A 288358-nucleotide genomic window follows, 5' to 3' on the forward strand; every position below is an offset into this window, starting at 1 on the left:
GGTAGTATTAATTGATTTTTTTTTCTGGAAGCACGCGCAGAGTACAAATCAACAATGTGGGTGGTTTTTCATATGAGATTGAGTTCTGTAATGTAAAGGGTTTTTTTTTTTAGGTTTTTTTTTTTACTATGGATAAAGGCTTAAGGAAACCAAAGAGCTATTAGATCGCCTCAACGCTGAAATTGATTTCACAATTCAGAAGCAAGCTATATTAGAAAATCTGGGCATTGCTATGTGCACCCAGCAAAATTGCTGGTACACCTAGTAATTTTATGATTTTTCCATTTTGCCCGTATGACCCAATCCATAAGTTTTTTTCTAAATATTTCTTTAAAAAAATATGATTTACGAATTAATGTTCCAAACAGGAGACAAACATGTGACTTTCAAGTTATTAACACAACACTCTAACCAATTAAGCTAATAGCCCAATTATGTTATAAAATAAATAATGTTGTTATATATAACAATAAAATTTCTAATGTATATTTAATGAGCATATAAATTTAAATAATAAATTTTGTGATAATTAATTTTGATATAACTCATATGAATCATTTAATTTGTATATTTTTTTATAAAGAAAAAATATTTACTATTAAAAAAATTAATTTATTAAAAAATTAAAAAAATACTTACAGATCACGTAATCTGTATGAGTCATACAGATTAATACAAATTACCTCATATGAATTATGTAATTCGTATGAATTATACAGATTACGTAATCCGTATGAATTATACGAGTTATGTAATCCATAAAAACAAAAAACACTTAAGGGTATTTTTGGAATTTTGTTTTAATGCTGGGTGCACAAGCAATAATATGTCTGGTGCACCTAGCAAAGCCCTAAAATCTACATCTAATTAGTGATATGATTTTGGTCGTTGCTTTGGGCACCCAGCATTTTTGCTGGGACACCCAGCAATGAAGGTGAAAGGGCTAAAATGCCCTTCACCTTTTGCCTATAAAAAACAAGAGTAACTCGTCCGTATGAGTCAGTGTTCGTGTGTCATTTTCGTTCTTTTTCTTCCTCTACTTTATGCGTCGATGTGGTTCTTCTTCTTCCCCTTCCCTATGTCGTTTCACTCCGTTGGTGCTTCTTCTTCTTCCTTTGTGGGTGCTGGTCCTTCATTTATGGTTTTTCTTGTTGGTGGCTCCTAATCCTTTGTTGCTGGCCTTATCATACTTATTTTTTGTGCATTGTGTTGCTACTCCTTCGTTGTTGTTGTTGTTGCCTTTTTTGAATGAATGATTATAATTTTTTGGATGTTGTTGATATTAGTTTGATGTTGTTGTTTAAAGCAGTGTAACAGACTAAAACAGCATTTTACTGGAAAAATCTCATACGGATCATCAATTCGTATGACCCATACAGGTTGTTGATCTATATAGGTTTTTTTTTGTTGAATATTTTTTTTTCTAAATTTGTTTTTTTGAAATTTTTTGTTTACATTGTAAATATATATATTTGTCAATTATTATTTAAATTGTTTTGTAGTGTAATATTGTTTTGTAATGTTAGTGAAATTTTATAATTTTTTCTTATTTATATGTTAAGTATTGATTTTATTCATATAAAAAAATGTATTAGTTATTACTAAGATTAGATTAGATTGCTAAAACTAAGATTAGATTAGATTATATCACTAAAATTAAGATTAGATTGGTAAAACAATTAATTTTCAATATTGTTATATTATATTTGTTTAACTTTTTTTTAAAAAGTTGAAACAAATATTTAAAAGATATTAAATTTGTTACTTATGAAAAATATTGAAATCATAATTAAAAAAAATTTAAAATTGTTAGTTACAAAAAATATTTAAACGGAAATTTTAAATAATTAAAATTTGTTATAAAAATATTGAAACATAATTTTTAATTGTATAATACTGTTAGTTATAAAAAAATTATGAAACCAAAATTTAAAATTTAAAATATGATAAGATTGTTAGTTTAAGATAATGATTGAAATCAAATTTAAAAATATATTAAATTTGGTAGTTATAAAAAATATTGAAACCAAATTTTAAAATTTAAAATATGATAATATTGTTAGTTTAAGATAATTATTGAAATCAAATTTAAAAATATATTAAAGTTGGTAGTTATAAAAAATATTGAAACCAAAATTTAAAATTCAAAATATGACAAGATTGTTAGTTTAAGGTAATTATTGAAATGAAATTTAAAAATATATTAAATTTGGTAGTTATAAAAAATATTGAAACAAAAATTTAAAAGATGATAAGATTGCTAGTTTAAGATAATAATTGAAATCAAATTTAAAATTATATTAAATTTGATAGTTATAAAAAATAGTGAAACCAAAATTTAAAATATGATAAAATTATCAGTTTAAGATAATGATTGAAATTAAATTTAAAAATATATTTAATTTGGTAGTTATAAAAAATATTGATACCAAAAATTTAAAATTTAAAATATGATAAGATTGTTAATTTAAGATAATGATTGAAAACAAATTTAAAAAATATTAAATTTGGTAATTATTAAAAATATTAAAACCAAAATTTAAAATTTAATTATTAATCACTATAATAAACATTAAAGTACATAACTCAGTTAAATGTATACACAAAATTATTTTAGCAATCTAATATTACTTTTACCAATCTAATTACAAAATTAATTTTTTAGGAATCTAATGTTAGTTTTAGCAATTTTTAAAAGTTTATATATATTGTCATTTTTTTTACCATTCTAATTACTAAATACATATTTTTATATTTTTATATCACTATAAAATAATATCACCAAATCAATATTTCTAAAATTGCTAAAACTATTTAAAAAAATTACACTACAAAACAAATTAAATATATAATTGAAAAAATTTTATTTGCTATTTAAAAAAAATTAAAACCTATGGATCAAAAATTCATATGGTTACACGGATTGATGATTCGTATGAGTCATACAGATTAAAAATCCTTATGTTTCTAAAAAAAATTTTACGTATCTCTTCCTCTTCAACGACGAATAATCATCCAATTTCATCGTATCCTGTCGAACAACGCATCATGTACATCACCAGATATAACAAATGCTCAAAAAAGGAGACTAAGGAAGCTAACGAAAATAACTTACACTAAGAGTGTGAAATTTAAAAAAAAAAAAAACAAAAAGACGCTGCAGAAATAGAATCCAAACCTCCTATTTGTAACCGAAAATAGACATATTTAACAACTGCTCCTATGATTTTGTGGGCATTTTATTTCCATGTAGAGTTGGGCTGTAACTTGGCTTGGGCCTCTTTCTGAAGAAAAGAAATTGTCTTTCGTACCAAAACGCATTTCTCAAAAAATAATTGGAAAAGAAAAAAAAAAGAAGAGAGGATAAATGTGCTATGTTGAGTGATTTGGTTTGGTTGAATGGAAAAGACGGGAAGTTTTTTTAAAACAAAAATTGTGGGATTCACAATAAACAATTCCTTTCTCAATTGATTAAAAGTGCAATAAAATTGGTGGTGTGTGCCTTGCTTTTCCCATCTAGCCCTCATCGCATGAGTTAAAAACTGGCATTATGCACTTTACATGCTTATTTTTCCAGGTTAAAAAACATGTTAATACTGTAGGCTAAAATGGTATTTTTTAAGTGTATCAATGCCTTTTTTTTTTAACTTACCAAACACTTTTAATTTAAATATTTTTTATTTTACTTTATTTCTCTTCAACCAAATAATTTTCATTTTCATCTTATTTCTCACTTATCTTACCTAGTTACTTTCATTCCTTCTCTTTGTTTTCTCACAACCAAACAAAAGATTAAAAATCTGACTATCATGTGATTAGATCAATCACAGTGCCCTTTTTCACAACCATTATCGAGCTCTACCCACACCACCACACCATCTGGTCAAAACTCTGAAAACAAAACTACAAAAGCTATACCCCGATGCATCGGATTTTTTGGTAGAAAAAAGAGAAATAAATAAAAATAAAATAGATTAAAATAAGAATAGGGGATGCACGAAAATTAAAACAAAACTACAAAAGCTAAAAATATGAATGAAGAGAGATATTTGATTTAAAAAAAGTAAATAAAAAAATTAAACCCTACAATTTTAAATTTATTCCTTCTTTAATTTTCCTTCAACCAAACATATTAACCTTTTTATTTGATTATTTTTCTCCAACTCAAGAAAGGAATCTGATCCAGAGGGTCCACAAGAATATCCCACCAAATGACAATACCCATTGTGCTACAAAAAGCTTGGGTTCCGAGGATAAGTAGTACAATTTTGTCACAACCTATTAACCTTATTGGGGCACACTAGAGTCTAGACCCCACCCGCACATGGCTTCATCAAAGCCAATTTTGACTCCTTTGGTGGCACACAGGATTTGGTATTATATTCAGAAACCACCAACGACAAGTCTTGGCTTCACGGATGTAATATATGGAAAAAGATCCGTGTCCGTAAAATATCTGAGAGTGAGACTGCTTGCAATCAACTTTATTAAGAAAAGGAGTAGCAATGCGCATATCTCCAGTGATTTATAGAGGATTGTGTGGTCTACACATCTCCTTTTCACTTCAAGGGCTATACGAAGAACAGCAAATAGAGTTGTAGACAAGTTTTTGCTAAGCTAGCATTTCAATTTAATCAGTTGATAAATTACATCTCTTGTTGAGCTTCATGTACATGATATTGATCGTTAATAATATCTATCTAGCTTTCCTTGGTATTGATCCTTATTTTTCTAACCCACCTCAAAACACAATTGCTGTTTGTACCTCGTACTGATAAAAAAAATAGCTGTCAGACTGACACAATTGGCTTTACTTATGTTATGGGTACGTAGAGGAGCATCCAATGCAGATTGCTCAATGTTGGATTCTGATGTACACAATTTTCTTTTAGTTGTGAAATAAAGCCCAACCTCCGACATTCACTTCTCAAGAAAAAGTTTAAAATAGAAGATAATAAACGTAAAAAATTTCTTTTGAAAGTGACAGAAGCATGGAAGTAATATGAAATATGGACTCATAATTTAGTACTTCACCCTAGGCTGACCCATAATAAAAGAGATAAGAAAGAAGTTCATGACAAGATGAATAATTTAACAAAGGGATTCAGATAAAACAAAAAATTATAAGAAAAAATATGTTTGCAAAGATGCGTGCTCTTTAAAATTCTTTTTTATACAGTTTTTGTAATCGAGTGAAATTTATATGAATTTTATTAAATATGTTTTTATGAGTATCTGAATTTCATTAAATATTTTTGAGTATATGAATTTTATTAAATATGCAAATCTTATTCTCCATTTATTAAATAATTTCTGAGATAACAAATACATAAAATGACGACCGATAGAGCTCACTACAAAAAGCAAGTATTTATTGCTTTTATTTTAAAAAATAAGGTGAGTTTAACTGATTACTAAACAAAGTACACAAGATCAACAAGTGGTATGATTATAATTGAGTTTGGTCAGAGTTTGAGTCTTTTATATTGAAAAAGATTTAATTGGAAGGAGAAATATTCACTAAATATAAATAGACAACCGTTTTTTTACAAGGATTAATCATTAACAAGAATAAAAAGCTTACACCACTATTAAGGTGATCAAATATCCAAATACACATGTACATATGATACTAATACTTTGATAGATTCCATCTAACGGTACTACTTGTTTTATGTAAAAAAATAATAATTTGTCAGGTAAATAAATAAAAAAAATTGTAACCATGTACTATTAGTACTACTTTTTCAATATAAGCTTTAGGCTTAATTAGTCATCTTATCTTTATAATTTGTATTAACTCTAGGTTTTAATTTTTATATCTAAAAATTTTATGTTTCAATCTTCATATGAGTAAATTTTTTATGTTTTAATTTTTATTGTTAATTTTCCATTGATATAAAATCATTACAAAATAAAAATATAAGCACTAAATTAAACATACATTATTTTTATTTTTATGGAGTGGATTCATAATTAAATATAATTATAGACATTAAAATGAAAAGTTAATACATGCTGTGCGGACGAAATGATTGATGAAACCTAATTTCAACCATGCTTTTGCTCTAATGCCACACTCTGTATTTCGCTCGTGACTACGAACATTGCAGGAAGAAAGAAAGAAAGGCGATGGACCTCGGAACCTATGACGTGCCAGAAGGAGTGGACATTCTGGGAAGATACGATGCAGAGTTTGCAAAAATCCTCGCAAAAGATGCTTTGAAATTCGTTGCTGAACTGCAACGTGAGTTCCGGAACGATATCAAGCATGCATTAGAGCGCAGAAGAGAGGCAAAGAAGAAGTACAATGAAGGGTCTCTTCCGGGGTTTGATCCTGCCACCAGTGACATCAGAGAGCAGGAGTGGGTGTGTGCACCTGTTCCACCAGCTGCTGCTGATAGGAAAGTGGAGATCACTGGCCCTGTGGACAGAAAGATGGTCATCAATGCTCTCAACTCTGCAGCTAAAGTCTTTATGGTTAGTTTCTGCATCTACACTTATGATTACTATGTTTTGTTATTTCACTAAAGTTGTTAAAGGTTTTAAAAAACGGTCTAGTCCGTCATTTGGCCACAACATCAAGGTTTGTTAACTGTCCGCCACCGCAACTGAGATCGCATTGACCACATTTGTCCGCGATACCAATAAATAGGACGAAACTACAAAGCTAGCACGATCGTTATTTAAAACCTTGATTTGTTAATTAAAATTTGAGTTGGAGTTGAGGCATATATATAATAATATAATAAAAAAATTGGTGTACACTTGCATTTTAAATCTATCGGGTGTTGTGTTGTGTCATAATTGTGCGATTTTATTCTCTCAGATTGGGTACTAATTGTACCAATTAAGTCTTTCAAGTTTTCTTTCGTTTTTAATCGGGTCCTTCCATCTTAATTTCATCTAATATCGGAGATGTTGGAGGGATGGAAGGACCTAATTGTAAAAGAGAGAAATTTAAAAAGACTCAATTGGCACGTTTAAAACTTAAGTGACGAAAATCCTGCAGACAGAGTAAGAAAATTAAAGTTCAATTAAGTCTTTTATTTTATTTTTTTAATTATAGAAGGGTTAATTGAATTTGGTTTATCCTGGAACCAAATCACTGAAAGTTGTTGTTGCTGTTTTTTCTAAATTCTAAGGCTGATTTAGAAGATGCACTGTCACCGACCTGGGAAAATCTTATTAGTGGTCAAGTGAACTTGAAGGATGCTGTGGATGGGACCATAAGCTTCCATGACAAAGTAAGGAACAGGATTTACAAGCTCAATGATCAGACAGCAAAGCTTTTTGTGAGACCAAGAGGTTGGCATCTACCTGAAGCACATATTCTGATTGATGGTGAACCTGCAACTGGTTGCCTTGTTGATTTTGGCCTCTACTTCTACCACAACCACTCAGCATTCCGGCGCACTCAAGGTGCCGGCTTTGGCCCTTTCTTTTATCTCCCCAAAATGGAGCATTCAAGGTAAGTAAGCACTATGCTATGCAGTCATAACACGAGCCAAAGAACAAAGCTACTCTTGTTAGTAATTTCATATGTTTTAGGCTTTTAGCAGAGGCTAGAATTCAGTTTTCTAGCATAAGTATAATACACGAAAGGACAAAATTAAAATGCAATTCTTTAGTTGGTGTTGTTTTCCAGTTAAAATTAAAGATTCATTTTGATAGTCGTCATAAAGGTTTGCAACTTTGCATTAAACATCAGCAACAAGACAAATTTCTAATTCCAATTGAAGAAAAATACCAAACACACTTCAAAATGACTGAATAGTCCTAAAACCTGTTCAAAACTCAAAACTCCTCAATAAACTCTCTTATGCACGATCTAGCATGACCATGGGGAATCACAACAGTTTATTGAATGTGTCCTCTACAAATTATTATATTGAGCTCAAAGATAAGAGGTCCAACCATCCTCAATCGGATGGTCCAGCACTTTAGGAACTCCATATTATGGAATTGTAATATAAGAATCTTGTGACTGACAGGGAAGCTAAGATATGGAACAGCGTGTTTGAGAAGGCTGAGGATGTAGTAGGCATCAAAAGAGGAAGCATAAGGGCAACGGTTCTGATAGAAACACTTCCTGCAGTGTTTCAAATGAATGAAATTTTGTATGAGCTGAAAGAGCACTCGGTGGGTCTAAACTGTGGGCGTTGGGATTACATTTTCAGTTATGTTAAGACCTTCCAGGCTCACCCAGATCGCCTCCTACCAGACAGGGTTCAGGTTGGCATGACTCAACACTTCATGAAAAGCTACTCTGATCTCCTCATCAGGACGTGCCACAGGCGCGGTGTGCATGCTATGGGAGGAATGGTATGCAATGGAACTACTCTGGTTTACTACTAATAGGCATGCATGTTTTTTAAGCAGTTCTAACTTCTAAGCAAAAGTGTAATTATAGATTAGACTATATAACATGCTAGATTGTTGGTTGCTAACTGAACAGTGCCACATAAAAAAAATTAGCTGTATGGTTTTTATTTGAGTTTAATTTCTATGCGACGTCATATAAAAACTAAGGCACCATCAATTAATTAGAAATCATTATTAGTATGACTGTTAATATAGTTATTATAAAAATTACCAACTAATCACAATTTGTAATTGGATGAAAACCCTTTAGACGGTCATGATGTCAGTCAACCAATTACAAATTATGGTTGGTATTATTTATAAAATAGTTATTATGAATGTCAACAAATGAATATGCATATTCATTTCTAAGCAGTTCTAACTTTGAAGCAAAATGGTATATAGATTACAGACTATACAATTGCGGACTGTAGGTTGCTAGCTGAACATCGTAACCATAGAAATTACTGTCTGTTTGGTGTCTGTATTACTTTTTAGGAATGATATGAATGGGAACTACTTTGGTTTCTGTATTATATTTTAAACTATTCATTCATTCTTTATAGTTGTCCTCATTTTAAGTTTTACTTCCTACAACAAAAAACCGTTAAGTTTTAATTCTTACATATGCATAAAAGTTTTAGTCTCTATTGCTAAAATCATAGAGCACTTTTTGGTGACGTAATACAGCTACAATTTTTTTTGTGTGTGTGGTGATAAACCACCACAACATATTGTTAAAACTTAAAGATCCGGATAATTACAGGAACCAATGAATAGTTTAACTTATTTTTATGTTTGCAAACAATTACTGTCTTCTAAAGATCTATATGGAAGATGTGTCTGATGAAAAGTTCAAATTGTTCAATAGGCAGCACAGATTCCAATCAAAGATGACCCAGTGGCAAATGAGGCAGCACTGGAACTGGTAAGGAAGGACAAGCTTAGAGAAGTGAAGGCAGGGCACGATGGAACTTGGGCTGCACACCCTGGTCTCATTCCAGCCTGCATGGAGATTTTCAACAACAACATGGGCAATGCTTCCAACCAGATAGACACAGTGAAACGCGAAGATGCTGCAAACTTAACTGAACAAGACCTCTTGCAGATACCAATAGGAACCCGCACCATGGAAGGTCTCAGATTAAACACAAGGGTGGGCATTCAGTACCTGGCAGCGTGGCTCAGCGGAAGCGGTTGCGTGCCTCTTTACAACCTCATGGAGGATGCTGCCACTGCTGAGATTAGCAGGGTGCAGAACTGGCAGTGGCTCAAGTATGGAGTGGAGCTAGATGAAGATGGGCTTGGAGAGAAAGTGAACAAAGACCTTTTTGATAGAGTGGTTGAAGAAGAGATGGCTAGGATTGAAAAGGAAGTGGGAACAGAGAAGTTCGAGAAGGGAATGTACAAGGCGGCTTGCAAGATCTTCACTCGCCAATGCACGTCCCCAACTCTTGATGATTTTCTCACTTTGGATGCCTATAATTACATAGTTGTGCATCACGCCAAGGAAGGACCCGTCAAAGCTTTGAACTAAGGGGTTCTTTATTGCCTAATAGTTGGATCACTTGGACTCTGTCTTGTGTACTTCTAGTTGCTGATGTGAGAAAATCACAAATGCACGATGGTGTCATTGTGTCTATGACTTAGTGATTATCGACTTATCGTTATTCAATAAAAAGAAAAAATATATATTTTTCGTTCTTATAAAATATTCAAAATTTAGTTTTCGTCTTTCCAACATGTTTTGTCTGAATTTAGTTTCTTAAGATACAAATATGTTATTTGTGATTTAGGTGTCTAACTCTCTTGACTTGATGTTGACATAAATAGCAAAATTTCACATCATCGTTATAAACATGGACATTTTGGTTTATGGGGCATCTACGTGATTTCTATATGATACTCGTGTTACATGTGTGATGATTTTTTTTTTATTTCTAAAAAAAAATTTAAAGTTCAATTTTAGTTCTTATAAAATTTTAAATTTGATTTAGTTTCTATAAATTTTATGTCTCGTCTCAATTCTTGTAAAATTCAATAGTTTAATTCTGTTTTTAATAAAATTCATAATTTAATTTTAGTCCCCATAAAATTTAAAGTTTGACTTTAGTTTTTAATTAAATGTTTTCATCTACTAGCACTTTCACCTCACCAACATCACACAATCATTCATATCACTATTAGGGATTAAAGGCATCAAACCTTTCAGGCACTTTATCGGCACATTATCTTACACACTTCAATAACTAACGAAGATTCCATTAGAGCTCTGATTCAACAACTTCTTCCAAACTCTACTACTAAAGAAATATGAAACACATTGTTGCAACTTTGTTAGTTATTGATAGGTGTTACGTAGCATGCATTATAGGTTTTAATGCTTAATTTGGATTTAGAAACATGTTTGTCGTTATATAAGGCCACATGTTTCCACTTATATCTTCACTACTAATCCCTAATGAATATTAATAATAATATTAATAATAATAATAATTTGAATCAAGGTTTATAAAACTAAATCATTCAATCGATAAAGGCAATGATTTTAAGGTTTAATAATGATTGATTCATAGTTAAATTTAAATAATTAAATAATGTTATTTTAATTTTTAATACAATTCACAGATTAATGCTAAAAATACATGATACTTCTAACTTCAAAATACTATTGGTAGGAGTAGGCGTGTAAGAGAGTTGGGACATATTTTTCTTTTTCCCTACACACCCAAGACTTGTTAGGAGTTATTTATGTGAATCCAAACTCAATTCAATCAAAACCTAATAATATTATAAGACATGATATAATCAACCTAAAACATAATAAAAAATTCCTAAAACATCTTTTGTTCAAAGATGAATACTCAAAATTTAGGCTTTGTTTGGTTGTAAAGAAATTTGAGGGATGAAGGATGAATTTTTTATTTGTCTCCAGGGTAAGAAAATGAAATGTTATTTCAAAAGGCTAATTATATTTGGATACCCATAAATTTCAAACATCTTATTTATGTTTTTTATTTTTTTTATTTCTTATTCTATCGTTAATCAAATTAATCATTTATCTTTTATGTCTTTTTTTTTTCTCTGTAAGTATAAACATCTCAACAAATGTCAAACAAACATTTTTCTTTTCAAAAATAAAAAGGTCACTTGTACTATTTTTCACATTTTTATTTATCTCTCTATCCCTCTCATCTTTTCTTTGCTCTTCTTTAACCAAACATATTTACTTTTCACATGATTTCTCACCTATTTTTAATCTTTCTTTTCATTTTTGTATGTTATATTTATTTTCTTTATATCAAACATAAACAATATGTTTGTGTCCGACTCATTCCATGGGCGAATAGATGCAGAAATGTAGCGCAAGTATTGTCCCTAGAACTTGGATCACCTATTGTTGATTTACACGTGAGTTCGTGTGTATGCGTGTTTAAGGGTAAGTAATTAAATTGATTTCTAAAAGTACAAACTTATGATAAATTCACCTCTAAAAAATAAAAAATAAAAATTTAGTCAATATGTAAAAAAATATAATAAATTAATTTTATAATTAATTTAATAATAAATTAATTTCTAGTTATAATGTTAAATTAATTATAAAAAATATAATTTATTATTAAATTAATCATTGAATATTATAAGTTAATAATAAAATAATCTCATAAATTTAACGATAGGATTAAATTTATATTTTTTATATTTTAAGGATTAATTTATCACATGACTTTTTGAAAACAAATTTAACTATTTAATCTTAATTTAATATAGTATTTCAATATTTAAAATTAAAGTTAAATATAATTTAAGGTTGATTAAATTTAAGTAATAACAATGAAAATAAAAAATAAAAAATTTACTTAAAAACATTACCTATCTTCTTTTTTAAAAAAAGAAGAAAATTTTAAAAAAAAAGAAGATTTTCTATTTTTTTATTCTAAGTGAACAAATATTCATATTTAAATATAATATAGACAGGCTTTCAAAGAAAAAAGATTATCAAAAAGAAAAAGAAAGGTAAATTAAAAATTACAACTAATTAGTTTAAGATAATTGATTGGAAAAAGAAAAAGTCTCGCAAAACGCGTAAATCCAGCAAATAATTGATAGGATCGCCGCCTCATGGTTTGAAAGGCGTTATTTTATTTAAGTCGGTAACAACTCAATCGAATCTCACACCAAACAAACGAACCAAACGCGTCAACGAAGGCGGCTTCTCTCTCTCGTCTCAGCTTTTCTCCTTTCGTTCGCTTTCGCTTTTCGTGTCGCCGGTAAGGCAATTCGATACCTCTGAACCCTAATCAGACGCAGCCACCGTTTAGGGTTTCCATCCTCCTCTCATACTTTGCCTGATTGCTTTCGTGTTTCGTTTCTCTCTTTTCATTTCAATTTTTGATACGGTCCGCTGTTGATTGTATTATATCCTGGAAAAAGTAAAGAACATTATAATTGGTTTTTGTCGTGTGGATTTTTGAATGATTGATTAGGGTTGTGTGAATCATTGAAAAAAAATTGAATCCTCCGTTCTGATTTTTCCGGAGGGTTAGGGTTTGGAAATTTGGGGATTTTTTTAGGGTTTGGGTTTGAAATACATTTCTCTTCGATTCTTAATTGCTTATTGAGAAGACTTGTGCTTGTGCTTGTCAATCACATGGAGGCAGGGCGAAAAAGTGTTTCTCTGAGAAGAGAATTTTGCAAATATGGTTCCACCATCGGGTTTGATCACCATAGCACTCGTTCTTTCGATGTGGAAGTGGGTGGTTCTCGCAACCACCACTTGTCTCGTTCGGGAGTGGAGCGGTTCCATGTTGAAAAAGAGGAAGGTGAGATCTATGTTGAACACGAGCTTGCCTCTGTGGTGCCACCGCCCGAGAAGAAGAGGAAGTTTTCTCCAATTATATGGGACCTAGCAGTGAAGGAAGAAAGAGTCTCTTCAAAGAGTAGGATCTCGCAGATTGCTGCTCTGTCTCCTCCTCGTCCATCTCTACCTAGCAGTCCTGGAGCCTATGTTGTTGATTGTGGGAATGTTATGGAGGAGTTTTTGCCAGATTCACGAAGCTACAAACAAGATGTGGAGGAAGAGAATGATGTGCAAGGTTGGACAATCAAAAAGTCAAGATGGGATTGTGATGATGTTCCGTCACCAAGGGGGGCTGATGAAAAACAGAAGCACGGTAAAGTGAGCTCCAGTCCTGAAATTGGTGGTGGATCGTCGGAGAGCACAATCACTAGATCATCAGGAAGCAATGGAAGAGATCATTATTCGGGTGCTTCGTCTGATGACACCGATTCTGAAAAGGACTTCCTTTTGGATTCCATGGTCGATGTTGAGGAACAAAGTGATGATGATTATTCTCTGTCAGATTCTGATGAGACTGGTGGACTGATGCATGGGCAGAGAAACATAAACATGCTTCAGAGTTGCAGAAGTGTGTGCGAGTTTGAGATGATTAAGAAGATAAACGAAGGAACTTATGGTGTTGTCTACAAGGCTAGGGATAAGAAGACTGGAGAACTAGTGGCATTGAAGAAGGTAAAGACGAACATAGAGAGGGATGGCTATCCGATGTCATCCTTGAGGGAAATAAACATTCTCTTGTCTTTTAATCATCCCTCCATTGTGAATGTTAAAGAAGTAGTTGTTGATGATTTTGATGGTACTTTTATGGTAATGGAGCACATGGAGTATGACCTTAAGGGGCTGATGGAGGTTAAGAAGCAGCCCTTTAGCATGAGTGAAATTAAATCGTTGATGCGACAACTTCTTGAAGGTGTCAAGTATCTCCATGATAATTGGGTTATCCATAGGGACTTGAAGTCATCAAACATCCTGCTTAACCATGATGGGGAGCTTAAAATATGTGACTTTGGGTTGTCAAGGCAGTATGGAAGTCCGCTGAAGCCATATACTCCTCTTGTGGTTACACTATGGTACAGGTGAGTAGCATTATTATTATTTTAGTTTTCATTGAAGTTATCTCTGTAGATATATCTGGTTTGTGATTTTTAATTTATATTGGTAGAGAAATGTATATAAGTCTCAACTCATGAATGGTGTATTGGTTTGTGCAGAGCACCTGAACTTTTGCTGGGTGCTAAAGAATACTCAACATCAATTGACATGTGGTCAGTGGGTTGCATAATGGCTGAATTAATTGTCAAGGAGCCTCTGTTCAGGGGTAAAAGTGAACTTGAACAACTCGACAAGGTAAGGTTATTATTACTAAAATGACTTGGTTATTACTTTTTTCTTCACATCATCTATTTGTGTGAGAGCTCTGCTGTTTTAGTAACAACTTCTTTGTTCATCAAATTCTGTAGATTTTTCGAACCCTGGGTACACCCGACGAGAAAATTTGGCCAGGATTATCCAAATTACCTGGGGCTAAAGCAAATTTTGTTAAGCAACCGTAAGCATGTCTTCTCTCTTTTTCTTCTTGATAAGAATTCTATGCTATGGGTTATAAAGCAGTTACATTTTGCAACTGTTTGACTATAAGTTATTGATATTTCAGGATTAATACACTAAGAAAGAAGTTTCCAGCCGCGTCATTTACTGGTTTGCCAGTTTTATCTGAGCTGGGATTTGACTTGTTGAAGCGGCTGCTAACTTATGACCCTGAAAAGGTATATATATTATTCATTGAATAAATTCTTATTGGGTTTCTGTGACATGAAGCTGAATATAACATTAAAATTGTTTTACTTTTGCAGAGGATAACAGCCGAAGATGCTCTCCTTCATGATTGGTTCCATGAAGCCCCTCTTCCCAAATCTGATTTCAAGCCAATTTTTCCTTCTTGGCAGTGATGGGACAGGTACTCTTGCTGGATGCATGAAATACCAAGATCAATGCTATTTTTACTGTCATTATTTCCAACTTTGTCTTACCTTGTTAATGATCATATACAAAGAATGATATGATTGCAAGGGACAGGGTAATGGACTTCATTAGGCTCTTGTTTGTTATAAATTAGATTAGAAGCGGCAGATTGATGTATAGACCTGAGAAGGTATGGCATTACCTGATTTTTTTCCTTTACTGAAACAAAAATGTATCCTCTCTTGTGCTGGTGAAAATGATGTACATACATTTCAGGACAATTTAGTAATAGATGATGGATATTTGCTCTGGTATGTTCTTATCCTTCCTATACCATTTTCACAATGGTTTGTTCTTATCCTTATGGCTGCCCCATTTAATTTGGGACTATCAAATTTTGTTCTTTTTTCTTCTACATTTAATTTTTACATCAGGAAATGCTCTTAAAAAATTTGGGTGCATTGATGCACAAGCATTGGTAGCTGTTGGATATGTAGAAAAATAAACCGATTGCAAGGAATATTCATTTTGAACATGATCAACAGGTAACGAGGTTGGGTTTCTCACTTTGAAAGTTGCTTCCTGAAATAAAATGATGTGTTGTGGCTTATTAAAAACAGTGTGCAAGATTTTGGGGGCTATCGAGGTTTGTTCTTTTTCTCCTACGTTTGATTTTTACAGCAGGAAATGCTCCTGAAAATTTTGGGTGCATTGATGCACAAGCATTGAGCTGTTGGATTGTGGATATGTAGAAGAATAAATCAATTGCAAGGAATATTCATCTTGAGCATGATCAGCAGGTGATGATGTCGGGTTTCTCAATTTGAAAGTGGTTCCCGGAAAGAAAATGATATTGTGTTGTTGGCTTACTAAAAAAAAAAGGCTAAAATGCAATTTTCATTTTCTCAAATCTTTGATTTTAGTCTCCCCACTTTTTAATTGAGGCATTTCATCCCTTTAAAAAGTTTGTGATTTTAGTTTCATTTTTTAATCAAAGACATTTCGTCCTCCACTTTAATAAAAAATCTGTAATTCATTTTTTTTGGGAATAAAATAATAGTTTTGGGGGGCTATATAGTTTTGTTCCTCTTTTGCCTACGTTTAATTTTTACTCCAGGAAATGTTCTTAAAAATATTGGGTGCATTGATGTGCCAAGTATTGGTAGTTGTTGGATATGTAGAAAAATAGATCAATCGCAACTTGCAATATTCGTTTTCAACAGGTAAAAAGGTTTTTCAATTTGAAAGTTGGTCCCTGAAATAAAATGATGCATGCCCCTTTACCGAAATACGGGTTTTAAATTAAACGAGGTGGAAATGAGTTTAGGCAGTGAATTGCATGTTGAACTATGGTGAAGGCAGGGGCTTAGAATCTTGGTGGAGCTGCTGATGTCAGAGCTAGGTGGTAGTGAGAAAAGATGGCAAAGTCCACCAAGGGTGCTGAAGTGATATTAGCGCTCAATTTGTGCCCACACTGCAATTAAGTTCAAGGGAAGTATTGAAAATCCTTTGGTGATGGTAATTTATACCCCTTAATTACAGTGGGGTGGTGGGTCTTGTAGAGACTGGTGATAGACGTTTATCATTTGATTTGTGTATAATTCTAATAATTCAGAATCTAACTGAAATCTACCACCCCTTCCAAGGATTCACTATATAATGTATATAATGTTTTTTTTTATTCACTATAAAATGTATAAGATTTTAAGGGATTCATTGCTTACTTTTCAGAAGAGTAAAATCTTCAAATTAGTTTAGTTCACGAGATTGTACAGGATAGATATTATAGTCTGATATTTTAAACTCGTATATTTAGTGTCTTGTATAACGTCATTTGTAACGGATGTTCAACTTGCAACATTAGTCCGAAAACCTGCCAGTTGAACTCATTGTTAGGAAATCTAACAATTACAATTTTCAGGGTACATAGAATATTCATGAATTATATTTTATTATCTCGTTACAACTTTGTCCATAGTACAGTTTATCGGGTAAAAAATAATAAATTTTAATTTCTTAAAATCGAGGTAGTATTTCTCTCATTCTTAATTTAAAATTAATTTAGTCTTCTTGTAAAAAAGTAGCTGATCATTCTTAATTTCTTAGTCCTTCCCAAATTACCTTCCCTAAGGTGAAGATGATTTCAAAGTCGTTTTCTTTTTTTTTTTAGATAATTTTTTGAAGGATTAAATACATGTAACCTATATTTTACAATATTAACAGGTGTGGATGAACTTTTGCAGCCGAAGTTTCTAATCACTTGTTATTTTTTGTAATTCGCATGTATTGATAATATGAAGTTCTTAAATTCCCTCAACCAATAACGAAATTTTTATCTTAAAAAAAATTGTATTATCCTAACTACTTTCAAAATCACACATCCCATAAATTGAAGTTTATTATTCACTTCATATCAAACATCTATAGGAACAAAAATATGAAAAACAAAGACCAAAGCAAAATTTCATTTCGCACCATCAAAAGCAAAAGTATGGGCAGCACCCACAAACATTCTATAAGTAGCTCAATTTTTTCCAAATAGTTAATGAAATCAAACGATTCACGGGTTCCAAAACACCTGCAAATGTCGAGTGAAAATTCAGGCAGAAAAAGTAAAAAGACCAAAATTCAAATTCAATTGATTTTTTTATTCATCAAAGTTGCTCTTCGAATCTGGGTTTGAGAACAGCCCGAGGATCAAATTGGCAACAAAAGTTTTCCTATAGCCAAAAAAAAAAAAAAACAATTGCAGTTCAAGCCCGAGATCAAAAGATGAACTATGTTTTAAGACAGCACTTTCTCCACTTCAACTGTCACCTCTTTGGGTGGTTTCTCAGCATGAAGATTAGCAACAAGGCCCTTCTTTGAATAGTAATCAATAACCTGCATGTTCAATGCACAAATTCAAGGCTAGAAATTACAAAGAAAATTCTAAAAAAAGACAGATAAATCATCAAAACACACAAAAAACTGATGAGGCTAGAAATTTGCCGAAATTGTGAGAGAATTTAAATCAACCCTCAACCAAACCAAGCATAACCAAGAAGATCACATATCTTGCTCACAGTTACTGTATATCGAAAGTTTCAAATTGAACTTGTTTAGTAAAAAAGAATTTGGATCCTCTCATTTTGTTGAGCAACATAATATGGAAGTGTTATAAAAGAATTTTTAATTAAACAAGGATATCATAATTAATTGGTTATACTTAATAAGATTCTAATTGTGTTTGTGTCTTTCTCCAACAAGACCGTACCATGTTACTCAACAACATAAGGGAATCCAAATCCATTAGTAAAAGAATTCAGAATCATACCGGTTCGGTTTGCTTGTGAAATGCCTCCAGTCTTAACTTAAGAACAGCTGCAGTGTCATCCTTGCGCTGGATAAGTGGTTCACCAGTAACCTGAGGAAAACAAATTCGACGATGGAAGTGTTTAGGGCTAGTGCTTCCTTAAGCTGACATAACAAAGTTTGTGGCATGTCCTAACCTTTAGAATTGAGCAACCTTCACTTCCCCTAAACTTTCTATTCATCCAAAATGGAAAAGGAGAAAAAGAAAATACTTTTTTTTAATAGATTATCAGTACTGCAAGAAATTAAATTCAGCAGTGCCCTAAAATCAAATCCATTTCCCAATGAAACATCTTAACAAAAAAGTGTGGTACCTCATTATATGATTAAAAATGAACTAGGCTTTAACTCAAGGGGGGAGGATAGCCCAAGTCTTATTAGGAGTATTTTAGCCATATTCCTAGCCAACATGGGACACCTTAACATGCCCTCTTACACCCAAAGATTAGACAGGATCTTTAAGCGTATATGATTACACATGTGAGTGGCAAAACATCCAGACTATTATCCAAAGTCATGTTTAAGCAACTATCATTATGCAGGGTTTAACTAAAGACACAGACTTACATCATCAACACCAAGAACCTTAGGAGGAGCAAATTTTGTATGGTAGGTTCTGCCACTGGATGGGTGTATCCAGCGACCAGTAATTCGCTCCTCAAGGATTGCATCATCAATTGCAAAATTGAGCACCTTATCAACTTTAACTCCTTGGTTTTGCAGCATCTCATCAAGCTGCAAATAAAGAAAAGACAGATTCAAAAGATGAGCAGCATGTAAAACAGTGCATATAATCAAGTAATTCTGTTTTTATATATGGACGAGCCCAATATTTCAAACAAACAAAAAATACACTTAGTGACTCAGATGTCAAAAACAATGTCATACCTTCTGTGCTTGGACCACAGTTCTTGGAAAACCATCAAGAATGAAACCTTTCTGACATGAAGGTTTTTTCATTGCTTCATCTATAATGCCAACAACCAAGTCATCAGAAACAAGTTCTCCCTGCAAAATTGTAACACAATATCATGTTAGCAATCTCTCGAGGTAAATGCCTCAGTTGAGATTCTATACAAAAAGACCTTACCTTATTCATAGCTTCTTTAGCCTTGACACCAAGAGGGGTCTTAGCTGCTACAGCTGCTCTTAACATATCACCAGTAGCTAAGTGGCATAAGCAGTACTCATCTTTTATGATTGGTGACTGGGTGCCTTTCCCAGATCCAGGTGGGCCTGCATTAACATTTTATCAAGTTATACTCCACTTGAATTTCTGAAACTATATTTAACAATTTCAAATATATATTGTAATTTCTTAAAGCAAGAATCTTAAATGGCCTAAGTACCTAACCAAGCCAAATAATGAAAATTACCCTATCTCACTAACTTGTCATTACTTGGAAAATTGGCGCAAGACATATGGAAGCATATCAAATTAAAATAGCAACCTAAGTGCAGCACTGAGGAACAATACAAATCTAAGAGCTACTCATCAATGAAAACAGGAGCTATCACTTCACAAAATATTAGTTCAATTTAAAAGTTTATGGAAGACATGAAGCATTGTGTTTCACTCTTTTAATTTTTCAAACGATAAATAAAAAGAAAAGTACTAGTAAAAAACGAGAATGAGGATCCATTATTGGATGAAACCTCCCTGTTATAATAGGATTATCGAAATATGCACATTAATTTCCCATCTTAACCCTTATGAAAAAAACAGATTCAATTTGAAAGTTCAACAGGGCAACTCAATTTCACACTTCGTTTTTCTGTCTGGCAAATAGATGTAGGGGTCAGAAAATGAACAGTCATGTATTAATAGGGAAAATTTGCTAGCAGTTATAAAATGAAACACAATGACTCGATGAGAAACCATAGGCTCGACAGTGGAGTACAATTCTAAATGATAATCAAGCGAGTATAAAGTCCTAGAGACAGAACCAATAGCACTTGATTGAAACCAAATCAAAAAAAGAAAACATAAATAAAACACCACAGACTAGCATCTTTCCAGCGATAGTACACAAGACAAATCTACAAACTAATGTTAGCATGAATGTAAAAATACAAGAATTTCTACAGGAATTTATAAACAAATTTAAACTAGTTATTATCCAATCAAACGATAAGAACCTCTATTGTCTAAAAGCAAAGCCACACGAATTTCTCAGCGTTTTCTCTATGACTCAAGCAACAGCAAACACAACCGAAGGAAACCCTAAAAACCGCATCTACAATATTCGAACGCAACGTGTGCGAAAGCATCGAACTATTTAACACAAGCATTTTCGAATTTTCGGATCTGAATTAGCAGCGAGCACAAAAATGAAAACTTTATGACAAATTTGTTTATTTAAAAGATATATATAATATAATAAATAGAGAAAGAGAAATGGAAATAGATACCAATGAGAATAAGACGCTTGTCAGGTTTGGAAGAGCACTTGAAGCGACGAAGGAGCTCAGTCATGAGATCCAGAGAGGGAACATCGTCCAAGTTAGTGTTGGCCATTGCTGTTTCTGATTCTGATGTTGTTGTTGTTGCTCTTGTGAGTAGAAGAACAGAACGAGAATCACTTTCTCCAACGTTGTGCTTCTTCGGACCCTCCCACGCACACGCACGCTTTCAAAACTAAACTCGCCGTCTCTTGCCCTTTGTTTAGCTACAAGTGTTAGGTGAGTGTTTTTTTTTTTTCTAATAATTTTTTCTTTGTTTTCCTTTCAACTGTTTATTATTATTTTAATATTTTCCTTGGGTAGGTGTTTTTGTTATCATGGACACGAATACTTCCAACATACTCCATCAGATATCAACTAATTTTGCTTAAAATAATATATGTTTAGTAAATATTTGCTTTATAATTTAAAATTTATAAAATATATTATTTATATTAATTTTGTTTTTATAAAAAAATATTTATTTTATTTTGTTTTGATTTTTAATATAACAAGATTTTTTTAGGCTTATGGATTAGTTCCAACTATAATTAGTTTGTTAAGATTTTTTTATTCTACAAGTTGCACTTGTATGTTGGGAGTATCTTTCTTTATTTTATAGTTGGTTTGTTAACATTCAAGGTGTTGTTATTTTTTTTTTTCAAAAAATTACACAACTTGAAAAACAATTTGTTTTATTCTTTAAATTTTTTCTCTTCATTTTCTTATAAAAAGTTGAGACCTGATGATGTTTAGAAGGTTGGGGGTGGTATATTGGGGGAAAAGTACAATCATATCTTTTTCCTATTAGTGCATTGGTAGCGTTCTCTATCTAAAGATAACTTTTTTGCATAACTATTTAAAATTTTTCCCTTAAAATTTCTCTTTAAAGGTGGTGTTTCCTAACATATCCTGAAATTACTTTACCATTGTTGTTTTGTTATTTAGTTTTTGCATCTTCTTCTCATTTATTCCTTTTATTTTATTTTTCTAACCGTCTTGGAGAGAAAATTCTACATTCTTCTTATGACAGTAACATTTTGTTCTATTAAGAATGTTTGTGATGAATGTGATTGAATCCTTTTTTATTAAGTCTGCAAATTTTATGGAAGAAAACACAATCTATTATGCCCCATTAAAAATGTTTTTATTCTATTATTTCATTTCTTTAAATTTTAAATTAGTGGGAGATTGTTGCAAAATATTTTTTTATAATTTAAAATTTAAAATTAGAAGATATTTTCTTTATCAATTATATTTTTAAAGATAAAATGCTTTTAAAATTAATTTTGGTGAAAAACTAAGAGTATGGCACTACTTCTATTCCTATATGTTAGGAAACTATTGGTCAATTTCATTTGTGAATGTTGAATGTTACAAGTCTTTAACATTAGGAAGTTTGTTGTTCGTTTTTTTCCTATTTCTTAATGTTATTTTGTTGTTACATAGTGAATGGTTGCCTATATATATGTAGCTCCTTGCTAAAAAAAAATAAACATGTGAAAATACAACACACAAAGCAATAAAATGAACACGTGAAAATACAACACACAATAAAATGAACATAACTCAAACAAGTAGATGTTTAGTTATCTCTCTACCGCTTCAGTCAATTTTCTTATTTTAGATGGAGTCTATCACACTTATGATATTAGAAAAAATTTAATAAGTGTTTTTTTGTTAGTTCAACTAGGGTACAAGTTTGTTTTTGAGTCCAATAGAGTTGTTACTACTATACATGTTTTTTATTTGTAAAAGCTACATTTGTGATGGTTTATTTAAGTTAAGTCTTATGCATATTTCTATCAATAAAATATCTAACATTTCTTCTTTTGTTGCAAATGATGAATGTTCTAATATGTGGCATGCTAGGCTTGGACATGTGAATTTTAATTCTATCAAAAGAATGATGTCTCTTAATCTTATTCCTAAAGCTTCCATTGATTTAAAACAAAAATGTTAAACATGTATTCAAGCAAAGCAACCTAGGAAGGGTTTTACTACATGTATTGAAAGAGAAACTAACTTGCTTGAATTAGTTCATAGTCATGTATGTAATAGTAATGATGTGTTAATGCGTTGTGGTAAGAGATACTTTATTACTTTCATTGAGGATTTCTCCAAATATTGTTATCTGTATTTAGTTAATCACAAAAGTGAGTTGTTTGATAAGTTCAAAGTATATAAAACAAAAGTAGAAAGAAAAATTAAAATTTTACGTTCTGATAGAGGTGAAGAATACACATCTTTAGACATAAGTATTTTTGTGAAATGCATGATATTATTCATGAAGCGACACCTTTGCTTCTCAATCTAATGGTATTGCGGAAAGAAAGAATTGTACCTTGCTTGATATGGTGAATGCAATGCTTGTAAGTTTTGGTTTGCCAAAAAATATGTGGGGTGAAGCTTTATATTCGGCATGTCATATTCTTAATAAGGTGCCTTATAAATAATTTTTTAAAAAATCTCTTATGAGCTATGGAGAAAAAGAGAATCAAATATGAAATATCTTAAAAGTGCAGGGTGTTTTGCAAATGTTAACATCCTTATAATAAGAAAAGGAAAATTGGACCAAAAACTATTGATTGTGTTTTTGTTGGATATTCTTTGCATAATACTACTTATAAATTTTTGGTTGTTAATTTAGAAGTGTCTGAAATTTCTAATGATACTATTATGGAATCTAGAGATAACACATTATTTAAAAATGTTTTTTCTTTGAAAAATAAATTGTCTAAATCTGTTTGTGATACTTCTTGTTATAATTTATCATCTTGTAGTAATGTTAATAATGACATTGTTTTTGAACCTAGGAGGAGTAAAAGATCTAAAAAAGTTAAGGATTTTGGTTTTGAATTTTGTACTTTTCTACTTGAAGATGATTCTAAAACTTATGGTGAGACCATGAGATCTATTGATACACCTTTTTGAAAAGAAGTTATTAATGATGAAATAAGTTTTCTTAATACTAATGAAACTTGGTCTCTTACTGATCTCCTCCCTGGTTGTAAAAGTATAGGTTGTGAGTGGGTTGTCCGAAAGAAATTAAGAACTAATGGATCTATAGAAAAATCTAAGGCAAGATTTGTTGTGATTGGTTGTAAACAAATAGAAAGTGTAGATTTTTTTGATACATATTCTCCTATTTCTAAAGTTCCTATTAGAGTTTTAATTGCACTTGTGTTTTTAATTTGGAAATTCATCAAATGGATGTAAAAAATTCTTTTTTAAATGGTGAATTAGAAGAAGAAAAATATATGAGCCAACCTGAAGGCTTTGTAGAACCAGGTAAATAAAATAAAATTTACAAACTTGTTAAATCTTTATATGGTTTGAAACAAGCTCTAAAGCAATGGCATGAAAAGTTTGATCAAGTTGTTCTTTCATATGGTTTTCGAATCAATAATAGTGATAAATGTGTGTATGTGAAACAATTTGATGACAACGAATGTGTCATTTTATGTTTGTATGAGGATGATATATTGATAGTTGGTAGTAATATGCATTTCATAAATGATGCGAAGTCTTTCTTGTCTAGTAATTTTGATATGAAGGACCTTGGTCCTATAGATGTGATTTTGGGTATTAAGCTTATAAAGAAAAATGATGACATGGTTTTAACCCAATCACATTACGTTGAAAAGCTATTGAAGAAGTTTAATTATTTTGATGTGAAACTTATTTCTACTCCTTTTGACTCATCCATTGAGTTAAAGAAAAATTTAAGTAAAAGAATTTCTTCTCATAAATATTCTCAAATTATTGATTCTTTGTTGCATTTGACAAACTTCTCTAGGCCTCACATTGCATATGTAGTTGGTAGATTATAAAGGTATACTAATAATCTTAATCATTCTCATTGGATTGGATTAGAAGGGGTTTTTAGATACTTAAAAGGAACCATGAATTATGATATTCATTATACATGTTTTACTGTTGTAATTGAGGGATTTAGTGATGCAAATTGAATTTTTTTATTCTTATGAAACAAAATCGACAAGTGATTATGTCTTTATCTTAGACGGTGGTGCAGTATCATGGAGATCTGCTAAACAAACTATTATTTCATGTTCTACCATGAAAGTAGAAATTACTAGTGTGGTTGAGTTTCTTAAAAATTTTCTATTTGATTTGCCATTGTTGAATAAACCTATACCTCCAATGTCAATGCATTATGATAGTCAAGTTGCTATATCTAAAGTTACTAGCAAAAAAATTAATGAAAAAAAAAAGACATTTTAAGAGTGAAACATAAGTCTATCAAAAATTTAATTTCTCATGGTGTTATTTCTCTTGATTTTGTCAGACAATAATATCACAAATCCACTTACAAAAGCATTGACGCGCCAACAAGTCCTTGAGTCATCGAGGAGAATAAAAATAAAACTCATTATTTGGTCACAACAATGGACACTCATCTTCGTATGATTGGTGATCCCCTGAATAGAGTTCAACAGGTAACATTGAAATTGTTTGTTGATTAAAGTATACAAAAATAAAATTTTTACGAAGTTGTTCTTTTTCTCATTCTTATGACGAGGTGTATGGTAAGTTGTGACAATATTAAGGTTGAGGTATTTACATATGTGTATTTTTTTTTCTAAAAAAATACCTCTTAATGGATTTGATGACAATTATTGTAGGGGTGAGAGTCACAAATCATTCTTTGAGGATTCGCTTAGTGAGTGTGGTGGGGACACCCCTGTGAAATATGGGTTAATCTTTAAATAACACTCACGAAATAAGATACATGCACAAGACAATGATTAGAACCTAAATGAACACTAATATTGTAGGGATTATATGCTAAAGTTCGTTCGATTAAAAAATATATAGTTCAAGACAATTAAATCTCTACATCTTTTTGGAGTGGAAGTTCATAAAGAGGTATAAAGCTCAAATCCGGAAAATTCCTTGTATTGAAATACAATATCACATGCTATTTTTATATGTTTCTATACAAATTGTGTTTTTAAAAATTTTAAATTATGTGGGGGAATGTTAGTAAATATTTATTTTATAATTTAAAATTTATAAAATATATATTAATTTTGTTTTTATAAAATAAAATATTTATTTCATTATGTTTTGATTTTTAACCTCTCGTTGCTCTTGCAAGTTGGGAGTATTTTTGTTGTTTTATAATTGATTTGTTAACATTGAAGGTGCTGCTCAACGTTGCACGTAATAAGATTGTTTTATAATTGATTTGTTAACATTCAAAAGGTGCTGTAATTTTTTTTAAGATATTATTCTTTCTTTAGCTAAGTGATACAATCAGAAAAAATAATTTGGTTTATTCTCTAAATTTCCTTTCTTCTTTTTATTATAAAAATTATTTTTTAGAGTAAAAATATTGATGTTCAAAAGGTTCGAAGCTTCTGCTACACACGATCCAAACCAACCGGATTATTGTATCGCGGTTTAAGACTATTTAAAATTTATCCCTTAATATTATTTTTCTTAATGCTTATTGTATGAATTGTATTATTAGTTCATGTTCTATCATATTTTGAAGTTGCTTTATTATTATTGATTTATTGTTTGGTTTAAGACTTTGTATCTTTTTCTCATTTATTTTTTTATTTAATTTTTTTTCAAATAGGATCTGATTTGATTCAAAAAAAAATTACACATAAAAATAATCAAACTTTATTTATGTTATCCAACTAAATAGGTTGGTTTTCTTTATGTAAACACTTTGATACTAAGGCCTTACATCATTTTCTTTGGGTAGGTGCAGTCACCAGAGGCGGATGTTCTTTTCTTTTTCAATTCTTTCATCTGTTTACGTGATTGTGATGGCCGGCGGTTCAGATCGCCAACAGTTGGTGAACCAACTGCACGCAATCATGGCCATTCAAATGTTTATGTAATTTTATGGGAAAAAAAACTAAGTGCTTTTTCAAAGCTTGGCCGTTGGATGTAATTTCGCACAGTGCAGTTCTATGTTCACTTGTAGAGGATTTGAATCCCAGGACCAGTTGGTTGTTGCCTTTAACCAACAAATCTAATTTTATGTTCCCTTTAATAGTTCTTTTTAATTGAAGATGCTTCTTTTACCCACAGAAATTGTATACTTTTCATACAACAGTTAAATGAATAGTAGTTGGTTTAATTGTATTTTTGATTTTTTTTTAAAAATTAAATTATGCAATTTTTTAGTTTTTATATAAAAAATTGAGTTGATTAAGTTTTTTTATTTTTAAATTTAACTAAATTTAGTCGTTTTGTCAATTTTTTACTTAAAACTTTCAAATTTTATGATAAATTTGCGTTGGAAAATAATTTTAAAATTGTATAAGTAATTCTATAAGAATTTTAGTAAAATGTTAATGAAAATTGAAATGTTTTACAAGATAAGATTAAAGAGTGTTTTTTTAGATTTTACTTATGTTAAGTGAAATTCCATGTTTTGATTGATGAATTTTATTAAAAAATTGTTTAATTTATAAATACTTTGGTGGAGGTTAAATTTACTTAATTTTAAAACTGAGAAATTTAATTAACTCAAAAATAAAAAAATAAAACCAAATACAGTGTAAAAGGAAAGAAAAAAAAATTAAGCTTTAGTTATTTGTCAGTGGTTGTGATAGGAAGAGGAAGATAATGACTCAACACTTAAAGATTATGTTTAGTGATTTTGGCACCAATTCCGTTAGTGGGTTTCTGCAGTAGTGCTCTATTCTGTGATGAGCAATAGTGCTCTATGCTTTTGTAATTCTGTTAGTCCTATAGTGCTCTCTATTAGTGTCTTAGAGATTCTGTAATTAGCTTTTGTCTTGTAGCAAAAGCATATGACTATATATATTGGAGGTGTATTAACAGAAGGATATGCAAAAAATGATAAGGAAATTCCTCCCCCACTGTCTTAAGCTTCTTCCTCCCTCTGTATTCTGTATTCTGGAAGCTTGCCTTGGTTCTCGAATTCCAAGGCTTAACAGGTTGATAACATATTATTAGTTCAATAGCAAGATAAATTTTAGTTGTTCTAAGACATTTGAAGTAGTTGATGACATATGAAGTTTTTGACTTTTTAAGATTTTTACATTAACCTTTGCAACGAGCGAAACGGTAAAAATTCTTAATTAAATTCTAAACAGACATTTATAAAGTAAATTGGGATTTCTGGTATATATATATATATATAAACTGTGTCCATCAGCTTGCCACTTGTCAGCTATTGGACAGTGTAACATCATTATTTTTTTTTCACTTTTCTCTCTTTTTTTTCCCTTCTTTTTCTCACTATGTTTTTTTCTTAGAAAAAACTGTGCAAAACACAGGCCGTACCCCTAGTTACTACCACCCAATTCCTCGCAAAAGATTTTATAGTAATTAAGAATTGTTTCAAATAAAAATAATTATTTTATTTTATTTACAAAAGTTCAAATAAGAAACTATGAATTTAAGAGTCAAATTAATCTTTGGGTGTGACTTCAGTCACATCTATTTAACAAATGTGTTTCACTTCTAAGCATTCACCACCCTTTTCGGAGTAGTGTTAATGATGTCTTAGATAAATTTACAGAAAGAATTTAGAATTTTAGAATACACTGAATTGAGGCTCACAAACTCCTTGCAGTCCAAGACCTCCCTTCACTATTAATTTGCAAGGGTTAAATACGAAGTGACTGAAAATAAATAAATGAATAAAACACAAGATATTGCCTCAAACCAAATACTCCCTGACACATCTGTTCGAAATAAGTAAAATAAAATCATCAAGCACACTCACAGCTTTTTCAATAATATTTCCTTTATTAATAAAACTTTATTTTCAATTGCTTAAATTGTCGCAGAGTGATGAACGAAACAGTTAAGAAAATAGAAAGTATATTAAAAACATTATGCAATAGACTTTTCCAATGCTGAAATTATGCGGAAAATTGCTAGGACAAAATTTGTATGCCAAATGACAAGTCAACATAAAGTCTAGACAAGTGCAGCAACAGGTAAAGTTCAAAGCAAATAAAAATTTAACATTGTCCACAACTATAAGATGAAAAAATCGATTTCGGCAGTTAAAGCTGCAATACATCATAGTTTACTCGATGTCCTTCTTTTTTGATTTCTTTTTCTTCTTCTTAGACACTTCACCAGCCTCGAATGCTTCTCCATTACTATCCTTTTTATTCTTCTTTTTAGCTGTTCCTTCTTGCTCACTTGTGACTCCATTGGCACCATCATCTTCAGCCTGATCGTCAACCTCCATCTCCTGTTCCAATTTCCTCTTTTCTTTCTTTTTCTTCTTCCTCTCTGATTTATGATCCTCCACAGCATCACCATTTGTATCTATAGCCACGTCATCTTCAGCATCAGCAGCTTTTTGTTTCTTCTTTTTGGTTTTCTTGCCTGAAACTTCAGCAGGTGCTTCTGTTTCCATCTCTGTATCTGCAACAATTAGTATACATCAGCTTCCCACCCCAAGACATATAAACATAATAGGAATTGCAACATATAATGGCCAATATGTTGCAAAAAAAAAAAAAAAAAAGGTTTCAACATAGTGGCCAATATAAGTTCATTTACATTCACAACCAAATTTATATCTTTCGTGTTTTGGGGAAAACTAAAAGGGGACAGTAGCTATCTCTTCATCCCTACCTTTGTTTTCAGCACTTTCAATAGCAGCCTGCATGACATCTATGTTCTTGCGAGGGGCAACTCCCTTGTCATAAAAGTCAAGTCGTTCCTCAACTTGCTCACGGAGTTTCTGCCCAAAAACAGTAGTACCCTTTTCTGCATTAAGATACCACAAAATCATGACAAAGGGCTATGTACAGCCATGAAATATGCTAAAGTGAATATGCAAGAAACAAACCAGAAAAGCAGTCAATCCGTGATGCAATTGAGCATTTGTTTGCAAGATAACGAGCCATTCTACCCTTATTTTTGGCAGATGCCCGACCAATAAAAGAAGAGTGGAATATCAAACCATATTTGGGAGTGTTTCCTCTTGTTTTTAATGCCCTGAATAAAGCAGGCAAAGACATTATAAAATGTCAGTGAATGCACAAGGAGTAGTAATGTCTGTATTTTAGCTGAGGTCCTGACAAAACAACCTAAACAATGGAAACGCCAAATTCTTGCAGTTTCACTATTACAAATTCTGTTACTTTTAGTTTCAAAATTTCAATGAATAAATTGGAACTTCAAAATTTAAGAAACTTCAAAAACAAAAGGTGGAGTAAAAACCTGAACAAAGCCTTCTCTGCACCAAGAATTTGAAGAGTTGAAGAGGGGCACTTAGCTAAATTTGTGAGGCTACCAGCATGGGAAATCAAACGAGCACCAACAACTTCACCAATTAAAGAGGCCAAATTTGGTGCAATATCATTCATTTTAGCAACCAGGTAATCATACAAGTTTTTTCTGTACTCAGATAGGTCCATTACCCTCTGTGCAAATTGATGGACGTTGATCAAGTCCACTGGGGACAAATCCTGTCCTGAAAACATCAAGAGAAAAAGATTCAGATAGAGAACGAAGCAAAAGTTAAACCCAAAAAGATGAGAATTCTACCCATGGAGGCTTTGGCAGCTTCCACAATCTCCTTTGCTTTATCTTCATCTCCAACTATGTCAGTTAAGGCTGGAATCTTGTCTTCAGCCAACTTTGCCTTATCCTCAATAAATTTTGCAACTTTGGCATACAGATAATTATCATTTACAATTTTCACCAGCTCAGGAAAGTGCCATGAATACCACTCTCTGCACATAATTGACAAGCCAAAAGTTACATGAATCCTTCCAGTTTACAAATTTTCTCAAAGGGAACAAATTATTTTGACCATGAAAATTTTAAAATTAATTGAGCATCCAATGTTGAAACATACTACCTGACTCTCATGGAGAACGAATTAACATCCTTGTCAAGTGTATCAAGAAGGAAGATAGCTTGAATAACCATGTTGTCAACACGGTTAACATTAAACTTCACCTTTGCTCTGCTGTAACTATGCCCCAGACCAAGTTGTGCCTTTTCTAAATCTCCAGACTGTGAAAATCAAGCAGCATAAAAAATATATATATAAATTAGTGATAAAAATAGGACACAGTTATCCTGCACACAGAAACACAAAAAGAGGCATGAGGAAACACTAACCTTAAGATCACCGACAAACGTATCAAAATGGAACCGCACACCGCGAAGAAGTTCACTCACAAACTCGTTACTTTGGCAAGGAATCTTAGTCACTTCAGATATCTGCGAACCAATCTTAGGATCGGACACACCTAAACTGAACTTGGACTTCTTACCTTCCTTCACTTTAGGCAAGTTAGTCTCCAAAACAGTCCTCAGCTCATCAGTTAATATGCCTGAACATAAAAATAAAAAAAGAAAATGAACAACATATACAAGACACACAACTATGACTTAATTCCTGTTTGGATAAGCTTCTCCATATAAAAAAGGTAAAATAAATTTAGTTTCTCTTATAAGTTAAAAAAATCAGCTTATTACTTCAGCTGTTGGAGAAGCTAGTTCATTTTACATTCTTATTTTGGGTGAGTTTGTTTAAATTTATTTCTTGAAAAAAAAAGCACTTATTTTAATAAAATAAGCAGTTTTCTATTTTCTTAGTGTGTTTGTTTAAACTGCTTCTACTTTAAAAAAAAAAAAACTGTTTCCTCTTTATCTTGAGAAGCAAATCATATCTGCTTATTAAAAAAAACACTTATTTTAAAATTGTTTTTTAAGCTCAAACAAATCATCCTACTTTAAGAACTTATGAAAAAGTTCATCCAAACAAGACCTTACTAAATGCTTAATCGATATCACGCATGTTAGCAAGCAAAGAAAACGCGGTAAAAAACAAAAGAAGCATCAACCAAAAATAAGAAAAGATAGTAATTATCATGACCAATTGAATCCCTAAAGCATACAACTTCAATAGAACCTAAAACATGCAAGCAAAGCTTTTGGTAGTAACATGGAAGCGCGCAGAGAATAACAGTGCGAGAGAGTGTTTAGTTACCTTCAGAGACGGCGTTGCACTGTTTGAGAGCATCGAGAGCGGAAGTGAAAGGGTTGAAGGAGCGAAGCTTAACGACTTTGCCGAACCTGTTGAGGTCCGAAACGGAGTTCCGAACCGCTTCGGTGTTCTGGCCGATTTCGTCGAGGCCGTGAACCTCGAACAGGGTGTAGCCCGAAGCGGATTCGTAGAGAAGGAACAGCGCCATTGTTTGAGAGACAAGCTGCGAACCCTAGAAGTGAGGAGGTAGAGCAAAATAAAATGGCATTTGCAGCGGCCTACTCGGTACCGAGGTTTAGGGTTTAAGAAAGAACCAAATAATGATTGTTTGGTTTGAAACGGGTCGGGTTGGACGATAATGAAGGATTGTGGGTCGGGTTGTCAGCCAACAAAACTCAGCAGCTGCTTTTGGTGATTAGTAATGGGCTGTATATTTTGAGCCATAGGCCCATGTTATTCTTATTTCCCTTTTATCTCTTCTGGGTTCTCACTTTCCATTTTTTATTTTTAGTTTTTAAAAACATTAAAATATCTCTAGTTATTTCCCTACGCTCCTCCCTTTTTAAAACATCGGTTAAATAATCAAAATTATTATTAAAAGTGTGAGACCTTCTTGACAAACTGATTTCGCATGTGTAAAAAGTAAAATAAATTAATCCTATAGATAATTTAATGACAAATTAATGTTTGAACTTTATAATTTAATATGAAATTGGTATTTCAAAAATATAATTTATTGTCAAATTAAATCTTGAACATTACAGTTTAATGACAAAATGATCTCACAAATTTGTTAGTAGAACAAATTTGTTGCATTTTTTGTCCAAGAACTAAATTTGTATTTTTAATTTTTAGAAACTAATTTATCACCTAAATTATCAATTTTACTATTTACACTTAAAACTTTCCTTCCTTTCCCCTACCCTTCTCCCTCTCCCTCTCCCCCACGCTTCTCTTACTCCTCCTTTATTGCACTCGTACTTCTACTCCATTGCACCATTCCTTTGTTAGTAGTGACTTTGTCAAAGCAAGCTCCACCTAATTCTTCAGCATGCAAATAAAGAGCAACAACAAGGTGACAAGAATGCGAGGCAAGGAAGCTTATTGTTGTTGCATCATAGGCTTACTAGGCCCATCTATTTAGGAGGTCCTGAGGATCACCAAGAAGATTCGCCATTGTGAAGGACATATATTGTACACATGTGAAAATTGAGTAGGTCATCTTATCGTCTATGTAGAGAGCATATTAGCTACATTTGGTTGGCTGCACATCTTTAACAAAAGTTTCATGTTCATGCTAGTTTGCTACTTGGACCTTTTTTAGGGTCTTAGTAAATGTAAGGAGTATGCTTAGTGTGGCTAGCCTGAATTCGACATGACAAATCGGAGGATATGACTCTACTAAAGGTGCCAAATTTATTTATTTTTATTTTCTCTGGCTTTTGGGTTGTTTGAGTGGTTCTCATGATTGCGAAGTAAGTATCTATATCTCTCCCCTATGTATTGAACCAAGTAAACCTTCACAATACTGTGCGAGCGTCAATAAGTGTTGCGTGAAGCTGTAAGCGCTATTAGTGTAGCGAGATGTAAAAATCAGAAGAGGAACTGAGGAAGACCTACTAGTGATATTTTGTTGTTTTTGTATTTTATTTTGCACCTCATGTTTTGAATTTCTTATTTTGTGTACCATGTACACTTATTTTGTAATATTTCATCTTGCTTGTTATTTTGTATTTTTTATTGACTTGTTTTCTACTTATGTTAACCTTTTGTATGTGGAATAGATACAAAACAAATTTTTGTTTCCCTTTTTGGTAGCTAGACCAAAATACATAACAGAAATAAGTTTGTTATGGGTAATTTTGTTTTCATCATGCAGATATTGGAAACTTATTTCTGTTAAGGGTAATTTTGTAAAGGTAACAAAAGGAGCAACGACCATAAAATACAAGAATATAAATTATAAGCCCAACTCATAATATGTTAAAATAATTGTTTTTCTCGAATTTTTAGGGATGAGAGGAGTTAAGAGGGAGGTTTTTTTTTTATGTAAGAATCAAAAACAAGTATAAGATATTTTATACTTACATATTTTATTCAACCAACTAAATTAAAAACTTCCCATAGATTGAACTTAAGTCATTAGTTTTTTTAAGTGATTTTTTTAATTATGACTAATAAATATCATTAATGGCTTTATGGTGTCCACAATTGTTGTTTTGTGAAGGTATGATATAATGCATGATTGTATTGTTTATCTATAATATTCATAAAAATCGTTGGTTTACTTTCATCTATTTGTTACACATTTTTATAGTTTCTTCAAGGATGAGTCTCCACTACCTCCTATTGCTTTGTAATGGCACGAGAAATGTTATGAACAAAGTCTCTTAGTTGAAGCTTATTGAAAATAACTATATTATAAGTCTCATCATATTTAATTATTTTCCCTTAATTTTGTAATTCTCAATAAATTTTAATCAATTAAAGAAAATATGTTAAAGAATATGTTCCTTTTTTTTTGAGAAAATAAAGAATATGTTCCTAATACTCATTTGCTAAAATAATGCTCATTCATGAAAATTTTCATATTTAACCTGTGCATACAACATTAATAACGATCATATGATTTCATTATTGCAGACTAGTTGAATGGATGCTTTATTGTTGTTAACACTCACGAAGTATGATGCACATGCTGTGAAAATAACAGGGCATATATGATACAATAGCCAACCATAGCTATCTTGTGAAAACAAAAATTTATTAATTTGTCCTGTCTATATTAAGTGTATAATTTTATCTAAAAAAAGTGAATAATTAGAAAATAATGTAATTATATCTTAATATTAAAAAAAACGCTTAGTTTTTTTAGAGAGAAAAATGAAATCAACCAAAGTTTAAGAACGGAAGAAATAACAATCCTCAAAACTATTGAGTAATGAGACAGCCTACGAGTTTGCACGTGGGCGCAAATTAAGACCCACTTTTCACTGTTGTATGTGGCCAATATGCAAAATGCAACGTTGTTTCATACCAAACGCGCCACTAACAAAATAATGAAATTAATTATAAGTAACAGAAAAAATGTACTTTGGTCTCGTTACATTATATTAACCCTTCACTATCATTAAAATAGTTGTTCAATATGTCAATCAATATCATCAAAATGACCCTAAAATGCTGTCACTGGGTAGGTAGTTACCTTTTGAGGAAGGGGATAAATCATCCCCTGAACCAGCATAGTCTCCCTCATTAACTTGTGTTAATGTAAAATGTCAATGCATTTAACGCTGTCCATCTCCTCACAAAACTATGGATATTCAATGAAGGAGTTCAAGATGCAAGAATAATGCAACTGATGGATTACCTTCCCAGCGACCATGCTCAGACATATTACCAATCATAATGCAGAAAACTCTTGCAAATTTTTCTTGTCTGGTGCATCACCTTTATAATCATTTTGTTTCTAGTGTCTTGTTATCAGCTAGAATCCTTTCCATGTCCTCAAAATACGGCCATTTTTTCTTGTTCTTCTTTTCATTCTTCACCTCCTGCTTTAAAAATAAATAAAGATGTCAATTGTTGAAAAGGTAGTTGTCTTATTTAATAGCATTTATTCGTTCATCACAAAGCCGTCATAGTTGTATTCCTATAGGCTATATGCACAACAGCCTTTTCTGTCATGTGTGGGTGTAACTTTATTCACAGCAGTCGGAGTCTCAAAATCCTTGCTTTCTCCACAGTCTACATTAATCAATATAATTAACATGAAGAGAGACACGTGAAAGAAATAATCCTCATTTTTTATTTTTTTGTAAACATTCTTTGGGATAGTACGAGTCTATGAGAATTCAGTAGAAGAAAGTGGGTAGAACAAACTCATCAAAGTTTCTAGCAAAGATATAAATGTTAGGACAGATCATGCATTCAATATTTACTATCAGAATAGAAAATAAATTATAAATTAATGTCATACCCACATTGACATGCAAAAGCAGGCAGGTGCACAATTATGTTGATTTTTCAAAATAGGTTATCTGGACGTAAAGAGATGAGTAGTGTGAAGAAGTTGAACAAAATTTTATAGTTAAAAATGCCCAGCAGCAATCAGAAGATGGATTTTGTTCTCCTTTCCACACCATCCGATGTAGAGGCTTCCTTAAACATAAACAACCACAAACTAAGGATGATTATTTCTAGGGAATGATGAATCATTTGCTTTATCAGATTAACATCAAGTCACTCGGATGAAGAAACAAACCTCATATTTCTGTAACAAAGAAGTCCACAGAGATTTACACTGCCCAGGACTTCTGCTGATCCCATTAGCCAACAAATTCTGAGATATTTCTTCCCAGAGGGCCATCCTTCCCTTCACAACTTGAAATCTGTCATTCAGTTCCCCACGCATATCAATCAGCTTCTTAACTTCTTCATGTTTCCATTTATTTCTCTTTGCTGATTTTGAAGATTTGGGTTCAGAATCTGATGTATTTACAGAATTGCATTCTTCAGTGTCTTCAGAACAGTCATCCTTCAATGGGGATGACTTCTCCTTTCGTGGAACATAACCATTGTTAGTTTTAATTGACTTCTCAACTGGAGAGGATTCAACAAATGGTTTAAAATAATCATTTGGATCCTCCGCATCAGACAAGCCATCCTCAGCTCCACTTGAGATAGCATTGTCTTTTGTAGGTAGTAGACCACCTACATCAATACGATCTGCATCCAGTAATAGAACAAGGGTGAGAAAAAAGATATAGGATATTAAAATATAGAAGAAGAAATATATCGGTTAACATAAAATTCACTAATATATAGACCAAATATAGTAAAAAATAAAAAGGACACACATACTAATACAGCACAAACTACGGAGATTTATTGCATTTGGCATTGCTGGAATTAGTAGTTAAATGCCTATTGGAATCTGTAGCAATTAATGTTCAGATTCATGTACATGGCCATTCCTGTACCTAGAATATACAATGCATGCACTTGGGAATTATAATCATCATTAATCTCCTTGTAAATACAAAATTGTAATTACTAGATCAACTGAGTAACTCGAGTTATTCAAAAAATTCATTCTCATAATAATTCTCTCACCTTTATATAAAATGCACAATTGCACATAAACAAACAAAAGGCATACCAATCAGACCTCCACAATTCTATATGTATTCTTCAAATGTAAATTGATGTTACCTCTTATTTGCATTTCGGTTCTCTGATTCTCTTTCTCATGTCCATCCACCACTTTTCTCAATGCCGACATCCCATCCACATTTAATTTTCCAGACAACTTTGTGTTTATCTCATTAGCAAGAACAGCTGCAGGATTTTCTATGGCAATGGCAATAACTTCAGGCCGTTTGCCACTGTACTTCCTCACCATTTTTCTCAACATCTCAGACACAATTTTTTCCATATGAGCCAGTGGACAGCTTACAGGGCAGCTTGCAAGAGCAGCATGAGCAGCTTTATGGAGAGCATCCAACAGCTTCCCCTTGTCAAGCCACAGGCATCTGGTGGTAATTCTTATTTTTCCTTTTAAGGTGTTCTCAACTGGACTGTCTAAATTTTGAGGGCGAAATATTTCCATGCTGTAAAGAGATGAATATTAGCATGTTATTAAACAAGTTATACTTGCTTAGACTTGATTTAGGACATCAAACATTACTTAACCACTATGATGCCATCTAATGCAATTTTCAATCTTTCATCAATAAAGAGGTCACTTGATGTACCAAACGCTTTCTCGCCATCACTATACATCAACTGCATGAAAAAGTGGGAGGGAATCTCAGAATTATAAATTTCTAAAAAAGAGACCAGCAGAATACTTTGGGAGACACCAACCTGCAAATTCTCTTTTCCAAGTGAAATAAAACCATTAGAAAGGACTCTTCTATTTCTCAAATGAGAAACTCCAAGCATCTCTCCATTCTTAATAACCTGGAGCATAAATCTCATCAGTTGCTTCAACATTTTATGAAACAATTCATATGTCATATTCATCTAAATCTTGTTAAAGCCTAAAAGCTACTAGTATCTCATGTATCACATAAGAACATATCACTCACAGTTGTGTGCCGAATGCCAGTTGATTTTCCAAGTAATTCGTGCTCCTTCAAGAACAAGAGTTCTCCATGTATGGGTAGAAAATGCTGTGGCTTCACAATTCTAAGTACTTCCTCCTGCAGAAATACATTGTCTTCAATAATATGCCATATCAAAGACAAAAACCATACACAAAGATACATATAAAAAAAAAAATCTTATATATAGTGAACTGAAAATGCATCATGACAAAGTAACTAATTTGACAAGGCTTATTATCCATGCAACATTTTGTTATCTCAATATCTAATACCCAGGTAGAAAAAAGGCACAAAAGATTGAAAACTTTGAAATGTAACTATGTCCATCTACTTTAAAAATCTAGGATATTCTTCAAATTCTTTTTTATTTTTAGTACTAAATCAATGATTTGATGATGTCGCATAATGAGAACATGAAAAAATGAACAAAAAGGAAAAAAATATCGATATGCAATCAAAAGCTTACTAATTCTCCACGATACCCATGACCAGATGTGTGCAGACATTCATTCTTCCCCATAACTATAGTTGATCCAATCTCTGATATGCGGTTTAGCATTTCCATAACACGAGACTCGTTACCAGGTATAACCTAACAGTGATATAAAAAGCAAAGAACAGATTTACAACACATTATTAGATAGAAATTTTCATAATTATCCTTTTTCTTCACCCAGAAAAAATTTCAGAAACTAACACAAGCAAAAGGTCAGCTAGAAAAATCAGAATTTGCTGAAGAATGGATTTAAATTTGAAAGTAAAAACAGTAAATTGCAAGTTCATATAGCGGTATTGGTTCATTAGCAAAAGGTTAATGTAGTCCATTGTGCATTTTAGATTATAGCATATTTTAAGGAAATAATCATTTTTTTACCAGCTTCCTGAGATAGCTTTAAAAAGAATACAATTATTTCAAAGAATTTAAGTGTTTCTAAACAAGCCTTCAGCTATACTAGATGTGCTTTAGATAAATCAACAAGGCAAATACCCAATGCAGTTATCATACCTTAGCTGAATACAAAACAGTATCTTCCTTTGTCAGCTTGAAAGAATGACTACTTCCAAAAGATGCTAGATTTAAGGCAGCACGTGGCTCTGCCTGACACAATAGCACATATTTGGTGAAATGCCATAAACTTTTGTAAGTCAATGGAACTAGACAGCCTTAAAAGTACTTACTTGAGATCCCGTTGTCACAATAAGCAAATCCTTTGGCGCATAAGCATCAATATCTTCCGCTTTCACCTTTGTAAAATTAGAAATGATCAAGAGCAGGTAACAAATGAGAGTATGAGACTTACAGAAGCTCTAACAAAAACAAGGATATAGAGGTCTCACTAAAATTTAGAAACACAAATACTAATAGTGACCAAAGGTGGAAATAAAAAAATTAAAAAATAAAAACAAATCCAACAAATAACTATTAAAATAAATGGAAAAAAAATCAGATACAACTACACATTTAGACAAATAAATATTAACTCACATTTTGTCAAAGTTACATTTAAATTTTATCTCGAAATCTTAATAAATATAATAAGCAAAAAATGTGTCAAGTCAAAGAACCACTTAACCTAAAAAGTTCATGTTGTTGGTAAGCAAGGTACAACTACAACTAGGTTGCAGAGAATATTAAAAACTAACTGAAGGTGCAGTAGTATAAAGGGAAGTCAACCAGGTCCAAGAGATAACAAAAAACACTGAAAAATAAAGAAACATATGAAACCTTTTAAAAACAAAGCAAAATTCATAACTGGTTATTTTCCTACTAGCAAATTGCAATGAGTTTCCTCTAACCTAATTGATAATACAATACTAGCTGGCAGCACTAGAATTCTCAAACCTCCAGTTTCCATCTGCAAACCACTTAAGTCTTATCTTAACATTACTTTATAGAAAAATAAGGTATATAAAACAAGTTCAATTATCAAATACAATGAATTAGGCAGAATGAAAGAGGAAGTATCTGAATGTTTATTACCAGAGTAGATGGATCAATTGGAGACTTTCCATCCTTCCAAGCTGCATCTAAATATGTTCTTAACGACATGCCAACAAATACCTGATAGAATAATCATGAAATTATAGTACTAACACTTGTTTATCAATTAAAATATGAGCTCGGGAGAATGATGAACATACCAACTTTCTACCAGTTAAATCAGCAGCAGCTTTCACACTTCCAAGACGATGTATATTGGATGCAAACTGGGTCGTTATAACCCTTCCTTTAGCAGCTGAAATATTCCTTAATAATGCATCTGCCACAACAGATTCACTGGTTGTCCTTCCAGGTGAGAGTACATTTGTCGAATCACTCATCATCTGAAAAGAAACGCCCAAAGCATTGTTTGCTTCTATTCTTTGTAAATATTCAAGAAAAAAGGGAAGGGTACATATATTGTCATAACCAGGCACACAAACTGACACAACAAATTGCAGACCTACATTCATTGGCAAATATAAAGATCAAACTCACTATAATCAAAGAAGATTACAAGGAGTAACCACTCAACAATGAAACCCTAATCACAATACAACTATTTTGAATGCAGTGACTCCCTATTGACCCAAACCCTCCTCTACTTCCACAGTTCCACCACAATATCTCCATGAAAAATCCTTGTCAGGTCAGGTCAAACATTGGGTCAAGCCCAAGTTCAAACAAAAGCCACTTACAAACATAATCAAATTTAATAAAACAATTTAACTTCTGGTTGATGTAGTTCAACTGGTATCCTAGAAAAAATTATAAATCTGTCTAAGCAAGTTGCTGAAAAGACTACAACTTGAAACTTCAAAAAAGAAGAAAGATGTCACCCTTTCGAGCACATCTATCAGCATAAGACTGATCATGAGAGCCATATTCACCATGAAAGGAACTATTTATGTACCACAGAGAAACATCATAATAATTCAAAGATACTGGTGACTCACCAATGTGACTCCTTCTTTTGAGAGTTCCTCTAGAGCTTCACGATCAAAAACTCTACCATCTAATGGCGTTTCATCAATCTGTTGAATCAACTTGCTGAGCAACAGGAGATTAAAGGCAGAAGAAAGGGACAATGCATTGAATAATAAAGTAAAATACTAACCTTCCAATCCCCAGTGTGAAGAATGGTACCATCAGAACAACGGAGCACTAGTCCACAGCAATCAGGAATAGAATGAGTCACTGTGATAGGCTCTACCTCAAATGGCCCAGCCATAAACTTCTTCCTCGTTCTAAATACTTTGAGTCGGGATGGAACAAAAATACCATGATCCTTCAAACGTTTCCTTATAAGCTGTTAAGAAGAAAATAGCGTCAACAATCTTTGACAACTAAACTGTGCCACAATTTTTGTTAATAAATATTAATACAGCGACACAAAATTAAGAGTTCGAGAATTAGTCAATTGACTTCGAGTTCAAAATATGTTATAACACTAACATCTAACTCCTATCACTTCTTATGAAACACTATTGTTGATTCACATGACAAAACTTATGAAAAGCAGCATGTTGCCAACAAAGTAATAAGACTATAAAAAGACTTATTCTTACCTCCATTGTAAAGGATGATGCAAAAATTGGTGTATGAGAATCTAATGCTGGAATGACCTGATGGACCAAGTCAAAGTTAAATAAAGAGTAGACGTAACTCATGTAAGGAAATGACAAAACACATTTGTTTTAAAATAAAAGAATAATGAATTAGATTAAATGGTAGAGGGAAAAAAAGAGTACTAGAAAATATACAGTAAGATCAAAATACTTTTACATTAAAAAATAACTTATTAGCTTCTAGAAGAAATAAAAACATGGAGCACTGAAACAATCCTATTCCACAAAAGATTTGTACACACGACTGTTTAAAACTTCTGCCAGTCTTACGACCAAGGAATACAGCCACACATAGCAAAAGAAAGTACACTCAACTATTACATTAGGGATATGTCAACGATAGTAAAAGAGTACACTACAAATGGTCAACATATGTGTTGATGACCCCCAGTTAGTCCTTAAACCTGTTACAAACTGAAAACCACTAATTAGAGAACCAATTTATTGAACAGTCGTATGTCATTCTTGAAGCCCATTGCATTACCTTTTAATTGTCATAGCAGCAATGGCACCAGATATTGATTCATTCAGGAAACTAAGGGTGCTTCTTAAAGTTCAGTCTCAGTTTATTATGGCATTATGCATCAAACACAGGGCATTATATCTCATTACAAATACACCAACAGATATTATGGAATCTATCAAAGAGAACTAGTTGACAAAAGAGTTTTTTTAAGCCAGCATTTCCTTGAAGAAAGCATTACCCAAGGCAATGCACCAATATGATCTTCATGACCATGTGTTATAATAACTGCTTCAATTTTGTGCTTCCATTTTCTTATAAATGTTGTATCAGGTATGATCTTTTGGACTCCAAGCTCGTCATAGCTGAAATATGCAATCCATGCATAAATCAAGGTCAGTTCACCTATAAGGAAAAAGAAATCAGAGCAAACAACAATTGTGCAGTGGCAAATTTGTTTATGACTTCAAAAAATATTTAAAAATTTAAATGACTTTCATATAGGAAAGATTATGTTGCGGGATGCAATGCCAACTTTGGTTAGTATTTGCATTTTGAAGTCTTTCATAAGAAAATGCCAATACAAGAGGTCGAACTTATTCAGCAAGCAAGTATGTCCAATAAACACACAGAAGTGGATGAGGCTGGTGTGGTAAGACATACTCTGGAAACATGATACCAGCATCAATGAGGATATAGCGATCATAGTTGCCAACAAGCATACAATTCATCCCAATTTCACCCAACCCACCAATGGGAAGAACTCTGAGGGGTGGCCCATCCTGTCCTTCGTAGAATTCTTCCATCTTGCATTGAACAGAGTCTTCCATGCTTTTTCTAGGACCTTCTATTCTTCTAGATCTTTTACGCAGTACTTTAGGTCCATCCGTATCTACACAAAACAAGCAAGCGGTATAAACAAAACTACTCCAAAGAATAAATAACCACACATAAAAAGTTACAGTTGAAACAAAAAAAAAAAGACTAAGTGCTTCACTGTGCGTGTTTAGTTTCACGTTGGATTCTCCAAAATTGCATTGAAATACTAGTTAAAATGATTTTAGGTATATTTTCACATATTTGTTTCCATAATGAGGAATTGTTTTTGAACTAAGCAACTTTAGGTAGCTTTTGCGTCGGATGAAAAAAATTACACTGAATTTTACTACTAATTTGCTTTTATAATAAAAACATCCAAACATAAATCACATCACTTCAAAATCAATTTTAACCAAAATCGATTATGCAAAATCAATTTTACCAACACTCATCCAAGCACACAGCTAAAATAATTGAAGCCACGTCTACACAGAGTGACGCACAGTAGAATTCGTTCTTGATGCAAGGCTCACTCACCTCAAAGACTCAAAACCGAACTCGTAAGTCATAACTCATAACCAAAACAGAACCCCTTCCAAAAGTGCTAATAATATTAGACTTTGGTGTCTTTGAAACTCTCATTTCATACATTAGAAATCCTAGTTAAAAACTATCTGAGGAACGCAAACTCAATAATAAAAATAGGAAATATCATATCCGGCTCCAAACGGTTAAACCATAACTAAAAAATTACACAACAGAGTCGCGTTCATTTAATCCAAGTTTGTTGAAGAAGAAAAGGAAATGGATAAAACGAATTACCTGGGAGGGAAGAAGGGGAGAGAGAGCACGACGCAAGGGAACGGCGAGTAGGGTGAGGGCGGTGGCGGCAACAGAAAGTGTGAGGACAAAGAGACAGAGAAGTGCAAGTGGCCATTCTTTGTTAAGAGAAGAGAGAGTGCAACTTTAATAGCTGAAAAAGAAAAACCCTAATAATGTTGAGAGGCGTTGGGGGGGTTGCAAGGAGCTGCTACTGCTGCTGCTGTTGTTTCTCCAACTAGAGTTGGAAGCGGGAAAGAGAGTCACTCAGGTGACTACGGAAATATCTTTCTTATCACTATGGTTCTTTTCCCCAACTTGGCGACACCTTATCGAACGTGTCTTGCAAAATATTTTTGGAGCACACGTGTGGTAAGGCAAAATACTTAAATAGTTAAATTCAATAATCATCCGGTAAATCCCTAATAGCATCTTCAGTGTAGGTGCTTAAACGAAACAACATTGTTTAACAAAATTTTCCAGCCGAGTACTCTACCATTGAGTTAGCAACCCCAATACAATTTAGAAAATAACGAATTGATTCTCAACATACAAATGAACAGATAAAACAAAAAAAAAATTCTAAAAAAAAATGGTATACCACCTCTTTATCTACTATGTTATACATTATTATATATAATTGAATTACTTACCTTTTAATAAAGCCTATTTCACGTGAGTAAATTGATCAATTTATTCACAATCCGATTATATTTATTTGATACAATATTGTGAATATTAGTATTAAAAAAAATACAATCGAGAAAACAAACGAATAAAATAAAAATAATAAATTAGAAAGATTGGATCAGATGAATGGTTTAAAATTAATAAAATTAGTTAATTTTAATTAATTAATAATCATAAATTTAAATTATATTTTTTAAAAGTAAATTATATTCCAAAAATACATTTAAATTAAAGGATTTAAGTGTTAATTATATTTAATGGCAATCCTCATACTTTAAGAGATAATCTTTTCAAGCAAGGGGTGTGACTTGTTTTTATTAATAATTGTATAGATTTATCCATTGCTGTTCTGACTTGTGATTTTTTCCAAGAACATAGCTTTGTTCTTAAGTTTTCAAAGGTACTTGGACAAATTACGTGTAACTTTGTCCTTTTTCTTATTCCTCATCCTAGTTTATTCTTTGCTCAAATTAGAGTATCTTTCTTTGTCAGAATCGTGTTTCTTCTTATTTGATTCCTCTGAAGCTTTGATTGTGAAAATGGAATCCAGCACTATGGGCTTCTCCTTGTTCCTCTTCTGTTTCTTGTCGTCATCAAAATTGTGGTTTCTGATGTCGTCATTGTTAGGGATATAAGTGTAGTTGTTGGGGTGGAAAGTGGAGGGGGTTCTCTCCGAAATGATTAATCGTCGAAAAATAGAGATGCAGTAGCAGTCGTGGTCTTATGTTTCGGTGCATTACAAAATCACTTGTTGAAAAATGATGGAAAGGGATGAAAAGGTTTCAATTTGGGGGAGGGGTTATTGAGAGTCCTTTGGGGAAGAAGAAAGGTTTAAAATATAATATTTATTTTTTAATTATTATTTTATTGCTTGAATCTAATGTAATTATTGTTCATCCGGTATCGGAGTCACTAATGGAGGGTGATGGGTCCAACAAAATTTTTTAAGGTGGGTATGTGTTTATCTGTAGGAAGGGAAAATTTAAAATATACCGTAATTATTTGTGTTAGATTGATCTAACATAAACTAATTCATAATTCATCAAATCCATATAATTTAGGTTTGAAAATAAAATTACATAAATTTAATTTATTTATGAAAATGAAAGAATGTATCAAAAATTTATAATAGTTCATGTATTTTTTTTATCAAATAAGTTAAATTTTTTTTACAAAATTACACAATTGTAATCCAATAGAGTTCACCTTCTCATTCATCTTATATTTTGTTTTTCTCTCACATTTTTTTGCCAACATTAATTTTTCTCACTATGACACACTGAAATCATTGTCTTTTCCCTCCACACAACACATTCACACAGTACAATCCTTCACTTAGCCTTTTAATACATTATATAATTAATAAATTTTAAAATTATAATGTATCACGTAAACACTAATATAATATAATTTTAAAATACCATCTTAACAAGGAAAAATATAACTTTTTGTATATAAAGAAAATTTAATTTCAATCTCATAATTTTAAACATTTGCATTATTAAATTAGTTAATAATGTGATTTCTGTTAAATGGTTTAACAACTTATAACCTGAATTAGAAGAGATATTAAAAATATCAATGTTTAAAAATATTTATTATATTGCATTTATTTATTTTAAGAAATTATTAAACTGTAATTTTCAATATCTTATATAAATGAATTAACTTTTAATATCATAGAAAATTTTCACTTCAATAATACTAATAAAGTATAATTTTAGTAAAGAAAAACTAATTGTGAACTCCACATATTAATTTTTTTAAAAAAATTGTTAAATTATTTATTTAGATTTCTGGTAGTTGTTTTAAAAAAAAAATTATTTTCAGTCAAAATGATATCATTAAAATTTACAAGTAAACAAAGTAAAATATTATAATTTATGTAATTAAACACTATCCGTCATAAATGTTTACAACGTTAAAATAATATTTAATCCTTTGTATATTTAAATAATATTTATTAAATATTAAAATCAATGAATTTTAATTAATTGAATAAATTCATATGTTTATGTTTTATATAATAATACTTTTAAAACTAATTATTAAAAAATAAGCCTAAGTCTCGTATATCATTCTTAATTATTATTAGTAATTAATTATTAATATTACATTTCAATATTTTTCTTTTGAATTAATCTTTGAATACGTTACTTCTCTCTCTTAAATTAATATTATAATCTTAATCTTTTAGCCACATCTCCTTATATTGGGCAATGGGCATGCAAGAAAAAGAAAAGCATATTCCATTGCAAAGCATGAATTTGCCTAAGTAGCGTGACATGAGCAACACTATTATGCCAAGAGAAGCTTCGTCTTACCAAAACTAACTTGTTAATAATCATGATGACTTTCTCAACTGCCTTTGGCATTTTCATTATCACCCTTCATTGAATTTGATCTTTACAAATTAATTACAAATTAAATAAATAAATATTTAAATTTAACTAGAGATTTTGAATCTAAATCATGTATACAACTCTCTTAAATACTTTGAGAAAAAATTATATCGTACATATTTAATTATTTGTTGTGTAGACAAAAAAAAAATACTTTGAGCATTGAAGGAATCAAAATGCAGCGAAACCAGAGAGAGATATCATCACCCATGAAGGTAATGGGAGAAAGAGAGGCAGTGATTGCATGCATTGACAAGAGCATAAAAATAGGAGCGACGATGTGGGACTTGAAAACAGAAGAAAAATTATTTCACATCCCAACATGTCTCTCACCACCTTTTGACTTCTTGTGCCTAAGAAACCGCTTCCTTGTGGGGTTTCAATCAAACAAACCACGTCTGTTGTCATGGAGCCATTGCAGTTTGGTCTTTCAACAAGGTAATATTTTTTTAACACCTGAAACTTCATATCCTATAATAACAACTTCCATTTTATTTATTTTTTAATCTGAGTTTATCTTAATATATATTCTGGATCGTTGTCCAAACTACATCTTTTCCTTTCTCACTGGCTCGATCACCTAGATTCCTAAAAACTGCATTTGTCATATTAAGGTGTAGAGTGAGTGGTGGATTGGGTTCAGGAATGTTGAGGATCAAGATTCCTGCATTTATGTGAGTAAATCACATGGTTATTAACTATTTTTTTCTTGCAAAAAAATAAAATAAATCAGTTATATAAATTTTGATAAATTGCATGCAAGTGAATTAGTAATAGACTAAATCGTTTATTTCTATAGTTCATTGTTGTTTGAAAATGCTTACATGTCACCTCATGCGTATCATACTTAAAAATATCATACAAATATCTTAAACATATAAGGCATTTGTTAGCATGCGTATATAAATTAAGTTCACTTTTAATTGTTTTGTATTTCAAAAAAGGATTAGTCTTTGATAACTGATTTTGGGGGGGAAAAACTTAGATGTTATTCTTTAGGTAATCTTGATGTTATTTTTTAATCAAATTTAGAATTTCATCTTGGTAAATATAGCCCACATAATAAAGGTTCGCATTTAGATTAACATGGATTTCTATGTAAAACTCTAATTAATTTTAATAAATAAAAAGGTTTTTGTTTAAGATTAACATAGAATAAATATTAAACACCTTTACATTGATGCATTTGTTTTATTTGATTTGATGGAAGTTTGTTAAATGTAGAAGATACAATAAGTTCGCCACCTCCATTGCATTGTTTTTTAAGGCACATGTCCTCCATAACAAGTCTTTTAACTACTCCAAACAATTACTTCTCAACATTAGCATCAAGCTCCCTTGATGGCACATGCAAGGTGATGAAACTCTGCATTTTAACTCTTACTCCTACAAACTATAAGATTTTCAAGAGATTGCTTTATACTAACATGAGATTTTCCATTTGTCATAGGTTTGGGATTTTATCTCATGAATGCTTGTGCAGACTCAAGTTTATTCTTTTGCAATAAACTCCATCGCCCTTCACCAAAGCGAAAGACTACTATTTTACGGAACTAAAAAGGGAACAATAATTGTTAACAAACTTGATGTTGGTCAGGAAGAAGGTCCTTCCATTGTCAATGGAGGCCAACAACCACTTGAATTGAAAGGACACAAGTAAAATATATATAGTGTTTGAAGCTTATTATTTTGCATTATTTATTAAGGATATAATTTCATCACAACATGTTTGATTAGAAGTCGCATATAAACTATAAAGTAAAAACAAAAGTAGTTAGTTTTGAACTTTTTGTGATTTATCATTGCATAATTATTTCCCAAACATGTAAATTTCAAGATTAAAACTACTTCTATTCATACGAAATTAAATGTAGGTGTTGAATATTGTTTCAAATGCCTTGTTTTAGAACCAACCCGTTTAGTTCTAGAGAAAAACCTACTTTGAGTGGTTAAGTTTTGATCCTAGCTTCCAACCCAGATTTAAGTTATGTTCACATAACGAGGTTGAATATAATCAACTAAAACTTTTTGTTAACTATGTAGTGGAGCTATTACTGCCTTAACCTCTTATCGAGCATACCTAATATTTGCCTCAGAAGATTGTTCTATCTGTGTATGGGATATCTTTCATTGGAAAATCATTCAAATATTCAGTCTTAAAAAAGGTAATATAACCTATCTTGTTGTGTTGTTATTCTTACCTGTTTTATTTTTGAGAAAATTGGTAACCATTTGAGCATTTAAAATATATTTCTTGGGGCAAAATGGAATTTTAAAGATCATCCAATATGCACTTACACTGACAGTTTGTACAATCCTTAATATTGATGATCAATGTTTCAAAACAAAGTTACAAAAATGCATACATTGAATTGATGATTTTATTAACAACAAGGAAAATAACTAATCTTGTGGTAGTTTCATGATCCTCGTTGCTCCTTACACCAAATCACTAGAGAGTCCTTGATCAATATCATGCCTCTCAACTTGATAAGTATCCTTAGTTTATCAACTCATTTAATGGAGCTACCACTCTCATTTCCTTAAGTCCACTATACAAAGGAATTCAAACAAGCATTGATATGAAAAACACTGGTTTATTGAAACAAGAGATTTTTTGTAGGTTTTTCCTTTTTCCCTAAATAGCCTCCATTTATTAACACACGCCAATGTAATCTACATGTAGCATTTTGCTTTTTTGCTACTTACACATGAATAGGTAATTAGTAATAATTAGTAAAGATTATTTGATCCCTTATAATTCACCCCACCAAAAGAAAATGAGAGTATTTGTTATTATAGAATTGTATAGTTAAAGATATATACAACTCAAAAAAGAGGATTATTTTAAATTATTGTAGTGTGTTTTGGTTGTGTATGCATGTTTTCAACAATTGCAAATATACTGTTTTTCATTGTTATGCCTTTTGGGCAGAAAGCATATATGCCTATGCCCATGACAATACAAATGAATGTGGAAACAAATGTAAAAAGTCGTGTATGGGCGACAAACATGTCATGGTGATAAACAAACACTTGTCGTTACAACTATTAAACATGATGCAAAGTACATTGTTTCGTACAAACAACATCAATCTGACAAAAGTTAGTAGGAAAAAGCTCAAAATTCAGAGTTTGGTGCAAGAAGAGGAAAATCATAAACCTTAGTTGAAATGTTTTTAAGAGTCGTTTGCACTTTTATATCTCATATGAACTTGAGGTCTTTATCTCTCAAATCAAATAACCAGACCTTTGCTTTGAGTGATGTAAGTTCCAAGTAAGTTTCTGGAGTTGTTGTTCGGTTTTTTTGTCTTATAGATCTAGCTTTGTTTCTATATATGAAATGTTAATGAATTTATCCTATTATGTACTTGAGTTGGTAAATAATGGATAAAGATTAATAATATATATTTTTATAAATATAACGATTATGAGATACACATTTTTTTTTTGAGTTTCATTATCAAATTAAATGAGATAAACCCTAATTAAAAATAAATTGGTCTATTAACTTTAAAGGTTAGACATTATAAATACACGGATTTGTAAATTATTTATTGCATAAAATTAAATTAGAAAAATGCGACTGGCATTTTTTTAATATACAAATAAAATTTAGTTAATAGTATGTTAGAAATAGTGTGAATGTGGGCTACTATTTGTCCATTAACTTATATAAACAATAAAATATAGTTTAAAAACATTTACACCCTTAACGAAAACTGTCAGCAGTTACTTTTTAAATGCAGTCACCGTTTTGCTTTGGGGTACAATGGTTGGCAATTTACATTTAACGTTTGTGCTAGGAGCTGGGTCCAACTCTCCAAGAGGCAAGCGGTTCCCTTTTGCCCTTTTCAGATTTCAGATGAAAATAGAAATAAAAAATGGACCCAAACAAAAATACAGTAAAAATAAAAATACAAAAGTGATATTTTTTTTACACGCAACATTTGTTCTATAATTTTTTAATTTAAAATATACATAATCAATATAATTATTTCACGGTATTCACCCAAACATAAAAATTATTTCACGCATATATGGAATTGGAATAGTAGTATTATGACATTAATATAAATAAAATTAAAAATAAATATCACTTATAAGGATTAAAAACAATTTTTATTTATAAATTAGAATAGCTATTTTTTTTTACAGAAAATTAGAATAAATATTTTTTTGAACACGTGTTTCAGAAACTATTTTTTGACAAAATGTTTTATCCTAATATCATGTATTGATCATTTTGGTTATGTTTATTTTTTAATTCTATTCAATTATATTTTATTTTTTAAATCTAATTTGATTTAAATAATAGCTCAATTTTTTCCTCAACCATCTTAAACTACTCGGTTTTTTAATCTTTATTTGTATTATTGGTTTTCTTAACTACTTATTTCTTTAGAGTTATTATTTTCATCTTTATTTTTAAATTAAATTTTAATATATTTAAAAGAAATCATCAAATAGTTAAAATTAATCTGTATCTTAGAATTAATGATTTATTGGAAATCTAAAATATAATTTGTATATTAATTATAATATATACATATATAATATAAAATTAATCATATAAAATATCACTATTTTAATTATTGATTTAGAGTTAGTATTATATTACAATGCTTGAAAATAATCTAATATTATTGTAAGAGAATCTGTATTCAATTCGTGTAAAATTCTCTTAGATTAATACTAATTATATAGAACTAAATTTGCTCAAAATTAAAAATAAAGAGCTAAAATAAATATTTTAAAAGATAAATGTTTTTTTAAAAAATAAGATAAAGGAAAAAAAAACATCAATTTTATCCATTAAATAACACGGAATGAATTTTCAAAAATAATAAAAAAAAATAACACGGAATGCATAACAAAAAAAAAAAAAAACCTAAATGACTTAGGAAAAGTTAATATTACAATTAGAGAGACTGACATAAGCTGCGACAATGTGACTTGAAAACCCTTCGTTTCTTACAAGACGCCGCTCAAATACACTTTATGGTTTATATATAACTCTCTCATAGTTTCACACTCACTCACTCACTGAACTTGTGCTGTGCTGTGTAACAATGGCTCAATTGAAAGCTTCTCCTTTGTGTTCAACCCCTGCCACTGCTCCTTCCCTTCATACAACAGGTCCCCCTTTTTTTTCTTCCGATTTTTGTTTCTTTTTCGAGTTCCAACTTCTTCATCACCCTCTTTGCTTAAAAATGTTATGTTTTGAACAATGATACAAATTGAAAAACCCCAAGTTTTCAAATGCTAACGAATCTTGTGTAGAGAAGCTTTCCCTTCATTCATTTTTCATTGACATTGTAAAGTTCTCTCAAGTTTAGAGCTTTTTGCAGCACCCGAAAAAAGGGAGATCAATGATTCATTATGTATGCTTAAAAGTTCTTTTTCTTTTTCTTTCTTTCTTTCTTTCCCTTGATTACTATTTGCAGGGCACCTTCTGTACCATCAGTTCTGGAAGGCAAAGCCTTCGTCATTCAAAGAGGTGATTTTTTCTTAAAAGCTAAAACTTCAATCTTTACAAACACACACATGACCCCACTTTTGTTTTCTTTTTATCTTTATTTTTGATGTCTGTGTTTTTATGTGTGCTATGTTGGCCTTATTTTGGTATTTGTATTTCTGTGCTGTTTGTAGTTGGGGCTAAGAACAAGCATTGGTGCCACTAAACTTAAAGGTAAGATTTTTTTGTTTCCACTTTAGCCACATTTCCCACATGGATGATATTACCTTTATTCACTTGATTTATAAACTCAACTTATAAAAACTTATATAAGTGATTCCTAAGCACAAACATATAGCACAAGAGTGACAAAACAACGCAATATATTGGGGGGCTTGGGGACAAGACAGGCCTTCATCTGTTGTAATTGATTCATTTGTTTTCACTTGTTTTCTTTTTTAAAATCAGCATTTCTTACCAAAATAATGTCATAACAGCAATAGACAAATAAGTTTCTGGAGGGGTAATTTGTAGCTTCTTAGAATACTGATGGTTTGTGTTGAAAATACGAGTTCATTTTAGGCACCTTGTGTTTGCTGCTTGAAATACTGATTTGGAGCTATTTGATATTTAAATTTAGTTCTGTAATGATATTATTTTTCTTTGACATGCAGTTATTAAAGCAGCTGCACGCAGTGATACAGAGGTAGTTTCTGAATCCACAAAAGGTGGTGGCCTACGTGGAAAATTGAATAAGGTGGTGTTGGCTTACAGTGGTGGCTTAGACACATCAGTCATTGTTCCATGGCTCAGGTATAAAAGATGTTGCCCCCTTTTTCCCCCCATTTTTCTGCTAGACTTCTGTTGTGCGTTTGTAATATTCGATTTTTCCTCTCCCTTATATATTCTGAAATATGACTGACAAATACTTCTGGACTTAGAGACCAAGTTTTTTTTTTCTTTTTTAATTACTGATTTCTCTCTAGAAAAGAATGTTTAATTTTTTTCGTAGAATGTGTAAATAGAGATCAGAGACCATTTTGAGATTGTATAGATGAACCGATGTGTTTTTAACTAAAAACTGCTGTAGTTTTGTAGTAAACCATGGGAGCTAAAATTGGTGATTCTTTTCCCTGTCAATTTAACTGTTACTTTGGATTCTTATTTTAATATTTTATTTAAGGATTTTGGTGTTGCAGAGAAAATTATGGTTGTGAAGTTGTTTGCTTCACTGCTGATGTTGGCCAAGTATGTTGTGTGTTTTTTAATTTATTTCTGTAATCAAGTTTTTAAACCTCTGACTAGGGAAATTGTTTGATCCAATTTCCTGTTTAAATGCTTCATCTGTTTCATAACAAAACTAAAATTTATAGGGTATAAAGGAATTGGAAGGTTTAGAACAGAAAGCCAAAGCCAGTGGGGCCTGTCAATTAGTGGTAAAAGATTTGAAGGAGGAATTTGTTAAAGATTATATATTTCCTTGCCTGCGTGCTGGTGCAATTTATGAGAGGAAGTATTTGCTTGGGACCTCAATGGCCCGCCCTGTAATTGCGAAGGTACTTCTGCTTGAAGTTTGATATATTCATCTTCCTTGGTAAAGTCATTTCTTCTGTTAGCTCTTAGTGCATTGTTCACTCTTTTTATATTGAAGAAAAATATAATGATAATGATAGTGGAATGTACTTATCTTTTTTCCCCTCTTTATGTAACATATTGATTGATACCTGCTGACTGATAGGCCATGGTTGATGTTGCCAAAGAAGTTGGAGCTGATGCTGTTTCCCATGGGTGTACAGGGAAAGGAAATGATCAGGCATGTCTTACTATTATGCTCTCACAACACTAAATCATGTCAATTTTTTTTATTCTAACACATTTCTATATAAACTTTTAGGTTCGATTTGAGCTCACTTTCTTTGCTCTAAACCCCAAGCTCAATGTTGTGGCTCCATGGAGGGAGTGGGATATTACAGGGAGAGAAGATGCTATTGAGTATGCTAAAAAGCATAATATACCTGTTCCTGTGACAAAGAAATCCATATATAGCAGGGATAGGAATCTTTGGCACCTTAGCCATGAGGTATGTTTTGCAGTTATCTTTAGTATAGCTCTAGTTATAGTGTTGAAATTAGCTATATGTAAAGATTTGTCATTTTTTAGGCCCTAGCATGCATTGAATTTAAGCCTAAGCATTCATTTGAGGCTAGTTGTTTAGTATGAATGTATGATAGTGTTTATTGTGAATAAAATGGAATGAAATGTCCTATTTATGAATGCATAAATGCATTTTCATTCTAGGATTAGATTACGCTCGTTAACTATTTATTTCATATGTGCTTTTTCTTTGAATAAACCATCATTTTCTCTTCCAGAATACAAGCACCATCACTTTAGCCCACAAGATATTAATATTAAACTTAGTCCCTCAATAATTTAAATTGTCATCATTTAAAGTTTCAAGGAATCCAATAGTGTTGCAGAAGTCTCTAGAACATGTGAATCATCAACATGATTTCTATGCTGTATTGTGATAAGTTGCCACACTTTATCTTGATCTAGCGTTATGCTTTATGTACTTTAGCTCCAAAACTATTTTGGAAATGACATGTTGCTGTTTTCTGATATATGCAATATGTAACACTAAAGGGAGATATTTTAGAAGACCCTGCTAATGAACCTAAAAAGGACATGTACATGATGTCTGTAGACCCAGAGGATGCTCCTGATCAAGCAGAGTAAGCTTGTTTCTTGTGATTTCACTTTATATACAGTCTCCAAGTTTCTGTTTTACCTTTAAAGAGTACTATACATTTTTGAAAGAATGCATTATGTTTTGCAGATATGTGGAAATTGGATTAGAGTCGGGGCTTCCTGTTTCAGTCAATGGGAAGAGGCTTTCACCAGCATCTTTACTTGCTGAGCTCAATGAGATTGGTGGAAAGCATGGAATTGGCAGGATTGACATGGTTGAGAATCGGCTTGTAGGTATGAAGAGCCGAGGAGTGTACGAAACTCCTGGTGGAACCATACTGTTTGCTGCAGCACGAGAGTTGGAGTCTTTGACACTTGATCGTGAAACAATACAAGTCAAAGATTCATTAGCCCTTAAATATGCAGAGTTAGTGTATGCTGGCAGATGGTTTGATCCTCTTCGGGAGTCCATGGATTCCTTTATGCAGAAGATCACAGAGACCACAACAGGTTCTGTGACTTTGAAATTGTACAAAGGTTCTGTTATTGTAACTAGTCGAATGAGTCCCTTTAGCCTGTATAGGGAAGACATTTCATCATTTGAGAGTGGGCAGATATATGATCAAGCTGATGCTGCTGGGTTCATTCGGCTTTATGGTCTTCCAATGAAGGTTCGAGCAATGCTTGAGCAGGGCATCTAAGATTTCATTTCTCAACATGTACTTGATATAATTGTCCATAGAAAATGTGGATTGACACAGTTCGTTGTTTGTCGTGACTACTATTGTCATTATTGGTGTTACTGAGTTAATTTGGATAGGATAATGCAAATAAGTGGTAAATGTAACGAAATTACATGATCCTTGCAGTGAAGGTTCCAAATTATGTACACTTTTCTTACAGAAAAGAAAATAAAAAAAAGGAGGTAGCATCATGGTAGCACATTTTGTATATTTAGTATATAGTTGCTGAAAAGTATAAGAAGCAGCAAACAAAATGGTTGTTTCATCGGTTACTGTTGGTTCCTGACTTGGTTAGGCAAAGCCCACGAGTGAAACCCAATCTGATTTTTTTTTCCGCAACTTCTTTTTATTCTATAAAAGAGGCCTTATTCAGCAGAGTAACAAGCCATGTACCAAAATAACATTTTCTTCTGTTTTTCTACTCTACAACCTTCCCTTTATTTATATTATTCTGCTTCTAATTTTCCTTTTACATTTCCCATTTCTCTATTAGCAAATTCCTAGTAAGCCTTGTGTTGGTATCAAAAGGGTTTGGACTGGTTAGGGAAGATAGGTATGATAAAGAACCAAAATGTGGTGACTCATGAGGTTATTAACATGCCGATTGCTGTGGCTACTTCCATTTCAAAACCGTCTGTGTTACCAAGTGCAACAGTTCTAGAATCCATGGATATGCTTGAAGGGTTATGGTGACTGCCCCATAAAAATCTTGTGAAAAACAAAATTTGAAGAACACATGTACAAGATCTCGAAGAACATGAACACTTCCAAATGGGTGACCATGACCATGTCCATGTCCACTGAAACTAGAATGTTTTCAAATCCTGATTTTGTGCATAATTCACACTAAAGGGCATTACAAAAATGTCATATCTTAAATATCATGATCCCCTTTTATTACCATTGATTAATGCTATGAAAAGATTAATGCTATGAAAAGATTATCGGATTGATTAATCCTATTTTTGTATTCTGTATGTTGAACTTTTCACGATCTCAGGCAAAGAAAACAAGTTCAGAATCTCCTTCCTTAGTTCATCACTTGAACTTTGCGAGTTATGGCCTTTTTTTTATTGGAGATACATGATGGTGCTCTTTAACTACCTCTTTCTCTTTGCTGACTTCTTTACCATAAAGTAAAGGGATGGCAAAACTGCAAAAGCAATCCAGTTCCCAAGCTTTCATCATCAAATGTTGCGTAGCTTATAAGGATCTGGCTCTGGTTGTTGCATTGTGTCTGTGTCACTTTAGCCACTCTTTGGTACTACTGCTAGCCAACTTATTACTTGGAATCACATAAAAACTAATAAGTAAAGAGGCGCTTATATTTGAATGTGTCAAGCTTGTGCAATGCGAAATTGAGTGTGGGATAGTTCATCTAATGTTGTTCTAAGCCAAGCTCACCACTCTTTAACTTTTGGAGCCTGAATATGGAATCTGCACCAATTATGCCACTAAGGTTCAAGTTTTCAGGCCTTATAGTTATACATCTTATACCGTTCAACTTGACCATGCACGGATGTGATGGTGACCCAATCCAGGTGATGCTAAGCACGTTTTGGGAATTGGGATCAACAGCCCTGTACTGTACTGAACATTCTACATAAAGAAAAGAAGGACAACAAAGAAAACCAGCCTCCTCAGAAATACAGCAAAATCTCGTCTCATGCAGTCCTCCTCTGTTGTTAAGGACTTGCTAGTCCTGCATGCTTCTTCATTTGTGCATTGGATAAGGACATGTATGGCGGTTGAAGTTTATCCTTTATGTTTTTAGTTCATGTTGGGAATTAATTATGAACAATATAAAAAAATGAGGAATTAAAAATGAACAAAAAATTTGAGAAATTGAAATTCTCCAATGACTAAATACCTAGTTAACCCTTTTCTTCAAATAGAACAATAGAATTTACATATTTAACCTGTACAATATAGGGCTATAAAATTTAATTTATTTTACAATAGTATATGAGAAGTGTCTAGACAAAAATATAGAGAAAGTGTAAAGCCTAAAACTTTTTGTCACATTTTCCTCTCTTTTCTTCTTATATCTCTTTTTACTATACAATTATTTTTTTCTATAAAATCATTGTGTAAATATAATTTCTCATTACTTTTCATGGTTTTGCGCATTAGACATCTGATAACATTTTGCAAATTGGATTCCACCATTACACATTACCCATTCAATGCACATATATGTATTGAGCTTCAAAGACAATTAGACAGAGACGAATACTCAAACTGAAATACAGCATAAATTAACTCAGCAGAACATCACATGAAAGCACATTATCCAAAGCCCAAGCTATACAATATGCTCTCTATGACAAAATAAAAAAAATGTACAATCAACTAAGCCTACCAGATGAATTTGATCCGTCCCCTGCCTCTGGTTTATATTTCAAAAGTTCAGTCATAGGCTTCATTCTATCCGTAACCTTATCGTATCTCTCCTTCTTTTTGTTAAATTTCTTTATATACTTGGCACGAGAATGTTCCAGTCCTTTGATTCTTTCTTCAATCATCCTTAGATCTGACTTCTTCCCTTCCATCTGTGGCAAGATTTTTTCAATTTCCCGAGGGAGTACCTTCTGGTTCTCACAAGGAAAACATATAGAAGGGTTCCTAAAAATCCGAAAGATTTAAGTGAGTAATATAACCCCCAAAATAACAATCATAACATATTAGTACATGTACAAGTAAAAAATAATTGAAAGAAATATCATATTTAGAAGAATAGGCATTTGAAGGATGTTGTTGTCTTAGGTCTATACCTATTTTCGAGCCTCATCCTCCTAGAACCATGTAATGGTAATGGCGAAATAAATAGGACCCATTGACAGGCTATTCATTGATTTTCTACTATTTGATCCATGTGTGTTATTAACACAGGTCGAACACTTGAATTCTATTATTCTTATTCATATTTCTCTCTATTTTGTTCTTATTTTTGTCTTAATAAAAATAAAATTATACAAAATTTCTATAATTTGTGCAATGAGCGCAGCTAATTAACGTGTTAGGCAGTAGGCATCATGTTCTAAGAGCTCCACGCAAAAATGATTGTAAACATAAAGCAGATGCAGAAGACAGTATTTATCAGAGAGAGAGAGAGACCCGTAACCAAGAGACAGAATTCCATTTTCACTTAAAATGCCACCATCTAACGAAACAGCACCATCCTCTATACAGGTACGGGCAGCCACCATATTCTCTCTTGTGTTGTAAACCTGAAGCTTCTTGAAAAGATTAAATAACACTGTTTCCCGTAATCCGAAATCCGAGGCTGTCATAATCTGCAAGGAATTTATGTCTAGGTCAACCATGTTAACAGCATAACCTATAAAACCTTCTGGTGTTTCCCCGTTTGCAATGCGTGGATTTGGCAATGCTAGCCTTCTCTGAGAATCATCATGCAACCACCCAGTGTAAGGCCTGTCAAACCAATGCACAAGCATAATTTTTTAAAATGAAATAAGAAGCACCTCATAACAAGGCATTTGCCCTAGGCCTATATTTTATGTATAAATTATAAAAGTAGTCATATAACTATGAAAAATTACAGTCATGAAGCAATGGAGTACCTTATATCTTCAAAGCAGATAACATGGAAACGGTTACTAATAGCTTTTCCAAGAGCAGCCGCTTCAGCATGTAAAGCACGCTCATAATCAATTTCTCCCTTTTGATTATACTTCTCAAGGGAACTTGCAGTATCAAAAGATCTATAAATAAGACCCAGCATTTTAGCTTCACCAAGATATTCCGCTAAGATTCTGCAGATAATTTAAACACAATCAGAAATAAAACAGACTTAAAAAATCTTATTCTTTATCAACAATACTGAAATGGAAAAATTATTTGTTTTTTCTTAGTATAAAGATAGGGGGCATTAAACAACCTGCTAAGCTCAGGTCTCTGAACGGTGCCAATAAGGGCAACCACACCAATTAAATCTTCCAAGAAATAATTCGGTGGTTTTTCACGTTTAGAAAGGCTGCACAAGACAGAATATGGCGAGTTTTCCATACTTCTAATTTTTGTCATCAATTCGTCTTTGGTAAACGAAGAGTCCATAATGCTTAATTGATAAGGTTCAACCTTCTCTGCACAATTAAGACATTCACAACAAAAATCACCAACAACGTCATTTTCTCCTTTTGATCAATTTCTCAATACGATGTGTTACCGAATTCTATCATTCACAAATGCATATTTGTATAAAAAAAATACACTCAAGACACAACTCACAAGACAGAAAAAGGCATAAAATACTAGCATTCATAAATACACACACCTCCAACAGATATAACTCGCAAGACAAGAAAATCAAATACAAAATTTTTATTCAATGAATATTATTCCAAAGCACTTTCTGTCCTATATACTGATCTGATAACAGCTAAAATAATATAACATAACAACAAAGCAGCTAAATACATTTATTTCTTACTACTAGGAATGTTCTTAAACTAATCTCACCCAATGCAAACTGCAAAAAGTAAATTAAACAAATCAAAAACCACAAAAACCAAATTTTGATTATCAAATGGGATCATATTTCTCATCCAATTTTGAAATGGACTCGTTCCAATCCTAATCAAACTTGTGCGCATATTTATAAAATTATGATACATATTATTTTAATATAAGTTTATTAGATTTGGTTTACTTTGAAGTTTCTCTTCGTACTATTTTCTATCATATAAAATGTGTTTTTTTACTCAAAATTAGGTTAAATTAATTATTAAGTCCCTCAACTATTTGGGAATTTCTAATTAAACTAACATTTGTAATCGGGTCTTTGATGTAAAATTTTTATAATTGGATCCCTAGTTTTATTTTGTAGCGGCTTGAAATTGCAGAAAATGATAATTTGTAGTAGTTTTAAAAACAATGAGGACTTAATTTACAAGATCAAAGACCTAATTAAAAATTCTCAAATAATATACAAATATTTTAATTAATTTAACCAAAAAATAATTATAAAATTAAAAAGTGAAGAGTTAATATAGTAAATTTTATTTACCACCTTCAAACCAATTTATTAAAAACATAGATATAACATGAACCATAAAACAAATATTCAAATTGATCCAAACTATACCGCAATGTGTTTAATGATTAATTAGGTTAGATGACTTTTTGTCTACAAAGTGTTTGGAACCTAAGTGAGTGAATCCATACCACAATGAATTTAGATCTAATTTAACTCTAAAAATTAGTTCAAATAGATAAGAGTTATTCTTCACTTATATATTTATATATGACTTTATTTTTAGTTTAGTTGAGGTGACACATGATTTTTTTCCAATAAAAATGTTGTGCGTATGTTTATAAGATGGATAAAAAGAGAAAGAGAGAGGGTTACAACCTAGCAGCTTCACCATCTCCTGCTCGGTTTCAGCCTTTTTCTCATTTGAATTATTAAGATGACTTTCTACTTTTTGAATTCTCTCAGCAAGTTTGCAGATGCTATCAAAAAGTTCCTGCACATAAAGACAAACCCAAATAGTGACAAAGGAATTGCTATTTCAAATGAATAAAGACAATCAATTGACTTTCATTTCATCTTTCACAAACACTTATGAGACGAGGCATTTTGGTGGGATTGAAACATACAACCAATCTCACGCAATCACATAACATTTTAAAGTTTTAGGAATATCCGTAACGTAAACATATTCGCTATCATAAATTTTCAAGCGGATATATATATCCTTCCATGTCCTTATTTAGAGTAAATATAATTGAAAACAGAACAGAATTAATGTCTAATACCTTGTCATAATTTAAAAAAAACTCAATTAAGCTATTTTCGTGATAAAGTGATGGTTCCTGCAGGTCTATGATACCCTTATCCGTACATGGAGGTTGACCAGCATACTTCACTATTGGCATTTTGATGACAGGAACCTGCACACAGTTCCTACCAATTATGGTTCAGGGCTATGCCAAATTTTAGTAAATAAAAAAAATAATGCTACCTCAACAGTAAGACCATAAAATCAATCACAAGAAAATATTAAAATGTGAAACAACAGCTGTGAAATAGACTAATCAATCTATATCAGTGTGTAAAGAGTATTATTACAGCGACACAGAATCTGAAAGAACAACTTTTTATACATTTTGCCCTACATTTTTAAACATTACTTCCATTGACATAAGTGGATTGTAAATATAATTTTGGTCTAACTTTTTATAGCATGAAGTACAAAATAGATTGTTAGAATAACTACCACAGCTTGGCTGGGGGAACTTAATCAGCAAAAACTAAATAATTAATAGGCTATGCATGTAAACAGAGCAAAACTATTATCAGAGAAAAAAAAAAAACTGTTAGAAGACATCCTATAATCCTAGAAAAAAGGAATAAGTTAATCATCCTTTAATTTGCCCTTATCTAGATAAATCGAAATAACTACTAAGTTAGCTATCTTTTTATTTATCTTTATCTAGAAAATAAGAAACTTTATCCTTGTATATCCTTTTCTTTTTTATTATTAATCCATATCTTTAGGAAAAGAGATTAATTAGAGGGGTGTTATGGGCCAGTTTTTTTTTTATATTTTTTTATTGATATTTACAATCTCGAAGCCGTGTATAAAAATCATGTAACTGTCATTTTTCTATTGTTACATATGATATGTCCAGGTAACCGCAATTACAGATTTAATAATTTCATATTTTTACAGTAAAAATATTAAGTTAATTCTTTTTATAGAAGCTCAACAGACAACAAAAATTAATGAGCAAAGTAAAATTCAATAATGAAGAGGCCCATTTCTTTATACAGGAAAATGATAAAAACAAGAGCTACTTATCCTAAATAAAAAATGTTTGAAACACTTCAACCCAATTAGCCTAAGAGATATAAGTTTATGCTTGGTCGGAGTTAATTTTTGAGTCATGGAAAATCCAAGACACACATTGACTTAAGGTTAAAGAGCATTTAATCCTATCATAGTGGCCAACCTCATGGGCAAAAACTACAATTTTTTAGATTTTTTTAATGTACATTTTAACTAAACCCCATCAGCCTCCAAATGTATAAATATCTTACTAGAAAATTTATAAGAAATTGAAAGTATAAATATCTTATTAGAAAATTAATGCCGAAAAAGTACTGACCCCATCAGCCTCCAAATGTTCATAATGGTTTGCACCCGACAAGTTAATCGAAGGGGATTTCTGTTGTTTCTTATAAAGTCGATTTTCCCATTCAATACTTTCAACAGAAACTACCTGTTAAAAATGGTTTAGAAATCAGAATGTCACGCAACTAAAAACCCAATACGTAAGCATATAATCAATTAATAAAATACTCCTAATTTTTTATTTATTTTTGGTATATAGATGTAATAAACTAAAGAAAAACTTTGCTAATTTTGATGTAGCATTTTTCTCATAGACATTGACTTAAGGTTAAAGAGCATTTAATCCTACCATATTCGCCAACCTCATTGGAAAAAACTAAATTTTTTGTGCATTTTAAATTTTTTTGAAGTATAATTTAACTAAACCCGTATCAAACTAAATTTTTTGAAGTATAAATATCTTATTATAAAATTTATAGGGGGAAAAGTACTAACCCCATTAGTCTCCAGATTTTCATAATGGTTTGCACCCGGCAAGTAAATTGAAGTTGATTTCTGTTGTTTCTTAGTAAGTCGATTTTCCCATTCAATACTTTCAACAGCTATTACCTGTTAAAAATTGCTTAGAAATCAGAATGTCATTCAACTGTATAATACACAAACAAGTATAATCGACAAACCTTTCCAGAATCTATCACACTTATAGGTAAAGACAAAGAGCCACGAATCTCCAAACTTGCATCTTCATCCCCGACAGAGAGGAAAGATCCATTCTCATCTGGGATATCTATTGCCCTTCAAAACCAAATAAACAGCACTAATAATCTAGAAAAATAACTTTTTTACAGATAATCTAAACCAAGTTTAGCCAGAATTTGAACAACTAACCTGCATATTATTCTGGCTTCTCCTATAACAAAGAAACTAAAAGTTGTCAGTAGTAATGAAGGGATCGGGAAGAAAGGAAATTTGAATAAATTTAAACTGAAATTCCGATTTCCGATAACCGATACAGTTTAAACTAAAGTATTGACGATAATGTACTACAAAATTTAACATTAAATATGATGCGCATCAAAATTACTCATCTCCCCAACAGTTATTCATCACTGTGCATCACTTATGATCAATATCTATCACATGACAAACTTGACATTTCTCAGTGACTAGTTCCCCCTTAAATTATTAGCTTATATTGAAATGCCCTCTAAGATTAACTTCCCAATCAGAGAGGAAAGAGGTATAGTCAACAAGTATTACAGTCACAAAGCTCACCACCAGCGTCTCCTTCAAATCCTTCAAGCAAAAAGTATTCAATGGTTGCATAAATAGTGGTTCTGTGACACCCTGCGCATGCACCCTTCAACACTTTAATTTTCTGCCCACGTTTCCAGGATTTTTCCTTCCTGTTCAAAACCTGATGGACTCTGATAACTGCATATTGATAAGAATAAACAATTTTGGTCTTATTCGAGTAAAGCAAATATATGATAAGTTTATATTGTTCTATTAAAGTTTATGGACTATAGATTGGGATAAGCTCAAAAGTTGGAAAAGAATCATGAAAAATGCATTTATTCAAAACTCTGGTTTGAACTGCGAAAGGGAAAAATCATTGTTTGGGGGCTGGGGAAATGGATATGACTACCATAGAAATCTGTTTAGTCCTTGACTCCTACCATCTGAAGAGATGCCAAGTGCCTTCTCATTTGCTGGGCCAACAATGATAACTGGTTGATCCTCGCCAGAATCAGCTTCTTCATCATACTGATGATGCATTTGTAATATCCAATCCTGATACTCCATTTGTAGCTTTAAAAGAGTTAACACTTTTGTAGCCTTCCGAATTTCAACAGTAACATCTGCAGATTTAAAATAACTTATGAGTTTGAATCCAATAATCATGAAAACAATGTTAAATAGTGTTATCAGAATTAGCATGAAGAAAATACCCTTCTCTTTTTCAGAAAATTTATTGCCAAAATTCTTCAGAGCAGCGGTGAAAGGATTGTGGTGAGCTAGATCAGTCTGAAAACCCAAGAGTTTGCGTAAGTATTTCTGCAATCTTCTATTGAATATATATAAACAATTTCATTTGCGTAAGTATTGAAGGTTATGTATTAAAATTAAATTATCAAACAAAAGAGAAAATTAATGCTAAAAAATAAAAGTAAACATATATAGTTGTACAATTAAGTGTTCAATTAAAGAGCACATAATGTAAAAGTATGAATAGTGGAGGCATATATAATAACATTTATTTACTAATATGTTCAATAATTGCTACCCTAACCTTGGACAGTGTAGGCTTGAAACCTCCATCAGTTTCTGCAAATTAGAAAGTCTCTCAGAAGACCAAGCAAACAATCATATAGTAATAACGAAATATATGGTTACATATTGTTACTATGGTGTACCAATGAAGCATTTCACCCGCTGGGAACATCTCTTCAATATTTGAGCCTTGATTCCCTTTTTGTTCCTAAAGTCCATAAAAGGAAGTAAAGTCTGGCCAAAATATTAAATAAAATTAAATACAATCAACAGCAATTAGTGAAACAAGATGATATAAAGATATAAAGAGTTCACTGAATGCCAATTAAATTAAATAATATTTTAATTAATATATACGAACTAAGAGCAAAATGAAAGTGTTTAAGGATCTAAAACCATTAGAACTATCATATTATCTTATTCACTTAAATTATCTGCTGACTAGTAAGTCTGCTCCCGCTCTTACATCTAATAAGCCCGCTGGTGGTAGTCATTGGTGTGACGAAAGATGGCTTCTACAAAAGCTCAAGCTTACGCCAACAAGTAAGATTGTTTGTATAGTCATCATTTTCCAGCTTGACAGAAGACAAACTGGTTTGATACAAAGCCATGACTTTAATTTTTTAGAAGCACTTAGAATTGAAATTTGCTAAAATCAAATAAAATTTATATTTCCTTCAAAAGGCAATAAAATTTTTTTACCGTATATGTTACCAACAGTACAAAAAAATATAAGTTAAAAAAGAAGCACATTTTGAAGCATACGTTGAAATCACAGGCAAAAGATGGCAAACAAATAAGTAGACATTAATGAGACGATACAAAAAACTGACCCGAAAATCTCGTTTTAAGATATTAAGTCTAAAACGCATGGAGACTTCTATATAATAGCCATGTCATGTCATAACAGTGTCAGATACTACATGGACACTTCAAATTTTTAGAACATGAATTCTCTCTCATGATTTAAATTTTTTATTTTATGCTACTTTTAGATTGATTTTATATATTTATAGTTGTATCATTTCCTATAATTTCTACAATATGCCAGATTTCCGTGTCATCACATTTCCGTGCTAAAGTATAACAATTGTACAAGCTCACTTCTTAAACACAGCATGGTTATAATGCACGGGGAAAACTTGAATGGACAAAAAAGACTGAAAAAGTTTTGTTTGCATTGCACCATAAAGTAATTGTATAGCTTGATTATAAAAAAGAAACGGCAACTAGAACCATAGTAAGAAGAAAGTTTGACTACAAGTTCAAAGCAAAGGTTGTAATTAAGTTTACCCAGCGAGCATCAGGAAGTAGTCGACCAAGCCTCCTAACAGAGACACGACTAAAGCTTTGAAAGTCTTCACTTATTACGAACCCATCAGACTTTAACTTTTCCAAAACCCTCTCTATATTCTCCTTTCCCTGGAATATGCAAATATTTATTTAATTGATCGACCTTGAATTTGAGATTTAGAATAGATCGGTCCCGTATGCTAAGTGTGTTACCTTTGTGAATGGGAGATATACAAATCTCATACGTGCATTTGCTTGTAATTCTCTTGAACCTAAAATATAATAGTTCAAATAAAACTTGCATTCACATTTCTTTACAGTTAACGGAGAGAAGGAATAAAGATTATTAGCATTTTACATAACAATATAGCAATATCATATCTTAATTATACGTATACAAAAAAAGAGTTTATGGAGATTTAAAGGCATACTTTCACTTTTGAGGTGAAGTTGGAAAACAAACTCAGGACCATTGCAAGAATGCCAATTAGTAATTGCAACCTCGCCACCTTGAATCTCAGTCAAATCAACATCATTGACCTATTAAACAATGAAATCCATTGCAGTCATAAAACAATAACATGCTTTTCATAGCATGACAAGTTTTTTCATTTCAGACATGAAGAAAAGAGATGGAGGATTATGAATTATATATAATTTGGTCATTTATGTAGTTTAATCTTGTTTAGTACAATGTACTATTACACATTATAATGTGATATCCTATTTTGCTTTATTATGAATTGAAATAATAATTTATTATATTGTGTTAAGAGTATTTCCTTAAGCATATATGTCATTAATAGTTTTATAGTATTACTTGTTTCATTTTTTCTATTAAGAATTTACATGAATTTATATAAACTCTCGAATTTGATAATCTTGACTTACGTTTTAAACTGTTTCCAAACACATGCTTTATTATCTTCATTAAGGTTTGATGTGAATATGATACAATAATAATTAGGTAGATTGCAACTACTTGTCAATAATTAGAAAATTACATTGTATTTTTTTCAACATAACTTGGTATTATTTTTTTGGATAATTGAGTATAAATGCATAACCAGATAAAGCTATAATAATATTAATGAGCTTGTGAAAATATAACACTAAAGCAAGAACCTTAAACTCAATAGGTGTAATAGTCTTCCCTCTATCAGACGTGTCATCACACTGCAAGAATAAAATAATTGAAAACAATTATATTCAATTGAGGGAAGAATAAGATTTTATAGAAAAGACTCTAAAGAGAAGAAAAGGATTTTTTAAGCACTTGAACAAATTAAATTTCGATTAAAGAATTTTAGTTCTTTTGTTGCTAGGTGAAGTTTTAGATTCGTTAAGATATATATATATATATATATATATATATATATATATATATATATATATATATATATTTTTTTTTTTTTTTTTTTAAAAAAGAAACAATCACAACGACTATTTGAAACTTAAGAATCAGGACAGTTCAGCTCTTTAGCTATAAAACTCTAACAAGGGCAACGAAATTTCACTCCATTACTTTATTAATTTTCCAAACAAATAAAAAAAAAATAGCTTTATTACATTCCTTTCCTGTCTTTCCTTTTTCAACTAGTCTCATCCTTGATTATTCTATTTCATTCTTTAATGAAAACACGTCTTTTTATAAACTATGAAGTATAATGCGTACCCCAACACCAAAAAGGCCTCATAATTTTGACTACAAGGAATGCCTCCAAATTGAGAGGAGGGATAAGGAAAGGAGCAAGAGAAAGAAAGTGTCATCCTCCGTTAACAAACAACAAAAGTCCAACAGATTATTATTTATGACAGCACCAACATTTCAAAAGACACCTAGTAACGCAGGTTGATGACAATCTTTCAAAAGATATGACTTCATTTGATATTCAGGGGATGTCATATAGAATTGCATCAGGTCAATGAAGAAAAAAAAGAGAATATAGACAAAGAAAAGTGACAAAATGTGTATTATTCTCTAATACAACTCTGCGCTAACAAAGCTGGAGATGAATTACAATAGTGCTTCTCTACTCGAGACCATAATATCTACCCGGTCTCTATCCTTTTCAAAATGATAAGATTCACCTCTCAACCACTTTGCTTATTTATAAGCAATATGCCTTGTTCAAACTATCTCACATAACTGACTCACTAATATAAATAACTAAAAACTAATCGATAACGAAATAGCATATTGTAACTAACAATACTACTCCGCTCTTAAACATTCACCTTGTCTTCAAGGTAATGACAGCTGCAAACAAAGTTCCATCAGGGTCTCAACTGGTTGAAGCATTAACGATCAAGCCAAACCCCGCCATCCAGCCCAAATATCGTCTAGCCCTCTTGGGTTTAGGCCTAAAACAGAGCATCAATGATTCAATGCATTTACATGTGTAATTAGAAACCAAGCTTGCCCTTCCATTCCCATTGTAACCATTTGTAACCTCTCCCTATCTGAAATCTCTTTCAACTGAAAATACTTCTCAACCTATTGTATAAACTTGCACCCATTTGCCTTCAGTCCATTTCTGAGTCCCCCATTTTCTGACTCGTGTGATGCATTCCTCTCTCAATTGGATCTCGTGGAGAACCAAGTCAGATTTTCTTGAAAGTTTCTAAACTTCCCTCCAAGGAACTATAAACTTGCCAAGATTCTTTGACGGAACCATGTACTCTCCCTCTAATCAAGAGAGAGCTCTAATAACAGAACTGAATCAATGGATTTTATTTTCCCTTGAACATGTGAAAGGTACATGGGAGATATATATAGAAATAAGAGAAGTACAAACAAAATCTATTGATTCTGGTTTGATCTTCAACATTCCCTCAATCTAGATGGTAGATATGTATCATATCTAGAGATTGGATACGATACATATCTTATGTATTATTCCCCTCTATCCATGGCTTGTTAGAATGTCCGGTCTGGTGGCATGATGGAACATGATTGACACTTGTAATCTTATGATCAATTTTCTTCTTAATGATATGTCTGTTGATCTCCACATGCTTTGTTCTATCATGATGAACTGGATTCTTTCGCACTACTCCTAGCCACAACAGATTGTTTCTTGCTTCTCCAAATTACCATGTTCCCCGTACAAATGTGCAATATCTTGTAGTTGATTATCAGTCAGATAGACCTCCTGCCCAATCCACATCAGTATAGACTTCAATACCTCTTGAGTTCTTCTAGAAATAGAGCCCTCGGCCTGGTGTACCTTTAAGGTATTGGAGGATTCTATTCATATTTCTCATGTCAATCAGTTGGGTTTGACACAGGACCACTAGTCATGTTTACAACAAAACCAATGTCTGGCCCGTATGGATTAGTTTTCCAAATAGACTTTGATATATATCTTTGTCAGCTGCTTCACTCCTTTTGACTGGTGGGAGTATTGGCTGCTTTGCATTCAAGCATCCCGTTTCTTAAAGTAAATCTAGAGTGTACTTCCTTTTGAGAAATAGAAATACCATTCTTTGTCCGAGAAATTTCCATCCCTAGAAAATACTTGAGCTGGCCTAGATCTTGACTTCAAATTCTTTGGCAAGAAGATTCTTCAGATGATCTATTTGATCATAATTGTCTTCTGTAATTACAATATCATCTACATAGACAATAAACCAATCTATCTTTCCATCCACAAAATACTTAACAAACATAGTATTGTTTGTTTGGCATTGAGCACACCCTTGGATATTGTTAGAGGCCATATAGAGATTTACGAAGCCTGCACACCATGTTTGAGGTGCTGGGTGATTTAAGTCCTAGAGGTATTTGCATATATACCTCCTCTTTTAACTCCCCAATTAGAAAAGTATTCTTTATGTTTAATTGGTGTAAAGGCTAATCTAGATTTACTACTAGAAATAATAGGACCCGAACAAAATTGAGTTTAGCAACAAGTGCGAATGTCTCTTCATAATCTACTCCATATGATTGTGTAAATCCCTTTGCAACGAATCGAACCTTGTACCTGTTTAGACTGCCATCAGCATTGCATTCAATAGTGAATATACATTTACATCTCAATGTTGTCTTCCCTTTTGGAATACTGGTGACTTCCCATGTGCCATTTTTTTATAAGTGCTTGAACTTCTTTTGTTACAGCTGTTGTCCATTCGGGTCTTCGTAGTGTCTCTTGAATATTTCTTGGAATTTCTACACTATCAACAGGTGCTAAAAGGACCTGTACTTTTGTGACAATTTTTCCATAGGAGACATATCTCTCAATTGGCTGTTGAGTACAAGTTCTCACCCTTTTTCTCTTAGCAATAAGAATATTAGTATCTGTTGTATTTATATCAATAGGTTCAAGGTTAGGAAGAATATTACTTGTGGGAACTTCATTTCCTAGAGCCTAGTTGGATTCATAGTTTTGCATTGGAGTTGTGCTTGACTCTACATCCTTCCTCCTTTTTCTCTTATAAACCTTCCAGTTATCTTCTCGTGTTTCTGGGCCATGGTTCTATTGAAATGTAGTTGAAACTTTAACTACATCTTGTTCCGTTTCTGCTGTAGTTTCTGTCACAACCTCTGCTGTCCTTTCTGCTGGTTTAGGTATAGGTTAGGTTATTTGAGCGTTATGGTTGTGGTCTGGTAAGGTTTGTGCAAATTTGTGCAGAAGTAGTGCAGATTCGGTTATCTCAAGAGCCAAAGGTTGGTATTTTGAGTTTTCAGTTAGATAGGTGTTTGGTTGCTCCCCCTGAATGCCAACTTTGGGGAGAGAGTAACACCAATATCTTTTTTGATGAGGAGAGTATCCAAGAAATATGCATTTGATGGATTTGGGGTCCAATTTGCTAAAGTGAGGGTTTAGGTTGTGGACAAAAGCTGAACATCCAAAGATTTTTAATGGAATGGAAGAAAATATTTTGCTGGTTGGGAAGAAGGTTTGAAGTGTGGAGAAGAGGGTCTTAAAGTCAAGGATACGGGAAGGCATTCTATTTATGAGATAAGTTGCTGAAAGGACGACTTCTCTCCAAAATTGTTTTGGAACATTGGAGGCTAGCATGATTGATCTAGTCACTTCCAAAAGGTGTACATTCTTCCGTTCCGCAACCCCATTCTGTTTGGGGGGTGTCCACACTAGAACTTTGGTGAACAATTCCAACCTTTTCAAAATAGGAATTTGGAGCAAGGTTGTAATACTCACAACCATTGTCAGTTATAGGTACTTGAATCCTACTTTGAAATTGTGTTTGCACCATGAAAGATTTCAAATATCCTACCTACTTTTGATTTTTCCTTCATTAGAAACACCCAAGTGACGCGTGTGTGATCATCAATAAAGGTGACAAACCATCTTGAGCCAGTAACGTTGTGAACTCGTAATGGTCCCCATACATCACTATGAACTAGTGAGAAAGGTTTGAAAGATTGATAGGGTTGGGGTGGGTAAAGGCTACGTGTATGATTAGACAATTGGCAGATTTGACACTGAATATGTTTCTTGTTTTTATTGAATAATGAGTGAAACATCTTTTCCAAGTACATGAAATTTGGGTGGCCTAATCTACAGTGCCACATGACAGAATTATCACTACTTGGAACTGATGCTGCTACATAAGAATGGTTCTTGAGTTCTTTTGGTTTTTCAACTTGAAAGAGGTAGAGTCCAACACACTCTTCAGCATTGCCAATCGTCTTCCCCAACTCCAAAATCTGAAATTCACATAGGTTTGGGAATAATTTAGTAACACATTTCAAATCTCTTGTAATCTTGCTAATGGACAGCAAGTTACAATCAAGTTTTGGCACATACAAAACTAATTCAAGTGTAATATTTTGTGAAATAATGATGGATCCTTTACCCATGACCTTAGAATGAGTCCCATTAGCTATTCGGACAGTATAGTTATAGGGACATGGAGAATAACTACTAAACAAAATAAAGCCTCCAGTCATGTGATCCGAAGCTCCTGAGTCAATGATCCATGACTTTGTTCTTTCTTCACTAGTGTTTAGGGCATGTAAAATATTACCTCTTTGAGCCACTACAACAATACCACCTTGTTTTGCAGTTACCATAGACTGTTGAAACAGTGTTTGAAGAGCCTCCATTTGTTCTTTGCTGAATGAAGATGAATTAGAATTTACCTCAGCTTGTTGATGGTTAAAGGCTGTGTTGCCTCTGCCTTCCTTACTTTTGAACTGCATGGATGATCCAGCATGTTTCCTTGGTGTGGCCTGGCCTCTTACAATGATCACACCAGGGGTGGTTTTTCTTTTGTGGTGGTCGAGGCTGGTTTCCTCTTGCTGCCATTGTCAAGCTCTCAATGGATGGAACTGAGATGGATGTTCCCAATAAGAGTTTACTCTTGCTTTCTTCCCTTCTTACTTTTGAGAAGACTTCCCGAATTTTGGGAAGTGGTTTGAATCCAAGGATCCTTCCACGAACTTCATCGAGATCCTTGTTTAGTCCCAATAGGAACTTGTAAATCCTATCTGTCCCCAGCTCCTTATATTTCTTCTTATCCTTTGTACCACACCGTGAAACTTTTTCATATATGTCCAACTGCTGCCAATGTCTGTAGAGCACGTTAAAATACTCAGTAACAGATGACTCTCCCTGTTGAAGGTCATGGAGTATGCTTTTCATCTCAAAAACAACATGTGTTGTCCACGTTTGAGTACACTTCCTTCACTGCATCTCATGTATCTTTTGGGATGTCATAGAACATGAAATTTTCACTAATTTCATTTGTCATGGTGTTGAGCAGCCATGACATTACTTGACTATTCTCAAGTTTTCATTTTTGAACATTTGTGTCCCCTTTCTTGGGACACTCTGAATCTCCAGAGATGTAGTCTTCCTTTCCTTTTCCTCGAAGAAAGATCTTGACTGACCTTACGCATTGTGTATAGTTCTGACCATTCAGTTTATGGCCAATGATGAGGTGAGTAAGCCCATCGTGTGAGCTGGTGGGAAATGATCCAATCTCAAGCCATTCATCAGATTTCTTGTCTCCTATGGCTTGGTGGAGACACTAGGTTTAGGATGGTTCAGATCAAGCTCTGATAGCATGAGGAAATAGATTTTATCTTCCCTTGAACATGTGAATGGTACATGAGAGGACAGAAACATGAGCAATAACCTAACCTAGAGATCAGGGGAATTAATCTCCATGTAAATTCTAAATATGGTAAAGACAAAAATTATAGCTCACAATTATGTACATGAAAACTAATGAGCTGTACAAAAAGGATTTGTTGATTCTATGTTAATCATCAACAATTCTCTAAAAATACTCCCTCGTAACAGAGCCAGAAATGAATTACAACACTGCTCAAGGTACACAAGACCTTCACCTCTCACTCTCTAAGAGTCCAAACCTTCCCAAACTAATAAGATCATCCTCTCTCTCTCTCTCTCTCGAAGAAACATGCCTTATTAAAATATCTCACATTACTAATTAATTCACTAATATAACTAACTAATGGGTAACAAACCTATCGTAATTAACGGTCAACATGGGTAGCAGAAGGGAGAGCTTTTAAAGATATCTGGTAGTAATCTAATGTTGTCAGATTCTGCAGGTCTTCTTCACTTGTACAATGTCTTTGTTAGTCTCCGATAGACTCTTGTTGGATTATTTCTGGTACTCATTGAACTAATATATTAATATATAATTTAGCCTTTTAAAATAGATTTCATTCAATTCAAGTAATTGGAAGAATTCAAACCTGTATGTAAGGGAAATATAGGTCTTTCAGATGGGACGGGAGTCTATTTATGTGAACATCTTTTATTTTTGGCTCGTAAATTTCAACCTGCAACAATACATGTCCCATGCTCACATTCAAATATAAGTAACGACATAGCCAACTTTGTCAAGTAAATATAACAGAAAATATGATATTGGAGCTATCAATACAAGAAATGGCATGTCAAAGAAAATTGAATAGGGTGTTTGGAAACCCAAAAATTAAAGATTAAATTGAACTTTTTAAGAGATAAGAGACCAAACTGAATATAGTTGAAAACCTAAAGGACTAAAAATGCATTTTAGCCTAAAAATTATTGTGTACAGTTGATAGTCTTAAAAATTATCCAACATCCAGCCTTGACAAAGTTTCAGGACAATTACAGGAGCCAAAAAAGTTGAATGCTCCAAGTTAATACAACAATAGTTTAATAGCCTAAAAAAACTGTAAATAAAATTCAAATCTGTCTGTTAACTGCAAAATGAAACACCAATACAAATGGTAGAAAAGGATATCTATCTCATTAATTGGACTTAAATATATTTTTAGTCCTGTAATTTAATATTTTTTTTATTTCTCATCCTTGTAAATTATTTTTTTATTAGTTAGGCATAACATTTTTTTCACTGTTTAGAGTATTATTTAGAGAGTCTTAATGATTTAAATCAAAATAAACATGATTTAGAAGGACTAAAAATTAAAAAAAAAAGTAAAGAAAAAAAATCGCTAAATTATAAGGACTAACAATATATTTAACCTATTAATTATTATAATTACATGATTGAGTAGTTAAGCCAAAAATAAAATCCATGATGGTAATGATGGATAAAAGAATGAAAATAGCCAAAAGATGATAGATGTTATGTACCTTTGTAAAGCTTCCATGAGAGTCCCTAATTTCATTAGCTAAAGGATCTCTGATTCCGCCACCGGTCTAAATGAAAAAGATAGATATATAAAAGTAATGTGTTGAGATGAGAGCATAAACAAAAACATATAGAAAAGAAAGATCCAAAGATTCCAATTACTGCATCTTTATGAAAACATGATACCTTCCATGTGAGTTGAGAGCTAGATGTATTTAACAAAGCTTCTCTCTCAAGATGTAATGTGTAGACTTTCTTCACATGCTTTGTCTTGTAAGAAACTGAAGCACGCCTTTAAAGTGTACATAACATAAATAAGAGACAAAAGGAGAGATACGGAGATATAGTTTGGAGGAAGTAGCTGAACCGAAGAAGAAAAAAGACAATTTATTTTTCAAAGAAATCATACCTCCCCAAATGCATAGATGCTATAGGTCCACCATATCCAAACATTCCAAAATAAGGCTGCACAATTACCCCCAACAAAGAAGACAAATCAGATTAAAATACACAAAGCTGTAATTTCCCCCCTCGCCCCTTTTGATTAACATTTTCATCATTCTATGAGCATAAGCTAAAGACAGAAATTCATTCACCAAAAGTTAATATCAAGGAAATACATCTAGTTACAGATATAAATTTTATAAAGTTATGCTCTTCTAGCTTAAAAATTAAAATACTATCAAAATTTGAGCATGTTATAGCAAACATGATCAACAAAAACTGAAGAAAAAAAAAACAAAAAAAAAAATAAAAACACCATTAAGTATGGTGGTTTCCCCCCGATTGCCTTTGATTTTGAAGATCTGTGAAGAGAAGCATCCATCTTTCCCCTATTCAAAATATGAAAAATCAATAATCAATAGAAGACAGTAAATGCGTAGCTGATAATAGTCCTGAGTAATTTCTATTAAAATTCAATTGAATGTGAATATTATTTAACCACTCTATCCTGTCAGATGAAAGTACAAATAGAGACAAATATGAATCTATCAAGAACAAAAGTTGTAATGTTTAAAAAATTAAAACTAGGTGCTAATTGGGTAACTTCAATAGTGCATGAACAAAATAGAAATTTTAGAGCTGTTTGTTTTACACATTGTTTTTAGTAAACTAAGATTTTTCACATGAAATGGATGTGAATCAAGAGTAAATACTTTGACAGAAAAATGAAGATAATCTTGCTTTTGCATTTAGCTGACAAACAACTCTAGCTAATATTCATAGATGTCTTAGCGTTTGACTGAAATAAAAGAATATGAGCATTTAATTTGCAACTTTTAAAATGTTCATGAAATAAAATAGAATCGGATAGATACCACTTCACAAGGGAATTCTCGTCAGTGTCATCCAGCCCTGGGCCATTGTCGAAGATTGAAATCTTACTTTTACCCAGATTTACTCTGTGCATCATAAAATACAGATCGGTAAGTGATCATTGAACACAGGTGTAAGAAATCAAATAAGCAAACACAAGACAAAAAAATCAACTATTTACTTTTTTTAAGACGGAAAAATAATTAAATAAAGAAAAGATTAAAATAATATGTTACAAACAATGGTGGCGAGTAATCATTAATAATCATATATCTAAAATTTCCACAAGATTCTTTCAGAATATAAAATATACAAAGTGTTCAATATGAGTTATGGATTTCCCAGGACAAATACATTGAGGTTCTGTCAGGTCCCAAGATTCAGTTGGTCCAGTCTAACTCTAACTCAGCCATTGCCTCGGGTTTGGAAAACATATAGCAAGAGAAATAAGAAGATAGTTTTTGTTTTTTTGTTAGCTGTGAACAAGGGTGTGAAACTTTGTAGGAGCATTGGCTGCGCATTGCAGAATTCGTTATGCATAATATTCTTTTATGTTAGTAAAACTAATATACCCCAATGCCAGAAGCTCTCTTCCCCATGCAAAGGTATGGGGAAGGTCATTCGATCCAGCCTTACCCTTGCATATGTAAAAAGATTGTTTCCGGATCAAACCCGTGACAGGTTTGTCATATATTTAAAAAATAATAATAATATATTGCATATATTTTTCCATCTTTGTGTCTACAGGTTCAATCAGAGTACTTTAAGAATGATTTACTAACAATCAGCTAATAACACAAAGAAATAATATATTGGTCTAAGATCAAATTACCCATGTTAGAAAGAAATTTTAATTCAGTCCCTGAACTTTTGATATCACACTAAAATAACATAAGACTGCAGATTCTTTTTTCCTTTTGCTATGCAAAGGACTAAAAAGACAATATCACTATCACATTGATATCATACGATCATACCTAATTAGCTTCCTCTTATCCTCCCCATTAGACCACACAGCTTGCAAGGAATTATCCTGATGAATGAATAGCAATATTAGTCTCAAAACATGAACAAAACAAACGAGATTGAACTGTGTTCTGTTAATAAAATCACTATTAAATCAGCCAGTGCTGTTTCGAAAGTATATTCTTCAGGAAGCTCCAGTAACAGATCAGTGTCGGGCGTCGAATCCCACATATTCTGCATTTCAAACAAAACCATTGTAGTACCATGGAAAAAAATATTACAAGCAGGGTTCAAAACCCATCAGAAGTTTCTAACCTCAAAAGATTGGGCAACTTCGCTACTCCCATCCTGATTCAGAAAGAACACACGCTTGTTGAAGATTCACCAAATAAGCAAAAGAATAATAATACAAAACCCAAAACTAAAGTAAAAAGAAAATCCGTGGTATTCAATTAACATTAATTTTTTACATGTTGAAGATTCAAAAAGAGCACATGTTCAAAATTTTTAATTAATAGAAGTAAGTATTGTAGTATTCATTTAAGATTATTAGAATTTTTTTTAAGAAGTTCAATAAAATTTGTTATTATTTAATTAAGATTTTTTATAATTTTAAAAAAGTTTTTTATATTTAAAATTATACAAATTTTGATAGATTCTTTTTTAGGATAAGTTTTAATAAATTTTATGAGACTTTTTAGTAAAAAATATACATCAAACAAATTTTTTGAGACTTTCTTTCTTTTTTATTTTTGCAAACAGACAAGTTTTTCTTTTTTCATTATACATTATATCTTGTCTCTTTCCATAAAGTTGTTGACATTAATAATTTTTTTATCATTTTGATCAATAATTAATATGTCTTGATACATATGATATTAGAGATCTTTTTAATTTAGAGCATTTTAATTATGCATTTATACATATAATAAACATGATATATATAAACATGAGAAATATATAATTCAATATAATTTTAATGAACATGAAAGATTGACTTATGCATAAGTGAAAAAATATGAGATTTGAAATAATTGTTAAGACATATTTTTTGTTTGGTGTGATCATTATCTATGGAATGATCACATACTACTAATAGACATTGTGACATAATTAATTTTTATACAACTAACATGATTAATGATAGAATGAGAATATATTCTAATAGAAATTGATTTGTTATTTATAAGATTTATGATTCTTTGTACAAGATAAATTTTATTTAAAATATTAGATAGACAAAATTCATAGATTTTTATCATAAATATTTTAAACAGAATCCTTTAAAATCTTAAAAATCCATAATATCCTTTCAAATATTATAAATTCTTTATGAATCCATTAAAATTTGACCTACAAAATCCTAATCATAAAAATCTTTAAAAAAAATCTTAAAAGTCATTTCATTCTTACATAACCTTTTAAAATCTATTAGATTTTTTTATAACAATAATCTTTTAAAATTCTAATTCAATAATTGTCATAATTCTATTTAGGTTAAAACATCCTAATAAATAAACAAAAAACAATTACCCCGAAACAGAACATGGGATGAGTATTGAATATTGAGTAAGGTATACTCACATGAAGCCGTAGAATATGGTACTTGTTTGGCTTATAGTTTTTCAAGTTAAGCACGTTTCTTATTTTCTTGTCGTTTGCATCTTGAAGAGAGATTGAACCTCCCTTCCAGTTAATGTCCCTTGTATTCTTCATTGACTCACAGTGCTTACGAGCTTCAGAGTATTTTTCTTTCACCAACCTCACAAAATTCCCTAAAGGCATTTCCGCTTCAGGATCGCGTAACGTTAGCTCCACGCTCGTTCCATTCGGCAAGAGGATTTTAAACGTAAACACTTTTTCAGAATCGTCGTCGTCGCTTAGCACCAGTCTCCTCTTTCTAGAGTTCAACCCTTCCATGCTCTCGCAACCTAACCCGACCAATCCAAAGCGCAATGTCGTTTGAGAACTCAGTCAATTAAGAACAATTCAGAATAATACATACAAAAGAAAAACGTGACAATGACTTATTACGAGAGAATTTGCTCGTATTAATTATTGATTAATGGGAGCTGAAAATGTGAGCAAAACTGAACGTGCATTGTTTCGTTCCTTGGGGAACACGCATTTGGACACACACACAAGTATGGCATGTGTGTGATGAGAACTGAGAAGCTCAGAAGCACTTCTCTTACCGTGTGAAAGAAGTGGTGTGAGAAGCGCTGATTCTGCACAAGCTGGGAGAAGGAGTAAAAAAATGGTGAAATTTGCAGTGAAATGGGGAATAAATAAGCCTGGGGAGGCGAAAGGGCTGAGAGTAAGAAGGAAAAAAAGAGAATGAAAATGGAGGGTCGCAGAAATTGTAATATGGTGCGGTTTGGTGTACGGGAATGGAAACTCAACCAATATGAATTGGACACGTGGACTTTATCTGTTAGAAAGTGAATAAGTGATGGGATGCGTGAATGCTACGTTTAAAAACGGTAAGAGACTTTCCCGTTGAACTCTAATTTAAATTCTCCTTTGACCATACTATTAAATAGTAAAACTAATAAATAAGAAAATGTATACTCTATACTATAGACTATTCCCTCTAGTCCTCTGACAAAAAAATATGAGATACTAGTTTAAAGTTAACTAATTATATTTAATTTCATTAATTTTAAATAAAAAATATTTTTTTTATTGAAATTTAATATCAAGAATAAAAAAATTTATTTAAACTATAACCTTAATTAAATAAAAGATATTTTATAGATAATAAAATTAAATAAAGTAAATTTAATTAAAATTTTCTTATATTTTAAAAAAAGAAAAAATGATTTTTTTTTATATTTGAGATTGGAGTATATTTTATTTTTATATACAAAGTAAAATGTTAAAAAAGGGAAAACTCCATGTGGCAATTTTTAAATCAACCTATTGTTTCGTAAAACTAATTAATATTTTAAATTTTAACATAATAATCTGATTGAAAATATAATTATTGATTATTTGACCATTTAAATCAATCTGTAATTATGACACCCCGTGCTATGATTCTTGCAAATAATTAAGAATTACAATTTCAATTGAAATCAATTTAATATTAATAAAGTTTTCTATCACGGAAGAGAACATCTGTAAACATAAAAATATTTAATATATAGGATATTATTTGTCACAAATAAATTATTGATTACTCACCATAACTTTTTTCTCAAATAAAAAATTATTTTTTATAATTAGGAATCATTAACTGTTTTAATTATTTTGGATTTTGTTCTCTTATAAATTTTAATTAATAAAAATTACAATAAGAAATTTTTTAATAATATTAATTAATTTGGTTTTTATTCTATTATAAATTTTAATTGATTAGAATTATAATAATAAAATTTAATAATATCATCTTGCATGTAATATGGAATAGAAAAGAAATAATAACTTTTCAAATTGCCATAATTTTAATCTCGCTTTCATTTTGTTAGTTTATTTTAATATTAATTAAAGATGTAAAGAAAAAATAATTACATGATTTAAAAAAAAATCTAATTATGTATAGTAGGTCCAAATTTATATTTACTAAATAGATAGAGAATCTACTGATAAAAAAAGATAGAAAACCTTTGAAAATAAGCATAGATATATTATTTATGAAAATAAATATTGATCAAGTATGAGTATTGAATATATCCATCAAGTAATATTTAGTATTTACTACTTGATAAATTCTCGCTAATTTATCATAACTAATTTCTTGTATCGTGTTTTATACTGATATTAAATTTAATTTTATGATTTATAGAAGTAATTTTTGTGTTTATTAGTTTTTTTTCTAAAATTAATTGATTAATTAGAAACTAAAAATAGAATAATAACATTGTTATAGCATTTTTAGTGGGTTTTTATCTCAAAAATCTCTTTTCACTATATCTACCACTCTTACTCAAGAGTTCTCTAGAGGTTGAATTTAAAAAAAAGAACTTTCAAGAATTCATTTTTTAAAAAATATTATATTTTAATGTTATTTGAAAAAAAAAAAAACTCTACTTTTAATGTCATCTTCACACTTTTCTTGTTATCCATTCGATATGATGGGGGAATGGGGATACAACACCTTAGTAATCAATGACTTTCTTTAACTTTATTTCAAGAATACTCGGACTTGTTGAATGGTAGAATTCATTTTGTGTTTTTAACTCACTTTTTATGCATAACCGGTGTCAGGTATGTTGTTGACACATCATTTTTTACTTCAATGAAAAAAATTCATATTTTGGATTATTAACTTACTTACGATGGATCTCACAATAGATCCCACATTTTTATATAAAATTATTTTCAGTGTAAATCAAAATAATTATTTATATGAATTTTAATTATGAAACAAATGTGTAAAAATAAAAATGTTAAAATTTTAATTTGTTTTTTTTATCACCACAGGTTTTTATTTTATTAAATCACTATAAGTTAAACTAATAAGAAATATATAACATTCAATAAATAGAAAAACTAATTTAACTAAGTTTGATTCAGATTATTCGGCTCAATAAAAGATCATCCAACTCACGGTTTAACTCGAGTTTAATATAAATCTTTATTTTTGACTCAAACTCAATTTAAAAATAATTATTTTACAAACTTTTATTTATTCATTCATTTATTTTGTACAATAAAATTAATATGAAAGTATGTAAAATAATTATATTTATTATAATTATATCAATTTAATGATATAAATACTTTTTAAATATATATTAAATTTATAATTATTTTATCTGCGTTATTTGTTTATTTTATACTAAAAAATTAATGTTAATTTAATTAAAAATAAATATGCAAATTTAATATATATATATATATATATATATATATATATATATATATATATAATACATATACATGAAAAATGATCAAATTACACAGGTGTAACTTTGATAATTATTACACAATTTTTATAATATTTGAATAATATTTTCTTAAAATTCATGGTTAGATTAAAAGTTCCTTTCAAGTAGATTATATATACAAAATTTTATATTAATCTAAAATCATTTATTATCTCGTACATATAAATTACAATTTATCCAATATAAACATTTCAAAATATACTAAAATATAGATAATTTGATTACCTTCTTATTGATGTTTAATTTTGATAAAATTCCATACACATGATCTTTGTGATATATAGATATAATTCAATTATTGAATTAATAAAAGTCATTCTACATCAAGTTATAAAAATAGTATAATAATTATCAAAATTACACTAATATAATTTGATATATATATATATATATATATATATATATATATATATATATATATATATATATATATATAAAGTTGGTTCATGAACCGATCAAATTGAGTTATACATAATTCAAATTCAAATTTAACTCATTTAATTAACAAACTTAATTATTTCACTAAAGTTCAACTCATTTGTTTCATAAATTAAGTTTAACAAGTTAATGGTCAAATCCAGTGAAACTTTTTTTTAAGTTGATTTGATTCATTTTCGTTCCTAACATGATTACTCTGAATAACAAGCAATGTTATAAAAAAAAATGTGATTACATGTTTCAAAATGCAACGGTTAAAGAAAAAGAAAAAAACTTCACAGTTCACCTTTTCCCACCCACCCACACTTCATTCATGCTACCTACTTTTAACCGATTCACCTTCTTACCTTCTTATCCTCCAAGTGTGATTTTTCCCTTTCGTATGTGGGAAGAGAGGAAAGTTTCCTCTTTTCTCTGTTTTTTTTTTCTTTCTTTCTGATTTTTCCCTTTTTGTCTCTCCTTGCAAATGGTGACTGTGATTGGATAATGGAGGCAACAGTCTTTGGCCCTTCTTCCCCTCCATTCTTTGAGAAATTGTGTTATGTTGGTTCTTTGATTGAGTTTTCGGATTTTGTTGATCTTTTATTCTTTCCTTTTATTATTTTTGGCGCTAGAGATGGCCTAGGCTACTGCTCCTTTCCTTTTATTGTGTTTATTTTATATTGACGTTGATATGTGGAAATGGTATAGTGATTTCAGATGCATATGGGACAATTACAAGGAGAGGAAGAGGTGTATCTTATTGCAAATTTATATATATTAGTATATTCTAGGGAGCTAGTCGATATTTATTCTTTAAGATGATTCTTGTTTTGTCATTAGTAAGTACTGTAAAATGTCTTATGAGTATTAAGTTTATACAAATTTTTATATTATTATATTTTAATTTTATAAAATAAACATTATTAGTAAATATGTATATAAATGTTTACAAAAGTGTATATAAACAGTTATTTTATATGTTAATATATATTTAAAAAAAGTTATTTTATATCATTTTAAACTATATACAAGTGTGTTTAAAGAAATGTTTGCATTTGTATATAATTTAGAGGTAGTTTTATGAGTCACAGTTAGACATGAGGAATAAGAATTGAAGTTGTGATTACCGGTTGACCTAAGTCTGATTTTAACAACAATAAATAAAAAAACTATTGTCTCAACTTTTAATTATAATTATTAATTATATTATTATTGTTAAAACATATAACGAATCAATATTCTCGACTTTTTATCATGCATTGACATATAAACTTGAATTAACAGGAATAGTTTATTAATAAAATTAATAACAATAATGATCATACAGAAGAAGATAGGTGAGAAACTAGAATTGGTGTAAATATATAAATAAGGGGAATAAAATATAAAAATTTAAGATATTTACATGTAGTTTTAAAATGAGACAATATATCAATAAATTATTGGTCTGAATAGTATTAAATTCTAATTTTTTGAGTAAGATCTCGAATTTGAATCTTTATAGATAAAAAAAATATGATGATAAAGTATCACAACTACTTATATTTCTAGATGGGAAAAGAAAGAAGAAGATTAAAAAATTAATTTTAGAACAATGGTTTTTTTTTAATCTAAAAGGGTTTTAAACAAGTGGGGAGAATAATTACCTATTCGTTGGAAGTAAGAATGGAGGTGGGGATTTATGTGCAATGTAGGCATGGGTACGCTACTATAGTATCCACCCTACTGGTATATAAAAGTAGGTTACTTAGGTAAATAATTTATATTACACATGTATTTCTTTATAAAAAAAATTATATTTTCTTAAGTTTATGACTAACAATAACAATCTAATAGAGGATAGTGAATTCTAATTCAATATACCTTATATTAAATTTGTGTTATATTTTATTTAAGAATATTAAACTATTATTTATTTTATTTATAAATTTATGAATTTGTTAACAAGTTCTTTTAAGATTGATTTCAAATGATGAATGATATTTTGTGTTAGTTGGTGTTTTAATTAGTAGTGCAGATTTGCACCAATTCAATGACTTATCTTTACAATGTTGGATGATTATATCTGTAATGTTTATTTATAAAGTAAGTTTTGATAAATCAATGTTATGGTTGATTTAAAAAATTATCTTTGAAAAATAGAAGCCTGTTAAACCATTTAACTAATGAGTATTAAAGTTGTCACCACGGGTATGAGACTAGTTATATGAGCCAGGGATAGAGGTATATAGGTATCCAATGAAACGCGAGAATGAAGATTAAAGTTGCTACCAACACGAATATGGGTTAAAATGAGTATTTTTTTTATAAAGTGGATATGAAATGAGTATTACAGGACCTTATCTAGATCTATCCATTATCATCCTACTTTTACTGTTATGTTTGAATTACCTAAAGGTACATTTCCATAACTTTTCTAATTGATATAGTAACTTTATTTATAAGTAAATTATGAGTTGTGTGCGAGTCTGAGTACATAGGTGCTACGGGTGTCAGAAATGAAGATTAAAATTATTATTATGGGTGTAACTAAGTATGGATATTATTTTTAAATGCAGGTATGAAGACAAATACTATAAGACCTATCCATTGCCATTCTTAAATATTTAAATAAAATAAAAAAGGAAAAGATGAAAAAATTTAGAAGTAAAAAAAAAAAAGCAAATAACATGAGAATAGTAGTGGGCAGCTATTAGGAGAAAACAATAGTTGAAGTTTAAAAATTAATAAAGTGTAAAATTATCTAAAATTTGTGAACATCAAAAATAGGTATCCTCATTATTAATAACAGATAATATTTTAATATTCGCAATTTTTCTTTTATTTGTATTTTAAAATTTGCTAATTATGACGAAAAGTCATTGGTGGCAACACTTTTTTCTTAATTTACCCAATTATTAAGCTTTTTGGTAATTTAGCAATTTAAAATTGGTTTAAATATCTTTTTATTCTTACAATTTAGTATTTTTTGTGTTTTTCCTTACAATTGGTTAAAAATTTATATAATGTATCTATGTAACTTACCGTCACCAGTACATAAAAAAAAAAAAAAAAACTTACCATCACCACACCAAAAAAAACTTGCCATCACGTACACTAAAAGACATACGGGTGCAGCTCCTTCTGGTGGATTGTTTCTTGTTTCTTTACATGGTCCCATTCTTTATATTCTCCCGTGTTTTTTTTTTTTTTGTCAATGTGTTTAAAATTTGGAATGAATTAAATTTTGCTAATTTGCATTTATTCGCCTATTTTTTCTCTCCTTTTCTTTTGTATCAAATCAATAAGGCCACAATGTAGCAATGAAAATTCAATCATGCCATTAAAGGCGCCGCCTAACATATACTATATAATACCACTATACAGTATACAACACTCTCACTCACTCGTTGTACTTGTGCTGTGTCGTGTAACAATGGCTCAGTTGAAAGAGCTTGTTCTGTTACCGCTCCTTCTCTTCATACAACAGTTGCCCTTTTTTGTGAAAATTTTGTTTCTTTTCCGAATTCCAGATTTGTTACTTGACATGCAGTTATTAAAGCGTCTGCATATATTGATACAGAGGCAGTTTCTGAAACCATAAAGGGTGGTGGTTGTTGTTGCCTACGTGAAAAATTGAATAAGGTGGTGTTGGCTTATAGTGGTGGCTTAGACACATGAGTCATTGTTCCATAGAAGGAAAAGGAAAGATATTTCCTATTTATTTAGTTCCGTATGCACAAACATAAGATCGGATCCCTCTTGCAGTTTGGCATAGCAAATTGTAGGAATTCAGTTAACACTTGAATCTTTATTTTCTTTTGAACTAAAATTTGCAAATAACTTTGAGTATTCTAAATGATGACAATATCCAAATCTTTTTATGATGCTTATCCACTGTTGATATATAGCATTTTGTTTTCAATACCAATACTTATGATGCTTGTGCTTCCAATACTACGTCAAATACAAACAAACTCAATCCAAGGTGGTATTTTCTCCTGAAGTCCTCTTGCACGCTTTCTGTTTTCCTCATGATCCCAAGTTTTGCATTGCTCCCCTAGCGGTCTCAATTTCGGTTTAGTTGGTAACCTTGTGTCAATAATTATCTTCTGGAGTTCAGCTGCATTCTCAAGTATGTACATAACTAATTCAACTTCACATGCTGCTCCACAAAACCCAACCAATTCCAACTCTTTGAGATTGCACCGAGATTCCATTGTAAATTTGCGTTCTGTTCTAAAAGAGGGTTTGGTATTTAGCATCTGCAACATGGAAAAAAGGCATATTCAGATCTACAACTATCCTAGCTTTTCAGCACATGCACATGCTTGATGCACAATACAAAGGGTCACAATACCTTGAGTGTGAACCTCCATAGTGAATGTGTTGCCTTTAATAGCAATGCACAAGCAAGTGTGATACCATCATCAACACAGGCAACCAGCTCCAAATGCTTGAGATTTTTTAACTTGGGAAGTTGACTTAGCCGGAAAAGCTGAAAATAAGACAGAAAAATGATATCGATCTTGCTAACAAGGAAAGCAACATAAAAAAAGGAAGAGCAAAAAGAAGGCTATACCACTTGAGGTTCGTTTTGTGTAATATCCAATTTAAGCACTTTTATTTGTGGGAGAAAACTTTCTCTAGTGAACTCCACAAAGGATCCTCCAAATGTTGCTTCCACAAGACATGGAACGCTCTTAAATTCTGTGTCCAAATGAGATCCATAGTATTTGAATGACATCAAATTCTCAGCAAAAATTTCTAGTTTTATCAGCTCCCAGCATCTTACCAATTCTAGACATTTCAGCTTGAGTGATGGACCTGAAACCTTCATAGTTTTTGGAACTCCCGAGTTAACCAAGCTCAACGTTTTAAGTAATGGACAGCGACACAGTAAATACTCCAGCATCTCCTCGGTCACAGTAATGGATTTCAGACGCAAAACATGCAAGGAATTAAAGCTTTCTAGTTTAAACAAGTGCAATGGAAGAACATATTCAAATGTATGTCCAAAATACAGCTCAAGCTTTTGAACCTTCTTTTGAATGGCAAAGTGAATCCACTTATCAACATCACACCCAGTACCCACATGAAACCAAAATTTCAATCCTTGTAGAGTGGAACTCTTGAGTGAACTTAACAATTCATTGATCCAAGTTGTATATGTTTGCCTTTCAGCATCATACATGATCTCCATTGCCGTCTGCAATTGCCTTCCTGCAGCCTTCTTAATGTCTTTTTTCATGTCTTTCATAATTGGTGAACCATCAAATTCTAAGGTTCCACAAAAAAAGGTCCATAGATATCTCCATTTTCTTGAGAGGATGCTGGTCCTAGCAGCCTCATTTATTGGCAATTTAGATAAAATGGCTACAGGGATTCCATCTGGTAATTTGTTGATAAGATCTCCTTCATAATCTTCCTCATTGTTAGATTTTGCTCTTTTCTGTTGATTATCTCTGCTACCTGCATCTTGCATGTTCATCCTGGCCTAAACTTCACCAAAATTCAGGGATCAACAAGATAAGAAATAGGGAAATTGAATGATCAACATCGCAAAATAATGTTCAATAAAAATAAAAGGAAAGGAAGGAAATATCAGAGAGCGAATGCACAAAATGATTTAATCTCCAAGGAAAAGAAAATTTCATTGAATTTTCTGATTTTCATAACACAACCTATGTAAAAACACAAATGATGCAAATGTAATGTTGTAACATGGCTTTTGAACATTTGTTTTTGAAAATTAAATGAATCAAATCATGACTAACAATTACTCATGATGTAAGTTTACTGAATAAACATAAAAATGAGAATAGATACCTCTTTAATTACTATCTTCTCTTGTGATTTGTGAATGAGACGGATGTTATAGTTATGATTATTTTTTCATGGAATGTTAGCAAACTGATGTTAGTAACTAGGAACCCGTTTGAAGTCCTTGCTTTGTGATCCACATGGAAGAACCTTTTACTAAGTAAAGATCCGGAGTATGCTCCGTTCGTGAGGGACCTCATCTCAAATTACCTTTTTTTTTTTTCTCCGTATCTTCGGGAGTTCATTTAATAATATACTTTGCTTTGTTTAGAATCACATGATTTCTAAGCAAAATGGAAGGTAGGAACGGGCGTTGCATTGCTTATTGTTGAACACTACTTTTCGAGGTAAAAAATCTGGTATCACATGGTTGCCTTTTTTTTTTTTTTTACAATGATCGAAGGTTCAAATCTTTGATTCCATGTATATTTATCTGGACCCCATCTCTTTTATTCAAGAATAATATTTATCTCTTGTAAATTTTACTTTATATTTATTCAAACTATACAAGGAAGAAAAAGATTGACAAATCAACAAAGTGTAACATGATTGACAAGTAATATTATCTTATAGGTAACATTTGGATATTAAACCTTAGGTCAAAATAAATTACTATGAATTTTTTTAAGTGACAACTTTAGAATTTGCAAATAGAAAATAAAGCATGATTCCAAATTATTTTCACATGAAATTTAAACTCTAATGTCGTTATTTATCCGCTATTACTTGGTGAAAATAATATAAAAATGATTTTTTTTTCTATTGATAAAAATATATGTTCTTTTATTATTTTAAAAAACAAAAAGTTATTTAAAGCAAGAAATTGTATCATTAAATTTATTAATAATACATTATTAAATAATAAAATATTTTTTTAATGAAACTATTAATATAAACTAATTTCTAATTCTAATTTCACAAGTACTCCTACCGGCATCTGGATCCTGCACATAGTGTAATCAGTAATATTACACCAACTTGTTTTGAGGAGCAGCGTCGTTCTCGCTACTTAAATCACAACACAACTATTACCACGTCATTTGCACGTGTCATCTGTATTATAGAATTTCTATATGCTCTACAATATTAAGAAAAAAACAACAAAAGAAGATAATGTCATATTTCACACTACTAAACGGGAATATTTTATTTCACAAAAAAAACGTGACAAGTTGATAATTTCCCTCCCATTCCTCCTTTTTTTTTATTCTGGATGACTTTTTCTTTTTGTAATCTAACTTTGTTATAAAATAAAACAAAATAATGCTAAAACAGGAATAATATTTCATAACAGCACACAATAAACACTTATAAAATACTAATAAAATATTAGATAACAGTAAAAGAAAATATTACATAAATCATAAATAATAACATCATATTATACAAATCTAGAATGATATAACTAATAATACGAAAATACAGATAATACTGTTCCTTTTTTAATTGGGGGTGCATAGATAATAATATTCTATTATTTAAAATAAATAAAAAACAATAAAATTAAGTAAAAACTATATATGCTATATTTTAATAATATTAAGAAAAAACATTTTGTAAAAAAATCAATGCATTTAATGAACGTATGGTGACCTACCGAAGATTTTTTTATGGAAGTAACCTACCAAAAGATTTAAAAATATAATAATTAATGACACAACCAATCATAAAATTATGGTGAAACATGATTAATAGATGATATTGTTTCTTAAATATGTGATTATTAATTCGAAACATAGTTCATGTTTATAAAAAAATATTTGTTGAAAGAAGTGAAAAAAAAAGATAATACTATAATATTAAAAGTTATTAGCACAAATAGTTTGATACTTGAGTTTCTTATTCAACGTTTGAAATTTGATATAGGCTTAGACAGAGTACATCCTGATTATACAAACAAAATAAATGATACTAGAATATTAAAAAATAAAAATTATAATAAATTCTTATTCGCATAATAGTATAACTGTAAGATATAAGAACTAATTGTAAAATAGTATCCTAATATATAATTAAAATAACAGTGAAAATAACTATGAACATTTATATTTGTAAAAAACTGATGAGTATTTGTAAAATCATAAATAATATATATTTACAACGTTAATACTAATATCATTTTAATGATTATAAATAAAAATGAGATATTCTCAGTTTTTTCAATGTTAATAAAGAAGTACACTTAATTATATTTTTATATAATAGGTTAGAGTTGTTAAGAGCAATTTATTTTTTAATCATGATTTTTTGAAGATAATTTATATATATATATATATATATATATATATATATATATATATATATATACACTGTTCTCTTTTAGTAAATTTCAATTTATAACTTTAATTATTTTTTTACAGCTTTGAATATTTTTATTCTTATTCCACATTCTTTAAATTAATTAACGTATTTTTAATATTTTACTTATGATATCATCCAAATTTAAAATAAGAATATAATATACTACATACTCAGATTTTTAATAAATTTTTTTTTTTTTTATTTTACATAATGAGTGTGCAAGTTAAGGCTATAAAAATAAAATGTTTTTTCAAGATAAAAGTTAGTATTAAAAACTGTTAAAAACTTCTAAAACGTTATGTTTGTATATGATCTGTAACTTATTAGGTGCTAGCTGTATAAAAATAAAATACGAATGGTGCAATTGGCACGGATAAGATTTAATATAAGGAGGTGTGTAGCCACCGTGTGACTGGGTTGGCACTGAGCCACCGACGCGTCTTGGTCCTCTTGGATGCTCGTTCATTGGGTGACTATGCTCATTGTCAATTGCAAATCATATGAAGCGTTGACTAATCGGTTGTAATAAATAAAAAATTTAAATTTAATTATAGATGCGTAAAACATGTAACAAATTAATCCTTCAAATAATTTAATAATAAATTAATTTTTAAATTTTATAATTTAATATCAAATTAATTCTTAAAAAAATATAATTTATTATTAATTAGATCATTAAATATTATATTTAACGATAAAATAATCTGATAAATTTAATTATATGATTAATTTGTCACTTTTTTTATTTATTTAATATTAAATTTATATTTTTAATTTTTCATGGATGAATTTCTCCACACATCATACTTTCATAAACAATTTGACTATTTATTCTTAAAAAAATAAAAAATAATACTCCTTTCAATTTAATTCACGAGTACTTTGACCGCAAATATTGCTTGTTCAAGGGTGTTCGAATTTGAAGTCATAATTTTTATTAAATTCTTGGTCCGCGTTATCCAATTGAACTTCAACTAACTACATATGTCGTGACGTTGGTGTCGTTTTCTTCTTCCGGGAACATGCAAAACTAAATTATTAACACGCCTTTTACACCACCGTACCAAAACTTATATAAACCCCTCAACACAACCAAATTGTTTCATCAAAATCAAAATATTTTTAGTTCCTAAGTAAAATCAAACAACTACACACGTGTTTATTTATTTGTTTGTTCAGAAAAATGATGAGGGGTGCGGAATACGAGCGTGTGCTAAGGTACTTCGATGAAGACGGTGATGGAAAGATTTCACCCTCAGAGCTAAGGAACAGAATAGCAATGATGGGTGGTGAGGTTATGTTGAAGGAGGCTGAGATGGCGATCGAGGCGTTGGATTCGGACGGCGACGGGTTGTTGTGTTTGGACGATTTGATGAATCTGATGGAGGCTGCTGGAGAAGAAGAGAAGTTGAAGGATTTGAGAGAAGCCTTTGATATGTATGATACGGAGAGGTGTGGGTTTATTACTCCAAAGGCCTTGAAGAGGATGCTGAAGAAGTTAGGGGAATCTAAGTCAATGGTAGAGTGCAAAGTGATGATAAGTAGGTTTGATTTGAATGGGGATGGCATGCTTAGCTTTGAAGAGTTCAGAATTATGATGAAGTGACTACGATGATGGTGGTGATGATTATGATGCTACATGTACATTGATTCTGGCACTTGCTGGCTAGTTCATGTGTCTATAGTTTGGTTAGTTTGGTGGGTTTCAATTTGATTGATTAATCTATTTGTATGTACATTGTGCCTAATTTGTTTCTGGCTTATTCTTTTGTTGATTGATACAAATCATGGATTTGTAAATCGCTTTTTGATTATTAGGAATAACATCTTGGTTAAAGGAAATTTCACTAAAAAGAATCTTGGTTAAAAGAAAGGCATCAATTTTTTAGTACGTTTTCTGTAACAAGGACAGCAATTGCTGGATACTTTACCCATCATTTCATTTTCCAAGTTAAAACCAGAACCGTGTCTGAAAGGCATCGGATTTTACTATTCTAATACTGTGTTCTTTATTTTAATTTACTTTTTATCTTGTAAAGTGACTCGTCCTGCTTTGTTTACGGATTATATTTTCGAATGCAATTATTTGAAAAGAAAAGTAGGAATCAACTTATCTTAATGGCTTTTTAACAATTGAATTATCGAATCAACGTCTCATTTCTTCATGTTTACTTTGGGTACGACTTTCTGTCCGGGAGAAAAGAACTTGGAAAAACTATGTTAATGTTATGGAGTTATAGAGAAGCTAACCGGCTTATTATTCGTTTAATGGGTGTAGCTCTAACTAAGTTTACACCATAATTGAGTTTATAGGAAAAGATCTAAAGTCGATTGCATAATACACTTTTAGAAAAGGACAAAAAATTTTAAGTGTGATTAAATTCTAATAATTAGTCTCATAATTAATCTAGATGATCAAAACTTATGAGATATTTCAAAATTTTATAGAAAAGTCAAAGATTCTAATTACCGTAGTTGAAAAAAAAATCTATTTATTTACATGATCTAGAAATTATTTGGATCTAATGAGAAATTTATTATTCCATCGAGAGATTCCAATGTATGTTAGTGAATTAATACTATTTATATACTTATATAAGTTTTAGATTCTTTGCAATTTTAGTATTTTTTTTAAAATTTAATTTTCGTTTGCTATCTTTTTTTAAGTTTTATGTCTCTTTTTTGTTAATAATATTGGTTATTTTCAAAAACTTTTTATTAATTTGTTTTATTATTCAGAAACAACACCTACTCTAAACAAGAAAAGCCAAAAAAAAAAAAACTCCAATATGTTGATTTAGTGAAATAACTGTGTGCTTAGTTAAGGGTTTCTCTCTTAACCAAACACACTACAAGACACCAATGAGAAGATTTTCCATTAAACCAAAGATTCTATAAGACATGTATTTTTTTATTCAACAACTCTAAATTTACCTCATTTGAATTATGAAAAATCCAAATATAACCTCATGAGAAGAGTCACAGTTGAAGAAAAGAGAGAGAGAAGAGTCAAAGTTGAAGAAAAGTGAGAGAGAGGGGCCAATTGATTGTTAAATTTAAGAAATTATGTAAAACTAATCGGGTAGTTATAATTGTCTACTAGTTCTTTCCTTTTTTTTTGGAAGAACTGTCTACTAGTTCTAAGGTTAATTAAATTACATTTAAGTTTGTTTAAGGGGAGAAATTAATTATCTAGTCATGAATCATTATGGGTGAGTTTGTTTGAATTTTAAAAAATAATTTTAAAATAAATATTTTTTTAAGAAGTATATATGATTTATTTCTTAAAATAAACAAAAAAAATATTTTTCTTAAATAAAATTAATTTAGACAAACACACTAGAAAAACAGAAAAATATTTATTTTATTAAAATAAACATTTTTTAACAAGTTAATTTAAATAAATTGGGCTTATGTCAATTATGAGTCTGGCCAATACTCATAATTTCTATCTATATAAGAATACAGGCCCACAACAAATCAATTATAAAAATAACATTCATATAATATATGAAAATAAAGGGTGTCATCCATTAAAGGTATTTTTGCAAATATATTGAACCATTTTTATTCAACTTGTAATATTGAAGAATCTCCTTTAACATGTGATTGTATATGGGAATAAAACCCTCATTTTTATTGAATAAAAGGATATTATAAGGAAAAAAAATATCAGTACAAACATATAGATACCTTATTCCAGAGTGACTCACTCTACTTTTGTTTTTTTTTTTAATGTAATTTTGGACTTCTTATTTTATTTCATTGCAGTTTAATTTTCTATTTTAAAATAAAAATATTTCATCTTTCTATTTTCCCCCTCAAATCAAACACACTTTAAGCCTTTTTTTTTTCTCTCCCTCTTTAAGGTTTACTTTTTATCAAAATGTCCTGCTGGAGAATCCGGTTCAACTATAAATATCTCTTTTTTGGTGATTTTTCTTCAAGTGAATGTTCGGCTATAAAAATATGTCACACCCCAAAAATTTGCTTGCATGTGACGCACGAACATGTTTAGCTATATATATGACGTCAATAATTAAATTTTAAGATGAAATGATAAAAAATATTCTTACATATATTTTTCTTATTTAATATATTTACTATAAACACAAGACTTTGATGTTCATACTTTAACTTATAAGAGAAATTTTTAATTTCCTAAAGATCTTGAGTTCAAAATGTTTCTTTTCCACTTTTAATTTTTTTTTAAAAATAACATGACCAGAAAAAAGTTTTTTTTATAATTTTTTATACGTTTTCTTTAAAAATATTATCACGGAAGAAGTTTAAAAAATTTATTATGAAGTTAAAAAAAAATTATTTTGATAAAAATATTATGTTAATTTTATTAAATTATTTAATGTGATAAATATTTCAAGATTTTAGTAAAAATATTATATTACTCTTTTATTCTCACAAAACTTATATGAGACTATTTATCACTAATTAGGTAAATTTAGTCCTTCTTAGTCATCTTGATTCTAGTATTCATGATTAGTAGGAATGACTTTCTTCTACATCAAAAAAATTTCCTTGTGTCAAATGGCCCCTAGTATTATAATTTACACCGAAAATGTACAAAAATGAAACTGATTTATTTAAATGAAATGTGATTTTCTTAAGATCTATAGGAGAAATATCACCTATAAAAAAACAACAATGCGGTGAAGTTGAGTTGTGACCGGTGATAGAGGCCCGCAAACACATACGTATATAAGGAGAAAACCTGAAAACAGAAACACAGTGGAGCAAATAGAAAGAAACAAAAGCCAAAAACAATGGATATGGTTATAGAGGTTCTCTCCGGTGCGCACTTCTCCGGTTGGCATCCTTCTACGACGTCGTCTTGTTCTTCTCCAACATCCTCACATCATCCATTCGTCATCGGTAGCTAACTATATTATATTATATATACACAAACCCAACACAACCATTCATCTTTTTTTCTTTTTCTCCTTACATTCATCATTTTTTTTTCAATCCGTTTGGATCCATGGAAAGTAAAAAAGAACGCTCCAACATTTTTTTCCAATTTTTTTGTTTACTCTCTGATTGAATGAACATCTCGCTTTGTCATACATATTATTTTTTATCAGTAGGAATGAAAGACTTATCATACATATATACATAAACATAACTGCTTCGGTTCGCTGCTTTTCTTGCTCTTTGCATTCTCTCACGATGGATTTGATCTTACAAATGTAAAAGAAACTCGAAACATTAATTACAATAATTTTCCTACATTTTCTCATCGGAGAGAAATCTAATGGCATGTGTATGTGATGTTTATGCGTTCCTCTATTCGATTTGCGTTCTCTGCGTGGATCAGGTGTCTCTGGAGGCACGGCATCGGGAAAAACCACAGTGTGTGATTTGATCATTCAGCAGCTGCAAGATCACAGAGTTGTGCTCGTTAGTCAGGTCTCTGAGATTCTCTTTCTTGAATTGAATCTTGTGGCGGTATTGGATTTGGATCAAAGGGAATCATGAACACGAAATCATTGAATTTCTCGAGTTACTTGCATTATGCTAAATCTAAAATCGAATAAAAATGAATTCACGTTGATCTGTTAATGTTGTAGGATTCATTTTACCGCGGTTTGACGAATGACGAGTTGAAACGCGTTCATGAGTATAATTTTGATCATCCTAGTACGGTAGCTGGAACCTTAATTAAGATTATTAAATTAATTAATCTTTTAGGATTCTAATTCTAACCTTGTGTTATGATTTTGGTAGATGCATTTGATACAGAGCAACTCGTAGAAACTCTCAGTAAGCTCAAATCTGGACAGTCAGTTCAGGTTCCGTTTTACGATTTTAAGCTTCACCAGAGATCTTCTGAGAGATCCAGACAGGTTCCCTTCTTACGCATTAAGTTAAAATGAGGTGTTAAATGCTAATATCATTTGTTCTCAGATTTGTTGCTCAGATTATTGAATCTTTTCTCTTATGCCAGTAACGCGATAATCTGCCAGTTACAGAGCTCCTAGAGAGCCAACGGTCGATGTCATACCTTTGATATACTTGCTTGTGTATCTATCTAAGCATGCCTGAAATTGTATTTGTTTTATTCAGAAGGGAAAAAGGGTATAATTTTCTAATTCATTCATACCATTGGCTTGTTGAATAGATTTTCTTAAAATTTAATGCCCTTTCTTCACTATTGGACCTGAGTTGCTAGATGTTTTTCTTTTTTTCTGATAACTATGATCGGAGGTGCAATATTCGTATAAAATGAAAATTTTGGTAGATTATTATTGTTTTTATTTGGCAGGTCAATGCATCTGAAGTAATTATTCTGGAGGGAATATTGGTTTTTCATGAACAACGTGTCCGCAACATGATGAATATGAAGATATTTGTTGATGCAGGTCTTTTGTTCTTCCTTTTTATTTTTCCCCATCTATTACAGGTTAGATAAGCTAAAATGTACAAAGTTTTGTTTATTATGAGGAAAAAATCAAGCTGGGAGGACAACAATAGACTAATTGAATTCTCCTCCCATGTTGTGTGTACTCATTTACCGACATGGAACTTGATTTTGCAAATTCTGCTATCGCTAGAATTGATCAAACCTGGTCGTAAACCATGGACTATAGTCTATAGGTAGAATGATCAAGCCTTTCAAGTCTTAACATTATTTTCACTTAGCAAAAAGTATGCTAGACAAGGTTTTTAATAATCTGAGGTAATATAAATTGCTGTGTTATAGTTTCTTGAACACCATGAGTCTCTTTTTGGATCTATAGATCCTATCCGATTATCTGTTTTCATGTGTATAAGAAAGGGAGTTATCAAGGACAGACCACCATGTTACTCTTCAAACCGTCGTTCATTTTCGAAGAGCACTCAACGTAACTATGATGATCGGCATTGGAAATCGTGTGATTTAGTACAGGGAGGAAACTTTGGTCCATGTTCTGCTTGTCCATTCAAAGTTCTTGATCCTCTCTGGCAGATTCTTTTTGTCAGTAAATATTTTGAGATGATAAACATTAAACAGCGACAATAGTCTGGGAAAATAATATTTCTGTTGAAAATGTCGGTGGTTTTATATTTTCTTGTTGTCATACAGATATTGCATTGCGTGTTATGCAGATCCAGATGTAAGGCTTGCCCGCAGAATAAGACGGGATACTGTTGAGAGGGGTAGAGATGTTCACTCTGTACTGGAACAGGCAAGACTTATTATCTTTATATATTATTAACTTCATCAGATTGACAGATGTCATGAACTCGGGAATTAGGATTACCATTTACCAAAAGTAGTTTATTTGTAATTTTGTATCGATATCTTAAAATTGGTAAGATGATAAAAATAAAAAGCATTTTTTTGATTTATATCGATAATGAATAAATAATGCTACCACCCCGTTCTGAAAAATAATTGAGTGGGAAGAAACCGTTGTCCGATACACAATGATTCAGTCCCATTATTTATAAAGGACACAAGCTTTGAGTCAACATCAGATTGTAATTAGAGTAGTGATTCTTGTACACTCAGCTATTTTAAATATCTAGTTGATATCTTTTTTTTTTTGGGTCTTTATGTCTCTTTTCTTTTTCACATCAAATATTTATTTCTATATTATTTTTTTCTATCTCTAGATGTAAGGTAGTATATTGGGTGATTAAAGAAACACTTTCCTTGTAATAATATAGTAACCAGCCAACGAATGCCTCTTGTATTATGACGTTGTCTTTCTTTTTCAAATTGTTTTTCTTTTAGTTAAAAAGGAAAAAAAAGTCTTTTTGTTTGGGCAGATAATATTTTATAGAAAATGTTTGATGAACGTCCATTGTAGTATAAATATGTAGTGTTAGAGCACAAGCGTGTAGTGAAATTTAAGTAAAATTCCACATCAGATAAAAGTGGAAAAGTTGAACATCAGATAAACGAAGAGAAGACCAATATCTTACGATTTTGGGTTAAATGTGATATTAAATTTCTTTATGCGATGGCTCATGATCCTCCGGTATTTTCTCCCTTGGAATCTCCCCAACAATCTAGGAATAGAGAAGAAAAAGAAAAAAAATATAAACATAATTAAATTTATGATATAATAAAAAATGAGAAATATTGGTGAAATCTTTAAAATAAGAAGATACTTGTGTATCATTATTATTTTTTTTGGGTTGTATTCGGGTCCTATGTCTGTGTACTTAAGGAACACAGAGGTTTAGAAAACAATGTGGCAGCAGTAATAGTTGTTGCAGGGCAGTAATTTTGTTCTGTTTTGTTTAAAACTAATTTCTTATTGTCGTTCAACACGTGAAATTTGGTGGCTGATATGGAAAACCTTTATTGTTGCATTTTCAGTATGCAAAATTTGTTAAGCCTGCCTTCGATGATTTTATTCTTCCATCCAAAAAATATGCTGACATCATCATACCTCGCGGTGGAGACAATCTTGTAGCAATTGACTTGATTGTTCAACATATCCGCACTAAGCTTGGCCAACATAACCTCTGCAAGATATATCCAAATGTGAATGTTATACAGTCTACTTTCCAGGTGATTTTCATCTTGCTTCATCTTCCCCTCTTAAAATTTTCTTTTGCTTCTTTCCCCCAAGGAAATATTTCTTATGCTGATGCTAATTTATTTCTAATTTTGAAGTTTTCTTACAGACTAGAGGCATGCACACTCTTATTCGTGACAGGGACTTATCAAAGCATGATTTTGTTTTTTATTCAGATCGGCTAATTCGTGTGGTAGGTAACGGCTTTGAGCTTTCTACAGGATTTACAGCCCCTCTTAACAACTAATCTTAATATCACCGACTTCACAGGTAGTGGAACATGGTCTTGGTTACTTGCCATTTACAGAGAAACAAGTTATCACACCTACAGGTATGTCTAAACTAAAGAAGAGGAAATACCGTTTCATCATTTAAATCTGCCAGCAAGTGTTTCATTTGTTCATGTTTTAGCATAATATGATAGAGCGTGTAGTTAAATAACTAAACTTTGTTTGAATAATGCTACAAATTGCTAAGCTTAGCTACCATACCTCATTTCATGCTCTTTATAAATACACGCAGACTCCGCAATTTTTCCTTGTTATTCCATTTCAGGCTCAATTTATACTGGAGTTGATTTTTGTAAGAAATTATGTGGAGTATCCATTATTCGAAGGTAACTTTTTAAAAAAGTTTGACGACACTATAATTCTTCGTAGACTAGTTCATACTCCATTGTTGTTCATTTTTAAGACTGGCTGTATTAAATGTTCTTAATCTTGTAGTAAAGTTGGGAAACAAACTCGTTAGGCGTTAGCATTTGTTTTTTAAGATACCTTGTCCAGTATTAAATTTTAATTTCAAATCCAACCTTAGTTTGATATGATAAGAAAATTATTCAGTCCGAAACCAGTTTCATGTGGGAATATATCATTCAATATGTAACTCCTAATCTGAGGTGTGGAATGTGTGTTTATGTGACTTCTTGTGAATTTGATTTTTGCACCTCTATGAATCATGGTTTCCTTTATAACGTTTCAGTGGTGAAAGCATGGAAAATGCTTTGCGTGCTTGCTGTAAAGGAATAAAGATAGGAAAAATTCTAATTCACCGTGAAGGTGGTGATGAAACCCAGGTATTAATTTCCTTTCTGGCTCTGCTTATTATTTCTTGAATTTGCCAGATTTCTAAAAGATCAAGGTGATTTTTTTATATTTACATTTATGTATAATGTTAATTATTACAATGTTTTCCACTCCATTAGCTTATTTATGAGAAACTTCCTAAAGATATTTCGGAGAGACATGTTCTTCTCATGGACCCAGTACTTGGAACAGGTGAGTTATCTTTTTTACACCCATGTTTTTTAAACACCCATCAATTCTCTCAATCTCACTCTTCATGTCAAATCACATTACCTATAAAACCTATACTTTTCTCACTTTTATCTATTAGCATATTGGTGTCCATGAACAATCTCCACGTATTATTACTCTTCATTACAGCAAAAATTGTAGGAGATTGGTATCTTCCAGACCGGATCACAGAACAAAATTTTAGTTTCACACTAGATAGTCAACCTAGGAAGCTTCGTCCACCAAATTCTTCATTTACTTTTTTTTTTTTGTTCATTTATGCATGACACGGACACTTCTTTTGGCTGGCAATAAACACCTTAATGATTATCCAGGTAAAACTGCTAGCCAAGCAATCGAGCTTCTTATAAAGAAGGGAGTTCCAGAGTCCCGGATAATATTTCTTAACCTCATTTCTGTAAGTTATGTTTAATTGAAAACAAAACCATTTGTTACCAATACAATAAATTTTCAAAAATCATTTCAGGCTCCTGAGGGAATACATTGTGTATGTAAACATTTTCCGCATCTGAAAATTGTCACATCGGAGATTGAAGAAGGATTAAATGACCAGTTCCGTGTCATACCAGGGTTAGGAGAATTTGGTGATCGCTACTTTGGTACCGACGATTCTTAGTTTGAAAGCAAAGCAAAAAAGATTATAAGGAGAAAAAACAGGAACATATGTTGGAATTTATTACTATGTATAATAATCATCTGACTACTAAACACACATAATCATGAGCAACTACCCAAGTTTGACTGGATTGTCCAATTGGAACTTGATTAGGGTCAGGCATCACTTCATGTTTGTTAGTGAGCTTCCCTTCTGTTTTCCTTTGTTTCCGCAACAGCTAAAAAGGGTTGTTAATTGTAACTAACTATAACTGGTTTTGAATTTTTAGTCTTTGATATATATTTTTTGGAATTTTCTTTTGAATTGAGCCAACCCGGATCAACCGACCTAGTTGGTGGATTCGGTCAAGGTGGCTTTTTCTTTTTTTATTATGTATAATGCAAATGTTGCATCTGATTATTAAACATGCACACAAGGTTATTAAATTCGAAAGTTTATGTAGACTTATAAGAGTTTCATAAACTCGACTCTTAGATTCGCAAGAGTCCACTTCATATAAAAATAATAACAAAATATCTATAAATAATATACCAATTAAACATTTCAACAATATAATAAAACAAAATAATAAATCATAAATTTTATAATACTTAAATAACCAAGTCTAGCAATGCATCACTATTAGATAATGATGACTTGCAGATGTTATAGTAGTGGTAGAACATTCTCATCGAGGATTTGATGTTATTAGAGAACAAAGATTTAATGTTATTAGAGATGTGAATTTTTCGATTTAGAAACAACATACTAAATAAATGTATATTAAACACTAAACAAACAGAAAACAACCCAAAATGACTTACATTTTGATCTAATTTTTTAAACTTGTTGACTCGTTAACTCGGTGATAAACTCGAGAGTCTATCGAGTTTATTTAGAATTTATCGAATTCATTCAGAGTTTATCAAGTTTATCCAAAGTCTATTAAAAAGAAAGTTTACACATGAGTCAACTCACAGAGAATAAGAAAATTCATAAACTCGTAAGAATTAACGATTTAACTCGAGAGTTTGATAATCATGCATGCACATAATCATGAATAACTACACACTAAGGAAAGAAAAGTTCGAGTTTATTATCCAATTGGAACTTGATCCGGGTTAGGAATCACTTTTATGTTTGTAAGTTTCACTTTGTTTTCCTTTGTTGTTTCCAGTTAAGAAAGGTTTTTAACTGATTTTTTTATTCAACAATGGTTAGTTTTGTTAGAAATGTTTGAGAATTCAAACTCACAATTTCTCTTTCTTCTACCATTTTTCTTTCTTAATCATTAAATCAACCATATATCTCTCACTATGTAATTGGTCTGATTGGATCCCTTCATTTTTACGTTTCAAATGAGTCAACTCGAATCAACTCAACGAATTGACGGGAGAAAATTTCCCATTTGATACTCCAAGTTAATTTTTAAGGGGATGGATTTTGGTGGGGATGAATTTTAAGGATGTGACAAGGAATTAGGTCACGGAGAACTCCATTTTTCATACCTATTTATTGCGAGGCAAAAAAAAGTTGTTTTGCTACCCTATCATCTACATCAGGTGAAAAATGAACATAAATGCAAAACAACCACAAGTTTGATGTCAACCTTCGTTTTAAGTAATTTTAAGGGTGTAGACTTATTGATATTGAAATCAGAGTGTTTAGCCTTCAACGTTGTAAACTACCGAAGGGCGAAGAAAGGAGATAAAATGATATATATTGCTGTCTGAAAACAAACTTCACTCAAACTTCATACATCATGAATTCACGATTTAGGTCCCTGCTGCCTGAAACTAAACTTGGCGTTTAACTTTGTTATTACAGCTTTCCATCTAAAATTGAATCCAATACATCTTTACCATTTCCTTGATCCGACCAGAGGAATCGTTATATATTCTGGATATACAATCAACGTATCAGGGGGTTTGGTAGGACAGAATAAAAAAATATGAATGATAAAAAAATAGAAAAGAAAAGGAGTGAATAAAGATAAATGAGAAATCAAGTAAATTTAACTGTGTTCAATTTAAGAAAAAGAGAAATATCGAAAAAAAAATACAAGATAATCAATGGTTTTTTTATGACAGTTGTTGAAATCAAAACAATCAATTTAGTTTTTTTTACGCTGAGACAATCAATTATGAAAGAAAACAATCAATTTTTTTGTCAGAAATGTGATTATTATTCAATTCCGCCCGATTTTGTGAAGAAATAAAGAAGTAATGGACCCACTCTTTTTTTTTTACCGACCATTGCCCCTTTACCAAACACACCCCATTTTATTTCTCACCCTTTTTTTTCTCTCCTTTCTATTTCCCCACCATTTCTCTGCAACCGAAGGAGTTAGTATATATACAAGACTATATTTGAATGAATCTGCCAGACCATAAAAAAATAATTGGCAGTAAGTTTGAAAAAGCAATTTAAAAGAATGATGATAAGAAACACAATGCCACAAAGAATATCACATCTGCTATCGTAGTAACTACAGAGAACCTTAAAGATAACAGTTACGAGCAAAATAATTTTTTTCTTCCCTTTTAAGAACCATGATAACCTGTGATTATTGTGTAAAGCTATATAATGGATTTCAAAATTAAGTTACAAAAGGAAACTCTAGACCCAGAGGAAAACAATCTACAAGCCGCTTTAACTCCATAGGAGCAAACTCTTAGAGATTAATTGTGTTTTGCCTATCTGCAGGAGCCACACATTGCCATAATGAACGGTAGGATGCAATATTGGCTGCTTCAACCCCCAGTGCAGAGAGGTTCCGGGCATACTCCTGGTGACAATTTGCAAGACGAAGGTTATGTAAATGAAAGCAGTAAGAGGAAGGTTATGTAAATGAAACAGTCGGAGTTTGCTGGTCACTGACTCAAAATTGTTCAGAAGCCATGAGTTATGAGTTGTACATGCAAGAATGAGAAAAATCACACTGGTAATGGTAATAATATGTTAAGTATCATGCCAACCTGAATATCAAGAAACAACTGCATACAGATTTTATCAGTATCAGACACATTATTATCTAAGATATCTGAACTGGCTCCAGCTCGTCTTTGTGCACTCTGCCTAATTTTCTGGAGTGAAGACTCTGTCTTTCTTGCCTGATCAGTGATAAAAAGTTCAATAAAATAATTTCTAACAGAGAATCCAAGAGATCGAAAAATTCCATCAACGCAATTTAGATTTGGACACTTACCACGCTAACAAGGTCAGCAGCTAATTCATAATAACGGTCAGTAATCTCAGTTGCAGCACAGAGGAGTATTTCATTCCTAGTTTCACTGACCAAATATCTTGTAGCTCTCTCCCCACCCAAAAAAGCCTGAGATGCATAGGCATGCCGCCAATATACGTTGATGTTTTTAGTTTTAGCTACAATATATGCACTCCAATTGAAAATTAAAAAAAAATATTTCTTACAAATTACACATCCCAAAAATATCAACACATTCGTACTTAAACTTTTGGCTTTTTCTTAAGAGGTCTATTGGATATGTTGATTGTAGACAACAAATTACCTTTCCGTTTTTTAGTATATGTTGATTGTAGACAATAAAAGAGGGCTTAAAATTGGGTGCATGAATCATAATTGCCAACCAACATATCAAATTAGACTAAATTTGCATTGCCTGAATGTAGTTTCACTAGATTCAGACAACTGGAACCAGTAATGACTAAATGAAATGTTTAAAGGACATAATGTCAAACACACTAAATAATAAAGTTTTCCCTATGATCATGCTATCAAGCTCAACCTTCCACCAAAAATTGATTCAACTCTTTTAAAGTAAGATGTGTAAAGCAAGAAAGTAAAGATATATCCACCATTGATTGGAATTGAAATTCATTGAAAACTTTACATACTTTAAATTAAAGGTGAAGGTGAATTACACATCTTCTCACTTTAGAGAATCCAAATCCATTGGAGTATATCACCATTGCATTAGCTTGAAATCAAGCTACTCATGAAAAATGGAAACCAGGTGAAAATAAAATAAACCATAATGTTAATACTGCATACCTTAAGGGGACGTAATACCCCTGAAATATATGGTGAATGCCTCACAGGTAGAGGTTTATTAGTCATCCTATAGGTTGCTGTTATCCCCTTCATTTGTCTTAAGTCCTAAATAATTTTCAGACAAGAGAAAGAAATGAATGAATTGAAAAGGGAAGAAAAAAAAAAGATATTCTAGAAGATTGCAAATATATTTAGTGATATACACCCCCATATCTGAATAATGCAACCAATTTAAAGAATAAACATAGACTATAACCTACCTCAACTGACTTTTCAACTAGTGACTCCACCACTGCTTTAATGACTAACGGTTCTACAGATTTTAATGATTGACCACTCAGTAAAATGCTCTGCCTTATTGATTCCAGAACATCAGGGGAGCATGAAGACAAAAGCTGAAGCACATGTTGAAGGTAATCACCATGAACCTGCTCCTCCAAATATCTTATATCATGAATAACCTACAAATGATTTAACATCTGTTATATTTCAGGTAAAGTACAGCCAATATCTACATTTAGCATATCTGGCAAACAATCCAAGTAACGCTAATGTTTTTTCACCATGGTCATTGTCAGAATTTTTTTATCAATTCCTTACATGGAACTACAGAAAAAGTCTAGTAGATGGCTTGAGCAAAATTTTGGGCATGTGTAGGTATATAGTATTTGAAGCAGCAAATTCAAGTTTTATTTCAACATACATAATGTAGATTACATTAATGCATACGAAAATAAAGTGAAGGATGATGCGTACAAAAATAAAGTCATCTATGACAGCTGAAACGGCCCATTCACACCCAGGGCTAGTGCTTGTGTTATGGTTTTTGCGAGCAGTCAGTCCAGAAGACAGCCAACTTGAGTATCTGTAATTTCAAAGAGAAGTTGGTTTTTGTTCTGTCAGAACCAAAAAGACAACACAATTTCTTAGCATCCCACTTAAACTGACCTAGAAAGAAGCTGCAAGGATAGCCGAAGGAATCTGTCAGAACAAGAAAGGACAAGAACATCTTCTCTCCAGCATGATCTCAAACTCTCCAACAAAGTAACACTTTGCTTTAATGTTAAACCTTGATAATTTGCTTCGCCAGCATCTGAATTTTGAACAGGGACAAGACTGGATGTTGTAAGCACAGAATCTAGTGACCCTGCTATTTCCTGAAACCTGAGGCAATTGCAAATAAGATTTCCATGTCACAGAGCAATACAAGTATTCTGAAGTTATGACCATTTTAAAGTGGCATAAGCACCTCAAAGAGAAATATACTCCAATGTTCCATTGCTTCATGAATTCTGTATAAATTGCTTCAGATCGAAATTTAGCAACAGCAGATCTGGATGGACAGTAGCCTTGCATGAAATTAAATGTTACAATATTAGTGAAAATATATTCTTGAAGACATGTATCAATAATAAAATTAGCAAATGTCCTATGAAATCATAAATTAAACCAACAAGGTTCTTTGAAACTTGAAGCCCATGTTTTCTTTTTTCTTGTGTTTCTCAAGGTGAAAAGATATATAAGGGAGATATGACTACTACCTTCTAGAAAAGCCAAGAAATCTAAGCTTGATTTGTAATTTTTCAAGAACTCTGTTGGCCTTCCGGGAGAAAATGCACCTGGCTTTCCCTTCTGAATTGCAGAGAGAACCTCCTTAAGGATTGAATTGGCTAAGAAGTCAAAGACATGCAAACCTGAATTTTCTGCACCAGAGACCAAGTTTCAGATATGCAAATATAGCAGTCTTATATTTCAGTCTTTTTTATACGTAAATATAGCAGTCTTATATTTCAGTTCTTGGAAAGTAATGTAACGAGAAAAAAGCCTGACAACATACCAGCTGAAGAAATTTCCAATAAAAATTTACAGTCTTTATCAATGAACTCCTTAATTAGTTGATAATCATTTTCTAGACCATCCCCAAATGATCCAGCAACCACAGCTGATGATCCATGTGGGATAATCTTCTGTATCAATGGAGCCACAACAGTAACTCGAAAAATTTCTTCTGCACTCTTAGTGTTATCTATAGCAGCATATGCACGTAAGCAATTGAAAATTGCAGTTGCATCTCGGTGCTCCAAACCATTTACAAAGCAATGTCCCAAGCTTGCATCTACTGTTACACTTGCATTTTGAATCCTCTTCTCCATATTCTCAATAAAAGGAAGGTTCTGTACTGGCATATTAGAGAAAAAGAGATGAGCACAGAATGTACCAAGGCCTTAAACAAAAGGTCTATTTTACAATGAATCACAAAACTCAAACACTAGAAGACAGAGAAAGTTAAAATGAATAAATACATTAACATTCATAAAACTTCCACAAAATTTCAAGGCACATATCTTCTATCATTTTAAAATGAATAAAATCTTCAATATTTCTTTCTATCTATCTATCTTTTTAATCTATCCATGTATATTTGACTAACTAAAAAGGCTACTAATTAATGCAGGATCCAATAGTGTGATTCTTAAACCAAACTTTATTTCCAACATATCACTTTACAAACTTAAACTACCTTGTCTACCCACAATTTAAGTATTCATCACACAAACCTCAAGTCAAATCCTCAAAGAATGAATTGCTTATTTTCAATAATGTAGCAAATTACACTGTATCAATGACAAGAAACAGTTTTCCTGAACATAACTGCTTCCTTTCTAGACTTCTCCACTCAACGATTCACAATGTTTTTCTGGAAATTGTCATTACAAGTATCAAAACACACATACACAGAACAATCAATAAAAGTGAAAAAAATTAATTAAAACAAACCTTTGCATGTGTCACATAGAACTTTAGTCGGTTCATCTCACTGGCAATTCTTTCCAGCAGCATGCTTTGAGTCTCTCTGATAATCATTTCATTCTCAACATGCTGCGCAGAAACTCCATTGCTTAAGTTATTCCTCTCTGACAAATTTACATCTCCATTTGACCAATCGGTGGGTACACTGGGCAGCTCTTTTATTAGCTTCTCAACCTGCAATTACACAAATATGAATTTTGAGCGAATGCATCCTATCGCAATCGCAACATTTCAAAAACCAATGCAAGACACAGTCAAAACAAACACAATTTATCAAATGCAATGTCCCTATGATGAATGTACCCCGCTCTAGAAACCTCCATTGACATAAACAACATCCAACCTAAGCCTAACAACTGACACTAGAGACTCTCACTCATACTACACAAGTAAAAAAAAAATAAAAAAAATAGCAGTCTATTATGATGTGTTTGGATAGGCGTCAATTCATCTGAAATTCACGTCCATATAAAATAACGCAGAAGCTAATACTAGCTACTTCTGTTTCAATGTGAACCTATGGTTGTCAAATGAAAAACCAAACACACATTTAATCTTCCAACTCAAGCAAATACAACGCATCATAGCTAACACTGAGATCAAACTAGCTTCATTGTGAAGAATTATCATCAAAACCAGAATAAACGCCATCAAGATCTTTACATCAGAGATCTCCAATTCCACTCCACTACTTCATCTAATCAACAATTAGAGTCTCAATTAAGGGGCTACCTTAGAAACGACGTGAAACGCATCAAGAAGAAGCTCTAAAGTCTCTCTAGCGGAGGCCACCTCAGATCTCTGCCTCAAGCGATTCTTGATGGCGACAAGCGAGACCTCGACGGATCCTCTGAACTGCTCGATCTTGTCGCGGAGCTCGACGAGCGGGGCCCGCATTCGGACGACGACGGCGTCGACGTCGACGAGCTTGGTGCTGAGGTTGACGAAGTCGGCGTAGTCGCGGTTGATGAGGTCGATGAGCTCGTGGTTGAGGGAGGATAGGTAGCTGTTTAGCTCGGAGCGGAGCGTGTCGAAGGGGACGAAGGTTCGGAGCTCCGAGATGTAGGATTCGGAGTCGAAGTCGGGGGAGAGAAACGACGCCGGTTTGAACCACAGCGGGTGGGCGTCGAGAGGATCCGAGAAGAGGTCCGTGGCGGATCTTGGTGGCGCCGGGATCGGATCCGCCATCTTTTGATTCGCGCGGTTTGGTGTGTGTTTCTTTGTTGAGGAAATGGATTTGTCTGTTTGTTTATGGTTGGGACTTGGAAATTGAAATCAATAACTACAACTTCTCGTTCGCTCGCTCGCACTGCACGGAAGCCGTAAGCTTACCGGAGTGTCCCTCTTATCTCTCTAATCTATTCTCCAACTCTCGAATAAAGTAAAGTAAATGTATAAAAGATGAAGAAATAAACTTGTGTGAATAACTTTTTTTTTTTATATTCTAGTCTTTGCTGATAGTGTTTTTTTAAGTATAAAACACCACAAAATAAATGTATAACAACTAAAATGTCAAGAAATAAAACAAATAACTTGTATAAAGATTAAATTGTAGAATTTTTAAGTATAAGAATTAAAATGAAAATTTAATATAAATACGAGGATCAAAATGACTAATTAAAAAAACATTTTGGAAAAAATGGGAAAATATGGAATAAATACCTTAGGCCATCTTTGAATTGATGAAAAGAAATAGAATGAAATAAAATATACTTAAATAGAATGGAATGAAACAATTTTAATCATGTTGTTTAAATAATGAATAAATCAGAAGAAATTATTTTTTATACCTATACTATCCATAACATAAAGAAAATTAAAAATATTGTGTTTTCTTGTTGTGACCTGCTAAATGCCTATAACATGTTCTAAAAAATGTTCTAGAAACTAAAACTGCACATTGCACAGATCTTATTTTAAACAATCCAACTACAAGTAACAAGGAGGGCTAAATGGATGGCTTTAATTTGGATGGATGAAATCTAGATTTTGTGAGAAATGACAAATGAATATTATTTTATATTAATAATTTTCAATTGATGAAGATTTGATTTAATAACAGATGACAAAAATATTTGATCCAATTTTCAATTAAAATTTCACATTAGCCATTGAGAATTGATTTCCTAAATTGAGACTTCATTACTTCGACGGAAAATCAATTCCTTGGATTCCTTTAAAATGAAAATCAATTCATTGCAATGAAACACTGCTCAAAACACAATTGTTTTGTTAGGTACTCAATTTCTTCACATTGGAATCGATTCATTTTACCCATTTTAGTTTTCACGAGATTTTTGCTTGAATAACTTTTTCTTTCTATTATAAATTTTAAAATTAGTTTTAACTTTTTTACTTTTACTTATGGAAAACCTAGTTTTTATTTTCAACTCATTTTAAACTCTTATTAAATTGAACTTGTACAAGATCAGAAAGCCCTATGCAAAATTCCCAAGTCTTCGGCTTTTGTCTTCAAGGTGTCTTGCCTTTGATTCTCTTCTTCAAAACTCTAAAACCTTAGCAGCAAAAGGTCATACACAATAATCTCCCCTTTTTTTATGATGATATACCAAACTTTGTTGTTGATAAAAAAAAGGGTATAATAAGAAATTTCATAACTTTTATGAAGAAAAAAATTATTACTTATTGGTTCTTATATAAAAACCTTCAACACTTTAAAAAATTGAAGGTATTTTAATTTAAATTAATATGCCATTCATTTCAATAATCCATATACACTACTCAACTATCTGAATAAGCTAGACCACTTGATACATTTTACATATAAGGGGGAACAAATCAATCTATACAACTAGCGAGTAAAATTGAATAAATGCTTATGGAATGACAATTTGATGGCCAAATCCAACTGATTTGTGCTAATGACAATTTTTTCCACCGTAACTAAGGACATTAACACCAATTAATTTTAAAAGATAAATTCAATTTCTTGGAAAAAAAATCAAAATTGACAATAAATGTCCTTACCAGTTGACTTCTACAATTATCTAAATATGCCTATAATTTTTTTAATTTAAAATAATCAACACAAGAACATGCCTCCGTTACTAGGCGTTCGCATTAACGTTATCCAACTCCAGAGTGAAATTTGGTGGCTGGTATCCCGCAGGAATCAATTAAAGAGGGCTCCAACATATATCATATATGAGATGGGATGTACATAAAAGTGATAAACACAGATATAGAAAGGATCTAAATGCTTATTATTCCAGCAGATTTCGATAGATAAGAGAACAAATATATCACAGGATCACCTGACTACTTTATCTTTTCATCTAGTAGAACTTTTATAACTTGAAATAAGACGTCCTTCAGGGATGAGGAACAAAACAAAAGCAGCAGAACAAACCAAAATTTTGGAAGGCTCCACTCCTTTCAAAACCCATCATCCCAAATGTAATAAAAATAACTTTATAAATAAAAACCTATATTTCATTTTACAAACGAAATGGCTCAACAGCAAACCCTTAAGCGATAAAATTTGGCAAAACTATAGATGCAAGCTTCAGGAGATGGAGGCTGCGGGGGAGAGGGGACATGTCAGCTATAGAAAAACTCTCACATGAAATAACTGAGTGCTTTCTTTACTCTTGAACCCCCTTCTCCATATAATTCATTCCATTGCAAAAGCTCAGTCATATTTACTGACTCAGAAGAAACACTTGCACATACCTGATTCAATATAATGTACAAAGTAACATATTACTAAAAACCTAAAGTGGGAGAACTCAAGGGATTGGAAAGGGCTTCGCTTAAATGAAATTTCATTTCCTACCTGCTGATGAGCATATTTAAAGTCTTCCATGTTTAAAGATCTGACGTCCCCACTGCTGCATAATGCTGGAGCTGGTTGGCCTTCTGCAAGAGCAGCAGCACGTTCCTGTCATGCATCAGACACATTAAGCATGCATTAGCTCGTTTTAATCATAAACCCATATATTTTGTAAGGATACTATAATTCCCCTTCATTAAAAGTACTGGCTAACAACTTAATCAGAAATGAGTTCAAAATCTAAGATCATCAAGAAATAGAGAACTCTCCCAACTCTATTATTGCATTGTCTCAACTAAAGTCATAAGTTTAGGGCACAATTTTCACCACATGCAAATAGCATGTAGACTTTATGGAATGATTTATGCATGCAACCCAACTGTAACTTACCATCAAAAGCAGTGACAAACCCATAGATGCCAAGCATAACAGTAACATAAAGAAGGGACGTACCTTTTTTTCCTTTTCTAATATCTCTTTAATAGGCCGATGTGCTGCAGTTACACACAAATTCTGCAGTACAAGGGCAAGCATCAAATGTTGAATAAAATAGTAACAATTTCAAAAGAACAAGGTAACAGGAAAAAGAACACCAGCAACCTTAAGATCACTTCCGGAATATCCATCGGTCATACTTGCAACTGCATCTAAATCAACATCAGGAGACAATTCCTCTTTTGCCAGTATAACTTTCAATATTTTTGCTCGATTAGGGGCATCTGGCAAATTTACCATCAATCTGCAAAAAACAAATATTACAAAAGGTTAACTTATGCTGGTCCCTCCCCCTTTTACAAAATATTGGAAGGGGAATTGAAGCACAGTTGAATAAAGGTACTCACCTTCTTGGCATCCTCCTTATGACAGCCTCGTCAAGGTCAAAAGGCCTGTTAGTGGCAGCCAGGACAAGAACTCTCTCGGTTTCCTTCGTGCGTAACCCATCCCAATTCACCATGAATTCATTTTTCATCTTTCGCATGGCCTCATGCTCTCCTGGGTTTTCCCTCCGACCCAACATGCTGTCAACCTGAAACAAAGCTAGTAAAGTTATATTCAATGAATCAATACAACACAATACCCTTGGTTAAAAGGCTTACCTCATCAACAAATATAACACTAGGTGAAATTTTACTCGCCAGAGAGAAAACAGCTTTCACATATTTCTCACCCTCACCAAACCACTGAAGCAAAAAGAGGCAAGAAAATGAGTTGTATGCACAGCAAACTAATAAAGGTGAAATCAATATACACTTAGAGAGAGACAAATTTAACCTTAGATGTGATACTTGACATAGAAATGTTGATGAAGTTAGCACCAGCTTCAGTAGCAATTGCCTTTGCAAGCATTGTTTTACCAGTTCCAGGGGGACCAAATAATAGGATACCTTTGCAGGGCTGCACAAAAGGTAATTCAGAGTCGAGATAACAGAATGGATAATATTTTGATAAAGAGCAAGTTAGATGGTCATCAAAATTATATTAGATTTATTAATTGCTGTATACCACAGAAATATTTTAATGATTATGGAAATAAAGATCCAAAATCTCTCCAAAAAAGAGTTTCGGGAAATCAATTGCCTATCACAGATGCTTTTAGCTTTTACATTTCATGGAAAACTTCAAACAAATGAGTTGCATATCCAGCAGAGTACAGAGGCCAATATCAGATATAAATGCAACAAATCCTAGATGTCAAGTAGGCCAATCAAATATAATTAAAACATAGTCAGCTGATTCCACTTCCTTCTTTTTCCTCTCCTTTAGAGTGGGGACAGAGGAAGGGCACTAAAACATTAAAGCACATTAAAAGCATCACAAAATCAATCGATCTATCAAATCAACAAATAGTCAACTGGCATAAAGAGCAGAAGCAAAAAAATCTGTTAATAAAAACAAATTTCAATCTGTAGAGGAAGTGAAACCTTGGTTAATTGTCCCTTGCAAAAAAGCTCAGGCCTCTGTAAAGGAAGCATCACCAACTCCTTCAATGTATCCTTGACCTTTTCAAGAGCTCCAATATCATCAAAAGTAACATCAATGTCACTAGGTGGAATAACATCAGCCAAAAGCCTCTTTTCAAATTCATTTTCTGTCACAACATCCTGAGCAAGCAAAACGATTTAAAATACAGTGTTTATGAACTCTCCTGACAGAATAACTTCTAATAAGCAAAGCTGGAACGACACGTAAGTAGCAAAAGGGCACAAACAATCACCTTAAGTGATTTCTTCAGGCTCTTGGATTCATTCTGGATAGACTGCAAGATCCCAATTCCATACAGAATGCTGGAGGAATACCATAAGATATCGCCATTGTAAAATTACAATTTAAGTACATACAGTATTTCAAATAACAAGCAGTGTAAGCTAGCAATTACCTCTCACAGGACAATACAAGCTTTGAATCAGGCTTAGCTTCTGAATTCTGCATGAGGTGGTGGCTTAAAGCCCAACCAATTATCTTCTCTGCATCTGCAATGTAGCAAAAATGATATAAGAGAGAGATTCTAGAGAGATCCTAAAGCACTTAATGCTTAGAACATACTTTCATTTGTAAGTGTCTGATCCTTAATGCACAAGGTCTCAAGTCCTTCACATTCCATTCCGCAACGTCCCAGAACCTATAAATAAAATTAGCTAGCCTGTAATAACAGTAAATTTAAACACCACAACTGCAACTGTAAACAATCAACATTTGACGTCTCTACACAGTTCTATATCTGTGTCACATAACCCTATTATGCACCATTATCCAAAAAAATAATTGACTCAAGGGATTTTACTTACAACTGAATCTGAATCGTAAAAAATGAACCTCAGAAAATTAGTAGTTAGAAATATATTGGAGGATTTACATCAAAACAGACCAAATAAATCAACGGTCTAAATTCTCCTATATAGATTTGCAAAAAATTACAGAATCAAATAAAGACCAGAAGGGATTCTAACTCACTTCTCATTATCTTAAATTTAAACAAAAAATGAAAATTCAAAGCAAAATATCAGCCTTGAATTAAAACTTAGAATGGGCAAATTATCAAAGATGGAAGAGAGATAATATAGACAAAGGTAAAGTTTAGAAAAAATAAAATTCACAGACCCACCCAAACGTCCTTGCACAATTGATACAATAACACCATCTTCCAAACCTTAAAAAGTGGTGATCTAAAGGACATACATGCAAAGGAAACAAACTTCCAAGGGAAAGCATAACTTGCATTGACTGTTTAACTGGTATCCCATCCATCCATATATAAATCATACTTTGAATTACTTAGTACCACAATGAAATAACATATTAAGGAAAGTACTATAACCTCCAACTCTGTTTTCGCATGAAAATATGTAGATGTTGCAATAAACGTGCCTTTCAATTATGCCAATGAATTAAATTAACAAGCAAACACAAGGCACTCACTGTGCGCAAGTGATGTAAATTTCCTTTAATTTTGAGAGTCTCAACATCTCGATCCAGTTGCTGCTTCCAGGATGCTAGAAGAGCCTCATCCTATACCAGGAAATATATTATGAATAGCCTCATCCTATACAAGGAAATATATTATGAACACAGTATAAGGAGAGGAAAATCCACGACAAATATTCCCCTGTATATACCTGTGGCATGTGAATTGTAATTTTATTTGGGAAAAGCTTAGTCAAAGTTCTATTTTGTTTTGGGGCTTCCTTCCCCCTGTCATGCAATCGTCCAAAACTATCCTGAAAAGATTGAAGAGAGATAACGTTTATTTCACTCAGATAGCTTGAAAGAAATAATATTAGGTTGAATGTAAGAAGCATAATACGTGAACAAAAATATGTCAGCAATTCCTGTTTCTCAGTTTCAAATAGAAGTAATAAAAGTGAAAAGGAGATTTAGTCATTACTGGGAAAGCCAAGTCGAGAAGGGCAGTCTGATTGCTACCAAATTTTGTAAAAAGCAAACCACCAGGATGTGACTGCAGGGAAAAATAGTTATATATCATTAAAATAACCACTTATGGAGAAATTTAGACCAGTGATGGGAAGGAAATTCAATCAATCAAATATATGGAACATTCAGATTGTATCTTATAGAGCTACAACATAAATCATTCACAGCTAATGCAGAGAAAAAGGATACAGAAAGCCCACAACTACTAAAGAACAGTTCTTTGGAGACTGATTAATTTATTCTTTCAACAAAAGTTCATGCAAATAACCCAAATGATATCATACAAAGATTTCCAGGGTATCTTGCAATAGACTGTTGATATTCAAAGCTTCTACTGACTTTATATGCATGGTAACAAAAAGTAATCTATAGTTGTCAATTGCACCAAAAAGCAGTGCTATAACAGGATCACACAGCCGAGTGGCTCCTGGGTGCTACAGAACTTGAATAGCAGCACAGTTTAGAACAGCAGCCATGATAATGCTAGAAATAACAGTATTTTGAAGCTGGAACCAGCACAACACTTTACTGGGAGATATTTACAAACTATAAAAGCAGAGATCTAATCGAAAATAACATATAGGGTCCTATAAACTACAGATTAATTTAACCAAAAAAACAATACCTTTTCCTTGCGACTGTCATTTTGTGTGTGTGAACCTATTACAACCACATTGTCTGGAAGATTTTCAAGCTTACTTTTAAATGAATGTGAATCTCCATTTCCTACAATAGACTTCTCAGCATCTTTCATGAACAAAATGAATGGTGCACTTCTACTCTCACTAAAAACAACCTGGAAAAAATACCCGAATATAGATCTAATCGTAAGATTGAAGCCAAAATGATTGTAGAGCATTCTTAGACTACAGGGTAGGGTAAATGGCACCTCAAACAATGAATGAATAAGTAATTTGTCCAGTTCTTCTACAGCACTGCTTTCCAAACGAAGATCGGTGACTGGAAACAGAAAAATAGTAAGATACAAGACTATAAAATATATAGATCAAAATATAATAATATAGCATATCTAAAAATATAAAATCTGTATCAGAGAAGTAATGCATTACCATTGCAGAAAAATCCTTGACCTCCCTCACAGGCACCACCAAGATCAACTCCATCAGGTATGGGTTTATCAAATCTCACACCAATTTTAGACAAGGGATTATCATCAAATAGTAAGACAACCTTCCCCCGACTTCCATTAGACGGTCCCCTATATATGAAATCACTAATCAAAATTATAATAAAAAAATAGAAACACTAACACTTGAGCATAGTTATCAACCCAGACAGCAATGCAGAGCGGCTGGCCCCAAAAATGCTGTAGTGTGACAATATATAGGATGGCCACTATACCGAAGAAATCGTTATATTTTTACCAAGTTAATCTGGTTCAAGACTTGAAGAAGAATATATTATCACTACATGGTTTACCCCTAACAGGGAGTTTCCTCTTTCAAAACACAAGCAACAATCTGATACCTTAAATTCCTCCTTCAGGTCAGTCACACCGCATATATAAAACACTATGACTGTCACACCATAGAACATAACTGCCTAATACAGAATTAATGCAAAAATTACTGCTCAATTAACATAAACATAATTTCCTAAGAGAACTTGGCCAATCAACTATACAGGTATAAGTGTTCAAAAATAAAATTATCCAAAAATAAAGGCATATTTATAATTCATAATTGAAAAGTCAGTCTTAAAAAACAGAATTTTGAGAGATTGAGCAGTGGCACAAAGGGTGAATAAAAAAGGTGAGACCTACAATCTGCAACAGAAGTGTGAACAGAAGACAGATTAGAGATGGTATCATTGAGATCAAGTAGCAGGGGACACGAGTCTGGAGACCAGAGGGTGCCAGAGAAAGCCAGAAGTGGCAGGAGAATGAGATACCACAGGAAATCAGAGGGTTAGAGCTCAAAAGTTGGACTTGGAAAAGATGAACAAAGGCATGCCTCAAACCTGAATAATGGTTGGCAATGAACAAAGGAAGGCTTTTGATTTTCTGAATATGTCGGGGAAATGACAAAAATATGAGAATTAGGGTTGGAAAAATCAGACAAAAATGGGGGGCAAAATGGGGCTTTACCTTCTACGATGTAATAAGGATGGGAATAGAAGCGATTTTGGCTGTGAATCACAACACGACAGGCACAATATAAAACCACTGAGTGTAGTGGCCTCAAGCCACATTGCTACAATGCACTGAGACAGCTACTATGCTAATACAACAATGTGCAATTGATAACTATGATTTGGAGTAGTGAAAACGAAGAAATGTCAGAGAGCAATGGAAATTAGGGATGGAAGTTACATTAAATGGTTCAGAAAACAACTGAGAATATGGAGGAGTGAAATAGAAAAGAATAGTTGACTTACATTTTGATCTATACAGAGAGAAACTGAAGTGAAAAAAAAATAAAATAATGAAGTTGCATAAGAAAAATTGGCATATTGTCAACATACAATATTGTTTATCTCCACTTTCTTGTTCCTCATTTCATTTGTATGAGGTCCAAACAGGATAAGACAAAGTTAATTTCTAATACCTTATTTTCATCATACCAATTTTATTTCCCCTCATTTCTTTCCCATCAGAGGTCATGGGTTCAGATCCTGAAAGCAGCCATTTCACTTTCAGGGGTAAGGCTATGTACATCTACCCTCCCCAAATCCCCTTATGTGGTGCCTCATGCACCGAGTTGCCCAATTTTTTGCTTCTTTCCCACCACATTTTCGCCCAAACATGGGTTTAAGTTGCAACATAGAATGTGAAGAATAGGAGAGAGAGAGAGAGAGAGTGTGTGTGTGTGTTATACACAGAAAGAATATGTGAAATAGGCAGTTATCAGCTTGAAGCACCATCCCTAACTTAACAACCAAAGGATTGATAGTACTAGTTCCAATTTTTTACCCTAGTGCAACCACCATAAAGTTATTCTCCTCTCTCCATTCTTGCCCAAATCTCCTAACAGTGGTATAATCATTTCATTTTCAACTAAATAGAAATTGCCATGTCATAATCATGAGGATCAGGGTAATGTGCAGTTATGCTTCAATTTTGACATATAAAGGTCCATTCATTACACTACTTGTCTTGCATAAAAAGTTGGACCCGCATAGGTAAGTATTCATGATGATGATAACTTGGGCTCTATAGTTCATCTGACATGCAAAATAAAGTACAAAACAAGTGCATCCATGAGAAAAACAAACAATTCAGAAAAGCTTTTACAAATCCATACCTTGGAGATGTCTGATATACGCCACAAGAAGATGAACAGCTAAATTTCACCCTATCACCTGCATGATTATATATAGAAAATACAAACAGCTTAAGCTGAAAGTACAAAGCACATTCTCTGACACAATATGATGGTGCAAATATTTATAATTTAAAAATTAAGATTCATAATATCAAATAGAAATAAGTTTCAAGATTTACAATATCTAGAATTCTAGATATATCATATATGTCATCTGTAACAAAATGAAATGCAAAGATTGGAGCAAATGAAATTGATATATGACAAAAGCTTTTTTTAGTTCATAAAATTTAAAAATGCTTTTTCTAGTCCCTGAATTTTGACAAATTGCTTTTTTAGTCCCTGACATAATAAATTGACACATTATGGCGGTTTTTAGCACTTTGTGGCAGTTTTTTAACACTTTGTGACAGTTTTAAAATGCAAATTCAAGTGGCTAAAAAAATAAAAAATAAAAATAATTTATGGCAGCTTAAAACAGCCACAAGGTATCAATTTATTATGCCAAAGACTAAAATGAGCAATTTGTCGAAATTCAGGAACAAAAAAAAAACAATTTTAAATTTTAGGGACTAAAAAAAGCAACCCAAAATTCAGAGACTAAAACAGTAATTAAGCCTTGCTTATAACGAGTTTTGATGCCAAAGACAAATTTTTATACTTATTTTAAAAGCTATTGAAATCAGTTTGGCAAGAAAATGGATTAATTTTTTCAAATTAAATCATAATAACGGTTCATTTTGAATCTGCATTTTAAAATTGTCACAAAGTGCTAAAAAAAACCATCACAAAGTGCTAAAAATCGACATAAAGTGTCAATTTATTATGTCAAGGACTAAAAAAACAATTTGTCAAAATTCAGACACTAAAACAGTAACTAAGCCTAATATCAAATAGAAATAAGTTTCAAGATCTGCAATATCTAGAATTCTAGATATATGTCATCTGTAACAAAATGAAATGAAAAGATTGGAGCAAATGAAATTGATATATGACAAAAGCACCCATCTCATTTCCTTTTTTATTATTAAAATTTGCTTAAGAGTTAAATACTGACTCAACCTCAGCATGGTATTTATTTATTTCACAAATTCTAATGACTGTGTCCTGGTGGCTGAAAAAAAATGACTTCTATTGAGCACACGAGTTATATACAACCATGCTTTATGTAAAACCAAAGCAAAGAGGAAGAAATCTAGAAGAGTACACACCTAATTTGAATGAGCAACTTTTAGCTGTCCCAGAGGTGGATGGCATGTTATCAGTTTCCAACTTAGGTTGAGACTCAAAGCCATATGATGTAGGTGCATTTGAAGGGCTAGGTGTCTCTATTTCGCTAGCTAATGGGTCCATGATCCTGGCCATGTCTTCTGTAGGACTTAGTTTAGTGCAGCCGAAGGATTTCTCAGCATTAAGTCCATCTTTGAGTAGCTCAGCTTCCTTGGAAGATAAACCCTATCATAACACAGCAAATAAAGATTCTTGTCAGAGTTTTCTGCAAAAAATACTTCAAGAACTCAGTCCATAAAGGAAGTCTTATCTTACACCCAAAAGCAAATGACTATCAAATATGAGCAACTTAGCTCCAAAGTATTTTGCAAGTGCTTTTACCAACATCTCCTGATATATTTCAGACCCTGCAACCAGCAAAAATTGGCAATTAAGGGAACAAATAATTACAGAAAAAGACAGAAAGTAGCAATATGATACTCACACACCTGCAGGTCCAGAGAGAAGAATACGAGGGTTTATGGTTGTAAGATCTGCAGTAAACTTTTCATGTTCTTTATGCCTGAGGTGCATAAAGCAAGCAGCCACCAGGACATTTTTTGTATTCTCACTACAAAAAGACATGAATACAAACATAAATAAAGAACAAATTAAAAATCCATTAAATAAAAGAGTATCAAGAATAACTTCATGCACAACACCTGCAAGACTCAATCAAGTCACACAGACAAAGAATAATCTTAATATCTCATTTAAATTAAAATAGTAATAATAATAATAATCACAGGAATCTCAGCGAATAATTTAAATTAAATGTCAAATATTATGTCCTAGGTTCCTAACATAGTAAATACATAGACATTCCAAGAAAGCAACATGAAAAGTGAAAGCTAATAACAAATTTGAATCCATTATTTATTAAAGCAGCACCAATGACCAAACACATGGGATAGATTCAATAATTAAAAAGAAAGGTTGCCAGAAGAAATGCATTTTTAGGGACTTCTATGCAACATCACAGTAGATATAAAAGAGAATAAAAGTAATAAAGTATACCTTAAATAGTAAGGAAAGTTGTCAAAAGAAGCATCTATTTCTTTTCCATCCAGTATTGCAGCATGAACATCTGCTTTAAACACTGCACAGCGCACAGATGTACCCAAAGTCGATGCAGCCTGCATATCCAGCGTCCCATTTCTTTCTTCCAACACCTGCTTACAGATACTTCTGCTCAATTTCAGTTTACAACTAGGTTGAGCTAAGATCCTGAAGAAAGGCCTTAGGAAATCATTCACCCCAGAGATTTTTACATTGCCTGCCTCTGCACCAGCATCTGGATTGCAATCCATTGTTGAATTCTTGTCACTTGTTCGAACCTCTGCTGCTTTATCACTCCGCACATTTGGAGTTGATTCTGAGCCATCAAGCTCAGTTTCTGTACAATCATGATGAACAGAACGACTAGAGACATCGGTGCCCTGGTGAGGTTTACTGGAGGTCTGAGATGGAGATTTCCATCTTGTAAGGTCCTGTCTGTTGGAAAGAGAAGCCAAAATAGAGGCCCCATCCACAGCTGAAGGGTCTCCGCTTCTCCTTTCAAGCGGCAGAAATTTCCCAATACCACTTTGAACTTCTGCACCCCTAACTGCAACCTCAGTATTTAGTTGCTGGAAAATCTAAGTTGAAAGTTAATTAAGAAAAATAACGCACATAAATATATGTTTAAAATAAAACACCTTGAGAAAAATGAAACTACTGATAATTGACAAATTCTATAACTGATACTTCTCATTTAAGAAACAAAAATACATTCCACTGAACAAATGAAAAGGATACATAAGAATGATTTCCAAGCACACCAAAAACCACTTCATCACCCGAGTTAAGTACACAGCTGGTATTCTTCTTGACATGTGTCCCATTTACTAGAACAGATCCTTTGCTACCCATACTTTCTAGCACAGCTACAGCACTTCCGTCACCCTGATCATTTCCAGAAACAACAGTAATCAAACTGCACATACATATACTACCGTATTCACCTCAAATAACTAAAAGTAAAAGACCAGAAAAAGCCATCCAAGCACACAATTCCAGGAAAATAGTTATAAGGATTACTGTATACGAAAAACTTTGCATAGTAGAAACCAGGAAAAATGATCCACTACCAAGTGCATACTTTTGATCATAAAAAAAGAGCCTAACCACACAGAGAGTCTAATCAATGATCCAAAGCTTCATGAAGTAAACTTATATAGTCTTAAAATGTACCTGCGTATGTTTGATCTTGCATAAATTTCCACTTATAGTTTGATCATTCAGTGGAAAGTTGCAACTTCTATTAGAACCAATCGTGAAAATGGGTGTGCAAACAGCAACATTAGGATTCTGCAGCAGTAACACAAATTCCATGTTAAAAAGTTGTGGTACTGAACAAAAACACCACGTGCTTCACGTGGAGTCAACACTCAAAAGTGTGAACAGTGACTACTACAATCGCCACTTTTCTGATTCACTTCACTCGAACGAACACGAATTTACCTGTGCAGACTGCGACAAGAACCTGCACCACGGCGCACCTTCGATATTCGGATTCTGTTTCTGATAATTAATCCACGAAGAGAACGACGGACCTTCAGAGTAAAACGACGCAGAAGTTAGAAAAAAAAATGTTTGAATCAAATTAACAGCATAAGTGGCAATTCCGAAACTAAAAAGTAGAAACAAAAAAAATAGACAAATTTGAAAAGAGAGAAAAAAAAAATCAGAGTGCTTACATGCGGCATCAGCAATCGGTGCCGTGACAGGCACAGCCGGCGTAGCGTCACCCTTGCCAGAGCTCACTCCATCGGCGGCACCGGCTCCGGCGATCTGAGCGTCGCCGGAGCCACATTCTCCGGGATCAGGCACGGGCTCCGGGGAAGATAAATCCTTGGAATTCTCCGCCGGCGTCGGCACCGATTTCTCCGACGAACCGCCATTGTCGACCTGAAAAAATCGGAACAAATCGAAACACGTTAATCGCAGAGAGAGACGCTAAGTTACGGCTCCGACGCTGGAAATCTCCGAAACCGAAGCGTTCAGAACAAAGTGAATCGAAAATGAAAAGGAAAAGGGAAAGGGAAGTAGGAGAAGAAGAAGAACCTTTTGGCGCTTCGGCGAAGGAGATTTATCTTCCGAGGAGGAAGATCTTTTGGCAGAGAGAGATCCACTGCGTCTCGTCGAAACCATGCTTCGTTTGTTCTTCTCTCTTCCTCTGCTTCTTCCTCTTCTCCTCTGTTTTCAAGGAGAGGGATATCAATGATTTTTTACGTTTTCTCTCTTACATGATAGTTAATAATATACCTTGTAATAACTTTTTCATTTTATTATTATTATTATTATTATTCGCTTTTTATAACATTGTGCCTGCCATGCGATACACTGTTTGGATGAATATTGAAAAAAATGATTTTATAAATTTGATTCTTGGTTTATGCTTGGATGTTTTTAGGTTTCATTATATATTTTATTCTCAAATTTTTTATTTTTGATGAATTTTACTCTAACAAACTAGTTTAGCACGTTTTATCCTTATTTTTTAAAAACTTACCAAATTTATCTTTTATTATTTGTTAATTATTAAACATAAAACTTGGGAGTAAATTTCTAAAAAAAAAATTGGAGTAAAATTTGTCAAAGAAAAGAGTTTGAGATAAAAAAAAAATGTAACTACATTAGGGATAAAACGAAGGAGGTCAAATTCGTAAGTTTTTTAAAAATTATGGGTAAAATGCGTCCAAATAATTTGTTCGGTAAAATTAAAAAAGTTGGGGATAAAATTACAATTAAATCGAATTTTTATTATAAAATTAAGTTATGAGTAAAATTTCATACAAAAATTTGGATTAAACGTAAAAAAATATTCAAAGTTGCTTTAAGTCAAAATCAATTTTGAACCCAAAATTATTTTTGAACTCTTCTCCAAGTAAAATTAAACATGTAAAAATATGACAAGTTTGTTTAAAGTTAGAAAAAAAAAACTTTAAGGGCTCGTTTGGGATGATTTTTAGTTTTAGTTTAAAAAAATACTAAAATATGATTAATTTAAAAAAAACTCATTTTAAAAGTTTAATATGGTATTAAATTAGTTTAAAAGTATTTTTGTGTGATGATAACAATAATGATGATGGTAATAATGTTAGGAGTAGCGGTGACGATAGAGATATATGTCGACAGTGATGGAGGTGATACTGGTGGTAACAATCAATGATAATAACATTAGTGATGGTGACAAAGGTGGTAACCAATGATAACAATATTAGTGGTAGTGACAAAGGTGATATTAATAGTAATGGTGATGATAGTGAGACGGTGATGACAGCCAATGATGATAATAATGACAAGTAATGATATTGATAATGATGATAATAAAAATGTTGACGATGATATGCGAGAAATATTTGTTTTTTAAAACTAACAACCAAATTTACAAAAAAAAAATATTGATTTTGAAAATGAGTGTTAAAATGTTTTAAAAATAATTTAAGTTCTATTTTTATCAAACACATTTTGTTTTTAAAATTTCATTTTAAATCCAAAAATAAAAAAACTCACAACCATCTCAAACAAATTTTAAAATAAGTGTTTTTTTATACAAACATTATTTTAAAAGACATGTAAGATTTGCTTTTTTAAAATAAATAAAAACTTAAAACGGTTTATTAAGAACAAATAATTAAAAAAACTACTTTATTAAAATAAATACTTATTTTAACAAATAAATTTAAATACGTTATATCTAAAATCAATTCTAAATTGAGAATAAATTCACCAACTAAATCAACTTACAAAGTGTGAATAAGTTAGTATTTTGGCCTTTTGATGGGTGCTTAGTTTAGCCAGGTACGTATAGGTGTCCATCATTGTAATACGCTTTTTTTATATATTAAAAATACGAAATTAATTCGACAGAAATTTCTATCAAACTGTTTTTTCTTTCATTCTTCGATTTATTACTATTATATTTTTAATACAATTGGTGCTGTAATTTTTCATACTATTTGTTTGGTAGCTGAATTTTCTTTTCTGAAGTAAATTCTAAGTTGTCTGATTCTAATTCTGTTTCGATTCTCGAATTAATTACGTCTAATTTTTGACACGCTAGTCTCATGGTCTCACCGATGAAGCAAATCAAGGCCTTAAACTTAGCTAAAGAGATACTATTATTTTTACTTTTTCCCCCTTAATTATTTGGAACAAGCTAATCATGTTGTTTAACCAATATATATCGATATAAAGTATTTATGGATTTCAATGAAAAAATATTTATACTTTTCCCTTCCAGATCAATTTCTTATTTATAAAATTTAAACTCTAAATCTTATATAAAATATGGAACTATAATATTACTCGTACCAACGATATATTAATAAACCTAATTATATTTTTTCTTTCTCCTCTAAAAATAAAATTTAAATATTAAAAGATTTCCAATAATACATGCTGCGGTTAACAATTTTTACAACATATTTTTTATTTATAAGAATTAAAAATAAATATCAATATCTTATTTAATCAATTAAATTAGATTCTCTTGATATTTTACTTGTAATGTCAACCGAGCCTATACTAATTAAGTGTAAAACGGTGCTAATGTGACGAGAAAATAATATACAATTAAATATTCGCATTGGAACATTTTTTATCTTCGAACATTTTTTCTAGCTTATTTGATGAATGTTTGGATGTGTAATATGCTTTGTCTAGTGTAAATATGATGAAAGAATATATTTTTCAATTTTTCTTTAAAAATCAATAAAATTAAGTAATTGTTCCTTTAAAATAAATTAAAGCATACACAAAAAAAAAATCAGATTATAAATATTTTGAATTATGTTAACTAAGATTCAAGCATACACTAAAAATGTAGTTTGACATAAACTGTTAAAGACCTAGAATTAGCTCTCGTCATTTTCATAAATGCGAGTAGAGATATCAAAATAGGATTTGCTGGCAAAAACAACAAAGATGAGTTGTGTCAGACCAAGTCAGTATTCATTTTGCAGGATCTAGTGAAGTTAGCCCATTTTTTGTACAAATTTATATGCATTTTATAAATAAAAAAATATCAAGCTAAATAATTGGTCAAATGATTTTTAAGCTTATGTTTCACATGGGTATGGCTAGGTGTAGCAATTTTACAATTTTTCCATTTTGTCATCTTATAAAAGAGATACGGATCAGCTAATCTGTAAATTAAAAAAAACACTTATGGATTGGGCTAATTCATAATTTATATCAGACTTATGAATTACTTCATTCGTATCTTTTTTACAGAATAACAAAATGAAAAAAATGGTGAAATTAATAGTTGCAGCAATGCCGGTCTCACAAGTGTAGTATGACTTGACTGGCTTATTAGGTTGGCTCAATTGATCTAATTCTTTTTAGGCTTTAATTAAAGAGTTCAATAATAGTTCAGCTCTAGACAACCTAACCCATCAGACCAAATGAACTTTGATAGCTTTGGATGTGAGTTTGATTCTCCTTAACATAGCTAAAATCTCATTTGGTGGACAACTCTTCTCACAAATATCTTCTAGCATCCAAAGGCTAGCTAAGTAGTTGTAAGTTAATGAAACAACTTGATAGGAATGGGGTCACCCTGGGCGTCTTGATAATATTGGAGTATTCTTTTATTCTACCACTTTCACTAGAAAAACCGATTAAAGTGTGGTTTGTATTAGATTATAAACTATAAATATAAATCATTCATTTATTGTTGATTTAATGCACTTTATAAAAAAAATTGTGAATACTCTATAATTAAATTTATAAACATTTTTTTACTGGATATTTGTAAACATATAATGTATATTTTGTAATTTCAAGGACAAGCTAAAATATTATATTAATAAGTTGATAAAGAGATGTAACATAGTTGCGATAATCTTCACATATCAGTATTGTTTTGGAGCTGGAGACATTCTTCGTGATGAACTTGGTCATTTTACAAAAGCAAAAAAACAGTGTGGCAATATGCATGGAATTCTAGAAGCAAAGAATGCGGAGGCATGGGGTCTTCTACAAGCAATTCAATGGATAGCTTATAATAGCAAACTCTACTGAAAATTTGGATTTTCATGTTTTATTATCTAAATGTAGGGATGCTCTTTTTTCTTTTACAAACTCTATGATTAATTTATTGGTTGTATTTACTCTCTTATAAGTATATTTACTTAAAAAAAAGTTGATAAAGAGATATTTAATGCGTTTATACTTAATGTTAAAAAATATGTTTCAAAGGCATATTTTGACAATTAAAAATAGATATTTTGACTGAAATAGTAATTATGAAATTATTTATTGGAAAAATATTTTTCAAAGAATAAAATATATTGATATTTTGAATTTTTTTATTTCCTAATTTAAATGTTGTTATATAATAATATTAATATTTGATGATGAAAGTGTTGTTAGGTACTCCGTTCTTATTTAAAAATAATATTTAATATTTAGTAATCAATATATGTAATAATTACTCTCAAGTCAATTATAAAATATATATTAACTCTTTTTGACAGAATAAAATATATATTAACTAATCGTTAAAGTATTAACATATATATATATATATATATATATATATATATATATATTAACTAATACCATATAAAATTTCTAACAATTTTAATTTCATGTAAATATATTGTCAAATATTTATATAAAATATTTTATGCTAAAGTGTGGAGTAAATTTTACAAAATTCGTAAACTTATTTTATATTTGAAAACAACTAAAACGTTGACTGCATTTGTTGACTTTTCAAATAATTAATAAATCAAAACACATTAATGTCTTCTTTTGGTGCAAAACACACTTTAATGTCTGTCCCTTGTATATCCAATCCATTTCATGAGTGTAAAAGTGTGTTGATATACTTGAAAACGTCCATACGGAATCGTCTTTTAGTTGACAAATTTGGTTATGTTTTGAAAACTAGCTGTATACATATTGTAACCAAAAAAAATTGTCACAAACACACGTCTTTTATATTTTTATTATAAAAATATTATTCTTTTATTAGTTAAATCACTATTAAAAGTATCAATGAATAGTCCAATATAATTCACAGTATTGTAGAAAACAGTCACCAAAAGTTTTAGAAATACGTACAAGCTAGAACCTAATTGAATTCTTTTTCCACACAGTGCGTGCGTAAGTACATATTTATAATTTAAGTTTGATTTACTTTACTTGTAAATTGAGCTTCCAAAGCCAATTCTGTTTTTTATTCTATTTCAAATTGAGTTTTAAGGTATAATTAAAGCAAAATTCAATTTGTAATCAGACAAATCAAAAATTAAATAAGTTTTTTCAGTTTTACTTATTAAATGTATATTAAGGTCTTTTGACTAAAAATCAAACACATCTTTAGTAATATAGAGAATTAGTGTGATGATATAAATTTTAATTATATTCACACGAGGGTGAACGATTTATGTTAAATTTGTATGATATGTAAAATTTTATTGAGTCAGTAATAATGATAAACTAAAAATTAGATCAGGAAGTTGAAAAGCATTCATGATTGATTGGAAAGAAAAAAAGTATCCTCAGTGAAAGTTGCTACATTATTTTCTTTCTATATAAAGACTATAGCTTTCCTTCTTCCTATATTGCAAGTCCTCTAAAAAGTATCACACCCAAAATATTTCGTTGCTTGGGGTCAATGTGTCATGGTAAGTTACTAAATTATTTAAGAAATTTTAAGTAGGTTTTAAACTATTTTTTTATCATTTCCCAAAATTAATAAGTCCATATAGTAATTCATAACAATTTAAATTCGCGAAAAAAAAAACAATTAAGGAAACAAAAGACATATTGAATTCTCTCATAAGATCATATATCTAATAATTACATATTGAATTCTCTCTTCTTTCTTGTCAAAGGAAACAAAAAACAAAACTACAACGCCATCAAGCACAAGAAAGAGAAACCTTTAGCATCAAATGCCACTAAAGAATCTAAAACAGGCAAACATTGAGAGAGAATCATGAAATGAGCATTAGCTTGATGACCCATATTAACCAAGTGATCAACACACTGGTTCGCTTCCTGAAGAACACGCTCAAGGGAGGCAGACCAATGATTGTCACGGGGCTACTTCCTAATTTCCCTAACCAAAGAAGCCAAAATCTGTGATTGAAACTGACTCATCTGGATGATTTGAACAACAATCGTTTAGTCCATATAAAAATTGGCCTGTTTGATGTTCAAGTTTGTAGCTAACTGGATACCATCAATTTTTTTTATAGTTAATATATATCTTCTTTTATGATCATATAAATAACCCACTACACAAGAAAAAAATTATGTATGGATAGGAAAAAAATTAATTCTATTTTTTTTTCTTTTGAAATGTCAAAATTATTAATAAATCCAAACTTAGTATAAGGAGTGACCAACTACTCCTATAAATCAAGTAACTCATGTAAAGAACGAAGTAATAAAAGACGCGCGTAACTAAATATTATTTTTAGCAAAAAAGACGTACAGATGGTAATTTTTTTATGGAATTCAAAATCTTGTTTTGATGAAGATAAAATATAGTATGAAAAATATTATCAGATGTTATTATTAATGATTTTGATAAATTAATTTAATTAAAATAATAAAATCATATCTCGTGATTTGTTAATTAAAATTTTAAATTTTTTCAAGTAAATCAATTTCAATTTTCAAATTATTTAAATGGAGTGACTAAGATTTGATTAAAAATATTAATTTTACAGGTGATGTAAACGCATCTTATCCTTTTTTTTTTTTTAATTTGTTAACTATTAAGAAAAGCACCGTTTGAAATTTTTGTTACGGATGATCAAGAGTCGAGTTGCAAAGTGCGCGTAAAGGGGACTCGTCAAAGGAAGAGTCCACAAGCATTACATTACTACAATTACAACTTACAAGGTCCACCACCCTTCCCCGTGTTGGTCCACATATATATAGAGCAGAAAGTTACGGTGTTGTTGTTGGAGTCGCTTCACATTTCAAGTGTGACACTTCGAAGAACAAAAAAAGAGGCCAAGTCCTCCTCCGTTCCAGTGGCAATGGATGCACCGAATCCTTCTTCTTCCGGCGCTTCTCCGTTCCTCGCCAATCTTCCCTCTCGCGGCCTCTTCTCTTCCACCGTCGTTTCTTCCAATCCGGTACTGCAATTTCCCTTTCTCTCTTATCCTTTTTCTGATTTCCGATTTTGAACCTACCTGCATTCACTGCGGCGCTTTCGATCCGTGTGCTTATAGAACGTTTTCCCTGCTTTTATGCATGTACTGGCGAAACTAAGCGATTTGTTGTTTTAGGTTTTTTGTGTTAATCATGTGTGGGTGTTTTTGTTTTTGCATCTTTTCCTTGCTTTTGGTTTGTGGAATTGTAAGATCGCTTTGCTTGTTTAGTAGGGCAAAAATGCAAAATACTAGAAGAGATTGAATGGATTGAGGTTCTTGTGGAATTTTAATCTAATCTTGCTAATGTTGAAATTTGTGGTGTACGTGTTTTAGATTTCGCCTATCAATTGTCAAAATTACCAGTTTACCACAAAGAGTATTCGAGTTTCGTATTAGATAGTTCAAATGGTCTTATTTTTTATCCTTAATTAGTATTTGCTCCATTCCGACTTCCTTGTTGATTAGTAGGCAATAACAAAGTAAAAGGTAACGTCTGATGTTAAACTTGAGTAAGTAGGCAATGTATGATATGAAGTTTTCCATAAGCACTTATATGAACTTGAGTTAACCAACTTATGTACTTCAACTTTCAGAGAAGTTAGATTAGAGAGTTTTTATAAAACTTAAGTGCCTAAGTTATAGCACATCTTGTGCTTATTTCTTTCACGTTCTCATTAATAAAATTTTCATTGCCTTAAAAAAGATATTTTAACTTAAGAGAGAAACTCAATTCATTCTAACTACTTGTTTTTTTTTTCCCAAGTGCTTATGGGGAAGTTTATTCAAACATGGCCACATCTTTTATTACTTTCTCTGATGCACACGTTTTTTTTTTATGTTGAGTTGTAAATGTCGTGATTTTTTCTTTTTTTCATGGAAAATTATTTTTCCTCCAATAGGTGGGACTTAGGAGACCTCCTGCTGTAAAATTGAAGCATTAACTTTTAATATTTTTACGAGGTTATTAGTTATATGTGAGACATTATGATTGAATATGACCTTTTTGACTGTGCAGGGTGGAATGCGGGTCTATGTATGCAATCATGATACCTCACCACCAGGTCTTCGCATTCTTTACCTTGTAGTGTTTCAACATGCTGTTGCAACTTGTAAAGCATATTGTAACAGCTTCAAATATTTATGTTAGTCTGCCCCCAAGCAGTGACTTTAGGGAAGAAACAAACAAAATCTTTTATCCGTGTAGAAACTTGCTCTTCCCTAGAAACACCTGTAAGCTCTATAGTTATTAGTATGATGTATTGTTTAATGTTTGGTCACAAGTTTCCTTGTCATCACTATAGTTATTATGAATGGATATTTTTCATTCATATGGGGCATTTACTTGGCCAGATTCAAATGGTGTTTGTATACTCATAATTTAATCTTTGAGGCATGTCCATTGTCTGCAACTTTATAATGAAATAGTCTATATGTGAACATGTGAGTTCATTATGTATTTTGGCATGTTAGTGTTTAGTATATTTATTGCCACTTATCTTTGATTTGGTAGTCTTAATTTAGAGAATTCTAACATTGTAAATATAGGTTTGAAAAATGTTTTGCCAACTTTTTGAAGCATGCTTAGAGCTTTATCATCTTTGTTTCCCTAACTTAAGATTCATAATTCATTTTCTAAATGGATCATGTTATTGAATTTCCATTCCTCTGTTGTACTTCATAGAAATTATGGTATCAATTAATATTGATGGATGGAAGTTCCTGCAATCCTCTTGGTTATATTGTCATAATATATACTCATCCTATAGATTTTAGCTATCTCTAAATTGTTTTTTTTAAATAGATAATTGTTGTTAAATAGACATTTTGACTCCCTTGTTTATGCAGAAGGTCAACATATTAAGACAAACCAACAAAACATACTGATTAGATCACTCACCCTCAAGAAACAAAAGGGTGATTCCAGCTCAAAGGATGGATCCGATGGTTCAAGAAAGAGGTATTATTCCCACCTTTTATGGAAGAGTGATATTTAAAGTGTATGATATGAATCATATGATCCATGTACAAAATTCCCAACCAATTTTTTGGCATTTTCTTTCTGTTGGTGAAAACTTATGAGATAATTTTTCTTAGAGCTTGGTTACTTGTGAATAAGATATCTGCCTCTCATTCGTTATATTTTTATCTTGGTCCATTGTCATTAAACCCTATCTCATCAAACTATTTATCAGGAATGCTGAAAAGGGTTTGGAAAGAGCATCAGCCAAGAAAACAAATAATCAAATAAATTCCAGACAAGGTGAGTTCATATGATCATTATAATGTGTTTGCATCGGGTGAAATCTGAAATATATTTAAAGATTTTTGTCCTAACTTTCTTACATCCATATATACATACATGTTTTTGCTTATGATAAAAATATTCATTTTTTTCTTGAGGTTACTAGTTCAACTTCCTAATTCTCAAGTGGGTTCAGTATTACTCAACTCGTGGCTACTTTTCGAAGACTTTGATACATGTTCAGACATGCACATTAACCTCATTTTAAGTACATTAATAAACAATTTTTCATTTTTTTTTTTGTAAATATGAATTGATTCAGACAACAAATTCATGTTTGGCAATTTTTATTGAGTTCTATAAGGCATGCATTTATTAGTAGTTTATAAAAAGGTGCAAGAGAACACAAGAATGTGAGGATGTTCTCAATTGATTGTATAAGGTCATTTAATAACTTGCTTTTAAGTTCCATGTCCTCAAAAGTGCACATTGCATCCCAAACTCCAGGAGTGTTTTGACTGATATGAACCAAATCATTTTTGGTACAGTGTATCAAGCTGTGTTCTTGAAAGGATATTTATTATCAGTTGTTTAGGAAAAACTTAAAATGGAACCATGGTATGGTCAATTGGTCATTGGTGCTGTGTATGTCCTTGTAAATTCAAATTCAAAATTTTCTTGGCAAAGACCTTTGTGTTTGAAGAATCTCAAAGTCATATGTCGGCTTGATGATTTATATTTTGAGCTTAACCTTTCAGATTATACATATATCTTAGTGTTTCCATGGACATCATCTTATTCTTTTCCTTTACATGATTTTGCATCATAGAGATGCCTGTTTTTGTTTTAGAAATTCTTATCAAATTGAACTATTCATGTTTGATTGATTCATATAAAAGTAGTTGAATCTACTGAGAGGCAAGAACAACTGCATTCATTATTAAAAATCTTTAAAAGGCCAACGAACTTTCAGCTTGCTTTGCATGGCATGATTTTCCATGACTTTGATGTGGTGAATCTATTGGGGGATATTGAGCTATAGCAGGGCTACTTATCCCCTTCTCCTTACGCATGCTTGCATCTCTAATACAACCCCCCACCCCCACAATCCACCCACACCCACAAAAAGAGACTAATAAAGGATAATTAATGTAAACAAGACAAGTTGAGTTGCCTCTTAAGCTTAACTCAAGTGATTTTGAACTTGTGATTGGTAAGGATTTGAGTTGAGTTCATATGTTCAAGCCATAACAATGGTTCGTAATTTTGGAAGAGACTTAGTAGGTTGGACTTGTTTTATTCCACACTATACATCAATTTTGTCTTATTATGATTTTAAATCATGCAGAGGGATCGAACAGTCAAACAACCACTAGGGACTTCCACCACCTGACTGTGGAGAGGCTTCGTGCGCTTTTGAAATCTAAAGGCCTTTCAACCAAAGGAAAGAAGGCTAGTATTTCAACAGTTTTAACATACATGCATACAAAAGTTGCATTGAGATAGAATATAGATGCAGGCATTTGGAAAACGCGGCCCACTGATTTGCTTGATAGTATTTTGTTTACTGGTGGCCCATGGTTGTCAACTGGTATATGATGGTCAATGATTGATTGATTGTTTTCAAAGTGCTTAGTTTCCCACGTTATCTTCATTTGTATTGTTTGGGTGTTTGCTGTTCTAATACGTGAAATAAAATCTGCAGGAGGAGCTTATTACTCGTCTAAAAGATGCAACTGGTTAAGCGTAGCATGGTGGAAGGAATACTCTGTTCATTAAGCATCCAAATGTAAGAGTAGTTAGTGTTTAATGTAACTTAGGATCTGGAACTAATATACATAAACCCAGTGCAAATTACAGTTACAGTTGAATATTATCGTTTTGGTGCTACTGTTTCATGACAATCAGCATTAATTATGTTTTTTGCTGCGTGAATTATAGAGGTCAACGGTGGCTTTCAAGTAAAATTTACGATCCGCAGTTGAATATTTTCCTTTTCTATCCATCTCTTTTTAAGTTAGACATGTAAATAGGTTCTATTGGTGACCTTTAGTGTCTGTATTGTCTTGCATTAATCATTGTTGTTGAGATTTGTTCATCAATCATCAAGCGGTCAGTACCAACATCAATTGTGCCATTGCATTTTTAACGCACGCATTCACGCCTTTAAAGGGTTTTTAGCTGAGGCCGAAGATGTTGGGGGAATAGATTCTTATGAGATTTTCAAATGACCAAGTCATATGAAAAATTGTGTATATCACACTCTATCTCCCTGATAATCATTAAAACAAGTTTTTTTTTTATCAAACTGTTTATAAAGAGACAGCCAAAATTTACATAGAACAATTTTGTGAATTTTAATAAATTTCAACTAACAATGATATAACTGAAAGAGTTTGTTAACATTCTTTTGGAAGAAAATCTATATGAAAATTATGTCTCCTTGACAACCATTATTAAACAAGTCTTATAAAATTTTATGAGTGACAATAAAGAGAGAACACAATTTTCGTATAATTTTATCATTTTTAATAAATTTTAGTTAATAATTTTATTGAAATAACGTGGTAGGAAGTGTTAAAACTCCTTCGACAGAGAAAATCTTTAACGAAAGGAACCATTTTCAAATTGGATTAAGAGCAAATTTGGATGTGTTTTTTTTCTCAAGATTATAATTATAATTATATTGAAAGAAAAAAGTTAGTACTATTATTTTGATAATTTAGATTATAATCTAAACAGAAAAAAAGGAACTTTTATGACAACCAAAAGTTTAACAAATTATTTTTTATAGCTTCTGATTTTCTATTTTATTCTTAACAATTGATAAATTTAAATACTAAAGCATTACAAATAGTTTCACACTCCTATAGCTTTATATAAAAAAAATATTGACCTAAATAGTTTTTAGGTTCCTGGTAATATATCAATTTTTATTGAATCTGATAAATTTTTGTTGTTGTTCTAAGTCCAAAATATTTTAAAAATAATTTCATATCTCTTAAACAAAACTATGAATATATCATATATTCAAAACAAAGAAAAATTTATTGGAAATTTCAAACAAAAATAGAATATATATCGAAGATCTCAAACACCAAAAATATTTTAACTTTTCATTTACATTTTCTTACGGTTGAGTGACAAAACGATCATTCAAGGACTTTTACCTTGTGTTTGGATGAAGGATTTAAATAAGGCAATTCATTTTTAAGTGAATTTGAAATACTCCTATCATAATTCAGTTATTTGAATACAGAATTTCAAAGAATTTAAATTTACATCAATTTTTAAAAGAATTTTAATAGACTAAAATAGTAAGAATTGAAATTTCACCTAATTAGTAAGAACTTCAAATTCTCTCCTCTCACACACAGTAGCCCTTCGTTCTCTCTCTCACACCCTATCTTACACCCTATCTTCGATTACGAAAACCACGATCAATGTCATTAGATACACTTCCGCGTCGGAGATAATTGCGTGAACGAGGATCCGAATCCAAGGCGGTGAAGTGAACGTTGCGGCGGCGAGGACTTGTGGCACGGGTGCGAAGACAATGAGGATGACGTAGACGAAGATGGCAATGACAGTGGGGCACTTCCAGTTGTTGTCGCTGCAGAGGTCTACCAGGAATGCCGGCGGTGTAATAGATGAGGACAAAGATCATGCCACCGAAGGCCCATCGATGCCGAGAAGGCCAACGCCGTCGCATGCTCTAGTCTGTTTTTTGTGGCCAATGACGGTGGCGATGGTGACGTAAAGGAAAAAAAGTGTGGCGATAAACTCGGCAATGAGGGCTATGTAGAAGGACTATAGAGCTTAATCTCGACCAAGTCGATGAGGGGGGCTGGTGAAGGGTCTACGTAGTCCTTCCTCTGCTGGCTCATTTCCTTCGACATTCTCTCTCTCTCTTGTAGGAATAGCAGATGGAATGAGAGTGGATAAGGTGGGAAAGAACAGTTTATGCTTTTTTATGAGAAAGGAAAAGAAATAGTAATAAGTTGAGTGTGGTTGGGATTAGACAAGGACAACTTTGAAATGAAAAATAAAGAGTTGGAAAGAACAAGGTTGAACAGCGTGACCATGCGAGCACTAATCATCTAATGGGTAGCCACCACAGAGGTAGGCTAGCCTTCATCTTGTCATGTCAGCTTGCCAACCCCAACCCCTATTACAACACTCATTTCACTTTCTCTCTCATTTATTACTATTATTATTTTTCCTTCTAATCAAAGACTACATAATGAAAAGGTTTTTAATATCCGAAAGCAGAGATAGAGAAAACCATAGAAATATCTCACCATAAACAATACCTCTAAACACCAAGTCAAATTAAATCAAATTTCAAAGTTTCCATTGAATAAAAGGATGATCTGGTCCTTTTCTGATTAGTGGTCTCTCACCCCAACCCAAATGTTTCCACTCTGGTCCCTATCCAACCAAACGCATACATGTCATAACTCATTACGTGCAACTATTGCTTTGAAACAAAAAGAAAAAGCAATGCTATCATTCATACCCCAATGCACAGTCATCCCTTTTCAGTAAAATTATTTTAAATACTTAAAAATGACTAATATTTTTTTTTATTTAATATTGAAATTTTAATTTTTAAATAAATATTTTAAAATGAAATTTTGAATTTCATTGAAATTGAATTACTTTATCCAAACTAGGAACTTAAATATACCATTGTGAAGACTTGATGCTCTACATAAGTTGTTAGCTCATTGCTCATGGCTCATTTTACCAAACTGGAATGGGTGAGTAGGAAGAGTAGATGAGAAACAAATATGGATACAACAGTTGAGGGACTCCAACAATAAGCCAGGGGCGATCAGAATTCTTGACTCGAGAATACTCTGTCAGTACTCTGCTCCAAAACATAAATGAAGGATGGAATAGAAACTTTGGCAATGTTGGGACAAGACCCTAAAGTGGTATCAGAAAACTAACCACCTCCACCACTCAAATAAAAAGAATACTATTTCACAATTTTCTCTCAGATTTTTCAAGGAGCATCACTTCGAGCATTTTTCCGGGTCAGGTAGCGAATAACAGCATCCTCAACCCTGGAAATATTAATAAAAGAACACAAATCAATTAGAAACAGCTTTTGAAATCTCTCTAATATATTCGAAGGCCTACATTACATCAAATGAATAAAAGAAACAACACCATCTTTATCATATCTTTCAGTTTTACTCTTTATTTTGCTGGTCATTATGAACCCCAAAAGAGCAGGGTTCCTCACTGGTACATTTAGATATGCTTTGAAAAAATGTTGTATAATTCCGCTTGTATATTTCCCCCCCTAGAAGTTACTCTTTCTAACTTTCGAGAATAAACACTAAATCACTTTTTTTGTTATTTATCAAAAAACTTGTCAAATTATTATAAAAAATAAAATATTTTTATAATTAAACAAAAAAATTTCCCCAATAAATACACAAACAAATGAATCCTAAATCTCCAGCACTATACTGTTACATCTAGATTAAATCCCTTACTGGCACTGCCTTTATTATCCCCAAATCAGACCTAAACACTTTGCAGAGTCTGCAGTGCATAATGTATGCATCATTTGAGAGCACAAACAAATCTCTTTAGAAGCCATATAATGGTATTATAAAATGGAAACAAATCCTATTAGTAGTACTAGTAGTTATCATCTAAGAAGCATGGAACAGACATTTCCTCAGTGTTATCAATTGTGGATGGCAGAAGGCCAAAATTCTGCCATAAAAACATGCCATTGCGCCTTATGGCACTGCCATGGTGGGCCTCCCTTCACAAATTGCCTATGGTGGTTGGCAAAAAATCCGCCACACCATTCCACCATGGCGACGCATGGCCGATATTTAACAACACTGCTTAGCCTACAAAACAGAGTGAAATGCAAAGTGCTGTGTTGTGTCTAAAATTAGTGTCACACAGACACTTTCTTTCATAAACTGCCTGTTTCAAAAGTTGCCACTCTCTTCACCTCTCAATTTTAGCAAGCAAATAAATACCAACATTAAGGTCATATGTCAACTGAGATATAAAGCAAATGTTTTTCATGCATGCCTCACACCACAAAAGAAAATAGCGAAATAGGTAAAGTAGCATAATGCTTACCACGGTTGATTGTAGAATTCAGCACGTCGTTCATTTTCAGTATTCTGGCTCACATCTCCAGCAACGAGCTTCAGATCCTTGCTCTGAGAAGCTATCAAGGCATTAATAAACTCTGCTGGGGACTGACTAAAGCCGAGAAAGAATGCCCGTCTCCTATGATGTTCATGAATCTTCTTTATCGAATCAGAGATCAATTCATCAAAAGTATCAATATCTTTGTGCCTCTCAGTGCTTGCCAAGAACGCAGACATATCCTTCTCAAGTGGAAGAGGCACATCAACCTGCACATCATAGCAAGTACTTCCGGCTGGACCATTTCCAGAAAGCTTTATTTTATGCTCCAGGTGTATAGGCTGCGGGTGTGACAAATGCTGCGATATCTTCTGCGAAGCCACAGAGAATTTCATCTTCTCCTCCCCAAACACCCTCTGGAGAGAAGCATCACACATGAAGAACGAAGGGTCATTGGGACTCTGCAGCTTCTTAGCCTTCACATAGTGCCAAAGAGCAGCTATGATCCTGCAGCGCGAGTCAAACTCAACCCCTAAAACTCTAGCCAGTTGCGGTGAAACCACAAACTTGTCAGGCGAATAATTCATCGCCATCCTAACCACCGCAGTGAATTCCTTATCTCCTTTCCTCTTCACCTCAAAACCATCACGCTGCTGCGCAGCCGCCGAATGAGCACTATCCCACACAACAACATGGTTATCCTGGTACAAACCCTGATCCAAGTATATGGTAATCTTCTTAAAGAAAGCCGAGAATTTTGGATATTCCTTCGTCGAAATTCCTTCCGCCACAGAATCCTTTCCATTACCATCTTCCAACACCCTTCCAGTTATCCTCAGAGCCCAAGAAGGCTCCTCCACACCATTCTTCCCAGTCTCCACTTTCACCTGATTCGAAAAAGTGTTATAAACATAAACTCTAAGCGTTTTCCTAACGCAGCGAGGGTTTCTAACATTCGCCTGCACATCAATTTTCTTCCTGGCCAAAGCAGAATCTATCTGAGTCTCGAGTTCGAGCAACTTGGCGTAGATTGCGGATTCTGGAACAAGCTTGGCCACTTTTTCTGGAATCAGGTTACCGGGAAAGCTTCTCTTTTTCCGCGGCGGCGCAACGGTGAGTTCCATGGTCTTGAACGCAGAGGATTGGGTAGCGTTGGAGGAGCCTTGAGGGCGTGAAGGGGGTTTCTGATTTGCACGCTTGGGTGGTGTGGGTGCTGCCACGTGGGCGTTGGTGTTGGCATTGTTGTGCACTTGTGGGTGAGGGTGTGGTTGTTGTTGTTGATGTTGTTGCTGTGCGACGACGTGGGTTTGGGGTTGTGAAAGCTGAAAGTGGCCGTGAAAGTGTGACGTGGCACCTTGTGGTTGAGGCTGCGTCTGTGAGAGAAGGTGGGGTTGTGGGTGGTTCATGGGGATGGAGGGTGCTCCGGGGTTGGTGAAAAACGACGGTGTTGCGGCATTCTTGGTTGGGTTGGTGTTGATGTTGTTAATGTTGTTGGTGTTGTTCATTGTTGTAAAATCTAATCTAAATCGCTTCTAGAGAAGGGAGTGTTTGGAGAGCATGGAAACCCTAATTAGATGGGAAGAAAAAAGAGCACGCAAAATGTTCTTACTGATTGTTTAGCCTTCGGGAATTGAACGAATGAGTTGGTTAATGGTTTCGACTTCGTCACTCTTTGCTGCTTATCACCTCTTTCTCGCCATTCCGCTTCTCAAAACCCACAACATTCGGTTCCTCTCAGTCACCCAACTCCCAATCATATGCATGGGCGGTCAAATGGGCCTGATCCATCGGGTTAGTCCATTTAACTAGCGTAAATTTCTTCTTGCACCTGCGCCTCCTTTTTTTCAAATATCCCAAGACAGCCCTCCGTGGAACCTCCGTCTCAAACTGCTCCCTTTTCCTCCATCGTCACCACAGTTGCTCCCTTTTCCTCTGTTTGAAAGTCTCCAACACCATAGTTGCCCTCCATGGGTCATCGTTTGACGACGTTTGTTGCTCTGCATCAAAGAGGTAAGTTCCAAGGTTTTTTTTTTCCGGATCTAGTTATAATTTTAGATTGGAGATCTTGAATAGAAAAAAAAGTTGAGCACTTATGAAATGAGTAATCCAAAACATATGTTGTTTTCTGAATTGTCCAATTGGAAATTACTTATGCATAATTTCAGAATGAACAATTCAGAATTAAGAGCATGTATACATAATTCCAAAATGGACAATCCATAATTATGTATGCATAATTCCGAAAGCAATTGCCTTAACTTGCTTCTTTTAGTGGGATGCAATGAGATAGGATGGGTCAAGAGGTCAGCTTGGGGTGCTAATAATTTTATTTTTAAATTAGGGTTTACATACTTTATTGGTTTCTATAGTTGCAACTGCTTTTCATATTAGTCTTTGTGGTTTAAAATATGCTAATTTGGCCCATCTAGTTGCCTTTTTTTTCCTATTTGATCCTCGTTGTTAAAAATCTCCGCTAACGCCATTTTGTGCAAAAATGTGAAGTGTGGAACTCAATATGCATCATGCAATTCATATTATGTATTACGTAGTTGATCAACAATATGCATTATGCAACAGTCACCACAATATACCTCAAACACACAATGCATTGTAATGTATCTAAGGCCACCATAAAATGAAAAATGCTTTATGCACTGAAGTTTTTGGCCGACAGATCCTCTGATCCATTCAAAATTTGACACTTGTTAAATTCGCCAGACAATAACATTGTTTTATTACCATTGAAGATAGATGGCACTACTTACATGGGTTGATTCATTATGTTTGGTTAAAAAGTTTCTCACAAAATGAGCAAAACGAGCAAGCTCGACCTGTTTTAGCCCGCTTTACCATTGGCCAACCAAAAATGAGATGGGATGGGTTGGCTTGCTCACATGGGTTGGATATGCTGATCCATCATGTGTGAAAGTAGGTTGACGGGTTGGTCCGTCCTTTAAAAAAAAAATTAAAAAATAATTGAGAATACAAAGTATTTAAAATATCAAATTAGTCTTAAAATTTAAAATCATAGAAGGTATTTAAATCACACACAATACTAATAGTCTTTAATAATAACTAATAATAAGTTTATCAAGTAGTTAAATCACAACATAAAATCATAAACTCTAAAATTAGTTTTAAAATTTTAAACAATACAAAGTAATTAGACATAAATCAAGCTAAAGACCTGCTTTTTTGTTTTTTAAGTAGTCTCATATATTAATATAATTATTATTTATAAAAAAAAAGTAATATTGTGGGCTGGCAGGAGCGGGGCACAACGGATTGGTGGATCAAGATCTCCACCCCGCCTCTCCAAATTGATAACAGGCTAGCAGGCTGACCCACCTAGCCTGACCCGTTTTGTCATCCTTACACAAAATTGTCATCTAAACTCCGCAGAACCCAACACATGCATACGTATTCATCCTTTTTAAGTCTTAACTATGAGTGTTCAAATCCAAATCGATGCAAAATAAAAATAAAAAACTGCTAAAAAAAAACAATGAACCAAACCAATTCTTTTTGGATTTGTTTGGATAAATTTTTTCTCTAACCAATTGACTTGGTTCGGTTTGTAATTTATGTTTTTGAAATCAAATCAAACCGCAACATTTATTCTAATACTTATATTTCTTTAGTGTTATACCATACCTATAAAATTCTGTAAATAAATATATATTTTTAATGAATTTAATAATGAAGTATTATAATATTATAAAATATTTTTATACTATCATTTAATTATAAATTGTCATTATTTGATTTGTAAAGTGATTTTGCAAAAGTAAAAAACTTACAATATGTAATGATTTTCATATTGGATGATATTGTAAAATTATTGATTTTATATTATTTTTTAATGGATTAATTTTATTTTGTTAGTGCATTTTCATTGATGTTTCTTTTTTAATTTTTATTTAATGTGAAAATCCTGCATTGAATACCTCTGATTCTGAATCGGCCTATATGCTCCTTTTGATGGAAGGGAAAGAAATATAATAAATGCAAATTGGGAAAAAGAATAATAGGCAACCAGAAATAAAAGAGAAATTTATTTAAAAAATAAATAAAAGAGAAATAAAGAAACAATAAATATGTAAAATCTCAAATAACAGGATAATTAACGAGATACATGAATGATGTGTTTTTAGAAAAGAATGGAGATATGGTCAAAACAAGAAGAATACATATTATGGGTATTAATGGGTTCATGTCAGTTGACTGAACATGATTTGCGAGTCTTCTAAATTTTGTAAATTTTTTTATATTATGTTTAATTCTTATAAATAAAAAATATAAATTATGAGTTAATCCAATGATGCAAAATACAAGTGGTCAATGGATGTTTACTTTGTAACATTATACAAAATGCAAGTGGTCAATAGATGTTAACTTGTAATATGGTGTAATGTAAAATCGATTATGTCTTCATGCAAAATTAATTATATATAGAGTACATAAGTTGAAGTGCTTAAATCTATTTTACTTATGAAAAACTCAATACATTTTACTTTCTAATGAGTATTTATTGAAAAAATTATTCAATCAAGATTTAGTAATTTATATTGACAATGATAAATTTTTTAAAGGAGTCCATTTTTTCAGCTAAAGCTAATTGCTTCAATAAGTAAAACTCCTACAGCAACAAAAGTAAAAGAAAAAAAAAGGAAAATTAACATTCATTTAGTATCAGTTTTTTTCCTCCCACAAAAACAAAGTAAGTAACTCGGTATGAAAGTGAAACAGCCTTAAGATTATACATCTGATTTCATTGAGCTTTCGTGCAGAGTACCAAAAAATAAGGCAAAACAATAGCAATACATTCGACTAATATTCAATTTAAATAAACTGCCAGTTTTATTACTCCTCTCCAATCACAATGACACATTAAGGTTTATCCGTTCATGTAAATGACCCAAAAGAAAGAAATAATAGACACAAGACCGAATCAATAATTATTATTCATGAAGAAAAAACACCAATCAATCATTACTGTCTTTTAGAATGAACAAATGTCTCATCCTTGGGATTTAGGCACGATTTGAACACCAATAATTAACCACCAGCACGCATATATAGTCAGCAGTCATTCAATTATTACGCAATTCTATGGGCTCGCAAAACCCTCTCCGGCTCACATTAGTGTGGCCCACAGTAAAAAAAGGGACGAGGAAGGTGTTTCAATAAATAATAATAATGCAAATTTGGATAAGCATAGCGAACAGTAAGGGGAACATGCTCATCAATGTGTTGACCACTACCATGCATCGCACACAAGTATCACCATCGTGTCCGTACGATCAAAATAAGGTCAACAGTCAAAGTTAGAGCATTGAAATCAAACGGTGAATAACTAAGGTTTAGAAATGTTAATTTGTATTGTCTTAGTAGATTCCATGATCCTAGTTTCTAGTTAATTATATTATGGGAATGTGTTGGAGAATATAGATCATATAAGCTTGTCAGCATTACAGAGAAAAAGAGAGAGAGAGAAAGAAAAGTAATGGCAATGGCAACGATGGAAGAGATTCCACAAAGCCCAGAAGCGAAGTTGGGGATGCGAGTGGAGGATCTTTGGGACGTTCAGGAGGCACAGTTGAGTCCCACCGAGAAGCTCAACGCTTGTTTTGAAAGCATCCCTGTCTCTGCTTTTCCTTTGGATCCTTCAAACACAGGTAGTGTGTCATTACTCATTCATAAATCACCACTTTTATTCACATATTCAACTTTCATCATCAAAAGCACGCCAAGGGGTGATTGAATTACCAATAAAAAAAAGTGATTTTGATTCTGCCCAGATGAAAATTGACACAGTATTTGGTGACACCAAAGATAAATGTATTATAGGCTGAACTGAAAGTTATCTGATCAATTGAGTCATCTTGTTGTATGTGTTAAGGACCGAGGGGGTCTAGTTGAGTTGGATGAGTAGAGTGTGTGAGTTGTTGTAAATTTTCAGTACTTGTCTTCGATTCTGATTAATAAAAAAAAAATCTTGTGTGTGTTATGGTGTGTGCCCTTTATTGTTTGTTTCGTTTGGAATTTGGATTAGTTCTGAACGTGTATTTTTTTTTTTTTATTTTGTGTTTAGAAATTGAGATTAAATCAGACGCCACCCTAGCAGATGCTGTTAAGATATTGGCAGGACACAACGTTTTCAGCGCGCCTGTGGTGGATGTTGAGGCGCCTGAAGACGCTAGTTGGATTGACAGATACATCGGAATTGTTGAGTTTGCTGGAATTGTTGTATGGATTTTGCATCAGGTTAGATATGTATATCATATATGTTTCATATTAATTCAATTTAATTACTCGTACTGGGGCAGTGATTCCCTACACCACCCTTCTAGAGAAAAAAAAGGGGGGTGGGGAGGAGCACACATGAATTTATTGACTCTGAAACTTACGATCACTTTTGTATTTTTTGCTTTATTTAATTCAAAATATGTTGAATTGAATCTAGGACTACAATTATGTCTGATATGAATGTACAATTTGGTGTGTGATCAGTTTTTTTTTTTTTTTCATTTTTGTTGGTATAATGATTTGGTTGTTACTACTTAATATGCGTGATGGTGTTTTCAATAAAATCATGGAATGGAACATTTGAAAGGTGAAATGAGTAAAATGGGGTAATTGGACTGATCTCCTCTGAGGTTATGGATGATTGCATTTATAATTTTTTTTATTAAAAAAATACATCTACCTTCCTTATATTCTAGCTCTATTGTATTTGCAAGGGTACCATGTGTCTGGTTTGTGAATAAAAATTAAATGTGCAATTCTTTAAAAAAAAAACATTAGTGTAAACGTGTACAAATTATACCTAAAGTAAGGAAAAGTAGATGTAACTTTTTAATTAAGAAGAGAATAAGTGTAACTAATGCTAAACTTAAGGGATGTTAGTGCAATTATCTCTTAAAAATGATATGATATACCTGATGCTGGTGGTTGAAGTCATTTTCATTGATGTCTCAATTTCACACTAAGCGAATGTCATGATATTCTTGACAGTCTGAACCTACGTCTCCGAGGACTCCGTCCACTCCATCCAGTGCAAGGGCTATTGCAGCTGCAGCTAATGGAGCGGCTTTTGCTCTAGAACTTGAAGCCTTAGGCCTTGGATCTGCTGCAACAACTGCAGGGAACTTTTTTGAGGATCTCACTTCTTCTGAACTTTATAAGAATACCAAGGTTCAACCTAGAAGAGTTTTTCTTTTAAATGCTTCTTGTTCTAGCTATTTACTTAGTTTGATTACTCTTATTTATTTATGAATTTAATAACTATGCATTGTCTTTGTAAAAACTTAGACGGTCAACCAATTAGAAATCACCGTTGGTATGATGAATAAGATAGTTAGTCAACAAACTTATCATATATGGTGATATATATGGTGGTATGTGACTGTGACTGGATGACAGTGTAAAGTTTTCGGTGCATAACCTATTTTTTCTTTAATTATTTCACTGGCTAACTTTCTGGCAAACAGGTTCGTGATATTTCAGGGACATTCCGCTGGGCCCCGTTTCTTGCTTTAGAGAGATCAAACTCATTTCTAACCATGCTCTTGCTGCTTTCTAAGTACAAGATGAAGAGTGTTCCTGTGTTGGATTTAGGCTCTGGTGCAATTGATAACATTATTACACAATCTGCTGTGATTCATATGCTGGCAGAATGCGCTGGACTTCAGTGGTTCGAAAGTTGGGGAACCAAGAAACTATCTGAAGTTGGTCTTCCCCTGGTGACAGGAAATCAAATCATCAAGGTATGATCCTATTATCTTAAGTTGGAGTTCGGCATCAACTATTTGGAACTGGCATATATTAGCATCCAAAAAAGTTAAGCCAAATCATATATCACAATACACCTTCCACAGCATAAAATAGGACTGGTATAATGCTATACTATACTGTAAAAAATGACCATATGGTGCATTATACCAAAATAATACTTCTTACAGTATGCTATGCCTATAGTAACTATAATCCATTAATCCACTAACCCTCACAAACACATCCTTGCCTGCATGTAGTGCATCGGCACAGTTTAATGCCTTTCTTGAACTACACTTAAGATGGTATACTTTAAGCTCTCCGCGGCATTGAACCATGTCAGGTGTGAATTTTCCATAATTTTAATGCATTTGTAGTTGAACCAATCCTACAAATCTTCAATTTTTATACATAATGGCAAATGCTCTGAACTTGGAGAAGTATATTACTTCATTTTTCCTTTACAAGTAAGCTTGTTGATCTTGATGAACTTCATAGTGGACTATTTGTTTGTTTTCAGGTTTATGAGGATGAACCAGTCCTCCAAGCATTTAAAGTAATGAGGAAAAAAAGGGTCGGAGGGGTTCCTGTAATCGAAAGAGAGACCAAAAAAGCAGTTGGTAATATAAGTTTGCGAGACGTTCAATTCTTGCTAACTGCACCAGAAATCTATCATGATTATAGGTATGTCATCACATTGAATCTGACAGAATGAGCTTTTTGTTTCATTACTTACATACTCATTGGATGTTCACACTATAACAGAGGTATTACAGTAAAAGACTTCCTAACTGAGGTTAGAAGCTACTTGGAGAAGAATAAAAATGCATCCCCAATGTTAAATGAATATGTCACATGCAAAAAGGACTGTACAATCAAAGAGTTGATTCAACTACTTGATCAAGAGAAGATTCACAGGGTCTATGTGGTGGACGATGATGGGGATTTGCAAGGACTAATCACACTAAGAGATATCATCTCAAGGCTAGTACACGAACCGCGTGGCTATTTTGGTGATTTCTTTGATGGTGTTCTACCGCTGCCTGCAAACAGCAGAGTTTAACAGGCAAGGTTACAAGGGAGAATAACCTGCTGGTGCAGCTTTTTTTTTTTTAAAAAAAGAAAAATTTAAGTAAAAAGGGAAAAAAAAAATACAAATAGATCAATGCGCTTCTCTTCAGGGTTGAAGACGTGTGCTTGGGTCTTTGTATAACGAGTAGGCAATTTGCAAGTTAATTGCATCCGTTTTATTAAGTGTTAGAGTGAGATTTGTGTGTACTGTAAATTCTGGTGGAAGTGTAAGTAACCATAAGTTTTGTTAACTTTTGAAATGTAATTTCTTTTCTCTTCATCCTGTGTTTCCATTATTTTGATTTGCCAAATATATCACCCCTCATCTTAATAAGATGGCTCAATGCTTAAACAGAAAACAAAAACCGAGGTCATTGGCCTAGGAGCTTATGGAACCGCAGTTATTGAAGATTAAGTATATGTTTGATTTTCAGATGAAAAAATATTTTGAGATAAAAATAATTTTGTCAAAACATCAAGGATTCAGGATCTTTGTTTTTGTTTTTATTTTATTTTTATATATTGTATTTGCATTAAAACACACAATATTTCTAATTTCAATCTATATGCACTAAGAAAACGAACATTTTGTAACCAATAATAACTAAACAAACTCATTCTTCTCGGGGGTTGGATTTGAAGCGTGTGTGACTTTAGTGCTTATCATGTAATCCAAGTAGTTGAGACTTCTTGTTTCGCATCCGTCGTGCGTGACGTAAGAAGTTGACAAAAACACAGAAAAGGATATACATGAAAACGAGGAAACCATCTTTTGTAAAAATTGCATTGAAACTATCCCACCCTCCTCTTCCCATCCTTTTCAAATTAGACTCTTAAGTGAATGGTTCAACATGAAAAATAAAATATAAAATTATAACTGGTAATTAAAAATAATAATTAGGGATACATTAAAATCTTACTGTGGAGTTATTATTTTCTCTTTGATTAAAACTGTTAACAAGAATATTACTCCTGTTAAGAAGATTTAATTCAGTTGATTAACAAAGTAAATGAATAATTATAAATCCTCTCATTCTGTTTCTATTTTTACGGATAAAAAAATCCCTATACTAATTTTTATAATTTATTGATTCTTTATCCATATATATTGACAAGATTGTGCATTAAAATAGCCAAATCCGTCTCTTTTTTTCCATTACCGATAGACTAGGTCCGAATAATACTGCATCAATGACACGGAAAATGAAGAAAAACTAAATAAACGTAGTGTTAACGCTTTCCCGTGATAGGTTTACACAAATTAAGACACAACTCGTGTAATGTTGCTGCTAAGTGTGACTAGTAGCTAGTTAGGATGCGGACAGGTAGATAATGCATCGCCATATCATGCTTTATCAGTTCACACCGTGTAAAGTTTCTTAGCCAAACCATTTGTCCAACAGAACAAAATCAGGACCGTTTCTTTCCTAACAGAAAACACGATATTTCAATTTAATTGACAGTTCAACATCAAAGAATATGAAGAGTCCGAAGCCATTACATCTTGATTTTCCTGAATGAAAATGCAGATGCAATGAACATGCAACAATTGCTAGCTATTAAAAACCGCGAGCAAGCATGACAAGACTTTCAACAAGTAAATATCTACAAACTTAATACCCAAAGGAGAGAAATTACACATGGGAAAACGACTTTTTATATTCCAATCCACAACTGCCATATCAGCAAAAAATGAAGAATCATAAAAACCATAACGAGGAACAACATTTACAATAAACAGACAAATTATCTAGTTTCAGCAAGTCTGATGATTAATAATATGAAGTCTCAATTCAGGCAAATGACTGGCTAAAGTATACTTATGAGAGTTCATTTCAGGAGAAAAAAGTAAACAGAGTGCAACCCCTGATGAGTTTAAATGTTTGCCTAGGTAAAACCATGAGGCAAAGGCAAAGTAGCATATCCACATGGCCAGAGCTACTAATTAAGATTTTAATACGACGGAAGTCGAAACTATTGCCTAGAAAGGTGCACAAATGCAGCATCTGAAAGTGCTGTTAGGTGTTGAAAAATAGTGAGATAAACAACGTTTGAACAAAGAACACCATCGAACTAATAACTAAAACATAACTTACAACAATCAATCTTACAGGATTGTTGACAACATTCTGATAAATATGCAAGCTTTTCATGAGCAAATTTCATTCCTGAGTAGATTCAATATTCACTACACCTATGTTATATTTCCTCACTTGGATTATCATCAGCTAAACTATATAGTACAACTACCGGGTAAGAAAATCAATGTCCTTTGATTATAAAGAAAGCTAACAATTATGCAAACTGCAGTAAATACACAGGATCTGAATATATGATAGCTAATGAGTGTACTGTTTCAACAAGTATAAACAACATAGATAACCTGTATCAGAACACTATATACAAAAGATATTACAGTATTCGAAGGAACATGAAAAAAATAAATCTTTTTTGGATTTGGGGAAGGGGCTTGGAGGAAGAGTCGAATGTCACAAAATCCCATTCTAACATTAACACCTGTAAAATAAACACCTATCCAAGTAGAAATACACATGACACAGGAAACCATTTTCAAGTAATTCTCATAAAATGAGTTCACCTGCTAAAAGCATCTTATGATATACTATGTACTTTTCCTCCTTATGTGATGCAATACAGCAGGGGATCCTTCAAATAAATCTAATAGATAGGTCTCTAGATCCTCTGGTGTATACTTAATGTACTTCCCAACATGCCTTCCCTCTAACTGACACCTAAATCTTCCCACAAACGAGCGGTATGCAGGAATCACCTTTTCTGATATAGATATCCGCAGCTCCTCCCGAAGCTGGTCATCCGGTACCTTCCAAGCTGTCTGAACCCTGTAAATTTCTTCAAAACAAGCATTGAAACTCTTGAACCTCTCCTTCAAAGCCATCTTTGATGCATTATTGGAGCTCCCTCCAATCCCTTCATCCTTCAAACAAGATAAGGCCCTGCTCCAAGAGGCTCTGAGATACCCTGTAGCATACTGGCGTATCTGACCACGGCGTTTCCTAATCCAATTATCCCCCAAGACCTTCCCTAGGTCCGAGTCCTTCACTTTCCGCACTAGGTAATAAAGATTGTTCATCAAAAACACCTGCTGCATTGCACTGTCCTCATAAAGCTTCGACTTCTCCTCAAGATTATACTCAAGCTCCGACATGAGCAGCAGAATTCGCTGCCCCAAGGGCGACATGGCCTCTAACTGCGAACCATCACCACCAAGATCATTTTTAAACCGATAGAGATCCTCCTCACTAAGCTCCAGAAGCGAATCCATAGGGTCACCATAATCAACAAGCAACTTGAGATAATTCATAACATAACGAGGCAAAGGATGAACATCCCCGGTTATGACCGGCTTCTTGGAAGTCTCATTCCTAATACAATTCTCAAACTCAGCAAAAGTCCCTTTGGCAGCCTCACCAAGCCCACTCAGCACGCCATTGGCCTCACCAATCACAAACTCATCCGAAACCATGGCCTGCAAATCAGGCATAGCATCCCTCAAAGCCTCATACATGTCCAAAATCCGAAACAACTTCTCGGGCGAGCGCTTACAAATCGCGATAGCCTCACCAAAATTCAGCAACTGCATCACACAGCCCTTAGCAGTCTCATTGAAACAAATCTCCTTCAAATCATCCAAATCGCCAAACAAACCATCACAGAGCCTCTTCTCACCACTGAGAAGCACTCCAACAACAACCTTAACAGCCTGAACCCAATTCTTCATCTTCTCATCCAAACTCCTCCACTCAACCTTCTGAACCTCTTCAATACTCAACCTCTCAACACCGAGAATAACCAAACACTCATCCAAAGCGTCACGACGGACGCTGCTATAAACCTGTAGACACTCTCTCTCATAACCAGACCTAACCATGCGATCGATGATTTCTCTGAGGTCCTGAACGGCCTCGGGACGCACCAAATCGACGAACAAGTCGTCGCCGAGGCTCGCGGCGCGGTCGTGGAAGCGGCTCGAGTCGACCTCGCCGAAGCTCTGGAGGGGGGAATCGTCAATTGCGGCGGCGCCGTCATGCGAGCCGAACGAGAGCGAAACCCTCCTGATCGAGCCGTAGCGGCTCACGGCGTCGAGAGGGATCGTGTTGCAAATCAGCACGTGCCGAAGCTCCTCCTCGAGCCGCGACATCGCGAGCTGAATCGCGTTCTCGGCGCGGTCCGCGATGACCTGGATGGTGCGACCCGCGGCGGAGGACGGCGGCGGCGCGATCGAGAACTGCTCCATCCAGTGGATGATTTCGTCGACGGCTGAGAAGTACTCCGCGGGATTGTTCGGAGGGTTGAAGAGCGACGTGGATTGGCGCGAAGGCTCGCCGGAGTGGGAGGCGTCAGCGAGAATCACCTTCTCCGCGGCTTCGAAGCGGTCGAGTTCTTCCTCATCAGAAGACTTCGAATCGTCGCCGTTGATGAGGTCGGAGATGCCGGAGAGACGGTTGTCGAAGGCAGAGAAGATCATAAGCATGTCTTCGCGATCCTCTTTGGCCGCTCTAAGACTCTTCACGATCTGCTGAGCTGTGGCGAGGACGCGGTCGTCTCCGCCTGCGCCGCCGCCAAGACTGGTGGTGGTGGCCATGTTTTCCTCCACCGAAACGGTTCTAGGGTTTCCTAATTATTTTTTTATAGTATTTTTTTGTCTGAGATTGGTGTGAAAGCAAAAAAGGGGTGAAGAAGAGAGTGAAGATAGTTTGGGTTAGGGAATTGTTGGAGCGAGAAAGGAAAAAGAAGATATGCTGCTGGTGAGCATTATTCTCGGATATGTCAGAATTTTGTAGATTTTTCTTTTTCTTTTTCTTTTTATAAAAATGGTGTTGTTAGGGATTGTTTGGGAAGAGAGAAAGAGTGTTGGCTTGGCCGGCTTAGTTGGAGTGAGACATTGCTAATCACGCAGTGGACTTTGTATGTAATGTGATGACGTGCCTTATGGTCTGGGTTCTTATTTATTTGGGTAAGCAAACTAACCTTTTCTTTCTTTTTTTAAGATCACGAATCACAATGCGTTCTACTTAGAAAATCTAAACTCTTCTTTTTATTAAAACAAAATCTCAAATAATCTAAAAATCCTGGTCTGTGAAAATCTAAACTAGATTATTTTAATAATTAATTATATGCATACAAATTATAATTGGAATTAATTTTTCTTTCAAAAATGATTTTAAGACAATTTATTTTTAGATGTAATAATAAAAATTCAATGTAAGTATAGAAAATAGTATGCATGACAATGGAAGACGAAAAAATTGTTGGAAAATCCGAAAGTAATTTGAGGATGACGTCTTTGAAAATAAATTGTTGATTTTTTTTATAAACTTCAAATTTTTAAATAACAAACAATAATTCATTCTAAAATATTTAATGTTTACTTATTGGAATTGTAGGAGATTTTTATAAAATACTAATAACTGTTGGAATAGAAAATTTTAACGAAAAATTATTTATGTCTATTTTATTTTAAAATCAATGAAGAGTTTCAAAGGTATTATAAATTTGTACTACTTTTTTTTTACCAAAATTTTTCTTTTATTCAATAAGAGATTTTATAAAACAAAAAATTTCTTTAAACATTTTGATTTAAATTATGTAACATCTTTTACACTATTTTATTTACAATGCTGGTTGTTTCCTAATTTCCTAATAAGGCTAATATAATATATGTAATTGTCAAATTTTGATTATCAGCAATTGGATATAATTCTAATATAATTATATATAATCAAATATTTTATCTTTTATAATTTTTTTATAGTATATAATCAAATATTTTATTTTTTTTATAATATATTATCAATAAAGAGTACAGTTCAATGTGTATTGATTTCTTGGTGTTTTTTTACTCAATTAATTTCTTATTGTTAAATATGAGTTTTATATATATATATATATATATATATATATATATATATATATATATATATATATATATATATATATATATTAGTAATTTTAAATGAATATACTTAAAAATTTAATAAATTAAAATGATTTGATTGTCAGCAATTAGATAATATTATAAACAAATAGTATCTAGTACTTATTAAAAAAATTAAAATACTGAATTTAAAAAATAAAAAAAATATTTGAAATAATATTGAATATTTTACTGAGGCATTTTAATTAACAATGAATCAAATCAAATACTAATACTAGCAATCAAATATCAATAACTAAATTGGTCCAGTGATCCTATACTCTTATAAGATATTAAGTTCAAACCTTAGATGAAAAACAAATGTAATTAAAACGAGAAACATCATAAAAAGTGGTTAATTAGATTTTTCAATAGGGATGAGTTATCAATAAAAGTAGTGATATTTCAAATGGATCTCATGCTGATTAAAAAAATTAAATAATCAAATCAAATCATAATAATAATTAGATATTGACAATCATAATAAATGTCAAACGTAATCTTAAATTTAATAATCCAATATTACTATAATTATGATGCTTAAAGCACTTCTTTTTTTTTACAAATTTCTTAAGTTTAATTTAGTCCTTTAAATGGGCGGAATTTTGAGAGGAAAAATTGTTATAAGAAAAAAATGCAGAGATTATAATGAAAATACATGTTGTTTTCTGCAACAATTATTTTTTAAATGTTAAGTCAACTATTATAGATAACTATATATATATATTATCTATACAATCTTAATAAAATAAATTGTCCAAAACTCATTTTTCTCCTAATATATACAAATATAAATCCTATTTGTAAAAATTATTCTATCGATAATTAATTATAGATATATGATTGATAAAATAATATTTTCCCATGGTTAATCATACCATTATTTATATATTATTATCTAGTATTAACACATGACTAATAATCAAACTTAATGCTTATCCTAATATGCATGCTGGCCTACATATTTTTAGTGTCCCTCCTGGTAAGTGTGGCATTATACTGTGAATGCCAGTTTATTTACTTGCATGCTTTAGTATTGTTTTCAACTATATTTTTACCCTATAAATTTTATATTACTTTTACATGACAAAAGAAAATCAATGAGATTTTATTAACAAAAAATAGGTGTGATAAGTTTTGTAAAAAAAAAGTGAGAGAAATGTTTTTGTTGTTGTTGTTTTAATCCTTAGAAAAAAGAAATTTGATTGGATTTTTCTATAAAAAAAAAGGGTAGAAATAAAGAGAATAATTGAGCGATTCTTATTGGAAGTTCTGTTTGGTAAACAGTCCCATTGCTGTTAACTGGACTCGGCTTACTTTAATTGTAGTCATTTAATTACAATATCTATATCTATACAATATAATTTACGAAAATTATCAAAAATTAAAATATCTAACATCTACATGACACTTAAGAAGAGAAGAGTGAGAACCAAGAAATATTGACACAATAGGCAGTATATATATTATAGTAATTAATAAAGAAAAATAATTACAAATGTTGATTGAAAGGAACACTTGCAGCAAGCTCGCAGCACGTATTTTGACTGTTATTAAATACTAATTGTTGGGTGGAAAGACATCAAAGTTATTTTAATAGTAATAGTTTTTATAAAACTATTATTTTTAATAATTAATTGTGTATATTAACTGTTATATTAAAATTTCTTACCGAATAAATTAACTTTAGAAATTTTTAAAATCATTTAATACTTCATTAAATAAATTTTATTTAACATATAATATATATTTTAAAAAGGTAAGTAAATATTAATTATTAATTTACATAATTATAAATGTCTAATTTATCTAAATTTTTATGTGCATTATCATTTTTTAGATTGATTTAATGTGCATTGTCATCGAGTTAATACTAGAATATTCATAATTGAAATTGATAATTATTACGCATACATAATTTATGTATTTAAATCATATAACAATTATTTTATTTTTTATTTTTTTTTTATTGTTTCTTTTGTGTCAAAACATTAGGAAGTTAACTTCTTCTGAGTTTTTATTCAGTAGATGCTAAAGTTAGTATTTTTGGTTGTATAATTTAACTGGAGTATTATGCTCAGCACGTCAGGACTCCTAGGCCAAGAAGCTCGTTTAGCGTAAGAAGTCACATTGGAAGCCATCTATCATGTGCAAGCGCCTTAAACACGCACCATGCGGCTTAGCACATGGTTACTTAAGTTAGGTGGACATGTTTGCACCATGCTTAGCACACCCATCTCGCTTAATACATAATCAATGTCGAAAAATATGATTATGTTGTGTTTTAAGAAGAAAAAAAGAGAAAACTTGGAGTGATTCATTCAGCAACATATAGTGAGAGTTAGGGCACGAAAAGGAAAGGAACTCACTCACTTTGGAGCATCTCTCTTCCATCTTTCTTCCACCCACTTCCATTTCCTCTAGCCCCTTTTTGTATTTGTAAGCCTCTCATGACAATGAGAGACTAAATCATTCATTGTTGAGAGCTCAACAATCAAACACTTTTGATGTAATGATTCTAACTATCTATTTAATGTTATTTTGATATTATTGTCTCTTTTCTGTGCTTATATCATGTTTATGATTTGATCGCCCATGCTCATGTAGTGTTATAGGGTTTAGGCATTGACAAATGTTTATTTCCTAAGAACTTAAAAAGAACATCTAGGCAATTGTTAACTCATTGGCATGTACACTAAATTGTAAAGTAGTAAAGTACTCAGAAGTTCGAGTGTCGAATCCACAGGGATGTTTGTACTTAGATTGATTCAAACCTAATTTACAAGCCAGAGATAAGAAATTTAAAATAGAAGATAAAAAAAAGTAGGAAATAAAAGATTTGAAAGAAAAGAAAAGATAGGAGATTTAAAGATAAAAAAAATAGAAGATAAAATAGATAAGAGATTTAAAGATAAGAAATGTAAAAGATAAAAAGATAGTTCAAAATGTAAATATGTTGGGGCCTAACATGCAAAAACTATTTGTGATGCAATGTTAATAATTTTCTCTATCTAATGATATCTCTATTTCCATCCACAACTACTAAGACACTCTATAGTTGATTTCCCGCATGAAGAGTCTGATTTATCTATCTTTTTCTCTCAAATTTCTTTACAAAGATAAAAATAATAAATTGCGTTAAGATTAAGGATGCATGAAATAGGCTAAATGAATATCAATCTATTTCTAGCAATGATTTCATTTAGATATTCTTCCCCAATTCTTTAGAAAATAATTAAGCAAACTATAATAAACAATTAAACACAGAAAAGAGCAATAGAAACAGGATTGCATTAAATAGATAACAAGAAAGAGTTACATTACAAGAGTTGGCTTGCGAGACTACCAACAATGGGAGTTTAGTCTCTCATTACCACGAGAGACTTTACACTTTAGGAGCTGATGTGGATAGAAGAAGGGAAAGGATGAATAAAGCAAGCAAATGAGATAATGAACATATAAAGAGGGTTTCCCTTATTAGAGATGCTCATGCTTATGATGTATTCGTTAGAAAGCTCTGAATCTGTGTCCCGGTGTGTAGGTTTTAGGGATTGGTCCATTTCCCTTCTGCTTCTTACTCCTTTTATAGGTCTGAGGTAGCTTACTTTTCACGTTGACTTTGTGCTTAGTGTGGGCTTTCGCGCTAAGCGTGCCTTTGGGCTTCTTCGTGCTAAGCGAGGAGACGCATTGGGTCTGTCTTGTGCGCTAAGCGAGTTGTCCAAATCTTCAACTTTTTCTTCTTAGTTTTGCATCAATTTTTCTCTAAAACACTTGAAATTTTTTTCTTTTGAATTTTGCTAATAAAAAACTACAAAGATATTAATTTCTTTATTATTTCATTAAAAACAATGGTAAAGTAAAGAAATTGCAATCAGTCTTAGTCAAAATTGACTATCAAATTAACTCAAATTTTGCAGTTATCAACAATCCATCTCTAGGGATAGAATTATATTATTTATCCTACATTATGCACCACTGCTCATCATGCAACTTGTTTGATGTAGCTCTTAAGAGATTAGGAGAGAAATTAGGTAATTTAAAAACGCTCTCACTTGAGGAATCATGACTAAAGTAGGTTAGTGGATGTAGATAATAATTGTAATAACATTAAATAGAGAAAAAAAATCCTTAACATTGTATTAAGAGTAATTTTGGTAGACTGAACCCCCAACATGCTTGTAATTTTGCATCTCCCGTCACTTCGTTGCACCGAGTGTTTGTTTTTTCAACTTTGTACATGCTTTGTTCCGTAGTTTAATTTACATCAAATTTATATTTATGCTCCATCACTTCACAAATATTCAATTCAATTCATTAATTGCTTAAAATTGAACATATATAAACTTTAAGTACAGTCAAAGTCTCTGTGGACTCGACACTCGATCTTACTATTTTAAAATATTACTTGAACGAATTGATACATTTACAAAGGAGGTAACAAAAATATAAAAAAAAATTAATAGTTTTTTATTTGAATAACCCTACCTACAATTACTTTAGGTATCTCTCTCTCCATTTGGACAAAAATCGTATTAGTACTTTCCTTTCTAAATTAACGGGCAATTATGTAATTTTAAATTTATTTTTTAGTAAAGCCTCATTTTCTTTCTAATTTTAAATGTAATTTATGCTAACGATATATCAAAATTACACTCTTTTTACCGCTGTATATCATTTAATAAGAATTCATGCTAATTTTACTAACTAGGGTGATACTGATTTATAAACAACATATAAAAGAGTGATGTAAAATAATATATTATTAGTATTTTTTAAATTTTTAGTGTACTACCTTCTCCATTTCAAAATGAAAATACAAATCAGTAAGTTTTTTTTATTGAGAATGTTATCAATATATTTTATTATAATTTTTAATATATCTTTAATATAATTCCTGATACTCTTTGATTAATATTTTTGCAATACTTTAAAAAAAAAAACAAACACTTTAATTTTAATAAAAGTTAGAAATAAAGCGCAACATTTGATTTTCAATTCGATCCAATTTTAGAAACTTCTAAATCACATTCTGAAATTCTGTGTGAAACCACAATTGACAAGCTTGATATTTTTAGGACCAAGTTGATTCCGTCAAACATATGAATCACTGAATTCATTGAAACATGCAAGGTATGGAGTTTTAATTATATATGCATAGCATAGAGTTGACCATTGATTGATTGATTGATTGAATGCTCTTTGCTCTCAATTTTTATTAATCAACCAACTTGCAGGTCAAGGGTCTATTTCAATCTTATTCTTCTCATCTGTTGCATTTTTAAATTTTTTTATGGTAGAACAATTTTATATTAATTTTTGGTAATTAATCGATAAACAGTTTCACGCTAGGAAGGGGTGATTTTTAAGAAATTATTTACATAACTTTTTATCCTGAATATTTATAGGAAAAAAATAAAATAAATTTTTCCATAAGTTAAAATTAATTTATACAAATTAATTTTAACTTATGAAAAAATTATTTTTTTAATATTTTTTCCCTAAAAATACTTACTAAAAAGTTTATTCAAGGAGGCCATTGTTCTAACCTCGGTATGGACATTGTATATCAAAAAATATTTCTAATTCAATAAGTTAATAACTTTCGATTAAAAAATATTTTTTCAGATTTCACTTAAAATTGTACTCCATTATGGTATTTCACATTCTCCCATAACAAGTTTATGACCTATCAGCTATTACTGGTATGAGTAATTCAACCCAAAAGTTTATGCTGATAAGTTGATAACTAAAAGCGAATGAATGCTTTTGTATCTTTAACCGGTCAGAGGTATGCAATCCATCTACCCACTGTTATTTACTACTTAATAGTATATTAGTATTGTATTCATTTGGTATGTTTTGTACTATTGCAGCTATGTAGTCTAACATGTACAATATAAAGTGTAACTAATAACTTTTTCTTGAGAGTACTTATAAATTGTAAATGTTTAAGCCAGAATAACATTTGTTATGGCTAGATTTTTTTTTTCAAGAAAGTAAAGACCAGAAAAAGAAAAGCCATTAGAACGTGCATGTGTATAAAGAAGCAGTTCAAGTTGCTGAAGTGGTTGCTTCACAGCTATCATCCACACAGGCCAAGACATCTTTGTAATCCCTTGAAATGGTAAAAGAATCGTAGACCTTTCCATCACTGCTTTTCTTGTATTCAAAGAGGAGAGATGAATGATCGAATGCTGTCAACTTGACAAACCCGAAGTCGTAGTCTCTGTAAAGACTCCACTTTGGGGTTACTTGGCTGAAGTTTGACAAGTGGCTTCCTGCTCCTCCAGCAACAACATGAATTGTTCCATTCACAACGCCGGAATAGCGAGACTTTTCATCATTCACACATTGATTCAGTATGTGGATTTCGTTCATAAAAAAATTAGCATTAGTATGGAAGTTATTAAAAGTTCACCATTGTAACAGTAGGAATAGTAAGTTATACAAGATGAATGATGCAAACATTGAAGAAAACAACAAGTCATGGACTTGCCAACTGTGCAAGTTGGTTTGAATTTAAATAGAGTCATGACATATTTGGCTGTTATCCTTACCTGATAAATGGGGCATGTCCTTTCGTTGTTATGGACATGGCCATAAACTGCAATATCTACTTTATATTTCTGCCAAAGTCTCTCTGCAGACTCTCTCTTCCCACTGGCTCTTCAAATGAGCCCTCCACACCATACCAAAAATCAGATGAATATCCAAGCACACGGTGAGCAGCAAAAATCAACCAGGGTTGTTTCTGTCTGTCTACTGTTGCAAGGCAATGCTCGATGAATTTGTATTGTTCTGATCCTTCCCTCCAATCATGTTCAGTGTCAGCTATGCAGAAGCGAAACATGCCATAATCCGTTGCATACCTGGATATCCAGAATCTCTTTTATTATATGTCCGATATGAAAAATACATTACTATGTCATCATTAGAACTATTTACACACATTTTTGTATATAACTCGGAACTATTCAATTAGAATACTAAAACATATTTATGCCACCAGATATTTTATAAAAAAATTTCACTGAGTTTAAATGAATTCGATCAACTTCATACCACCGTTGTAACAAATGCCAAACATGAATTTAAAATTTAATTAATTTTGTGGTGATATCTACAACATCCTTCTCATGACTATGTATCACCTCCATCAAAGAGATCTTGGATAGATCCTTTGTAATCTCCAAAATGATTATTGATGTTTCATATTTCTCAAACATTATAACCAGAATTTTTTCAACAATTTTGGAATCTACAAATGTAGTGCCTAGCAATCTAACCTTGTTAGTGATACCAAGCAATCTGTCCGAATATCCTTTAATTGTCTCGGATTCCTTCATCTTTTGCATCTCAAATTCACTCATCAGGTTTAGCACTTGCATCCCCTTCATACTCTTCCTTTAAATAATCTCAAATTTTTTTGTGTGAATCGAGAGTTATGATCCTGATAAAGATCGTCTGAGAAACACCAGCAAATAGGCATGTATTTGCCTTCGCCTTCTTGGTTTTCAGGCAACAGAGATACTTCATAATCCTCTTCCACATCATTCCATAAATCAAAAGACTCCGTGTAAGACTTCATTTTCACCTTCCAAAGATCATAACTCTCCCCATCAAAGACAAGAGGAGCAATTTGTGAGAAACTAGATTCAACATTCATTTCACAGGTTCCTCAAGAAGAAAGCTCTAAATATCAATTGTTGGTTTTAATTTGAGAAAAAACATAGGAGAGAAGGAGACATAATAGAGAAGAACGTGGGTTTAATTTGGAATTGCTGGCAGTGTTTTTTATTGAATAAGTCTTATATTTAAATGTTTAAACAACTGAATAAAAGATCATGTTTCATTATTTTAAGAACTATTAATAATTCAAAAATAGAATAAAAAATTAATTCAGAGCTTTTGATGGGGTAAAAAAAGATTATCCCTAAAATTTAATGTACTCCAACAAACATGCATATAATGGAAAAATTTAAATTTTTCATGAAACTGAATTTACCAAAAGTTTGCTCTATTTTCAGTCGGACCACCTAAATTTGTAGTGTTATAAAATGATCCGGTGTTGGACTAATCAGGTTCATGATTGTTACTACCGGGGAGATTTACACCAATAAACCATTAACAACCACATAAAAGAACTTGACACCACAATTTAACTCAAAACCTTAAAGTTTATGGGTCTTTTCCTCACTTGTAGTGCTTAAATTTTTCACTTTTACTCGATGTGGGACTTCACCTCACACTTGTATTCCAACACTAACGTGTACAACAAGAATTGTACAGACCATGCTTACTCCTTGCATACTAGGTTCTTCCTCCCAAAGACAGTTTCAGACAGTCTTCTTGCTTTATAGATATTTTATATTGAAAATGAGAACATTACCTTCCCCATGTCACCAAATATGATAACACGTTGCTGTGAGTCCTGTCCAGGATAAGGTGATGACTTGAATGAATATTTCTTGCTCCAAATATAAGAACCATCTGACAATAGATGCCCTAATCGATATGTATACCTGAATTTATTTATTTATTTTTTAAATATAGAACAAACTTTGCCAGATCCTCATTGTGTTATAAACAGAAATGGATATTTGAATGCATACACTAAATTTGGCCAAAGGTTTTTGAGAAAACTTGTGTGTATGAAACCATGGTCACGCCAACCAACAGTCTGTGCAGGTGAACCTGCAAGTGAGAGTAACAAAAGATCCACATTATGCTGCTATACTAAAGCCTACTCCCAATTTTTCAAGAGCATAAAAAAGCAGCAATCTGTATATAAGAGTTTCCAACATTTACTTACTTCCAGCTTCAAGAGAACGCAATAACTTGCAACGAAATGTTGCAAATGTATCGAAAACATGAGAAACAAGATTTGATGGCAATTTAAACAGGAAAATCATTACTGGTTATGGACTTCAGCTTACCGAAAGCTACTTCTACTAAAACTTAGATTTTCAGTTCTTTGTTTCTTACCCTCCCACCCTCCATTTCATAAGATGCTACTCTGGTATAATTTTCAACAAATCAAGTTTGTTCTCCTAGGTATATTTTGATGGCACATTATGGGGAACATTATAGAAGGGGAATTAGAGAGGAGGGAAGATGTAAATAAACCAAGTGATTTCAGTTTATTCAGTTTTAAAGTGATTAATGCTCATGATGACTCCTAGCCAGGGTTCATACAATTTTCAGAAAGCTAAGCAGAAATTCAATTTAGCATTCAGGTTTTCTAAAAAATATTAACTGGACCAGTCCATGTATGCACTAAAAACCCATTGTTGTGCGATGGCATTTTGACCAAATAAACCATACCACACATGCTGTTACGACTGAATGTCAATGTTCCGGGCAGGAGATTGCACTTGCGTTTTACCCTTAGGACCCCACTCAACAAACGGTATAGCTTCATTTATGTCATATCCACTAGTCCATGTAACTGTCATCTGCATAAGACAGGCCGAATAATCCTAAGATCACTTCTGTAGTCCTAATATTTGTTTCAGAGTGTTAAAGAAACAACATAACATCAATTCCTATTACAAAGTATCATGTCAAATTATAAAATCTAATGATATCATGTTAAACTTATAAAATCTAATATCTTTTTAGACACTATCATCATTGGAGGGTTGTGCTCAAAATCTATCATTAACTCTATATAGGACACTTGTTAACTTGCTTCATATATAGGAACTGCATCACAGAAGCAAAGCCATAGTAGGAGAAATAGAAGTAATGAATACTATTACTTGTGTGATCAAAATATCAAGGACCTCAAAGCATGAAGATAAACTTACTTCATCCCAAGACTTCCCCTGAGCAAGTCGTGGATACAGAGGCACTTTAGGATTGACAAATGATATGAAATTGGAAACTGCCACAAGCTTAGGCTGCAGTGTTCAATCAGATGACTATAAGTCAGCCCACAAATCAAGTACAAAGTCTGAATGAAGATAGGCTGGTTCCATATTAAGTGCATTAGTGTAAAATAGTGGCTGCAATGCTACATCTAAGGTGAGATTCAATTAACATGAGCATGCTTTAGTTAGAATGAGAAGGAGATATTAAATATAAGAACAGCTGAAGGAGCCTGGAAGCACATTTAACAGTCTGCCTGAAAATAGCCCAAAGGAGAAATCTGCACGTTGATTGATCAACTGGAACTTCAAAGAAGCTTTTCCTGTCTTCGTATAGTGAGTTGGAATAATTCGTAAACTTGTACTGGTACAAAGTTTCAAAAAAATCACATGAGTAATGCATCACTTAGAAAAATAATCCAACCTGCAATTTAATTCAATCGGAGATTTATGATATATACCTTAATTGGAGCTGAGCAGATGTAAGGAATCACTTCTTTTGAATCACAGGTGGACAGGTTGATGTACTGTCATTAAAAAAGAAGACTCTCACTTAGTTCTTTTAGCAATAATTAGATGCACAGGCTTTAGAAATAACTAGATTTGAAAATCTCAGTAATTGAGGATCAGTGCTTGCCTGCTTGGTACAGAGATGAGTTCTAACTTCTATGCAATATTCAATAAAGTCCATCATGAGAAAGAGATGTGTAATTATAACTTACTTGAACTTTGCAGGAGAGAAAACTCCAACCCAATCTTCTGCAGATGGGTCAGGTTAATCAACATCTACTGTCACCCATTGTGTATCCTCACCCTGAAATCATACACATCAAAGCACAAATGAGACAACTAATAAACACCACAGAAATTAAATGGTTGAAAATTTTAAATTCAACCAAATTATCAAGTCTAACCATTTGCAGAAAACAAATCCAATTATTTAATTTGTATTAACTATGGCATGGTCCAACATAGAGTGTAACACACTCTTTGACACGAGAAATTATTAAATGATTCCAGATCATTATAGTCCCGGTCAATCTCTACCTAACACTTAATCATGTCTTATTAACTCTCATAAATTGAAAAACTCAATTATGTATAATTTGGAGATTGATCGAGACTATAACAATCTAATAGTTTGAGACTATGTAATAATTTTTCCTTTGACACATTCTTTTAAACACATATTGGTTGAAATATATTGAAAATCACAAAAAAAAATTGTGAGTATTACTTCTTATTTCACGAGTGTATACGAAGGAGTGTGTTACTAGCACTTTTCTTGCTATATTAGGAAAGTTTAAGGAACATGTTATGTTATGTTTGTTACCTTTTTGCCGAGAAGAGAAGGAGTGGCTGTGATGGAAGCGCTACTGTGGAGTGAAACAACAGCTATGTGGATGGCAATCCTGGAAAAACAATGTTGAAGATAATATTCACATTTTGTTAATGAATTTAAGAATTTTAATCATCGCAACTGTATCACATTAGCTTTCTTGTAAAATGAATTACGACATTCATTTTAATAATCAGATATAAATATATAACTATAATGGATATTCTATTATTCAATTTTATTATTATAAAAAGTTATCTTCATCCAAAGTAAAGTTTTGAAGATTGAAATTTTATAAATCAGTAAAAAAAACCAGTTCTTAAAAAAACGCCAAATGAGAAATGAAAAGTGTCATACTCGAAAATCTCATTAAATGAATGCAAGAGTGTCAAATAAAAACAGTGGGGGCCATATAATTAATTATCAGTGACATTAGTAACTATGCAAGGTGAAACTAATTCTACTTAAAGCAAGCAAACTAATAGTCTTGAATCTTACTGTAAAAACAAAAAGTCTTGAATTTAGAAAGCTGAACCAGTGAGATCAAGTAGGTTTGGTTTGGAAAGCAAATATTAGCATGAGTGGAATAGGCTTTGGACCGAATAAATGCACTTTGCTCCTAGCTCTTCCACGAAAATGAGAACATTGCCACGATATTTAGCCTCAAAGGAGTACCTTATAATTGTACATTGTTTCTGGCTCTTCCATGAAATAAGAGCATTGCCAAGTGAGAAACAAAAACAAATATCAGAGTAATGATTTTGCGCACAATTTTAATGGTTCATTTATTATTATTTTTTTATTAATAGAAGATATTCGAATTTACGATTTCTTTGTTTCTCTTCTTCCTCAAATCACCAATTTAATTTTATAATTCCACTTTTTACACATCTTGTCAATTGCAAGTCACTAATTAAAGGTCACATTGGCTGATAGGCACATTGAGGAAGAGGAAGGGCAATAGAGGCACAACAAATTCTTAAAGTATTTGAGAACTTGGACCATAGTTGTGCAATGTTTAACCATAGGACAAGCTAAAAATATGTTAGTAAATAGTATCTATTGATTTGTTTTTATTCTGATGATTAATTTTTATCGAAAAATTATATTAATTATTTTAGTCAAATATTTTTTTTCAATCATTTTTTTCACAATATTTAAATTCGAGACCTTAATTAAAAAAATGAAATTTAATTTTATTTGGACCATTCACACGTTGGTGGACAAACTTTAATTATAATATTATGATGAATTACAAGATAACAGTTGTAAGTTGTAATTTTAGAAGTTTATTTGAATATAAAAAATAATTGAAATAACAAGAAAAAATATATTAAGAAATTAAATTCTTATTTATAGTTTTTTATAAATATTTTATTATAATTAATAGTTGTTCGGCTATATGTGTATTATTTTAATATTAACGACATTAATTAACATTTTCTACGAGATAATGATTGAAAAATATTAAATATCATTATTCATTGAAGAAATCTATTAAAAACTTTATTAAAATACATTTTTAATGTAGTTTTTATTTTTTTCTATTTTTTTATTCTTAAGGAGACAATATCATATAGACGTTTTATTTAACCGACCAAACTACACCTTCTTGATTTTATATTTCTTGTTTTACGCAACAGTAAGAATTTTAACCCTTTCGGTGATGTAGCTGTTAAGAATATAATAAATATAAAATTAATCGTGCACAACAAGATAGAAAAAATGTTATTAATTATTTTTGCTAATATCATTTTAATCTCTAGTACGTATTATTTTGTTAATCTTCCAATTGTGTCAAGAATTAATTATTAATCTCAATAATATTATCATTTTTTGGGTAATATGTTATTGGTGTAACTTTTGTTCATGATTAATTTCTACGAGAAAACTTGGATAATCACTTCAAGTGAGATTTTTCATTTAACAAATGTTAAAAATTTTACACAATAATCACATTTCATAATTTGATAATTTATGATAAATTTATTAACTTTTTAAAATAATTATTTTAAAGTAATTTAAATAGTAATTTATAATTGAATAATAATATAATTATTCTATACTTTCAGTGTATAGATATTAAGTTCATCTTTGTTTAGGTTAAAATATTTTATCCTTATGATGTTAGTATTTTTCTATCACTAATTTGTATAAATCATTTGCTAAATTCATGTTTTAATTAGTCACTTTACTGACATTAGTGATTTGTTTACTCCAACTTACATACAGTAGTGTTGGTAACTCTTAATTTGTTAATCTATTTATATTTATATTACTAGAGTGGATCATCCATGTCATATATGGGCAAATATTTTTTATTTATAAAATATTTAAAATATATTATATTTTAAAATTTTATATTAGGAAATATTTATAAAATAAACACTTTTAATTATTAATTGTTGTTGTATATGATATATATATATATATATATATATATATATATATATATATATATATATATATATATATATATATATATATATATATATATATATATATATATATATATATATATATATATATATATATATATATATATATATATATATATATATATATATATATATATATATATATATATATATATATAGTTGATTATATATTTGGCAGGTTATGTTTTTTTAAAATACAATGAGAGAAATAAAAATGAGTTATGTATTAAGTAAGGTAGAAATAAAAAAATATGTAAGAGTTTATAGTTAAATAAATAAACAAAAATCAAGAAAAAATGTATTTGCTTCATGCATTGAAACTTTAATTATTGACAATAGCAAAACAATTTGTTGCATTAGAGAATGATGGGGCAAGTAAAAGAAAATTGAAAATCCTGTAATATGATAATTAATTGTTTGCACTTGTATTTAAGTGGTGGTGGGGTGCCAAAATTCTGCAACATGTATTTGAATATAAATAAAATAAAATTTAAAGAAAGAGACCAATTATTCTACACTAATTTTGTTTAGTTATTTAAACCAATAAAAAAATTGTTTAAATTAATTTTTTCCCCTCTAATTTATTATATATATTCAATTTATCCTCTATTTTTTTATTTTATTTGATCTTCTAATTTTTAAGATTAATTTAATCTGGTCATTTAGTTTTTTTTTTTCAATTTAGTCCTCTAATTTTTATAATCGATTCATATTTTTTTTTGGAAATATGTATTTTGTGATAGTTTAAAATCTTTTAATGGTGATTTTGAAACGCTATAAAGTGTGTTTTCTTAAAATCTAGATTGATGCACCAAATTAAATCAATTAATTTGAAAATTTAGAAGACTAAATTAAATCTTAAAAATAAATTAAAGGGCTAAAAAAACTAATATAACCAAAAAAATTATGTGTATTTTCACCATTAAGGTTGATTGAGTTAATGTAATGACACATGTGTTACATTAAATTTAATCTATTTATTATTTAATTAAATTTGATCCATGTATGTCTCAACTTAAATTTTGAAAAACTAGTGTAATAACTTGTGTCTTACATGTGTATTAGGTCTATAATTTATAAATTTTTATATTATTATAATTTTTAATATATTTGTAATATACTTTTATTGTAAATATATATTTATATATATGTCTCTTTGTAAGTGCATGTGTGTATATGTGTGTGCATGAGTATGAGTATACTTGTAAATATATTCATAGGTATCTATTAAAATTTTAAAATAGAACAAATTAAATTAAAAACATATTACTATACTAAAATAAATACTTTTAAAATATATTTATATTAAGACTTAAATATATTTTTCATATCTGAAAAATATGTTATTTTTAGATTATTATCTCAAATTCATTTTTGATCAATTACGTACCTGAAAACTTTTTATATTTTAACGTAGTACCTACCATCAGTCATATTCTGTTAAGTGATGATATGACAGATAAAATGTTACGTCGTCAAGTTTAATCATTAACATATGAGTGTCACATTAGTGTCACTTATCCTTCTTCCCCTTTTTCACCAGAAAACAAGCCCACGCTACCACTATTGTCTAACCTAGTGCCACCACCATCGATCGGGCCATCGACTGCCACCACCACGTCGTCAACAGAAATAAGTAAGCCATTATATGTAATAGATTTCAGTTTAACCTATTCGCAATAATTAGTTGAAACTATTCCCTTTCTTGTTTCCCTTTGGGCATTCATTGGATTCAATCCCCTTCCATCACCTTTAATTCAAAGTTGCGATATATTCCTCTTTGACCTGATGCAGTTCATCACTGTGTCATCCGCCAAAGTAAACACTGTGATTCTGCTCTGATCCGCCACGCCGGAAGCGGCATCTTGAGAAAAAAAACCATGGTGGAGTATCACTTGATTTTTAGGGTTTGGATGACTTATTAAAGGGATCAGAGGTGCTTGCGGTGTGGTTCTTCGTGGAGCAAAAGGTATTAAACTTATCACTAGGTCTTTGACTATTAAACTAAAAGGTAGGGTCAAAGAATCGATCCAGTGAGCTTGATGTTGTTGAACAAGGTCACGCGATCGAAGGACGAAGTGGTGACGGTGAGAGTTTGGCCAGGTATCATTTTCAAGATTTTGGAGCCAGAAATGAGGATCTGGAGGCTCGTCGGTGGGAGAGGGAGCGAGGCGAGGTGGAAGCAGAGGAGGTCAAGGGAGGACTAATCAAATTTCTTGAAGGCGGAATTGGAGGGGACGAAGGCTAATGAATACTCCACATCATTTAAATAATAAAAAATGATGTGACAATGATGTATTAATAATTAGGCTTGATAACATGTCATTCTGTCTACAACATTATTAATAGAATGAGACTGATGACAGCTACTATGCTGAAACATAAAAAAATTCGGATACATAATTGATCAAAAGTAAATTTGAGGTAATAATTTAAAAATGACTTATTTTCTAAATATAAAAAACATATTTAGTCCTATATTAAAACTAAATAATTTACACAATTAAGGTTGATTGAGTTAATGTAATGACATATGCATTACATTAAATTTAATATATTTATTAATTAATTAAATTTGACCCATATATGCCTGAACTTAAATTTTGAAAAATAATATTTTTTTTAATAAAACCACCTTTTTTAAAATTGGTAAAAAAAAATCACACACACATGCATTTTTTTATATTATTATAATATTTTTTGCATTATATATATATATATATATATATACATAATATGTGTTTTAAATCTTCTTTTACATTTTTTTGCATTTTTTTATATTATTATAATTTTTTTTTGCATTTTAATTACTAACCATTAGTAGAAAAGAATATGTGTTTTAAATAAATATGAATTTATTTTAATATAAAAATTTAATAGACATATAATCACATTTATTTGAAACATGTATTTTGTTTACATGATATGTTAATGTCCATGATGTTCATGATTTTATATGATTTCTTACTATAAAAAAATGGGTTTTTCATTAAATGTTTTAACATAAAAGAATCCCTTAATTGCCTTAGAAAGAATTAAAATGATTTTTGACCATAATCACGCCGGCAGGTTGATTTGATGTAAAAAATTGTTACAAAATAGCAATATAAGTAAGGGAAAACACAGACACCCAGCACATCTCTCTGAAATTTATTGTGCCAAACAATGTCACCATCCATTTCTCATGTGTTATTGTCACTTATTCTTTTTGTTCTGCTGCAAGATCCTACTCAAGCAATCAAACAGGCAAGCTCTGTCTCAAAACTTCACTTAATTATTTTTCTAATTTCTGCTTCTTAATATTGAAAATGTCTACAAATTTTTCATGATGGTACATAACGTATTATATTTTTAAATGTGTTGCTCATCACAGTGTTCTATTGAACAATTTTCATATTTGAATGTTATTAACCCTTCATGTTTTGTTTTGTCAGTCATATATTGTATACTTAGGATCTCATTCTTTTGGTCCAAATCCTTCCTCCATTGATGTTGAATCTGTCACGATGTCTCATTATGATATACTTGAATCTTACGTTGGAAGGTATATAGAATTTAATCCCAAATTCATGAAATTCTCTGATGTTAAAACCAATATTTTTTTATGCTTATGATTTTTTTATTTTTTTTATGCTTAATGGTGGTAAAATCAATATAAACTGATTAGATTTTTTTTTTCTTACGCAGCACCGAAAAGGCCCTAGAAGCAATATTTTATTCTTACAAGAGATATATTAATGGTTTTGCTGCAATACTTGATGAAGATGAAGCAGCGAATGTTTCAAGTATGTAATTTAACTTCATGCATTTATCCTATACATAACATATACTACAGATTATTTAACAAATGGTTACTTTAATTTTTTAACTGTTGTTTTTTTATTGATGCATGTAGTGCATCCGAATGTAATATCCGTTTTCTTAAACAAAGAACGGAAATTACATACAACAAACTCATGGAATTTCCTTGGGTTAGAGAGAAATGGTGTGTTTCCACATGACTCAGTATGGAAGAAGACTAAGGGTGAAGATATCATTATTGGAAATATAGACACAGGTAATGAATAATAAATAATTTCTTTTTGTCGTTGCATTGCATTTGACCTGCCTTATAACATGAGATTTTATTTGAAAATTTTGATATGTTATTGCTTTACATAAGTAATTCTATCGTTTAATACAAATTAAGACCATCGCAATTTGAGATATCTTGTATTAGTATTGTGTTTATAGGTACAATTAATCAAACACTTGGGATATATGTATGATAACAATAAAGCCTTTGTTGAAATTTATTTTAACATAATATCAATTGATTATGCCTATGAACTTTTTTTTAAAATTTATAATAACGCCCTATGAACATTATGTTTACTAAAAAAATTACTTGATTGATTTTGATTTGTTTCACGGCTAAACTAAACAACATGCTTTAATCAGCAAAATTTGAATTGAGTTTTTCAGTTTGATTAATTTTGCTTCATCTTGAATTGATCTTTACCTTAACAAATCCGGATATCAGATTTTGTTCCAATCCAATTACTTAAGGGGATTTATTCGGCATATGTAATATTACAACATATGGCCAAATCAAAGCAATTTTTTTTTGAGTTAATGTATTAGTTAATATTTGTTAATTCTTGTTAGGGTAAGAATTTGAATCCCAATTTTTTTTTCAATACTAAATCAATCTTATATTTCAACCCATAATCAATCAAATTTGTTGAATAAATAACATTACCCATAAAAAATAAAGCAATCATTATAACAGTAATGCTGAACTAGTTTGAAAATTTTGGCAAAATTTGGTTATAATTTGATTGAACGGTGACAGTTTGGTATGTCAAAATACTGATTTTGTGAGCACCGAAAAAAATTACAAAAATTAATAATGAGTTTGATATTTTTCTACATAAAAATCGTGACAACATTTGGTTGCTTAATAGTTTCTTAAACAAAAATAAAATTTAGTTGGAACCTATAATGTCTATCTAAGTTCTTGTTTCCACACTCTGGCGTATTCTTTTTGGACCACTTATATAGTAATAGTATATTATAACAATGGTTTATTTTTCCTTTTCTTTATGCAATATTCAATTTTCCTATGATTATATTTTTTTCCTTTATCTAATAAATTGATCATTAAACTAAAATAATTTTTTTGCTCTTGATACTTAATATGATACATTTAATAGATCTCTGAATGTTCTTCCATCTATTGCTAGCTCTTTTTTTAAGCAATTTTCATGCCCAGTGTTAACCTTCTTTTTACTGATGCTGTGACTTGTGGTAGGTGTTTGGCCTGAATCCAAGAGTTTTAGTGATGAAGGTTTTGGACCGATCCCGAAACGGTGGCGTGGAATCTGTCAAACAGAAGATAAATTTCACTGCAACAGGTTTATTTTAATTTTTTTATGGCCGGTCTTAATTTTTATGAGAAGAAAAAAATGATTTTTTTTTCATAAGTTAAAATTAGTTTCTCATTAGTTAATTTATAAAATCTTTTTATATAATATTTATAAAAAAAACATTTACAAATTAATCAATAATTAACTAATAAAAAAATTATTTTAACTTAAAAAAAAACTTTTTTTTTTATTTTCTTCTCCTATTTATAAGGGTTTCTAAAGAAACTTATTCAAAGATATTCTTATACTCTTGCTAGGTAGTTTCTCCAAATTATCCCATCTCATACATGTAAAAACTTGCATCATGAGAAAATTCATTTGTTGGAAGCTTATTGGAGCAAGATACTTCTACAAAGGTTATTAGGCAAGATATTAGAATTAATTTGACTCTTTTACTATACATATGTAGGAAGCTTATTGGAGCAAGATATTTCTACAAAGGTTATGAGGCAGGTTCTGGTATAAAACTGAATGCCTCAGAGGTTAGTGTACGTGACTATGAAGGTCATGGTTCACATACTTTATCAACAGCAGGTGGCAACTTTGTTGCTGGAGCTAGTGTGTTTGGTTTTGGCAATGGAACTGCAAGTGGTGGATCACCAAAAGCTCGAGTTGCAGCCTACAAGGCGTGTTGGCCAGATACGTTCTTTGGTGGATGTTTTGATGCAGACATTTTGGCTGCTTTTGAGGCTGCCATAAGTGATGGCGTTGATGTGATTTCGATGTCTTTGGGTTCAGAAGATCCCCCAGAATATTTTCAAAGCTCTATATCCATAGCATCCTTCCACGCAGTTGCCAATGGCATAACAGTAGTGGGTTCTGGAGGAAATTCAGGACCTTCTCCTGGAACTGTATCCAACAATGAACCTTGGATGCTCACAGTTGCTGCAAGCACAACTAATAGAGACTTCGCTAGCCATGTTACACTTGGTGACAAGAAAATCCTCAAGGTAGGTACTGTATATTTGGATTCAAGTTAGAAATGTTATGCACGCATTATAATGTAAATTCAACATATAAAAGTAAAATAAAAATAAAAATTCTGATTCCTTGGCAAAATTACTTATGCCTCAAAAGTATTTTTTCATCGGGAAACCAAACATGCACTATATTGTTTATACAACCTTGTCTTGTTATATGGCAACATGTGTTACTTTAGCTTTTGTTCTTTTATAAAGATCCTGAAGAAGGTCATGTGAAACGAGGCACTAATACACCCTCATGTTTTTTTTGTTATTGTCAGGGAGCTAGTCTTTCGGAGCATCACTTGCCATCTAATAAGATGTACCCATTGATCAGTGCTGTTGATGCCGGAACTAAATATGCAGCTGTTAACGATACGTAAGAATACCAATTCCAAACTTGACCTTCTAAATTTACTTTATTATCTCGAGGATGTTGTTCTCTCTTAATGTAGTCCATTCTTGTAGCCCCTTTTGCCTGAACAAAACTCTTGATCCTGAGAAGGTGAAGGGGAAAATATTGGTCTGTCTTCGCGGTGTTAATGGTAGAATTGAGAAGGGTGTGATAGCTGCTAGTCTAGGCGCTGTTGGAATGATTTTGGCTAATGACAAGGACTCAGGGAATGAAGTTCTATCCGACCCCCATGTGCTTCCTACTTCACATGTTAACTTTGCTAGTGGAAGTTACATTTATAATTACATCAACCACACCAAGTAATTTCCTTCCTCATGCTTAAGGCTGGTAAAAATTTTGCTAGTTTAGATTTCATGGTTTTGGGGGCTTTATATAACATTTTTATTATTATTATCAGGTCTCCTGTGGCTTACATTTCTAAAGCCAAAACAGAATTGGGTGTAAAGCCAGCTCCATTTGTGGCTTCATTTTCATCAAGAGGCCCCAATCTCCTTGAGCCAGCAATCCTCAAGGTTTAATGTTTGCTTTGATGATGACCATTCAGCCTTTAATACTTAAGTGATAATGCACCGGAAGCCTTGTTTCCTATGGTAATTGTCTTATGACAATGGTCATAAGCAACTGGGTTCAAGTCTGGTACACACTTAAGTGATAATGCAATTCTAGCTAATTTCTGTTTTTCTATCTTCTGTTTCAGCCTGATGTCACTGCACCGGGAGTCGACATCATTGCTGCTTATACTGAAGCCGTATCTCCCACAGATGAGGCATCTGACACACAAAGAACTCCTTACTATGCATTTTCTGGCACTTCAATGTCATGTCCTCATGTTGCTGGCCTTGTTGGGCTGCTCAAAGCCTTTCATCCAGATTGGAGCCCAGCTGCTATTAAGTCAGCAATCATTACCTCAGGTTAAGTATATGCCTTAAACTTTACATACCTATATACAGGTCGGTCGGTGGATAAGACCTAAAATAAAATTTAAGAGAAACATTTTACTTTACATGTAATAGTGATACAGTAAATTTTTTTCGCCAATATATGGAATTTTTGTCAACATACTACACATCTCTGTTTTATAAACATTAATAGTAAATACCATTGGGCCAGCCCTGCTTATATATGATTTGGCATTCAATTTTTTGTACAATAATTATAAAGTTCATGCATTTTGCAGCAACTACAAAAGGTAACAATAGAAGGCCAATCCTGAATTCATCATTTGTGAACGAGGCAACTCCATTTGACTATGGAGGAGGACACATTCGACCGAATCACGCTGTGGACCCTGGACTTGTATATGACCTTAACACTGCTGATTATTTGAACTTTTTGTGTAGTCGTGGCTACAACAGTTCCCAGCTTAAGTTGTTCTACGGCAAGCCTTACACTTGTCCAAAGTCATTCAGTTTAGCAGATTTCAATTATCCAACAATCACAGTTCCTCGGATTCACCCTGGACATTCTGTGAATGTTACAAGAACTGTTACTAATGTTGGGTCCCCAAGCATGTATAGAGTGCTCATCAAGGCACCACCACAAGTTGTTGTTTCGGTTGAGCCTAAGAAACTGAGGTTCAAGAAAAAGGGTGAAAAAAAGGAGTTTAGAGTTACATTGACCTTGAAGCCTCAAACTAAGTACACCACTGATTACGTATTTGGGTGGTTAACGTGGACTGATCACAAGCATCGTGTTAGGAGTCATATTGTAGTTAACATTCAGCATTAAAGTGAGGTTTTACCGTTGCAATAAAGGTTTTATACAGCTGTAAAAGTTTCCTGGAAGTTCGGAAGGTAATATATCAATATTGATGTTCATATGGTATTTTAGCTTTAAAATGTTTCAGAATGTTGTTGCTTATTTTTTTCTTATTGAAATGCTTAAGACTTGGTTTTCAACACCAGTTTTATATTTTTGAAAACAATAAGAGGTAAAACAATAGATTACTTAGCTTAAGAACTGCTATGAGAATACTATTACAGTTATGAATGGCAAAATACAGCACTTTAAGATACTTTTTTTTATAATAAAAAATAATTAATTTTACGGACCTAAGTAAACTGTAGAATGTAAGAACAAAGTGGTTGTTTACCCATTTAAAAGTAATGAAATACATGATGCTTTGACCCCATTCTATAATCAAATCATTACCCTGTGCTTTAATGTCACGCGTAAGAACCATTAGGACACTTAACTTGTTTATGTATGAAAAAATACATTATATATATCTTAAATGTGTGGGGAAACAAAAATACAAACACATATTTATTACTAATAAATGAATAAAATATGATATTATAAAACCAATTATAATATTATAATTAAACATTTGGAATTAAATAATTTCATATTTTATAAAATTGTTTTTTAATTTTTTTATAATATTTTAATAACTGGAATGAGATATTATTGATGTAAAATAATTCTTTTTTAAAGCATAAGATGTACACAATATCGACCTAACGATAAATAAGATCTAAAAGAAATTTTAAAAGAAACTTTTTACTTTAAATGTGTTGGACTTTTTTACTAACATATGTGACCTTTTTATCAACATGTGAATTTTTTTTACTTTATAAATATTAATAATAAATATTTTTTTGATAAATTTAAATATAAGCTTGAGTTATTTTATTCTTATGCCTCCGACCCTGTGCACAGAATTATATAGTAACCCAACAAAATATCAGGAGAAAAACTTGCATGCTACAGATCGCGAGATCATTGCAAGACATAGAATATCAATTTAAAACAAAATTCCCTCCTATATCTGCTTGATCCAAACTAATTATACATTAGAATGTAAGAAGTGGTTAAGCTAATTATGTTCTACATACAACGTCTAATTTCCGAGAAGCGACTGCACTGGCCCCATAATTAAACAGATTCAAAAAACAATCTTAATGTGATAAAGAAAAAAAAAAGTTTTTAATTGTTTTAGCAATAACTTAATTTTATGGCTTTTATTTATTAATTTCAACTTATCCGAACATCAAACTTAACATTTTAATTTCTTCCATAAAATTAAATGGTTTTTTTTATGTAATATTTTGTATTTATATATTTTAGTAGAAAAAATAATTTATATTTCCCCCGTCCCATTATAATTATTGCCTAAGAAGAAAAAAATTATCTCAAAATAATTTGACTCTTTTGCTATACATAAGTAGAAAGCTTATTGGAGCCAGATATCTCTACAAAGGTTATGAGGCAAATTCTGGTACAAAACTGAATGCCTCAGGTTAGTGTACGTGACTATGAAGGTCATGGCTCACATACTTTATCAACAGCAGGTGGCAACTTTGTTGCTGGAGTTAGTGTGTTTGGTTTTGGCAATGGAACTGCAAGTGGATGATCACCAAAAGCTCGAGTTGCAGCCTACAAGGCGTGTTGGCCAGCTACGTTCTTTGGTGGATGTTTTGATGCAGACATTTTGGCTGTTTTGAGGCTGCCATTAGTGACGGCATTAACGTGATTTCGGTGTCTTTGGATTCAGATGTTGCCTCCGAATATTTCGAAGATGCTACTTCAATAGGGTCCTTCCATGCAGTTGCCAATGGCATAATAGGGGGGCTTCTGCAGGAAATTCAGGAACTTCTCCTGGAACTGCATCCAACAATGAACCTTGGATGCTCACAGTTGCAGCAAGCACAACTGATAGAGACTTCGCTAGTTATGTCACACTTGGTGACAAGAAAATTATCAAGGTATATTACTTATTATAGAACATTGTCTTTCTTGTTATATGAAAACATGTGTCACTTTTAGTTTGTTATTATTTTTTTCGTTTTCAAGTACAAGCAGAAATCTTTTATCAGGGTCATGTGAAATAAGGCACTAACCTACCCTCCTTTTGGTTCTGTTATTGTTAGGGAGCTAGTCTTTCGGAGCATCACTTACCGTCTAATAAATTGTATCTGTTGATTAGTTCTATTGATGCCAAAGCTGATAATGCATCTATTGTGGACGTGTAAGAATACGCATAACAACTTGACCTTCTTAATTAACTTCATATTAGGGTTGTTGTCTTGTAATTAGTCCATTCATGCAGTGCTTATTGCGACAATGGAACTCTTGATCCTGAGAAGGCAAAGGGGAAAATATTGGTCTGTTTTGGAACTGACAAGGGTGTGGAAGCTATTAGGGTAGGCGCTGTTGGATTGATTTTGGCCTTTGACAACTCAGGGCTTGAAATTCTAGCCGACCTCCATTTGCTACCTGCTTCGAATGTTGGCTTTGTGGATGGCAATTACATTTATAACTACATCAGAATCACCAAGTAACCTCCTTCCTCGTGTGCTACGGGCTTGTTAAGTTTTTCCTGGTTGGCTCTTAACATTTTGTTATTTTCAGGTCTCCTGTGGCTTGCATTTCTAGAGTGAAAACAGAATTGGGTGTCAAGTCAGCTCCATTTGTGGCTCCATTTTCATCAAGGGGTCCCAATCCACTTGAGCCAACAATCCTCAAGGTTCAATTTGTTTGCTTTGAATGTTCTCCTCACCACTCGCCCTTTAGGACTTACGCATGAAGTTATCGTATAGGTATAACTGCAGTAATTTTTGTTTTTTTGTTTTCTGTTTTCTGTTTCAGCCTGATGTCACTTCACCAGGAACCGACATCATTGCTGCTTACAGTGAAGCCATATCTCCCATAGAACAAGATTCTGACAAACGAAGAACTCCTTACATTACTTTGTCCAGCACTTCAATGTCACGTCCTCATGTTGCTGGCCTTGCTTTGTTGCTCAAATCCCTTCATCCAGATTGGAGCCCAGCTGCTATTAAGTCCGCAATCATTACCTCAGGTAAAGTGTATGCCTTAAACTTTTTTTTATCCGTAAGAACCGAACTCTAATAACTCCCGCACACGTACACAGTTCAACCAACTGAATTCCCTTGATAAAGTGTATGCCTTACATTTTACACACCTATATAGGATTTGGCATTCAAATTATTGGTACTCTCTAATTATAAAACTTCATGCATTTTGCAGCAACTACAGTAGATAACACTAGAAGGCCAATCCTGGATTCAACATTAGTGAACGAGGCAACTCCATTTGACTATGGAGCAGGGCACATTCGACCTAATCGTGCTGCGGACCTGGACTTGTATATGACCTCAATATTACTGATTATTTGAACTTTTTGTGTGGTCGTGGCAACAACAGCTCCCGGCTTAAGTTGTTCTACGGCAAGCCTTACACTTGTCCAAAGTCGTTCAGTTTAGCAGATTTCAATTATCCAGCAGTCACAGTTGCTCAGTTAGACCCTGGACATTCTCTGCGTGTTACTCGAACCGTCACTAATGTTGGGTCCCCAAGCACGTATAGAGTGCACAGCAAGGCACCGCCACAAGTTGCAGTTCCAGTGAAGCCTAGGAAACGGAGGTTCAAGAAAAAGGGTGAAAGAAAGGAGTTCAGACTTACACTGACCTTGAAGCCGCAAACTAAGAACGCCACTGATTATGTATTCGGGTGGTTGACGTGGACTGATCACAAGCACCATGTCATGAGTCCCAATGCAGTTAACTTGGAACATTAAGTGAGGTTTATGCTGATGCTGCATTTACCCATTGAGTACTTGGAGTGGTGTCTACCCTTTTTTTTTTCTTTTTACCTTTGCAACAAAAGTTTTTATAGTGTAAGTTAGACACAAAGAAACTCCAAATTAAATTAAGCTCCTTATTAGGTAGTACCCCACTGTCCCACATATCGAGTCTCGTTTTAAAGTCACTCATAAGTTGAGACTTATATAATCGTACGTTGAATCCAGTCAGATTAGAAAAATCTTTTTAAAAAAAGGTGGAAAAATCGGATTCATATGTCACAGAGACTTAGTTTGGATTCTGTCGTTAATGAAAAGATTCTTGTTGGTATGTCGTGACCCAAATGCTCTGTTAGAATTCAACTCACCAACCAAGAATATATATATAGGCTAGAGAAATCTTACACGGGTAAGTTAAATATCAAAAATTCTAAACCAAGACAATAATCAAGTCTCAATGCCTTTTTCCCCTCTTCTAAAATGCAAATTACCACCCAATGGATGCATAAGTTGATAATGCCAAAGAATTTTAAATAAAATTAAGTTTTGATCGAAGATTAATCTGATGAACAGTCCAAAAAATAAAATGGAGATATCTTAAGGTGCCATTAGGAAACCTAATATCTTAATTAAGATGATTATCAAATAAATAAAAAATGTAAATTAAGTTTTGGAATTCATTCATTCATAGTATTTAATACACGTTATACTTGGCCCCAAAAATAATAGTAAACGAAATCGAAACGAAAAACAAACAGAAGGAAGGCAGCAACGCAACGGAAGGGAGGGAAATGTCATACGGCGAGTGAGATATCACCCAGCTCAAGCTGAGCAGCAATATCCTCAAGCTGCTTCCTGACGCTCATGTCAATCAACTTAGAGCCCGAATACCTGACAGTGAAACCCGCCACCAAACTAGGGTCAAGGAGCGTCTTAATTCTCACGTTCTTCGTCCCAGTGAGCTTCTGAACCTGCTTCGCGATCTGCGCCAGGTGCTGCGACTCCAGCTTCACCACCGACGTCACCACCGCCAGCTCCGTTTCGGTCAAGGAATTGTAAACCAGTTCGAACTCTTTTGCTATCTCGTTGATGAGGTCTATCCTCTGCGCGTCCACGAGGATGTAGAGGAAGTTTCTCGTGTGGGGCTGGAACTCCGAGGATTCCGCAATCTCGTCTATCAGCTGGCGCTTCTTCTCCACGGCCAGGGTGGGGTCCGCGAAGTAGTCCGACACCTGCGGGTCCGAGAAGATTTCGTCGATTTTCTCGATGTCCGCGGTTGTCGCGTCGAGGGTGTTGTTCGCGGCCGCCACGTCGGCGAGGGCCGCGGCGTAGCTGGAGGCTGCGGTAGCTGACATTCTGGCTCCCGTGGCGCCGGTGGAGCGGCGGGTGGCGGCGGCGGCGGTGGTGGTGGTGGTAACGCCGAATTTGAGCTTGAGGGGGGTGAAGGTGGTACCATGGAGGGAGAGGTTGAGGATGGGTTTCTGGGAGAGGGTATTTCGGGGGATTAGGATGTGTTTGGATTGGAGGGAAGCTGTGGGGTGCTGCAAAGACGCCATTTTTCGGAATGAGGAAGAATGAGTCTTGTGTTGTGGTGTCTCTTTTTCTTTTCTTTTCTTTTCACTTGGTGTTAAACAAGAGGCTGTGAATGTGATATGAAGGATTAAGAGGATCACCCGTGGCCTTATCTCGCGGATAAGATAATAAACTTTGGATACGTGGACGCCTATGTATGGAAGGAGGATTTTTTTGTTTTCTGATTGGGATTTGTACTGGTATATTGATCTATTGGAAATCATCACAAATTATATAATTATTATATTATTTAATTTAAAGAAAAAATATTTACAAATTGAGGATACTACTAAGAGGATTAAGGAGGTTGGGTTTGTTCATCTTGCATGTTTTCTTGAGCTTCCAAGATGCTAGAAATCTTGTATGGACGGGATACTATGATCTTGCTCTTATTTCATTTTATATTTGATATATTACCTTGAATTTAAGTTTCCTTATACATATTACATACACATTTAGCTATTGTATTAACTTGTTTTAAAAAATTTGTGCTTATACTCTAAAAATGCAAAATAATAATTTAATCTGTGTAAAATTATTTTGAATAATTGAAATACTAATGCATGAGTATTTACCAATTGAAAACTAAAAGCTAACCTAATTGTTAGGTTGTATTTCATATTCTTCATTATCGAAATTCAATCTTGTTATTCTTATAAATTGTCATACACCAAACTGTTGAATATATTTCCACCGGCTAATTCTATGTATAAAATTGTTCAAGTTTGATGATTGATGAGAATAATTTGCCTTTATGAAAGACATTGACATAATTAAACATATGACTAATATTTTTTATAAGGTTGAGGAGTAAAATATCTTAATAATAGTTTAATTTACTAATTGGAATGTTGTCGGGAATATATTTTGGATCATTTGGTAGAAATATTTTTTACATTGACATTAAGAAAGGAAATAAAAAGAGTTACTGTTAGATAATGTGGATAATGATGTTTTACTCCAACTTTTGTTGTGTACATAGTAGGCATGTTCAACTCCTATCATTTAATAACAAAGAGAAACATGACATGAATTTGTTTGCTTGATGAAGTTGAAATTACACTTACATGTTAGTCAGATAGAGAAAACTCTGTTAACATAATACTTTTAGTATTTTATATATAATTTCTATCTTTGCAAAAAAACTTTCTTCTCGTATATTAAGCATTAATATTCTTACTTTCTTTTGAAAAAATTATCTTTATATTTTATATTTTTATCTTTAGTAAAAAAGTTATTGTCCTTAAATTAAATATAAATTTTGTTACTTATTTTAAAAAATAATCTTTAGTATAACATTCGAGTTCCATGGAAATAATTTCTGATCAGGTTTTATTTATTCCAAGCCGAACTTCAAATTAGTCAAGGTCTCTTTCTCTTTTCCCCCAATGAATTGAAAGATTAAGACCAGACAAAAAATCATTTTAATATTTTATATTTGAATATATAATTTCTATCTTTATTTGAAATATTCCTCCCCGTAAATTAAGTATAGATTTTCTTACTTGTTTTAAAAATAAATTTCTAATTTTTTATTTTTTATTTTATTTCTATTTTTATGAAAAATGTTCATCTCTACAAATTAAGTATAGATTTTGTTACTTGTCTTAAAAATATCATTTTCATATTTTTGAGAAGAAGAGGAAAGAAAAACCCCATCCCATACTATTACATATAAAATTTAGACATTAATTTTACTTATACTTGGTATTTTAAATAAAAAAAATATTTAATGAATTAGTTAAGTGAAAATATAATAAGCAAGAAATGAACCAAAATTAATTTAAAAAATAATAAAAGATCCCAACAATTTAATATCCTTTAAAAATTATAATATAGCATATTTTATTTCTACAAAATTAAATTTTAAGACGACATAAAAAATTATATAATAGAGAAGTTAATAATTTTTGTTTAAAGTGATTTAAATTTAAAATAAATAATTTTTTTCTAAAAATAATTATTCAAATTTTTATAGAGAAGTTAATAATCATAATTTCATTGATTCAAATTTCTCTTGGCTCTATCATTAAATATATATTAATTAGGACAAAATTTACTCCTCACAAATTAAATATAATTTTTTTTATTTTCTTTAAAAAATAATTTTCATCTTTTAATATATTATATATAATTTTTATCTTTGCAAAACAAACTTTCTTCTCATATATTAAACACTACTATTCTTACTTTTTTTAAAAAAAATCTTTATATTTTATATTTATTTCTTTATCTTTAGTAAAAGTTACTCCCCTTAAAATAAGTATAATTTTTGTTATTTGCTTTCAAAAAAATAATCTTTAGGATAGTATTTGAGTTTGATAGAAATAATTTCCGATCAAGCTTTATTTATCCCGGCTCAAACTCCAACTTAATTAGGTCCCTTTTGCCTGATGAATTAGAGGATTAAGACCAGAAAAAAAAATAATATTTTATATGTGAATATATAATTTCTAAAGTATAAGTCACTTTATTTCAATTTTACACAAATATTTTCATACTAGAAATCTGAATTTACATAATTATTGTGACATCTCCTTTTTGTCACAAGCATATGTAGTTTTTAATTTATTACACACCCAAATTATTAACATAAACATATATAAGTTAAGATCTGTTTTTCAATATCATGGATTTTTTTTCTCTGAAAAATGAAATAAAGGATCCTTTTTTTGGAACACAAGGAATATTTCATTATAAATTAAAACATAATAACCCTCTCAATTCTGTAATAAATCAATGGATAAATTGATTAAAGGATCATTATTATCAATATGACTTATCTAAAAAGTAGATGATCCAGATTAGTACCATAAAAATGGAGAAACGTGTTCCTCCTTGTAAATTAAGTACTTGTAAAATAAGTATAGATTTTTTTACTTGCTTTAAAAGTAAATTTCATATTTTTTATTTTATATGTTATTTCTATCTTTAAGAAAAATGTTTGTCTTTACAAATTAAGTATAGATTTTGGTATTTGTCTTAAAATTATCATTTTCATATTTTGTACTTAATTTACAGGGAGAAGAAGAGAAAAGAAAAACCCCACCCCATAATTTTATATATAAATTTTAGACATTAATTTTACTTATATTTCGTATTTCAAATAAAATAAAATATTTAATGAATTAGTTAAATGAATTGATAATAAGCAAGAAATAAATCAAAAAGAAAATATTTACATTAATCACATTAGTTATATTTTATTTATATTCTTCTGTAAAAAAAAGAGTTTATCCATATTAAAACAAAGTATTTAAAAAATTAGTTAAGTAAAAAATGAAATAAAAAAATACATTACAAATCAAGATGATTATTTACACACCTAAAAATGATTTTTTATGTGATATAATTGATTATCATAACCAACAATAAGTTATTTATGTAACTAGAAATTAAGACAATTCTCATATATATGACACAAATACAATTGATTAATTTATTTTCCTAATCGATTATTTTTTTCTTTGTTACAGTTTTCACAAATTTTGAAGCATTAAGTTATCAAAATCAAACTATATGACATCTACCCTTCATGCCTGAAACACACACATAAAGCAAACAAAAACTAACAGATTATAACTTGTGACTTCATCAAGAAGACACTCGTCAAAACTATCTAAACTAAAGATCACACTAATATCATTCAGATTCATCTTGGTCATCATATTTTTTTTTTTTTGAAGAAACGCAACATTTTAACCTTTAAAGAATTCATCTTTAATTTTCAATAATATTTACAACTTTATTTTTTGACAAGAAAATATTTATTAAATACTAAATTAATAAATAAACTTATTTAAAGAGAAATTCAATAAAAAAATCATAAACAAGTTAATGAGTCAACAGTCAAGTCAAAGTTCGAAAAAACGTAATCACGTCAATTTTAGGCTTTAAATTTAATTTTCTTAAATAAATGAATCAAATTTAAATAATATTTTTTTCAACTCAAACTTAAACTTAAATTCGGTCAAAGTGAACTTAATTACATTCTTAAACGACATGTATATAACTAAAAATATTATATAATACAATATATTATCAACTATTTATCTTTTGCATGAAAAAACTATGTATTAAAAATATAAAATTATTATTTTTGGATATAATTATAGTTTTTGCATTTCTCTGGATAAAAATAATTGATCCCGATGAATGGATCATTAAACGTTATATATATATATATATATATATATATATATATATATATATATATATATATATATAACTTTTTAGTGGTATTTTAATTTATCACGTTAATTTTATATAACTACAATTTATAATAAATAAATATTTTGAATATATAAATTACACTATAGTTAAAATTTTGTAAATCATTTTTAACATATAAATTATATTTTAGATTTATGATAAAAAATTATTTTTAATTAATGATAATTTTTTAAAAAAAAAAGTAAGAAAATTTGAGATAATTTAAAGAAAAAATTCTTGACTAATAACTAAAAACTAATATAGTGTGTAAAATGCATAATATTTAATTAATTGAGACACTAAACTAATGCACGTCTAAGATTTAGTTTATATCTAAAACAAGTATCTATTTAATAAGAGCATTATATTTAATCTTTTTTGTGAGTAAAAGTTTTTTTTAGATTAATAGCAATTATACATTGCGAGCTAAATCGGTCTTTACCTAGTGCAAAAAATTAAGAGAATAGACAATGAAAAGAAGGATTAAAAAAATTATTGGACATATGGATTAGTTGGGGTAAAATTATTTCAACTCAAAGTGCTATACTTTAATTTAATTTATAATATAAAAATATATTTAAGATTTAATATTATTTATCTCTAAACATTTTGAATTTTAATTTTAGTCCTTAAACACAATTACACGTATATTTATGACTCATAAAAAAAGAAAAATGTTTGATTTGGTAAATCTTACAAGGGAGAAATCGTTAGTGCACTAAAGAAACACATCTAAAGGAAAAATTAATAAAAATAGTGAGAAATCTTCAATTTTAAACTCTGAATCCAGTAAAAAATTATCTAAAATTTCTAACGCCCACGTAAGCTTCAATTTAGAACCTTTGCTGAGCCTAGTGGAGTGATCATGTGGACACAATAATAACTGCAGGCAGCTCTGACTTCACTGCAAGCATCAAAACAAAACATTGCTTCAATTCAGCGTTTCTGCAAATTCCAATTTTCCAAAATAAAAAACAAAAACGGGCGTTTGAAAAAAAGCTGTTATTAATTCGGGAGCGATATGGAGGTCGTACTCAAAGAGTTGCACGCCGATCTTCAATCTCTGAGCCAATCGCTTCCCGATCCATCTCACCATGATTTGCTCCGCAAGGTTTTTCTTCCTTTACAATTCTCACTTCATATTCCGATCCCCTCAATGAAGCCGAAGATTCCGAGTTGCTTTGCTCACGAAAATTTCATTCGTTTATCTGATTCTGTCATGGTACATTATTAGATCGGATTAATATATATGATATTTTCGCTTTTGTGTTTTTGAAGATTCAATTGCGTGTTGAGGACCTTGCGAAGCTTGCAGAGGCTGCACCTGTTCGTCGCTCTAAAGTTGAGGTAATTGAATTGCCTATTTGTTTGGGACATTTTTGTAATGTATTTGATGAATTTCTAGTGTTATGTTTTTTTGATTTATTGCTCCTCTTATTACTGTGTTGCCAGGATATGAGTGCTGAGGTTGTAGATAGCAATCCTTATAGTCGGCTTATGGCACTTCAGAGAATGGGTATTGTGGACAACTATGAAAGAATACGCGATTTCTCCGTTGCCATAGTTGTCTGTATTAATCTCCTTTACCACTCTTTGTTGCTGTAGTATAATATTTGTGACATGCATGCTTTTTTTCTTTAAGTTATTTAAATATTTAATAATTATGTATTTGTATTACTAATGGCATGAATTAGTAAGTTTCAAGGACTGAAAGTCATGTTGAATTACACGAGGATGAAACATTACAAATCCCCCTTCACTTGGGATTCGTATTTTAGTTAAGAAGGTCTCTTATTAGTTCCTCTAGGAATCACCTTAACTTTGGGATACTACTTAGAGTGACATTTTCTAAACCAAGATAATAAGCTTGTTGGTGTATATTTGAATCCATTAGTACAATGTCTTTCCAATATGACAGAATTGATGGTGAAAACATTATTGATATGGAGGAGAACCTAATCTGAATTTGCTATTGGGACATATAATTAGAGTATCTTTAGCAATCTTGTTTGAGTATGTTTGGAAGTTATTCCATGTTGTATTTGTACTGAAAGGATTGTTAGGTGTGATATTCAATTAGAATCACTAGCTAGCTATACTTGGATATAAACTCCTTTAATCCACTTCTTACTCATTGAGAGAATAGTCGATTTATGCAAAGATTTTCTGTGGCCTTGCTGAATTTGTTTATTAAAAGGATAAGCCTTTTGGTCATGAACATAGACAATGGATGAAACATTTTTTAAAGGTTAAGCCAAATAGGCGATCCGCAATCCTGACTATTTTAAATTTATCTTAAAGTTCATCTCTATATTTTTCTTCTTTGTGCTGGTTGAAATTACTGATTTTTGTTAATTCTTGCACAATCACAGGGAGTAGGTGGTGTAGGAAGTGTTTCGGCTGAGATGCTAACTAGATGTGGTATAGGTAGACTTTTGTTGTATGATTATGACAAAGTGGAGCTAGCAAACATGAATAGGTTGTTCTTTCGTCCAGATCAGGTGAGTATCCAACTCTTCATTATCTTGTTTTGAATTTAATTTTTTGTGTGTTTATCCACACATAACGTCTTGAAACTGAAAGGACTAATCACATGAATATTTTTAACATAAATTCTCTTGGTTGACAGTAAAAATGTGAAAATTGATGCTAATAGCTAACTGTAAGAGTCAGAATTTCGTACAGACAAAGCTATATATTAAATTATAAAATTATATTTGGCATCCTAAAGTTTCAAGAACTTCCCTGTATCCATACCATAATTGCGTAATATAATGTTTTAGCTTTCCAGGTTGGCATGACAAAGACTGATGCAGCTGTACAGACTCTGTCAGACATAAACCCTGATGTTGTACTTGAGGCAAGTATTTTGCATTGTTTATACCCACAAGTTCTTTTCCTATATCTATGTGATTATAAATATGAATCTTTATAACCAATTTGTTGATTGGTAGTTAATACTCTTTCCCTGCTGATATATTTCCTTTTTCCTTTTGATTTAGAGCTATACACTGAATATCACCACCGTCACAGGTTTTGAAACCTTTATGTCGAGTTTGAAAAATAAGTCACTTCGCCCAAATAAACAAGGGAGTGGCGTGGATCTGGTTTTAAGTTGTGTGGATAATTATGAAGCAAGAATGGCTGTTAACCAGGTATATAATATAATTTCAATTAAAAAATTACTTTTATTCTTTTTTATTTTCTCTGGGAATTCTCATGTCTGACTGATTTCTGTAAGCACTGCAGGCTTGTAATGAATTGAGCCAAACATGGATGGAATCAGGTGTTTCTGAGGATGCTGTTTCTGGCCATATTCAATTACTTATTCCTGGAGAAACTGCCTGTTTTGCGTGTGCACCTCCTCTTGTATGGCTCTTTCTTATATGAATTTGTATGATTCACAATTGATGATAAATGGCCTTAAGGGATTAAACTTGATTGAACCTGGTGTTATACAAGATTTCTGAAGCTCAGCCATGTGATATAAATCACTGAGCTATTTAATCCCTAGATATAAAAATTTTGGACAAATCACTATGTCACTAATCTATTGATGTGTGTTATTATATCCACTTCACAGTAAATGTGAAATTTTTATGCAGTATGTACAACATGTGAAGCATACATTTATGTTATCCTTTTAGGTTGTTGCATCTGGGGTAGATGAACGTACGCTCAAGCGGGAAGGGGTTTGTGCTGCATCTTTACCCACCACTATGGTAAATGATGAGTCTCTATATTTTTCATTGGCTGCTTTTCTTCTTTGTAGTTTAGAATTCAAATACTTTGTGAAGTTACATTTTTTCTTTTCAGTATACTGAATCTTAGGGCTTTCAGACTTCAAATGTAAATTATATTTCTTTATAAACTTTCAATAAACATCTGACATTTTCTTATGGCTTATTTATTTTCTGTTCATTGTTTAGAATGTGCAGCACACTTTTAGTTTATCGTTATCTAACTTACAAAAGCTTATTTGATTTCCCAGGGGGTTGTTGCTGGCCTTCTAGTCCAAAACACTCTAAAATTATTGCTAGGCTTTGGACAAGTCTCCCCGTATTTGGTAAGTGCTGGATTGGTGCTTCCTTTGTTCTCCTTTCCTGAGTTGTTACAAATGGTTCATTATATTTTAAAAAACAAACAAACAAACTGTGTTTATACCTCAGAGGAATCTGATGAGGCTACTTCAATGAAAGACAGTCTCTGTTCTCGTAAAATACATTTACTGTATGCTTATGTCCTCAGATTTTGGTTTGTCTATCTATAGGGATATAATTCTCTTAAGGATTTTTTCCCAACTATGCAAATGAAGCCAAACCCTCAATGTTCAAATGTAGCTTGTTTGGAAAGACAGGTAAGTTGTTTATGTTTGAAAATTTTTAAAATAATGGCAGGAAAGTTGTGTCAAATTACAACCATGTCCTAGTTGCACAATTTTGATGTCATCAATAAATTCATTGTTCCTTCCAACTATGACATTATACATGTTATGCAGGAAGAGTACATGCTTGCAAAACCAGCAAGAGATGCTGCAGCCAAAGCAAAAATGGAAGCTGAAGCACCATCAACTGAGGAAGTGCCACTTCATGAAGAAAATGAATGGAATATAAGGTGTTTAATGATCTTGTTCTTGTTCATTTGCATGTGTGTGAGAGAAGATTCAAAACACTTATCAGTTGAAATAGATTTAATCCCTGATTTACTTGGTTGCAATCATTTATGCAAAGGACCAAATAGTATCAAACCTCGTTTCTTTCTTGAAATATTAGCCTTCACATTTAGTGATGCTCTTTTGCTTAATTTCCAGTGTTGTTGATGATATTGAGCTGGATAGTCCGGATACCAGAAGTTCAGGTATTATCTTAATTGTTGCAATCATTTATATTCTGAAAGTTTAAATTCATAAATCATAAGCTCGGAGAATTTATCCTTTCCTGTAAGTGAATTAAAGTGCTGAGTGTATTTCTATGGGGGTGTTATTATTATTAGACAATTCAAGAAGTAAAAAATGTTGGCACTTAAATTTGCACGGCCCCATTTTTTGTGGACTTGAGCAGCTTGGATAAAAAAAATTAACAAGTGTTTATAGTAGAAGAAAATAAAAATAAATTAAAAAGATAAAATGAATATAATTTCTCTCAATTTAAAATTATGCATCCCAACTTTTTCGAAAGTTAAATGAAAAGTTGAAGTACCTATGTTGATTTTAACTTGTGAAAGAATGATTCACTCTATTTGCATAATTCATTTTAGGTTTAATTACTGTTTTAGTCCCAGAATTTGGGGTGTGTGTCTTTTTTAGTCCCTGAAATTTAAAAATTTTATTCTCTAAATTTTGAAAATTGCTTTTTTAGTCCTGACATAATTAATTGACAATTTGTGATGGTTTTTAGCTATCTTACATTAATTTTTATTTTTTAACCACTTGAATTTACATTTAAAAACTACCACAAAGTGCTAAAAAAACCCGCTACAGTACTTAAAAACCATCACAAAATGTCAATTTATTATGTTAGAGATTAAAAAAACTATTTTTCAAAATCCAAGAACTAAAAAAAGAATTTTTAAATTCCAGGAACTAAAAAAAACACACCCCCAAATTCAGAGATTAAAACAGTAGTTAAACCTTCATTTTATTTTTAAGTACTTATTGAAAAGCTTAATCAAACTGGACCTAAGATACATTTGCTGGTTTCCTAGTTAGTTGGAGCACAGGGGAAATTCTTCTCTTGGCTTTGGGAGATTTTCTTTCTCATCCAGCTTTTTCTTGGAAATGTTTTCACACAAAAATGCTGCTTTCTTGTTGCACCTTTACTGCAAAAGCAAAAATTTCTATCCCCTTAGAACATTTTGGTTCCTCTAAAGTAAGGGTAAATTGCTGTTGACAATATTAATTAGGAAATTGGGAAATCCTATACATTTTCTATCTGAAGGGGTTCAAGATCTGTTTTTATTTCCTTAGCTCATTGTCAATTAATATTTATATTAACCTTTTTCCAAAATCTATTTCAGATGTTCTGCCGGAAGGTCTCACACATGAACTTCCTACTGCTGACGAGTTTCATAAGGCAACTCTTGACGCTCCATTAGTTGACAATGACGACCTTGAAGATCTTCGTAGGCAACTTGAAGCCATTAATTCTGCATAGTGTCAGCAAAGTTTTTGTTTTTATTTTTATTTTTAGAAAAAAAAACTTTTGAAATTTCAAAGTTCAAACTGTCATCATTGTTCAAGTAAGCCAGTTCAACTTAGCATCAGTTTGTTTTAAAATTGAGGAAAACTAATTTCAAATTATTGACCATAATTACAGTCTATCTAAATTAATTTCAATCATAAAATTATATTAATCGTACTTTTTATTAAAAATATAAAAAATATATATTTTTTAATCAAAACCAAAGGCTTAAAAAATTTCGTTTGAATCATGTCAACCTTTTCAGAAAGTGGTTCTTACATGTATTGAAGCACAGGAGTTGCTCAGTTCATCATACTTCCTATATCAAACCAAATCGGCATATTGATGAAGCATTAGATTTTCTATTCAATGATAACAGTGAATAAAAATAAAGATTTTCGCTAAAGCTTAACAACACAACTATGTTATTCTCAACAACAACAAAAATACAAAGATATGACTTTTTACGAACTTTATTGATAGAGCTGAATTTACGTTTTTTTACCGAAGCTTGAATAGCTCTCTGCACCTTTCATCTTGTGATGTTCTGGATTGCAGCCGCGATATCTGCAATTGGAACGACCATAAAAGAGCCAAATTTGTCTATCACCATCGGGGAAATGTGATATATCAACATAGTAGGGCATAAGGCCAAGTAAACCGTATCTTGAGGACCCATTCTAACTTTTTTTTTCGTTCATAGGAATCTAAGATAATTTTAAAAAATTTACAATAACCCATACTCTTTTTTAATCAACTTAGCTAAACTCTCTTGACAAATATCCATTCTAACTACAATTGTGAGGTTAATTTGCACTATTATTCTAGAGACTATAGACGGGGTTTAATTCTACTTTGCAGCATGAGTGCACAAAGCGATAATGAAGGGCCAAAATGTGTTCGATAGGGAAGGGCCACAAAACTCTCATCATTGTTGCTTATATGTTTGCCGAGAAACACAAGATAAATGAACTCTTATTCAAAATCTATAGAGCTATTTTCCAGTAACTCTGAAGATAATGACTGTGATAAGCACCTTTCTATGGAACAGAATTGATGCAATCCTACCCGTAAGGGCATTGGATAGAAAACTCCAAGTAGATTGGGCCAGAGATGCAAGAGAAGGCCCTAGGGTTCTTATGAGCCTTAGGGTAGATTTTGGGCCCATGGGCTAAGTACGAGCCCACTTATCTTTGTAAATATTAGATTAAGGTTTCATTATTTTTGGGCCTTGTATTTAGGGCTCCATAATGTAGGTAGGACACCCTAGAAATATAGGATTTTTCAGCTCTTGTATTTTAGGGCACCTAGACTAGTTTTTGTATTAGGGGTAGTTTTGTAATTTCACATGCACTAAGTGGATATTTGATGTGTGTGGCTGGAAATAAATTTAATTGAATTGGTAGAAGCCCAATCCAATTAAATTTTAGAGGGGGAGGTGAGCATTTGCTTACTACACCCCATTGCCACATCATATAGTCACACTTTGTGCATGTCCTTCATGCTTTTCATGCCTCATGACACCTAAGCACACTTAGTGGAGAATCTTGGAATTGATCTTGGATTAGTGGGCTGAACCATAACTAAAATTCACTAATCATAATTAGTGAAATTTTGGCTCCAAAGTTTGGCTCCACAAATTCAATTTCAAATTCAAGTGAAATTTGAATTTCCCTCCAATTTTGTGTGACACTTAGGCTATAAATAGAGGTCATGTGTGTGCATTTTTTTGAACTTTGATCATTTGAATATTAAACTTCAGATTTCAAAGCTCATTTGGAGCACAAAATTTCGTGCTCTTCTCTCCCTCTCCCTTCATTCATCTCCTTCTTCCTCCAAGCTCTTATCCATGGCCTCCTATGATGGTGAGCTTCTTCTAGACTCATCTTCTCCTTGAAGTGGCGTCTCCTCTCTCTCTCCCTTTCTCCATTCCGCTGCCATTCATCTCCCAAGAAGCAAATGAATCCATTGATGAAGAAGATCCTAGGCCTACAAGCTCCAATGGAACTTGCATCAAGAATTTAAGGGAAAGAGTTACTGGAAATAATAAAGGCAAGAATCTCAACGTTTAACATTTCCAACAAGAGTGTCCGTAAGGAGTGGACTCACTCGCACAAGGTTACATAAACAATTAAACATACGGAAAATCTACCTTGGCTCGTCCATGAAGTGTATTTATAGTATCCTACACACAAGGCATAAATAACAACTGCACCTACACCTATAAAACTGTCTTTTACTAATGCTGAACATGCTCATGTTCTACTTAGTAGTGGTGTGGTTACTGTTGACTTGGTCAAAACCTTCTAACTCTGTCTTCTTTTCATGTTTCTTTCTCCTGAAATAAGTTTGTAGGGGAGGTATTGTATCATATTACAAAGTGAAAATTTAAGCCAAGCTTCAAAATCTAGTGCTCCTCAAACTTCAGATGAATTTCATTCATCATTGGTTGATGTTTCCTGAACTGCATATAAGGAATTCTTCACATTAAAGTTATGTGCATTATATATTCTACAGATTGGTTAGAGATATTAAACACAAATATAAGGAACTAATAAATACAGAAGTTAATTATATTGAATCAGTATCGATAGGTATCCCTAAGCCAATTGAACTGTGACAATAATTTATTTACATCCAAAAGTTTATGAAGATGTTACCTTTACACCAGCCAATGACAGTAGCTTGTGAGAGGCAACATATGCAATATCTGAATTTTTTTAGTCTCTTCTCCACAAAATAAATTACTTCAGAAACTCCTGACTGCAAGAAAGAATAGCAAGATAAAGATGCCCACAATATATACTGGTAGTGCACCAAAGCTTCTACCAAATTTGTAAATCAGTCCTGCTTTGAATATGATTATCAGCTAATACAAAAATCATAAATTATGGCAATTTTTATCAACTTAACACTAAAAAGCAGTTATTCACATTACAACCTAAGTTTCCCCCCTCATAAGGCAGCCTACTGTAGTATTGAGCATAATGACAATGTAACAGTTGTAAATGATACCAATTCAGCATACATAACAGACCTCACAGGAGAAGGAACTAAGACAGATGAAGCAATTTATCAACTATATTTAATTCACAGAGTAAGGAAGGCAGGTGCTAGTGTACTACTCTCATAAAAGTTATATGATGCTTTGTTAAGAAAATGCAGACCTCATCTGCAAAATGGTTCATCAAAACATATACTTGAAGCAGAACAAGGTTACCAACCTGGATTATGATCTTAGCACATTCATTGCAGGGAAACATGGTCACATATAGCCGCTGCATTGATTGGACAATATAAAAAAAAAAAAGAGATAAGTGGAATCTCTTAGTATCAGGTGGTTAAAAATAATACTGTTTGTTTATAACTTAAAAGGAATCTTTAAGAAATTTCTTTTTTATATTTTTACTGGTGTGGGTAGTGACATGCTCAGTGTGTGTGTCAATATATAGTCCAAATGGAAATTACAAAAGGAAAATGATAAATAAACCATAAGTCAGTATTTTCAATTAAGTAAGACATTTGAACGATATGGTAACTGGAGAGTGCAGTGGAACTAACTTGTCCAGCAGCAGAGGCATGATTAGTGTTGAGAATAGCATTAACTTCTGCATGACAAACATAACAAAAGTAGACCAACAAAAAAAAAAAACCGTCAACAAGATTGCATCTAATGAAAAAATACAATAACTTGAGCAAGGACATTATTAAGGCACACAGAAGATTCAATGCAAAACAGAATCTCTCTTTAAAACAAACCTATGATTAAGGTTTCAATCAACAAAAGTGAATGGACAAAAGACACAACACTTACGGGTACTTTGTCTTCAAAGGATTCCCAGTCCTGGATTTCTGAAACACGAAGAGATTTCTGAATGAGAGTGTTTAATAAATACTCCAAAAAACAAAAAACTTGTTCTCTTAAATACCAACCTGTGCCCAGGGTAGCTTGTCATCAGAACAACCTCTTGGAAACCCATTATAACCAATTCCTGACGGAAGAAAAAGCAAAGTAACAAATCTGCTTTTCACAGAAAAATAAAGTGAATAATGGATATGATAATTTAATGAACTTACCAAGAATTACACCATCTTGACTCACCAAACAAGCCCCAACCTGGAATATTAGCAACACCAAATGTCAAACTTTTAATTAAAACCAATCCAAGCAAGCAAACCAAATTCCAAAAGCAATGGCATTTACAAGAATGAAATACCGAGGAGTCTAGCTTACTTGGTTGAACGTATGTTAGTATTGTAAAACCCTAGGTATCATGTTAAATTCTTATGGATAATTTTTTTTACAAGAATGAAATAAATATTATTATTACCTGGTCTTTGGACCTCTCAGCTGACAAAAATGCAATTGCCATAAAATAGTCATCCCACGATATGTATCTGTAAAAATTATAAAATTTAAATCAAGACAACAACAAAAAAAGTCCCATTTATCCATTTTTCGCACCACGAGAACTGAAATTTACCCTTTGCGTTTGGAGGAGTCGACAGGGTCGCGGGGAGAGGAAACGGTGCCGTTTAGCGAGGATTTGGCGTGCGGTTAGGAACGGTAGAAGAAGCGAAAACCGATTGCGGAAACCAAGGCGCCAATCACAGTTGTTCATGGAGAAACTATGAACACCAACGCGATTGGATTTGGGGCAAGTTGCAGGTTCGGGGTTCAAATTGTCAACTACAATGTCTCAGATGAAAAATAAAATAAATGCAAGAGTTGGAAGCGGGAAATTTTGCGACAGAATTTGGTTTATTTATTACATTCTAGTACTACATGTTAGAAAGAAAGGAAATTTTCGTGTTCAATAAGTTTAGATGATTTAGGTGTTAGAAATTAATTAATTAGGATTAGAGTAGCTTAAAATTTTAATGTTAAATTATTCATTTTGATTCGTATAGTTTACTATTCTTATATTTTTTTATATTTTAATTCTATTTTAATCCTTATCATCAAAATATGAGTAATATTATTAATTATAATTAATTATAAAAATATTACCAATAATTGATAACTAATTTTTCATAAGATAATTTGTAATAAAAAAATAATTGATAATTTATAATTAATTATTTTTATATTTTTTGTACTAAGGACTAAAAAGTAATTAAAATATAAATCATAAGGATTAAAAATAACACTTTTAAACTATAGAAACTAAAAGGATAATTAAAATGTAAATTATAGGAACTAAAAAAGACACTTTCAAACTAATAAAGACTAAAAATGTAAGAATCATAAAATTATAGAGATCAAATGAGTAATTTAACCAAATTTTAAAAAAAAGTATTTATATATTATTCAATAATAATATTTTTATATTATCAATAAAAAAAAATACACATTGTGATTGGATATGAATTTAATTTTTATTAGTTGAAGCAAGCTTTGCTAGCATGAGTTTTTTTTATTGGGTGGAAACTTTGTTAGCATATGTTAGAAATGATTTAATTACATGTTAGTTATTGTATATTTTTTTACAATTTATATCATCTATTGTGTAATTACATTATGTTACAAGAGGCTAATTTAATTTTTGATGCACTTAAATTCAATTTTAAATAGTATAAGCTTTTTTTTTTCTTTAGAAGAAGATTCGTTGGCCCTGTGTATTGTGTTAAATGGGAAACTCTATCTTAAATGGCCTGTTTGGAGCGGCGTTCAAAAATCATGTTATAGTGGATTGGCGTCAAAATCATAATGCAATACTAAGCATGTATTTATGTCATATTCCCCAACATTTTAGTTACTTTTAACTTTTTTTAATTAGTTAAAAAATCCATTTAACTCTTCTATAATTAAATTTTTTAAAATAATTTTTTAAGGTTCTTAAAATATTACTTTAAATAATATTTTTTTTAAAATGTTAGTTTCTATTTACTATTTTTTTATTTTTAATATATTTATCAAATTTCTTGTTTATCTTTTTTAAATAAATCATTATTTTAATTTTTTTAGTCATTTTATATTTTTCAATTACTTCAACAACTAATTTTATTAAATATTTATAATTTAATAAGTTAACTTTTCAACTTTCAATTAACTAGAAGCTAAAAAAATTAATTTATTAAAATATAAATGTTTAGTAAAATTAACTGTCAAAATAATTGAAAAGTGTAAAATGATAAAAAAAAATTAAATCATAATTTATTTTTAAAAAATAATAAAGAAAATAAAAAAAATATATTAAGGATAAAAATAAAAAAATATAAAAAACTAGAAATTAGAGTTCACGTAGAATTAAAAATTATTAAAAAAACTATTGAAAAAACTTATTTATCAAATAATCAAATAATTTTTTTAACTAATAAAAAAACTAAAAACTAACTAAAATATTTTGTAATATTTTTTTAAATAAATCATTATTTTAATTTTTTAGTCATTTTATATTTTTCAATTACTTCAACAACTAATTTTATTAAATACTTATAATTTAATAGTTAACTTTTCAACTTAACTAGAAGCTAAAAAATTAGTTTATTAAAGTATAAATGTTTAGTAAAATTACCTGTCAAAATAACTGAAAAGTGTAAAATGATAGAAAAAAATTAAATCATAATTTATTTTTAAAAAATAATAAGGAAAATAAAAAATATATTGAGGATAAAAATAAAATAAAATATAAAAAATTAGAAGTTAACGTTTTAAAAAATATTAAAAATTATTTAAAAAAAACTATTGAAAAAACTTATTTATCAAATAATCCAATAATTTTTTTAACTAATAAAAAAACTAAAAACTAACTAAAATATTTTGTAATATTTTTTTAACCAAGAAGTTCTCAACATAGTATTAGATTCATTCTCTTTAGTTAATATCTTAAGTTTAACTATTATAAATAAAAATACATAGTATTAGATTCATTCTCTCTAGTTAATATCTTAAGTTTAACTATTATAAATAAAAATACATGGTTGCAAGGTAGGACAACCATACTTTTTCGTGAGTCATTTACCACCTCACTCTATTAGGATTCTATATTACATTGGATTTATTTTCGTAACATGGTATTCTATTTATTGATGCTCACTCTATGCATCTCAGGGATGCATATCTAGTCACAAGAGATATAATTCATTGGCGATACACATCACCTATTCAGGAAAAAAAAAAAAAGCAATGATGGGAGGTATCCCACAACGTGTGCCTGTGTCCTTTTCTTACTAACAAAAAAAAGTTATAAATTTGAAAAAGAAAACACATAACACCAATTCATTATTATTTAAAAACTACAACCAGCAGAACCATGGCCGATTTAATTTACCAAGCTATATCTTCTTTAGTCTTTACAAACTTTATTGAGAGGCTTTTTTCTCTACTTTTCCGATTATTAAAAGATTTCACTAGATTTGAACATCAACTGGTTATGTTTTCCATTGAAAATGACACTAAAAAAGTAAATTAGAAAATACTATATCATCCAGTTTTAAAATTAAAAACATATAACACACAACAAACAAACTCCGAACTTTGTGACCTAATCATAATACAAGTAAGAGATGCAAATCATGCCGGCTCCCGAAAGCAACTTGTACAAGTGAGCATAGAGTATGGACAATGATGGCAAAATATAATTGATTGAACTTTTTTTAAGTATGAAAACTACAAACTATTTAATCATCAATTATAGGGCACCATAAAGGCAAAGAGGCCAACAAGTTCAAGATATGATAGTGCCAATAGGACAAGGAAATATTACTTTGGGAAAGGTTTTACAAAGGGTTGGGTGGACATGATGCATGATATATTGATGCATGTGAAAGTTTGGAAGGTTTCGAGGTTGGATATATGCATATGCAATCTAGCTCCATTATCAGCTTTGGGAGCCTAAACCGCATAAGCACCATTTGAGGGAGTGATGGAGGGCACTTTAGCACAATGATTCATTTATCATGGCCTCCAACTAAGCCTTGTGTAACATATTGGTTTCTTGGGACCCAATTTCGTGAACCCCAAAGTCCTTTATGTTCAAGCAGATTGTTTAGGTGCCATTTGCCAGATGTAGCATAAGAGTGTCCTTAATATGGTTTTCAACTTTTCACAAGGAACGGATGGGGAAAAGATCGCATTGTACCTCTTCTTTTTGTTTCTTTGTATGAAACTTTCCTATTCCCTTTGTCTGCGTTCCCAAGAAGTAACAACTTGTGACTCAATATGAATATTAACGAACGATGTAAAAATACCCTTTATTAGTTATAAATAAATAAAACTGTATATACATTTTTTTTTACTCCTAACATTAGTATCCAATATCTATTTAGTTGATCATCTTTAATAATATTTTTTCTCTCAATTAGATTTTTTTTTCATCCAAAAATTCAAACTTAATAAACGGCATATGCATAGTTTGATAAACTTTACCACAATGATTAAATTTTTTTTTTATCACATTTTGGTTAGTTAATAAAATATGTATGTGCCGTATCTAAACTTTTATATATACATACAAATTAATTGGGTGTGAAATAAAAGTCCTAATTACCTTCTAGGAATACAAAACAAAATAACAAAATAGCTTTTAGGCAATTTTTTCTGAGGGAAAAAATGCAATAAAAAACATTTACGTATAGTTAAAATTAGTTATAGCAAATTAATTGTTTGAGGTGTGGGTTTGACTTGTGTTGATGAATCCAAATTATCTATTCTGATATTGTTTTAATTTAACTAGTATTTTTAAGTTTGAATATATAGTTGTATTAAATATTTATGGAACCAATCTTAAAGATGTGTTTAGTTAAAAGGAGAAGAGAAAAATAAAAAAGAAATTGTATGTAATCTATCATCTATGTGGGATCCACACTTCATACGCTTTATTTAACTAAAAAAAAATTTTATTTTTATCTTTATTATTATTATCTTCTAAACCAAACATGCTTTTGCTGTGATCATACAACCAAAACGCTTAGGCGTTCGTGACTTAAAGGTTTAGAATTCATCTTTGTTATTATATTTTGAAAAGTTGGAAAAATTATATCAACTAGTTGAGATGGCCGAGTTGGTCTAAGGCGCCAGATTAAGGTTCTGGTCCGAAAGGGCGTGGGTTCAAATCCCACTCTCAACAAATCAATTTTTTTTTGTATATAATATTTATTTTTTTGATCCATTTACAAAAGCTTCCAACCTTTTCGTGTGGACATAAAAGCTTTTTGCAACTTTTTTTTTTTTTGAGAGAAGCTTTTTGCAACTTCTTAGTGAAGCTGTGATTGCAATTTAAATTGACTCTACATCTAAAATGTAAATTTACTTTTACTTCTGCTTCTATTTCAGTAAATACTAAATGCAAAACAGTTGTACCTTATTCTTCTTCATCATACATATTATTTTATCCAACCCATCAATTCATATAAAATGGTATAAAAATATTTACATTGTCAGTACCTACTAATTAGATTCAAATTATAATTATTTATCACTAGAGAAATTAAATATATATATTTTTATTTTAAATGTGTGACGGTGTTATTTATGACATTTTTCCTTTCAAAATTTATATTTAATTTTTTTAAAATTAATTGTGTACATTTTCTTATAATTTCAAATATCACTTCTTTTAAGTTTTGACTATATTCTTTAATTGCACGCTTATTTTCTTGAAGAAATATATAAAGCTATAATTTATACATTTTTTGAAAAACACAAAACAAATGTTACTTATTAATATACTTTATCTTTTTATTGCATTAATATACTTAATCTAAATAAATAAATAAATATTAACATACGTAATTGCTAACATACTATGCCTAGAAATAATTTATTATTACACGAAAACAATCATATTTTTTTATCAAGTCAAACAATCATATTAAAACTTTTTTTTATAGGAATCATATTAAACGTTATCAACATAATAATAATTCAAAAACTTGATGATACTTGTTAAAACAGTCCAGAAAATTTCAAGTCATATGTTCCTTCTCTTTAAATCTTTCTAATATTTAATAGGAGATTAAAAAAGGTAAAATTTTGATTCTCACATGTTTTCTCTCTTTTAAATCTTTAATTAATCGAAACAAGAGATTATTATAGAGTTTCTCTATCTTCTCTTTCTCTCTCTTTTCTCTCCACACAACTAAAGTACTAAACACTGTGTTACATATATTGCCTTTTATTTTTAAAATAATTTGATTTTAATTTGACTACAAATTATACAACTTTTATTGGCTAGGTTTTTTCTCAATTAAGTTACATTACCTTTTTCTCTCCCTCATCTCATGCTTAACTAGCCCACACAGATTTGACCACTATTCTGCATGCATGTACCTTGTTTACATGTTGCCATTAGGGAAAAAAAAAGAAGAAGAAGAAGATCGTGGTGGATTTCCCACCCACATGATGCTTAGATATAGAAAATGAAGAAGACGAATAAATAAATAAAACGTAGGGTCTCTACCCCACAGATGAAGGGTCGTAAGTGTGAGAGTCAGCGAAGCACAATGATCAATCATGTTTAGCCCCTCTCTATATTTAGGCCATTTGCCACTCTCCCACGTGCCAACCTGCCCAAAGCGTGGGCGTGGGTTGCTGAATGCTTATGTAGAAAGTGCCTTTCCCTTTTAGCTCCTCACCCCAACCCTACCATAAAGCTATATAATTTCATGCCACCAAAATAAAAATTTACATATTATAGTACAATAAAACTCGATCGATGGGGGAAAAATATATTAATTTAAACATGAAAAATAGTTTTTTTTTCATTTTCTAACATAATATACTTCATATAATAACTATAACAATAATAATATTTTGTAATTGTGATGATTTTGTTAAATGTTTACTGCTTGAATTTTAAGAAGGAAAAAATATTTTATGAAATGTTGATTTATTTATTTTATAAAATATTTACTGAAAAAACAATTAACAAAGTCCACAATATTCGATGTCTTAAAGTATACTTTATATTGCTCCTCTCCGAAAAATAAATCACTTGCTCAAACATTTCGAACTTTCATTCAGCTGATCATCACCTGAAAGCAGAGGACCAAGTTTATATTTTCAATAACTTCTAAAATATTGATTTTAATATGTTAATTAAAAAGGTAAATAATGAATAATAACTCTAGCTAACTAATTAGTATTAAATCTACATAAATTGAACCAATAAAAAGGATTTAGTTAAAAATGCATAAGTAATTATAAATTTTTATATATTTGTATTCAATTCCAATGAATTTAAAAATCAAATCGCCAAGTGATTATATTGGTTGTGATTGAAGCAAACTATAACTCAAAACACCCAAGTATTTTTTTTTAGTGTTTTAGCTTGAAAGTTTCAGTCTTAAATATGTTGTTGTATTAAATATTTTAAAAAATTGTTATCTTTAATACTCTAGTCTGACTCAAACAATATTATTTATCGAGTGATACCAATGTTCATAAAAGGAAAAAAAAAAACTATAACTCAACCTGAGATTTATCTAGAATGTCAGGAATTAGAATTTTGGAATCATCACTTTAGAAGGAACTTTATCAATGGCCGAAGAGTTAAATTCACAGCTATGTTTGTGGAGATACCTAGCCAATGATGGAAAAATTCCTAAATGCACTAGATGGATGTAAGGCTGAACGCTTAAAAATTAATAAGGTCATGGGAAAAAAAAAATTCCTCTTAATAAATATTAAATAAATATGATTACATAAAAAAATAATAAATTAAAAAATGAAATGAATGCAAAACTTTCATATCATATCACAACGGAAAAATCTATTTCGTAAGATATGATGTACTAAACTTCTCACACGATAATAATCAAATAATGCAGAAAAAATGTATAGATATTTACTATATAAATCATCTTATACTTATAATTTAGTAATATTGGATTAGTGTTCATTAATATATTGCCCATTAACCAAGGGATTCAATATTAAATTTTTATCTTAAATATGAAATAAATCATATCAAAAGAAAAATACTATAATTTCGATAAAGATTAATAACTACTTTTAACTGTATTTCATATCAATATTACGACTCTATACTAATAGAGTGAAATATTATACTAATAATAAAGGATGGATCAAAAAAATAATTGAAAGATGGAAAAATAAATAAACTTTGACCTTAAAAATACAAATACAATTAATACATGATCATGTTTAGAAACTCTGAGGCCTTAAAGATAAATTTATATTTAAAATTAAATTTAATATAACTTATCGATTTTTGTTTTATTTTTTGATCATCTATTAAATTATTGACCAAAGTTTTAACATTAAATATTTCTAACATTTCACTATTAATATATAAAATGGTAATTTGATTCAATCTATCTTTTAACATAAACAATTAATATAAAATAAGACTGGAGTAACTTTAGTTTTAAAAATCCGCTTTCAATAATAACAACAAGACTAAAATACACTTTTACTCTGTTATATTTTTTATTAAATTTTTCTATCCTTTATCTTTTAATTTTTTTAATTTAGCCCTTTATATTTTTAAATTGATTCAAAAAAGTTATTAAATAATGATCATTTTTCACTCTTGGAAACATAGTTTTGAATCTTTTTTAATTAATCTCATACGTAAAATTTATTTCATTATATTCACTCAGATGAAAACTATGAGACCTAATTACCTTTCAAACAAAAAAAGGGTCATAAATATGATGGAAATCAAGTGAAAAAAAAGTCTCGCAAGCAAAAAAAAAATTATATTAGATTTTTCATTTTATCAATTGTTTATTGAATTTTATTTTTATATGGTTTTTATTATGTTTATGACTTTTTTGTTCAAACATTAAACAGGTTTTATAGTTTTTATGTAGATAAATCTAATGAGATAAATGTTACATCTCAAATCAATAAAAAAATATTAAAAACTGTATCCCAAAATTAAAAATAATCATTATTTTGAATTTGAAAATACCATTTTGGTTGACTTTAAAAAATAAATTATTAAATGAACTTTTAAAAAATAAAAGACTAAATTGAATATAATACAAAACATAAAAAAACTAAAAATATATTCTAGCCTATTAATAATTATAAGTATTGTTGTAATATTCTATAAGTAATACGTATTTGAATAATAATATAATAATATTTTAATACTTTTAGTGAGATATTTTTTTATATTTATTGCAATACATTTATTTTAAAAAATAAATCAATACCCTCAATATTATAGTACTTACTAAAACTTAAAATATTTTTAAAATTAATATAATATTTTTTAATAAATAATTATCCAAAATTTTCAATTGTTTAATTAAAACTACACAGTCTTAATAATAAAACATCAACATAATTGAAATTGATAACAATTTAAATTAAGTATAAAATTTTTTGTAGCCTTAATTAAATGATTCAGGACCTACTACTTTGATGGTAACAGTTATCACAACCAAATATAAATGTGCAACATACAAGACACAAATATATACGACATTTACACAATAGTATTTTAGAATCATACAAGCCACAACATATCTTTTTTTGAATGTAAGTGACTTAAGTTATTTATGAAATATTTCATTTTGAATGTTCATTCAAGTTAATTTATTTGTTTAAACAATGACCAATCATCATTCTTTCACTTATGGATGCTCATAATTGAATTTATTTGATATAATAAAAAAGCTCATGGAAAAAATAAGAAATTTAACAAAACTGGATAATTATTTTAAAATAAATATATTTGTTTGGTTTAATTTTCAATTTTTATTTACAACACTGATAGAAACCAAACTGGTACTATTAGTTACACATTTAATACAATTTACGTACTTGTAAAATAATAAAATTTATCCTATTGTTTTTATTAAACTTTGTTATGTTTTGCAAAGTAAATGCACTTATATAGAAGACAATGAAAATGAATATTTAAAACCTTAAGTATCATCTTTAGGACTTGTCTATTATTATTAAGTCAAATCCTTAGTTATTTAAAGAATAAAAAAAATGGTGTTAGATTAAAATACAATCAAAGAAATTAAGATGGAGAAAAGTAAAATGAAGAAATATTCCAAAGAACAATTTCCTACAAGCAACAATTCAGTGTGAAAACCTGAGGTATCAAGTTTCATCTATGCAATCATTGACATGTTAACCAAATCAACTTATAATTTGATTTCTTCTTAAATACCAATCACTTATTCCAAAACTAGTAGCATCCAATGATTATGCAATAATTTTAATATTTCCCCCCTAAATTATTATCTTTTGATGATCATGCAAGACAATAATTAAGAAAAACATAAAACAACCTAATAAAATTGTTTAATTAAATAAATGATTGAAAATATAAAAAATCATGATTATGATTTATCCATATCTTACAAACTTTTTAACTAACGGTAAATACCCATTTTAGTTTGCCAAAGTATTTGAAGAAATCAAGTTGAGAATCAAACTAAGATAGAAGCAAGTAATTAATTTGGATAAAATTCAAATATGAGAAAGTGATTTTTTTTTTATCTTTATGCTCCACGAAAGTGAATTAACTTAAGATATTTTTTTCTTTTAAGATAGAAATTAAAGATATATCTAATTGAATTAATCCACACTTTTGTGGTAGCTTTATTAAATTTAAAACTACTTTTTGGGTTTTAATTCCTAAGTTCCCTCCCAACAATTAGGTTCCAACATGAACTTGTATTATAGGTGGTTAAAAAAACAAAGAACGAAATTGTATTATAGTATAGTGGTATTAAGGTAAGAGTTTTCATTTTTCACTTCTCCACCAGCGCGCACGTGCGATCGTAATTATTACACACCCACATTCATATACTCCATGTTCATCTCAGTCTCCTGTAAAAAGAAAAAGTGAATATTAATTAAAATATTAAGAAAAATAAAAAAAAAGATAGCACCAGCTTTTCACCATCTGCATTCTCAAACTCACGAGGTCCCTCTCATCCCAATAACGCGATCCGTTATTTTCCCTCCCTTTCCTCAATCTCATAACGGATTTTCCCACCCTTCCAAACCCGCATCCCCACCTCCTACCTAAATTACTCTTTTGTCCTCATCCATTTTTTATTCTTACTACTATTTACGGTACAAAAGAGACAGACACAACATAACAAAGTCAAAGAAATCAGGTTAATTATTGGGTGTAAATGTTTGTGTACTTCCCTCTCTTTTTTCACGTGCGATAAGATTATATAAAATCAATTGTTTACTCCTTCATCAACTTTTTTTTTTTTTTACTTAAAACGTTCTAAATTACCATCAATCAAAAAACTTTTTGCCATAGTTAAAACTAAATCAAAATATTTGAAAAATACAATTTAGCCTAGTACAATTAAAAAACAACTTACACAAATATAAACAAATAATCAATTAAGAGCGTCAAAATTAAAACAATGCTACTGCATCTACATATTTCAACCCAAATTCCATATAACCCAATTATCAAACTCATAAGTTTTATATCATTAACTGCAAAATAACAATTTCCTTGATTTTTTAAATTAAAAAACATAATACCTTAAATTTAACTAGTCCCTTAATAAATACAGACAAATAATTCTTATATCAAATATAGATAGAATATTAGTTATGTTAACCGTCTGCCTGTCTGCTAACTTGTTACAAATATTTTTTTTTCTTCATAAACTACAACAACATTTTATTAGCATTGAACACATAAGTTAACTAGTTTAATATTGTTTCAATTTGAATAATAATTTTAAGTTTGAGTCTCAAATACAAAATTGTATTAAATATTTAGAAAAAATATTTCATTGGTTACAATAATTTTAATAGGTTTAAATATAATTACCTCCTATGAAAATACTCGTGGTATCTAAAAATGTTAAAAATATTTTAAATTTTCTTATATGACATAAAAGTCAGACATAAATTATAACTAATAAATATTTAACTCTTTTATATGTTGGTGATAGCCTGATAGGGTTAAACTTTTAACTTGTAAACCATTTTTATTGTGTCTGGAAATATTAATATTTAGTTATTGTCTGATAGTAGTAATAATTTTGGTTCGTACTAGAAAGAAAAATTAACAAATATTCAATATTAACAAGGGTAAAGTGGTAATTTAATGCCGTGAAGTTGTTTATATATAGCTTCCGCTACGGGGATTCAGTTGTAACTCCCTCTTTCGTTACACTACTACTGCTACCCGATCAAAACAGTTTTTCTTCTCCTTCTTCTTCTTCTCTCCTTCAATGGAAGACGAAATCAACAGAGAACTCGACCTTCTCCCATCCTCGCGCTCCGAATCCTCCCTCCTCCGCCTCCGCTCGGCGGTCTCCTCCTCCTCCACCACAGACTGCGGCGGCGGCGGAGGCGGAGGCGCCACCCCCTCTCTCGACCTGCAGCTCTCCATCAGCGTGAGGCCGCCCGCGGCCGTGCTCATGTGCGACGGCGTGGACGCGCTCAAGTGGCAGGCCGCGGAGCAAATCCGCCTCGCTGCGATGGAGAAAGCCTACGCGGAGCGGGTGAGGGAGCTCACCCGCCGCGAGATGGAGATGGCGCAGTCGGAGTTCGCACGTGCGCGCCAAATGTGGGAGCGTGCGAGAGAAGAGGTTGAGCGCGCCGAGAGGATCAAGGAACGAGCCACCAGAAAGGTAGATTCCACGTGCATGGAGATCACTTGCCATTCCTGTAGGCAAAGGTTCAGGCCCGCTTAAATGAAAATTTGATCCACAAAAAAAAAAATTCACATTTCTCTGTTCCCGTTTTTTTTTTTTTTTCTTTCTATTTTCTAACCAACCAACTCGACCAAGCAGAATAACACCCCTCTTAATTAACCCTTTTTGCTTCATCACAAATTATTTAGTTTAGTTACAGTTAGTTAATTAGCACCGTACGTGTGTGTCTCTCAGTGTGTAAATGTTTTAATTTAATTTCCTTCTATGCTTTGTTATATGTTTGGCGATGAACAGACAGCACAATTAATTAATACTTACGTACCCGAGTGAGGTCCCGTGAGAGCGAATGGAAGAGTTAATAATACCTAATCAATTCAGTTTCTTTTAAATTATTTCTGCAAATCTGTTTCTGTTTACCTTTTTGAGTTAAAAGGATAAATCAGAGTCCAGAAATTGAACAAGTGTGGTCGAAACTAGTGCCGGAACTGTAGTTTTCAACTTTTTCGTAACGTGTTAGTTACATTATTGCATATCTGCCGATAATTGAATGCAGAAAATTAACAAAGGACGATCTTCGCCCCAAAATCGTTAGATGGCTGTCTATTCGATCTATCTTATTCATATGCGCTATGGTACAGTACTATTGTATTGGTAAAATTAATACTTAAGCTAGCATATATATATATATATATATATATATATATATATATATATATATATATATATATATATATGTTAATGTTAGTTTGGGTGTGGTTTAATTGATTAGGGTGGTTATGTAATGTAATGTAACGGTATGTTTTATATACAGTAGTGAGACTGATCGTGAATAACGGAATGATGATAAACTTGGTGAGACAAGACCCCAAGTTGAGAACTTCGATGACGATAGAACAAATGAATCGGAACAAAAAGCATAGTAGCACCAATCACCACAAAGACGAGATATATAGCTGTATCCACTTGTATTCAACTTCTTAACTTTTGCACAATATCGCAGACACCGAACACCCACTATCCCTGTCCATTTTGGATCGGATTACTGACTAAAAGCATCAATCAGAACAGTGAACAGTAGTGCTCCTTTTCGAAGATGTTGCAAGACTGGAATTAGCTTGATATGTCGGCAACCCCCCCTTTTTTTCTCTGTACGAAAATAAAAAAGGTTTACATTAAGGAAAGTAATTAAGCAAAGAAAGACTACTAATTTTGGTCGATGAAAAAATCATATATATTCTTATCTACCAATCCTGAGATTCAATATTAGAGTTCCAACTTTGTAAGAGTCAATTTTCGTAGTTTGTGATTGTCAAGCAACCCTCTAAGTAATATATCACTCAGATACGTACAGTGAAAAGGGTCAACACAAGGGAGTGACACAATAATACAGTAGCCACTTTGATTCTATTATGAACTGAAAAAGTATCCAGTGGGGGCAAATCATAGACTTTGCGAAAAGTACGTTTGAGAAACGTTAGGGAAGGCATGGAGTCACAATCCTGATAAGTCAAATTTGTATCTAGTCCTCGATTTATTTCCATATGATTTTATTATATTATATTGAGTAATAATCTAGATATTATGGGCTGATGAATTGGCTTACTAACTACTAGTGGTCTTTTGTTACCAACTATTGCACGACATGCTTCAAAAGTAAGTTACTACCTCGGTGTCCTTTTGATAAAACAACAATATCGGTATTTGCACATTATTAATTTTTAGTATATTATTTAATTTATATATATTTTTAAATAATAAAAAAGAAACATATATTTTAATAATTTGTATTAATTATTTTTCAAATAAGAAAGTGCAAATAAAGAATGATGCGAAAAAATTTATGTACAAAGAATAAATAAATGGGACTTATAATAATTACAACGTTTGTTTGTTCAGCTTCTTTCTGGAAGTTGGATCTAACAAAATGGCTCATCTTCTGCTCTAGGGTACTGAAAATCAGCTTTCTTTTTAATGCCACTGTTCTGAACATCGTAGAATGAGTGTCATCCATAAGTTATTATCATCAAAAATCAGATATTTGTTTGCAGCTACTTGGCGCAACAGTTTCAATTATTTTATATTTCTATAGAAAATTCAAACTTATCAGAAAATGATGGATATATAATCAAAACGGTTTTCTCAAACAAAATAATTATAGTCTCTCCTTGTCCATGAGGAAAACTTGGGTCCTTCTAGGTTCTTTTTTAAATTTGGAGGGGGGGGGGGGGGGGGGGGGGGGGGGGGGGGGGCAAAAAATTTTTTTTTTTTTTCCCGAAAAAACCAAAAAAAGGGGTTAATTTTTGAAACCCACATCAAAAAAAACTTTCTCCCCCCACCCCTGGGCGTGGAGGAAGAAAAAAACGGACCTCCGACATATGTCCAGCTGAATCACAGTTACATTGTCTTATATATTTTATTTGGTTACAATCATAGAAATGCTAGAACAATCAATCAATTTCGTTCAGAAAGTCGATAGCACGATAAAGATGTAGGACATGTTTGCCGATCCATCAAACTAGTCATCATGACAAAACCTTAACATTTGTCTTTTCAGGTTGTCCGCATATAATTGTCAAGCGATACTGTTTTGCTTGGATTGTGGAGAATCATATGTGTATATATACGATGCTTACACATGCATGAACCATCACATATATATAGAGAGAAGATATCTTCTTTTAATATTTCATTGTTAATATCTGGGACAGGCAAATCTTCATCGAAATTGCAGGGATATGCAGTGTATAGTACACTACACCCGTACTTATGATTAGTAAATTTTCTATAGAGTAGTGATATTCATATCCACCCCATTTTGGGGTGGATTGAGGTGGAAACATGAGGGGGATCATAGTAAAAGAAAAGAACAAAAATTTGAGATAGAAAATGATAGATGCAATAAATGATGTGATTAAAAAGATAGAGAAAAAAATAGATGGAAGAGCAAGTAAATAGATGATTCATGATTATAATTATTCATTTCTATGATAACACCATGAAGACAAGCAGTATATATATTATTTTGCCACGTATGACATTCAAGTTCAATACAGTTAACAAGAAATAATTTGCTTTAATTAGAATTAGAACTACTTTAACTACTAGAAAGTTGAAAAAATCTAGCTACCTAGGTATTTGTTAGGTTATAGCAAATAAAATCTGCTACAATCCAAGCTGGTTAATTAAGTACTTTGGATAGGAGAGGAAAACCATAATAATAAAAAATAATAATGAATGTTCATCTTGTCATGTGAAGATTCAGGTTCAGCGAAGATGATGATAAAAAGGTTCTCTCTGACATAAAGGAGGAAAAATATTTCCAAAAATGAGGGAACCGTTTTCCATCTCTATCTAGGCAGGGAAGAAGAAAAGGAAAAAAATGGAATGGAATGAGCAAGATTGTTCAATCAAATCAGTTAACCAATCAGGTAAATGGCTAGTTTTGGAAAGTATAGGAAAGTTCGGATCCTGTTAAACTAAAACTCTTGTAGAGTCACACCATGCGAGATTATTATGTGGAGCACACCTTAATTCCATTATTGGACTTTGCAAGTATTTGCTCTCTGGGGATGCTTAATTACGAAATCCAGGAGGAAAGAGATAAATTGAAGTTCTTGTTACGGCCACGTACATATTGTCGTGTAGGGATATCGATGTTTACAAGTATAATAGTATATGTTCATTTATATATATATATATATATATATATATATATATATATATATATATATATAATGCTTCTTAATTTATTCCTTTCATAATGCCACTATCCATCATAGAGAGGGCGGGAATAGGGGCTTGGGACAGAAGAAGATGAGGAACAACTAAAAATATCAGCTACATTTTGCACTATTAATCTATCATACTGCCACTTACCTTAAATTTAATTGATTTTTTTCCCCATGAATTCTAAGGTATTGAGTGCATACGATGTATATGATCTGAGTTCGGCAATGTAGGGTACATATGATATGAGATATTTTGAGTTGCAGTAAGAACAATATTAGAAGTAAGTTTTCCTTGGACTTAGTACAGTAAAGTAAGTTTTTGCAAGAATTTGCTTAATTAATCTAATTACTTACATAATTATTCAATTATAAATTATTATATATAATTAATTAATTGGATTTTAAAATAAATTTTTTAAAAAACATTACAAGAATACTTTTTTTTTATATAGATTGACTGCGTATGTTCAAGTCAATTAAATTCAAAATTTATATATTTAATTATCTTTGAATTAGTGATAAAAAATAAACTTAGTCGTACTTTTTTCTCCCAAAGTTTCACAAGTCAACCCTTTATATTAGTGCATAACAATGTAAAGTTTTACACTATTTGTATTTACTAATACGTTTTTGTCGTCATCCACCCTAGAGTATTTCCATAAGAAAATTGATTTTCTAATTTTTCACAGTCATAATCTTTTATTCTGAACTACACAGAGTCAAAGATAAACCACGTTTTTTTTTTCTACATCTTATTCCTATATATCTTTTGCACATCTTGTGCTAAGTTGTGCACAAGTCATAAATAAGTTCGTTTTTGCTCAACAAAAACAAAATATTAGCCACGTAGGTCATATAGAATAATTTGCGGCCTTATAAGAAGTCTTTTGAGAGAGGTCCACGCCTCAAGCATTTTTCCTTTTCAACACCTGCACTGAAAGATTATTAAGTGTTGTTCCCCAACTGAGATTCATCAAAAAGTATCATTAATCGTGCTTAATTGATTGAATCCTAACCCACCCAACATTTTAGGAAGACAAAGAATCTCCTATTTTACCATGTGATTTCTACAACGATCCTCTGTACTCTCCCAAATGAAATTTCTTTATCACTCCTCGATATCTTTACATATTCCTATAGGGATTTTGGAATGTTTCACTAGGTTGGTCTTGGTCCCCAAAGCAGACTTAACAAGAGTTATTTCATGCATCCTTTTCAAAATATGATTGTAATTGAATTTCTTTTTTCTCCAATCGTCTCTTGAATGGAAGAAAAGAGAGAAAGTTTAAAACAAAAGTTGAAGGAAAGAGAGAAAAATATAGATTTTGCTAAGTTTCCATGATATTGAAGTGTCTCTTTGATTGAAGCTCCCCAAGCCTCTCTAACTCTCTATGTTCAAGCAAAACAAATTCTAATATGTGATGTCAAGTAATTCCACTTTCTAGATATGAAAAACACATTTGAAATTAGATTGGAATGCTAAGTAACTTCAGATTAATTTAAGGGTTTGAGTAACATGAGAAAAACATCATTTATACCATTTTTTTTAAATATAGATACTCTAACCATTTCGATTAACTACATTTCAATGTTCAAACAAAAATACTTATATGACTTTAAAAAAACAAAAATAAAAATACTTGCATTATCTAAAAAAACTCCAAGTTTAGCGAGGTAAAATCATATAAAGGGGACAAATTTTAGCACATGGTATTACTCTAGTTGGTGGTGAACTTGTTTTGGAAAAAACGTATTAATAGCATTATTTTGTTGTAGAAAGGTTATAATTTTGAAGGTGTGTAATTTTTTTTATCAGTTAATATTAATTATTAATTTTTATTAAAATATTAGTAAAAAAATTCAAACTCACAGTCTATTTTTCCTTCTAATTTTTACCCTTAAACCATCATTCTCACCAAGTCAATAACCTTGAAATTTGAAACTCCTTGAAGGTGTTTAGATTATTGATAAGTTTTTTTTGGGAGGATTTAATTTCATAATATTTTGGATTTGATAAATTGTTATATAAATCATAATTGGTTTATGCTTTGTTATATATATATTTTCAAATACTCAGTCAAACAGGCATATACTGTGCAAGTTTATTATGTTATCTTTGAGGAGCAAATGTGCAATTATTTGTAGAAGACAATGAAACAAGCTCAGATGATCACGGAACAAAGCAGGATATTCAAGTGGCTGAAAAATTATTTTCCAAATTTCACGGGGGATGCCACCCAGCTTACTGTGTATGATGAGGCTCAAGCACGATCGCAAGATACACAATTACGTTATACTGCTTACTGTTTAGGATGGAGGGTGAAAAATATTTTCTCTTTTGCAAAGTCTCACCCTTAATCACATTATTCTTGACAGTGGGCCGAAAACAGCTCATTATCTATCTTTATATATTCATTCTAGTTTCATTTAGATTGACTTAATTAATTTGTTATACTATTCTCTTTTGCGTCTCTTTTTCAAGTAAAATTCGGCAACTCACTCTCTCTCAAACCATGGCAAAATCGCGTCTTTTATTGGTATCGTTGCCTATATATATAGCCTTATACGAAATTATAATGATAACTGGATGGGTGTCAGTATCACTGTATGGGGGAGTTATAAAATTGGTTGGGTAGTAAAAGGAGAAGGGAGGGAGTAAAAGGTCTCATGTTCAATTTTTCTTATTAACAAAAAATTAATAATTAACAACAAATATTTATCGATAAAAAAAAAAAATCACTGTATCGGTGTCCAACTCTTTGGAAGCATGCTTTGATGTAATAACAAGAATTTTCTGTCTATTGTAATTTGTAAATACCATTTATTTTAAAACTGGGACTTATCTTCCGTGTGCTTTCAGTTGCCATGAGAAGCCATTCTCTCCGTTGTATTGTACTAAAGGCGAAATAGTAATGGTTGCCACTTACTCCACTAACAAAAGGGGTAAGTTCCTAGCCTTTTTTTGTTTGTGTTTGTGATAGTGGGTATAACACTAACTGTTAATCATCAAAATTTGAATATAAATTTCTGCAGTCATTGGTGGGCAACTCCATATGGTCCTTTTCCTGGGGTCTTTTTGTTGAATTTTGATATTTTGCTACCTGTATGATTGGTTTGGTTGCTAGATCAATGGATCTGAAGTTTTGCCTAATTTTTAGTTATATAATTGCATGCCTTGTCTTGATGATCAAGGATTATATGCTTGTACTTTTATATCTCTGTTTTTACTTCTTTTGATGTTTTCTGATTATTTTCTCTTTTCTTGTATTGTGTCTATCAAATGTATTATTTCAACATCATATGATCTAGTGTTGCATTTTGTACGAATTTACCAGGTCAGTGATGATGGTAATTGGTAAGTCTACTCCATCGTTGTTTGGCTGGTGTAGTAGCTATTAGTGTAGATCAGATTGTAATGAGAGGAGTTTGCTAGAGTAGGATGTCTATGTAATAAATATAGAGCATAGAGGCTATGGCCTCCTCCATTTCTAACCACGAGTTTTATCCATTGAGAATCACATTACTACTTATAGAATAGGAGAGAGTGCTTAATTCCTCAAGTAAATCTAGATCAACTATAGATGATGAAGTTACTTATACATGATTTATGATGTATGTAGTGTTTAAGTGTTTTATAATCATATATGCCCTTTCAACTAAACCTTACATGGTCTTATTTGAAGGTCAAAAGGAGCTCACAAGTATAGGAGACATCTATCAATGGGTTAAACAACAGATCTAATGGCACCACACCCAAAACATTACACAAGGAGTCTGTGAATCTTTTTACTTGTGGTCCTCTCAGCCCATTTTGGAATTTGGACCAATATGGAACTTCATTACTCGCACTCTACTATCCAACATTACTCCTCCCCCTCTCTCTTTTGGTTATTGTTTTTGCTTCCATATATTCCTATGATATAAAGCTTTGAAGGTGCTAAGTGAATACGTAATTATGTATTCAGTGGCAAGTGGTAACATGGCATTTGTGCTTATACGTAAAATACTTTTCTGAATCACTCATGGATTGGTAGCTCAAAAAATTGGTGAACATGATGCATCTTCTATCTTGTGGTCCTTGTGTTGCATATTAGTATGCAGAATCCCAACTGAACCTCTTATATTCTTACTGAAAATGTTAGTGGAAAATGCCATAATGACATTGTGGCTGCTGCAACTTTTATTATGGTTGATTAGCACAAATTTTGTGCAATAACTGAGTGTCTGGAGTTTATGTCAACGAGTGTGATTTCCATCGGGGAATTCTATTGACAATCTTAGATAGGCATTGCTTTGCAACACGTTTCTATTTTTCTCTGGGCAACATGATCCATAGTAGTATACAAAATACTGAAGTATTCCTACAAGTTACTTAAAAAATCCAATTTCAGTATTTTGTTGATAAATTATGCATGTGTTCTTTCATAATGATTCTGATTTTGTAAAAGCAATAGATATGCCAAGTTGCCAACACTTATCAGTCACCTCGGAGGATGTTAGCTCTCTCCCCTCTGAAAAGAATTTTGCCTCACACTGAGTATCATGTGAGCCACTGTAATTGTGTAGACTAGCTTCTTCTAGATAGTCAGGGTATTGAAACTGAAACATAGTTTATCCAGTGGCACGTTTAGGGTGAAAAATGCTAATTGATTAGTGATTTCTGTTTCTGTATGTATATCATCTTTATAACAAAAAAATTCAATACTACTTCCCTATAGTACTACCTTCCTCAGCAGGGCAGAATCTTGTGGAATTTGTGTGACCTCTAACTCTGAAATGCCATAACTTCCCTTTAGAATACAACAAATTCTCATCACACAAGAACTCCCATGAAAACCACTTTTCTATCATACGATCTACATCATGTACTACTACATCTGAAACATTCCCAGCTCTAGCTAGTACACTAGCAGTGTAAATAGACCCCATCCTACCCGGTGACTCTGGTGAATCCCCACTAGGTCCATCTACCACCATGACATCCCAGTTCTTCTCATACACTTGTGATGGCAAGTTTTTCAATGCAAGCTTGCATTTTGATTTTTGAAGGAATCTAGGATTTGGTACACATGCAGCCGGGTTCTGCCTTGCATGCTTGAGAAGTTTGTAGCCTGCTTTTGCTGGCATGTTGTACTCAAGTTTGTGTATTTGAGTGTTGTTGGAGATTTTTCTTTCCTTGCTTATTTTATGGGAGTCGTCATCGAGAAAGATGGTGCTACCAGCTGCATTCATGGAAGAGAGGATAAGGTACTGAGGTTGAAAGCCAAATATGAGAAGATTGCATGGGGATTTAAGAGCAATGAGATCAGAAAGAACTTTGAATTCTTTCTCAGTCAGGGTGGTGGTGATGTTGTGAGGTTTCATAGGCTTATCTGAGGATTCAGGTGTATGTGATGCAGTTTTGTTGCAGGTGGACAAAGGTTGAGAACAATTTTGTTGAGGAGCTGAGGACAAAACAGATATCCCAGTGGAAAAAAGTGAAGTCTTGGCATTGAGGCTCAGAAGTCTGAGGATTGATATGATTGAAAGGATCAAAACAAGGATAGGGATGAGTTTCTTTTTGGTTAGATTCATCCCTTTCATTCCTTGCCAATATTTTTTAGCACAAGGTTGATTTTCTTGCACCCGAGATGCGAGTGAAGGAGAAAATTGAACTAGAGGTGATAGGAGAGGACGAAAATGAAGCACATCTGGGGGCATCCTAATTTTTTTTTTTTAATGCTAATTTGCTCTCTCCTTTGAGCAAACGTGCTGTTACATTACATCCTTCTCACAGTGGTGTGAGATTTTTGGTGATAATAACTGATCTTATGTGGTCCTTTGCATCTTGTTGAGTAGGGAGGAAGGGATGCCTTTGCTTCTGTTGTAAGTGTCACCTTTCTTTTCATCCAGCTGCTGCCAGCTACCTAATTGTTGCGGTTGAAGGTTAAACTCAAGAAATTAGCTATATGTGTCTCATTTAGGAAAAATGTTTTCAAATGAATCATTTCTCTGGGTGCTGACATGCGTCCTTAAGTTTGGTTTATAGTCAAATTTTCTATTTGGATGCTTGTTTGGTGATCTTGAGTAAGCTTTAAGATGGCCAACGGGTTGTTGGTGGGTCTCTTTTAAATTTCAGCTCATATGACTCCAGAGTCTTTGTCCTTTCATATGTTATGATTTGAGATTTGTGATGTTGAGCAATGATTGATTATTATTATACATTTCCCCTTTTTGATGTTAGATTTTTCACTTGCAAACTGAATGCTCAACCAGCGAGGTTCTCCATGGGAAAACGGGTTCATATCAAATGAAAGATATCTTGTTTCAACTGGTTCAACTAGTCAATGAAGTGACAAACTTGTTTCAACCAAACTCTCTTCAGACAAATACTTAATACGATCGTAGTAGGTTACGAGAAATGATAAGAATATGTTTTTCTGGCAGACTCTCTTGAACACACATTCTCTTGAACAAATGTTTTTTTTATTGTAAAATTTATTAAAAATGATATAATTTTGTGAATTTCACATTATATTTAATATTTTTTAAAATAATTTTAACTAATAACGATTGTATCATAAAACAACTTGTTGGGTTTAGAAATAAATACTTAATACAATGATATAATGCAACATGTAGTTGAAGTGTGTGTTGTTATCAATCCATGATGTGAGAAATCATGTTAATCTTCAAATTTAAGGTGATACACATAGAATATAGGTAGAAAGAGAAGAAGAATTTACTTGCTCTAAAATTATCTTTTTTAAAGTTATTCTTTGTCTTGATTTTTTTTTTTTAAGATCTAATAATTATAATATGCAGTTAATTTTAACTATTAGATCTATAAAAAAATATGAGAACGAAATAGTTACTCCTAAAATAAGATGTCAAGAAAAATCTTTTTATACTCCTTTTCGTAAGCTTCGTGGAAAATCCCAGACCGAAAACTATAGCATTGTAGACTGATATAAGATGGCCCGAAGATTTTGTAAAATGTATATCCTCCAACAAGAATTATGACATTTTGTAAATTATATTTGGGTGCAACACCAACGTTTGAGCCTACTAACCGACAGCAAACTATTTAAATTTCTTATTAATAGTTCATCATTAAAATTCGACCTATTTTTTTTAAATTACTTACAGTTAATGAACAGATAAATGATTATTTAAAATTCATTATTCTCCTCTAAGTCCTATATATCCTAAAAAAGATATTGGTAAGTTTGTTTTGAAAAAGAAGAAAAAAAAAACTAAAAAGTCCAGTCTGGAATCTCAACATTTCCCATTCATTGAATTATGCAATTGCACATAGTCATTCACTAATTTGTTTTATGTTTACGTCGGTTTGTTTAGTTTTATTAAATATAGAAGTTGGCATCATTGTTAGTTTTATAAATAAGAAAAGAAGAGAAACAATACTATAAAAACAAGTAGAATGATTTTATTCTGAATCGAATTATTTTAAGTAACAATATAATAAATAATAAATTAAAAATAAAATAGAAACTAATAATATAACAAGATTTCAGTAAAATAAAAAATTAAAACTGAGTTATTCTTATAAAAATTAATTATTAACTAGGCTAATTCATAACTGAAATAAAAAAACAAATTAAATATCTAGTTATAAAAGTAATTTAAACAAATTTAAATAATGACGGCCAAATCCTCTGTCTGACTTAATATGTTAGAAAGATTGTGATTGGTCTATTATGAAGTGAGAAACAGCGGGAATATTTTAATAATGTTTGCTTCCAATATAATTGATTATGATGCACCTCTATTATAGAAGCGTCGGTTACACCTCACCCAAATGCCCACCACCGGCCCTTCTTCTTTCCGGGTCTGGATTTTTTGCGTCGTGGTCGACGGGGAAGAAAGAAATGAATGAATGTTCTTTTGGGAATATGTATAAGAATACACCTAGCGATACCAAAGCCAAAGGTTAGTCTCACATGTGGACCTATCGAACCCAAATAACATCTCAGATTCACATCTTGATACATCATAACACTGTTGACTTTCCTTTGGTGAAGAGTCTAAAATCATTTATATTTGATTGTACTCATTGTAGTTTTATATAATACCAACTTTATTCCTATTTATAATAAATAAGTCTCTTGTTTCTTATACAAAAAGAGCAGTGGTAATATGTGTCTAATTTTCTATTCACAATCTATCCAATGGAGGTTGAATTAACACTAACAATATGTTACTTCTCATAATGATATTTTGAAATACGAGTGTTTTAATTATAATGTGTGGTCAAACATCTTATAACATGTTTGCATACAAGTTCTTTTTTAGATGACTCGTGTTCAGACACATTGTTTTAGAAAAAATGACAAATTGTAATTTTATTTAAACATCTATTTGCTAGGCTTAAGCATTTGCGCCTAAAGGCTTTGGATGTTTGGTGGATTGTCTAGCCAAAATCAACTTCAGTCGATGGAGAATAGTAGACTGACAATAATGGTTGTTGGGTCTCTAATATTAGGCCTTGGACCTTGGGCTCGGTCATATTTCATAAATAAGAGTGACTGTCTTTTGTCACTTTAAGTTGACATGCACTTTAGGGTTTTGTAACACCTCTAGAGTCTCGGCTTTGAGGTCTTCATGACCCGGACGTAAACAAATATAAACAGAAATTTACCAGTAAAAATTTTGACTAGGAATCATAAAAGTGTGTGCTAGAAATTATTTCACTTTTAACATTTAAGACTAATTTACTATATGAGAATAGATTATTACCAAAATGTGGTTTTATCGCCCAAAACAACACTTTTTCATATGATTTTTTGTGTATTGCTTACAAGTTAATGAATGGTTCTTTCATTCAAGCAAGCATGCAGCCAGAGTGGCACATTTAAGACTAATTTTTTAGACAACTCTTTACTGTTGGATTTAATTTATGGAATCTGAATTAGTTTTCTGTTGATGTTGATCTCATCATACACGGAGTTTTAGACCACATTTCTTTCCCAGTGAGTTCCGTTCAGGTTTTTTTGCCGGGTTTTCATCTAATGTATAGCAGTCACTGAAAGTGAAAATTACTAAACAGTCTCTTTCAAGTAGTTAACCAACCAACTTTCCCAGTAATTGTGGAAAATTAAAACAGTAACTTTGATATAATACTTAGCAAAAAGATTCAGTCACACAGTTTCCTTGGAATCAATCATGAGATGAGGCCATGGCTTTGTTGACATTGCCCCATTCTTCTCAAATGGTCATTTTCCATCCAAAATATAAAATTTCAAGAGTGACGTTAGTGTACTAAAACCAATAAACAAAAATGGTGATGCCGTTGCCATTGAAAAGCCTCACCTAAAAACTCTCACTCATAGCGTTTACCTCAGTTGATGGAGTTAGGAAACAAAGCAAGGACTAGTCTGAAAATCAATAATAGGTACAAAAGTACAATTCAAGAGAATACTTAGCAAACCATGCTTGTAGCAATAGAAGATGCCACCAGTTCATCATCTCCTACTATCCTAGTGGGTTCCTATTGTCCTTGTTGGCTTAATCATCTTCTTTTAATTTGTTTAATATTTGATCATTAGATTCACATCTTCAACAAGAAATGTCATCTTAGTAAGTTTGGCTGGACCAGGTCCTCCTTGCCCATATGCTTATTTTCTTCATCTTTTCCCCCACTCATTCTAATTAGTATGATTCATTACCTTAAGCAGGTTTTTAATTAGATTGGATTCTGACCGTTTATGGGTATTTGTTGGTCCAATTCTGCTAGGGGAAGAAGTTGAAGTGGTGAAGACTAAAGACAAATATTGGTATGGGAACAAACAGCGAGGAGCATGGAGGATCTGGGGTAAAGTGATCAAAATTCAAGGCTAAGTATTCATTTTATGCTTCTTGTTACTTGTAGGTTTTATCTCAACTGACAAAGCTTGAATGATTCTATACACATATCAGGTGACATATCAGGAAATGGTGGAAGATGAAGCCAAGGACATTAGGAATGTTCCTTTAGGACCTATATACACAAACTAATAGCAGAGAATACCAACTTACCAAGTCAAACAGTATGGTTATAAAGGTAACTAGCAAACTCTCTTCAGTTTCCGTGTTTCTGGTACAGACATATGATGTTTTATGTTTCATTGAAACTTAACCAATGGACTTAATTGGTACCAAAACAGAAACCAAATGTGGTGATTCCTCCTCAGATCATAGCAGAAGCCATATCAATGATCCACGATATTGACATTAGAGGTCAGGTCCAATAACATAGAAAGAAATGGAATATGTTGAACAGTATGTCTTGGCAAAGTACCCTGAATATGCCGGCCTAATTGAAGGGGAAGGGACTGGTATAGACATGTCTAGCTTTATTATCAATGAGGAGCCTTCAGAACCCTATCAGATGATGGGAAGAAGTCACCAAGAGGGACCTTAAGAGAACCTTTATTTGGCAATAATCTCCCTGAAATGGATTGGACTCAGTTGGAGACATCAACACTACTTGATATTCTCAACAAAAAGTCCTCCTTTCCAGGAAGTTTCATCTCAATACCAGAAATCCAAGCCCAAAACAAGGTTTTGAAGCATTGTGGGTTGCCTGATGATGAATACCTGGTTCTCTTAAAGCATTGGGTCTCAGAGGCTCACAGGAACTACTGGCGTGTTCTGCTTGATGCTTCTGCATTGGTGCTGGGAAAGGGCAGGCTGTATCTTGGCCTTCACAGGCCTGACTTCTTAGTCTGTTGTCTTGATAACACTCACTCCAATCCTTCAAGAATCACTTGCCTCTTAGTGAGAACGAAATCTTTTGACACCTCCACTGCTTCTTCTCAGGTCAATGGATGAGTCAGAATGAGTACTTGTTTAATATTTTCAGACAAAATTTGAACTGCAATACCTAAACTTGTATCATGAACTCTCAGTTTAACCGTGAACTTTCCTGGCATACTTTGTAGAATGAATAAAACTTATAACAAATTCAAGAGAAAAGCACTTATTACTGGTTTAGTTGTAATATCAATGTACGTATTCAAGATTCCCGATCATTTGGATGGTTCATGTTTACTAGTTGATACTGTCGTCCATGTTTGATTTTTGTGGCCAAACCATTTTTCCATCACAGTCAATCTGTTTTAAAGAATTTTTATTTCTTACTCATTAACTTATAGTTATAGGGAATTACTCAAATAGTCAATTCATATGCTAGTGTGTTTTGGAAATTCGTTAAGGACAAAATCATGTTTGGAACCTGATCTATTACCGTTAAAAAATGGGGATGCAAATGCAACTACCTGAGTTCGGGAAGGGGATAAGATGGTTTGACGGGCGATAAAACCTATAGCTCTGACAACATCATTACACCAAAGTTTTTTTTATGGAAAACGCAGGAAAGTCTCGGGTCATCATACAATCTCAGACAGTAACACGCCGGAACTAAGAAAAGTTCCCTCTTTTATAACTTCAAACGGATACTAGATGGAGATGAAGAACAACAGATAATGCAACAGAATTTTCACATGTGAGAATGAAAAATCACGAGACTTTAGTAAAGAAAATATATCATTAAAATATATAAAAATAAATAACTTTTTCAAAACACTCAAGCTAACAAAAATAAACTGAACCAAACATGTAGTTATTGTGAGACTCGTAATAGACATGTAATATAATCACGCATCATTGTTCTTAGTAACATTAAAAACTGATGATAAGCCTAAATCCTTTGAATTATTTCCAGAAAGTTCGTGCAAGAGACATCTATGCCTTGAAGTTGAATGAACTACATTTGGAAGATATATAAAACTACAATCATGCCACCAATACCAGATGAACGCAAAATCATAATGCGAACTTCTGAACTGTCATGTGATTCAGCAAAAACAGGAGCTGCCAACTTTTAATGACCATAAACATCCAGTTCTTCCTCGGACTCAGCTGGTAGCCACTGAGTCACTGACTATTTTGGTCTCATTCTTCAGCTCTAGAATCAGCAACCAATCAAGCTAGCGGTAAATCCATAAATAACCAACATTGGTGACAGCCTCAATTTGAATTCAGAAACTCGCTAACGGTGACAAACAAGGAGGCAGGTTCAATTGACCATACTCAAACTGTACAACGAGACATACTGGGGATTTATAAAAGACAGTATACCCTCAAAGAACAATAATGATGACAAAGATAAAAAAAATGTCAACCAACTTGCCTCCAGATAATTATTTACGGTATACAATGAGCAGATGTACATAACCATTAAGAAGCCATCATAACGAAGAATAATCAAAACAACTATCGCTACGACGTAAACGAGTATGCAGCAGCAGCAACTACAATAAACGCCTGTATTGAATTATATTAACAAGTTGTGCCTATTATACTGTGAACCACAAGAGATGCAATTTCCCCAACATGGCTGCCAGGAGCTTTTCTGACTACACTTCGTCTTGACCATGACTGGTACTTTTCAAGATGTTGTACTTGCAGAGGGGGCAAGTAGCATTGATATGCAGCCATTTGTCCACACAGGCACAGTGAAAATGGTGGCTACAAGGAAGTTTTCTAAGTTCAACCCCATCATCATAAGCAGAAAGGCAGATGCAACATTCCTATAGTTTGAACCCACAAAATTTTCAGATTAGCAGAACAACAGAGGAAGCAATCAATTTTCTCAAACAATCAAGTTGTCATATCAAAATTATCTATCATTTTCTTCCACCATTTTATCAAATTCCTTCCGGTGTAAAATTTGATTGAGAAGAAAGGCCAAAAAACAAAAGGAGATGGAAGGCCAATCACACCAAAATATATTCATAATGCATTATCCAGTGTGGGAATGCATTCAAAACACGGCTCTATGCTATGGCTTATAACAAGGCCAATGTTTGGAGAATACATGGATTTCCCTTTGTAATAATATCTAGCGACAGACAGAGCAAAAAGAACACCAGGACAAGGGAGAAAAAGGCCAAGCCAACACATAGCAAAATGTACAACATACCGCATCCTCGTCAGAAAGAACATGTTCAATGGGAGAATCAGCATCGCATTCAATCATTATTCCTCCAGCAGCTCCTTGTGTATTCCCAGCATGTTTCTCATTAGTTTCAGTTCTTTGGAACTTGAATTTTGACAACTGCTCAATGTCTTCTTTTGATGCCCCTTCCTGCTTTTTAGATCCCCAACAAATGAGATAAAGGCATTCAGGCACGGAACAGTGCAATTAATAGACTACAATGATTATCTCATAAGTAAATAATCTTAAGCTACAAGACAATGTCATCGTGTTCACAGAAACACTCAATAATCAATAATACATTCACAATGCACCAAGTTGTAGGAAAGCAAATCATATGAAAATTTTTACTCCTCACAAATCCTAGAAGGTCAACAATGTCAACCTGAATGAAGCATACAATTCTCAGGATAAAACAAGTTATGTCAAAACAAAACAGTATAGGACATGCTATTTCATCATAAACATATCATGTTATAATTCACCTCATCTGCAACCCTAAAAAATCTAAGGGACACATTCATTAACAGTCTTCATTCTCCAAGGTGCTCCCAATAAAGCAACCTAAAGAACGTTACCTTTTTACTCATCATAGTTGGTCAAGCCACATTTCATATCATACACATGCATATGTCTCAAAAATTAATTACACCTCATCAAAAGTCATTTTAGCTTTTGCTTAACAAGTTTCAGAGTTCATCATAATTTTTCTCAAACTTTATGTATTAAACATTAATTCGCAACCAAGAAACAACACCATTTTCATAAGCGATGTAGCAGGACTAGTCAAATTCCTTCAATAGTTAACCAGTGTACTTTATGATAGCAAAACATTTCCTTTTATCATATATATGTAGAAGGCAAAGGTTAGTAAAAGAAACATAAATTAGTATCTAGAAGGTCAAGCAAGGGACACAACTAAGACAATCAGTGCTTCTGGTTTGCTACAGGTGCTAGCTCCCCCAGAAAGTCAAAAGAGCATTATCAAGCTCAAGATACTATGGTTTAGCTTAGCTTTGATTATTCACCTTACAAAGTATAACAAATGTAATACTTCCTTTGTAACAATTCATATAGATGGCTTAATACAAGAAACAATATATACAATCTTCAACCTTCACAATCATTCCTTTCATAATTTCTGCTAAGAATCTATTTTCTAAAAGATCCTATTAAAGTCACACCACAACAAGCAATAAAAATGTAAAATTAAGATCCTAGAAACTAGCATATGAATCTCTTTATACCAAATAGCAATTCTAATTTCATCCTTCCATTTCATTTAGCCTCAGTAAATTCAAAAACTCATAATATTTGGAGCCATAAACTTTGACAATTTCCTTTAAGACTAAGCAAATGCTGCTAAGGCTATGTTCGACAATACATTTCAAGTAAACTTCTAGCTCTTTTCACTAGCTGAAAAACTCATTTGGTTGTTGGGTAAATTAACTTTTTTTAGTAGTTTCTCAATAGCTTCTAACGTTTTTTAAAACGCTACTTCAAATAGTATTTTTTAAAACGCTAGCTTTTAATTTTTTATATTTTCTTCCCTTTTTATCCTTAATATATTTATCAAATTTTTTGCTTACCTTTTTTAAACAAATCATGGTTTTACTGTTTTTCAGTCATTTTATACTTTTCAGCTACTTCAACAGCTAGTTTTACTGAATTCTTATAATTTAATGAGCTAATTTTTCAACTTTCAGCTACGAGTTTTTCAGCTAGTTTTGCCGAACATAGTGTAAGTAGAGTCAACTTTAAGGAAATAAACACTTGAGCCACTAGATTCATACATCCATACCAACTCAAACAAGAACTAGTTAGTAATGACACCATGATGTACCTGGTCTGCAACTGCATACAGGAGTGCAATGATACATGGAAGACAACAGCAAACAGCAATACCAATGATGCATGCTAGTGCAATACAGAAAACGACAAAGAAAACATCAAAACCCAGGAAGGCTATACATAACCTGCAAGGCAAGTAGAATTTGTTAAAGGTAATCAACATAATTGTAGGTTTCCCAAAAAGAAAATAAATTACAAATAAATATAGTAAAAGATATATGAACAAGTTGCACATGCACACGTGTGTCAGATTGAGAGCAAGAGAAAGAGAGAGAACAAACCAGTAAAGCAGAGGAGAATCTTGGACCAAAGCTTCACTATCAGCTGATACCCAATAGAATCCAACAACCCACCAAATAAACGAAAACATTGTGTTGGCTGATTCCAAATGCTTTGCCATACTGCTTAGCAAGAAAACAATATAAAAACTCATAACATAAAACAAAAAATGATGAATGAATCAATAATTGATGTTACTAATTCCCAAGCTAATATATATTGGACATATTGTATTATTGTTTCAACCCTTAGCTTTTGATTATATTGAAGAGCTAAAACAAACGCATGGACAAAAAAGACTGTAACAAACGACACCATATATAACCATTTTAGAAATTAAATCAGGGCAATAGCAATAGAGCATTTTCCCCAGATCATCCAGTATTTACATTACTAAACTTAGTCATCATATTGTGGTTCAAAAATCAGGTGTTATTAAATCTATCAGTACATAAACCTACAAATTCACACCCTTGCTTGGAGAGATTGAATAAAACTAACTCTAGTATCTGATAATTCGGCCAATTATCAGATGAGAGATCATATATCATCTCTTCCTACAATCAAAGTTAAGTTACAACATCACTCTCAGTCACTCAAAGCAATTCGAAAGAGATTTGAGAGATCAGAAGAACCAAGAGGATTTAAAAAAATTGAAAATCAAAGCCTTTGAGTCTTCGACATGTTTTGAACAGACAATTTTTTTTTTTAACTAAACAACTGAAAAACCTAAATTTCCCATGTGGGTTCTCTGAAACATGAAATGAAGGTTTGCTAGAGTTTTCAATTAACACAGCTACTTCTTTCTCCCTTAGTAGCAATCAAAGCACTACCCAACAATTTCACATGCACATTCCAAAAATACAGTTAAAAAAGCCACGTTAATCACTATAGTAGTTCAACGGACTTCTAACTTCTATGTTTTAATTACATCAGCATGCAGGTTTCTTAAATTCACTCAAACCACATAAAGCAAACTGAATCGTTATAGTCCAGCGCCATCGTAAAAAAATCAATTAAAATTCAAAGTGAAAACGCAGCGTCGTTTATGCTTCAGAAATTAACCTTATCCCATCGTCGTCGAACGACACGTAGTGTCCAGAGCCGTCCATCGAAGGCGAACTCAAATCCCCGCTGCCGTCACCCGAGACGGCGGCCGCGTTGGAGTGTTCGCGGTGGCGCAGGCGGCGCCGGTACTCGACGCAGACGCACGCGACGTGGAGAACGGACTGCAGAGCGTAGCCTACAATCCACAGCCTGAGAGGCATGTTGGGATTCTCGTTGCGGCTGAGAACCAAGACGGTGGCGGCGGCGGCGACGAAGGCGCAGTTCCAGAGAATGTCCAAGACGACGACGGGCTTGGAATAGGCCCAATCGCTCTGCCTCTCCTCGAGTTGCTCCGCCGCCGCCTCCCGCACCACCATGGACGGCTCACGCATGAGGCGGCGGCCGCTGGCCTGGCGCAGGAAGCGCGCGGCCTCGCGGAGGCTGGGGCGGCGGAGGAGGAGGCGGCCGGAGGTGGATTCGTCGGAGGAAGTGGCGAGGAACGGCGTGGGATCGGCGGCGGCATCCTCGGAGGAACGGTTCGGGGACCTTGTTGTCGTCGTGGCCATGTGTGAGGGCGCTTCAGGACATCCGAATCTGAATCTAGTTCTGTTCTGACACTGAGAAAAAAAAAAAAAACAGGGAATTGAAATCGACGATTCGACCAGGGTGAAAATGGAAAAATAAAATATGTTTTTTCAGAAATCGGAAATTAAGATGATGACATAGTAATGTTTGCTTTTTTTTTTTAGGTGTTTATTGTCGAGGTCTCGCCACGGTGTCGTTTTGTTTTGGTTGAACGCGCATTGTTTTTATCCCGCTAAAACCAAAGGGAAGACTGAAGAGTAGTACGTTGCGTTTTCATTTCATATATTTTCGTTTTTACCGGGGAATTTCTTGAAACTTCCGAAGTCGCATATGTCGGCGTGGCATTTATTATTTATTTAAAATAAAGATGATATTCTCGAGTTTTCCTTTGTTTAAAGTTCGTTCACATTAGACATCACGTATCACACAGTCACATGTGTTTATGTTTGGCTACTTCCTTTAATGATGATAACATACCCTATAATTTATTTTATAACATCTTTATTGAAAATCATGTAAAAAGTGAGTCATCAGTGATTTTTCGATTGATTTTGAAATATTTTTTAGTTTTTTAGTTACTTGACTAACATATTTTTTTCATATGACTTTCATCTATGTCCATTTTTTATGGAAATATTAATTGGATTTAATATGTAAGTAAATTTAATGGGACAAGTTTTATATTTTAAATCAATTAAATAAAAATTTAAATTTTTTTCAAAACTAAAGAAAAATCAATATTAATTCAAAGATCATTTTATAACTTTTTAATGAATAAAATATCAAATTATAACCTAAAATAAAGTCATAGGACCACATGAGTAATTTAATCCATATTTTTTTATCGAGAATATTGGGTTATAATGTAATTGATAGTGGATTTAGGGAGGGAGAAAAGGTTTGATAAGTCTATTTTATTTTCTCTTCAATCATTAGAAAAAGTTGCATTATTATCTATTTTATTTTCATAGTATTCTCTCACTTTCAAACGAATCATAAAAATATAAATGTCATTGTTCCAACCCAAGAGTCACTTTAAAAGACAAATTCCAAGGCCTAGTTCTGATTAAAATAATTATTGTGTTTACATGGTTTTGGCTTTTAGGTTTTATTAATTGGATAGATTACCCTAACTGGAATTGATAGAAATTGAGTATCATAGAATTCAACCAAGATGGAGGGATTAAAATTGAAGTCCTTATTTTTGTAGATAGCTCAGTAATTTCTCAATCTGACGTGCAAGTAAGAATGATAATGAGGTGAGGCACGTAAAACTAATACTTTTTCATTACCCACCCCCGTTGAATTAAAATCTACCCTATGTCCACCCCATACTTGTGCTAATATTCTTTAAGCAATTGCTTGTGAATTTTATTAATATCTATAAATATCAATGAACATTGATGAATATTTTTTAAAAAAAATTGTTTAAAAAAATACATTTTAAAAACACCCTAATCGTGATTCTCAAATATTTTGGTACAACTTTAAGAAAATAAATAAATTTTTAAAGACAAAAAAAGACATGAAAACTATGGTTAATCAATAATATGTTAAAAATAACTTAACAATAAGTAATATTTCCCTATTTACTTGTTGCAATATTTAAATCTTAAATTAACAGTTTAAATGCACACATATTTATGTACTATAAAATGGGAAACCTATAAAAAAAATTAGGGTAAATTATGTGCAATATTATATATCTAAAGATACTTAAGTAGTTTTATAATAACAATAATAGGTACTCGTGGGCACGAATATATTAATAGTCACCTTTACCCCATTAAAAATATGTAGTAAAAATATATGTTTAATTTATTTCGGGTACACATTTAACAATCTAACTTATATTTGTTATGAGCTTTAGTCGCGTGAATATCCACAGGTGTTGATATTTTTGTCATCCCTGCAAGCACACCAAATAACTCGCCTAAAAAGGACCCAGTGACTCTTGTTTGAATAGTAGCTCATGTGTGGGATCATAGGTTGAGTCATGGCCAAGATACTTGGCCTACATCCAAGAAGATCCACAACCTTTCGAGTGTCAAGCCATAAGGATAGTGACTTTGGGGTGGGTTATAATAAAATGCTCAACCTAAAATAAAAAGGTCCACAACCTCTCTAGTCCAAAGCCTTAAACATAAGGACATTGGGTTGAGTTATGAGCTAGGTATTTAACATAGATTTAGAAGGGTTCATAGTCCTTTAAGTCATAAGCCATATGCATAGGGATAGAGTTATACCAGAAAGATCAATTATTGACTAGATTAAGGTGTTTGATTAATGGATCATTAATCGAACTTGTGAGTCAATAAATTATATAAATTAATTTAAGTAACAATGATTAATATTTGGTTTGATATGATTTTAAACCAAATTACATGAGTCAAATGCACTTTTGATATAAAAAAGTAATTAGATTGATCACAAATCTAATTTTCAGATTAACCAATTAGATTGAATTGTACTAATAATATTGACATTGTTTTGTCTTTAAAGAGTTTTTTTTCTAAAACCTATAATTAGTAATAATCTCAAAATTCATCTAGTGTATTATTCAAACAAAAATTGATTCAATTATTACATTTATTGCTATGATTTATTTATTTATTTGTCCAATTACTTTATTTTCTAGAGAAAAAAAGTATTAACCATTTATATTTTAGTACATGTACAACCGGTATACTTTTTAGTTTTTGCATTGTTTTTTACTTTTTTTAATCAATGAAAAGATAATATAAGTATTTCACATGCTAATTAACTTTGCTTAATGATTCATTTTAAGAAGAAAAAAGTATTTATTTAAATTAATTATCAAATTAAATAAAGTCAGAAGAAAAAAAAATGGTGACAACCCAGGCAAGGGTTTTTCCCTCCAAAAACTGGTACAAATTCCCTCCAAGTTTGACACATAGGGTTTTTCAGGTTTTTTCTGAAACCTGAAAAACCCTTTGTTCATCGTCGCCGGAATCATGACGTCATCGTCATCATCAAGCAACGCCTACGACGTGCCATGGGTAGAGAAGTACCGTCCCAGCAAGGTCGCCGACATTGTCGGCAACGAGGACGCCGTCTCCAGGCTCCAAGTCATCGCTCGCGACGGCAACATGCCCAATCTCATTTTATCCGTACATCTCTCACTTCACCCCTTAAATTAACAACTTCCTCTTTCTCAATTTTTTATTTATTTGTTTCTAATTCTCCCATTTTTAGGGTCCTCCCGGAACCGGAAAAACCACTAGCATACTCGCCCTCGCGCACGAGCTCCTCGGAGGACCAAATTGCAAGGAAGCTGTTCTCGAACTAAACGCCTCGGATGATAGGTACGTTTTTATAATTTCTCTCGATCCAGTTTTCCATTCGCGACGAGTTTTTTTTGTTAATTTGTCCTCTCGCTTTTGGTTATAGAGGAATTGATGTTGTGAGGAACAAGATTAAGATGTTTGCTCAGAAGAAAGTGACGCTGACCCCGGGGAGGCACAAGATAGTGATACTGGATGAAGCTGATAGGTGAGTTTTCAGGGTAATTTAATTTAATCCAATTAATAGCGTTAGTTGCATGTTCTTTTACCAACATTACCTCAGTATGAGTAAAACTGAGCTTGGATCACTTAAGCAATGTCTTAGGTTCAAGTATTGTGGATGGAAAAAAGGTGGTTGGCGGAATATTCCACTAAAAATGGTCAACTAGGTTTCTCTGCAAAAATTAGTTATCGACAAGGCTGATGGATACTTTACATCTATAACATTGCATAAACTTATTTTCTCTGGCTTTTAATTTTGTTCTTTTAAATTCAGCATGACCACAGGGGCACAACAAGCATTGAGAAGGACAATGGAGATATATTCAAACACCACTCGATTTGCTCTTGCTTGCAATACCTCAGCCAAGATTATTGAGCCCATTCAGAGTAGATGCGCCATTGTGCGATTTTCACGATTGTCTGATCAAGAGATACTTGGTCGCCTCATGGTTGTGGTTCAAGCTGAGAAGGTACCTCAAATTTCTATTCTGCCTTCATCTGTCTTTTGGCAAGGTTTGTGGTATTCCTATTTGTTAGAGGAGCATAAGTCTAACATTTGTAGTGTTTGATTATATGTTTTTATTGGAAATGTCACAGTTGAATTTGCTTGACCTGTTTGTCATAAAACTTTAGACTAATATTACAATAACTACTCTGTGTTTTCATTTTTCTTTGTAATTCATTCTTTGATATCAAAAGGGAAAGCTATTGATTTGGAACAAAAAACTTTTGTATTTTTTTTCCATATGCTTCCTAGGCTTCTTATCTATTCTCTTGACATGTGCCAATTCCATATTTGATGCTATATTGTCTTATTGTTTTATAAGCATCCTCCTTTTTAACTTTCACCCATACTGTTTGGTCTTTCTCCTCTATAGTTTTGCATTCCTTTCTCTCTGGGAAATTTTCATCCTGTGCTGTACAATGTTTATTGTTTCCTAGTTGGGAAAAAAATTAAATAAAGAATTTGGAAGGTTTACTAATTAGGATTATTGTATTTTTTTGCTGCACCCTGTCAACTAAATAGAAGGGTATTCCAATAGTATTGGAACTTTTTTTTTAATTAAAAAATAATTTTCTTCTAATTAGTAATGTACAGGACCTTAGAAATGCATTACTTGGACTTTGACCTGTTTCATGTTTTTGGATGATATGCGATATATAGATTTGAAGATTCTTGAAGTAGAATATGACATTTTAACATGTTGATTTTCCCGTGGCCACAGACTTGATTTTTTTTTTTAAACCTTTGAGGGATTTCAGGTTATTTGATCTCTTTTGAGAGACTTTAGATGATGCAATCTGTTTGGTTTGTTTTTCACGCACGAGCTAGCTAGCCCAATAATAGTCTATTTATAGGCATTTGCATAAGTATCCTTTTTAAGTAAATTCACGGGTTCAAGGTGTTTGGTTATTTGGTAGTATCTGGCCAGTGCCATTTATTTCTTTTGAGCTAAAATCATGATCTTCTAAAATAATTGTTACTTGCTTCCTTGGTTGTGTTTTTGCTGTGATATAGTAGTAAAAGGTTTGCAGATAATTTATAGGAGGAAAATGTTTTGCACGCATTCTTAGTTTCTCATTTTAGTTTTTTAAAAGGTGGCCTAATTAATATACGAGGCTCCCTTAATTTTGGGTTCTTTATCATAGAATTATTTTCAAAGATTATTGTCATTGGCAAGGTGAAATGGTCAGGAATAGCTGCTATTTGATAATGCTGATTGCCATTTATTTGGCTTCAATAATATTGAGGAAATGTATAACTGAATTTTGTTCTTGTTAAAGGTTCCCTATGTTCCTGAAGGACTTGAAGCCATCATCTTCACTGCTGACGGTGATATGAGACAGGCGTTGAATAACTTGCAAGCAACATACAGTGGGTTCCAATTTGTTAACCAAGCAAATGTTTTCAAGGTTAGAATCAACTATGATTTGTGATTTGTGTTTTTCACAGTTTACCATTTTTTTTTTTAATCTATGATTGGTTTCAGGTTTGTGACCAGCCACATCCATTGCATGTGAAGAATATGGTGTGTAATGTGATTGAAGGGAATTTTGATGAAGCTTGTTCAGGCCTCAAGCAACTGTATGACTTGGGATATTCCCCCACAGATATCATCACGACACTTTTTCGTATAATAAAAAATTATGATATGGCTGAGTACCTGAAATTGGAATTCATGAAGGTAGTTAATTATCTGTTGGCTTACACACACACACATAAAGTATCTGACTGAGTTTTCAAATTGCAGGAAACTGGGTTTGCTCATATGAGAATTTGTGATGGAGTTGGTTCTTATCTTCAGTTGTGTGGTCTATTAGCTAAGCTTTCTCTTGTTCGTGAGACAGCTAAAGCTGTATGAGCTGGTCCTGAGTGCAACTGAGATGCCATTATATTTAACTTTTCAAATGTCCTACTGATGTAGCTTTATTTATGGCCAGATTCTAACTGATACATCAATGCTTCGGCTTCTATAAATATGTTGTGTTTAGCTTGGATCAGTAACTCTCACTTTTGAAAATGTTTTATCTGTATATTATTTAGTTATGATCTCAATGTTCAAATCTATGACGAATCAAGCATCACTTCTCAGGATATTCGAGTTACTGAGCTATATAGAAAGGTTTGTCTGCATGTTTGAATGTGATGGTTAGTTAATTTTGAAAATGAGAGGAGAAAAAGACGGAACAGGGTTTGCTGCAGTCAGCCAAAATCTCTACTGTTAGATTGATCCAAGACTTTATGTTAATTGTGGTGTCAGATCATCCCTTCTTTTTTCTTGGTCTTATGAAGTAAGCTACGCCCACACAGCGACACACAAGTTGTTTCCCCATGAAAAAAACACACTTCGTTTAGTCAAATGAAGCAGCATGCCTTGAGATAAATGCACCACGTATATGGTATATGAAGCTAATTTGTTGTACGTTTGGCACCACAATTTGCCTTAAGAATTAAGATAACTACTGCCGAGTGCCAACTACTAATAAAAGTTTGCGCCACCTATTGAGTATTTCTTGCAGAAGCTTCAAGAAGCACTATCCTAACACAAATTGAATTTAAAAAAAAACGTAAAGCAAAACAAAATACAAAATTACAGTGAACAGAAAATCAATTGATGGAGATTCCCTTGCATCCAAATTTATTAACTGTCTACAAACTTTGACAAGATCCAAGGGTATAAATATAATATTTTCTAATTTTAAACATTTTCACATATCAAAATTTTAAAGTAGAAAAAAAGAGTAAATACAACCGTTTCAAAAAGGCAAAACTATCCAATCCACGATTTAAATCATTAATAAAGCTCATGAACTAACAAATACAAATTTGACATGATATTAACTAGTACTAACATCAGGACCTTAACAGCAAAGTAAAAAAGACAACATCACATGTAACTTGAAAACAAAAATTAAAAGAAAATGAGGGTGACTAACTAATAACCATTGAGACCGTGATTGTTTGTTACACGGGTGCAATCTTCAGTAGCAAGAACCAATTGCAATGATAGGGATTTTACTTACTCAAATGATTACAGCCACAATTAATTTACTCAAATCATTAAGTGATTCCTAAGTTATAAAAGTAAAAGACATAACATATTAACATCGTTACTAGCTACAAATGAAGTGAATTTTTCTCTTAATGGTGAATGATCTTGCCATCAATAACTTATTCAAACTAAATTGATTTCTGGTCATTTAAAAAAATTCATATGCTGGATGTACAAAACTAGATGTTCCACTATCCATTTGACTTAGAAATTCAACGATAAAAAAACACACATTATAAGTGAAAGCAGTAAGGGAATAATAACTATGGTCCAAATTTTAATATAATACTTTCATTTTCAAGAAATTAGAACCAGCATCTCGTGCTTTAGGAGTTGGTCATTTAGAAAAAAAAAAAAAAAACTCTTGCGGTTGGTACCGTTTCTTTATCACTCAGATTGGGTTGGGCATTTATAAAAAATTCTTGCAGTTAGTACCGTTTCTTTATCACGCAATACTAATTAGAATTTAGAAACCAATGGAGAAGTTTTAGTAGGAGATAACGAGTTGACTTTTGGTAACCTTGACAGCAAAGCGTTTAGAAAGACAATGGAAATTTTCAAACTTTAAAAATTGTGATTCCAATAATGAATTGTGATGTTCTTTAAATTTATTTGTGACTTTGGAGAGCCTCACATAAGAAAGAGATGGAGTTTTCCAATAGTATTGAAGTGAACGTATCCTCCAGAACAGTGAAATATAATTAACACTTGAAAGTCACATTCCACTATTATATAGAGTGAGTTTGTTGAGTTTTAAAAAAGTGTAAGAGAGGAACGTAAGTGTGTGTTAACCGCTGAGAGAGCCTCTTTTTACCAAGTTAGAATTGAGAACACACCAACTGATTTTTGAAGATTATCAATTTTCTGTAATAGAGGTTATTAGCAAGATTAAATTTCTTATGTATAGACAAGCGTACTTGTTGCATTTGTTTTAGCATCTTGATCTAGGCCTTCTTGTATTAGGAAGGTTTTTGCTTTTCTCTAGTTGCGAGGTATGCTCCGTTTATTGTTGTATCATTTTGGGTTTAATATAATTTACATTTTTCTCAAAGAATTGAGAACACACCAAAAGAAAAGATTAATAGAGTTACCTGGTTTTAGCTGCATCATTTGCATTTGGTGGGATATCAATTTGCTGACACCTGCCTCTACCTTCTCTGGGATATCAATTTACCATCAACTTCATAGAGTTGCAATGGTACCTTGATGGGTATAATATCCAAATAACTTGTCCAGTATTTATTCAATGATATTTTATAACACATCTAAAATTTTATTTAGTAGTAGACACAATCAAATGCGTCCTGAGTATCATACATTCATACTCAGAAAATGATATATCACATTCACATGGCAGGTCTCATTGGCAAGTTTCATTTATACATCATACACTGAGACAGAAACGTCTATAGACATTTTTTTATTACATTGGTTTACTTAGAAGTACGTAATACAGTCTATAGGTTGATGATTTTCAACGTAAAAGTTGCAAATTCGTTTTAAAAAAATGAAAATACAAAAGCAAATGGCGTCGCCCGGACTCGAACCGGAGACCTTCAGTGTGTTAGACTGACGTGATAACCAACTACACCACGACACCTTGTTGTTTCTCACTTTTCACAGGCATTATAAATAACTTTTTTCTTAAATATTATTTGTGGAAACTAAAGTCTAAATTAGAGATATATTTAATTAAAATTAATGATAAATTATTAATATAGTCTGCTAAGCTCTCAGGAAATTTATATAATTTTTAAGTTTTAATACTGAAGGTGTCCGGTTGGAATCCTGGCGACGCCATTTACTTGTATGTTTTTCAGAATTTTTTTATACGAATTTGAAATAGAATTCTCGAGTCTTTCAATAAATTTTCTGAGCTCTTAAAAAATTATATTATTCAATATAATATTAAGAGTAATTTACTAAACTTCTTATTTATTCTTTCTAATTTTCTTTAGTTTCCTTAATTAATATTTAAACTGTTTTATTGTAAGAAATTGTTATCGCAAACTGAATTCATATAATGATTTTTTCAAAATATCCAAATTGATGTTTCTAAAATCATTCGAAGATTAAAATGAAAGTCAAGTTTTTTTTTTTTTTTTAGATAAAATGAAAGTCTACTTCAATATTATGTTTTATATCATCCAATCAAAATCTTAACATACTTATTAAGAATTAGTTTACCCTCAACCCCAAATCCAAACATTTCATAATACTTTTGAGTAGAGTATATTTTAGAATAAAATGATATAGAAAAATATTTTAATTATATTTACATATTTTGTTTTAATTGTATACAAATCTCTGTCAATTCAAATATAGTTAATTTGGGTGTATTCGATTCTATTTTAGTTTAAGGATTGATATTTTCTGTCCTAACTTGTTAAATTATTTGATTTATTTTAAGGATAAAAATTTATATTTGTAGTACAAATTAATTAAACCTATCTTGGGACCATTACGACCATACTTTAACTTGCAAAATAATCCAATACTTTTTTCATAAGACCTTATTTTTATTATATGTTGCAGAATTGAAGTATTCGATGCACACAGGCGAAGGAAATTTTGTTCTGATTCTCGTGCTATTTATGTTCACAGGCCAAGTGTTATGTCCATCTTACAGTAAAAGAAATCACTATCGTGTACAAAGCATGGAAACTAAAAAAAGGTTTAACACAATTGATTGAAAAGATAGGTAAGATATTATAAATAAAGCGTTCAATGTAACTGACAGCCACAAGTCTTAAACTTTTGAAAGGCAAAGATAATAATTCTTTTACACAGTTTATCCAAGTAATAAAATGACTTGAAAGTTGAGACTTAGCAGTATGCACTTAATTTGGTTGTAGATTTCTAATGCTGACACAAAATCGCAATGGAAGCTCAAAGTACAGCCGGTTGGTTAGCAAGATCAGATATTAAGACTTTAAGACTATGAAAAATAAAAGATACAAAATAACCCTCTTACCATAAACATAACTCAATCAGAATCTGTACCCCACAGGCATACCAAGCTTGTCCAAACGACCAGAACCTGGATATGCTTTGTTGGTGAAGCTTGCTTGCATTGCCCTTTGAGTGGCCAATCTTGACATATCAAATCCATTGAGTGAGTATCTATCCGATGAACCAGACCTCTCACTTTGAGGCCTTTGTTTTGGTGCACTCAGAGATCTGGCCTTTGCCTTTGAAGATTCAGTGCATGCCATGTAACTAGGATAATCAGGGTAACCGCGAATGTAGCTTCTAGAGCCATCACTTCTAGTAGGAGTAAAAGGGCTTCTTTTGAAGCCATCATCTTTAGAAGAGGCAGATAAGTATTGTGGACTATTGTCAGCAGTGCAGAATGGACTCTCCTCAACCTCATTGTTCACTTTTTGCGAGCTGTAACTGTGAGACTGAACCTCACAACATGGACTTTGAGCAGATTGAAGAGATGTTGATTCCTTTGTGCTGTTCAAACTCTTACTATAAAGATCAGAGCCTGTGGAGTAAGAGAGGTTTCGACGCTTTAGTGTGAAGTGCGGTTTTCCAGAATCAACTTCAAGAACCTTGCCATTTCTTTCATCATTGGAGCCGTGTGCTCTATTCATTGATCTTCCTGAGTTCCATAATTGTTCATTCCCTTGACTCTCTGATCTACTCCCACATATCTCTTGATAGCCATTGATCAGGGCACAGGATTTGGAGCCATTTCTCTACAATGACATAAATGCTTCCATGAATATAGACAACTTGAATTCGATAATGCACAAATTCACCATCGTTGGGTAACTTATGGCAAGAAAGTACCTTGAGTATAGGTGAGTGCTCATGTTTCATGCTCTTAGATCTAATGGGGCTTTCAAATTTTTCGGGTGTTTCTGGACCCTGCAAATGGTGTCATTCGAAGAACTGTACGATCATTCATATCTTTTTTGGTGTACAATAGTATAATCATATCAAGAGTAATATATACGCAACATTAATTGACGAATTTAAAAGATGTTCAACCATTTGATATATTGGTTAACACGAGAATGAGTTAACTTCAAGAGGTGCAAACCAAATTGCTTTTAGTCTTGATTACCCATATCAACTTATGTACTGGAACATCAACTTTGATTGACAAAGTCAAATTTACATATTTTTTGGTTACCATTGATGACTAATCTACATCAAAAAAATTGACTGGTCACCTTTAATAGGATTATTTCTTCCCAATCACGTTTTTTTCTATCCCCAGGACTCAACCCCAAGACCTTACTTAAAGAAATCGAATCCAGACTCGAACCAGTGACTTGTTGATAGTCAAGTTTATATATTTCAAACACAACAAAAACAATGTTTTTCATTCTACAATAAAATAAAAATGATAGGAAGGCCAACAGAAGTAGCATATTTTACTAATACTTACTTGGAGGTGGCTTGATAACTTTGAACTCGAAGGTGAGGCATGCAGGGTCAACCCTGCAGAAACTTGGGTCTGTGCATGTAAGAGTGCTTGCAATCTTTTCAGCCACTCTGCCGTCCGTTTTCTCTCAATGTGGCCTCTCACCAATGCTTGCAACTTCACCAATCCCTTTAATGCTCGCAGTGCTCTCCTTGCCTAACAGTTTCGATATGAAAAAGACAATGAGCATTGAGCAGAGTTAATATCAGATGAAGACTGCACACACTGCCAGAATAGAACCTTGTAAAACAAATAAAGGGAAATTGATTCTAAGTTCCAACCGGGTGTCTCATTACAATATGGGAATGGTAACACAGTCCAATGACATAATTGAAGATCATTCGTGTAAGAACTCAAAATTGAAGATTACCAATATAATAGTCATGAAAATTACCAAGGACCAAATTGAATAACTAGTACTAAAGCACTCATAAAATCAGAATAACTTTTTAAATTCTAATGTTTTACCGGATAATATTAATCATTCCTTATTAAAAATTCTCAAAAGACAAAAATACAGTACCAGCAGCCACAAAAATAGAACATATGCAGTATTTGAACTAAACCGAAATTCTAGAGCATTAGTATAAGAGAATTAAAATACACTTTATTAAATATTTTAAGTTACATAAAAAAATATTAAATTACTTTCATACTTTTAATATAAATATTTATTTTTCTATTTTTAACTCTATTTTATGTTTATATACACAAAACAAAAACTTCTATTACTCATTACGATTAAGATGGCCAAACAAGAGGCAGGGACAGGGTCCACGTTGGACCCCAGAGCTTGCAGATGGAAAAACCCCATAGTTTTTATTTGTCTTGGAAGAATCATACAATACAAACACATCTAAAGGCAACATCAAAATCAAACATATTTCGTCTCCTCAGTCTGAAGAAGCAAATCCCCCTTCAGACTCGTATCTGTCCCCTACAAAACCAAAAGGCCAAAAAGACATAATATCTTGTATGGGCCAGGGCAGAAGCATTGAACCATGTCGAACACCGCCTCACATACAATTTGGCCGCTAGTGGGAAACCAAACATTGAACTAATGTAATAACCACCTACCCATGCAATCCACCACAGTTTTGTCCTTGTACACAACATGGTACCACTACCAGCATCGCAGTACATCACCCTAGATCCATAAAAAATTTCACCCCTAAAAAATTATGTCATTTTTTTTCACATGGCATTTGTACATAGTATCATCAGATTTTACTGTTAACTAATCTCTGGAAAAATTTAAGGAGACGGTGTCCAGTTCTACTTTGACCAACAACTTTAGTAGATTTTTAACTTGTAAATAATCATAATATTAGGCAAATATTGTTAGATTTCAACTTAAAACCAATTGGCTAATAAAGTTGTTTAACAGACATATAACCTGGCACCCCAAGAACTGAAACAAGCAATGTGAGACTTCCTAACACTCCCTCTAAAATAGACAAGAACTAAGATGGATTATAGATTCTTATATCATGTTAGATTTCAACTTAAAATCATTTAGCATTAAGTGAAATTACCTAACAGATATATAAGCTTGCACTCTACCAGATATATAAACTTACACTCCAAGTATTGAGGTAGACGATTTGGGACTTCAAACGGGATTTAAGTTTTTATTTTATAATAATTTCCATATATATCAATTAAAAGTGAAGTCTACTCCTGAAGACCGATTCTGTTCCCTTTAATGCGGGTACTGTAAAGAAAAAAAATAGAAATGACAGATGACACATTTTTGCAGTTAAAAATTTCCAAGTAACTAGTTTGGAGCATAGGGACAAAACAGAACAGCTCAGTGACACAGCGAATAGAACTAGGAAGGAATCAGCTCAATAACAACAAAACCAGAAAACTAAAAACAGAATTGTGAGAACATAGCAGAGAAACTAAATAATAACAAAAAAAAAATATTGGTAAAACGGTGAGATCAACAATAGTAAAGTACACGGAATAAAAGTTATAACTTTGGTTGGGTGATTAAGAAAGAAAGAAAAGATTGCGATTTCAATCTTTCTACTAACAAAAACTAACAAACTTACGATTAACATTTATCGGAAAAAAAATAATAGCGAAGGATACGAACCAAACAGCCACGAAAAGCGGCTTGAATCTTAACAGCAGCCCAATGTTGGCGAATCCGGGTGGGTCCGCCGTCGGCGCACCTGCCGCTGTTACTAGTTAGTCTCACCACGACGGCGGCTGCTTCGGCGGCAGCCACCGCCGCTTCGGCCACCGCAGCGGTGGCTGCTGCTACTGCCATTGCGTGGTTGTTGTTGTTTCTTAGTGGTGGACACGTGGCGGCAGTGGTGTTGTCTTTTTCTGTGTATGATGATTTAACGAAGCTCCACCGGCGTTTCTCTTTGGGAGGCTTGGCGGGTGAGGTGGCATACTCTGTTTTTTTGAGACCAAGAAGCCCGCGAAACCACTTCGACGCCTTACCCATTATTATGTCTCCTCAGTTCTCACAAGGGAATAGTTTTGGGTTTTGAGAGAGAGAAAAAAAAAAGTAATATTTATGTGTGAATAAATATCAACGGTAATGAGGGACAGAGAAAGAAAAAGAACGTGGAAGTTGAAGAAGAAGGAGAGGGAAGAGAGCGTGGAAGTGAGAAGTGAAAGAGGAATGGGTCTTCTTTTTTTTTTTAGTAAAAGGAGGAAACTGTGACCCTTTGTGACGTGACGTCAAGCCAAACGAACTTTTACCCTCTTTTAACAATCATTCCAGGCTTAGGGGCAATCTCATGTCTTAATTATATTATATTATAATACTAGGATAATCCTATATTTAGAACAACTTTATTATTCAAAACTGTTAATTGAATTTTCAATCCAGGTTTATCAAAGTATTACTTGTTCCAATTTTTTTTAGTATCTCTACTTAAGATGAGAGCTTGAGTCAAAACACATTTTTTTAACCTTTAAGTAAATTAGTTTTTATGAAAACAGTGTTTTTAAAATAAAATGGATGAAATAATTTTATTTTATTTTAAAGTTAAGTATGACTGCTTAAGCTGTGTTGTATTGAAGTTAATTAGAGCATGCTTTATTCCCCTTAAAGCAGCATTGAAAAGTGTAAACAACTTGAAATAATCTTCTTTTTTTTTCATGCCCCTTACTATTTCTTTTTCTTATTTCTCCTCTCATTCTAAATTTGATGATGATTCTTTTGACTTTAACTTCTTCCTTTTGAAAATTATGTTTTATGGTTGTTTGATTCTTTATTTGCGGGATTATTACTCATAACTATGCCATACATTAATTCATATGCTATATTTTTTTATGATATTAAAATAAAGTAGTTCCTACCAAAAGTAATAATTAATCTTTGTCAAAAATCTTAAGCATACAAAGTGATTGATATTCTCTTTTTAACATAATTTATTTCATATTCAATGATTAATAATGATTTAAGTTGTGAATCACTTAATTAAAAAAATACAGACAGTGTATCATGTATTTTAGTACCTAACTTAACTTATTTCTATGAAAAAAAATGACAACAATTATAGATGAACCTAACTCTAAAATTAGGAATATTTTAACTACTAAGGGATTTTTATTCTACTTTAAAACTAATATTAGTTTTACAGTAGACCAAAAAAATGAGGATTATTTTGAGTGAACTACTCCAATGGATCTCTCTCAAGATTTCAATTTGGTTTATATTAAATGAGATGTATTACGTAAATATATTATTAAGAACTATGTACCTATTGAAGACTATTACGAGATATTTATAGAGTAAATAGTGTGTTAGACAATTCTTAATCATCACCTTGCCATGTTTGTTCAGAAAAAATAAACTTGCATTGTAACAAGTGTCTTTAATACGCAATATCCATAACTCTAGTGGTTGTTATTGTATAATTTTATAAATTGATAGTCATGTAACTATTATTTTAAAGAAACGCATTCATAGAACTAAGTCAGGCAAATAATTGATATTAGGTTAAACCAATTAAGTGATAGACAATATAGTTTAACATTGAAGTAAAGACATACTTTTTTTCTCCTTATAATTTTCTATAAATTTAATATGTATTATGAATTCAACTACACCTATTACATGAAACATGAAGAGGGATAAATTTGAATGTGGAAAGAAAAATAAAATTAGAGAAAAGTAATTAGGTATATATTATTATTTGTGTTGCCCATGCCCCATAATACTAATCTACCGTATCTAGACCATGATCTTGTTGAAGATGATCCATCCAATGACCAATGGTGTATGACACAATGGTGCAAAGGAGAGGCCCCATTAGGAAATCGAGGAGGACACCCAAACAGAGTAAGTGGAATAGACGTGCATTGACTGCTCACGCAATAGTCATAGGCTATAACCATTAACCGCTATACACAAAGTGAACTGCCAGAAGCAGAGCAGTAAACAATTGATCAACAATATGTTTGGTGGAATGAAAAACAAAAAAAAATTGGAGTTAAAGTAAAGAATAAAAATATTATAAGTTTCAGAAAATTTTAGGGGGTGTTTGGTTTGGTTGTTTTCTGTTTTTATTTTCACTAAAAACAGAAAATGGTGATGAAAATGTGTTTGGTTTGATTTCTGAAAACATTTTCAGTGAAAATGAAAACAGTAAACAACTAGAAAATGAAAACAAAAAATTTTCGTTTTCAGTATTTTCAGTTGAGAATAGAAACCTCATTCTGATTAAAATGAAATTGCGGTGACAATAAATGTAATTTTAAGCAAATCTAAAAATACAAAAAGATAATAAGTCAATATATCATAAATTTTCAATATTTTTATTTCATGAAAACAAAAAACAAGAAATCAAACCAAACATGTTTCCAGAATTCAAATTTTTTAAAAATAAAAACAGTTTTAAAAAAATAAAAACAGAAAATAAAAATATAAACCAAACACACCCTTATTATTTATCTTACTTATTATTTTGTTAACATATTTTGTCTCTGCCAAAGGAGTATAACATATAATCAAATCCTGAAGCGAAAAAAAAAAGAAGCTCGAGATCCGAGCAAGGATGGATGAAATGGAATACAAACACGACATGGATGGATGGATGGAACGATGGTCACTATTCAGATTAGAGGAAGCAGTAGTAGCCCCCACTCAACAGAGCTACAGATTCCCACACTATTTATCACTACATTTTTTATTTATAATCCTTTGTGTTTCACTTGTCTTATTTAAATAAGGTTATTGCAAGTCATAAAATTCTTAATACCTGTTTTTATTTTTTAAATATAGCTGTATTTCATTTTTCGTTGTCTTTGATTACTTGTTTTGGTTTTTCTGGCTTTGTTCTGTTTATTATTCGTGTCCATGACACATGATTTGAATTAGAAGATAGAATGATTATAAAGAAAAATAGGAAAACAGAAAATGAGGCGAAGATGGCTGTTAAAAAATGGAAAGTCAAAAATAAAAGAGAAGTTAATCGGTCTCCTAGGAAAATATTGTAGCACTGTTTTAAATTGTATCAAGCTATATTTTTTTTCCCTCAATTAAACATTCGTAATGTTTTTATTTGATAAAAAAACTTCAATTTTTTATGACTTGCACTTCTATCTTGAGAGTCGAGACACTGGGACATCCGTTACACCTGCTAAGAGTTGGTAAATGTAGTAATCTAATAGCCAAATTGAAGGAAGCCAATTAGACATGACAAGAGAACAAGTGGGTTTAGCTCTTTCCATCTCATCTCTGCTTTTTGCAGAGTGGGTTTGAGTGAAATTTATGAGAGGTGGGAATAAGAAAACTCAATCATGAGTTTGAATTTAATTGCAATATCTAAAATCGATTGATTAAAAAAAAAATCTAAGTTGCACATTTTGAATGAAGTAAAATTGAGAGATTGTTTGAATTAATAATATCTCTTATTCTTATTGAATTGAAATAATTGTCAACATGTTTATTGCCGGTGCGTGCAATTGCTGGAGCAGCGGTAGGTTGGATTAATATATAATGCTTATGACATCAAGGCACCAGCATGTTATTTTATTTCAAGAGAGAATAAAACCAACAATAACATGATTCGTTTGAAAAAAAAATGGAGATGCATACTTAGGGGATAGGTTCTATGAAGCACAGACTTTGAGTTTGACACGAATATCGGACAGTTACACAAAAACTTTAATACAATCATGATAAAATTAATGTTTCATGTGAGAGATACGTGTGATTTAGTGTGATTTAGTTAAGGATTAATAAATAAATAATTAATAATTAATGATTAAATTATAATTGGGTTAGGAGAAATTTTTAGAACTAATTGTATATGTGGAAAAGAAGAAAGAAAGATAAAATGAAGTGAAATCTTATTTCTCTCATTTTTTAAGGAAATCAAAATACATCGAACAAAAATATTAAAAAGATATAAGTTTTCTCATGAAGAAAGATACAAATCATTATCTATTATTTATTAATTATTTGTAAGAATTTTTAAGATCTTTATTATATTCTATAATTGATAATTTAACAAAATTCCTTAAAAATTTTTACATACCAATGAAATATAAAATATGAGTAATATATGATAAAATATTTAAATTGATGTTATATTTTTTCAGATTAATATTTTAGTGTATTAATGGTGATAATAGGGCACAGAAAAAGGGAGAAGAACGTTACTCATTCCTAGCCTATAAAGAAACCAATGGTTAACTTATAGCAGTAGCTAGCTAGGTAGCTAGTGAGCAGTAACATAGACAGTGGTCTTTGGGCATTACTGGGTAGATCACGTGACTCACGTAAAGTGGACATGGCAAGGTAAGGGATTGACAGAAGGGAGGGGAGAAAAGAAGCACGCAAGAATCATCGTTTTAACCCTCTGATCAAATCTGCCATAGTATCTCTTACGTACCCTGCTTTCTTCTTCTACATCGATTTCTTTTTACAATATAATAGACAAAAAGTAAAACTGTGTCTATAGATTCTGAAACTGAAACCATTTTTTGGTGATTTTGACATATGGCCAAATATCGTCCTTCACTTGGGCTCCACACACTTGTAACTAATACGTGGGAAGCAAAAACAATGCTCAATTCCACAGAATTATTGTTTTAGCAGTTCCACTTTAAAAAGCAGAAAGTGTTTCTTCACGGGTATTGTTGAACTTTGTTAACATGTCCATTATTAAATTCCCTACTGCTTTCCCATGTATATATAATGAAGTATTATAATCACATTTTTGGGTATATTCTACTTCTAGAATTGCATTATAAATAATAATTAATCCAACCAACCAAACAAACAATAGGCTAATAACAGACAATACACATCGATTAATATACACTGGTAGAATAAGTTTCAGAACAAAAATTAATTTTATAATCAATTTAAAAAGATAAAATTTATAAAGATATATTGAGGTTTCATTGAAAAATCAAATTATAATTAATTAAAATAAAACCAAACTAGCTACTAGATCTACAGTATTTCTCCGAAAAATAAGTATATATATCCTGTGCATTCTAGTCAACTCAAAGAATTCATTCTTATATGGTGGTTGAATACGTACAACTTCAGTATACACAAGTCAGGTAAAAAGTATGCTAAAGCAACGTGATATGGATTAATTTAATCGTTTATTGGAGCCAATTAAATACGTACAACATTATATTTCAATAACAGTTTACATAATATAAAGGTTTAATGTGGAAGTTTTTCAAACCTAATTTAATATGTGTTTGGATGAAGGTTGATAAAATTGATTTTAAATAAATTGATTTTAGTTAAATTTGATTTTGAAGTTATATGATTTATGTTTAGATGTTTTTATTATAAAATTAAGTTAGGGATAAAATTTAATATAAAATTTTATATTCAATATAAAAGTTATTCAAAGTTATTTAACCTTAAAATCAATTCTAAATTTTTTCTTTGATTTAAAATCAATAATGTGAAAGTGTATTTCAAAAAAATTCCTATATTGTTTTAATCGGGAAAATTCAGCATTTCAGCTCTGTGGATTGGAACCTCTCCTTTGGGCATGTCCTTCAATAAGCAAACCAATTTGCGGACTGGTTAGCCAAGAAGGGAGCCTCTTCTGATGATAATCTGATAACTGTTCATGATTGTCCTCCCCAGTTAAAGCATGCATGCAATGTTTGCTGATGCTTTTGGGATTTATGTCCTTGGAAATTAGTTTTTTCTCTGTTTTGTCCTATTTTCCTACTAATAAAAAAATATTCATAATCAATTTTGAATTCTAAATCAATTTTTTTATGGGAAACTAAACCGACTAAATTGTGAGTTTGTTGGTCATATGGGTTACAATTGCTAATGCATTTTTCCTAATAAATATAATAACAATTTTCCATGATATTAAAAGTCAAATTTGTTCTTTTTGTTAAGATTTGCCCAATAAAATGATTTTTTTTATCCTATTACTGATGGGAGAGGTGAATGTGGCTAGGTACACTACTTAAAAGTGGTGCATATGTAAAAAAACTCCCGCCCCCACCTCTATACACGAATATGTATTAGGTATGTACAGTACACAAACATGTACCAATACTCCTAGGGTGACAATTTTGGAGGCTATGAAATATCAATTATGATTATGTTAAGCAAGATATTTTAGTTTTTAATTTTTTTATTAGCTCAAAAGTTCATCTGATTTTTAGTATACAATTTTTTTAGTAATTTTTTAATAAATTTTAATATTTTTTGAAATATTACTTGAAATAACATTTTTTAAAAAACAAATTTCTAATTTCTAACTTTTTATATTTTTTTATCCTTAATATATTTATCAAATTTTTTACTTATCTTTTAAAATAAATCATAATTTTATTATTTTCCAGTCATTTTATACTTTTCGATTACTATAACATTTAATCTTATTAAATACTTATAATTTAATAAATTTTTAGTTTTCAACTTCTAACTAATTTTTCAGTTAGTTCTCCTGAACATATCCTGTATCACAACAAGAAAAATAAAATAAAAATAAGGACCACTTAAACTAAGTATCGGGTTGAACTTTGGCCAATTTAAACTTGATTAAACCATCACAAAAAGTTAATCAAATAAGTTTAATTATGAAGTTTTGTTTTAGAATGACTTGTTTGTTTCTGCAGTTCTCATATTGAAGGAAACAATTGCCCAAACAACCTTAACCCAAAAGCTAAGGATTGACCCAAATTTCTAAGTTAAAATGTCGACTAAAGTCAACACATATACAACCCAAATACAAGACCACCACAATGCACCCAAGTACAATTGAACACAACCATCTGGAGTAAATTGATAGTATTGTACTAAACAATAAAATAGTATTGCCCTTAAGATGCTTTGGGGGTCCATGTCAGACATTCAATCAATCTCAGATACTCTATAAATACAATCAACATATTGACACTGTTGGGTACACATTTATTATATTACTCTCAAATTACAAAATGATTAATGTTTAAGATTTTTCACATAAATTAAAAATAACAATAGATAGGTTATTTATTAAAATAATTTTAATAAAATATCTTTACTCTATAAATGTATTATTTGTAACTATCAAGTGATTAATGATTGTGATTGAAAAATTGATAGGTACGATACTCAAAATCATTATATTTACGTAATTTATCTGGAATAAATTTAAAATTAAAGTTTTAATATTTCATTGAAAACTGAAAATATCATTCAATGTAAACTTTTTTTCAATGTTCAAAATATCAATTATTTTGAAATGAAGAAAGTACTACCCTACCAAAATTACTGTTAAATTAAATGTTGAAGCTTCTTTACAAGTACTCAACTCATTTAGTTAAGTCAAAAGAGAATTCCACCACAAACTCACCTTAAACCTTGGTGAACACTAACCAAACTTTAGTCAAAATCAACCAAATCACAAGCAAAATTATCTTGAACGTCTTATACACGAGTATTATTGAATTCAATTAATTATAAAGAAATTGATAATAATTAATATTTTTATAAAATGCAAAATAAGAGAAAGAGACTAACAATCGTCAGTTCTCCAATAATACAAAATAAGAGATTTACAATCGTTAGTTCTCCTTCATTATTTTGTGTGGTGGTTGAGTTTGTGACGTTCTCAATTTGAGCACATTCTTTGAACAGTTCACGTACTAATTTGTTTCCTTAGGAACTCTTCTAAAACAAGCTTATCAAATAAAATTTCTATTAAAGAAATGTTTGTTTTAGTTTTGTCGTGCATATTATAATTAAAATATATTATTATACTCATTGCCCGAGTTGTGGTTGACAGTCGGAAAATTGGACAACTAAAACACTTAATCCAGTTTTCCCTGGTTATATTTAGAGCTAAGAAATTTCTGACATGCCCAAATAAGAACAACATCCAATCGATCCTATATTACTTATCATCTATATAAGTATACAAACTGTCTAGCTGTCATCACTTATCACGTGGCATCATCGACTGGGCAGTTTATACTATTTTTTTTTTATTGTTAATAAATTAAATATTTTATTCTACTATTTTTTTCTCTCATTCTTTCATTTACTAAAAAATTGTATATTGCACGGGTTTCAATGGTAGTTTAATTACAATTATATAAAAAAAAATAATAGAAAATCCTTTTAATAACATTTTACTAAAAACAAATCCTTTGTTCATATTTTTCTGTTGAATCACTTGCCTACGGCAAGAACACTAACCAGTTGAAGTCACTTTAGTGTATCCACGCCTGATTTTGTCATTTATTTGTAACGTGTTACACATGGAGTTATCATATTCTAATCACATCACGCTGGTTTTGTCTGGCAAACATTACATCACATATGGAGGCATATCGTATCATTTAAATTCCATTTATACCAAGGCGGAATGCACGTTCTTTGGTTTCACACCCAAGTTCTTGTTTTTTCACTAGTTTGTTACGGTCCAAAAGGTAAATAGGACAGAAACATCGTTGACCGTTGCTGTCCAACACCTCTCAATTGTGCATGTGAAAGCCTTATATGTAGCAGGGAGAAGGCGCGTTTTACGGGTGTTTGTTCTTGCATACGACAAACCCAATTGCTTTATCACAACTACTAATGAACTTGTAAGAATGTTCCTAGACAGATATGGACTTTGAGAGAGACAAAGTAACATGTGAAATGCACTGCACAAGCTGATCACTGAAGAGACTAGAGTAGGTGAAGGAGTGAGGACCACAGCTAAAGGAACGTCGGAATCAAGCATTCGTCAGCAATAACAATGGATTCAAATGAAAGTGATGCAACGATAAGGGGATTTTACAGTATAAGAATCATCACAGAGAGCGGGTCAACGTAACCCAAGTTTATAACCCAAAAAACCTTGCTTAATAATCACACTACAGTAATCCAAAACCATGATTGAACACGTGCATAAGTACAGCAAGAGAGACATCAATAATGTAAAATATGCTCGAGTTTTTGGTGTCATTCCATATGGTTCATTCCCATAGGCACGCTACAGATATTCCGACCAACAAGGCAACAAGTGCAGTATAGTAACATACATGTTAAACATATAAAATAAACATGTGCCGCAATCAAGTAGTATTTGAAGAATGAAGTCATTGAAACTACTTAAACGGTACATCAAGTACAAAAGAGCTCTAAGAACCACAATAAAATATCATGATTGTTATCCTTTATAACAAACTGTAAGTGGCATTCAGCATCAAGATTGCAGAGCCTTGCGTCCATTTACAACCCCGGTGAAATATGCTTGCATTCAAAGAAATGCAGATATTTGATAAAGGAATTGAAGGACAGCACAACAACGGATCGTGGAACCCAGATGTCCACACAAAGCTCAGGGATTACCATTGACACATAAAAGCACACTTCAAAGTTCTCAAGATTTGATGTTTTGAAGCTTTGCAGTATATAGCTTGGTGAGTTTTCTGTCATGATTGAGCATGGCACTAACACTCTCAACTACCAGAATGATCTGCCATATGAGAAGTACGAAGCATACATAAGTTTACAGGATGACAACGTTATGAATCATTTAATGTTGATAGAACTTGTCAACTTCATACCAATTGACTCAAGTTTTTAAGATAAATGCATTTTCAATGGCAATGAAGTACTCCACTAGAGTGAGATGAATTGGGGTGCTTAATATCTTAGTTGTGTCAAACAGGGAGATTGTGAACAGAATAAAACAAGACTCTTGGGATGCCAGTGGTGTAGCTAAGTCAGTTTTAATGTGCAGACATTATGGAAAGTGAAAACTGAAAAGGTTTTGTCAATACTTTACAACTCCCTTCCTATCCCCCCTCTCCCCATTCCCTACTACAAGGACCCTTGATTGTGTCCCAGACTGGCTGGGACCAGTGTTCATGAGCTTGCATCAGTCTTTGGCTCACAAAATAATACATGTACAAGAAAATACAAATAACTTCTGCCAGCATTATTTGCTAAATATTATCTTAAAATGAACGCGAATAAATTAAATGTGTCTCTGATCACGATAAAATGTGTGTGGTAGATGTAGATTGACAAGGACCTCCAATTGTATAATTTATTGGCTAGAAAGACTTGTGATGAAAAAAGATACAGCGACAATGGTTAACACAAAGAGGAAAGAAGCAAATATCAATGAGTAGAGATAATGCACCTGCAAGCACACATAAGCAATTGCAGTCGCAAAGTAAAAATTTGCATTTCCAGTACCCTGCCAATTTTATTACAGGTGAGCAACTGAGGATAACAACATAATAATCCATTTGAAACGGTAAAACACCACAAAATTCCGTACCCTCCATATCCATAGATTGTGCATCACAGGGCTAAGAAGTGAAACCCCAATATAGCCAGAAAACAGGAAGAATGAAAACTGCATATCTGAAAATCAAGGAAGTTGATTATTCATGAAGAGATTATTCTCAATATAAAAAAAGATCAATAAGAAAGAGAAGTAACCTTTGAGTTCATATGCAAACAACCCAAGTAAACCCAAATACAGAGCTGAATCACCAACCTAGTTAAAATGGAAAGAAAATCGTTACAGGGATCAATCAGATTGTGATACAATGCAAAATTCAGACAAAATAAACACATTATTGATGGACTTTTTATGTAGATAGATACATAGATGGATCAATCAGGTACCAATATGATGCAAATTCACACAAAATAAACACATCATTGATGGACTTTTTATGTTCTCAAATTTGCAACTCCATATTTACAACTAAATTGTTAGGCTTTTCCCTTCTAAGTGTGTATATGTGAATGTACAAAGTGTGTAACATACTTATTTGCATATTCTATTTTGGACAATGTAATCATTTGATATCATGCATTGACCATTTAACAGGATAACGACATCTCTTCTATTCTAAATTATAAAAAATATTTTCAGCAACACCCAGTGAGACCATCATCCTTAAATTCTAAGAGCTAATTTGAGACTAGGTAAAAAAATAGAAATTAATGAAAAAATATATAACTTACTGAAGGATAAGACTTCAACATAGAAGATATCACAATATATACAAAAGCTAGAAAGCACGGCCGATGATTAAGCCGTAAGGCTAATGGTGCTATCATCAATAGAATATTCCCATGAAATACTATCAGGAAGAAATTTCTGAAAAAATCAAAAACTTCTGCAAAGAAGTACCTGTATGCAAATATCATAAGAATGAAATAAGTTCCAAAGTTCATGGGAGGAATAAAACATTCAAGTGTACAGAAAAAGTGGATGTTTGCCTTATTATAGAACATACCACAAAACACCAATGTTTGGAGACAGATCTTGTATGGTAAGAATGAAGCCATAGGTTCTGCACAAACAACCTGGAAGTTTAGTTACAAGATGTTGAAAACTAATCATTCCCATGAAGCATGAAATTGTGACAGTTGGCATTTAACAGTTCTTGATAATGATATTAACAAAAGAGAATAAAAGAAAAATAGCAATGTAATTTTCATAATCACAATCAATGTTCTTCAACAGAGCACAGTACAGAAAAACCTACCTCTTTTGACACATGGTAAATGCATTAATTGTCATCACACTAAATACATCCAGAATCAATACGTGCCAGTGTACAACACTGATGTTGAAAAACATGCATAACGGGATAATAGAAGAAAAAATCATGCATAGTATACACTGTAACAGTAAACTGGGAAATGAATGATTTGACTACCCAAACTGCATATTGGTTTTTACTTTGAAGTTTCATGCTAACAGTAACTAATTACCAGCATTATATGAACAGATAACAGTAATGTGGACCTGAAATTTTCCAAATCTTAAGAGTCCACAAGGTAGCAGATGTTTTTATAAACTTCTAAATGACTCCGTAGTCCATAATGAACAGAAGTTACAGCAACCCAGTACTTCTGTAATTGCTTTGGAGTATTCGTAATGGTGTACAACTATTTTCACATGATATTCCATAGACTCTTTATTGACTCTTGAAAAAGCTCTCCCAGTCTTTACTCTTCACATGACTTGCTAACTAAAAACAATATTCTTCCAGCTACTATAATCACAAGCTTTCAGAATGACCATAAAGAAGCCTCTGGACACAATATATAAACAAATATGCAGCTATATTTCGGCACTTGCAAAATTTTCAGAAATGAATACCGGTAATAGTATTTAAACAAAACCTTTTGAACAACTCCTGTAGACCACCATACTGTTGGACATAAATGCCACAAAGGACCAAGACGTAGGATGACCACAGCAAAGCCCAGAACAAAAAAAGCACAACTGGCCTCCATGAGAATACATTTGCCACCTTTAGCTGATTTTTTGCTTCCTCTTCTGAACAACTATCACTTGGGATAGAATTGCCACCTTCAAGATTTTTTCTTTGACAGAATAATTTCCTAGGAGGAGCATCAGGACCATATCCCAATAGCAATATCACCTGGAAGAGAGGATAATGTATGTATTTACAGATTGATAAAATGTAAATTAAAGGAGTACAAACATTTGCAGATTATGTTGAAAATGCAATACAATGGGTTTGATCAACATCGTACTGGGATAATAAGGATTGCAGGGTACAGAGACAAGTGTGTAGCCATGACCCACCCAAAAGCTGCCAGTGGAGCTAGTCCTATTGCACATTAGTACAGTTTCAACATTAGACAAAATAATAGATGAAGATCTTAAGTACACAAATATAAAGTGATAGATATATTGAGTTCATGTTGTCTTAATCACTTAGTTACACAATTTCTTCATGAGTTCTCGGCAGCATTTCCAAAATCTAATCAGCTTGCTGAGTACAGCAATAGGAAACCACTCCATTAAAGTAGATATCAGATGGATGAAGACTTGTAAATTCAATGGCAATGATTACAAATTAAATACTGCCCATGCATGTTATAGAAAATATGAAAAGAGAAAGTTAAACATGATGGATATTGGATATCAAAATAAGATATCAGATGCAAGGCTCAAGTATATCACATAAACCAGAGGAATTCTTCTGAAACATAATCTGAAAATCAGCTAACTTAATGGCAAAAGGGATGTCAGACATCAAATTTGATAGAAAACACACAAGGAAAAAAAACTTGTTCCTTAAATTTGGCTAGGGTGTTCGGTCTTTAGTAAATTTCTCATGTACAGGCATTCAGCCTCCCTTTAGTAGTCATGTTTTATTGGTTACATCACTAAATCGAAAAAGAAAACATATTTCTTTTATTCAACACAACCTAAGACCAAAAAGTGTTTCCAAGTAAACAGAAAAAAAGTAGAAATAAAAACCATCCGAAAAATCCTTTATCAAAATCTTTTTTGTATAAATGCAATTCTTGCTAATAAGTGAGATTCCCACCGTCACTTCTCATCAGAACTTCCTCGAGAAAGAAAAACTGACTGTTCTTTTCAGCACACAAAACCAAGCATTTTTCATTTTTTCAATATTAGAGAGCAAATAAGTCTTAACCAAAAAAATCAACAAAAACCAATGAAGCATGATAGGTGTGAGTCAGTAGAATCAATGAAATATCTAAAAATTCAGAAATTAAATACCAAAGGTTATTAGCTGCTTACGTGAACATGCTCCATAAAGTGATAACACAACCATCAAGTTCTCAATTGCAGATGTGGATAGACCAACGCATGCAACTATTGTGAAAGGATTCCATAAGTATACAAGAGCAGCAAAATCTCCTGAAGGAAGAAACTCTGGAAAAATGAAGATACTATCAAAAGGGATGAAAACAAATTTGCCGAGTTCCAAAAAGATCCACAGCCTGAAGGGGCACTTTTAACATTAAAATATATGATCATCATTTACCCTGCAGAACAATAACTGCAAGTACCCTGTTTTTTTCTCAGCGACTCAATAAAAACACATTTTATTTTTCTGGAAAGAGTGCTAGATATAAAAGTAGCATGCTTTTTATTATCCAAACATGAGACTGACATGGTCTTCACCATCCATTTGTTCACAGACATGTAATTTTATCCACAAGTTTCAAGTCTATTGATAAAATTACAGATAAATCCTTTTTTGATAAATAAATATATTCAGACTCTGATGTTGAAACCTAAATAGTGAGTTCCATTTCGTATCCTTTTCTTCCCCTTTTAATACACTATCCTGGAAAAGGGAAGAAAAGCAAAGCCAAGAGTCTAAAAAGGGCACTCCTACTTCCATATCTAATTGTTAATGTAATCTCCATGCAAGTACCATGATATGATTATCTAATAATACAGCATGCACGAAATTATTAAAAAAAAACCTCTCTTGGAAGTCAGAATATATCTTTAACTGCAAAGGGTCTTCAAAGTTCAAACTTATACACTAATTTTATTTAAAAATTTAAAATAACAAATAAAAATTGGAGAAGCACACCCGACCATAATCATCGGAAATTTAAACAGAAGGGTCACACTTGTAGCAGATGCTAACAACCTGAATTCTCTGTCAAATTATGAAGGCCAAGGGATTGCAAACTTGAAATGTATGCCACCTTGAGTTTTTCACCAGCAGCACAAATAAGCATTGCACTGACCACATCTGCAATCACAAAAACCAAGCTATATCCAGAAATGAGTTGATTAATTACTGTTTAACTACTAAGTATGCAATATACACCAGGAGGAAAACAAGGGTGAAGAACTACATATACAAGATACAATGACAAACAGCATTACGAGTATAAATACTAACTATTGAGGAATGGAGATCACAGCAATTATGATTCACAGGCTATGGAAACAAACATGTTGGGCAATCTAAGGGGGATAAACACCGGGGAGATCTTCAGCAATAGGGCTAGAGCACACCAAATAAGTGAACTTGACACCACACTTCAACTCAAAACCTTAAGAATCAAGTTTATAGGTCTTTCCTTCGCTTATATGTTACTCAACTTTCTCATTTTTACCCAATGTTGGACTTCACCTCACAATTATACTCCAACAAGACATCTGAATAAATACTAATTATAAGTAAAAGGCAAAGAAAGTTACCTGCATAAAAGATGATCGGGTTGTCCTTCAATTCTGTAGCATCAACAACATATTCAAAGTCATTATAGCATAGGAATTTCAAAATCAGCATGTGGCTCCATTGAAATTAAGCAACGAAACAAAAAATGATACAATTGACAGCAGGTACCTTCTAACTGTGAGCGGGCCGAGAAGCGTCAATAACAAAGGGGAACCATGGTACATTGATCCTGGCAACAAGAACAAGAGCCTGAGATTCTACTACACACCACAAAACAATAACAGTAATCGACGGAATCAACGAATCTGAAAAGAAAAAGAAAAAAAGTGAAGTGAAAACCAGCATAGGGTGACAGCGATGACTGCTTCAGCCAGTAACCCTCGGCCACTGCGAAAAGAGAAGTTGAAGTTGAGCAGAAAGCATGCATATAAAATTGAATGTATAAAATTGAAGAAGAGCATACGACGACGGAGGCTGGTGAGGGGGGTGGAGACTTCGGGGCGAGAAGAGAGGTTGAGATTTTTGGGGAAGAAGAGGAGAATGAGCCTCAAAACGACGGAACCAAGAACCCAAGTCCAGAACCATTGCACCTTCTTCTTCATCATCGTCTTCAGATCGGAGCTGCTGCTTCGCTTGCCTCTGCCTCTGCCTCTGGGTTTTTCGGAAGAGGACCAAAACGAACTTCTATTGCGGTGGTTCTGCTTCTGTTTTTTTTTTTTTTTATCAGAGGTAAATCGTAAATTACAATCTTCCGAGGCCCATCTTGTTTATTCAATTCGGTTTTTTTTTTCCTGAGGTCAATTTGGTTATTTCCAAGTGTATTTACTATTTTTATATTATTTTAATTATTAAACGATATTAAATATTATATTATATATCAAAATATTAAATAATATACTATTGTTGCATGATCGTGGAAAATTTATTTCAATAATTTATATAAATGTTTCTATGTAATCAATTAGGCCATCCCAACTCAAAGGTGTTGGTTAATCCGAACCATATGCAAATTAGGCGCATGATGACATTTTTTTTTTACCTGACTTGGGTTTCAAACTGGGGTGAGCATATGTTGTTTCAAAGTTCAAAGAGTAGGAAACATTTAACTTTAAAATAATTCATTTAATAATATTTAATTGACTCTGCTTAAAAAATTGTCAATTCAAACTAAATTAATATGATTAAAATCAAATTGATTTGATTTAGATAATTGGGTTATGATAAAAAAAAATCTTATATATGTTCAAGCTTTTATCTTTATTTATTTATTTTGTCTATTTTATGTTACAGACTTACAGAGTATAATACCGTTTCTTATTTTCAATCACTAAATATTTAATATATTTAATATTTATTTTTTCTATAATTGACACTTAACATATATCATTATTTTTTACTAAAAATATGATAAAAAAAAATATGACCAGATTAGAGCACTAGGTAATACTAGATAAGATCAAGAGAATTATAAAACGGAGGAAAAATTAGGTACTAAAATATAAAATATACTAATCTAAAGTTTTAAAAAATGGGTTAGTCATCGAGTTAAAAAAAGAAGAAGATAAAATTAGAAATAAAATATAAAATGTGCTAATAAAAAGTTAAAAAATAATTGGTTAGATAATCGAGTTTAATCACGTTAGAAAAGGATAAATATAATAACTAAAGCGATAATAATTAGCTTGTTTCATATTTGATCGGAAATTAATTAAATAATTGAGTCAAACAAAATAAATTGAATTTGTTTGATTTGGATTGTCAATTCATCATATCATTCCAATATAATAAATACCCCTAATGTCTTATGCTGAATAACATGATTCATTGTGTGTATTTTATAAATATCATCTACCCTTTTTAGTATCAAGTATATCTTTATTACATATTGTTATCTTGTTAACATCTTTATTGACTTGTGACAACAAAATAATAAAATAAATGAGAATCAAATGAGGTTTGAAATTAAAAAAAAAAAGAAGAAAAGAGAATAAATGCAGTAATAGACTTAGGATAACCTATATATAGCCATCTTTATAGGAGTAAATCTCATATTTTTATTTTCACTGAAGTCGTGGCAAAAAGGATATCTTAAATAGATATTTAATTGTCATAATTTCAACATAAAATTCATGTTATTATAATTATCACAAGGATCGAGGAACATTTCATAATTAAAAAATAAAGCATATCCCAGTAACTAACACATATGTAGTGTAAATGATTCACATGTAGTCTGTATCAGCTAACCGACTACCATTACTTATACAAGTCCTTAGTGGATAACATGAGACAGTTATCAACTCGATCATTGTCATTGTCTTCACTTATAAGACAGAATACAATGGAAGAGAAGATAAGTGACATATACATCAATATATACACATCTCAAAATAAGTACTGACTTTTACTATCAAAGTTCTTTTTCAAGTATTTCATCCCACATCGAAAAAGGAGATTAGACTGAAAAGATAGCTTTCAATAGGTTAGACAAATGGAGCACTCGCTGACAACAACATCCACAACTCAATAAAGGATGTAACTAAAATGATGTTAGTGACTAAAGTGTCTCTTCACCTTTATTAAGATATGCATATCGATACCAAAACATTACTCGGCATGTTTGCTTCAAAAGTGCGTTGAGTTGGGGCTATTTGTTTAACTGCCAAAATAAGTTCACCCTTGGCCAAGGGCATTTGTTGGTAAAAAATACTGGCTAATACATTGACCAAAGTTAAGCATATGAAAAATTAGTGCAATAAAACTTTGGAACACCTTTTATAACAGGAGAATATTTTTTGGCCTAAAGTAAATTGATATTGTTTTATCGTAAAATAGATTAGAACTCATCCCAAGAACCTTAGGCCTTGTATTAAACAATTTAGTTAATCTAGGATACCTTATACTATGTATTAGTCATAATCAACAATGTCACGTATGCATTTATTACATGCTATTTACTAAGCCAAAAACATTCTTGAATTGAGTGTTAAAACATTATTTATTGGAACATAATTAATTTCAATCACAACTCAATCATATCAAAAGAAAAAATCATCATCAACGACTCATTTTAGATTTTGATCAAAGTCAACCTTAAACATCACGGACATAATATTAACTTTTGACTATCACAACAATAATAATTTTTGTTTAATTAAATTTATATTTCTAAAAAACCTCCCAACTCCACCTCACCACAACATATTTTTTATTTATTAAATTACCATTATCATATAATAACTTTTTAAATCAAATGCAGTTTTTCCAACTTTTTTAAAGTAAAAAAATTGTGGATATCACAATCCAATATTTATCCTTGAAAACAGTAACTTTCATTAAAAACAATAAATTTTGAAAATTTATCTTTTTTTATCTAGTTTTTGAAAAATTATCTAATACTCCTATTAAATTTGTTCACTAATATTTCTCAACTGACAATTAGGTGCGAATTCGTTTGAAACATAGAAAAAATATCAGAGATTGAATTTTATCTTGTTCGAATATAATATTTTCTATGGCAGTATAAATGGAATTTAATTTTAAATACACTATCAATATAAAATATTTTTACGCTACTGTATCAATTGATTAGGAATTATCTTAAACATGATTTTCAAATAATTATTATAAAGTCAATAATCTTAATTATTTTATAATTCATAACTAGATAAAAAGAAAATCTAAATATTTTCATTATATCCCACCTAAATTCTTATTCATTTACTGTTCATAGCCTCTCTCTTTTTTTGATTGAAACGTAATTACAAAGTAAGTTGGGTTCTTGGGAAAAAATAAAGAAAAAGTTGGATACTTGGAAGCATTTTGGGAGCATACTTGTCCACCAAGTAGAGTTGTATACAAATACCATAACATAACCTTGGCAAATAGTGTATATCATATCATCCCAGTCCAGAAGAAACTATCCGTCTAAAGGCCCACCCACCTCTCTCTCTCCCTCTCTCTCTCTTTACACACCCACGACACAACAGCCAAATCCTATTTTTCTTTTTTGTTTTATCAAACAAAACAGAGAAAAAAAAGGTTGTGAATTTTGCAGTTGCGTGCGTTTCTGTTCCATACAATTTCGATTTCAATGGCGAGGCCTAATCAGGAGGCAGTCGAGACGTTCGTCAGCATCACTGGCTTGACAGAAGCAGTAGCGCTGCAAAAATTAGAGGTATTTTTCCCCCTTTTTTTCCTAATTATAAAAAGTACTTGATAGGTTTTATTGGGATCGAAAGAAGAAGAAAAAGTAACGGAATTTGAATTTTCAATACTGTTAATCGATCAAAGTTAGGGTTTTTATGCATTGTTGGCTGCAGTTATCTTTTAATTATTTATTAATGTTTATTGCTGTAAATTTTGCAAAAGATGGTCGATTTGTGTGTACCCATGTTCTTTCTCTTGGTGAATTTTGCAGTCACAGTTAATTGATTTTCTTTTTCTTTTTCAAATATGTGGATAGATTGTCCAATACTTTTTTGGAGGGGTTGTATTTAGTTCTAGAGTGTTGGTTTTACTAGAGGTACAATTTAAGTGCTGATAAGGTGAAGACTTTATTCTAGGAATATAGAAATTACAGAGATTGATCTTACCATTGCAATTTTCTTCTTTTTTTTTTTTAACATGCTATGGGGTTAAAAATGGGAGTGCAGACAGGCATCAGCCATAAGTTAATATGTTATATTATATTATCTTTAATGCTGGTAATGTTAGAAATCTGCGTTGGAGTAAATAACATTAATGTGTTTTGAAAGTTTTGCCATTTGTCTGATCTCAAATGATGATTGATCAGATGCTTGCACATGAGCTCTTGGAATCTTATTGCTTATTGAGATAAGATTCTTTATAAGTGATCATTACTGTTATGCGAATTTCTGCTTCTAAGGTCTACACAGATTTTCTGATTGTTATATGAAACTAGTATCTGGTGACTGGTTTATTTGTACAGAAAAAGTTGTGCTTAGCTTATGTAATTAAGAGTTGATACATTTTCAGTTATATATCTCCTCTTCATTTGTAAATATTGTTTCTTGTCAGGAGCATGGCGGTAATCTCAATGAAGCAGTCAATGCACATTTTAGTGAAGGAGACAGAAATCTAACGACCGGGTATACTTTCTTTTCTATTAGTAAGCAAGTGATCATTAGGAAATGTAACTTGTAGTGTTATTACTGTTTGCATGCTAAATCTTTATTTTTAAGTGTTTGATATTTTATTTTATTCTTCCATGGCCAGCTCTCGCAACAGCTCTGCCGTATTTCCTCAAGATGATTTCATGGATATAGATGATCAGCATGATGCAGGAATTCCCAGAATTCCATCACTACTTCCAGCTTTAGCAGCAAATGTTAATCCATTTTCTCTTCTTGATCCAACAATTGGGAGAGGTATATTTGGTACACGTTTTGATTCAACAATCGAGGCACCATTTGTTACCCATCCAAGAGAGGTAAGGGAGATTCCTATAGAGGTTAAGGATGGCAGTCAATCCACTCCTCAAGCTGGCCATGTTCCATCCATTGAAGATGTCACTGGAACTGTCGATGCCCATGGTCCAGATATCCATGGGACTGTCATAATTGATGATGAAGATGATGACGATATTCCACCTGCACAGATTGCACATCAAGATGAGCAAACACAAAAGATCTTGGCTGATACTTCACTCAATAGCAGTGTTAGACCTAGTGCTCCTGAATCTGAGAATTTGCCAGATTACAGCAATGACATAGAAGAAGAAATGATTCGTGCAGCCATTGAGGCTTCTAAACAGGAGGCTGAGGAAAATTATAGAAATCACAAACTTGACAGGCAAATTGTATGTTTATTTCTTGATGAATTTTCTTATGCTTCGATACACATAATGCTTGTATTAGTATTTATTTTTCCACTTGGTGCAGGACTTAAGTGAATCAGGATCACAGCCAAGGCAATCATATTTGGAGGATCCTGAGCTTGCCCATGCAGTTTCATTGTCCCTGAAGGTACCCCTCTAATTTGTATTTTCTTATTCCAGTGTGTTATCACCAATGTGTTATCGCCAGGATAGACCAGATCTTTGACTCTGTCTTTTCTTTTTTATATTCTAAATTTCAAACCTGGATTGCTTCTAACATGAAATGAGTCCAGACAGCAGAGCAAGAAAAAGCATTGCGAGTACACGGGGGAGATTCTGGATCACCAACAGCAGGGCCATCTAAGTCATCAGAGGCTGGACTAGGGGAAGTGACATCAAATGGAAGGTACATTGTTTCTTTCTTTTTTGCTTGTTGTGCACCTGCATGTAGCTGTTGCACTCTGCTGCATTGACTGCACTGAATTCAGCATTTTCCTTCAGAGTATGTTTGGATGAGGAAATTTAAAATTATGAGAAATTTTAAATTCTAAGAATTTCAAATACTTCAATTGAAATTCTTTTATTTTCAAAATTTTGTGTTTGGATAAAAAAAGTTAAAATTGTGAGGGTGAAAGAAAATGAATACAAAAAGAAGAGAAAATATGGTTAGTGTGATTCTAGAGAGAAGAATACTGATGCGGCATGGGGAGTCGAGGGGAACTGGGACACGACAGCGTACACCACCACACTCGACCACAACATTTAGTCATCGACGCAAGGCATGACCTAGGTCCTCCGCGCCGGCAAGCACCTCTGTCGTGATGGGCAGCGACGACTGCTCCCCTGACTGGAAGGTGCAATTCTACGTGTCTCCCTACGTTCGCACCCGATCGATGCTCCGCGAGCTCAGACGATACTTCTTGAAGAAAAGGATCATCGGTGTGAGAAAAGAGTCCCGAGTTCGAGAACGGAATTTTAGGAACTTTTAGGTGGAAGAGAGAATGAAAGTGATAAAGAAAATACGCGAAAGTTTTGGAAGTTATTTTATCATGAAGAGAATTTCAATTTCTTACCTTTTAGAAGGAAATTAAAATTTCACATTTTTAATTATTTAAAATTCTGTTTTAAAATTCCAAAAATTTAAATTCTTCATAAAAAAACATCCAAACAATGAATTTTAGATCAAAGAAATTTAAATTCTCTGATAAATTACTTTCCTCAGTTAAAATTTTCTATCCAAACGCACTCTCAAGGTATTTTCTCTTGGATTGTCAAATCTGAAAAGGGCAATTGTGGTCATTCTAGATTACAGGCAGGAAGCTTGTCATTTCATGATGAAGCTGAAGATGTTGAGGAGCAGCCACTGGTTAGGAATAGATCTAGACATATGTCTTCGGGATCCACAGGATTGGGCAAAGATGTTGAACTTGCTGAGGCTAGCACACTACCAAGCACAGCAACAGTGACTGCAACACAGGATAGCAGTAATCCTCATCATAATGGAAATTCCTTCCCAGATGAGGTATAGGCCTTCACTTTGTCCTTTTCCAAAAGGATTAAAACTCTGTTATTACTTGCCATGTCATCTCAACTTTTCCCTGTCTCCCAATTCCCAATCTTCACTAAAATGAAATTGCAGTGGGGTGGCATTTCTTCAGAGGAGCATGATGAAGCAGTAATGCTTGAAGCGGCAATGTTTGGTGGAATTCCAGAAGGGACTGGGTATCACTATGGTTATGCACCACATGAGTTTATGCAAAATAGGGGTTTCAATCCCCGGCCCCAATATCGTCCTCCTTCACCATCACTGGCAGCTCAACGCTTGATAAGGGAACAGCAGGTGTAACTTATTTCTTAAATAGGTCAGAATTGTAGGTTGTAAATGGTCTAATTGTAGCTATTGCTGTATCTGTTTATTTATGCAGGATGATGAATATCTTGCATCGTTACAAGCAGACAGAGAAAAAGAATTGAAGGCCATGGAGGAAGCTGAGGCTGCTCGTGAAGAGGAAAGACAGAGAGCAGAAGACTCTCGCAGGAAATTACAGGAAGAACAGGTAGTGTGTTATAACTGATTGCACTTTTTTTTTTCATCACCCCTTGGCATAAATCCCTCCCACCTTGGTGCTGATTGGAGTTTAATCCTAGTCTTCGCACTCTAGAAATGACTTTATAGCTAAACTGCTAGTGTTGCAATTGATTTCCTTTATTAACTGTGTTTGGAAATCCATTAGATCCACGTCGAACAGAAGTTTTACACTTTCCAATGCACAAACTGAGAAACAAGGTGCATGTTGCATTGACGTTTAAAGTCGATTTGGTTTAACCCAATTGATATCCAAACACACACAAAGTTGTTGACACTTATCCCTTTATAAGGCATTGGTTTCCAATATTGTGTCATTTAAAGAACTGATCAACTGATTATTTGCATTGAATTTGAAGAGAGAATGTTATGTGGAAATGATAGACACTTTACCCAGTTTTGGAAAGTTAAAAATTTTCAGGTATTAAAAGTGGAATTTTGATCAGCAATGACAGCATTAAGAACTGCCCCACACTTGGTCCATGAAAAAAATTGCATCCCACACTTAGCATGAAAAAAATTGTATTTTATATTGTATTCTTTTCTGATTTGTATCGTGGTTATGTTACCTTGTGCAAATCCTAGCTCTGAATTCATAATTCCCTAGGGAAAGAAAGCAAACTCCTATTTCCAAGTTGCTTACTCTTGCATTTTGCATAAATTGTGTCAGGAATTGGAAACAAAATTAGCAGCCAAAGAAGTCTCACTACCACCAGAACCATCCTCAGATGATGATAATGCTGTAAACTTGATGGTAAAAATGCCAGATGGCAATCGTCGTGGACGTCGATTCCTAAGATCTGATAGGCTACAGGTAAAATGGCCTGTTAAAAAGTATGCTTTCCCCCGTTTTCTTTTGGTGCATAATAATGCTAATGCTTCTGCAAATTTTCAGTCTCTGTTTGACTACATAGATATTGGTAGGGTGGTGAAACCAGGCAGTTACAGACTGGTGAGAGATCTCATTGCCTTTCAGTCTTATTATTCCTGCTCTTAATTATTGATACTAATTATTCAGGGAAATGATTAATTTTACCGTATATTTTTATTCGGTGGATAGGTGAGACCATATCCTAGGCGTGCTTTTAGTGATGGAGAAAGCGCCGCGACATTGGATGAACTTGGCCTAACCAACAAGCAAGAAGCTTTGTTTTTAGAGTTAATCTGATGCCTTGATGCAATTTGCTACACAAAACAAGCTATTGAAGTTTTTAGTTTATTAAAATTAAAATATGAATCACAATACACAGACGGATGTGGCATTTTAGTTTTAATCTGGGTTTCTACTGTTTGGGTGATGCAATTTATAAATATACAGATCCTTAAAGATCAACATCCAGTACCGTCAGCTTTACTTGTGGTGACTAAATCCTTAAGGCGAATGTTTTGTATATTTTGCGGTAGGATTGAAATAATTCATGATTATTGATTAATGAAATTGCAACTATCATTCCCTTATTTGCCCTCCTCCCCTCCATTTGCAAAGAGCAATTCCAATTTAAAGGGTATTTGTATTTTATTAATCTGTTTTTGGTAGAAAAAAAGGTTTAGCTTACTTGTACCATAAGATACTTATTAAGAAATAAAAGAAAATTTTTAAATGAAGCATGAGACTCAATTGCCAATTTTGAGACTCAATTATTACGAGAAAAAAGGTTTAGCTTACTTGTACCATAATGAATTACTTACTACACCATGTGAGATGCAATTGGCTTTTGCAACTCAAAAGTCAAAATAGTGCCAAGAAAGTTGATTAGAAGCCTAAAAATTCTGAGATTGTCCCTTGTGTGTCCATTTAGGCTTATAGGGGGCATACAAAAGATAAGTTCTACAAACTCCATAGTTTTCCACTAGCTACAAGAAACAACACCCTGCTAATGTTAATCACAAGTTTTTGATCCTAACAAACCTGCTCAATTAATAGTTCAACGATATCAACAACTTATGTCATTATTGCATAATCAAGTCTATAGGGCTTCAATGCATGCGCAATCTCTGGGCGATTTAGGATCCTCTAGTATGGTTATATCCATCAGTAGTTCCAGTTCTTCTCATAGCTCCCGTAGTTAGTTTTGGATTTGAAAGTTTCCATTCATATGATTTGATTTTTTTTTTTAGCGAAGAGAAAGGAATTTTATAAAGCAAGCTAGGTACCTGGGGTACCACAAGAACCATCAAGAAATCCAAAGGTTATATTATATTTTATATAAGTAGATAAGATAAATACTAGACCAAATGGATTGATAGAGCAATAGGCACATAACCATACAAAGAGTACACCATACAAATTAACCCATCTTCCCTCACTTTGATTTTGGGTAAGGGGTTCATTGACATTTTCACGTTATAGGAAACCACCCTTGTTTGCAAAAATAATCTTTCTACATAGCAGATAAAAAGGGTGACTTTAATATTGTAGTGCAATAAACATTGGTGTTGCTTATTTTAATAGGCTTGACCTTAATTTCAATTGTAAAATTGACCACTCGATTGATACTTTTACAACCTCCTCTCCTTCCTATTCACCAACCTTGCTCGCTCTCCTTCCTCGATGAAGAAACACCTACCAACATGGACAACTATAACCAATTTTTCCTCTCTTTCTTTGATCGTCCTTGACAATGAGTAAAAAATTAGATAGAGAATAGAAGTCGATGGAGTTAAAGAGATGAGCATTACTATATACAAAATACTAATTTGTGTACTAAATATGTCACCTCGTAGTCAAACAAATTTAAGTCATTTGATGTACACAATCCTGTAAATAAACTTAAAGGAATAAAAATTACTTATACAATAAAATGAAATGATTGATGAATATAATAATTAAGTACAAAAAAAATATATGTACATAAAATAATAAGATTTTTTAAACTTTTTTATATAATTGTTCAGTAATTCTTGTATAAATTTTATACAATAAAAAATAAATAAGTAAAGAAAAGCATATAAAAATATTGGATACTATGATATAAATAAAAAAACTATAAATAATTATTGTCTAAATAATACAACACAAATGATGCCCCCCAACCTTCGTGCACGAGAGTTGTTTTGGGTTCATCATTTCTTGTGAGAAGTAAAAGACAAAGACGGGTATAACGTCACTCCTCACCTATTAGTTTATTTTACATTAATTTTGGTGCAGAAAATCCACTTTCGTTTATTTTGAATAATGATACAAATATATTTTATTATTTTAAATATTTTATAAATATTTCACATTTTTTTATTTCTTTTTTATTATATTATAAATCTTATTCTACTTATACTTTTTACTATTATATTTTGGACTTGGAGTGTCGATTAAACTTTTATTCATTCATTTTTAAGAGTCTAAGTCTGAATTATGCCAAGTAATTTTCTTCTGTTACTTAACTATACATAATCTCATTATTTAAATAATAATATTTTTGATAGGTTTTTTATGAGAATTAAATTCTCGTTATAACATTGAATAACTAAGAAAGTATTAAGTAAAAAACTAAATGAACAATACAATAAAACTAAATGAATGATAACCTGATTATTATTAGTCTCACTTTCTAAACACCAAAATAACCAGAGCAGTCAAGTCGTCATCGGTGGTCAACAAGAGGTGGGAGAATCCAATTCCAGGACGGGACCTTCTCGACTCGTGCGCCACGTGTCCCACGAGACACCATAATGACGATGAAATATACTCTGCAAACTGTACTTATAAAAAATGAAAAAGTTGGGTTTATTTAATTCAGAACTACCATCCTTCATATGCCCGAAAAAAATGCTAGACGAGATAATTATCATTTACACATATATGTGGTTAGTAATTTGGTCTCTTTTAAATATATATGATATAAATAATATGAATAGAGTTTGTGGAAAGAAAGGAAAAATTAGTCTTATGACTTTGAGTTTTTAAAAAGAAATTAAGAAAGTAGTTAGTATAATTTTCGTAACAGAAAAATGAAAAAAAAATAAAAATAAAAAGGTTTGTATAAGTAATATAATTATAGAATGTAAAAGTAACGGTCAAGTGAACGGATATTAGGGGACAGTACGTTCGACGTGGCACGTGAAAAGTCTCAGTGTCATGAATATCCGTACACCAACCCCCCTTCGCAACGGTCATATTTCACCGACATCTCTCAACGGTCATATAACTCCCTATCTCTGCACCGTTGGATGTGAATCCGACGGTGTAGGAGCAAAGTGTTTCCCTCCCCTTTGGCGAGCATGTTGTCATCATCATATTCCTTTCTTTTCCTCCAAAGGCTGGTAAATCAAAAACCACTCGTAGGCCCAGACGAGAAGAGGGGAACTACTACCTACGGTGATGGAGACAGTGCTCGTGTCGATCATGGAGTGGTGAAGAAGAAGAAGAAGAAGAAGAAGTGTATACCACAACATGGTGGTAGGGGAAGATCGCACGTAGCTTGTGTTATATAAAGCAGCGGTAAAGGTTTGTGTTATCTTTTGGGTAAGTGAGAGGGGGGTGGGGGGTTTCTTGTTTCAAGCAAATGCGTGTTTAAAAAGAGAGGTGGGGTTGTTCAACGTTTACCCGCTGCAAATGAAGGACTTGTTCAACGTTTCTACTGCTAATATGGCTTTCACTATTTCTCCTCAGGACTACTACTACTACTACTACTTCTGCCACAAACTCCAAGGTGTATGTTTCTGTTTCTCATCCCTTCTTCTTATTAGCAAACTAAAAACCACATCACACTACTACTACTACTACTACTTCTTCTACTTCCTAATGTCCCTTGTTTGAACTCTTCTGGAATCCGATGATGGCTTTCATGTGCTAGCTAGCTAGGCCTTTTTTCATTATTATTCTTTCATTCTTTCCTGCATATAATAACAACCTCACATTCTTTTCTCATTACAGTTCATTATTTCCCCCCACTTACAGATTCAATATTCATTATAGGAAAACACTTCGAATTTGTAAAGATAAAAAACCGACGTTCGTTTGTTCATTTTCTCCGTTTGTTAAATTAAAATTCATCGGATTCCTTTTTTTCTTGGACATAAAAGAATTCGTTAGAAATTTTTCACACACTGCATTTTCTTTTCTCTCTTTCTTGACATACTCATGCAAAATTAAGTTTTTAGAAACAACACAAGGGAAGCATTTTGTTGCATAGTTAACTATTACTAGATAAAGAGAAAGGGGAAGGGAAAAAGAAGCAGCACAACACATAGCATTGGGGTGAGTGAAGAAGAAGCAAGCGGCGTTACAAAAACCAAAACCTCAGACGATGTTGGCTGGGTGTTCTAGTTCGACATTGTTGTCACCAAGGCACAGATTGAGGAGCGAAGCACCAGCACAGTTTCAAGCCTGCCACTTCCAGCTACCTTCTTCCATGAGCACGCAGAGATTGGACCTGCCATCATGCACCACCGCCACCTTCACTCGCAACAACAAAGACCATCATCATCATCAGCCCCTAAGACCAGTGGGCCTCTCCGTGGATCAGAAACACATCGAAGCCAAGACCAGCACCTGTTCTCTCAAGCAACACATTCGACTCCCACCTCTTGCCATCACTGCATCAGCAACACCATTGGTGGAAGAGTCATCCATCATCAACGACAACAACAACAAGAGTTTGAAGAAGAGGCTCGCGGCGGAACACCACGACGATTCCTTCGCCAAGAGGAAAAAGAGTAGCAGTACTACTGAGTGTGATTGGTTTCAGCCTGATGTTGTTGAGACTACTACTTTAGGAGGGTTTAACAACAACAACACTTCACTTGTTTCTTTCTCCTCAGAGGAACAAGAGAGGGTTTGTTTTCTTCCTTCTGAAGTGGTGTCTCATTCTGCACCTTTCCCTTTGAACCCCTGGCTGGAATCATGCGTAACAAAGATCACAAATTTCGGCGAGGGTAGCCACCGTCATCCTCATCATCACCACCACCCCCACCACCACAACGACCATGCCTCAGGCTCCGTCTCCAATGCTTCCTCGGAGAGCCAAAGCCTGAGACTAAACGACAACGTTTCAGAACACGAAGTGGGAAACGGTTCAGGGAACCCTTACTACCATCACCGCAAGGTGGAAGCAGGGGAAGAAGACGACCATCACGGGTTCGAGCTCGTGAGCTTGCTCACCGGCTGCGTCGACGCAATTGGATCGAGAAACGTCACTGCAATCAACCATTTCATAGCAAAATTGGGTGATCTTGCTTCCCCCAAAGGAACAACCTCGATAAGCCGCATTTGCGCTTACTTCACAGAAGCATTAGCCATCAGAGTCACGAGGCTCTGGCCTCACGTTTTTCACATCGCCGCCGCCACCACTTCACGCGACATGGTGGAGGACGATGAATCCGCCACAGCATTAAGACTTCTCAACCAAGTAACCCCAATTCCAAAGTTCCTTCATTTCACATCAAACGAGATGCTGCTGAGGGCCTTTGAAGGCAAAGACAGGGTCCACATAATAGATTTCGACATCAAGCAAGGCCTTCAATGGCCCAGCTTGTTCCAAAGCCTAGCTTCGAGGTCCAACCCTCCGATCCACGTCAGGATCACGGGGATCGGAGAGTCCAAACAGGACCTCAACGAAACCGGAGAGAGACTCGCCGGTTTTGCTGAGGTCTTAAACCTCCCCTTCGAGTTCCACCCTGTGGTGGACAGACTCGAGGACGTGAGGCTGTGGATGCTCCACGTGAAGGAGCACGAAACGGTGGCTGTGAACTGCGTTTCGCAGCTTCACAAGACACTCCACGACGGTAGCGGAGGAGCTTTAAGGGACTTCTTGGGTCTAATCCGCAGCACGAAACCCAGCGTCGTCGTCGTGGCGGAACAAGAAGCGGAGCACAACCACACGAGATTGGAGGCGAGGGTGTGCAACTCATTGAAATACTATTCAGCATTGTTTGATTCCATCGAGGAGAGTGGGCTTCCGATAGAGAGTGCGGTGAGGGTGAAAATAGAAGAGATGTACGGTAAGGAGATAAGGAACATTATTGCTTGCGAAGGAAGGGAGAGGGTGGAGAGGCACGAGAGTTTCGGGAATTGGAGGAGGATGATGGTGGAGCAAGGAGGGTTCAGATGCATGAGTGTTACCGAAAGAGAATTGAGCCAGAGCCAGATGCTGTTGAAGATGTATTCTTGCGAGAGTTACAGTGTGAAGAAACAAGAGAAGGAAGGAGCAACAGGAGTTACTCTTAGTTGGTTGGAGCAACCTTTGTACACTGTCTCTGCTTGGGGTCCTGTTGATGCTGCTGCGGGTACCTCGTCCTCGTTTTCTCATCCAAGTTGATTTGATATCTGATTGGTGATTCGTTGCTGCTGTGGATTTTCTTTCTTTCTTTCTTCAGAGTATGATATACAGACAGACACAAGAAAGGGTAGGGGTCAGGGGAGGAGAGTATAAAGAGGAGTATTCTTTGTAGGTAGGGAAAATTGTCATTATCATTATTATTCTTTCATTCTTTGTTGCAGATAAGATTTGCTAGCCCAAAGATTAGTTGGTGCAATTTGTATCAATACAGCAATACTATACTGCCTTATGTTCTTATTTTTATTATTTAATATAGTCCTGATGATGATGATCATGTCTAGATTTTATTTCATACATTTTATTCTTTGTTATGTAAGCTGAAATTCTTTCCCCGAGTCCTTGTGATTGAAATCAATGAATTCAGTGATTTGTTGTGTCCCTCTCTGGTTTCTATGCGATTATATTTTTTTCCTATTTGCTATGTCAAGGCAAAAATGACTCTGGTGCTTCTATCAACATTTTGCCAGGAAACAATTTTTTTGTTATGACCACTTTTTTGTTCTTCCCAAGATATTGAAAGATATTCAATTTTTGCGTTCTACTAACACTTTGTTAGACTTTTATTTTTTTGAAAGGCAAAGAATTTTATTAAAAGGGGCCTAATTGGAACACATTGTGTGTCCACTTTGTTAGGCTTCGGACAAAAATTGAGAAGAACTAAAATGTGAGGAAATAAAGATGTAACAGATTTCCTTAAAAAAATGTTATAGAAGCTAATGAATCACACTGTTTGCATCATTAAATAATATCCATTCCTTTTTCTACAATTTCCAAATCGAGATTTGGAACAATAAATCAGATTTTTTTTTTTTTTTGTTACACACGGAGGTTATAGTCCGAAAGATATTTTGTCCGAAAGCTAAGGATTATTTATGAGAAATAAGTTTTAGTATGCAACAAAATTAAAATTTTAGTTATATATACATGCAGAGGTGATAGTCTGAAATAAGTAGAGTAATTTTAAAAATAAGTAAATCAAGTTTCACACATTAAAACAAACTTGCTTAATTTAGAGGGGAGAAAAATCTGATTGGATTAGACGGATACCCGTTAAACTAAAAAAATGTTTACAAGTCACACTACAGCACATGTCATGTATAAATAAAATTGATCATATTGATACTGCTTCATAAGCCATAAATTTACATATAAAATACAAAAAAAAATTGATTAAACTTTTTGTTTTACATATATAAAAAAATTATATAAAATAAACAAAATTGAAAGATTTGGAAGCACAGGATTTAGAATAAATGTAGCTCTGTCTTTAAGTAGTTTTTGGTATTATATCTTTTTGGATCATCATGACATTGACGCTTAGAATAAATATTGTTTGAATTCAAGATTTTATCTAAGAAAATTGAGTTCAGTCCAACTTGACTTGTTGGTTTTCATACTACACCTCCTATGTAAATATTGTTTTTCCTATTTTCATAAAAAAAAATCCCTATATTACTTGTTCTGACTTTTTGCTGTGTATATGACTTAGAGGAGAAACTTGACATTATGATTTTCATTTGACTTACAATAATAACTTCAAGTGAGAAAAGAACTAAAGAAAAAAGCTTCAATTACTCACGGTGTCAAAGTTTCAAACGTTACTCACAGTTTCATACAAGATTTTTAGCAGTGAGTTCATTCGTGCAAACCCTAAATCCCTTCGTGCAAGTTTCATCAATTTCATTGTTCTCCGTACAAATTTTCAGCCACTAATTCCTTCAAATCAGGCGTTCCTTACCGTTGTGATCGATTATGCTTTCTGTTTGGTAAAATTTTCCTTTCAGTTCTTTCAAAATCAACTACTTGTGATCGATTTCTTCGACTTTTTGTTGGTTACCATTGTCATTTCTTCCATTTCCCTTTCTTTTTTGCATCACCATCATGTAAATTTCATAGGAATTATATCTCTGTTTTTCTTGCTAATACATATGGGGTACACCTTTTTGTTTATTTTCTAATTAGTTTGTTCAATTTGAAAAAGAAAATTTTCAAGTGGGTTGGTTCTATACTAGTAAATTCTTGAGCTTAGATTCTTATTTCAAAGCTTACATTCTTGTGCTGATTTGGTTTTCAGAAACTACGGATTGGGTTAATGATATAGCTGTGCTATTTTGGCCTCACTATTAGTAAGTGTCACTACAACTACAATTGCAATATCCCCTTCAGCTTTTGAGTCATATCTACGTTGGTTCTTAAATTCATAAAACGTGCTCAATTGCCAATTGATTGAAACATATGTACTAGTGCATGTGAAAGAATAATGCCTATCTAATGTGAGTTTGATGCTAAAGGGAATAAGAGTGTATTCATCCTTATATGAGATCTTAACCAGATAAAATTCAGGAGACAGTCACATTGTGGCAAACTTTTCTAAAAATAATGTCTTGGATTAGAAAGTTTTTACTAATATTCAGAGTACATCCTTAATCCCTGCAACCCTGGTCATTTGTCATTAATTATTTTGTCCTCACACTTAGGCTATATTTGACAAAATTCACTGAAAAGTTAACTTGTCATTAAAAATTAAAAAAATAACTTATTAAATTAAAAATATTCGGTAAAACTAATGGTTAAAATAATGTAAAATGTAAAAAATATATATATTTATATTCTACTATTTTATGTTATATTTTTTTCATGTCAACATATTCTATTATTAATTTTATACTATTTCTTAAAATATTTTTAATCAAATTTAAAATAATATAAGCAAACACTTAAGTAGACATTATACTTTTATTATGTTAATTAGTATAATAGTTAAAATAAATCATCTTATATAAAATTATTCAAAAAATAATAGACAAAATATAATGTTAAAATAATAAATTAAATATTATAAATGGTGCAATGGTTAAAATAAATATTGCAAGATAAAAAAATAAAAAATATAATAAAAAAAAAACCTATCATCTATCATTATCAATGTCTTGATTTATAATGCTAAATTAATAAAATAAATAGTATAATAATTAAATTAAGAATGTAATATAAAAATATCCAAAACATAATATAAAAAATAAAATAAACTAGAGTAGACCTATAACCTATTATTCCATATTAAATTAGCAACATTGTTGTGCACTTTTTTCATCTCACTAGATATATCCTCCATATTTTCGTTTGTGTAGATTTGTGCATATTATATTTCACTTGGGTGCTTGGGTTTGTGCATATTTGTTAGTACTTGGGGTGTTACTATGACCTTGGTCATGTGCTTTGGTACTACTAAACTCATGCATGAAATTAGGCAAAAAAATATGTTCTTCATTTAACAAATCTTTCACTTGAGAAGCATATCAATTATATTCCCTATAAACAACACTTCCATCCCCCTTATAATGAGAGTCTTCCCTATCAATTTCTTTATCTCCTTCCTCACGGTCCACATTCTCACATTCCGTAACTTCATCAATATTATGATTCATAGAAAGTGCAACAACATTTTCACCAGTTGCATAATTATCTTCAAATAGTTAATTCCATAATTCATCATGAAGGATCTATTGATTTATTACAAAATCTTTTAGCTTCAGGTTTTTCCAATAAAAAGTAAATAATTAATCATTAAACTAAATCTTATAATGAATTACTTATATTATAAATTAACTAGAACAATATATGTAATAAACTAACCTTAATTTTTTTATCCAACCATTTGTTTGAATCACTAAACTTTCTTTTAGTAGGATCCCACCCTAAGCCAGTTTCTCCAAACTTTAAAAACTTCCAAATGCCCAATCTCTCTTCATATAATCATACTTGTTCTTTAGTGTTTTGTAAAAACTTTTGCGGTTGATGACGACTTCAAATTTTTGATTAATGCCCTTCCATTTAAATGTTACACATTCTTCCTAATGAACTTGATGTAAAGCTCACACAAAGATTTTTCATACTCATTGGTTCATTTAAAATTGATCTCTTCCTCTATATTATTATTAGTTGGAGTCATCTTGTAAATTTATCAAAAAAGAGTATAATGAACGAATTGAAGTAAAAAAATAAAATGAAATATATATAAAAAAATTGTGCATCATAGTTAGAAATATATATAATACGAGAATAATTTCATCATGAAGTACTAGAAATTTTTTAGGGCAAATAAAATTTTATTGTACATATAAAAAATCCAACATAACATGTGTCAAGAATTGAATGTCAATAGATAATACAAAAACATAAGGCATGTTTTTTTATTTCTCTCATTACAAGGCATGTCAACCAAATTACAAAAGTAATGCCTTACAAAAAGGATGAATTATCCTACATCACTAAATTCACAACTTATGAAAAACAAACAAATATAAACAAACAATACCCTAATTAAAAGTAACTTATATCATGCTATGATACAAGAGCACCACTGTAATTGAATAATGAAAATTTCAGCCATTGCAAAAAAAAAAAACATCAAGAATAAATGATGAATGATAAAGAGAAGCTATTAAAGCACAACCGTAATCAATCTCTATGTTTTTTTATTGTTCTTTTTTTTACTCATCCATATTGAAAAATTTTCCAATTAAAATATTGTAAAGATAACATATCAAAGTATTATATGGGAAGTGAATTTTTTCTTTCTTAAAATACCATTATCTGGAGAAGAAAGGTTAATGTGCATGTTGGGAAACAAATGAGTCTATATCTTCGGAGGAAAAAATGAAATGACAAATATATGAATGAATAAAAAAAAATAATAATAAAATTTTGATTTATTTAAAAAGAGTAAGTGATAAATTTGATAAATACATTAAACATAAAAAATATAAAAAGTTATAAGTTAAGAGCTAATGTTCTAAAAAATATTGTTTCAAGTAATATTTCAAAAAATAGTAAAAATTACTATAAAAAATTATTTATCAAACACGTAAATAAACTTTTCAATAGAAAAAAAAATAAAAATTAACTAAAATAAGTTGAAAAACATAAACTACATTCCTTTTAATGCAGCTATTATTAAAATTGTTCAGGAATATCCAATCCAAAGTTATTTCACTTTTAATTACATACCTTTTAATGCAGCTATTATTAAAAAATTTCAGTAATATCCAATCCAAAGTTATTTCACTTTTAATTGCATAGAGAGCATTTAGGCCAATCTTGATAGAATAATGCCATTCAGGAATATCCAATCCAAATTTATAAAAGTAGAACTCCAAGTATAATTAGCACCACTTCCATTCTCACACTACTTACTCTCTTTCTCTCTCTGACGGTTTCCGCTGTTCTCTTTCAAGTTCCAAGGTATCCATTTAAATTTTTAAGCCATGTTTGGTTGTTGTTGTTTTGATGCTGAGAAAATTAACGATGAATCTGTCATCTGGGGTAGTTAAAGTTTGAGCAATCTTCAGTACTGGGTGTTCAACAATTTATTGATTATTTTTTTGTCCGAAAATGAAAAGAAGAAAAATTGAAAGATCTATATATTTTTCGATGCTATTCATTTTTGCTAAACAAAGTGCTCTTATAGTAGTTTAAGTTATAGATTTTTCAATAGTGGAAATGGTAGGATCAACTATTGTTTCTGACAGGTGTTGTACTGTTTTTTGATTAAAGAAAACAGGAAGTTAAGGGGAGGTTAACATAAATAATCTGGTTACCTATTTGTTTGAACTTTGATTTTAATGATTCGCAAAGAAAGACATTCTGATTAGTGTTTCAACATTGAGGTTGAAGAGATTTCTTGGTGTATGCCTGGGGTTGAGTCACATGGTTGGTTGTGTTTGCTGGGTTTAGGGTTTTAGGATGAGAGGATAGGGGCTGTTTGGTCTGAGAAAATGTTTTCTGTTTTTATTTTGCTTTCACTTTTAATTACATAAATGTCCCCATGTTTCCACTTTGTTTCAATAAAAAACAATAAAAAGTTGTTTCTTCAATGTAAACTGTAAACTATACAAACTTTTGGGAACAAAAAATAAGTGAAAATAAGGTGCCATATTTGTAATTGAAAATGAAAATAGAAAATATTTTCTAGAACCAAATGGTCCCTTGATTTACCAAATTTCTGTGTACTAGATATGTATAGTGTTATTGATACTGATAACTCTAAAGTTTGAATTGATTTTTGCAAATCTCTGTTCACTTCTCTTCAAGCAAAAATCCATTGGCATGTAATGAGTAAAATTAACCAAAATTCTTTGGCCTCTAAATATATATTAATTGTTTTATTTGTTTGATGCAGAAATGTCAATTATAACACGCAGAGGCATCCGTTACATGCCAAGACTAGATGCAGCAAAAGTATCTGCTGCTTTGCTAGAAAAAGGCCAAAATCGTGTCATAGATGCTTCACTTACACTTATTCGAGAAAGAGCAAAGCTTAAGGCATGTCATATTTGCTTTTATCTTGCTTGACTGAATTTGTGTTTATTTAGTGTTGTGTCCTTTGTCCCACAATTTTATATTTTATTTCAGTGATTTTTATTATAAGCTTTGCATGAAAGCAATATAAATGCAGAAGTTGTTTTTCTCCAGGGAGAACTTGTGCGTGCTTTGGGAGGTGCTAAAGCAACTTCAACTCTTCTTGGAGTTCCTTTGGGACATAATTCATCGTTCCTTCAAGGGCCTGCATTTGCACCTCCTCGCATTAGGGAGGCCATTTGGTGTGGTAGCACCAACTCAACAACTGAAGAAGGTAGTCATATGGTTTTCCTTTGGATAGTAAAAATCTTTGATAGTGTTTTTGGTTTTAGCATAGCTTAAATTTTGCTTTGTAAACTCTGCAATTGGTAATTGATTATTTTCAACAAATCTTGTTAGTAAAAGATTCAAGAATACAAAACTCTTACTGGATTGGAACTTTGAAATTATGGATACTATTTCTTTAGATTCATATAAATAATGGAATTTTATGCTTTTCACATTTCAATTACCATAGACACCTTCTCTTCTGGCTGTATTCTCCTAGTATAGCATGGACTTCTGTGATGATGCCTGCTCACCTGTATCTAGTTATTCTTTGGCTGTGAATCTCCAGTGGTCATGGAAGCAACATATTTCACATGTCTTCATCATTCTTGTTTTGTGCCTGCAATTACTTGTAAATTATGATAACAAGTACTTATAATAGCACGATTCTGATTATGCAGGCAAGGAATTACAAGATGCACGAGTGCTAACTGATGTTGGTGATGTTCCTATCCAGGAAATTCGAGATTGTGGGGTAGATGATCACAGATTAATGAATGTAATTGGTGAATCTGTAAAGTTAGTGATGGAGGAGGTAAATTCTCAATTTGTGAGCCTGTGCTTTGAATGCTATCAAATTGTTTGGGATTATTAAATTACAGTTTCTACAACATGCAATATATGTCATTTCTTCTTCTTTTTAGTTCAATTTGTTTCTTATTATTTTTAGTGCATTGTGATTTATATTTGATAAAGTTTGCAGAAAAAAAAATTGTGAAGTGTTTTACTTTTCTAGTATCAACATTATTTGTTGGAGTTTGATTGCAACTTCCCCCCTCCCTGTTAGTAGTATTTTCTGAAAACCCACTGGCATTAAGGAAGAATTTATCAGTTTAATAGATTAGTCATAGAAAATTGCATTTGCTTTGGTCTTTTAACAGAGTAAGATTCTCAGCTCTGATTAATCAGTTAAATTAATAATCGTAAATAAGTTTTGAAAAGAATATTAGTCTCTTGGGAATTGTTTGAACATGAGTATGGAAGGATCCATGTGTGGCATGGCAAGACCAAATCTTTGATGATCCCTGTATTTCATTATTTGGATTTATTTCTCTGAAAGCTTGTAATGGATTTTTTTTTTGGTGAAAATAATAGCATTTTTTTGCACCAAGTCTACAATCACTTGAATTATCATAATTTTTTCCATTTTCTGATAACTTGCTGTTTGAACTTCATATTAGCTTAACTCTCATGGTGTTTACATCCTTCCAGGATCCATTATGTCCCTTAGTTTTAGGCGGTGATCACTCAATATCATTTCCAGTTATCAGAGCTGTCTCTGAGAAGCTTGGAGGACCAGTTGATGTTCTTCATCTTGATGCGCATCCTGATAACTATGATGCCTTTGAAGGAAACATTTATTCACATGCTTCTTCTTTTGCTCGAGTCATGGAGGGTGACTATGTTCGACGTCTCTTGCAGGCAATTCTTTAATATTTGCATATTTATATTTATAATCTAAGCAGTTTAATTTATTAAGACATTTCTGAACATAAACCATGCTTTTTCTGGTGATAACATGCTAACTCATTTAGCATATTTATATTCTGTTTTACATTTATGGCTGGCTATGTACCACTGGCCGATTGTTTTTTGTAGAATAGAGCTAGATTTTATTTAGATAATAAATCATAAATAGAACTTGATGAGGACTCGGGATGTAATCATTAGGGACATGTGGAAAGAAAACAACTACTATGAGTAGGACATATGGATGATGTGGCTAATCCTTCTATGTATCCGATTTCAAAAATGAAGGAATTCATTGCCCATTATATTTAAACCTAAAAATATTTCTACCCTTGTTCATATTGTTACTTATGATTCCTTCTTGAACAATAGTCTGATCCATTATCGATTATCTGAAACAATGTGTAATTTGACCAGAAAGTAGGTAGAACTATGTCAGTTGAATTCCTCAATCCTCATAAAACCACTTTGCAAAGCAAATGTGTTTTATTGAAATTTAGTTTTGATTATATTCAACCATCCTATCAAAAATGATTCTCTAGTTCTACTAGCTGAATTTATCTGATAAATGGGCAAGAAGACATTCATGTTTCTTTCATTTCTTTAACTTTTGTCTAAATATTTCAAGCTAAATCTATGTTTTGTGTGATGTATATCACATATTCTTCATGTTTTTAATTCATCAATTTATTTCAGGTTGGTATTAGATCAATAACAGCTGAAGGGCGTGCACAAGCCAAAAAATTTGGTGTTGAGCAATATGAAATGCGAACATTTTCAAGGGATCGCCCCTTTCTAGAGAACCTGGTATCTACCCCTCTTTGCCTCTCTCTCTCTCTCTCTCTGTGCATCGGGCATGTGTCTTTTCTTTTACACACACACACACTGACACATGCTATTTCATGTCACCCCTGTATCTATCAAGCATGGCTCAGAAACCATACCTATTGTATACATGCTGTATATGTTCCCTCAACCATGCAGCCTTAAGGAAACCTCCGGGAAGTAAAGCAAATTTTTAAGGATAGCTTTTGACCTGAATCAAATTGTTTTCTACAAAGGATTGAGGGCTGAGGGTTTATATTGATATTGTCTCTGAAATGTCTTTACATATAAAGAAATTTCAACCATTTATATGGACAAACTTCATTTTTATTTGATGATAACAACAATTAGTACTATCACATTGGCGAGCTAACAAAAACTACCAATACTAAAAACTAATATTTGCTGATAAAAAAAACTATCACATTGGAGAAATGACATTTCAGCATTTCTCTTTCCTATCCTTGCTTCCAATTTCCAAGGTTTCTATGCATTTGTTTTGGTAGGGAAGGGAATGTGGTTCTTTTGGGGCAAAGATATTGTCCCAAATGGAATTTAATGTCATTTGTTTTGAGATTTGGTGCTATTATGGTTTGTAAACCTTGGGGATTTTGTTTTGCAGAAACTAGGGGAAGGTGTTAAAGGTGTATATATCTCAATAGATGTGGATTGTCTCGATCCCGCCTTTGCTCCAGGAGTGTCTCACATAGAGCCAGGAGGTCTTTCTTTCCGTGATGTTCTCAACATCCTGCACAATCTTCAAGGCGCTGTTGTTGCTGGAGACGTGGTCGAATTTAACCCGCAACGTGATACCGTTGATGGAATGACTGCCATGGTAGCTGCTAAGCTGGTCAGAGAACTGGCTGCAAAGATTTCTAAATGATGATCTCCTGCCTCCCCCTGATCTATACTTCAACCCACCCGTTCCCTAAAATGCACCTGAAAGGATAACTTTCCAGAATGGCATCCAATTTTCACTACATTTAATTTGGAGCATTCATAGACGAACATGGTTTATAATTCAAATGTTTTTTTGTAGGACTGTTGGTTTTCTGATGAGTTGCAGTTGTACTTGTTTTTGCAGTTTCGAAGTTCTGCAAGGACTTCGCAATCATTCCAATAGTATCTTTTGCATGTTTAAGTTTTTGATATAAAGATAAAAAAGAATGATTACATATGCAGCAACAATAAAAGCTTGTTCGATGAGTTTTTGTGAATTAATCGAGGGTGGGGTTAAAATTTTCATTTTTGAATTAAGAGAGTGATATAAATGATTAATGATTTATTTTAACATTTCATAATAATTGTAAATTAAATTAAAATTAATATATCACAAGATAAATCATTTAACGTCAATCATATGTATATTTTCATCCTTGGAAATATTTATTTTTCTAATGCAATTGGGTTTAAAATTCCATGGCATACAAGACACTACATATATGCTACATTATTTTCTCATCAAGTTACCCCCACTTGATATTCTGCATATAGCCTTAGCCTACTAAATTTTAGTTACCATCAATCCCGGCAAAATAAATTTTAAACAACACAAAGTATTAAATAAAATCTTAAATGTTTTATAAGAACTTAGTATTTGTTAAGTCTCCTTGATGTATTATTGGATCCAAATACAATGTTTTCATTTAATTGTATATAAGATGTAACTTTTAATATTTATAATTATTTACATTTAATTGAAATTATTAAGCATCTTGATTTCTTTTGATTTAATAATTCTATTTTATGATCTTTTGATTTGCGCGTGGGTATTTGGTATTCACGCTTAGTTTTAGCTAGGCTTTTTTTTTTCCTTGTTGTGGCCTCTTTGCTATTGAGCTTTCTCTCCTGAGAACCATTGAACCAAAAAATAACACAATCTTTATAAAATTAATTATTTTATAATTTAAAATGCTAATTGTGTTAAAAAAAATTGACAAAAGAACTATCTTGAGTCTATTTGCAAACATAAAAGATTAAAATAAATCTTTTAAAACATAAAACATCAAAATAAAAATAAAAATATAAAAAAAAATATAATAGATCAAAATAATATTCCCCCCTATGATATATCTATGTATCTATTGGTAAGGAGCACCGTACTGAGATCTTCTGTAGTAGTTGTACCCTTAACCTGAGCATACGATCTTTCTGGAATCATTTGAGGAAAAAAAAAGTGTAAACTTCAAGTCCCTTAAGAAAATAATAATTAGAACATTTAAGTTATTATTAATTATTGAGACATTTTATGAAAATCCCGTAAGAAAATTGTATCAATAATAATTTTCTTCTAGATTATTTGAAGCAAGCTGCTAATAATATCCCAATGGTTGGGCAATCATCAAACTGTTGACTCTAGTATTTGCCGCTGATGTCTGCATCATTTCAAAGCAGGAAATGATACACAAAAGTTTGTTTGTCTTTCACATCTTTTTGTTGTCACCACACACTCTAATGAGGGAATATTTTTTCTTTTTCCAGTACGGTGAATAGAATTCGGATTGGGAATTATTATGTTGATGACTGAGGAGCTTTTAATGATCATTGTATTCAGATTTTTTTGTTATAAAAGATATTTTGATTGAAAACTAATGATTGAGGTACAAGTTTTACTTTGAAACATGCAATGAATTCGCCACTTTGTTTCCTCATTGTATCATGACAGGCAAATGTCAAAATATTGAAAATACATTTACGATTAATGTATCTAATAAATATATGTGCTCCCTCCCGCTGTTGAGCTGAACATGTCAAATGCATTTGTTTTTAGTCTTGTAAGCTTTATTTGCCATTTTGAGTTTAGTCTTGTAAGCTTTATTTGCCATTTTGAGTTGAGTTCGAAAGATCGTGTATCTTCTCAATTTTAGTCAAGCTATAAGCTTCTTAAATCTGCCGTTTCAAACTGTTACTTGACATTATGCCTATTTTCTAAATTCTTTGGGATCTTGGTCATGAATGAATCCTAAGATTGTGTTTGGAAATTAAAATGAGTAAAGTAATTAGGATTTAAAATTCCTCCCACCTAAATAATCTGTTTGGATGCTCATTTAGAAGAAATTTAAAATTTTGACATTTTAAAATGAAATTTGTTTTTAATTATAAACTTAGAATTTTAAATTCTTTAAAAAATGAAGAAATTCTAAAATTTCCAGCAACTTTCACAGAAGGCCTCTGCGGGGCCATGTCCGCGATCAGGGGAGGAGGTGAGGTGACCGACAATGACAATCCAGGCCTTGACGTGAGGGAAGTAGCCGGAGCGGAGCATGAAGCAGAGGAAGGAGGCAGCGTAGAGCGTGTGGTTGACCTCGGTGGTGGAGACAGCAAGGAGGCCGAGGCAATTTGCGTTGAGGCAGTGAAGTTGGCGTTCATTGTGGAGGCGCGTGACGATGGACTGGGCGTGCGTGAGAGAAGAGAGTGTGTTCTAGTAAGGGAGCTGGAAGACCAAGCGATTGAGACAGGTGGAGTTAGGGAGGTGCGTGGAGTGAGAGTAGGCGAGCCAAGCTTCTTCAATTTTGCGATCGTGAAGGAGGGAGAGAAGCTTATGATCGCAGATTCTGAGGAGGTTGGGGCGGTGGCGCGTTGGAAGGGAGAGAGTGGATGTTGTAAGAGAGTGACATTCATAGTGATTGTTCCTTCATCTGGGATAAGTTCATCTAATTATCTCTACCAAGTCATCTTGTTATCCAAACAATAAATTTTAACAATGAAAGAATTTTAACTTAAGCAATTAAAATTTTAAAATTCTCTAAATTTTTAAAATCTCTATCCAAACAAACTGTAATTGTTATCTAAAAATTTGATAATTAAAAAGATAAGATGTACCATAACAAGAAATATCTACTGTCACTAATATAACTCTCAACCATAGTTTCAATTTAAAATCTCCCTCATATATGAAAAATAGCATGTGAGAATTCACTTTTATCTAGAGGTTTTTTTTTTTAATGACTGAAACACCGTAACTGTAAATTAGTTTTGACGTTTTATTAATTTTAATAAAAGAAAACAAACGATAATTTAATTTAATAGAAAACTTTAAAAATATATGCCGCAAAATAAGAAAAATAGGACTCAAATGTATCATAGAACATACATGCATTCCTCCTTTGTTTTGTCATCACTCGTTCCATCATGAGAGAATTTTTTATTATGGTGGGGAGAATTAAGAGAAGGGACCAATATGAGGACTAAGGAGCATGCCATTGATCATTGAATCAGATTTTTTTTGTTACACCTGGAGAGGTTATAGTCTGAAAGATATTTTGTCCGAAAACTAATGATTATTAATTTTTAGTATATATGCAACAAAATGAAATTTTTAGTTATACATGCAGAGGTGATAGTCTGAAATATGTAGAGTGAGTTTAAGAATAAGTAAATCAAATTTCCGAATTTAGTAAACGTCTGCATAAGTTTCACATATTAAAACTAACTTGCTTAATTTAGAAGAAAAAAATAATACTGCTTCATAAGTTTGATTAGAGTGATACTAGCGAAACTAAAAAAAATGTTTACAAGTCACACTACAACACATGTATATATAAAAATGATACTGCTTCATAAGCCAATAATTTTACATATGAAAAAATTGATTAAACTTTTTATTGTACGTATATAAAAAAGATTGTATATAAAATAAAGAAAATTGAAAGATTTGGAGGGAGGGGGGATTAGAAAAATGTAGCTCCGTCTCTAATTACAAGTGAAGTATGATGCATGAGACATGAGAATCTATTGCATCTATAAGGCATGAATAATCATAAAATTTAAGTAAGAATGATGTATGGCTTTAATATTTGCTTACTTTTTTCCCTTCATTTCTTCTCTTCAAACTTTTCATTCTCTTTTAAGTATTTTCTCTTATATATTATCCATTTCTTTTATTTACTCTTGTTGTCTTCTCTTTTCTTACCATGATGGGCTGGTTAAGCTCAAATTTCCTAAAGGTTTGTCGCTTTTGGAGGTCATTTGATATGAAACATTTAACTTAACCAAAAATATTAATAACACATCTTTTAAAACATTTTTTTGAGATATTTTTTATTATTTATTTAAATTTATTAAAATCACACATTTTAGAATGTTTTATTTCATTTTTTATTCAATAATTTTCTTTCATAATTTTATAAATTTTAATAAATTTTAACTAATAAAAAAATAAATATTCAAAAAAATATGTCGCTAACTCTAATTCTTATTTAAAAAAATGTCAGCAACACACTTTTTTAAAACATATTGTTAAATATTATTTTGGAACTATTGGTACTCCATGCCGTTTTTGCCCTTACCAAAAGATAGCATCTGACGAAGACTTCACTTAAAATCACCTCGGGGGATTAAAGCAATTTACTCATTAACCATTCTGCAAATTTTTGCATAATAATATAACTTCTACTTTTTCATACGATAATGCATCTTGCATTGCATAATTGTATGAAATGCACACATCAAATCATATCATCCTCGAATCATCTAGAGTTTTTCTTTGTGATACATTTGGCATTTGGACAACCTTGTATTTTTTTATAGATCCGAGACGAATCAAGGGTATGTGATACAATTAATAATTATGAGACTATTTTTTGAAGATGCAGAATACTACTAGTATTATTAATTAAGCTAGGGACAATTATTCTACCAGCTTTTTAATTCACATATATAGTGATATTATATTATATATACTTTAAAATTAAAGAGTCTTAGTCACTAGCCACTCTTATGGGTGGACATCCTTGCGTATGATCCTATGGACACCTGCCCGTAACGTAAGCCAGCAAATCCAACCAACGTGTTGTGGTCTTGTGGAGATGAGTCATACACGTTGTTAATTTATATATTTTTTTTTTCTGTTTTGCACGAATGGTCTTTGGTCAATGACAAGGAATGTATGTTCTTTTTAAAGCGACTGAACTATGAAAATTGTCGAATCTTAAGGGTAATTTTTACTTCTTTTTTTACATATCTGGATTTGTATATTCATCTTACTACTTTCTATTGCATCACTTCTCAGTTATTAAATATTTGGTATGAATGTCAAAAACTCATTTTTCTTCATGGGGTTGCTTACAGCAACCCAAACCACTCAGAATTTCGTTCATTTTTTTTCTTGTATTTTAAAATTATTTTTTTCAATTAAAAAATATGTATTCAAATGTTTGTTTTTTCAATTTTATCAATAAATTGGTTCCGGAAGCATAATAGTACCAAGTGACTTTACTCGATCATCAACTGCTTACCAGAACCTCTTGTTGTATAACCAACTTATTGTCATGGGTGTCAGTCCTCAAAAGATAACCATCACCTATTCGCCCAGCTCAATCCTCGAAATCACGCAACCACTATTCTCAATCTTTCAACCCTAATAAACATAGACTTTACACATGAAATACACTCACTGTTTTTTTTTTTTTTAAGTATAAATATGACAAGGTTATTCTGAAGTATCACTTAGCACACCACCTTAAGTGTAATACACTGTATTACATAGCGGAACTTTTATAAGTATCCTGAAACAATACGCATAATTTCCCTTAAAATATCATTGCTGAATTCTAATTTAAGTTGCAAGAATCTTTACAAGTACACCCAACTTTAATACGCGAAAAAAGGAAATAAATTTCCTTCATTTATTTTTTTCCTTATTTTTTTAAGGTC

The 288358-nt window shown here is 32.0% G+C and overlaps 27 protein-coding genes, 1 long non-coding RNA gene, 2 other non-coding genes and 4 pseudogenes across 55 annotated transcripts; 17 read left to right on the forward strand and 17 right to left on the reverse strand.

The window, feature by feature from the left end:
- The first annotated feature begins 6007 nt into the window (after positions 1-6007).
- On the forward strand, positions 6008-10071 carry LOC100813906 (malate synthase, glyoxysomal). Its single transcript, XM_003549795.5, has 4 exons — positions 6008-6480; positions 7146-7471; positions 7995-8325; positions 9236-10071. Exons 1-4 carry the CDS (start codon positions 6133-6135, stop codon positions 9899-9901), a joined length of 1671 nt encoding a protein of 556 aa, XP_003549843.1. The 5' UTR covers positions 6008-6132; the 3' UTR covers positions 9902-10071.
- A 2377-nt stretch (positions 10072-12448) lies between these two features.
- LOC100814438 (cyclin-dependent kinase G-2) lies at positions 12449-16872 on the forward strand. 11 transcript variants are annotated; one of them, XR_005889327.1, is made up of 8 exons: positions 12499-14301; positions 14437-14572; positions 14686-14774; positions 14880-14991; positions 15079-15377; positions 15464-15498; positions 15622-15732; positions 15869-16872. XR_005889327.1 is itself a non-coding variant. In XM_041011174.1 (6 exons), exons 1-5 carry the CDS (start codon positions 13016-13018, stop codon positions 15172-15174), a joined length of 1719 nt encoding a protein of 572 aa, XP_040867108.1. In that variant the 5' UTR covers positions 12499-13015; the 3' UTR covers positions 15175-15182; positions 15464-16872. The 11 variants fall into 11 exon arrangements, 1 of the variants encoding a protein (XP_040867108.1); XR_005889328.1 differs by having other exon boundaries at positions 15079-15182; XR_005889330.1 differs by having other exon boundaries at positions 12449-14301; positions 15079-15498; positions 15622-15740.
- Positions 16873-17814: 942 nt separating this feature from the next.
- On the reverse strand, positions 17815-21265 carry LOC100814972 (adenylate kinase 4). Its single transcript, XM_003549797.5, has 6 exons — positions 20954-21265; positions 19632-19777; positions 19430-19549; positions 19109-19276; positions 18504-18593; positions 17815-18070 (listed from the first exon to the last, which is right to left on the reverse strand). The coding sequence occupies exons 1-6, from the start codon at positions 21057-21059 to the stop codon at positions 17972-17974; spliced, it is 729 nt and encodes a 242-aa protein (XP_003549845.1). The 5' UTR covers positions 21060-21265; the 3' UTR covers positions 17815-17971.
- A 7582-nt stretch (positions 21266-28847) lies between these two features.
- Positions 28848-32255, reverse strand: LOC100815506 (nucleolar protein 56). Its single transcript, XM_003549798.5, has 8 exons — positions 31968-32255; positions 31094-31308; positions 30828-30985; positions 30512-30699; positions 30185-30437; positions 29811-29959; positions 29594-29728; positions 28848-29380 (listed from the first exon to the last, which is right to left on the reverse strand). The coding sequence occupies exons 1-8, from the start codon at positions 32170-32172 to the stop codon at positions 29034-29036; spliced, it is 1650 nt and encodes a 549-aa protein (XP_003549846.1). The 5' UTR covers positions 32173-32255; the 3' UTR covers positions 28848-29033.
- Positions 32256-35013: 2758 nt separating this feature from the next.
- LOC100814619 (ribonuclease J) lies at positions 35014-44149 on the reverse strand. 3 transcript variants are annotated; one of them, XM_006600737.4, is made up of 17 exons: positions 43788-44149; positions 42810-43038; positions 42388-42511; positions 41624-41680; positions 41173-41364; positions 41012-41089; positions 40217-40399; positions 40056-40136; positions 39254-39319; positions 39081-39173; positions 38541-38666; positions 38057-38170; positions 37833-37928; positions 37654-37751; positions 37179-37576; positions 36229-36692; positions 35014-35521 (listed from the first exon to the last, which is right to left on the reverse strand). In XM_006600737.4, the coding sequence occupies exons 1-17, from the start codon at positions 43900-43902 to the stop codon at positions 35423-35425; spliced, it is 2613 nt and encodes an 870-aa protein (XP_006600800.1). In that variant the 5' UTR covers positions 43903-44149; the 3' UTR covers positions 35014-35422. The 3 variants fall into 3 exon arrangements, with proteins under 3 accessions (XP_006600800.1, XP_006600801.1, XP_014625456.1); XM_006600738.4 differs by having other exon boundaries at positions 35014-35518; positions 43788-44147; XM_014769970.3 differs by lacking the exon at positions 43788-44149 and having other exon boundaries at positions 42388-42551; positions 42810-42999.
- Positions 44150-51810: 7661 nt separating this feature from the next.
- On the forward strand, positions 51811-55964 carry LOC100816038 (argininosuccinate synthase, chloroplastic). Its single transcript, XM_006600739.4, has 10 exons — positions 51811-52015; positions 52324-52376; positions 52529-52568; positions 53009-53147; positions 53534-53582; positions 53708-53890; positions 54073-54147; positions 54229-54414; positions 54981-55069; positions 55174-55964. The coding sequence occupies exons 1-10, from the start codon at positions 51949-51951 to the stop codon at positions 55724-55726; spliced, it is 1434 nt and encodes a 477-aa protein (XP_006600802.1). The 5' UTR covers positions 51811-51948; the 3' UTR covers positions 55727-55964.
- Positions 55965-57943: 1979 nt separating this feature from the next.
- Positions 57944-77674, reverse strand: LOC100815144 (structural maintenance of chromosomes flexible hinge domain-containing protein GMI1). The gene is made up of 28 exons (XM_026126375.2): positions 77617-77674; positions 77449-77535; positions 77313-77368; positions 76338-76421; positions 75779-75851; positions 75428-75483; positions 75205-75310; positions 75021-75086; positions 74132-74218; positions 67561-67611; positions 66867-66975; positions 66649-66707; positions 66436-66564; positions 65286-65376; positions 65162-65196; positions 64821-64896; positions 64548-64730; positions 64144-64302; positions 63757-63778; positions 63549-63663; positions 63364-63477; positions 62903-63016; positions 61550-61684; positions 61143-61257; positions 59670-59874; positions 59353-59544; positions 58886-59203; positions 57944-58393 (listed from the first exon to the last, which is right to left on the reverse strand). Exons 2-28 carry the CDS (start codon positions 77530-77532, stop codon positions 58117-58119), a joined length of 3111 nt encoding a protein of 1036 aa, XP_025982160.1. The 5' UTR covers positions 77533-77535; positions 77617-77674; the 3' UTR covers positions 57944-58116.
- A 7883-nt stretch (positions 77675-85557) lies between these two features.
- Positions 85558-89057, reverse strand: LOC102662529 (putative F-box protein At3g58860). Its single transcript, XM_006600741.4, has 4 exons — positions 88422-89057; positions 87175-88089; positions 86953-87090; positions 85558-86857 (listed from the first exon to the last, which is right to left on the reverse strand). Exons 2-4 carry the CDS (start codon positions 88081-88083, stop codon positions 86555-86557), a joined length of 1350 nt encoding a protein of 449 aa, XP_006600804.1. The 5' UTR covers positions 88084-88089; positions 88422-89057; the 3' UTR covers positions 85558-86554.
- A 2678-nt stretch (positions 89058-91735) lies between these two features.
- LOC100816563 (putative calcium-binding protein CML19) lies at positions 91736-92714 on the forward strand. The gene has a single exon (XM_003549800.5). It carries the CDS (start codon positions 91900-91902, stop codon positions 92320-92322), a length of 423 nt encoding a protein of 140 aa, XP_003549848.1. The 5' UTR covers positions 91736-91899; the 3' UTR covers positions 92323-92714.
- Positions 92715-95393: 2679 nt separating this feature from the next.
- Positions 95394-101467, forward strand: LOC100816209 (uridine kinase-like protein 1, chloroplastic). 3 transcript variants are annotated; one of them, XM_003550820.5, is made up of 14 exons: positions 95397-95606; positions 96049-96140; positions 96302-96371; positions 96459-96577; positions 96997-97093; positions 97821-97900; positions 99043-99237; positions 99354-99437; positions 99515-99575; positions 99800-99860; positions 100226-100319; positions 100449-100521; positions 100875-100957; positions 101027-101467. In XM_003550820.5, exons 1-14 carry the CDS (start codon positions 95498-95500, stop codon positions 101174-101176), a joined length of 1368 nt encoding a protein of 455 aa, XP_003550868.1. In that variant the 5' UTR covers positions 95397-95497; the 3' UTR covers positions 101177-101467. The 3 variants fall into 3 exon arrangements, 2 of the variants coding, with proteins under 2 accessions (XP_040867120.1, XP_003550868.1); XR_005889334.1 differs by having other exon boundaries at positions 95394-95606; positions 100449-100957; positions 101027-101093; XM_041011186.1 differs by having other exon boundaries at positions 95394-95606; positions 100449-101031.
- Positions 101468-103668: 2201 nt separating this feature from the next.
- Positions 103669-109404, reverse strand: LOC100817096 (conserved oligomeric Golgi complex subunit 2). 2 transcript variants are annotated; one of them, XM_003549801.4, is made up of 12 exons: positions 108732-109404; positions 107967-108173; positions 107026-107362; positions 106730-106891; positions 106438-106537; positions 106137-106352; positions 105945-106053; positions 105449-105649; positions 105189-105293; positions 104364-104489; positions 104134-104268; positions 103669-103943 (listed from the first exon to the last, which is right to left on the reverse strand). In XM_003549801.4, exons 1-12 carry the CDS (start codon positions 109185-109187, stop codon positions 103830-103832), a joined length of 2268 nt encoding a protein of 755 aa, XP_003549849.1. In that variant the 5' UTR covers positions 109188-109404; the 3' UTR covers positions 103669-103829. The 2 variants fall into 2 exon arrangements, with proteins under 2 accessions (XP_003549849.1, XP_040867121.1); XM_041011187.1 differs by lacking the exon at positions 103669-103943 and having other exon boundaries at positions 104364-104539; positions 108732-109398.
- Positions 109405-111202: 1798 nt separating this feature from the next.
- On the reverse strand, positions 111203-123552 carry LOC100816731 (uncharacterized). Its single transcript, XM_006600742.4, has 27 exons — positions 123381-123552; positions 123014-123224; positions 122778-122869; positions 122508-122624; positions 122073-122219; positions 121293-121912; positions 120725-120846; positions 120552-120643; positions 120218-120461; positions 118986-119043; positions 116793-116941; positions 116612-116682; positions 116348-116518; positions 115676-115747; positions 115407-115508; positions 115210-115299; positions 114337-114412; positions 114170-114263; positions 114008-114077; positions 113715-113894; positions 113065-113187; positions 112890-112973; positions 112635-112819; positions 112393-112531; positions 112246-112305; positions 111796-111900; positions 111203-111692 (listed from the first exon to the last, which is right to left on the reverse strand). Exons 1-27 carry the CDS (start codon positions 123465-123467, stop codon positions 111579-111581), a joined length of 3675 nt encoding a protein of 1224 aa, XP_006600805.1. The 5' UTR covers positions 123468-123552; the 3' UTR covers positions 111203-111578.
- A 6556-nt stretch (positions 123553-130108) lies between these two features.
- Positions 130109-134674, forward strand: LOC100817629 (uncharacterized). Its single transcript, XM_003549802.5, has 6 exons — positions 130109-130426; positions 131460-131505; positions 132290-132401; positions 132637-132704; positions 134035-134138; positions 134392-134674. Exons 1-6 carry the CDS (start codon positions 130328-130330, stop codon positions 134428-134430), a joined length of 468 nt encoding a protein of 155 aa, XP_003549850.1. The 5' UTR covers positions 130109-130327; the 3' UTR covers positions 134431-134674.
- Positions 134675-137308: 2634 nt separating this feature from the next.
- LOC100817271 (SWI/SNF complex component SNF12 homolog) lies at positions 137309-140565 on the reverse strand. Its single transcript, XM_003550822.5, has 2 exons — positions 138807-140565; positions 137309-137758 (listed from the first exon to the last, which is right to left on the reverse strand). Exons 1-2 carry the CDS (start codon positions 140321-140323, stop codon positions 137698-137700), a joined length of 1578 nt encoding a protein of 525 aa, XP_003550870.1. The 5' UTR covers positions 140324-140565; the 3' UTR covers positions 137309-137697.
- A 3698-nt stretch (positions 140566-144263) lies between these two features.
- Positions 144264-147945, forward strand: LOC100818156 (SNF1-related protein kinase regulatory subunit gamma-1). Its single transcript, XM_003549803.5, has 6 exons — positions 144264-144496; positions 144913-145085; positions 145836-146015; positions 146312-146587; positions 147115-147278; positions 147360-147945. The coding sequence occupies exons 1-6, from the start codon at positions 144325-144327 to the stop codon at positions 147655-147657; spliced, it is 1263 nt and encodes a 420-aa protein (XP_003549851.1). The 5' UTR covers positions 144264-144324; the 3' UTR covers positions 147658-147945.
- A 2086-nt stretch (positions 147946-150031) lies between these two features.
- Positions 150032-152621, reverse strand: LOC100818693 (exocyst complex component EXO70B1). The gene has a single exon (XM_003549804.4). It carries the CDS (start codon positions 152287-152289, stop codon positions 150289-150291), a length of 2001 nt encoding a protein of 666 aa, XP_003549852.1. The 5' UTR covers positions 152290-152621; the 3' UTR covers positions 150032-150288.
- Positions 152622-160268: 7647 nt separating this feature from the next.
- On the reverse strand, positions 160269-164265 carry LOC100817803 (probable inactive purple acid phosphatase 27; annotated as a pseudogene).
- A 6069-nt stretch (positions 164266-170334) lies between these two features.
- On the forward strand, positions 170335-179594 carry LOC100818338 (subtilisin-like protease SBT5.4; annotated as a pseudogene).
- Positions 179595-180256: 662 nt separating this feature from the next.
- LOC100819224 (ATP synthase delta chain, chloroplastic) lies at positions 180257-181291 on the reverse strand. The gene has a single exon (XM_003549805.5). It carries the CDS (start codon positions 181151-181153, stop codon positions 180392-180394), a length of 762 nt encoding a protein of 253 aa, XP_003549853.1. The 5' UTR covers positions 181154-181291; the 3' UTR covers positions 180257-180391.
- Positions 181292-186229: 4938 nt separating this feature from the next.
- On the forward strand, positions 186230-191636 carry LOC100819760 (ubiquitin-like modifier-activating enzyme 5). Its single transcript, XM_003549806.5, has 13 exons — positions 186230-186492; positions 186660-186728; positions 186834-186947; positions 187754-187882; positions 188173-188241; positions 188384-188536; positions 188631-188750; positions 189029-189103; positions 189373-189447; positions 189652-189738; positions 189880-189995; positions 190192-190238; positions 191397-191636. Exons 1-13 carry the CDS (start codon positions 186403-186405, stop codon positions 191531-191533), a joined length of 1281 nt encoding a protein of 426 aa, XP_003549854.2. The 5' UTR covers positions 186230-186402; the 3' UTR covers positions 191534-191636.
- Positions 191637-193611: 1975 nt separating this feature from the next.
- LOC100819412 (deoxycytidylate deaminase-like) lies at positions 193612-196115 on the reverse strand (annotated as a pseudogene).
- A 4435-nt stretch (positions 196116-200550) lies between these two features.
- On the forward strand, positions 200551-200631 carry TRNAL-AAG (transfer RNA leucine (anticodon AAG)). Its single transcript has one exon. It is a non-coding gene; the product is annotated as a tRNA-Leu (tRNA).
- Positions 200632-207625: 6994 nt separating this feature from the next.
- LOC100819947 (zinc finger protein SHOOT GRAVITROPISM 5) lies at positions 207626-209487 on the forward strand. 2 transcript variants are annotated; one of them, XM_041011188.1, is made up of 2 exons: positions 207626-208108; positions 208944-209487. In XM_041011188.1, the coding sequence occupies exons 1-2, from the start codon at positions 207707-207709 to the stop codon at positions 208944-208946; spliced, it is 405 nt and encodes a 134-aa protein (XP_040867122.1). In that variant the 5' UTR covers positions 207626-207706; the 3' UTR covers positions 208947-209487. The 2 variants fall into 2 exon arrangements, with proteins under 2 accessions (XP_040867122.1, XP_003550872.1); XM_003550824.5 differs by lacking the exon at positions 208944-209487 and having other exon boundaries at positions 207626-208407.
- A 4505-nt stretch (positions 209488-213992) lies between these two features.
- Positions 213993-216046, forward strand: LOC121173831 (uncharacterized). Of its 6 annotated transcripts, none has more exons than XR_005889339.1 (3): positions 213993-214109; positions 214721-214803; positions 215544-216046. It is a non-coding gene; the product is annotated as an uncharacterized lncRNA (long non-coding RNA). The 6 variants fall into 6 exon arrangements; XR_005889340.1 differs by having other exon boundaries at positions 214041-214179; XR_005889337.1 differs by lacking the exon at positions 213993-214109 and adding an exon at positions 214223-214397.
- Positions 216047-216564: 518 nt separating this feature from the next.
- LOC100775386 (glucuronoxylan 4-O-methyltransferase 2) lies at positions 216565-217443 on the reverse strand. Its single transcript, XM_003549808.2, has one exon. It carries the CDS (start codon positions 217441-217443, stop codon positions 216565-216567), a length of 879 nt encoding a protein of 292 aa, XP_003549856.2.
- A 2358-nt stretch (positions 217444-219801) lies between these two features.
- On the forward strand, positions 219802-222869 carry LOC100820479 (uncharacterized; annotated as a pseudogene).
- Positions 222870-223532: 663 nt separating this feature from the next.
- LOC100776124 (E3 ubiquitin-protein ligase At1g12760) lies at positions 223533-228815 on the reverse strand. 3 transcript variants are annotated; one of them, XM_041011190.1, is made up of 5 exons: positions 228736-228815; positions 228032-228630; positions 226680-227088; positions 224822-224986; positions 223533-224429 (listed from the first exon to the last, which is right to left on the reverse strand). In XM_041011190.1, exons 2-5 carry the CDS (start codon positions 228577-228579, stop codon positions 224256-224258), a joined length of 1296 nt encoding a protein of 431 aa, XP_040867124.1. In that variant the 5' UTR covers positions 228580-228630; positions 228736-228815; the 3' UTR covers positions 223533-224255. The 3 variants fall into 3 exon arrangements, with proteins under 3 accessions (XP_040867124.1, XP_003550874.1, XP_040867123.1); XM_003550826.4 differs by lacking the exon at positions 228736-228815 and having other exon boundaries at positions 226680-226812; positions 226969-227088; positions 228032-228723; XM_041011189.1 differs by lacking the exon at positions 228736-228815 and having other exon boundaries at positions 228032-228727.
- Positions 228816-231468: 2653 nt separating this feature from the next.
- Positions 231469-234631, forward strand: LOC100775926 (replication factor C subunit 2). Its single transcript, XM_003549809.5, has 7 exons — positions 231469-231729; positions 231815-231924; positions 232010-232111; positions 232400-232595; positions 233911-234039; positions 234117-234311; positions 234378-234631. Exons 1-7 carry the CDS (start codon positions 231574-231576, stop codon positions 234486-234488), a joined length of 999 nt encoding a protein of 332 aa, XP_003549857.1. The 5' UTR covers positions 231469-231573; the 3' UTR covers positions 234489-234631.
- A 2574-nt stretch (positions 234632-237205) lies between these two features.
- On the reverse strand, positions 237206-237279 carry TRNAV-AAC (transfer RNA valine (anticodon AAC)). The gene has a single exon. It is a non-coding gene; the product is annotated as a tRNA-Val (tRNA).
- Positions 237280-238514: 1235 nt separating this feature from the next.
- On the reverse strand, positions 238515-242784 carry IQD59 (protein IQ-DOMAIN 59). Its single transcript, XM_003550827.4, has 4 exons — positions 242219-242784; positions 240082-240273; positions 239478-239555; positions 238515-239383 (listed from the first exon to the last, which is right to left on the reverse strand). Exons 1-4 carry the CDS (start codon positions 242576-242578, stop codon positions 238670-238672), a joined length of 1344 nt encoding a protein of 447 aa, XP_003550875.1. The 5' UTR covers positions 242579-242784; the 3' UTR covers positions 238515-238669.
- An 8705-nt stretch (positions 242785-251489) lies between these two features.
- Positions 251490-258267, reverse strand: LOC100777192 (phosphatidylinositol glycan anchor biosynthesis class U protein). Its single transcript, XM_003550828.5, has 14 exons — positions 257987-258267; positions 257863-257910; positions 257692-257752; positions 257544-257576; positions 256984-257108; positions 256116-256250; positions 255095-255171; positions 254717-254979; positions 253822-253878; positions 253547-253715; positions 253013-253070; positions 252849-252934; positions 252708-252764; positions 251490-252035 (listed from the first exon to the last, which is right to left on the reverse strand). Exons 1-14 carry the CDS (start codon positions 258126-258128, stop codon positions 251940-251942), a joined length of 1407 nt encoding a protein of 468 aa, XP_003550876.1. The 5' UTR covers positions 258129-258267; the 3' UTR covers positions 251490-251939.
- A 3080-nt stretch (positions 258268-261347) lies between these two features.
- On the forward strand, positions 261348-266906 carry LOC100777000 (plant UBX domain-containing protein 8). Its single transcript, XM_003549811.5, has 11 exons — positions 261348-261700; positions 262564-262634; positions 262762-263344; positions 263427-263510; positions 263656-263768; positions 264668-264884; positions 265002-265202; positions 265288-265419; positions 266119-266262; positions 266344-266400; positions 266509-266906. The coding sequence occupies exons 1-11, from the start codon at positions 261617-261619 to the stop codon at positions 266614-266616; spliced, it is 1794 nt and encodes a 597-aa protein (XP_003549859.1). The 5' UTR covers positions 261348-261616; the 3' UTR covers positions 266617-266906.
- Positions 266907-269652: 2746 nt separating this feature from the next.
- LOC100777890 (scarecrow-like protein 28) lies at positions 269653-273057 on the forward strand. Of its 3 annotated transcripts, none has more exons than XM_006600743.4 (2): positions 269653-269907; positions 270055-273057. In XM_006600743.4, the coding sequence occupies exon 2, from the start codon at positions 270692-270694 to the stop codon at positions 272699-272701; it is 2010 nt and encodes a 669-aa protein (XP_006600806.1). In that variant the 5' UTR covers positions 269653-269907; positions 270055-270691; the 3' UTR covers positions 272702-273057. The 3 variants fall into 3 exon arrangements, with proteins under 3 accessions (XP_006600806.1, XP_006600807.1, XP_003549861.1); XM_006600744.4 differs by having other exon boundaries at positions 269653-269889; XM_003549813.5 differs by having other exon boundaries at positions 269653-269883.
- Positions 273058-277809: 4752 nt separating this feature from the next.
- Positions 277810-282892, forward strand: LOC100778423 (arginase 1, mitochondrial). Its single transcript, XM_003549814.4, has 7 exons — positions 277810-277966; positions 278904-279046; positions 279197-279356; positions 279811-279944; positions 280622-280831; positions 281576-281686; positions 282327-282892. The coding sequence occupies exons 2-7, from the start codon at positions 278906-278908 to the stop codon at positions 282585-282587; spliced, it is 1017 nt and encodes a 338-aa protein (XP_003549862.1). The 5' UTR covers positions 277810-277966; positions 278904-278905; the 3' UTR covers positions 282588-282892.
- The last annotated feature ends 5466 nt before the right edge of the window (positions 282893-288358 follow it).

Source organism: Glycine max, chromosome 17, assembly GCF_000004515.6.
Source record: "Glycine max cultivar Williams 82 chromosome 17, Glycine_max_v4.0, whole genome shotgun sequence".
NCBI lineage: Eukaryota > Viridiplantae > Streptophyta > Magnoliopsida > Fabales > Fabaceae > Glycine > Glycine max.

Excerpts from the sequence above, each read along its gene's own strand:
- LOC100819760 (XM_003549806.5), top strand. The coding sequence starts at position 186,403 with ATGGAGGTCGTACTCAAAGAGTTGCACGCCGATCTTCAATCTCTGAGC. Across the intron at positions 189,448-189,651 it reads GACAAGTCTCCCCGTATTTG|GGATATAATTCTCTTAAGGA; the intron begins GTAAGTGCTGGA and ends GTCTATCTATAG. Across the intron at positions 190,239-191,396 it reads TCCGGATACCAGAAGTTCAG|ATGTTCTGCCGGAAGGTCTC; the intron begins GTATTATCTTAA and ends AATCTATTTCAG.
- LOC100819224 (XM_003549805.5), bottom strand. The coding sequence starts at position 181,153 with ATGGCGTCTTTGCAGCACCCCACAGCTTCCCTCCAATCCAAACACATC.
- LOC100819947 (XM_003550824.5), top strand. The coding sequence starts at position 207,707 with ATGGAAGACGAAATCAACAGAGAACTCGACCTTCTCCCATCCTCGCGC.
- LOC100777192 (XM_003550828.5), bottom strand. The coding sequence starts at position 258,128 with ATGATGAAGAAGAAGGTGCAATGGTTCTGGACTTGGGTTCTTGGTTCC. Across the intron at positions 253,879-254,716 it reads CTACAGGAGTTGTTCAAAAG|AACCTATGGCTTCATTCTTA; the intron begins GTTTTGTTTAAA and ends TTGTTTGTGCAG. Across the intron at positions 252,935-253,012 it reads GTTTGCATATGAACTCAAAG|ATATGCAGTTTTCATTCTTC; the intron begins GTTACTTCTCTT and ends CTTGATTTTCAG.
- LOC100814972 (XM_003549797.5), bottom strand. The coding sequence starts at position 21,059 with ATGGCCAACACTAACTTGGACGATGTTCCCTCTCTGGATCTCATGACT. Across the intron at positions 19,277-19,429 it reads CTGTGGTCCAAGCACAGAAG|CTTGATGAGATGCTGCAAAA; the intron begins GTATGACATTGT and ends CTTTATTTGCAG. Across the intron at positions 18,594-19,108 it reads AGGTTCTTGGTGTTGATGAT|GTTACTGGTGAACCACTTAT; the intron begins GTAAGTCTGTGT and ends TGTTTTCCTCAG.
- LOC100816209 (XM_041011186.1), top strand. The coding sequence starts at position 95,498 with ATGGATATGGTTATAGAGGTTCTCTCCGGTGCGCACTTCTCCGGTTGG. Across the intron at positions 96,141-96,301 it reads GAGTTGTGCTCGTTAGTCAG|GATTCATTTTACCGCGGTTT; the intron begins GTCTCTGAGATT and ends TTAATGTTGTAG. Across the intron at positions 96,372-96,458 it reads GTATAATTTTGATCATCCTA|ATGCATTTGATACAGAGCAA; the intron begins GTACGGTAGCTG and ends TGATTTTGGTAG.
- LOC100814619 (XM_006600737.4), bottom strand. The coding sequence starts at position 43,902 with ATGGCCACTTGCACTTCTCTGTCTCTTTGTCCTCACACTTTCTGTTGC. Across the intron at positions 41,681-42,387 it reads ATATTGGTGCATTGCCTTGG|GTCATTCCAGCATTAGATTC; the intron begins GTAATGCTTTCT and ends TTGGTCCATCAG. Across the intron at positions 38,667-39,080 it reads CTGTTTTGTATTCAGCTAAG|GTTATACCTGGTAACGAGTC; the intron begins GTATGATAACTG and ends TATCACTGTTAG.
- LOC100814438 (XM_041011174.1), top strand. The coding sequence starts at position 13,016 with ATGGAGGCAGGGCGAAAAAGTGTTTCTCTGAGAAGAGAATTTTGCAAA. Across the intron at positions 14,302-14,436 it reads GTGGTTACACTATGGTACAG|AGCACCTGAACTTTTGCTGG; the intron begins GTGAGTAGCATT and ends TGGTTTGTGCAG. Across the intron at positions 14,573-14,685 it reads AACTTGAACAACTCGACAAG|ATTTTTCGAACCCTGGGTAC; the intron begins GTAAGGTTATTA and ends CAAATTCTGTAG.
- LOC100816731 (XM_006600742.4), bottom strand. The coding sequence starts at position 123,467 with ATGGTTTCGACGAGACGCAGTGGATCTCTCTCTGCCAAAAGATCTTCC. Across the intron at positions 116,683-116,792 it reads TCAAGGATTTTTCTGCAATG|TCACCGATCTTCGTTTGGAA; the intron begins GTAATGCATTAC and ends TTCTGTTTCCAG. Across the intron at positions 112,532-112,634 it reads ATAAGGAGGATGCCAAGAAG|ATTGATGGTAAATTTGCCAG; the intron begins GTGAGTACCTTT and ends TGTTTTTTGCAG.
- LOC100777890 (XM_006600743.4), top strand. The coding sequence starts at position 270,692 with ATGTTGGCTGGGTGTTCTAGTTCGACATTGTTGTCACCAAGGCACAGA.
- LOC100775926 (XM_003549809.5), top strand. The coding sequence starts at position 231,574 with ATGACGTCATCGTCATCATCAAGCAACGCCTACGACGTGCCATGGGTA. Across the intron at positions 231,925-232,009 it reads CTAAACGCCTCGGATGATAG|AGGAATTGATGTTGTGAGGA; the intron begins GTACGTTTTTAT and ends TTTTGGTTATAG. Across the intron at positions 234,312-234,377 it reads TGAAATTGGAATTCATGAAG|GAAACTGGGTTTGCTCATAT; the intron begins GTAGTTAATTAT and ends TTCAAATTGCAG.
- LOC100816038 (XM_006600739.4), top strand. The coding sequence starts at position 51,949 with ATGGCTCAATTGAAAGCTTCTCCTTTGTGTTCAACCCCTGCCACTGCT. Across the intron at positions 52,016-52,323 it reads TCCTTCCCTTCATACAACAG|GGCACCTTCTGTACCATCAG; the intron begins GTCCCCCTTTTT and ends TACTATTTGCAG. Across the intron at positions 52,569-53,008 it reads TGGTGCCACTAAACTTAAAG|TTATTAAAGCAGCTGCACGC; the intron begins GTAAGATTTTTT and ends TTTGACATGCAG.
- IQD59 (XM_003550827.4), bottom strand. The coding sequence starts at position 242,578 with ATGGGTAAGGCGTCGAAGTGGTTTCGCGGGCTTCTTGGTCTCAAAAAA. Across the intron at positions 240,274-242,218 it reads CCGCTTTTCGTGGCTGTTTG|GCAAGGAGAGCACTGCGAGC; the intron begins GTTCGTATCCTT and ends CGAAACTGTTAG. Across the intron at positions 239,384-239,477 it reads AGCACTCACCTATACTCAAG|AGAAATGGCTCCAAATCCTG; the intron begins GTACTTTCTTGC and ends ATGTCATTGTAG.
- LOC100816563 (XM_003549800.5), top strand. The coding sequence starts at position 91,900 with ATGATGAGGGGTGCGGAATACGAGCGTGTGCTAAGGTACTTCGATGAA.
- LOC100818156 (XM_003549803.5), top strand. The coding sequence starts at position 144,325 with ATGGCAATGGCAACGATGGAAGAGATTCCACAAAGCCCAGAAGCGAAG. Across the intron at positions 144,497-144,912 it reads TTTGGATCCTTCAAACACAG|AAATTGAGATTAAATCAGAC; the intron begins GTAGTGTGTCAT and ends TTTTGTGTTTAG. Across the intron at positions 146,588-147,114 it reads CAGGAAATCAAATCATCAAG|GTTTATGAGGATGAACCAGT; the intron begins GTATGATCCTAT and ends GTTTGTTTTCAG.
- LOC100813906 (XM_003549795.5), top strand. The coding sequence starts at position 6,133 with ATGGACCTCGGAACCTATGACGTGCCAGAAGGAGTGGACATTCTGGGA. Across the intron at positions 7,472-7,994 it reads CCCAAAATGGAGCATTCAAG|GGAAGCTAAGATATGGAACA; the intron begins GTAAGTAAGCAC and ends TGTGACTGACAG. Across the intron at positions 8,326-9,235 it reads TGCATGCTATGGGAGGAATG|GCAGCACAGATTCCAATCAA; the intron begins GTATGCAATGGA and ends ATTGTTCAATAG.
- LOC100817271 (XM_003550822.5), bottom strand. The coding sequence starts at position 140,323 with ATGAACAACACCAACAACATTAACAACATCAACACCAACCCAACCAAG. Across the intron at positions 137,759-138,806 it reads GAATTCTACAATCAACCGTG|GGTTGAGGATGCTGTTATTC; the intron begins GTAAGCATTATG and ends TAATATTTCCAG.
- LOC100815506 (XM_003549798.5), bottom strand. The coding sequence starts at position 32,172 with ATGGCGCTGTTCCTTCTCTACGAATCCGCTTCGGGCTACACCCTGTTC. Across the intron at positions 31,309-31,967 it reads GTGCAACGCCGTCTCTGAAG|GCATATTAACTGATGAGCTG; the intron begins GTAACTAAACAC and ends TTTTATGTTCAG. Across the intron at positions 29,960-30,184 it reads GCAGAGAAGGCTTTGTTCAG|GGCATTAAAAACAAGAGGAA; the intron begins GTTTTTACTCCA and ends TGCTTTATTCAG.
- LOC100776124 (XM_041011190.1), bottom strand. The coding sequence starts at position 228,579 with ATGGCCACGACGACAACAAGGTCCCCGAACCGTTCCTCCGAGGATGCC. Across the intron at positions 224,987-226,679 it reads TGTATGCAGTTGCAGACCAG|GAAGGGGCATCAAAAGAAGA; the intron begins GTACATCATGGT and ends TCTAAAAAGCAG. Across the intron at positions 224,430-224,821 it reads TTCTTTCTGACGAGGATGCG|GAATGTTGCATCTGCCTTTC; the intron begins GTATGTTGTACA and ends TTCAAACTATAG.
- LOC100817629 (XM_003549802.5), top strand. The coding sequence starts at position 130,328 with ATGGATGCACCGAATCCTTCTTCTTCCGGCGCTTCTCCGTTCCTCGCC. Across the intron at positions 131,506-132,289 it reads TCATGATACCTCACCACCAG|AAGGTCAACATATTAAGACA; the intron begins GTCTTCGCATTC and ends TTGTTTATGCAG. Across the intron at positions 134,139-134,391 it reads TTTCAACCAAAGGAAAGAAG|GAGGAGCTTATTACTCGTCT; the intron begins GCTAGTATTTCA and ends TAAAATCTGCAG.
- LOC100777000 (XM_003549811.5), top strand. The coding sequence starts at position 261,617 with ATGGCGAGGCCTAATCAGGAGGCAGTCGAGACGTTCGTCAGCATCACT. Across the intron at positions 262,635-262,761 it reads GACAGAAATCTAACGACCGG|CTCTCGCAACAGCTCTGCCG; the intron begins GTATACTTTCTT and ends TTCCATGGCCAG. Across the intron at positions 265,420-266,118 it reads GGAAATTACAGGAAGAACAG|GAATTGGAAACAAAATTAGC; the intron begins GTAGTGTGTTAT and ends AAATTGTGTCAG.
- LOC100817096 (XM_003549801.4), bottom strand. The coding sequence starts at position 109,187 with ATGGCGGATCCGATCCCGGCGCCACCAAGATCCGCCACGGACCTCTTC. Across the intron at positions 107,363-107,966 it reads TCTATGTGACACATGCAAAG|AACCTTCCTTTTATTGAGAA; the intron begins GTTTGTTTTAAT and ends ATGCCAGTACAG. Across the intron at positions 106,353-106,437 it reads GGAGTATATTTCTCTTTGAG|GTTTCAGGAAATAGCAGGGT; the intron begins GTGCTTATGCCA and ends CAATTGCCTCAG.
- LOC100818693 (XM_003549804.4), bottom strand. The coding sequence starts at position 152,289 with ATGGCCACCACCACCAGTCTTGGCGGCGGCGCAGGCGGAGACGACCGC.
- LOC100778423 (XM_003549814.4), top strand. The coding sequence starts at position 278,906 with ATGTCAATTATAACACGCAGAGGCATCCGTTACATGCCAAGACTAGAT. Across the intron at positions 279,945-280,621 it reads TAAAGTTAGTGATGGAGGAG|GATCCATTATGTCCCTTAGT; the intron begins GTAAATTCTCAA and ends ACATCCTTCCAG. Across the intron at positions 280,832-281,575 it reads ATGTTCGACGTCTCTTGCAG|GTTGGTATTAGATCAATAAC; the intron begins GCAATTCTTTAA and ends AATTTATTTCAG.
- LOC100815144 (XM_026126375.2), bottom strand. The coding sequence starts at position 77,532 with ATGTGGGATTCGACGCCCGACACTGATCTGTTACTGGAGCTTCCTGAA. Across the intron at positions 75,087-75,204 it reads GCTCTCAACTCACATGGAAG|ACCGGTGGCGGAATCAGAGA; the intron begins GTATCATGTTTT and ends TTTTTCATTTAG. Across the intron at positions 64,897-65,161 it reads TCAAGCCTACACTGTCCAAG|ACTGATCTAGCTCACCACAA; the intron begins GTTAGGGTAGCA and ends TTGGGTTTTCAG.
- LOC100775386 (XM_003549808.2), bottom strand. The coding sequence starts at position 217,443 with ATGAAAGGGATGAATCTAACCAAAAAGAAACTCATCCCTATCCTTGTT.
- LOC102662529 (XM_006600741.4), bottom strand. The coding sequence starts at position 88,083 with ATGAACATGCAAGATGCAGGTAGCAGAGATAATCAACAGAAAAGAGCA. Across the intron at positions 87,091-87,174 it reads CACAAAACGAACCTCAAGTG|CTTTTCCGGCTAAGTCAACT; the intron begins GTATAGCCTTCT and ends TCTTATTTTCAG. Across the intron at positions 86,858-86,952 it reads TATGGAGGTTCACACTCAAG|ATGCTAAATACCAAACCCTC; the intron begins GTATTGTGACCC and ends TCCATGTTGCAG.